The following is a 288,358-nucleotide window of genomic DNA, read 5'->3' as shown; positions in this document are numbered from 1 at the left end:
TGGGGGGGCCACCCCTCTGGAACCACCTCTCCCCAGAGATTCACACTGCCCCCATCCTCCTTGCCTTTCGTAAGAGTTTGAAAACACACTTATGTCAGCAGGCTTGGGATCACTAGACCCCACCCTCTGCCCAGTAAATGTATTGGATATGACAGTATGTATGTGATTGTTCGTTTTTAAATGACTAGTTTTAAGACAATTTTTAAAGTAATTATTCTATTAATTGGCTTAGAAATATTTTATATTGTATCTTTTTAATGGAAAATGTTGTGAGCCGCCCCGAGTGCAGGGAGAGAGGCGGCATATAAGTCCAATTAATAATAATAATAATAATAATAATAATAATAATAACAACAACAACAACAACCACCACCACCACCACCACCACCACCACCACCACTGGGGAAGGATATTATAAAATCTCCATTCCCACCCTACTCTGGGACCAGCCAGAGGTGGTATTCACCAGTTCTCCAAACTCTTCAAAATTTCATTTCATTTCATTTTATTGGATTTGTATGCCGCTCCTCTCCGTAGACTCGGGGCGGCTAACAACAGTGGTAAAAACAACATGCGACAATCCAATACTAAAGGAGTTAAAAACCCTTATTTTAAAACCAATCATACATACAAATGTACCATACATAAATTGTAGAAGCCTAGGGGGAAAGAATATCTTAATTCCCCCATGCCTGACGACAGAGGTGGGTTTTAAGAAGCTTGCAAAAGGCAAGAAGGGTGGGGACTATTCTAATCTCTGGGGGGAGTTGGTTCCAGAGGGCTGGGGCCGCCATAGAGAAGGCTCTTCCCCTGGGTCCCGCCAAACGACATTGTTTAGTTGATGGGACCCGGAGAAGGCCCACTCTGTGGGACCTCATTGGTCGCTGGGATTCGTGCGGCAGAAGGCGGTCCCGGAGATAACCTGGCCCGGTGCCATGAAGGGCTTTATAGGTCATAACCAACACTTTGAATTGTGACCCGAAACTGATCGGCAACCAATGCAGACTGCAGAGTGTTGGTGTGACATGGGTATATTTAGGGAAGCCCATAATTGCTCTCGCAGCTGCATTCTGCACGATCTGAAGTTTCCGAACACTTTTCAGAGGTAACCCCATGTAGAGAGCATTACAGTAGTCGAGTCTCGAGGTGATGAGGGCATGAGTGACTGTGAGCAGTGACTCCCGGTCCAAATAGGGCCGCAACTGGTGCACCAGGCGAACCTGGGCAAACGCCCCCCTCGCCACAGCTGAAAGGTGTTTCTCTAATGTGAGCTGTGGATCGAGGAGGACGCCCAAATTTCCACTACCGGTTCTCCATAAGCTGTCAGAACCTGCTGGATTTCACCCAGCGGTGGGCTACAAGCCGGAACACTAAATTGCGCTTGATGCCACGGCTCGTAAGTTCTGGCGGGACCAGTGCGATTTTGCTGCTGCAGCTGTGGAGGTAGCAAAATTGCGCCTGTGTTTTGGTGAGGTTTTACCTGTGGCTCCGTTCGCGATTTTGCTACCTCCACAGCTGCAGCAGCAAAATCGCACTGGTCCCGCCAGAACTTATGAGCCACAGCAGCGAGCGCAATTTAGCGTTCCGACTCGTAGCCCACGGCTGATTTCATCCCTGCTTATATTCCCCACTTTCTCAAAAGAATCACAACTGCAGAACTGAAGATGAAAAAGCAAAACAGTGAATGCAAACACTCCCCATTGTTTCCATGTTCAGCTTCCTCCTCGCAGAGAGAAAACAGTAATTATTACCCCGGCTGAAACACCCTCTCTCTTGTCAGAATTTAATTTGAAATGCGGCTCACTAGGAACATGGTCCCCATCCTGTTATCCCAGGAATTGCATACTGTGCCTTTTTCATTATCCTGTTGTGTTACGCAGCGCAAAAGATCAGATCTCAGCCCCACAGAAAACACAGTCTCAAGAAAAAAAATTATTTCTAAAGGAAGATAATAATGCATTGACATACCTTTCTAAAGGATCCTTAAACAAGATTGATGATTAGTCTGTCCAGAAAACCTTGGTATACTAATAACAAAAGATTTAAGTGCCAAAGCCCACTGCAACAACATAGCCAAGAAGGCTTCAAGAGTTGTAAACCTAATCCTACGTAGCTTCTGCTCTGGCAATCTCACACTATTTACCAGAGCTTACAAAACTTTTGCCAGACCCATCCTCAAATACAGCTCATCTGTTTGGAACCCATATCGCATCTCAGACATTAACACCCTTGAAAATGTCCAAAGATACTTCACCAGAAGAGACCTTCACTCCTCCACTTGAAATAGAATACCCTATGAGACTAGACTTTCAATCCTGGGCCTAGAAAGTTTAGAGCTAAGACGCCTTAAACAAGATCTAAATATTGCCCACAAGATCATATACTGAAACGTCCTGCCTGTCAGCGACTACTTCAGCTTCAACCACAACAACACAAGAGCACACAACAGATTTAAACTTAATATTAACCGCTCCAAACTTGACTGTAAAAAAGATGACTTCAGTAACCGAGTTGTCGAAGCGTGGAACTCATTACCGGACTCCATAGTGTCATCCCCAAACCCCCAACACTTTACCCTTAGATTATCTACGGTTGACCTATCCAGATTCCTAAGAGGTCAGTAAGGGGCGAGTACAAGTGCACTAGAGTGCCTTCCGTCCCCTGTCCTATTGCTCTCCTATATCTCCTATACCTTTCTTCTATTCCTATATCTCTTCTTATATTCTTTCATTAATATGTTTTACTATGAGTATCTCCTCTATAACCTTCATCATGTATTTTACTATGTGTATATAGATATATATATGTCACATGTTTTTTTGCTGAATTTGAAAATTAAGGGAGACTAGGATAGATCTATTTTGGCCTTATTTTGGCCTCATCAGCTAGCCATACCCACTGGAACTTGAACCTGCAACCTTTGCCTTGTAAGGCAGAGATTTATCCTGTAGGCTACAGTATCCAATCCCTTCAGCTCTGCACCAGGGAAGGGTTACATATTTTTGTGTCAAATCAGATATATCATATATATATATATACCCGTGTATTGGACAAAATAAATAAATAATAAATAAATAAATAAATAAATAAAATATTTCAAAATGTAGGGTTACCAGATCTGGGTTGCAGAAATCTAAATGATCATTAAATGATAACAAAAAGACAATTTTCTGAATTTCTTTGCTGTCATTTACTGGCTGTCATCTACTGGCTCGGGCCCAATGGGCCAATAGTTCAGCTTTCAAATAAATAAAATTAAAAATTCCATAGGACAGTAAAGACAACAGCTCTTTGATTTTACTGAAATATTTTGTGCTCTGATCACTGTTTTATTTCTGTTTCTAGACAGAAAAAAATAGGCCTGATTTACATAACCTAGTAATATTATTATTATTATTATTATTATTATTATTATTATTATTATTATTATTATTATTATTATTATTATGTCAGTACAACACAGCAAACGACATCACTATGCTGGATTTCGTATTTCATCACCAGTCGGGCGCTTCCCAAGCACCTAGGACTGCGTGATGTAGCGGTGAATTATGTTTGCCGATCCCAGTAAAGCGGCCTTTTGCAATTGACAGATGGAGATTTTGTCAATTCCGATGGTTTTCAAATGTCCGCTGAGATCCTTTGGCACTGCGCCCAGCGTGCCAAGTACCACTGGGATCACTTTCACTGGCTTATGCCAGTGTCATTGCAGCTCGATTTTTAGATCTTCGTATTTCACTAATTTCTCTAGCTGCCTTCTCCTCAATTCTGCTGTCTCCTGGGATTGCGATGTCGATGATCCATACTTTCTTTTTCTCCACGATCACAATGTCTGGTGTGTTATGCTTCAGAATTATTATTATTATTATTATTGTTGTTGTTGTTGCCGATCAGTTTCCAGTCACAATTCAAAGTGTTGGTTATGACCTATAAAGCCCTTCATGGCACTGGACCAGAATATCTCCGGGACCGCCTTCTGCCGCACGAATCCCAGTGACCAGTTAGGTCCCACAGAGTTGGCCTTCTCCGGGTCCCGTCAACTAAACAATGTCGGTTGGCGGGGCCCAGGGGAAGAGCCTTCTCTGTGGCGGCCCCAACCCTTTGGAACCAACTCCCCCCAGATATCAGAGTTGCCCCCACCCTCCTAGCCTTTCGTAAGCTCCTTAAAACCCACCTCTGTTGTCAGGCATGGGGGGATTGACATGTTCCTTCTCCCTAGGCTTATAAAATTTATGTATGGTACGCTAGTGTGTATGATTGGTTTTAACTTGTGAGGTTTTTTAAATTAATTTAAATATTGGATTTGTTTTACATTGTATTGCTATTGCTGTGAGCCGCCCCGAGTCTGCGGAGAGGGGCGGCATACAAATCTGATTAAACTTATTATTATTATTATTATTATTATTATTATTATTATTATTATTTAGATTTGTATGCTGCCCCTCTCCGAAGACTTGTATTACGATTGCTACAAACATAGCTTAATATGCTAAGTGAATCCAGACAATGGTAGTTTATTCAACAGCCTATAGCTAACCACACAATAGTGTAGACTACAATGTGTGAACTCGACCATAGTATTGCAGTGAGGAAAAAAGCATATTTCTTTAAAGTGATATATAAGTAAGAAATATATATTATTACTAGAAATGAAAAAATATTTCCACCACCAAGTTTTATCTGTAAAATAGAAAGGACAGCTTGCATTTACTAAGAGTGCAGGACAGGAGTATCTCTAGCTTCCTATGAAGGAGGATACTTAAATTCATTTTAATTTGGTTAAGTCAGTCCCTTCCCACTATTACAGAAATGGATGGGCTGAAGTGAACATGACTCGCCTTGCAAATTGGTTAAAGGAAGCAGGAAGAGTAGTACATATTGTTATTAAAGCCACCATTGATAGCGTCCCATTACCACTCAAATACAACTATCCTTGTCTTTATTCTTTCTTTCTTTCTTATTGATTGATTGATTGATCGATTGTTAGAGTTGAAAGGGACCATGAAGGCCATCAAATTCAACCCCCTGCCCAAGCAAGAACCCTATAGCACACCACTCAAGTGACAGTTCAATCTTCTCTTAAAAATGTCCAGAGTGTTGGAGTTCACAACGTTCGCTGGTAGGTTGTTGCATTGGTTGATCGCTCTGACCATCAGGAAGTTCCTCCTTATCTCCATGTTGAATCTCTCCTTGATCAGCTTCCAGCCGTTGTTCCTCGTCTGGCGCTCTGGTGCTATGGAGAATAAAGTGATCTCCTCCTCTCTGTGACATCCCTCGTATACTTGTAGACTGCTATCCCGTCCACTCTGGCCCTCCTTTTCTCTAGGCTATCCATGCCCAGTTCCCTCAGTCTCTCTTTATAAGTCTTGGTTTCCAGTCCCTTAATCATCTTGGTTGCTCTTTTTTGCACCTTCTCCAGAGCTTCAATGTCTCTTTTGAAGTGTGGCGACCAGAACTGAATACAGTACTCCAGGTGTGGTCGGACCAGGGTGTAGTAGAGTGGTATTAACACTTCCCTGGTCTTGGAGTGTATTCCCCTGTTGATGCAGCTTAGGATTGTGTTGGCTTTTTTAGCTGCTGCTGCACATTGTTGGCTCATGTTTAGTTGATTATCCACCAAGACTCCAAGGTCTCTTTCGCAGTTGCTACTGCTAAGAGTAGTTTCTCCCAGCTTGTAATTGTGTCCAGGGTTTTTTCTGCCTAGGTGAAGGACTTTGCTCTTGTCGATGTTTGTCACCTGGTTTTTCTATTCAGTGTTGTTGGTAGGTCTTTTTTCCATTAAGAAGATATTAGAATGTCTCAATAGCATGGGGAAAAATTCTGAGTTCAACCACAAGAGGATCCCCCCCCCACATCTGCTATGGGTTACGTAACTCCCAATTGCAAAACAATCGGCTGCAAACCAGTCGTGGCGAATTGCAGGCATCAAAATATTTTAGACATTCTGCCTTTTTTCCTTTTATCTGAACCTCTATTTTCAGTAGAAAATTTGCCTGTGCTTTCATTCTTCATTAGACATACTATCTGTTGCACTCCCTCCTTCTTTACTCACATTATATGTTCACCAAATCAATTTAGATACGCATTTGGGAAGAACCAAAGAAAAAGTGGGCTTGGCTTACTAGGTGCACAGGCCTCACTATAGTGCGAAAAACAGCACAACAGGCAAACCAGAAGTCCATTTTTCTGAACCTCTGGTTTGCCCGTTTGGCTGTTTGACACCATCCCAGTTTTCAGTGTACAAATGTGCAGGACAGGGGGAGTTGTGCATGCACGGGGCAGCGCATGCCTGCTGCCCACGCCTGTGCACAGGGTATAATTCACATTACTAGAAGGAAAGGTACTGAGCTAATTTTACATATGAATTACTTAGTGTTGTGGTTGGCTCTGGCCCAGCTCCTGCCCCAGGGAATGGGGAGGTGGATGCAGGGGAAAATTCAACATGTCACAGGCCTGTGTTATTGCCGCCAGAATCAGTTCAGAGTTTAGTTTCCTCGGACGAAGAAGAAGCTGGAGTGACTCGGCAGAGGAGGGCTTGGCACACAGCCCAGGCAGTCAATCTCCCTTATCTTCTGTTGATTCAGATGATGACGTTTTGGACCCACGCAAGCGCAGAATTATGCATAGAAGAGACCAAGTAAGAACATATTACAGGAAATAAGGGAGGCCACCTGTGTTTGGGTGGGGCTCCAGTAATTAGGGCTGCTGCAATAAATAGCAGCATGTGGGTTTGGCCATTGTGGAAGAATACTTGATCGGCGTTCGTCAGGAATCTTGTGTTGCTGGACTTTGTTGCCTTTTCATGCCTGTGAAACTAAAGCAGAGCAACATGTGTGTGTTTCACTTCGTTGGAAGAACAAGGGGTGTGAAGTTTCTTCACAGCTGCTAGCTAAGTACTTAATGACTGCTTAAGGGAAACTGTACAGACTATCTGGTTGTTTTGGGAAGAGTGCTCTTTGCAATACAAAAAGAGTGCTTTGTTTATTTTGAATTTTGTGATAAAGAACACTGTTTTGAATTTTCAAACGTGTGTGTGTCTGAAATTTGTACCCTTGAATTTTCTGGAAGCTCCTATCAGAGAGCCCGGCAGAACACTTAGTATATATTGTGGCTATCTTATATGCTAATAATACCTTTTGATAAACACAGGAAATTGAAGGAATGACGGAGGAAGATTGTATATCCTTTTCTTTGTGCATATATCTTCTCTTTGACGTGAACAGATGTGAACATAGTTATTGAATCCAAAGAAAATAATATATCCAGAAGTCTCAACAGAGTTAAAAGAATACCTTACTCTAACCAGAAAAGTCAGGTAGGGGGGGGGGGAGAGAGAGAGAGAGATGTAAGCCAACTAAACAGCAAAGATTTGATACTGGATAATATCCAGTTTGGAGAGTTGTTGAATCAGCAATTCAATAATAAATTATACTGTCCTCAAAACAAACATTCTGAAAAAGAACAGAGATATTAAAGGATATTAAAGGTTTCTATAGAAATTTGGGACATCATTTTTCTTGAAGTATCTCCCTTCCACAGTTGACACCATGCCCACAATGCTACAGCGGACAAGATGGAAATAATGAAAAACAGCAACCTTCTCCCAAAAAAATTGGCAATATTGTCTCGTTTATGATTGCATAGCATCTATTCATAACTCCAACTCTAATTTGGCATTGTATGACTTCAATCTGGTTTTTGATTAAAAACAGTTAAGAAGTTAAATACATAAGATGAGGAAAGACCCATGCCTTTCTTTATAAATATCACTTCAGTCAGAATTTGGCTAGAAACCAATACTGTGGCACATTAAATTACTGTAATTTTAGCTAGTGAAGAACTCAGGCAATCTTATATCAGCATTAAGACGGTTAAGCTGGAATACTTTGGCTAATAATTTTCTGAAATTATTTAATTTCCTTTTCTGGGGAAGAAGAAAGAGAGCTTACCTTGAAAAAAGTGGTCCAGTTTTAGACTATTCTGTTCACTAAACCTCTAGGAATTTTTTTTTGTGATTGTGGATACCCTGATTTTATTAAAAAGGAAATATATATTGTTCTGCCGGGCTCTCTGGTAGAATCCTCCCAAAAATTCACAGGTACAAATTTCAGACACACACACGTTTGAAAATTCAAAACAATGTTCTTTATAATGAAAATTCACTTAAACTAAGCCCTCTTTTGGTATAGCAAAGAGCACTTGTCTCCAAACAAACTGGTAATTTGTACAAGTCCCTTATCAGTTCTGTGATACTTAGCTTGCAGCTGTAAGGCAATTCACAGTCCTTCTTCTTTCACAAAGTGAAACACACTTTGCTCTGGTTTAGTTTCAAAGCGGGGAAAAATCAGCACACAAAAGGTCAAAGTCAGTAAAGCAGGCACAAAACACAACGATCAGATAATCCTCCACAATGGCCAAACCCACAGGCTGCTATTTATAGCAGCCTCACTAATGACCACAGCCCCACCCAACCACAGGTGGCCTCATTTTCTTTGATAATAATCTCTCAGTTGTTGCTGCCTATGCATCGCTCTCCACATGCGTGGCTGTATCATTAACTCCTGTTCCGAATCCAAGGAGGAGCTGATAATTGATCTCCTTCTGAGCTGTCTGCCACACTCTCCTCCTCCCTGTCACTCATGTCTTCTTGGTCAGAGGAGCCTTCATCAGCAGATTCCAAAACAGGCCTGCAGCATGTGGATGTCTCCCCCACATCCACAGTCCTTGGGGCAGGAGCTGGGCCAGAGCTAACCACAACATACTGTATTCTCCCACCTCTTATTCTCTTCTTGCCACCTGCTTACTTTGTCTTATTCTCTGCTGTCTTCCTTCCCAAAATTCTTTGCTCTGGGAATGGGTTCTCCTTCCTAGTTGTCTGAGTGAGCTGCATTTGGACTCCTCAGGTCTTTCTAGTGGTGAGTACTACCTCCTTCGTGCTGCGGCTCGAAGTATCTGTTTGGCCTATTCGCATCGGAACAAAGGTGTTCTGCCGGATCTGTGGAAGGAGCCTCCCGAAAATTCAAAGGTACAAATTTCAGACACACACACGTTTGAAAATTCAAAACAATGTTCTTTATCACAAACTTCAAAATAAACTAAGCACTCTTTTTGTATTACAAAGAGCACTCATCCCAAAACAACCTGGTAGTTTGTACAAGTCCCTTATCAGTTCGAAAGGACTTAGCTTGCAGCTGTGAAGAAAGTCACAGCCCTTCTTCTTCCACGAAGTGAAACACACTTTGCTCTGCTTTGGTTTCAAAGTCGTGTAAAGTCAACAAACAAAGGCCGGAGTCAGCAAGACATTCATGAAACACAGCGATCAGATAATTTTCCACAACGGCCAACCCCACATGCTGCTATTTATAGCAGCAGCACTAATTACAGCAGCCCCACCCAACCACAGGTGGCCTCATTTTCTCTTGTAATAATCCTTTAGTTGTTGCTTCCTATGCATCACTCTACGCATGCGTGGATGTCTCATTAATTCTTGTTCAGAATCCAGAGATGATACAGATGATTGATCTCCTCCTGGGCTGTCTGCCAAACTCTCCTCCTCCCTGTCACTCAGGCCTCCTTGGTCAGGAGGAGACTTTGTCGGCAGATTCCACTGGGAGCAAAACAGGAACAAAAGGAGACATTTCATTGTTGACATATCAAGATTGTCTTGTATTTGAATCTACTGACAATGGCAGGGCAAGATTAAAGAGCAATAGATTTCTTTATCTGCATTAGTCATTAGTGTCACTGTACTGTAGACTTCTTGGGCAGCAAGTAAGATGGAAAACAGACAAATGCTCTAATTTGACTTTTCACATCTGGTAGAAGTTTTAGACTACAAGTTGTGTAGCTTCAGCAAATTCTGGGGGGGAAAGTCTAATTCATCATCATGCTAAACTATAAGTTAATGATGGTTCTTTGAATAAATCATATAAACCTGAAACTACTAATTACCTGTGTGAAGTTTGTCTGTCTGTCTGTCTGTCTGTCTGTTTATCTATCTATCTATCTATCTATCTATCTATCTATCTATCTATCTATCTATCTATCTATCCATCCATCCATTCCTCCATCCATCCATCTATCTATCAACTATCTATTCCTTCCTTCCTTCCTTCCTTCTATTTTTTATGCCGCCCTTCTCCTTAGACTCAGGGCGGCTTACAACATGTTAGCAATAGCACTTTTTAACAGAGCCAGGATATTGCCCCCCCCCCAATACAGGTCCTCATTTTACGCACCTCGGAAGGATGGAAGGCTGAGTCAACCTTGAGGTGATGAGATTTGAACCGCTGACCTACAGATCTACAGTCAGCTTTAGTGGCCTGCAGTACTGCACTCTACCTGCTGCGCCACCTCGGCTCTAAAGTTGATTCTGTAGTTGAAATTTATATTTATATATGCTGTCTGGTTCCCTCTAAGAACAGATGCTTTCTCATGCAGACTTATGCTTACAGTGTTTTAATTTCAAAACAGAACAGATGTAGAGTTCTGAAAAACTCAAACCGGGTGCAATTATTTTAGAAATTCTGGGTGTAATTATTTTAGAAATTTCACTGGCTTAATATAAGTATTGTTTCTGTAATTTGCATTTTTTTCCTTTTTGTGACTAAGATAATTTAGGATTTGTAAAATAATGGAATTCAACTGTTCAAGTTCAGGATTCTGCCAAGAAGAATTTTGTATCACCTTTGCTGAGATTCTATTATTATTTGGGATTCCATTTCCATATAAATAGCTCAATTATTTATGTAATCCTATCTACTTTGGTTTGGATTAAATTATAATGCTAGGTTACAAAATCAAATTATTCACAGATTCTTTGGCTGATGAAACCTGAAATAAAACTAAAACCGTCTTCTTATTTACAGGACAGACATACTTTTGACTTTTAACAGCTGAAATTCATCTTTTCGAAACATGAGTGATTAGCCATAACTTGCTTGTTCCTTTTGGGAATGCATAAATTGAAGAACCTTAGAAGGAACGTAAATTCATAAGCATTGTATATATAGAGAGAATCAAGTTCCAAAAATTATCCCACAACGCTTTCTGTCCCCTGGACGCAGCCACCATTCCAGTGATATATTTTATCATTTTTATACTTATTTTCTCTAGTCTGATATATGCTCCCCAATACTGGAGAAAATTACATAATGAAACTGAATTGGGACAACTGATGGGACGGTGGGACAAAGTAAGACGATATATGATGAGCAGAATCCGAGACCAAGCTACAAGAAATAAATTGGAATCACTCTGTAATATGTAAATAGATATACAGTGGTCCCTCGATTTTCGCGGGTTCAAACTTTGCTGTTTTTTTCCCTATACCACGGTTTTTCCCACCCAATAGTTGAACTCTTGCGAGCACAGGTGAAATTTCAGCTATTTTCACCAGGACTTTTGCTTCCGTGCAAGTGCAGAAGCAAAAAACCCCACAATTTTCACCAGGAATCTGTCTGTCGTGCCATTCCTGGGCCATTTCTACTGGCTGGATGGTGCCACCCCCACATGGGGGGGAGGAGTCCATGAGTGGGTGCAACACTTGAACACCATTGGCACTGGTAGAATCATGACCAGTCATTTGCAAAAGGCAACTTTATTTAGAACGGTTTACTTCACGGGTGTCAAACTCAATCATGTCATGTGACATATTGTGACATTTTTTGCCTTTGTGGAGCCAGGATGGGCGTGGCTTGCCTGTGAGGCATCGGGCCCATGTGCCACCATTTTGGCACCTCTGGTTTACACCCAGCAGGAATACCTTTAACACCATCAAAAAAACATCTGGCTATCCCAGGTTCTTGGAAACAATTCAATAAACAATCCAAGTGATTCTGGGTGGTTTCAGTAAGTTATCAGTTCCTACTTTTAGATTGATCTTTCTCACACACATACACCAATCTACAGAGTCCTGTTTGCTTCCTAATATTCCTGTAGCTAACTTACTCTGTGTTGTGGTTAGCTCTGGCCCAGCTCCTGCCCCAAGGAATGTGCAGGTGGATGTGGGGGAGACATCCACATGCTGCAGGCCTGTTTTGCTCCCAGTAGAATCTGCCGACAAAGTCTCCTCTGACCAAGGAAGCATGAGTGACAGGGAAGAGGGGAGTTTGGCAGACGGCCCAGGAGGAGATCAGTCATCTGTATCATCCCTGGATTCTGAGCAAGAATTAATGACACATCCACACATGCATAGAGTGATGCATAGGAGACAACAACTGAAGGATTATTACAAGAGAAAATGAGGCCACCTGTGGTTGGGTGGGGCTGCTGTAATTAGTGCTACATATAAAAGTGCAGCTTGGTGTTTTAGCCTCATGGCAGTTTATCTGATTCGTTGTTTCATCAAGATCGTGGTTTTTGCTCTTCAGGATTGTGGACTTTAGAATTGGACTCAATTTCCCAGTTCTTGGGTGAGCAATTGGACTGCATTTAACCTGTGCCTTCTGTGTACCAGAAAATCCCTTTGACATTTAAAAAGGGAGCTGTTTCTGTTTTTCTGTTGATAAAAACTTTTGGGTTTTCCTTTTATCGTGTGGTGTGTGTCTTCCTGGACTAATTACCCGGGAGAACTCTTTGGTGGATTATGTTTGTGTACTCAGGTAGGAGGAGGCGGGGTTGACCAACCCCGTGTAGCAACATCCAAACTTTTATTTCCAAAAACAGCAGCATAGGAAGTGGAGCTACACTCATATTCCTGGGCGTGTTGTGTATGTCACAGGCAACCTTGGTGCCAAAAACAGATATTTGGCCATGAGTAGTTTTTCTGTTCAAATTCAATAACAATTTTACGCAACTTTTGAACACCTCTTTCCACACTCCTGCCACAGCCCCTTTATATTGACTGGTCTTCAAAACCCTGCGAAGAGGAAGGAGAGGAGAAAGCATAGCCTTGTCCTTGTTCTTAAACGTTGCTAAGCAACAATTTGACAGATCACAGCATTGTGAACAGCATAAAAGACTAAAGGGCAGGGCAAGTTAAAGGGCTAGTCATATTTTGCTGTTAGCTTAAGAGTAAGTACCGCAGGGCTTCAAGATTTAATCAGTGTACTCTAGAAAAGTTCAATTTTACTCTAACTTTTCATGTCGGTACACATGGCATTGTAGTTCATTTGGAGTTGGTCGCTATTCCATTTCCTTTTATTTTTTACCTAGTTCATACATTACATCAAATTAGACTTGAATTGTGTTTTTTTTTAAATAAACCACAAGTAGATGAATCCATACAATGCATGAAGATTTATAAATGTGCAATTCCTTGATCCATACATCATATACCAGTGACGACGAACCTATCGCATGGGTGCCACAGGTGGCATACGAGCTGTTGGCTTAGCTCAGCTCCAACATGCATGTGTGTGCTGGCAGCTGATTTTTGGCTTGCACAGAGGCTCTGAGAGGGGTGGTTTTGGCTTCCAGAGAGCATCTGGGGGATGGGGTGTTCTGTTGGGCTCTCTGGTAGACTCCTCCCAAAAATTCACAGGTACAAATTTCAGACACACACACATTTGAAAATTCAAAGCAATGTTCTTTATAATGAAAATTCACTTAAACTAAGCCCTCTTTTGGTATAGCAAAGAGCACTCGTCTCCAAACAAACTGGTAATTTATACAAGTCCCTTATCAGTCCTGTGATACTTAGCTTGCAGCTGTGAGGCAATTCACAGTCCTTCTTCTTTTCACAAAGTGAAACACACTTTGCTCTGGTTTAGGTTCAAAGCAGGGAAAATCAGCACACAAAAAGTCAAAGTCAGGAAAGCAGTCATGAAACATAACGATCAGATAATCCTCCACAATGGCCAAACCCACAGGCTGCTCTTTATAGCAGCCTCACTAATTACCACAGCCCCACCCAACCACAGGTGGCCTCATTTTCTTTGATAATAATCTCTCAGTTGTTGCTGCCTATGCATCGTTCTCCGCATGCGTGGCTGTATCATTAACTCTTGTTCTGAATCCAAGGAGGAGTTAGATAATTGATCTCCTTCTGAGTTGTCTGCCACACTCTCCTCCTCCTTGTCACTCATGTCTTCTTGGTCAGAGGAGCCTTCATCAGCAGATTCCACGGGGGGCAAAAACAGGCCTGCAGCATGTGGATGTCTCCCCCACATCCACAGTTCTTGGGGCAGGAGCTGGGCCAGAGCTAACCAAACATGGGGGAGGGTGTTTTTACCCTCCCCTGGCTCCAGGGAAGCTTTTGGAGCCTGGGGAGGGCAAAACACGAGCCTACTGGGCACAGCAGAAGTTAGGAAACAGCCCATTTCTGACCTCCAGAGAGCCTCCAGGGATGGGGGAAGTTGTTTTTGCCCTCCCCAGGCATGGGTGTGGGCAATAGCACGCACACACGCACACTCTTTTGGCACCCCAGGAAAAAAAGGTTCACCATCACTGTCCATATACAGTACAGTCAAAACCCAATAAACAACATTATGAACAACATTATCTTAGAACATAGAAACATAGAAGACTGACGGCAGAAAAAGACGTCATGGTCCATCTAGTCTGCCCTTATACTATTTCCTGAATTTCATCTTACAATGGATATATGTTTATCCCAGGCATATTTAAATTCAGTTACTGTGGATTTACCAACCATGTCTGCTGGAAGTTTGTTCCAAAGGATCTACTACTCTTTCAGTGAAATAATATTTCTCACGTTGCTTTTGATCTTTCCCCCAACTAACTTCAGATTGTGTCCCCTTGTTCTTGTGTTCACTTTCCTACTAAAAAACACTTCCCTCCTGAAACTTATTTAACCCTTACTTACTACAAAAATAGGCGAAAATGGCCACACACTTTGACAGGAAGGGCAGAAAAACATCGACACTTCTCTGCCATAATTGTGGCTGTTATGTGCTTGTTAAGAGGACCCATCCTTTTCTCATTCCTGGAGAGTTCTCTGACTTGTTCAGAAGTTTTTCAAACATAAATCACTCATATGTACTTAAGCTTGGCACCTTCTAGGCAGAACTGGTGACTGGAATGACATCCTGCAAAAATCACTTGACCCGCTGGATGACAAGGAAGTCAGAGAACTTCTACGAAGTGAGTTAAAGATTTCTGCTTCTCCTGGCCCTATTCAGGTTGTATGGGAGGAGCCAATCTTCTTAAAGCAAGCAATAGTATGACCCTTCCCAAACCATCCGTCCAACCCGCACCGAGTCTACGGAGAGGGGCGGCATACAAATGTAATAAATAAATAAATAAATCCCTGGATCTGGCAATTCTGATCAACTCCCCCACCCCCCGAGGTGTTGTGGTTGGCTCTGGCCCAGCTCTGCCCCAGGGAATGGGGAGATGGATGCAGGGGAAACTTCAACATGTCACAGGCCTGTGTTATTGCCGACAGAATCAGTTAAGAGTTTAGTTTCCTCGGACGAAGAAGAAGGTGGGAGTGACTCGGCAGAGGAGGGTTTGGCACACAGCCAAGGCAGCCAATCTCCCTTATCTTCCATTGATTCAGATGATGACGTTTTGGACCCCACGCAAGCGCAGAATTATGAGTAGAAGAGACCAAATAAGAACAGATTGCAGGAGATAAGGGAGGCCACCTGTGTTTGGGTGGGGGCTCCAGGAATTAGGGGCTGCTGCTATAAATAGCAGCATGTGGGTTTGGCCATTGTGGAAGAATATCTGATCGCAGTTCATCAGGAATCTTGTGTTGCTGGACTTGTTGCTTTTTCATGCCTTTGAAACCAAAGCAGAGCATTCGTTGGAAAGAAGAAGGGGTGTGGAAGTTTCTTCACAGCTGCTAGCTAAGTACTTAATGACCGCTTAAGGGAACTTGTACAGGACTATCCCGGTTGTTTTGGGACGAGTGCTCTTTGCAATACAAAAAGAGTGCTTCTAGTTTATTTTGAATTTTGTGATAAAGAATATTGTTTTGAACGTGTGTGTGTGTGAAATTTGTACCCTTGAATTTTCGGGAGGCTCCTATCAGAGAGACCGGCAGAACACCAAGGTTTATTAGGTTTTATTTTAAAACATATATCAACTTCAATATATGAACACTGTGACCTCTGGGTATACTATTTGTGGCTCACATACAGCAGTCATTTAGCGATGGTTCAAAGTTACAACGGCACTGAAAAAAGATGACTTATGACTAATTTTCACACTTGTTCCAAGGAAAGTAGCAAAATTCACTTAATGACTATTTTGCTTAGCAACAAAAAAAATTGGGCTCAATTCTGGTCATAAATTGAGGACTTACCCTGCTATTCTTTTTAGTTTCATTCCCCCTCTCTTGCATTTAGGGCTGTTTTTAAGCAGGGTATATTATTTGACTGATACCCTGAATTCTAATCCCATCTTAAGCACAAAGCCAGCTGGGTAAATTTGTGCCAGTATCTTTTTCTCAGCCTAGCAATGAAGCAGTGACAACCCACTTCTGAAATCTTGGCAAAGAACCTGCAGACTTTTCATCAGGCAGTCAATAGGAGGTCAACAATGACGTGGAGGCACCAAAAGGAGGTCATCTGATTATAACTTTTAAAATGTCTTTGATTCTATTACTTCTATGTCAAAGAGAATTGATGAGCAATAAAATTGCCCTAGCATTATTTTAAAAGTATCAATGAAACATCCCAAAGCAACATTGGTATCACTTTTTAATACACGGGAATATGTATTCTGTTTAATTTTATTTAGCTCAGTGTTATTAAATGTATAAAACATGATGCAAAGCAGGAGAAATATCAATTTATGACATAACATATAAAAAGAACAGCTGAGTAGGTGGCAGCAAGTACAGTGAAAGGAAGCAAATGCAAGAAGCTATATATATATTAAAGGCCGCTCAACTTGTATTGCAGGAAGGAATTCATTACAAAGGAGCAGTGTAGATTAGATATACAGGCAGAAACTTCCTAATAAGAGCAACGGTTACCAATACTGGTGCCAAAGTGTTGTAGTTTTCTCAAGCTTGCTAATGTGAACAGAAAAATCAAGACTGTAGAGTCTATTAAATACCATTTCAGAATTAGCAAATATCAGTGTTGTGAGATTTTAAGCCTGGTATCCTCCTGTGGATTGCTTTCCCTATATGGTATTTGTATCATTAAGTTTGGTTTTAAATTAGCTTCAATTACTGTTTTGAAACTTATCCGCTAGTATTTTAAGTATAAGCCCCATTAGGATTATTAAGAATAAGGACCAGCCACCCACATAAATCTATATAATCTGATTGAATTAAGGTTTCTGTCCTTAAACCAGTCTAAACAATACTGTGTTCAGTTCTGGAGACCTCACCTACAAAAAGATATTGACAAAATTGAACGGGTCCAAAGACGGGCTACAAGAATGGTGGAAGGTCTTAAGCATAAAACGTATCAGGAAAGACTTAATGAACTCAATCTGTATAGTCTGGAGGACAGAAGGAAAAGGGGGGGACATGATTGAAACATTTAAATATATTAAAGAGGTTAAATAAGGTCCAGGAGGAAGTGTTTTTAATAGGAAAGTGAACACAAGAACAAGGGGACACAATCTGAAGTTAGTTGGGGGAAAGATCAAAAGCAATGTGAGAAAATATTATTCACTGAAAGAGTAGTAGATCCTTGGAACAAACTTCCAGCAGACGTGGGTTGGTAAATCCACAGTAACTGAATTAAACATGCCTGGGATAAACATATATCCATTGTAAGATGAAATACAGGAAATAGTATAAGGGCAGACTAGATGGACCATGAGGTCTTTTTCTGCCGTCAGTCTTCTATGTTTCTATATTTCTATGTATTTGTATCATTAAGTTTGGTTTTAAATTAGCTTCAATTACTGTTTTGAAACTTATCCCCTAGTATTTCAAGCAAAGCTCCATTAGGATTATTAAGAATAAGGACCAGCACACATATATCTTATATATTCTGATTGTATTGTTTTCTGTTCTTAAACCAGTGTGTTCAGTTCTGGAAACCCTCACCTACAAAAAGATATTGACAAAATTGAACGGGTCCAAAGAACGGCTACAAAAATTGTGGAAGATCTTAAGCATAAAACATATCAGGAAAGGACTCATGAACTCAATCTGTATAGTCTGGAGGACAGAAGGGAAAGGGGGGACATGAAGGAGAGTGGCTGTGAGGTCTCACAGCTGCTTGTTAATTGCTTTGTGTTTGTTTATTGTTTTTCACAGCATTCAAGTCTGTTGCTTTGAAGGTGAGCCCTGTCACGACCAAAAGGGTGTTTTGCTTCTATTTTACTTTAGATAAAAACAGTGTTCTTGACTTTTCAAGGGGTGTGTGTCTGAATTCCTACCTTTGCACTTAATTGGGAGCTCGTGCCATGAAGCCTGGCAGAACAGATTGTTCTTACCCAGAAATCCCCACACAATTCAGGACTTGTGTACCTATCTGTTGTGGTTCCGTCTGAGGCCCCTCAGGGAACGGCTGATCTTCTGTCGGTTTCCAGCTCAGAGGGAAAGGATGAGGAACAGGAGGTGCAGGCAGACGAGGAGGAGGAATCCCAGGCTGAAGAAGAGGGAGGACAGCCAGAGTCCCCCCAGAGGGAGCTCTCCCCAGCAAGCAGCCTGGATTCCTTAGAGGAAAATGCACAAGCCATAATTGATCTGCGACAGAGAAGAGCTACACAGCGAAGGGACCAATTGGCTAGGTATTTTCAGCATTAAAGAGGCAACAGCTGGGTTTGGGGTGTGGTGCTCTTTGGAAAGGCTAAAAGGCAGACCCACCCTTCCATGCTTGTGGAGTTTTATCTTTGAGAGTCTTGGGACCTGGCTTGTGAACTTTGGCGTCTTGGAATCCTGGTTTGTGCCTTTGACTACTGAAACCTTGGGGTGGGTGTGCAGCAGAAGCTTGCTGTATTGTCTGGACATCAGGACTCTGCTGTAAAGTATTATAGCCTGTCTGTTGGGAAGAACAGGTTTTCCTCTGTGTTTATTTTTTCCAGCTATAAAGTACTTTTGCTTTTACCAGAGTGTCTGGCTGTTTTTTCCAGTTGGTGTTGAGGTCTGGGGAAACCCAGACAGAACACCTATCCTACATGGCAAACAAGGAGCTCTACTCATCAGCGAAGGTCTATGGATGATGGTCAAGAAAGAGACACTGCAAAAATCAGATGGGTCCAGGATTTAATCTGTGGCAACTGCAATGCTATCAAATTCTCCCTCTGATTAATGGCCAATGTCTTTCTGCACACTCCCCATGGCAATTTGAAAGCCATGTTTTTATAAGCTGGCATTTTCTTTCCGAGGGACACTTTATATCAGGAAACAATACTCATTTTAATATTGTAGGTATAAGTTTTTATTGTTAATTATTGTTGCGAATCAAGGCAGGCATTGCTGGAAATGTACAGGTACAAATTTGACAATAAAGATGTCCATGGCTCCGACGTCTTTTTAAAAGTGTAATATACATTTATATCATGTGTTTCCTATCATCAGGTCATATGCAAAAAAGAATCAGGATTTCTTTTTAAAAGCCCTGATCAGTAGGTCTGCAGCTAGCCCAGGAGAGAGGATCCCATTAACGACCTTGTCTTCCAGGGGAGGAATTTGATCCTTCACTTCGGAGTGCTGCCGGAAATGGTCCAACATGCTTTCTTGGATTATATTCCACATCCAAACTTTTTGCTGCCTCCTGCGTTTGGCAAGCAACTCGCCACTTGTAAGCATGAGCCCTTGGAATTCTGTCATCTTATCCCATACATCCGAAATGCCTTCTCCGGTTTTGGCAGAGATGCGCATTACCTATTAGATTGAGAAGATAACTCTACTTATCAAGCAACGTCAATCACATTTGGAGAGGTGGTGGAGAAATTATCCTGATCCAAATTAATGCTATTTAACAAGGGACAATTAAAAAATTATCCCAAGCCACAGATTAAATACTCACAATAATTAACCAATACTAAATATCAGGCCTGTGCAAAACATTTAGAATTGAATTATGGAATTGAAAACTTTGTTCTGAGTCTGGCATTCAAACCAGTTACAGTGATACCTCGTCTTACAAACGCCTCATCATACAAACTTTTCGAGATACAAACCCGGGGTTTAAGATTTTTTTGCCTCTTCTTACAAACTATTTTCACCTTACAAACCCACCGCCGCCACTGGGATGCCCCGCCTCCAGACTTCCGTTGCCAGAGAAGCACCTGTTTTTGCACTGCTGGAATTCCCCTGAGACTCCCCTCCATGGGAAAACCCACATCCGGACTTCCGTGTTTTTGTGATGCTGCAGGGGAATCCCAGCAGCGCAAAAACAGGCACTTCACTGGCAACGGAAGTCTGGAGGTGGGGTTTCCCAGCAAGGGGAGCCTCAGTGAAATCGCAGCATTGCAAAAACACAGAGGTCCAGAGGTGGGGTTTTAAGGACTTCAGTGTTTTTGTGATGCTGCGATTTCACTGAGGCTCCCCTTGCTGGGAAACCCCACCTCCAGACTTCCGTTGCCAGCGAAGCGCTCATTTTTGCGATGCTGGGATTCCCCTGCAGCATCGCAAAAACACAGAAGTCCAGAGGTGTGGTTTCCCATGAAGGGGAGCGTCGGGAGAATCCCAGCAGCGCAAAAATGAGCGCTTCGGCTGGCAAAAGGGGTGAATTTTGGTCTTGCACGCATTAATCACTTTTCCATTGATTCCTATGGGAAACATTGTTTCATCTTACAAACTTTTCACCTTAAGAACCTCGTCCCGGAACCAATTAAGTTTGTAAGACAAGGTATCACTGTATTTTAAATTTATAATCGTCTGTTTTGGGAAGTTCGGAACTGTTTAAAGAAGCCATTTCAAATGGAAACTGCATAAGAGCCAGGGTGGCGCAGCAGGTAGAGTGCTGTACTGCAGGCCACTGAAGCTGTCTGTAGATCTGTAGCTCAGCGGTTCAAATCTCATCACCGGCTCAAGGTTGACTCAGCCTTCCATCCTTCCGAGGTGGGTAAAATGAGGACCCGGATTGTGGGGGCAATAGGCTGGCTTTGTTAAAAAGTGCTATTGCTAACGTGTTGTAAGCCACCCTGAGTCTAAGGAGAAGGGCGGCATAAAAATTGAATAAATAAATAAATAACTGCATAGCTAGAGGTATAACAAGCAGGAAGAGGGAGATTGTGATCCCGCTGTATAGAGCACTGGTGAGACCACATTTGGAATACTGTGTTCAGTTCTGGAGACCTCACCTACAAAAATATATTGATAAAATTGAACGGGTCCAAAGACGGGCTACAAGAATGGTGGAAGGTCTTAAGCCTAAAACTTTTCAGGATAGACTTAATGAACTCAATCTGTGTAGACTGGAGGACAGAAGGGAAAGGGGGGACATGATCAAAACATTTAAATATGTTAAAGGGTTAAATAAGGTTCAGGAGGGAAGTGTTTTTAATAGGAAAGTGAACACAAGAACAAGGGGGCACAATCTGAGGTTAGTTGGGGGAAAGATTAGAAGAAACATGAGAAAATATTATTTTTCTATGTTTCTATGACAAATAGCATTTGGGTAATTTTAGTTTTATTACAAACTACTTTGGGGGAGGTATATCACTAATCATCACACTTGATAAATATATCAAAGGGCAAATATAAATGCTTGTGAAAATTATTTACATATGCTTTATATATTCTCTAAACTATTTTAATATACTAACTTTTGGTCTCCAAGCTTTTGAGCGCTTCTGAAGCAATTTTAAAGCACTAACATATTCTGCTTGAATCCTTCGTGCTGGTACAGTGAGGTCTCCGTCCGCTTTCGTTATAAGAACAAGATCTACCATCTCGATGATACCTCGTTTGATACCCTGAAAAATAAAAATGAACTTAATAACCAAATGAGACTAAAGAACTTTTAAAAGGAACTCTTCATTTTTACAGCATGCAGAGTTTTAAAAAAGCCTAATTTTTAACAATTGCCTCCTGGAGGGAAAATGCAAAATATAAAATGGTTTATCAAATATATAGAAAACATATTGCATATTTGATTTAAAGGATTTCAAAATAAAAAATGTACCAGAACGGAATACAGTGTTTCCTTGATTTTCGCGGGTTCGAACTTCACGAAAAGTCTATACCACGATTTTTCAAAAATATTAATTAGAAAATACTTTGCATTTTTTTCCCCTATACCACAGTTTTCCCCACCCAATGACGTCATATGTCATCGCCAAACTTTCATCCGCCTTTAATAAACATTTTTTAAAATAAACTTTAATAAATAAACATGGTGAGTAATAATCTAAATGGTTGTTAAGGGAATGGGAAATGGTAATTTAGGGGTTTAAAGTGTTAAGGGAAGGCTTGTGATACTGTTCATAGCCAAAAATAGTGTATTTACTTCCGCATCTCTACTTCGCGGAAATTCGACTTTCGCGGGTGGTCTTGGAACGCATCCCCTGCGAAAATCGAAGGAACACTGTATAGATAAAACTTTTGTCCTGTGCTTAAATAACTCAGATGCATTTCTAAAAATCAGAATTAGTGATGCTAATCGTCACAGGGTATATTTATTTCAAATATTTTAATTATCTGTTTAATCAGATGTCGGGAAATATATTAATAAAAATATAAAGCACAGAAAACTGTCCAGAATTACCTAATATGCTAAATATTTTAATATGTTTAACACTTGGTTTTACATAATTTAATTTTAATTACTCAATTTAAGAACAAACTACTACTGTACACCTTTTTATTTTTTGTTTTTATTCTTCTTGTTTTTTACTTTCTGATTACCTATATTGTATTATATTACTGTTACACTGTGAGCCACATAGAGTCGCCTGGAGTAAGACAACATTTAAATTGAGTTTTTAAAATTAAATTATGCAAAACTAAAAGTTAAACATATAAAAGCACCATTATTAGATGAATTGTTTTCAGGGCATATAGGTATTAAAAAAGCAAACAATTATTTATTATAAATAATGAACAATTGTCCACTTAAAGTTGTATTCCTGGGGAATGTACAATAATGAACAAGACAAAATCCTCAATTAAAACTACACTAGCAAAGAATGGTAGAAATGACCGCTAATATTTTTCTTGTCATTTTTGGTAGACCAGCTTGATATGAGCTAGTACCAAATAGCTCTTACAGAAGGCTCCCCAAATGTGACAATTTTAAGACTTGTGTACTTCAACTCCCAGAATTCTCTAGCCAGCACAGCTAGTTGGAGAATTCTGGGAATTGAAATCCACAAGTCTTAAAGTTGTCAAGTTTGAAGACCTCTGTCTTATCGGTTAGAGCAGGATTTCGCATCCTTGGTAACTTTAAGATATGTGGTCTTTAACTCCCAGAATTCCCCAGCCTAACTGGGAAATTCTGAGACTTGAAGTCCACATAACTTTAAAGTTGTTAAGGTTGACAAAACCTGGGATAAGATTTTGTTTAACTCAAATTTTCATGGAATGCAACATCAGTACCTGTAACTCATCACCTCCTGCTGGTGGCAACAGCAATACAAACATATCCACCATATCGGCAACTGCAAACTCTGACTGACCCACTCCTGAGAATGAAGAACAGAAGTAGATTAAGAGTTAAACTGTAAATGTAAATCTCTCCCTGAAGAGATCTGCATGAAGATTGAATAATATATTCTTGGGGCTAATAGAAACATAGAAACATAGAAGTCTGACGGCAGAAAAAGACCTCATGGTCCATCTAGTCTGCCCTTATACTATTTTCTGTATTTTATCTTAGGATGGATATATGTTTATCCCAGGCATGTTTAAATTCAGTTACTGTGGATTTATCTACCATGTCTGCTGGAAGTTTGTTCCAAGGATCTACTACTCTTTCACTAAAATAATATTTTCTCATGTTGCTTTTGATCTTTCCCCCAACTAACTTCAGATTGTGTCCCCTTGTTCTTGTGTTCACTTTCCTATTAAAAACACTTCCCTCCTGGACCTTATTTAACCCTTTAACATATTTAAATGTTTCAATCATGTCCCCCCTTTTCCTTCTGTCCTCCAGACTATACAGATTGAGTTCATGAAGTCTTTCCTGATACGTTTTATGCTTAAGACCTTCCACCATTCTTGTAGCCCGTCTTTGGACCCGTTCAATTTTGTCAATATCTTTTTGTAGGTGAGGTCTCCAGAACTGAACACAGTACAGTGATCTCTCGATTAGCGCGGGGGTTACGTTCCAAGACCTCCCGCGCTAACCGATTTCCGCGTTATACTGGATGCGGAAGTAAAAACCACCATCTGCGCATGTGCGCCATTTTTTCATGGCCGCACATGCGCAGATGGTGGAGTTTGCGTGTGGGCGGCGGGGAAGACCAAGGGGAGGTTCCTTCAGCCGCCCAACAGCTGATCTGCTCCGCAGCGCGGAAGCAGCAAGGAGCCGAAGATGGGGTTTCCCCGTTGCCGCGCTGCGGAGCGGATCAGGTGTTGGGCGGCTGAAGGAACCTTCCCTTGGTCTTCCCGCCGCCCAGGCAAAGGGGAAACCCCAAGATCACTTGCCGCTTGCCGTATTGCAGCTTGGAGCCTTGCTTCGCCTCCTTCGCTGCAATACGGCAAGCGGCAAGCTGCCTGGGCGGCGCTGGGGCCATGCGGAGCCGCTCATCTAGGGGGGCGTGGACCGGCAAGGTGCCCTCCGCTCTCTCTCTTTCTCTCCCTGTTACCGGTGTGGTATAAGAGAGAGAAAGAAAGAGAAAGGAGGGCGACTTGCCAGTCCACGCCCCCCTGGATGAGCGGCCCCGCATGGCCCCAGCGCCGGACTCCGTTGCCGAACGCCGAAACCGGAAGGGGCGAGGTGGGGGGGGGAGAACGGGAGGCTCAGCATTCCGTCAGTCGCAGCGCTGGCTGTCAACTTTTCTTTTTAGCACTGGGGAGGCAAGTCAGCTCCTGCCCAGTTTTAAAAAGAAAAGTTGACAGCCAGCGCTGCGGCTGACGAAATGCTGAGCTTCCCGTTCTCTCTCCGCCCCCTCGCCCCTTCGCCCCCCTTTGTTCCTAGGAGAAGTGCTGGTGAGGAGCAGAAGGTCTGTCTTGCCTCAATCCCCAGCACTTCTCCTAGGAACACAGGGAGGCGAAGGGGCGAGGGGGGGGGGAGAGAAAACGGGAGGCTCAGCATTCCGTCAGTCGCAGCGCTGGCTGTCAACTTTTCTTTTTAGCACTGGGGAGGCAAGTCAGCTCCTGCCCAGTTTTAAAAAGAAAAGTTGACAGCCAGCGATTGTTCCGCTGCCGCCAGCATGGCCTGGCTGGCAGCGGAAGATGTAACGGAGCCCACGGGGGATTCGCCTTCCTCCCACCCGCAGCCGAGACTGATCGTGGGCTCCTTCGCAACCTCGGAGAGCTTCCAGGGCATGAAAGCTCACGAAAACCAGGAAGCTCTCCGAGGTTGCGAAGGAGCCCACGATCAGTCTCGGCTGCGGGCGGGAGGAAGGCGAATGCCACGGGGCTGGGCTCGGCTCCCCCCTCGGCTCCCCCCCTTACCAGCCCCGCCGCGGAAGGCTCCATTCTGTTCCCTGCCGGCCCGATTGAGCGGCCGGCGGTCTCCATTCAGGGAACCGGCACCCAGCGTCCCCACGCCGCCTCCACCTCCCGATAATGCGCCCGACCTCTGCCTCTCTCTTTCTCTCTCATATACCACGCCGGCAACAGGGAGAGAAAGAGAGAGAGAACTAGTGTGGACTTATTTTTTATTTTTTAATATTTTATTTTAATATTTTATTTTTTTAATTAATATTTTTTGAAAAACCGCGTTGCAGCGTTTCGCGCTAATCGAGACCGTGCTAATCGAGGGATCACTGTATTCCAAATGTGGTCTCACCAGCGCTCTATATAGCGGGATCATAATCTCCCTCTTCCTGCTTGATGAAAGACTATGGGTACCCATAGTACTTATGCCTGTTTCCAATAGCATATTACTATAGAGTTGCTGATTTGAATTCCACAAGACGCTTCAGTTATTTGTTCAGTTCCTTCAGCACAGTGTTTTTGGCCACACTTTGATTTTTTTGCAGCTTCTGATGGTTGCAGGGTTATTGTAGTTATTGCATTTAAAACCCAAAGAAACTATCCTTGCTAATAATTATCCCATGTAATTTAGTCTTCCTCCTGCTCCCTAAGGCAGCCAATATTGATTGATTGATTGATTGATTGATTGATTGATTGGATTGGATTTATATGTTGCCCCTCTCCGATCACAATATTTTGTGATGGGTAAGGTACTGGACAAAAAGTGGGGAGACCCAGATTCAAATCCTTCTTCAAACACAGAGGTCAGTTGGTGACCCTGGACCAATCATGACTTGTAAGCTCAAGTCAGCACTAGGTTCTATTACAAGCCAGTTGAAACACATCCACATAAACATGTCACACAATGTTGTGATAGCTTTGCTCTGTGAACTATGGAGGGACATTTATTTGTTATTAAATTAGATTTGGGCACATATGGTGGGGAAAAGGTAGAACCTTAACAAGAACAACATTTTAGATGGCTTTTTCATAAAAGAATGTAACATTCGCTGGCTGTGGAATTCTGGGAGTTGAAGTCCAAATATCTTCAAGTTGCCAAGGTTGGGAAATACTGATTTATAGGACTATACTGGCCACAGAAATGGTTGAAGGAATACTTACTACCTATGGGTTACCCACCTTGAGCTACAGAGCATGTTAGCTAAAACAGACAAGGAATTTCACTCACCTACTGTTTCAACAAGAACAATATTATAGCCGCCTCCTTCACACAGCAAAATGGCTTCATTTGTAGTCCGTGTTACCCCGCCCAATGTTCCTCGGGTTGGAGACGGTCTGATGTAAGCATTCAGATCTCTAGACAATTCAGTCATTCGTGTTTTATCACCCAAGAGTGAGCCTTAAGCATTACAGAAAAAGAAAGACCAGCCATTCAAATAAAATAGTTCTTTGCTCAAAGCAACAGAGACTTATTATTCCAAAACAACTAAGCTATAATATCGTTATCTGTGAAGGGAGAAAATAATAAAACATACTCTATGCTGCAATTGCCACCTTTTTTTTAACTTCCATCACGATCAATGTACTTCCAACATGAGTACAAAAGGGTAGAGATTGTCTTGTGATGGCACAGTACACATTTTATATATATTTTTGCAGCTTATTGTGGAAATTCAATTCAATTCAATTCAATTTATTAGATTTGTATGCCGCCCCTCTCCGAAGACTCGGGGTGGCTCACAACAATAATAAAAACAATATTCCAGCGAAAACAAATCTAATATTAAAAAGCACATAAAACCCTATCATATTTTAAAAAGCAAACAACATATACATACCCAAACATAAATATAAAAAAGCCTGTGGGAAAGGTGTCTCAACTCCCCCATGCCTGGCGGTATAGATGGGTTTTGAGTAATTTACGAAAGACAAGGAGTGTGGGGGCAATTCTAATCTCCGGGGGGAGTTGATTCCACAGGGCCGGGGCTGCCACAGAGAAGGCTCTTCCCCTGGGGCCCGCCAAACGACATTGTTTGGTCGACAGGACCCGGAGAAGGTCAACTCTGTGGGACCTTATCCGTCGCTGGGATTCTTGCGGTAGCAGGCGGTTCTGGATGTACTCTGGTCCAATGCCATGCAGGGCTTTAAAGGTCATAACCAACACTTTGAATTGTGACCGGAAACTGATCGGCAGCCAATCCCTTGCAGATGAAAGTTCTTGGACAAGAAGCATTTAAGATGTTTTCACTAATAGAGAAAACATATCTACTAAATTTTCCCACCATCTTATGCTAATTAATACAGTTGGAACTAACTTTATCAGGCAATCATGTAATTTCAGAAGAGAACTTAATGCAATTCATTTTATCACATTTCTTTATTAATAATAGTAGCCAGTATAATACTGTTGAAGAATCTTGTATCTATGTTCAGCGAAGCCACTTCAGCTGAGCTTTTAAAATATAATTATATTTTCAACAAAAGGGGATGGAACTATTTGATTTGGTTAAAAATTGCTCCATTAAATAAAAACTGCCTATATAATAAATTCTGTATTCATTATAAAAAGAATGAAAAACAAAGAATGCTTTTGCAAACATACTCACCACCAGTAGTACTAGAGGAAGGATCGACTGCCAAGACAGATACTTTGTGTTTCCTTTCGGTCAGCAATTTCCCAAAACATTCAATGAATGTTGATTTTCCAGCACCCGGGGGACCAGATAATCCTAAGTGGCAGCAATATCATCAATATCTATCTGATTTTATAAAAATAGTGAACAAACTGATACATTTCAGGTATGTACCGGTAAGCAACGTATTTTCTACCAACATTCCATGATCTGTTTTAAGCAAAACACATCTATCTATCTATCTATCTATCTATCTATCTATCTATCTATCTATCTATCTATCATCTCTCTCTCTCTCTCTCTCTCTCTCTCTATCTATCATCTCTATCTATCTATCTAATCTATCTAATCTATCTATCTATCTATCTATCTATCATCTCTCTCTCTCTCTCTCTCTATCTATCATCTCTATCTATCTATCTATCTATCTATCTATCTATCATCTCTCTCTCTCTCTCTCTCTCTATCTATCTATCATCTCTATCTATCTATCTATCTATCTAATCTATCTAATCTATCTATCTATCTATCTATCTATCATCTCTCTCTCTCTCTCTCTCTCTCTCTCTATCTATCATCTCTATCTATCTATCTATCTATCTATCTATCTATCTATCATCTCTATCTATCTATCTATCTATCTATCATCTATCTATCTATCTATCTATCTATCTATCTATCTATCTATCTATCTATCTATCTATCTATCTATCTATTTATTTATTTATTGGATTTGTATGCCGCCCCTCTCCGCAGACTCGGGGCGGCTAACAACAGTAACAAAACAGTATAATCCAATACTAAAAATCAGTTAAAACCCATTATATAAAAAACCAATCATACATACAGACATACCATGCATAAAATTTTAAAGGCCTAGGGGGAAAGTGTATCTCAATTCCCCCATGCCTGGCGGCAGAGGTGGGTTTTAAGCAGCTTACGAAAGGCAAGGAGGGTGGGGGCAATTCTAATCTCTGGGGAGAGTTGGTTCCAGAGGGCCGGGGCCGCTACAGAGAAGGCTCTTCCCCTGGGTCCCGCCAAGCTGCATTGTTTGGTTGACGGGACCCGGAGAAGACCCACTCTGTGGGACCTAACTGGTCGCTGGGATTCGTGCAGCAGAAGGCGGTCCCTGAGATAGTCTGGTCCGGTGCCATGAAGGGCTTTATAGGTCATAACCCACACTTTGAATTGTGACTGGAAACTGATCGGCAACCAATGCAGACTGTGGAGTGTTGGTGTGACATGGGCATATTTGGGAAAGCCCATGATTGCTCTCGCAGCTGCATTCTGCACGATCTGAAGTTTCCGAACACTTTTATCCAAAGTTACACATGTATTTATAGCTTGTCAATTTATGTACATCTGGCATCCTTTGTGCAGCCCGACTCTAACCTTCTATTACTACAGGATAATAAAAAGGAAGTTATTGTTATTATTATCAACAAGGGCTGAGAAACAATGAAGTCACCAGAGGGGAAGGGATTGGCCTTTCATTCTTCCTTTCAGCTTCTTAGATTTTTTATTACTGGATACTCAACTCACTTAGATTTCTTCATATCTTAAAAATAAAGAGTAACATTGCTCCATTGTGGTTTGTTAATTTGCTGGAAGGGCACCAGAGTTGGCAAAGCAGGAGCTAATCCATCCAACAACTAAAAATTGAATTCACCGATTGAGTTCAAGAAATTCACATTTTCAAAAATAAACCTGACATGATTTCTTTTTCTCTACCTAGAAACAAATTATATAGAAGCATGTTTTATAGTAATGTTAACTACGTTTTCTGGAGTTAAAGGAAACCAAGCAGTGGTAAACTAAGCAGCCTAACACGGAACAGAGTAGAGTAGAGTAGAGTAGAATTCCTTTAAGAGAAAAAAGACTTTAGAGGGAGCAATTTTAGAAGCATTTGAAAGTACAGTGATACCTTGTCTTACAAACTTAATTGGTTCCGGGACGAGGTTCTTAAGGTGAAAAGTTTGTAAGACGAAACAGTGTTTCCCATAGGAATCAATGGAAAAGCGATTAATGCGTGCAAGCCCAAAATTCACCCCTTTTGCCAGCCGAAGCGCCCATTTTTGCGCTGCTGGGATTCCTCTGAGGTTCCCCTCCATGGGAAACCCCACCTCTGGACTTCTGTGTTTTTGCGATGCTGCAGGGGAATCCCAGCATCGCAAAACGAGCGCTTTGCTGGCAATGGAAGTCTGGAGGTGGGTTTCCCAGTGAAGGGAACCTCAGTGAAATCGCAGCATCGCAAAAACACCGAAGTCCTCGAAACCCCACCTCCAGACCTCTGTGCTTTTGCAATGCTGCGATTTCACTGAGGCTCCCCTTGCTGGGAAACCCCACCTCCAGACAAAAACAGGTGCTTCGCTGGCAATGGAAGTCCAGAGGCGGGGCATCCCAGTGGCGGCGGCGGGGTTTGTAAGGTGAAAATAATTTGTAAGAAGAGGCAAAAAAATCTTAAACCCCGGGTTTGTATCTCGGAAAGTTTGTATGACGAGGCGTTTGTAAGACGAGGTATCACTGTATAATGCCTTGAGATGACATTCTACCTACCTACCAGAGGCAAATTTCACAAGGCAGACATTCAGCAATAGTATCAAACTTACATCGTATAATAATCAACATTGTAAACTTTGGAGTTAAATAAACTGTTAACACAGCACTAGGCAAATAAGAATGCTTTGAATCAGAACAGCAATAACTGCACAAACAAGAAAGAACTGACCCACTCTAAAGGCTAGTGGCTTTCCTTTATTTAACTGTTCTTGTTCTCGGTGGTGGGATAATACCTTCTGGAGAAGAACTTGAGCTACTTGTTTTTTCCTCTTATGGGTTGATTCTATCAGTGTAATGGCTTCCGCCAGACAGGCCCTGTGACCTTGGATCAGTCCAGTGTATAGCATGCTCAGAAGTCTTTGCTCCTTGTCAGAGAGCTCAGGTGTTTGCTGTTGGGCTGCTGCTGGACACCGCAGCCCAGATCTCAACCCAGTTGAAAACACCCTCCTCCATTTACAAAAGGATTGCGGTGAATTAACTTGCTGACCGTATGGAAAAGCAAACCCACTGCTAGATTTCCGGTAGAGGTTTTCCAAAGGAGGCTTCCAAACGTTCTTAAGAAGCTGGTAGAGAGGAAACTGCAGCAGCCTTGATGTTTTATTCATTTTGTTTTGAGCCAGAAACGGCCTGTTTTTAAAGAGCCTAATAACGAAATAAAAACAATTTTTCCACATTATTTTTCCTTAATTTTACCACCGTAAGAACTTTGTGAATAGTGAGAGATTAATTTGAAGTTTAATGATTTAACTGTAGACTTTAGCCTCAGCCTCTTCAGTTCTGTTTCAACGTTCTACCTGTCAATGACTACTTCAGCTTCAATCGCAACAACACAAGAGCACGCAACAGATTCAAACTTAATGTTAACCGCTCCAAACTTGACAAATATGACTTCAGCAACCTGTATTTTATCTTAGGATGGATATATGTTTATCCCAGGCATGTTTAAATTCAGTTACTATGGATCTACCAACCACGTCTGCTGGAGGTTTGCTCCAAGCATCTACTACTCTTTCAGTAAAATAATATTTTATCACGTTGCTTCTGATCTTTCCCCCAACTAACCTCAGATTGTGCCCCCTTGTTCTTGTGTTCACTTTCCTATTAAAAAACATTTCCCCCCTGAACTTTATTTAACCCTGAATGAATAAATCCCAAAATATTTTGAACTGATATTGATATTTTAATTTATATATATGCTACGGTCTATCGTCATTCATTATAGCTTCATTCTACTTTGGAGAGAAATGTAGATTTCACCAGAAGAGCCCTTCACTCCTCCACTCGAAACAGAATACTCTACGAGACTAGACTTTCAATCCTGGGCCTAGAAAGCTTAGTACTAAGACGCCTTAAACAAGATCTAAGTATTGCCCACAAGATCATATGCTGCAATGTCCTGCCTGTCGTTGACTACTTCAGCTTTAACCACAACAACACGAGCACACAACAGATTTAAACTTAATATTAACCGCTCCAAACTTGACTGTAAAAAATATGACTTCAGTAACTGAGTTGCTGAAGCGTGGAACTCATTACCGGACTCCATAGTGTCATCCCCAAACCCCAAACACTTTACCCTTAGATTATCTACAGTTGACCTATCCAGATTCCTAAGAGGTCAGTAAGGGGCGAGTACAAGTGCACTAGACTAGAGTGCCTTCCATCCCCTGTCCTATTGCTCTCCTCTATCTCCTATACCTTTCTTCTATTCCTATATCTCTTCTTCTATTCTTTCATTGATATGTTCTATTACTATATCTTCTTTTCTATTCATTCTTAGATATATTTTACTATGAGTATCTCCTCTATAACCTTCATCATGTATTTTACTATGTGTATATAGATATATACCCACTAAAACCCTCATTGTGTATTGGACAAAATAAATAAATAAAAATAAATAAATAAATAAATAAAAATCTACATGCTGACCGCGAACCCACAAAAATGAGTTTATGTATCAAGGTAGCCCATGTTTATCTTAACAATGGCTATAAAAACCCATTCCAAAATCAATCTTGCAAGTACTGTAATGCTGTATTAAAATTCAGATGACGTTCCATGCCAAAATTTATTTTCTTTTCAAACGTAAGAAAACAAGTAAACACACTTCTCCATTACTGACACGGAACGAAGATCGCCACCGCCCGACAACCCGATCAAAGCACTTGAATCTTAGGCAGACATTCCCTTTACGGACACGTGCACCCACCAAATAGAAACAACCTCGTCTCCAGTGTCACATCCACGCAGAATTCACCCCACTCTTCCACCTTGCTAACAATCTACTAGACTGCGCCTGCGTGACAGCCCGGGAGAGGGCTGCGGCGCGCCATTTACGCAAGCGCAAGCGAACTCTTCACTCTCATTGGCGTTTGCAGCAGGCTATGAGGAAGTCATAGGGAATAGTTATTTTGGCTACACCTCACACTTCCCGGGCTGAGAATGGATGTTTGAATGTCTGTTATTACAGTAGTATTTTACTCTTTAACCACTCATTCTTAGAGAATGAGTGTGATTCACTGTCATTGAGACTTCCGGTTCCCAGTCATTGAGTGTGTATCGGTGGGTAAAGAGATGGAGGGGGGGGGGAAGAACCTCACTGGCAGATATTGGGGGGAAGAGGGGGGTTGTAAAAGGTTTTTTTTAATTTTTCTACACTTTTAAACAGTGCAATATCATATACCTGCCATCTTCAATATAATACAATGAATTTGCATTTATATTCTGTATTTATCATCCAACAATATGCCGCCTCCTTTATTTTTATCACCTGGAAAACTTTCATATCAATTTTTTCAATATCATTATGCAAACTTACAATACTATTTGCAATTAACATCTCATCTATTTGCTTTCACTTATCAATTAAATTTTATTTCATTTAGGCCAAAGTGATCATTTTCATTTTATTTTATTTTATTAATTAGATTTGCATGCCACCCTTCTCAGAGGACTCGGGGCAGCTCCCAGCATAACAATACAGTACCAGGGCAAACCTAATTAAATTTAAAATTACAGTCTAAAAATCCTAAAAAATTGTCATACATACTTATTTACCTCTTAAAAATTTATTTGCCCTTATCATATACCAATTGCCCTTCAAAAAGAAAGTTATTCAATCTTAAATATTAATTATCCATACTTTACATAATTCATCCAAATCTTACATAATATTTTTACAAAAAAATTAATTTAATCGTTTTTATTATTGGATTATTGGATTATTATTGTACGCTGTCTTATTATTGCTGTTAGCCGCCCCGAGTCTCCGGAGAGAGGCGGCATACAAATCAAACAAACAAACAAACTAATTAATTAATTAATTAGAATTTATCAGAGAAATCAGAGAACACCAGACCGGAAAGTCATTTTAAAACCGCCAACGTATTAAACAGAGGCTAGTGAGAAGTAGGAGCCAGGAAGATGGCCTTATTAGAACAGAGCAGGGGTCTCCAACCTTGGCAACTTGAAGACTTGTGGACTTCAACTCCCAGAATTCTTCAGCAAAGGTGGCTGAGGAATTCTGGGAGTTGAAGCCCACGATTCTTCTTGAAGACTTTTGAACTTCAATTTGAAGACTCCCAGAATTCTTCAGCCACTTTTGCTAAGGAATTCTGGGAGTTGAAGCCCACAACTGTTCTTGAAGACTTGTGTACTGTACTTCAACTTTAAGACTTGTGGACTTCAACTTCCAGAATTCCTCAGTCACCTTTGCTGAGGAATTCTGGGAGTTGAAGTCCATAAGTCTTCAAGTTACCAAGGTTGGAGACCCCTGGAATAGAGCAAACCCTTTTTTGCATTACTTCCCAAAATTGTATGGATGTGCCCCTAAAATCATCAGACACTGCGATTGATTCCAAGTAGGGTACATAAAATGTAGGGCACTGTCCCTTCATATTCTCTTACCTTTTATTTATTACAGACCTTCAGTTTCCAACTCCATGTAAGATAAAATACAGGAAATAGTATGAGGGCAGACCAGATGGACCATGAGGTCTTTTTCTGCCATCAGTCTTCAATGTTTCTATGTTTCTAAAGAAGACGTACCTTCATATGATTGATTGTAATTGTCCCAACTTAATTCTTCTACAGTTTGTTGAAGACAGGGCAGAAACCTATATCCCACTTTTATAGGATCTTTTTCTTTTGTTCTCACATCTTAATACTTGCTCATGCTAGTTTATGAAAGATAATGTGCTATAAAGCATGGCCTGGGAGCTAGACTGTCTATAAGCCAAAATCATATTATATACTTAATTTTGGGAGAACATAGCCACTGAGGTTTGTTAAATGGTAGACTAATGGATTAATGTGTTGACACAGCCAACATGCTAAGCTAAAAGCTTTGTCCATTGTTTTTCAAAGTATATGATTGCAGTTTTACATTTCTTCTGCATTCATACTTATATTAACCTACCTGAAGCAATTCACTATATTATAATCAACATTTTCCACTTAATATTCTGCCAGTCTCCTATAATCACCAATTTGCCTCCTATAACCACCTTAACCCTAACCATTCAGTTATATTCTGCAAGCTGAAACAACTTAAGAGTGCAATCCATCATAGAACTAGTAATTTTTAGAAAAACAGTACCAGAGGATTTTGTACTTTTAGATAAATATCCTGAATTATTTGTGGAGAAAGCGAGGAATCAAAGAATTAAAGGGAAAGAAAGCAAACTGGGAGTATACATACATATAATTGCTCTGTTTTGGTCTAAAAGTAGTATTCATTCTGGCCACTTGATGGTGCTTAAAAGCAATTGACATTTTTCACCTATAGGTTTAAGGCGTAACTTACCTTTGATTGTACTATTGTAAGTACAGTAATGTTAAATGAAAATTGTCAATAGCAGAACTGCTTCTTTTATCCCAAAGGAACAGTGATTACCATGTTGTTTTCATATGAATTGGCTGGCTTTCTTATGTTTACTGTATTTAATTATGCTTTCACTATTTAACTTCTTTATGTCATTATAACTGAGTTCTTTCATGATGTTGCACTTTTTACACGCATAACAACTGCATTTAAGATTGTTCAGAGTTGTAGATTTTATATTTTCAAAAATCAACAATCAACCATTTCTGGTTTTATTATTCCAACGGCTTTTATAATTTTCATTGTAAACTACACTCCTCTCTTAATAGAACCAGATCTGAATGCAAGCAATTACAGGTACATTTCTCATTCTATTTAAAGATTTAGATTAGATGCACGTATTATACAAAACCATTGCTTGGGTGGCATGGTTTGCTACCCAAACAATGGTTTTGTATAATACGTGCATCTAAGGCTTTATAAATTTAACAGAATCCTAAAAACACATTTGTCACTACTGTGTAACTTCTATCGTCCCCATCCTTTTGGAATATAATTGTATTATTTAATTATTGGAAAAACAAAATGTCAAAGCAGAAAGTAAAACAAAGTGAATGTTGGAGATGTTATGAGCATGTTGTGGACATGTACAGCTGGTATGATGGACATGATTAGTTACAAAGTACCTGTTTACTCTTTATTTAATTAAATAAATATATAAGGCCACCAGATTCTATTGTAACTTCAGGAAGCATGAAAAGCCTTTAAAAACACATAGAAACAACATGTCTGGAAATGAATAATTAATAATAATAATAATTAATAATTTATTGGATTTGTATGCCGCCCCTCTCCGTAGACTTGGGGCGGATAACAACAATGATAAAAACAGCATGTGACAATCCAATAATAAAACAGCTAAAAGCCCTTATTTATAAAAACCATACACACAAACATACCATGCATAACTTGTAATGGCCTAGGGGGAAGGAATATCTCAACTCCCCCATGCCTGGCGGTATAAATGAGTCTTGAGTAGTTTACGAAAGACAGGGAGGGTGGGGGCAATTCTAATCTCCGGGGGGAGTTGGTTCCAGAGGGCCGGGGCCGCCACAGAGAAGGCTCTTCCCCTGGGGCCCGCCAAACAATTGTTTAGTCGACGGGACCCGGAGAAGGCCAACTCTGTGGGACGTTATCGGTCGCTGGGATTCGTGCGGTAGCAGGCGGTTCCGGAGGTAATTTGGTCCAATGCCATGTAGGGCTTTAAAGGTCATGACCAACACTTTGAATTGTGACCGGAAACTGATCGGCAGCCAATGCAAGCCACGGAGTGTTGAAGAAACATGAGTGAATCTTGGAAGCCCCACGATGGCTCTCGCGGCTGCGTTCTGCACGATCTGAAGTTTCCGAACACTTTTCAAAGGTAGCTCCATGTAGAGAGCGTTGCAGAAGGCAGTCTTTAAAGCAGAGCCATGTAATACCAAAGAGGCTCATCACCCATTCTGTCTCTGAAAGGGTGGGGCTTTGAAGAGTTCCTCTTGGCTGTACAGCTTTTTGGTAAATGCCTTTTAAAATATAAGATCACAGTAATACCATCAGACATCAAGATTATATTAGCACTGATGATGATAGCTAGTTTGAGTAATGACATATCTGCAAGAAAAAAGCAAGCTCAGAGAGCAATAAGGACTCCTCAGTAAACTCTATGTGGCAGCGGACCAGATTACTTGTGGGACCACCTCCTGCTGCATGAGTCCCAGCGACCGCTTAGGTCCTACAGAGTCGGCTTTCTCCAGGTCCTGTCAACTAGACCAGTGTTTTTCAACCAGTGTGCCGCATGGTCAGGTGTGCCGCGAAGAAGGAAGCCCAGGTTCTTCGCGCCCTCAGCAAAAAGCTGCGAGACCGGAAGCTGAGCTTCCTTCTTCGTGCCTTCCATGTTTTCTGGCAGCTGCAGCGCCCCGCCCAGCTGGAGCTTCCCTGGCGGCGGTGGCGGCAGGTGAGCTTTAGGGCCCGGTGGGAGGGCGCCGGCAGTGGGAGCATGCTTGCAGCAGCGGCACCAGGCAGTCGCTGCAGGGCGGCGACTGCAAGCGGTCGGCAACAGCGTACACCACACCAGCAACAGTGGCATCGGGCAGTAGCCACGGGGCGGCGGCAGGGCAATTGGCTGTGAGCGGGAGCTCCAGGGCGGAGGTACCGGCGGTGGCTAGACGTGTTGCTGAATGCCATACATGCTGGCGCTGTGGGGCTGGCACTGGCCCGCTGGCTGTGCCAGGACGGAGGTGCCAGCCCCGCCCCCATGCCCAGCACAGCACCAGCGTGTACAGCGTCAGCAACACGTCCAACTGCCGCCGTCGGAGAGTGCCTTAGAGTGCCATTTTGGTTGATGGTGTGCCCCAGGATTTTGTAAATGTAAAAAATGTGCCGTGGCTCAAAAAAGGTTGAAAATGACTGAACTAGACAATGTCGCCTGGCAGGACCTAAGGGAAGAGCCTTCTCCATGAGGGCTCCGGCCCTCTGGAATCAGCTCCCGCCAGAGATTCGCACTTCCCCCACCCTCCTCACCTTCTGCAAGAGTTTGAAGACTCCTCTATGCTGCCAGGCTTGGGGCCATTAGACTGTAGCTGCCTGACCGACAAATGCAATCCCATTATTGTTTAAATGGGAATGATTGATTTTTAAGTAACTGGAGTTTTTAGATTAGCTAGTTTAAATTAATTGGATTTAGGATATTGGTATTGTTTCTTTTATATGTTGTAAGCCACCCCAAGTCCTCAGAGAGGGGCGGCATATAAATCCAAACAAACAAACAAACAAACCAGCCAACCAACCAACCGAGCTACAAGTATGTTCTATTAGCATCAAGATTATTCTTGAGGCTATTTTATTTTGCAGCGTGCAGATGTCCCATTTGAGTCTTAAAAATGTAAAACTAAAAACATTAAATTGGGCATAAAACCTCTTGGATTCTCAAATTTACAAAAAAGAAAATGGGGAAAAATACCTTATTTCCCAAAGCATTTTGATTCAATGTACTTTCTACAGTATCAATAACACAGTAGTCCAAGTCTATGCCCCAACCGCTGGTGCTGAAGGGGATGAAATTGACCGGTTCCATGAAGCCCTACAACACCTTATAGAATTGATACAAAAAAATGATGTCCTTATCAACATGGGGGATTGGAGTGCTAAAGTAGGTAGCCCAAAAAATAACCAGAATATCAGGCAAGTTTGGCAGCCTAGATAATATTATGATAAATTTATTCCTTGTCATTAGCCATGTCATTCATAGTAATCATTTTTCAGCTAATGTTGAAGAGAATAAAGTCTTCGACTTACAACCAAAATTGAGCACTAAATTTATGTTGCTAAGTGAGAAATTTGTGAAGTGAGCTTTGCCCTATTTATGACTGTCAGAATCAGGTCTCTTCCATCTACTCCTCTTAACAATAAATGACAGTACCCTATGCCAATGTCGGTCTGCGTTAGAAATTGCTTAGACCAGTGATGGCGAAGCTTTTTTCTGCTCAGGTGCCAAAAGAGCATAAGTGTAATTCAATGCCTGGGGAGGGCGAAAACAGCTTCCCTTGCCCCCCCCCCCCCTCCCGGATGCCCACTGGAGATCAGAAGCGGCCTGTTTCCTAACTTCTGGTGGGCCCAGCAGGCTTGTGTTTCGCACTCCAAGGCCCCTGGAGGCACTCTGTAAGCCAAAAATGCCCTTCCGGAGCCTCTGTGCAAGCCAAAACCCGGCTGGCTGGAACACACATGCACGTTGGAACTGAGCTAGGGCAACAGCTCACGGGCCAACATATTGATTAAAATGAGCCAAGTGGACAAAAGGAAGTAATTCTTCACAGAATGGATCAACTGCTCATATAATAGAGTATTACAATCTCTTGGAAGCCTAAGAACCATCTCATAAGCATTAACATTTAATCTTAAACTGACAATCACAAATATGTTTGGAGCCAATGGGTAGGCAGAATGTTAACAAAGGGATTAAAAATAGGAAAAGACTTGAAGGCAGCAATTACAGACACTTCAAGCTTACCTTATGAAGAATAGGCAATGACAATTCACAAACACAAGGACTGATAAGCTGATTGTGTTAATGTGTTAAGCAAATTAACAGGTGTAATGGGACAGGAAGGCTTTCAAAGAGAGCAAACACTAATAGTGTTTTAATTAAACTATTCCTGGCTAACATTTATTTTAAAATTCTTGTATAACAAATGGAAACGTTTAACAATACTTAGTGTGAGTAAAATATGCTTTTTAGTCTAGGGGCACCAGGTCCTGGAATCTTCAAGTGAAATGTTGAAACTCATCAGACCAGCATCTAGAAAAATGCTTTTGACGTACAATTGTGTCTATTACTCTAAAAAGGTTGCAATATCCTTGAAAATAGAACTTTAAAATGTTTCTTCAACACAGCTGATGGATGATCTTGTCCAGAATTGTGTTCTAAGGCCTCATAAGCATTTGGATAGGAGTATCTGAAGGAATACCATATTGTAAATGATTTTTTAAAATTCTACTAAAGCAATAGCAAGAGACTTCAAGAGAATTCTGGAAGTTACCACAATTTGAGTTTGACTCAAAGGAGATTTGAACTTGTTAAAGCTTCCTTTACAGTTTTGAATCTAGCTCTAGTTGCTTTGAGTGATTTGCACATTGTAATTTTACCAGCCTTTTACTAAATAAAGCAAAAGTGAGTTTGCACAACATATCATATCCACCTCCAACCAAGTTTATAAATCAAATTACTAGATGTAGGTAAATATTTAGTCAGAACCGTACTTAACATGTTGTATAAACCAGGCATTCCTTAATTTTTTTAGAACAGTGACCATTAGACCATAATACCTAAACTCATATTAGACCATAATACCTAAACTCATATGTGGTTATTTGTGGTTCTCTCATAACTATAACGAATATAACACAACAATATGAAAGAGGACAAATTATTCAAGTCTTAAGTAGTCATAAAGGGAACGTTAAGTGTCCATTCTTGCATGGTGATGATTTTGAACTCCTGAATAAACACTGAAAACTTTTCAAGAATCCACATTCATTTATCTGAAAACTAATAAGCTTATTCATTTTGATTATAAACAAAGTTGCAGAAGAGATTGTTTTAATCAAAGTAAGCAATATGTTTATTTGAACTTCAATAAGGATGAAACCCCCCCCCCTCCCACATTTTGGAATTAAAAAAACAATACTGAAATAGTACTATAGCTTGAATGAATATAAAAACATCAGCAGAAAGAAAACAATTAAAATAGTAAAAAAAAATAACTTTTCAGTTTGAAACACTTGAATAGGTTGATTAAGTCCTCCCAACATAAGCTAATATCTGCTAAGTTGGCAAAACAAAAAAGTTTTACAAAATCAAAAAGTTGCTTCTGTTATGTGAACTGCATAAAACTGCCCAATTTTTTAAAAGACTGTACAGTTTTGTCTTGAAATCTACAGACCGTGCAGTACATGACAAAAGCGTTTACCCACCCTTTCTCTATGAAGCTGGAGATGGCAGAAATATTGGTTAATATTAAGATGAAGCCACTATTAAAAGTGAAACGCACACAGAAAGACTTGGTCTTGTTTTAACAAGCTATGTTTAACAGTATAATTCTACCTGTCCTTTGTCAGCTTCACTTCCCACCCACTTCCCACATCTATCTAATTTCTTGTCCATCTCTAAATTCCAATTACACTGTACATACATTTAGGAAACAGCATACCTAAAAATTCTTGCAGCATTATGGTCAATACACAGTTTTCAGAAGATACACAGAAGCCTTTTCCCCCCGAAGTTAGCTACTATTACCCAGACTTTCAAATACCAAAGCAAACTTTCCTTTGAGTGTATAACTGTCAATACTGGGTATTCATTTCAGGACAAATTACAATGAGTCACATATGGTGATGTTAGTATGCTAAAGAACACTGCTTGAGAAAAGTGTTCAATTGCCATGAAATTGGCTACCCCTAGCTTTTACAATCTCCTACCTAAAGATTGGAAAGAGATTATCATTCATGAAAATTGGATTTTTAAAAATAACTTAGGAGCTTTCTTCCTGATCTAACAATTGGTCACAGATACCAAGTATAAAGGCTGCTGCCAGTTTTGTACATGTGTCTGACCCAAACATCCTTCAAGTACATGCAAGGCTCACAAGATTCTGAAATTCAGAATTCTTTTAAGACACAGAAGAGATTGGGTTATGAGGAGAGCCCATCTGTGTAAGAACTTTATCCAGCCATTGAAGGGGACCATGCAAATGAATTTCAATCCAACATGGTGTGCTTGTGACATCTTGTCGGTGATATTCAGCTCCCCAACCCTAAGAAATAGAAAAGTCTTAAAGTTAGCAAATGTGTCCTAATACACATACTAGTATCTTGATCATAATAGCATCTTGATAATAGAAAGGTATTTATTTATTTAGCGTATGGTATCTACAGTGGTCATGCAATCATTGATACACAACACTAATAAAACATATTCAAACACAAATATAAGATTAAATAAATCCATCAGTATGTATATTAAGGTAAAACCATGAAAAAAATCACAAAAATATGGCCACACAAATGGCCATTGCAAATAGGATAGTTGCTATTATATAAAAGTATTAGGAAATACAGTGATACCTTGTCTTACAAACTTAATTGGTTCCGGGACGAGGTTCTTAAGGTGAAAAGTTTGTAAGCCGAAACAATGCTTTCCATAGGCATCAATGGAAAAGTGATTAATGCGTGCAAGCCCAAAATTCACCCCTTTTGCCAGCCAAAGCGCCCATTTTTGCTCTGCTGGCATTCCCCTGAGGCTCCTCTCCATGGGAAACCCCACCTCTGGACTTCTGTGTTTTTCCAATGCTGCAGGGAAATCCCAGCATCGCAAAAATGAGCGCTTTGCTGGCAACGGAAGTCCGGAGGTGAGGTTTCCCAGCGAAGGGAGCATCAGTGAAATCGCAGCATCGCAAAAACACCAAAGTCCTCAAAACCCCACCTCTGGACCTCTCTGTTTTTGCGATGCTGCGATTTCACTGAGGCTCCCCTCGCTGGGAAACCCCACCTCCAGACGTCTGTTGCCAGCGAAGTGCCCGTTTTTGCGCTGCTGGGATTCCCCTGCAGCATCACAACAACATGGAAGTCTGGAGGTGGGGTTTCCCATGGAGGGGAGCTTCAGGGAAATCCCAGCAGTGCAAAAACGGGTGCTTCGCTGGCAACGGAAGTCCGGAGGCGGGGCATCCCAGAGGCGGTGGTGGGTTTGTAAGGTGAAAATAGTTTGTAAGAAGAGGCAAAAAAATCTTAAACCCCGGGTTTGTATCTCGAAAAGTTTGTATGAGGAGGCGTTTGTAAGACGAGGTATCACTGTACTAATAATTAGGCATGATATTTCTTTTTTAATAAATTAAGGTGTATTGCCATATTAGGCTCTTTGTGTGTTTATCAGCAATGGACTTAAAGCATGGCTTGACAGAAAGAAACCAATTTTCCAATTAACTCAGTATGGGATTTGTAGTAAATATTCTACTTCCACTTCCCTGGAAAAAATATGCATGGACAAACAAGCAGTCCTTGACTTACAACCACAATGGTTGTTAAGTGTGAAAAATGGTCGTAAGTTACTTTTTCCACCGTAACTTTGAATGGTCACTAAATGAACTGTTACATAAGTCAAGGACTACCTGTATAAGTAGTCCATGTTTTAATTTCAATTATTTGTATGGAGTCATACACTTTACTATCAAGGAAACCAGTTAGGTACAATCAAGGTGTGGGAGCTGGATTCTATCCCCCCCAGTCACAGAGGCTTACGGAGTGACCATGGGCGCATGAAACCCATCTTTCCCAGCAAGTGATTCCTTTCTGAAGAAAAAGGAGGAAGGAATGCTATGTACACTGGCTTGAACTCCTAAAGGAAAAGCAGGATATAAACCTGACAAATAAACAAGTACCTATTTAATATCCATCTAATTGCTAGGAATTATGCATTAATTGTTAAATTATTCCTGATAGGATATTACTGCGATGGCGAACCTGTGGCACACAGAGCTATATCTGCTGGCACGCGAGATGTTGCCCTAGTTCAGCTCCAACTGATTTTTGGCTTGTGCTGAAGCTCTGGGAGGAGATTTTGGGCCTCCAGAGGACCTCTAGGGGGGCAGAGGGAGGCCGTTTTCATCTTCCCTAGTCTCCAAGGAAGCCTCTGGCAAATAGGGAGGGTGAAAAACAGGCCTTCTAAGCCCACTGGAAGTTGGGAAACAGGGGAGCAGGGGGCGTTCTGCACATGGTCGGGGCAGTGGGGGGGGGTTGTTATGAAGGCATGCGTGGGGGCATTGAATTATGGGTGTGGGCAGGCAGACACGTGCGACAGCGCATGGGCGCACACTTTCGGCACCCGAGGAAAAAAAGGTTCGCCATCGCTTGGATATTATCTTCCAAAATTAAGCTGCTAAAATATGTATCTCCGAGACCGCCTTCTGCCGCACGAATCCCAGCGACCGATTAGGTCCCACAGAGTGGGTCTTCTCCGGGTCCTGTCAACTAAACAATGTCGGTTGGCGGGCCCCAGGGGAAGAGCCTTCTCTGTGGCGGCCCCGACTCTCTGGAACCAGCTCCCCCCAGAGATTAGAACTGCCCCTACCCTCCTTGACTTTCGTAAACTCCTCAAAACCCACCTTTGTCGTCAGGCATGGGGGAACTGAGATATCTCCCCCGGGCCTATACAATTTATGTATGGTATGTTTGTATGTATGTCTGCTTAATAATGGGGTTTTTAAAAATATTTTTAAATTGTAAATTATTATATTTGTCATGAACTGTTTTTATTGTGTTGTGAGCCGCCCCGAGTCTACAGAGAGGGGCGGCATACAAATCTAATTAATAATAATAATAATAATAATAATAATAATAATAATAATAATAATATTCTACAAGAGGAGCATTATTCTCCACTCCATTCCACTTCACTGACTTTCCACTGAATGGCAAAGATCCCAACACGCAATTGGTCTGAATTTCTGATCAAGCTTCTATCTCAAAATATGGTTTAATAACTATGTAAAGCATTCCAAAGATGTACTGGAATAAAAAAAGCATCTTTCTTCAATCAAAGCATTAAAGCAGCTGCGAGAGCTATCATGGGCTTTCCCAAAAATGCCCATGTAACACCAACACTCCGCAGTCTGCATTGGTTGCCGATCAGTTTCCGGTCACAATTCAAAGTGTTGGTTATCACCTATAAAGCCCTTCATGCCACCTGACCAGTGTATCTACGAGACCGCCTTCTACCGCACGAATCCCAGCGACCGGTTAGGTCCCACAGAGTGGCCTTCTCCGAGTCCTGTCAACAAAACAATGCCGTTTGGCGGGACCCAGGGGAAGAGCCTTCTCTGTGGCAGCCCCGGCCCTCTGGAACCAACTCCCCCCGGAGATTAGAATTGCCCCCACCCTCCTTGCCTTTCGTAAACTCCTTAAAACCCACCTCTGTCGTCAAGCGTGGGGGAACTGAGACATCTCCCCCTGCCTATGTAGTCCTAGTGCATGATATGACTGTATGTATGTTTTTTATATTGGGGTTCTTTGCTTTTAGATTTTTAAATGTATAATTGTTATCTTAGATTTTAATTATTAGATTTGTCAGTATATATTGTTTTTGTCGCTGTTGTGAGCCGCCCCGAGTCTGCGGAGAGGGGCGGCATACAAATCTAATAAATAATAATAATAATAATAATAATAATAATAATAATAATAATAATAAAGCCACTGTATCTTTTAGCTTTATCTCCTACGTCTGCTTGGAGGACTGTTTTTGACTGCTGTCAGGACACTTCAGCTGCCACAACTAGCAATGCTTCCTTTCTCAAACACGTTTAGGGCAGATCCAAATCACAGTTCAGTCTTCAGAAACTCTCTGTATACATGCACACGTATGAGAGAAATTCATCTGAGCTCTTAAGATTTTAGGCAAATTCATGCCTTTTGAAATTTAGTGTTTGGGGATCAGGAAGTAAAGTGCTAGCAACTTGAATTCTTTATGTTTCTCTGGCTCAAAAAGTCACTCATTCACGCAGACAGATGGGAAACCTTGCTTACCTTTACAAAACTCATGCGAATAGTGCACATCTTAGTGAGTTCATATACTGTTTCGAAGCCATGGTTCACTGACTGAGCTAAAAGTTGAGCAAATTCTTGATTGTTGAAAATTTTTAAGCTGCAGCCACTCGGAATCTTGCAGACGGTAGTTGGATGAAAGCCGTGGTGGTAATTGCAATTTCGGCTTTGCACAAATATACTACTGTCACTGAGGCATTCTGCGTAGACCTCTCCGCCAACGTAATACAGATGAACTCCTATAAAAGAGACAAAAGATAGTTAGAATTTCTCTGAAATTTTGAAACTTCTACTTCTGACACAAAATATAAATGAGGAATTGCATTTACTTCAATCAACTTAGCAGCTGTATAGAGAAAGTAATCATCTGCATATACTCTTAAACCTAAATATTTCCCCAATTATGAACTATAGGAATACTTCTAGTTACTAGTTTTGGCAGCCTAAAACTTTCAAAAGACAAGAATTCATGAATTCATATTAATTAATATATCTCATCTGCTTGCTATTAATCAAAACTACAACTTCTTTATGATGCCTAAATGGGATAATTGTCTTAGACACATGTGGAAAAAAGCCTTTCTCTTGTACCAATGGGTGGTAGCGAACAAAGGTATCTTACTTGTATATACTCCTGACTTTTTAGAAGTATTTTGAGCACAACTGTGTGCTAATATTTCCCTTTTCAACAAATGCCTTTGCCATTCATCAAAATTAGAAAATTATTTATCCATAGGCTTCATCCCAAGTCTTCATCATTAAAAGATTCTAATCCAAACTGCTACTATCCATTTTAGTTCTTAAAAGAAAGGATGCAGCATGCTACTAAAGTTATATAATTTTGCCAATTCAAATATAACTTGTTTGCCTTTTTTAAAATAAAAAATAAAAAATTCTAATTTGCAATTGTGGATTGGAAAGATGTACGTCCAACCACTTCTCCCTTATTCTTCAACTATTTTTCACAAAAATACACCAATATGTCTGTATTCAGGAGGCTTAATAGATATTTCAGCCTCCAATAATAGGGACCTACTATTAAATCCAGTACTTCAGCCACTGGTCAGATTCTTTTCAAATGGATTATTTCTAGAAAATGTTGTAGCAACTTTCCTTAATCTGCATTAAACTATATTTCTCACTATCTCTGTGCACCATGATCAGTTTTCTCCTGGAGATACATCCATCACATTGGGAGAAAGGTATACAGTGTTCCCTCGATTTTCGCGGGTTCGAACTTCGCGAATAGCCTATACCACGGTTTTTCAAAAAATATTAATTAAAAAATACTTCGCGGGTTTTTTCCCTATACCACGGTTTTTCCCACTCGATGAGGTCATATGTCATTGCCAAACTAATAATTTTTTGCAAATAAATAACAAAAAAAGTAATTATTGTTAATAAATAATTATGTTTATAAATATCAGGGTCACTAAGTGCCTTATTCAATGGTGAGTACCAGTAATAATGGTGAGTAAATGGTTGTTAAGGGAATGGGAAATGGTAATTTAGGGGTTTAAAGTGTTAAGGGAAGGCTTGTGATACTGTCCATAGCCAAAAATGGTGTATTTCCTTCCGCATCTCTACTTCACGGAAATTCGACTTTCGCGGGCGGTCTTGGAACGCATCCCCCGCGGAAATCGAGGGAACAGTGTAATACAATTCTTACAGGTTTCCAGCATTTTGCAATGATAAGCATATGAATAAAGTTGAATACATTATTTTGCAATGAAGCCTTAAAGCTGTTACATGTAGCTTGCATCCCCAATGTACTGACATGATCAGAACCAACAATACCTTTCCCAATATGCCGCCTAGTATTTTCAATAGTAGAATTCCGGTTAACATTTGACAAGAGCCCCAGGCAAAATCTGTTCTTATTATTGGAGGGATCAGTGAAGCCATCCACCAACAAACTTGTGGAAGAGGCATGAAATGCTTCTCCAACACGATTATTGAGTTCATAATAGACAATAGAGCACCAGTGTTTTGGCTCTTCATAAGCAACTGCCTGAACATCTGCAACAGAAGGAAAACAGAAATCAGCAATGCTAGAATTAATGAGTTCCTGAGCTTTAAAGTTTAATTTATTTATATTCTTTGTGTAGACTTTGGCTTAAGATCATGGGGGGAAAATCTGGTGGTGTAGCGCCTAATTAGACATTCTCCCACAGTGTCCTATTATATGATATATTTAAACCATATTAGTAATTCAATCAAAGCATTCTAAGCTTTGAGAAATGGAAAGGAGGTGGAGCGGATATTTGAGCAAGCTGTATGAAGTTTTCTTTGAAAAAAGAACAGTTCTAAGCAGCTTTGCATGTTGGCTTACAAAAATAAAGGATGCATAGTTCTTAAAGATAACAAACACATTATGATGTAAATTCTTATGACAGTAAGTTCTCTTCCTATGAATTTATTTACCAAATTTAATCTACTATAAAAAAGTGAACACATAATTATGTCTCAATTATTACAGTGCCTGAGGTTTGCTTTAACCATGGTTTATTGAATAACCTTTATTTATTTATTTTTATTTATTTTATTACTTAGATTTGTATGCCGCCCCTCTCCGAAGACTTTAATGACTGTTCATAACAATACAGTTAGGTATAAACTTTGTTTTATTTATTTATTTATTTATTAGATTTGTATGCCGCCCCTCTCCGTAGACTCAGGGCGGCTCACAACATACAATAAAACAATTCACAACAAATCTAATAAATTTTAATTTTTTTTAAAAAAAAACCTTATTAAACCAGACATACTACCATACATAAATTGTATAGGCCCGGGGGAGGGGGGAATGCCTCAATTTCCCTATGCCTGACGGCAGAGGTGAGTTTTAAGGAGTTTATGGAAGGCAAGGAGGGTGGGGGCAGTTCTAATCTCCAGGGGGAGCTGGTTCCAGAGAATCGGGGCCGCCACAGAGAAGGCGCTTCCCCTGGGACCTGCCAGACGACATTGTTTAGTCGATAGGACCTGGAGAAGGCCAACTCTGTGGGACCTAATCGGTCGCTGGGATCCGTAAACCCCAAGAGCTGAATGTCTACAGAACCCAAACCTGTGGAGTCTTTGGTGCTCTTGAATTTGTTTGTTTGCTTGTAGATGTTTCATTATCGAACTAAGGCAAGCTGCTATATATAAACCAGGCATACTCCTCACTCATTTACATTGATGTAACATGGTCATATAATGAAATGTCTGAAGCAAACAACCAAGCTTAGGGAGCATCAAGGATTCCTTAGTTCATCCCTGAGCTACTGTACATATATTCTTTTTTTTTTTTTGAGACTCCCAAATCCAAACCATGTTATGGTCTATTGAAATATATAAACCTTGTAAATTATTTTAAACAAAATATAATGGAGTTGTATTTTCGGAATGTTTAAGAAATGCATTTATTAATCTTTTCTTGTTTTTCAGATTTCAACTAAGGAAGATTTCCAGTCCACAATAACCGTTCCTTCCTCTCAGTAACCAGAACTGCCTCCAGCCAGAAGAGAAAAAAAACCCTGCTTCCTTGTTCAAGAAAGGAATAAATTGACATAACTATATTAATGCAACTACAGGATCTCCTGCTACAAATACTCAAACATCTTAACAAAAAAGTAATGAGACTGAAAGATATACAAGGTCAATTTGGAGGGGGCCACTCATATGAGACGAGTGAATCTACTCATTCTGCATTACAATGTTCAGGTTGTGTTCATGCAGCCAATTTGTTTTTGATGAGTTTTTAATTTACAATCTCATTAAAGTGTTAAGAGGGAAAGTACTGCTTTGTTATGAATAGCAACAATAACCTCTTCCTGACCCACTGAGCTACAAATTTAAGAAAGATGTTTTTGCTTTTTCTGGCTAAAGAAACTGATTGCTTCCAGGAACTCTTGCCTTCCTTTTTGATAGTTATCTTGACCCAGAGTAATTCAAATGTATATGACTGATACTGTTTGTTTACACAATGTTATTTTTATCCAAGCAGCTTGAGGCAAGATACATGGGCTTCCTTGCATTTTATTCTCACACCCATCCTATCAGGTAGACTCAGAATAAAAACATGGGAGTTGTTCACCATTACTCAACGACATTCATGAGCAATCTAGGGTTTGCACCTTCTCCCCCGTATTTATTTGACACATCACAACTGCTTCCACAATATGTAAACGCAGACATTTTTTTGTATAGATAAGAATTTAACCAATATGTGATTCAACATATAGAACCGCCTGCTACCTCACGAATCCCAGCGACCGATAAGGTCCCACAGAGTTGGCCTTCTCCGGGTCCCGTCGACTAAACAACGGCGTTTGGCGGGCCCCAGGGGAAGAGCCTTCTCTGTGGCGGCCCCGGCCGTCTGGAACCAACTCCCCCTGGAGATTAGAACTGCCTCCACCTTCCCTGTCTTTCGTAAACTACTCAAGACTCATTTATACCGCCAGGCATGGGGGAGTTGAGATAGCTCTTCCCCCTAGGCCATTACAAGTTATGCATGGTATGTTTGTGTGTATGTTTGTTTTTATAATAGGGGTTTTTAGTTGTTTTTATTATTGGATTGTACATGTTGTGTTTATTATTGTTGTTAGCCGCCCCGGCCCCCGAGTCTGCGGAGAGGGGCGGCATACAAATCCAATAAATTATTATTAATTATTATTATTATTATTATTAATTCCCAATATGGTTCTCACAAATGAAATTGATCAGCTGGGTCCAAACACTATAAGGTTCATTTAAAAATGGTTTATTGAAATAACAGATGGCTGGGGTGGCACAACAAGTTAAGGATAGGCCAAGTGCTGATGCAAACAATTCACGGCATTTTTAATCCTTTCAAGTCACTGTTAGGCAATCTTTAATTATTAGTAACTCAGTGCACTTTTCACAGCGAGATGCCAGTAACTATTATGGCTGCACAGCTTTGCCCTAGTTCTCAAACTCAGGAAGAAATCCTGCCAGCTGGCCATTCCTGATGAGTGAAATCATCTCTCTCTCTCTCTCTACCTCTCTCTCTCTCACACACACACAGAGGCAAATTTCATAGGAACTTCCTCACATTTGCCTTAAGTCATGCAGAGCAGGTGCGTTTTGCCTCTCCATTCCCAGCATGAGCCAACAATAGGAATTACCCAACTTCATTGACAGGATGCAGCTTGTTAAGTGAAATCTCTTAAGACTAACAAATCTTCACAAGGAACAGGCCTCCAAATGTCTGTAGCCAGAGAGCACCGGGGTTTGCGTTTATTGCTTGTGCCCTTCATAAACATGAACTGCAGCAGACCTTTCGGAAAGGCTATTAAACAAAGGATGTAGCCATGCACATCAGGTAGAGGTATGGGGCAGAGATAAAGAGCTCGCTGAATTAGCGGAAACAGGTGTGGAATAAATAGTACGAACGGAAAGAAGAGTCTGTTTCCCCTTCCATAAAATGAAGAGAAGGTATTGTATTTTAATTGCTAGTACTACTAGTAGGAATCAGGTTGACAACTTTACTCTTTCTGCCTTCTTAAGTGCAGTCTGCTTCGTCTCATTTGCTCCCCGCCAAACAATATAATCCAAGTTCCAAAAAGTGCTTTTTCAAGAAGCGACTGGACTTTCAGGGTTTTAAAAAAAAGAGCTTCAGCTCCGACTGGACGGTGGGGAATATAATCCAAGATTAACACATACAAAGACACCGAAGCTTATTCTGATGCCAATTCTAGCAAATTGTCTCAGGGCCAGACTGTTTACGGGGCTGCCTCCTGCTGCACACCTCCCAGACACCAGTAAGAGCACACAGAGTTGGCCTCCTCCAGGTCCTGTCGACTAAGCAATGCAGGTTGGCGGGCGGCAGGGGAGGGCCTTCTCTGTTGCCATCCTTGCTCTATGGCAGGGGTCCCCAAACCTTTTACACAGGGGGCCAGTTCACTGTCCCTCAGACTTTTGGAGGGCCGGACTATAAAAAAATATATGAACAAATCCCTATGCACACTGCACATACTTTATTTTAAAGTAAAAAACAAAATGGGAATGTACTATTTAGAGGGGGGGAAGAAGTCTGAATTCTTATATGTTTATGTTTTGTTTTTAATTTTCTTTTGTTAACATCTGATTGGCTATACAAGGTTTTCTTGGTTTATAGAAAAATGTATAAAAATGTTTATAGAAAAATATATAAAGAAAGAAGGAAGCACTTTGGCATAATGGTTAATAAGTTAGAAATATAATTGGTGTACTTTTTGAAGGAACATTAAGGAGGGAATTTAATTAAAAGAAAAGTATGTACCTGGATGACAACATTAGAAAAAAAACTTTTGCAACTTTTTTGATGATTGATATTAGTTACTGACAATATACCGCATTTTATTCAGGGAAAATTAGATGGTGCATTGTATTGTTTGAATGTATGTTGAGAGGAAAATTTAAGCAGTAGAGTGGACGGGAGATTCGGGAGCTTATTATATAGATTGGTAAAATCTTGTACGTTGCCGCGGGCCGGATAAATAGCCTCAGCGGGCCGCATCCATCCCACGGGCCGTAGTTTGGGGACCGCTGCTCTATGGAATCAACTACACTCCCCCTCCGACATCTGTACTGCCCCCACCCTACTGGTCTTCCACAAGGCCGCGAAGACCTGGCTTTGCCAGAAGGCCTGGGGAGTCATGAATTGACATCTATTATGGCCAATCGTGTGAATGGTATGCATGTATGTTGATTGGTTTGTTAAACTGTGGGTTTTAATTGAGGTGTAGAGTTTTTAATAGTTTTATAGTTAAGTTTTAGATTTTTATATTTGACTTCTTCCATTGTATTGTGTTTGTATTTTTATGTCATTGTAAGCCACCCTAAGTCCTTTGGGATTGGGCAGCATAGAAGTCAAATTAAATGAATGAATGAATGTATAACATTCACCTGAAATGGGTGTAATTGGGATCTAGCTGGCATCCAACTCAATACAACATAGTCCTGGTGGCAGATGTACTGCTAGTCCCTAGATTAATGCTTGGCTTAATCTTTAAGGACTACTAGGGGTTGTCCTTAAGGATACGAATAAGCTGTCCATTATTGAAAAAAAGTGGGTGGCATTCTCTTCCTCAAGCTGCACAATATTTCCAGATCTGCTGAAGCCAAATGTTTTTAAGCTATAGCCCGTTTTCAGCCATTTTCATTGGTTCCTAAAAACTGCACTGCTTCAGTGCTTTCATCTGCTGGAAGAAGGACAATGCTATCTACCATTTTTATCTTTGTATACATTTCATTTTAAAAACAAATTTGTGTACATTCTGACTTAAATACAAATTAGGGAGTGGAACTACGTATTAACCCATGGACTAACTGTAATTTGTTCATATTCTTAAGTTCAAAGTTGATTCAATTAAATGCCAAAGGGTATGTACACTTGTCTCTTTCCCTTACATAACTAATTTTTGCAACTCATAACCCTTAAAAATTCAATGATCAAATCTCTCAGCTTACATGGATAGAAGGAATGAAAATATTTTAGGGTTGAGATATAGTACATTTATAAAAATTTTTTAAAAATATGCAGAAAAACATAATTAAAGCAAAACACTGGTAAATTTGCCTTTCTCAGGTACAAGGTCTACCTAAAATAAACAAATTAATAAAATTACCAAGTGTTTGCATTGGTGTATTGAAAACCTGCTTTAAAGCAAAGTAACATGAAGAAATTGTTGCTCGCTCTTATCTTTCAAATGCTTTTCAGTTTCTTACTAGGCTTAGTAGCAGCCAAGTTATCCAGGTGGTCACATATCTGGTCACAACATCTAGATAGGTCATTGATTGAAGTTTCTCCAAGTAAAGCAAAATGTATGAACCTATACTGAATGCTAGTGCTCAGTTAAATGCAATTCTGTCTGCTATACCATTTTGCACAAGTTTTAAGATACGAATCTGAGCACATCTACTGTTGTTTTTAAGTGCAACACCTATAGTTGATATATGTTATTGTTATCATGTCTCTTTAGTAGGAAGATAAGACAATTAATGCAATGAAAATATAAAACAGGAAATGAAAGTGCCATACAGAGACATTTTTCATAACTGAAATATGAAGTATCACCTCCTCTGTTTACTTCTAAAGGAATTGAAGGTGCCATCATATTGGTGTCCATTGGTTGTGAACCATCCTGGGTCATCTGATCTTCTGGAGGTAGGTAAGCAGGAGGGGGAGTATCAGCTGAGGTCAAACAAAATACCATTATTTCATCTTTGTACTTATCTATTTTACGGATACTGTTAAACTGAGCCAAACTACAATGTACTTATAATAATAAGAGAAAACCATCCATTTTTTCTCATCTCTATTAACAAGGCTAACATAGAAGTTATTATGCTTTGATTAATTATACCTAAGTTTACTTTTCATTGAGGGAATTAGGCTTTGGAAAGTTCTGAAGCAAATAGTTCAAATTCCTATACAGTAGAACCCCGACTTACGAGACTAATTGGTTCCGGAAGGAGGCTCGTAAGTCGGAACGCTCGTATGACGAAACATTGTTTCCCATAGGAAACAATGTAAAGTTAATTAATCCGTGCAACAACAAAAAAAACCGCTGCCGCCGAACGCGGAAGTTAGCGTTCGGCTTCAGGAGACAGCTGCGAAGCGGCGCGGGTGTTTTAAAACGTCGCAGCCAGCCTGGGGGGGCTCGGGGGCTTGCCCCCGAGCCCCCCAGGCCGGCTGCGACGTTTTAAAACACGCCCGCCGCTTCGCAGCTGTCTCCTGAAGCCGAACGCGGAAGTTAGCATTCGGCTTCAGGAGACAGCTCCTTGGCGCTCGTATCCCGAATGTGAGCTTGGGAGGCGAACAAAAATGTCGCTCCCCTCCCAGCTCTTATCTCGAGTAGCTCGTAAGTAGAGCTGCTCGTATGTCGAGGTTCCACTGTATATGAAAAAGAAGTGCTGATCTGCATACAAGTAATCTTTTCCAATATATTTATCAGCAGTCAAGTACATCCTAATGCACAACCAATTTAAAGCACAACTTACTGGTGGCATAAAAATATAATAATCAATGGCAAAGAACATCAATGTAAGGATTACTTCTAATATATTAGTAGTTGCAGCCACAGGTTATTATGTCTACATTATTTTTATGCTAACATTGCCCTGATGTTTATTTCTAAATTTCTTGTAAATCAAACCTATGCTATTGTCAACTAAATTTAGCTTCAGGTTTCAACACCCAAAATGTGTGTGTGTGTGTGGGGGGGGGGGTATAGGAACCAAGCATTTACATAAAATTCTATTCTATTCTATTCTATTTAGTGGAAGAATTTGGAGGTTGCCATTCTCCCATCTTAAGAAATGGACAGATATCTATTCCCAGGAGATTCTTGTTTACCTAATTTTTCTATAAAGGACACCCTTTGCTATTAAGGGGGCTAAATAAAATTACATCTCTTTTTCTGAAATATAATGCTATAGTGCATATATCATAGCATAATTTAGTGATTATTGCCTTCTTCTAGCTGCTTAAATCCAGTTTCTGGAAATCCCATGGCTAAATCCCAGTATAGTACGTGCAGTTAAGTGGATTTTTTCATAAATTTAACTCGAAATGCAATTCTATTTAAAAAATTCTAACTTGAGTAGGTATTTAAAGCTTACTGCAAAGGGGTATGTTATATATATATATATTATTCCCCCAAAATAAGCTTTATTAATTTTATTGAAGATTTACCTTCTAACAGCTGGTGGGCCTAGAATACATTAATGTCTCGTGATCTTGGGGCACTTATTCTCAATTTTAATTAATTACAAATAGCTTAGTGGTATATAGTAACTGCCAACATAACACTTCATTCTATAACCTGATTTACATAAGATATGTGTGTGTGTGTAACATATTTTTGCTGACAACTATACACACACAAACACAAACACACTTGTATATACTCGAGTATATACAACCCAATTATAAGCCAGGGCACCTATTTTTGCCATAAAAACTGGGAAAACTTATTGACTCGAGTATAAGTCTAGGATGGAAAATGCAGTGGCTACTGGTAACTTGTAAAAATGGAAACTAATAAAATTACATTGAGGCATCAGTAGATTAGATAGATAGATAGATAGATAGATAGATAGATAGATAGATAGATAGATAGATAGATAGAATTGTTATATAACATCAAACACTGAACCCAAAAAAATCATCTCTAGGAAGAGGCATCTAAGAGAGGCAGAAAGGCTCCTCGTGCCAAGTGAGGCAGGCGAGCGGCGGCTCCCCAAGAGCGCACAAACTTTCAGCGGAGCTTCTTCTTTCCTCACAGCGAAGCAACCGGACGCTGTAGTGCAGAAGCTGTCTGGGCGAAGCAGCCACTTCAGGGAAGCGGCGGGTAAGGCGGGCGGCAGCTTCTGATTTGAGTGCCTGCCTCTTTTATGCTCGAATCCCAGAATGGCTCGGTGGAGGTGTGTGCATGGGGAGGGGGGGTAGAGCTCGGTGGGGGGGAATGCCAAGCAGCAGAATCGGCAACAGCAGCCGGGCTTCTCCATCTCTCTCCCCCTTTGCCCGGTCCGCAGGCAGGGATTTCGGAGGCTTGCTTTTTGGCTGGACACGATGGGAAAAAGGGGGTCTGTCTGTCTATCATCTACAGCGAAGGGGACTCCCTCTCCCGTTTCACTCCCTCTTCCTGCACTTCCTCTGGCGCGGGGAGGAAAAAAAGGTCCCTTCAGTGAGAAATAATTTGCGCGCTCGCAAAATGCCAGAGGGGAGTGTCTGAAGAGTCCCTGCTGGCGCTCAGACCATCGCAGTGCCCAAGCGCCATCAGTGACTTGAGTATAAGTCGACGTTGCATTTTTCAGCACATTTTTGGTGCTGAAAAATTCAACTTATACTCAAGTATATACGGTATATGTTTTCGTATATTTTTCACGGGTATATGTATATATATACATATATATGTATGTTCTGAACTCAGAACAATCTACATACACACACACACACACACACACATATACAGACATACGTACATACATACATACATACATACATACATACATACATAGTTATTTTGTAGACTCAACGAAGTCTAGATAGTATTAAGGAAACCTGAGTTAAGAAAGAAAAAAATAAACAAGCCTGTCTTGACCTGAGCAAAGCAAGGCCAAAACTATCCTACTAGTAGGAACATCCAAACCTTTTCTACTTACATTTCTAGAATGTGAGAGATATATTCACTTCAGAATATATTGCAAAAAACCCAATGCAGGTATTAAAAAACACATTTTATCAAAAGTTCCTGGAATATTTTATTGGTTTAACAAATGCACTAAAACTACTGAAACATAATCCTTTGTATTTCCACTCTATGCCTCCGTCTGTTTGATGTGCCAAGACCATTGTCAATGCTAAGAAGCCGCTGCTGAGACGTCTCAGAGGAAGCTTACCTGGCATCTGAAAAGGGCTTCCTGGGTCAGAGCTGGCAGGTGAATGAGGGTAGGTACCACTGCTGCTTCCAGGCGAATTTGGATAGCTACTGTTTGGTGAATGGGGAAACGGGTGACTGTTCGGCTGCTGGAAGGAGTCTGGAAAAGTAGCATTATGCGGCATATGGGGCTCGTTTTGTCCCAAGTTGCGAAATTGTGCCAGGAGACTGTGCTGAGGGTTGTATTCACTGTGTCTAGGAACAAGCACAGGAGGAAGAACTGAAAAGGAAAGAGAAAGGGGAGGGTTGAAAACAAGTACACTCTATAGCTGTACAATCATAATTTCACTTGCAGTTAATGGAGAAGCCTTATTTTAGGAACAAGCAGGACTAAGCAAAAATATTTCCTTGTGTTTAGTTACCACATAACTTAAATTTTTGCTGGATGCAGCAACTGCCAGGGTCCCAAAGCTAGAAGTTTATTTTTCACGGCAACTGGGAGAAAGATGGTTAGGTTTGCACAGAGAGTACTGAGGCTGCGCTGATTCACAACTGAGAAGAATAGCAAAGATAACTTACCCTCCCTGCCCTCATTTTTACCTCCCAAATCTAAAGAAACATATCAAAAGGCCAGTCTTTAATACATGCAAAGTATTGGGTATGGGCATCCATGAATTTAATTTTAGCTACTAAAAGTGCTAATTGAACCTTCTGGATTAAATCTAGCACAGTTCAGGTTTAGGCTTATTCCATTATACATGACTTATATCCTATTTTCCTTCTTTTTGAGTCAATATACATAGTGCTTTCTTCTCCAATTTTTTATCTGCAAAAACCCACCTGGGTAGATTGGGCTGAGACAAAAGAATTTATTCCAAGTCACCAAGGAAGACTGATGACAGCATGTGTATTTCCTGAGACCTAGCAATACTGCATCATAGTGAACAGTCAAATATTCCCAGTTATCTAACATTTAAGCCAGGGGTCCCCAAACCTGCAACTTTAAGACTTGTGGACTTCAACTCCCAGAATTCTCTAGCCAGCATCTTAAAGTTGACAAGTGTGAAGATCTCTGATTTAAGCAAAGGCATGCAAGACATTTCGAGTCATGTCATTTTTATCAAGTTTCTATAAAAGCTGGATGAGTATCAGCCACGTGCTTCATGCTACAAAAACTAGATGAAAATCTGCAGCCACTTTTGGTTTTCTAATGAGGTTTTCCAGGAGCAAAAGACACTGGATTCTCCATATAAACTACAAAGGGCAGAAAGAAGGGAAAGCATCACTCCTAGCATACATTTCCCATAATATCTCATGCACTTAATGGCGTCAATTTAGGCCTGATTATTATGCTGGGAAGCATCATGTTTTCCCCTTCATAAAAAAAAACTAAATTGCAAAGATCTGGGTAAGACTACTTAAAACCTTAAAACAAGGTATGCAGTCAGAAGAATTACCGTATTTTTCAGAATGTAGCTTTTTAAAAGCTTTTTTCCTCAGCCCTAACAAGGTGCTAACAATCTTCCTGGCTTGCAGGATTTTTTCATTGCTACTCATTCTGAAGATTTTTTTCAGCCCTAACCAGGGGATAAAATAATGTGCTGAAGCTGACCACATTAAGGACGCTAGCCAGATGAATACCTGATAGGTAGATTTCCCCCGCCCCCTATTTTCCTCCCCCTAAACTAAGGTGCGTCTTATAGTTTGGTACATCTTAAAAATATAGTAATAAATGGGAAGAGTGGTTCAGGCCCTGAAATGGGCATAGTGTTTAATATGGCCAGGCCTAAGAGATTGATATGGGTGCCATTATGGCATCTTCGAAAAAAAGTTTCTATATATGCATGCTCTAATGCAGTGATTTTCAACGTTTTTTGAGCTGTGGCACATTTTTTACATTTACAAAACCCTGGGGCTCATTGAGCGGGGCGGGGGGGGGCTAAAAAAAGTTTGGACAAAAAAATTATCTCTCTCTCTTCCTCCCTTTCGCTCTATTTCTCCCTCCCTCTTTCTCTCCCTTCCTTCCTCTTTATTTTTCTCTCTCCATCCCTCTTTTTTCTCTTCCTTCCTTCCTCTCTTTTTGCTCTCTTTCTCTCTCCCTCCTTACCTCCCTCTGTCTTTCTCTCTCTCTCTTGATTTCTTTCTCTCTTGCTCTCTCTCTCTTGCTTTCTCTCTCTCTTGCTTTCTTTCTCTTGTTCTCTTTCTTTCTCTCTTGCTTTCTTTCTCTCTCTCTTGTTCTCTCGCTTGCTCGCTCACTCTTTCTCTCTTTTGCTTTCTCTCTCTCTCTCTTGCTTTCTTTCTCTTTCTTTCTCTCTCTCTTGCTTTCTTTCTCTCTCTGAGCTTTGCGGCACACCTGACCATGTCTCACGGCACACTGGTTGAAAAACACTGCTCTAATGAACCATTTCATAAGCTAGGCTAATATATTTTCTCTGAATTTCGCTGAACATTACGAGTGACCCCAACCACGTGTGAATCTAACCATTTGTTAAACCATTGCTTATGGTTTAATCAGAATCTTCACTCTAAAAAATGAAGGGCTAAAAATGCACATAGCAGGGGAGAATGCTGATTTTCAGAAATTGCTGCCAGCCCAGGGGAAGAGATATAATTGAAGAGACAGCATGAGACTTCTGCTGTATTCAGCCAAGCACACCTGTTGCCACAAAGCAAACAAGAGGCCCACATCTGCTCTTTGGAGAGGCTGTGAGCCCCTGGAGGGTAAAGCTGTAGAGGTGTTAACTCTTGCCTAGTCTAAAGAAAATGCTCTAGTGCACTCTATAGAGCACTTTGTATTCTGGACTTAAGCAATCTTCTGGAGCTCTGTATTTTCCAAATATGAACTTCCAAAATCCTCAACTGGTGGGTATGCAAGCTAGGAATTTAGAAAACTGCTTCCAATGGAACTGAAGGACACTAGATTAGGGATCTAGAAACACTGTGACAACAGACACATATTAATGTCCCTGATCCTCAAATCACATTTCAACAATCTGAGACAAAAACCAGATCTAATATATGGGCCACCTATGCTGTTTTACCTAGTATGATATGCAAAAACCACACATTATTATTTAGTGTTATGTGTGAACCAGATTATATTTTGTTTAAGAAATCATAGATTTTAAAAAAACTTTATGATTTTGTTTCATGTATAATACAGGCTTTCAAATAATATCAGTTAATATTACTGGATGCATACAAAGATCTCTCTGACATTACAAAATTACAAACACAAGATGAGCATTGTACAAAAATCTTGCACAATGCCCATCTTGCCAACTTCAATTAAAATGACAAATACACTTATGACACAAATGTATAAATACATAAATACAGTATACAGTGTTCCCTCGATTTCCGCGGGGGATGCGTTTCGAGACCACCCGCGAAAATTGAATTTCCGCGAAGTAGAGATGCGGAAGTAAATACACCATTTTTGGCTATGGACAGTATCACCAGCCTTCCCTTAACACTTTAAACCCCTAAATTACCATCTCCCATTCCCTTAACAACCATTATTACTGGTACTCACCATTGAATAAGGCACTTAGTGATCCTGATATTTATAAACATAATTATTTATTAACAATAATTTTTTTTGTTATTTATTTTTCAAAAATTATTAGTTTGGTGATGAAGTATGACATCATCGGATGGGAAAAACCGTGGTATAGGAAAAAAACCCACAAAGTATTTTTTAATTAATATTTTTAAAAAAACTGTGGTATAGGCTATTCGCAAAGTTTGAACCCGTGAAAATCGAGGGAACACTGTATACGCATGAGTGCATCAGGGTGAAATTCAACCACCTTGGCCCAGCTCAGGCAAGGCGGTAGGGATGATTTGAATGGGTTCACCAAACTGAACCGATTCAAATCTCCTTCCCTGCAACCAGCAAGCCTTTGCATGTTGCCGGCTGGGTTTCCCCAGCTTGAGGGGCTTTGGCAGCAAAGCCAGCGACCGGCCAGGCTTGCCCTCTCGATACTGTCAGCCATACTAATGCAGCCAGCTGAGGAGGGTCCGAGAAAGGCAGACCCAGAGAAGAAGCCAAAGCCACTGGAGCAACTGCGCCACAGCAAAAGCCACTCGATCTGCTTGAAGAGAGAAAACAGGCTGAAGAGGTAAGGCCACCGAGCGAACCTTCTCTCTGCAGGTTGCCTTCCACTGGCAGGAAAGAAAACAGGTGAGGTCCCCCAAGGATCAGAAACAGTTTCGGGAAGCTCTCGCCTCCAAGGCAAGAATGGAGGAAGAAGTTCGGCAAAAGTTCGGGTTCGGGAGGCCGGTGAGAAGCCCCGCCGCCCGGCTGTCACCTTTTAAAACAGCCGGGGGGGCTTCTCGGCGGCCTCCCGAACGCCAAACCCGGAAGTTCGGGTTTGGCGTTCGGGTTCAGGAGGACGCTGAGAAGCCCCCCGCTGTTTCAAAAAGCGACAGCCGGGCTATGAGGTTTCTCGGTGGCGGCGGGTTCGTAAGAAGAGGTTCGTAAGAAGAAAAAAGTTCGTAACAAGAGGCAAAAAATTTCTGAACCCCGGGTTCGTATCTTGGGTTGTTCGGAAGATGAGGGGTTCGTATCATGAGATACCACTGTACTTCTCTTTCACAAGGAATTTGAGTTTTTTGAGGCGGGATTTGTGCCTTCTTTTTCTCCCTCAGCCAAGCTCCCTCAGAATTTGGGACAAACGTCATGCTTGGCTTCCTGGAGGTTTGCGGAAGGGAGAAGTCCCTCCCTCCGCGTCCCACAAAGTTCAAAGAAACTTCTACCCCAGGAACCTATTTTCATGAAATAAATTTTAATCTCATCGGCTGTGTTTATGTTAAACTTCAACATGACCACGCAAATACGTCCTCCACCCCATTTTAATTTTGCTTAAAATGGTGATTAGGCAACCAATATAAATACACAGAAAGTCCACTTGTAGTCTTTAGGTAGGTTACACATTCACACATATAATCTAACATATGTCCTACAAAAATGTGCCCAAGAAGTTTCATAATATGCTAAAAGGGCTAGTTATAACTCACCCTGTTAAATTCAGTGTAAACTGAGGCTAAAATAATCACTCCCTCTCTGAAAAGCCAAGCTGTTTCACTAAATTACAAACCACATCCAAGTAAGAGAGCATAATTCATCAACATAAAATAATTAACAGATTTACAGATATCTGTAAATGGTACCAAATGACAAAGACAAAGAATTACTAAGTATTTCTTAGTCCATCTTTCCTCTTCATATTCTTTTTGTAATGGGAAGGTTTTGTATGGCAGAAAGTTTCCTCTTGGTTTTTAAGAAGATTGGAGGTCTTTTTAAATATATGCCATAGTTTGTTGAATAAGCCCCAACTGACTGACTTCATATCATATGTGAAATCATGTCAAAATCTGTACATATTATTTAGTATGATGAGCAGATTCACCCTTGGATTTATTGAAGATTAATACTGATATTATAACTGAGAAACTGGTTTTAAACATTTTAGAAAGATTAATTCAGGAATTTTAATTTTGTAATCCATCAGAAAATTAAATTAATTTACTTCAAGGGCAGAAAATTCATTCCTCTAAGGGCCAACTAGGTAAATGCAAAGAACAACAAGCAAAAGTCAACATATAGGTATTCTGGTATAATTTTCTTAATTTTGTTTCTAAATGAATTGGGATGAAAACTTATTGATAATATCAAATATGTTAGTGTTGTTTCATTCTAATTGGGCAAAGGCATAAGTTTGTAAAATGCTATCAGTTATTAATATACACAAGAAAAACAGATAACTGCTGTATTCAAATTACATATGTTGGTTACTGTGAGTAATAATAAAAGAGTGATAAATATTTTGCACTGAACTACTGAATGAAAAGTGAGATATAAGTATTAAATAAATAAAAGTGCAAGATTTGCAAAATTCCAAGTTAACAAGCACGGAGATTTTAGAATCAATCTGTTCTCAGACCTCTTTTTAAAAATGCACTATTGTCTTAAATCTGAGAAGTTGTCCTCTGATGTGGAAGGAAAGTTAATATGGCACAAATGTATTTTCAAGTAGATTTTCTGTTCTTCTATATATTCCTGGACACTTGGTTTCTTCAATATTTGATTGCACAACACGCAAACATTCAAACAATTTATGAAGAGCTTAAATTGTTGGGTTTTTCAATACCATCAAACTGCTAAAGTAATTCAGAAATAATGTCTGGATCCAATTAATATGAAACATTGCATAAAGTTTCACATATTAGTTCAATAAATAGAGTAACTTGCTCATTACTTCCATGTGCAATATAACTGTAGCACCAAAAGGATCTGTTTCAAATCATCTATGTCAGAGGTATTCAAACTTGGCAACTTTAAGACTTGTGGACTTCAACTCCCAGAATTCTCCAACCAGCTGGCTGGAGAATTCTGGGAGTTGAAGTCCACAAGTCTTAAAGTTGCCAAGTTTGGGGATCCCTGATCTATGTATTAAGATTTTTAAAGTGAAAATTTTATGAAACTTTTTCTGCTCATAACCCCCTAAGTTTGGTTTATGGAAGGAATTCTATTTCTTTTAGATAGAAATTAAATGAAACAATGTTACATAAAGAAGCAATAGTGAAGTACTATTAAAAATAGTACTTTTTAAAAGCAATCTAATGATACTGATTTAAAAATGGGTTTTGGATGCATGTAAAGATACCATGAGGTTATTTCATGCAACATAATATTAAACTTAAAAAGAAGAACCATGGGAAAAAGTAGGCTATTTTGGATGAGATAAAAAGAAAAGAAAAATTAAAGTAATCATCAGAGGATAAGTATTTATTCTTAAATTATTTTTAAGAGTAACAGCTGTCAATGTTAACAGTAAGAAAAATGGGGGGGGGACCAAACAAAGCAAAAAAATTGAATTTGCAAACCCAGGGAAATGGCTAATATATACCTATTTTTCAGAGTATAAGATGCACCTTAGTTTCTGCCTCTGCCTATCAGCATCCCATCGGTATTCATCTGGCTAGTATCCTGTCAGTGTATGAGAGAGTTGAGGGCTGTTTGTAAACTGAAACAATATTTGCTGTGTGAGCAACAAGGATGGAGTCAGCCTTCTGCCGCACGAATCCCAGTGGCCAGTTAGGTCCTACAGAGTGGGTCTTCTCCGGGTCCCGCCAACTAAACAATGCCGCTTGGCGGGACCCAGGGGAAGAGCCTTCTCTGTGGTGGCCCCGGCCCTCTGGAACCAACTCCCCCCAGAGATTAGAATTGCCCCCACCCTCCTTGCCTTTCGTAAGCTACTTAAAACCCACCTCTGCCGCCAGGCATGGGGGAATTAAGACTTTTTTTTCTCCCCCTAGGCCGTTACAACTGTATACATGGTATGTTTGTATGTATGTTTGGTTTTTATATATTAAGGGGTTTTAATTTGCTTTTAGTATTGGATTTTATTGTATATTTTCATGATTGTTGTTAGCCGCCCCGAGTTTTCGGAGAGGGGCAGCATATAAATCCAATAAAACAAAACAAACAAAAACAAACAAGGAGCCTGGGAATGGTTTGGCTATGCAGTTCTGAGTCTGTGCTGAGCTGTAAACTAGTCTGCTGCTCAAAACTGAAACTGAAACTCCTCTGCTTGTGTTTTGCCCACTGGAAAACCTGTTTTTGGTACTGTATATTTACTTCATGTGTTATATTATATAAAAAGAGAAGTTATTCAATCCTGCTGAATCAGTTAATTGTGTGTGTTTTCTGGATGTGATTGCTGCTGCAAAGGCTGAGTCTTTGCAGCAAACAGTCAGATCAGCTTAAGCACATTATTGCAGCCTGATCCAGAAGGAACAGCTGATTGGCAGGTGGATCAGCCTCCCAGAACACCCCCAATCAGCTGTCCCAGGCTGCAGGGATTGCCACAGACCATTGCTTCCTCTGTGCCTTGTGTTTTTGGATATGTTCAGTTTATAAGACGGACCCAAATTTTCACCCTCTTTTGGGAGGGGGAGGGGGAGGAGTGCATCTTATATTCCAAAAAATATGGTAAATTAAGGAAAGGGAAAGAAAATAATATTGAAACTTTCAAGAGAAAGGCATTCATTAATGGATAATGTGGCTATAAAAACACTGTATCCGTAATATTGCAACTTGTGTAAAGGACATACAGTGGTACCTCGGTTTTCGAACGCTTCCTTTCTCGTACATTTCGGATACCGAACAAAATTTTCTGCAAAAATTTGCTTCAGTATCCGAACAAAAATTCGGATACTGAACAGAAAATTTTGTTTTCTATCCGAAATGTAAGATCTGAGGGACGAGGTGAGAGGGAATGGGAGTCGGAACGCCCCTCCTGGCCGCCCTCTTAATAGCCTTCCAGTCTCTACCTTGTAACTTCTCTACGCAGCAGGAAGGGTAGGGCTGGCTACAATACCGGCAGCTTCGTGGGGGCTACTTTCCTCAGCGTTCAGTCGGTTACCTAAAAGCAGCTGCACCAATTTTTTTTCCCCTGGCGGTGGCGGCTCTGTCGGCTTCCCTTCGAGGAGCAACAGCAGCGTCAGGAATGTCACGTGAAGGGAAGCCGCCGGAGCCGCCACGGGGAAAGAAAAAGTTGGTGCAACTGCCTGGAGGTAACCAACTGAACCGCGCGACATTCCCGACGCTGCTGTATAGCACTAATGGCTAAAAGGGATAAGATTTAACTTTACAAGAAAATACAAACCATTATTATTATTGAATTATTTTAACTTATTCACAATGATTCTCGCTGAACAGACTGAAAATAATCTTGCAAGAATTTATTCATGAAGATTAATGAATTATTATTATTTTTTACCTAAAAGATAGTTAAAGACTATATCTGAATTGTGTGGGACTTTCTAGAGTATTTGGAATAGCACAAATGAAAAACAAGTGCATAAATTCTTTTTAGATGCCATAACGGTGGAAAGACTTGGCATTACCCACAATGCAGAAATTGACGGCGAAGAAGATAAGATTTGCTGGAATAATCAAATTTATTTATTTATTCGACTTCTATGCTGCCCAATCCCGAAAGAAATTAACATCTTTCACCATAGAAAAGGCATTAACTAAGTTTGTTGCTAATGGAAAACTCTGTATAGATTCTATGTGTGAAGTAGAAAAAAAAGCACCCCAATTTATAATGTATACTTTTAATAGATAGATGAAATAGATTAAAAATGAAAGTTGTGCTATGAACATAAAGTACGAAGTTAATTTACAGTTATGATTCATATAAAAGAAAGTCATAGTTCATTTTTTATATCTTCTTTCCTTTTTCTGTACTTTTGCCTTTGTTTTTTATTTTACTACTTTCTTTTCTTTATTCTAAATATTAATTTCTCTTGACTTTTCTCTTTATTTTTAAAATTGTAATAGAAATATTTAAAGAAAAGCAATGCAGGTAGGGCAACACCTAAATTTATTCATTGTACCAATAGCCTAAAAATGTTAAAAACAGAGTATTATTTGGGATTTATACATGATACTACCCATCTACTTAAAATATAGTGTATGATATATGACATGGGAAGAACATAAGTGCCTGAATAATTGAAAAATGTATTCTGCTTTGTAAACCATATAAAGTATTTTGGATAGAAAGGCCTGCTAAAAACTTTACAAAACAAAGACATTAAAATTAGAATCAACTATAATAGTGCGGAATGAACGATGATGTTCTCATTGCATCCTTTAAACTTACGTTTTTCCTATTTCTTTTATTGGAGCTTATGCTTACTTCAGATACAAAAGCCCATTTAATGTGCCGGATAGATTTGGCATAATCTTTAAGCTTCCATACTTTTGTATACATAGCACAAAAATAGTTTCATGCAGTCAATGACAGCTGGCTGTTACAGAAATGCCGGTGCAAGGCCTTTCTTTCCGACAATTGTGTGGGAGTGTTTGCCAACTGATGGCAAGCTTCCTCCATCATTTCTTCTTCCTCCTATTACCACATATGTGCAGCACTCTATCAGGAAGTAGTCTGACAAAGGATGGCCTCTCCAAGCTTTGAATTGCCCATTAAGTTTCACCGGATTCTATCTGTTTCAATTTCCAGCTGACTTACCAGACTACTGACTGCTTTCAAAGACTAACAGTCTCTCCTCTCAGTTTCAGAAATATAGTAACAACAATGCTTCAACAATTCAAGCGACTTCCTTACTGTTGTGACCTATAATACAGTTCTTTAAATCTGACGATAGAGAAAGCAGTTCCTTTGTATTATTTGCCAACTTGCCTCAAATCTTCAGACATCATGTGACTAAGTTTCGCTCATTAATTTGGTGGATATAATTTCTTATAAACCAAAAATACATCACGAACAAGAACTCGCTAAATATGTCTTATATAGCCTTTTTCTGTAAACTCAGAAAAGACTTTCTCCCAAATGAAGTGCAACAGATGTTTAAAGAACGGATGCACCCAAATCTAATTTGCTCAAGGCGCTATCTCACCTAAGCAATTTCACTTCAAACTCAGCAAAAGGTACGATGAAAATCATATATTGGTGCTTTCATGTTTCCATTTCCTTTCTCACAAGATAATTGTCATAACTATCTTACGGAAACTTTAAAAGGAAGTCAAAGGGGGTGAGGGGGGTGAGGGAGAGAGAGGGAGAGAGGGAGGGAAGGAAGGTGGGAGAAAATTGAAATGAACTGCCACTCCAAGTAACCCTGACAGGTCAAGCCACTAGAACAGTGATGGCTTGCCCTGTTGGCACCCGAAGCCATATCTGCTGGCACGCAAGCCGTTACCCTAGCTCAGCTCCAATGTGCATGTGTGTGCTGGCCAGCTGATTTTCGGCTCACCCGTAAGCTCCAGGAAGGCATTTTTGGCTTCTGGAGCGTCTCTGGGGAGGTGGGGGACGGTATTATTGCCCTCCCCCAGGCTCCAGAGAAGACTCTGGGGCCTGGGGAGGGTGATAAATGGGCCTACCATGCTCACCAGAGGTTGGGAAATGGGCTGTTTTAGGACTCCAGAGGGCCTCTGGGGGAGCAGAGGAGGTCATTTTTGCCATCTCCAGGCATTGAATTATGGGTGTGGGCACTCGCGCATGCGCGAGAACACACGTACATGTGCTTTCGGAACCCGATGAAAAAAAGGTTCACCATCACTACACTAGAATATTAAAGGAGGGTAAAACCCCACTCCCTATTAACACTGATGATGTTACCTAGTTTGGGTAATAAAATATCTGCAAGGAAAAAAAAAACAAGCTCAGATAGTCAAACTGTTTTGTGTTATTGCTATCATGCTACCAATTCCAGCCACTGCCTGAGTACTTTTAAGAAATATAAATATAATACATTGTTAACATTATTGCTTTAGTGGTGGTAGAATAGGAAAAGTAAAATCTCCCTCCTCCCCCGTTGAATTAATCCCACTTGGTACAATGGACTTCTTAAAAGTAATTGTAAGTAGGGAAAGAAGAGGAAATGAATGTATAATGAAATTTCCTACCTGGGCTTTCCACTCGTTTGTAATGATAGGGATTAATGCAGACTTCCTTCTGCTTTGAACCAAAGGGAAACTCACAGCATTCCAGTGGTTTAAGTTCATGGTGGCTCTGAAGATCGGGCCAGCGCCACACACGGCAATAAATTACATGGGGAAGCCCCTTGCGATGAGAAACCTGAAGCCTGCCATCTAAGGAACGAGGAATGGTAACACAGTTGCTTGGCTGACCGGGGCAACTTAATGCTTTTTCTAACTCTTCCATTGCTCCTTTTTTCTTCTTCAGTTTTTTAACTAAGGCATCAACAGCTTTCTCTGCCCATTTTTCCTCTTCATCCCCTTGCTTCCACCCCAGCAGTCTTTTTACAGCTGGGCTTGTGAAGGAGAACAAACTTGTTACATTCATAGTGATTAGTTAGAAGGAAATATTGGAACACAATTTCTATGTTTTTAAAAAAATCCTACAGCTCCTTCCAACAACTATCCAGAATAAATTCAGATGATCTTTCCCAATTCCGAATGCTTGCAATATGAACCCAATATTCCAGTCTGATAGATGTCTTCAGGGGTTCCAGGTCTTAGCCAGGTACCTACAGAACATAAAATTGGGGTGGGGAGGAGGAAAGAGAAATGAAACAAGTTCTGTTAAAACAATATAACTTTGCCAATATCGACAGCAAATATTTTCTACTTCATTAGCAAAATTCTGACTCAGGACATTTTTTTATTATTACTGAACAAAGTGAAGATTGATAATATAATATTAGTTCTATTGTACTGTGAAAAAAGCCAATTTTTCTAAGAGCCAATGCCTCTTTCAAAACAGTTTTTATTAGTTTAGATAGCTGAAAGAGTTAAAAGTAAATAATGTGATTTCTATCAATCTTTGAAGTTGATCAGCAGTTAATTAGTCTGAATAATTTGTTAGCAATTCAGCACATTGATGGGTGATATTCCACACCCAAATTTGTTCATAGAATTGATAGTCAACAGTAATAAACTGTAACAGCCTGAACAAATATTAACTTTTTAGTTTAGCTATATACAGTTATAAAACTGCCACTCGTAATTATGAAAAATAAATTTTATTATATTGTTACTTGTTATGAACCAGCCACTAAGTTTTAAAGATCCAGCTAGCCAAGAATTATATTCAGTCAAGTCAGTCAGTCAGTCAGTGACTCTTACTCCAAAAAGAAAAAAATGGCTTAACAAGGATTTATACTGCTTTTTTCAGAAACTCAATCTTTGTATATGCTGGGATACTAGACAACCTGTGACCCATTTAGGTATTGTTTCAGAAATATTTTCTTACTGAAATAGAGAAACAGAATGACTATAAGAAGCCAAAAACATCAGTGGGAAGTGGAGAAATTTCTGATTTCCTGGCTTCTCCACTGAATTTTGGAAATATCCCTTCATTTCTTCCTTCCTTCTCTCCCTCCTTCTTCTTTTTCTCCCTCCCTGCTTCCTTCCTTCCTCCCTTCCCTCTTCCTATATCTCCACTCCTTCTCCCTCCCTTCCTACATTTACCGATCTTGACCAATTGAAAATTACAAACAAGCAACAAGAAGACTTTTAATAAGGTAGTTTAAGGATAGGAGATATATAAACAGTTGAATGACTTTGATGTTTAATTTTAATGAGTTCTAACACAACCTCGTTGCTCAGAAAACTTTCCCAATACATTTAAGGCATACTAAATTACATATTAAATGCCATACTACACGGTCAGACACTGTGAGTTCTAGTCCTTCCTTAGCCATCTGGGTAACATTGGGCCAGTCACTCTTTTTCAACCCAACCCACCTCACAGGGCAGCTGTTATGGAGAAAACAGGAGGAGGAGGAAGGAGTGTTGGATACACAGAAATTGAATAGATAGATAGATAGATAGATAGATAGATAGATAGATAGATAGATAGATAGATAATAGATAGATAGATAGATAGATAGATAGATAGATAGATAGATAGATAAATAGATAAAAATCACTTTGAGTTATTTGTAAAAACATTAAAGGTGCGATAAAAAAAATCAGAAGGCCCCACCCCCAAAATAGTATAACTAGTCTAAGACAATGATAATTTTTTAAAGGAAAAAAGCAATCGAGTAGACTGTTGAAATTAAGTCTACTTTAGTGAGAAAAATCTATGTTCATTAGAGAAGACCAGTATAACTTAGAGGCAACATAATAAGAAAGTATTTATTCTCAAGAAGTCTAAATCTCTGGAGCCAGATGCATCCTAGAGTATTGAAGGCACTAACAAATGGTTTGGCTGAACACATATTCAAAAAAGCCTAGTGAACCAGTGACGTGCCAGATGACTGATGTTCCAGTCTTTAAAGAACAGGGAAAAAGCAGGAAAGTACAGGCCCCTGATATTCTGACATTGATACTTGGAGACGTTCTTGGGGTAATCTAAATCATTTATGTTAGGGTAGTGTCAAAAGGTACAACCATCCAAGTGAATCCTATTGAGATCAAAACATGTCTATAATGGACGTGTGGAAAGCAAAACATTTTGAAGAGTTTTCAGCATTTGTTATTTACTGCAGTTAAGTTGGAAAAGCTGACTTGCAGGAAAGAAAAGGAGAAATGTCAATTTTAAAGTATACTATATGTAAATGAAGAAAACCCAGTCTAACTTGTTAGGAAGGAGGAGGCAACCCCCAGTTTATGAGCATAGCATTCATGAAGGAATTCCTTCAATTAAATTAGGCCACAGGATTAAGAAGTCTAGCGGCATATACCAACAAACAAATTGGGTTACTCAAGTTTGCTACAAAACTGCATAAAGAAATCCTTATCCATTGGCCATGACAGGGAAGGATAATGGGATATCTGAAAAGAGCTGCCAAGGGTTACCCTAGACCAGTGATGGCAAACCTTTTCTCCCTCTGGTGCCAAAAGAGTGTGTGCACGAGTGCCTACATCCATAATTTAATGCCTGGGGAAGGCGAAAACAGCTTCCAAGTCTTTGGAGAAGGGCGGCATACAAATCTAATAAATTCAATTCAATTCCCCAATTCCCCGGAGGCCCTCTGGAGTCCGGAAACAGCCTGTTTCCCAACTTCTGCTGGGCCCAGTAAGCTCATGTTTTGCCCACCCCAGGCTCCAAAGGCTTCCCTGGAGCCAAAGGAGAGCAAAAACGTCCTCCCCATCCCCTTGGAGGCTCTCTGGAAATCAGAAATGCCCTCCCAGAGCCTCTATGCGAGCCAAAAATCAGCTGGCTGGAACATACATACACATTGGAGCTGAACTAGGGCAACGGCTCGCATGCCAGCAGATATGGCTCCACGTGCCACCTGTGGCACCCATGCCATAGTTCACCATCACTCTCCTAGACCTAAAGCAGTGATATCAAACCTATGGCACATAGGTGGCACATGGAGCTATATCTGCTGGCACACAAGTCGTTGTCCTAGTTCAGTTCCAATATGCATGTATGTGCCAGCCAGCTGATTTTTGGCTTCCACAGAGGCTCTGGAGGGTCGTTTTTGGCTTCCAGAGAGCCTCAGTAGGAATGGGAGAGGGCGTTTCGAGACTGGGGAGAGTGGAACATGAGCCTACAAGGCCCACTAGAAGTTGGGAAACAGGCCGTTTCCTGCCTCCAGGGGGCTGGGGGAAGCTGTTTGCACCCTCTCCAGGCATTGAATTATAGGTGTGGGCACTCATGCATGCACAATAACATGCGCCTATGCTCTTTCAGCACCTAAGGAAAAAACCCGTTTGCCATCACTGACCTAGAGCTTTAGCAGAGGCAATCAACCATGCTACAGACAAATGCACTGGTATCTTAAGTGCTAAGAATTGGATTGTAAGAATTTCTATGTTACAATTACTAGAATTTTTTTTTTAAAAGAGTAATACCTGGTCTAGAACTGCAGAAACAATGGTGCAAATGCACCTAGAGATAATGGCTTTGGCAGTTGCAGTTATAAAGACCAGTTTCTCACACAAGCATCTGAGCAGATGGTACTAAGGCAAATTTTCCTAACCAGTTGTCCCTTATATAATGGGCTCAGGCTATACTTTCCAGAATTCCTGTCTTGCATGGAGTTGTAATTCCTATAGATTTCAATTTGGAATTACTGCCTTAGCATAAGTAGTTCAGTCACAATTTATATTCTTAGTAATTAATTCCTTCAGTATATAAATATGATACAACAGCAAATATTTTCAGAATGTTTATAATTTACAACAAAATTTACTATTTTATAAATTTAAAATACAGTACAATAGCAAATATTTTCAGAAAGGAGTGCCAGAATAGGTTGAGCTTTTGCTTTTTCAGAAATCCATTCCCATTTTGGACAGCAACAATTACAAACATCTGTTTTTTTAAAATAGCAGTTTTCTCATAATCTGTGTAGGTGTATTAAGAAACACACAGGCTAAAGAACAGACATTTCCATCTATATTTAGATCTGCCCGGTCAGCTGTAATTGCATAATTTCATCAGAATCTTCTGCAACGGAAATACATCCATATTCATCCAGCATTCAAAGGAAACATCTTTACAAGCCATATCCTTTTACAGACCAACACATGGTCTCGCGCTACTCTGTCCAATTGTTAAATATCTTACTTAGGAAGGGCAGGGAGTTTTATTTCTTTATCCATTCCAAAATCATTTCCTTTTATGATTTGAAGAGTAAGGAAGGTAGACCATTGCAAACAGGTGAAAACGGGTGGGGAACAAAGAAAAAAAGGGGCAGACATTTGTCATTAGTGAACTGCTGCAATGGCATTTGCGAATGACCTTGGGAGACAGGCGAAGAGATGCTTCCTAGGGTATGGTCAGATAAAAGACAGAATAGCTCTCGGCTGGATAGTGAACAGAGCAAGAGGCTTAAAAAGAAACCCTCCCTAGTTTCTCAGACTGTAAAGGAGATGACTGTAAAGAAGCCGCCCCGAGTTCTCGGAGAGCGGCGGCATACAAATCTAATAATAAATAAGATGGGAGAAGAAATGTACTTTCGGATTCCAGGATTATCAGGCAGACCAGATAGGAAATACGACCAGATAAACTACTACTATTCTGTGGTAAAGTTCCATTAACAAAATCTTGCCATTTATAAACTCTAGTTTACAGTTCACCATAGCTGCTTTCAAGCCACTGGATAAGGTAAAAAACCATATCCCATTGATTCAGAGTCTATTATACAGTATATAAATACAAGCACTTAATAGTATCTGAACATAAACTGTACGCTTAGACTCTGACTGCATCTAATTTTAATATACTATTAACCATTAATTTTATGGTTGCACTTCTGTTTTATAACTTGAAAGACTCTAGGCAATATTCTGATTAAGCAATCTCCAAATCAGAACCTTTTTATGATTCCCAAATTTTCAGAATTGTCATTATAGTCATTATTATCATCATCTTTATTATCATCATTATCATCTTCAAGCTTCCTACTCCAAGCTCATTCACTTGAGCCTAAATCCAAGATCTAGCATACTAAAATATGATGGAAAAAATCCCATAGTTTTCTCTTTCACTTTGAAAGCCTTTTTTTTAGTGAGAAATAAAACAAGCTATAACTTGTGCATTCGTCTCTAATCAAATTTGCATTACATATCTTCAAACTGTTTGGAATACTGACAGAACTAGACATGCTCACGGTTTCCTTATGAAATGCCAGTATGAGCAAGTGTTAAATAGTAAGCCATACACTGCTGATAGTTTCCCCCTATTTGTTCTCATGCATATAAAACTGTTGCATCTCTGAACAGATAATACATACATACAGTACATATATGCGGAGAGGGGCGGCATACAAATCCAATAAATAATAAATAATAATGATATAAATACATACATCTTTAACTACAATGAAAATTAACCATATTATTAACCATATTTTGAACATATCCAACACCAAAAAAATGGTTCTATCAACCAGAAGAACCATATTTTAAAATGTATATCTTACAAAATAGGATTGTCTCCTGAATTTATATAGCTATATAAGTACATTATATAAGTACAACTAAATGCATATACTGTAATTTGATACTATATTACCCAGTTTAGATTCTCTCAAGTTTTCTTAGATATTATACCATGCTTCAAAAATAATTCCTTATAAAAGGAAAGTAATTTGATAGTACAAGCTAGAGAGCTTTAAAAAATGGCTTCATAGATTTAACATTTTGTGAATTTTAAAATAGAAGTACCGTAGTATTTATACTTAAGTTTCTCAATGTAAATGGGAAGATTTCTTAATACAGTATAGTGTAAAAGTATATTACAAGTAGTCCTCAACCTACAACCTCCTTTGGGACCAGAACTTATTGCATGATCACACTGTTTAGCAATGGCAGTTCTAGTAATGCCAGATGCAGTCATTACAGAAGCACCTTACGCTTTCCTGCTCTGCTACACTGGTCTTTGCTTCAACCCTCAAGCCTTGCCTATCTTCTTCCCCATGTCTGCCATTTTGGTTGCCCTGCACTTTGTCACACACTCTGATGCCCCCTGCTGGTGGCGTAGGATCTAAGTTTAAAGAGGGGTACCACCCTAGGATGTGTTGCAGTGAGAGGATTGCGAGAGGATGATCCATGAGATAATTTCGGTGGTCCTCAGAGATATCTTTCCTATGACACTCATGCTTCAACTCCCAGCGATATGTTGGGATCCTTCAGGCAGTTAGCTTGGCCGCCTGTTAGCGGAGAGAAGCGCCCAAGGTCAACCCTAGTTTTTCTGTCCATTGCAGCTAGAAATCTCAAATGTGGCTGAGAACTACAGGTCCGTGAGTTACCACAATATAACCTGCTCATCATGGTCATAACTCCCGACAAATCATAAAGCATGTGACTAACCTGCTTTTGCAAACTTTTTTGCAGTGGTTGCTAAGTGAATGTTGCAGTCGTTAAGCAAACCAATGGCTCAACATACGGAGCTTTGCCAAAAATCGCAAGTAAATGCTGGTTTTCAGCAGAACTATCATAAAATGTGGTCCAGTCCCATGGAGCACTTCAAGCAGCTATAAATGCAACTCAGTTGCTGAGCTCCCTAAATAAAGTCATATGATTGGGAAGGGATTTCAAACTGGGTCATAAATTGAGGACTATATTCGGTACTAACCAGTCAAAAAGAAATCTTGAAAAAATTCTACTGCGGATCCAAATATCTTAAAAATCATCTGGTAATTATCAAAAGTCAGCATAAATTTAGCGAGAACAGTCCTTGCCAGACTAATAGTATCTTATTTATGACTGAATAAATTCCTTACTGAATTTCAGACATTTTAGATGTAACAAATCTTGAATTCAATAAATTATTCAAGAAAGTACTTTGTATTCTGGTAATAAAGGGTGGACTGATATATCTGCCAGTATACAGAATTAAATCATTTTTTTATCCTCCGTTTACCTGTCTGCATTAGTGCCTTTTGAATCTCTCAAATTACACATTTTATTGAAAAGTTTTGATGAAAGATTTCTAAATATGTTTTTAAGACATCTTAAATGTTTTTGAATATACTTGCAAAACCTTGATAAATCAATATCCTGTTTTTTGAAACTTATTAACAGTGATTTATTCATACCTTTGTGTGTAAACACAACGGAGTCTAATACTTCAAAAATAATTGTTGATACATATGTTTGTTTGTTTGTTTGTTTATTTATTTATTTATTTATTTGGATTTGTATGCTGCCCCTCTCCGAGGACTCAGGCGGCTCGCAACATATCAAAACAACATAACAAATACATCTAAAAATCCAATTAATATGGCTAAAAAGACTTTAAAAACTCTGATAAAATTTAAAAAACGACCATTCACTCAACAAAACATACTAAATAATAATTTAGGATCTAAGAAGATTTTGATATTAAAGGTAAAACATTCTCCAACTGCTTATGGAAAATGGGGCTCTTCAATGCTTTATTCTATCCAGTATTTAAAGTCTTCATATTAGGTTATTTATAATAAAGATTTATTAAGAATTATTTGTAATAAGTGCATTTTTTGGAGTCTGATGAGTACAGGCTTTTTGATCTCACAGAAATATTTTTTCTCATATAACAACTGAAAATATTATTAAATATGACAAATGATATTTATCCTAAAAGAGATTTTTTTTAAAAAACTAAGTTATTATCTACCAGTTGATGCAACATAAATATCCCAGCATTCTTCCATAAACCATTTTTAATTTAATTTAACAAGGGAAAAGGGATCAAAATGCATTTTTTTCCAGAAAAAAAGGTGCCAGGTTTTAAACTGAAAGAACAGAAATAGGAGTTAAAGCAAATCTATTCTATTTTGAATCCCATTATGTAAAGGCAAATATTTCAGCAGCAATAAGAAATTGCAATAAGTGAAGGTGTCAAAAAGTTTGGTACTACTCAATGGAGAATACTTAACATTGGCTATCCTTTTTATGCTAGCCATTAATTATTTGAAGGGACTTTGACACATATAATTTGGGTTGGCATGACTTTCATTTAGTCTGATATTGTTCATATGATTTAATTTGATTAGTCTAATGTTCAATTCTGTACCTAAAATTAGCATTTATTTTAAATATCAGATTTAGAGACCTTGGTTTGCAGTCAGTTATTGTTTTGCATTGTTGAAAAAATCCTTCTTAAAATCTTAGAATACATGTTCATTTCAGTTCTTAAACTGGCTTTTTATTGATGAAATGGGGGGGGGCTTATCAATATGATTCTCTATGAGCAAGTTTTTAATTTGTTGCTTAAAAATAGAGTTGCGGTTATTTACCTATTCTGTTTTTTTTAAAGATATGTCCATATGTGAATTTGTTTTCTCCTCATAGTTCTTTGGAGGGGGGTATTTTTTAAAATATGTTCTTTTTGTATTTACATTTTTGTCATTTGATTATTACTGCAATGAAACAAAAGTGCTAATCAAACCAAACTGAGGTATCCAATAAGGTATGATAAAGTAAAAATCTGAAAAAGAATTGAAAGGATTGCTCACAGTAAAAGTTTTCCATTTCTCCAAAGGGCAGAACTTGTACTTTATAGTACACAAAAATAGATGCTGACTTTTCAATCTTAGTTCTGCTTCAGTAGAAATGCTAGACCGAAATACAGAAAAACAATACCATTATATAACATTACATATATTACACATACAGCCGTAGGAATTATTCTGGCACAATACCGGAAACAAGGAGGGGTACTGACCGAAAATGCTATAATTAAAAAGATTTTGGATTGCACAGAACTAGATAAATTGACTATAAAAATGAAAGAAAAAGAAAATTCAGAATACTGTATTATAAAACATGGAATTTGTTGTATGAGAGGCTTGACAGAAAAAAATAAATATAACATATTAAGCATTAGAATATTAGTATTAAGATTGTAAAGACAAATGAACATAATACTGTATTATCCCAGCGACCGATTAGGTCCCACAGAGTGGGCCTTCTCCGGGTCCCGTCAACTAAACAATGTCGGTTGGCGGGCCCCAGGGGAAGAGCCTTCTCTGTGGCGGCACCGGCTCTCTGGAACCAACTCCCCCCGGAGATTAGAACTGCCCCTACTCTTCCTGCCTTCCATAAACTCCTTAAAACCCACCTTTGCCGTCAGGCATGGGGGAATTGAAACATCTCCCCCTGGGCATGTTTAATTTATACATGGTACGCTTGTGTGTGTGTCTGTTAGTATATGGGTTTTTTTAAATCTTTAAATATTTTAATTAATTGGATTATTTATGATTTGTTGCACTTGTTGTGAGCCGCCCCGAGTCTTCGGAGAGGGGCGGCATACAAATCCAAATAACAAATAAATAAATAAATAAATAAATAATTATCAATAGTTAGATATACAGTATATATATATATATATATATAAAGTAAAGATGTCATAATTAAGATCCTTAGATGTAAATTATGACAATTGAAAATTGATAAAAATAGTAAATAAGTTTAAAATAATAGTTGATATATGTACCACAGAATAATCTTAAAATTATAAATGTATATATAAATGTTTTTGTTTTGGTTCATTTTGTATAATGTATTATTTGTTTGCATTTTCTTTTATGTATTTTTTGAAGTTTATAAACAAAAATTATTTTTTTTAAAAAAGGATATAGAAATGCTTATTCAATTTGCAAAAGATGCAATATCGCTGTGAAATTTTGTTCTGTTAAACAAGAAGAAAAAATAAACATAATTGTATAAAGGTCTATAAGTAACAGAATGAAATGTAACCAAACAAAGCGAGGTTCTTGGTTAAGAAATAAAAATCAAATGCACTGTAATAGTGGTTTGTCAAAAAAAATTGTTTTGAAAGTAGCTCATTACAAATCCATGACTCAGCAGTCTGATTTAGCTACAAAAAAGACATGTGAACCTTTAGTCTGCATTAGCAGAAGTGAAACTCCCAACAAAAAAGGTTTTTAATACCATTCCCTTTGATGGTGATCAAAATGTAGCTTAATATTTTGAGTACAACATTTTAACAAAAGCAAAACAAGGAATTGAAATAGGTTTAATAAAGGGCAAGTATACCATCAGGGAAGAAAAAACTCCTATGAAAAGAAAGTTAAGGGCATGGGCCTGACTAGCCTTGAGAAACCCCCCCCCCCCCCCCCCCCTGAAAGGATGGCTCACAGAAAGACAGGTCCCATTTTCCATTTCTCCAAAGGGCAGGACTTGAACTTTGTTACAGGAAGATAGATTCTGACTAAACATCAGAAAAAAACACCTAAAGGTGTGGTCTGTGCTTTACTGAATGTGTTCAAGAACAGGTAATGTCTATCCTTCAAGAATGCCTTACTTTGGAGTCATTTACCGTACTCAGCATTTTTAACTGTCTAAACTCTCAGATAAATCCTCTACTCATTTTATTTATGTAGTTTAAAAAAATGGATTATGTGATATCCTGGAGTCCAATTTGATGAGGTACTTTGGTGAAGTACTTGTATTAAAATAATCATATTTTCTAAATACATTTAAAAATAGAATATGATTCAGAATTATATATATAAATATGTATATGTATTAGGATTTTATTACATTACAGATGTGGTTGATAAAGAGTCAAACACAATTCAAGCTGCAGATTCTTAAACATTATAAATATTGTAGGATAGGAAAAAGGGCTTTCAGCAAACCATCTGAAAGGAAGACAAGTTACTATGATTGCCACCAAATCAATCTGCTGAAAGTTTTAAGTGTAACTTCTGAACAGAGTCTAATCTCTGTTCATAGACAATGTCAATGGTGTCATGTGTCGTATTTTGGTTGTTTGGCAACCAGATTGATTTATGGCTATTTGTAATATCCTGTGAGCACATGAATGCAATTTAAATAGGGTTTGTTGTCTTTTTTTGCTGCAAACCAGTATTTTGTTTCCAGTTTCTCCGCCCCCCCCCCAAAAGGTCCAGTGTACAATGGGTTCACATTGTGACTGTGGTGTTTGCTTAATGACAGACTCAAAAAATGGCATAACAGTGGTTTGGTTAAATGGATGCCTCAACCTATGACTGTCATGACAAATGGTGTAAATTCTGAGCTCTATTGTAGTTATAAGTCAAAGACTACCTGCAAATCATATAGTAGTCCCAACTGGAGCAGCTCCAAAGATATTAGAGGCTTCTTGTAATTCTATCTGTTCAGTAGAGATCTAGAAAGGCCTACTGAGGATAATGCCCCCCCCCCCAAAAAAATGGGTCATAGACTAGGAAGCAGGCCTTCTCTATGTTAGCCCCAGAGGTGGGTTCCTGCCACTTTGCACCCATTCTATAAAACTGCTGGTGGTGTCACAGAGCCGATTCTGTCAGTGTCAGTCCGTGGATGCCGCTATCTTTTTGGGGTGATTTTTTTAAAAAAAATTCTTCTGTGCATGTGCGGAAGCCGAGTTCTCAGCACTGTGCATGTGCCGCTATCTTGTTTTTGACTTTTATGAATTTTTGTCACTGCGCATGCGCAAGCATGAAGCATGCGCCCGCGTGGCACCCCAATGCGCACAGAGTTAGAACCCACCCCTGGTTAGCCTCCATATACTTTGAAATACATTTCATCATCTTATAAAGCACTGAATTCAAGAATGTTTGGTTATACACCACCCATCTGAGTGCACACATAGGATGCTGACTGTATAGCACAGCTTGGATTCCATAGCCAAATAAGTAAACATGTCTTTTATTTTGTACTCACATATCCATATTTTGTCTTTCTTCCTAGGAGTATAAAGATACAATGGTTTTGTGACTGATGTTGATTTAGACAGAGAGGAAGACTGACCTAAAGTCACTAGTGAACTTCCATGATTGTGGATGGACTTAAACTTGCATCTGCTTTGCCCTAAAACTTTAACTGCTGTACATGTGCTAAAGCAGCTGACAGAACAGCTTTTCATTCTTTTGATCTTATACCAATCTGGATGTGGATTAGTCCCGTGCTTACCAGAAAGAAATCTGTTGGAGAAAGATTTCCGTCTTTCATTCAGTAGGATCATTTCCTGACCCAGTCTGAAAAACAAACTCCCCTAATTCAAGGGAAAGTACATTCCGGGGACTTCTGGTAATTCAATTTTCTCTTTTCCAAACTCATTAATAAATTTGTAGTGGCCCACATAATTACTGTTGATGCAAATCTTTCTTGGTTAGCAGAAACCTTGATGGATCTGTTGTACGTACAAGAATCTACCAGTGCCCACAAACTGAACCGCATCCACAAAAGCGTTAACACAGAGTTTAGTTTTGCATGTGTGTTATTTGATACTACAATTTCATAATTGCCAGGAAGTTTGTTGCAGTCAGAATCTGAATTAAGTACAAAATATCTACCTAAGGACAAAGCTGCTTTCATTAGCAGATTTGCTGCACTTTAATCCCCTTGCAGCAACTCTTCAAATACTGTATACAGTTCAGTCAAACTCAGTCGATAGAGACAAAAGCTAAACTTAAATCCTATAGATCAGTGTTTTTCAACCAGTGTGCCATGGCACACTAGTGTGCTGCGAGACATGGTCAGGTGTGCCGCGAAGCTCAGAGAGAGAAAGAAAGCAAGAGAGAGAGAAGAAAAGAGAAAGAAAGAAAGCAAGAGAGAGAGAGAAAGAAAGAAAGCAAGAGAAAGAGCGAAAGAGAACAAGAGAAAGAAAGCAAGAGAGAGAGCAAGAGAGAGAAAGAAAGAGAGGGAGGGAAGGAGAGAGAGAAAGACATAGAGGGAGGTAAGGAGGGAGAGAAAGAGAGCAAAAAAGAGAGGGAGGAAGGAAGAGAAAGAAAGAGGGATGGAGAGAGAGAAAGAAAGAGGAAGGAAGGGAGAGAGATTTTTTTTGTCCAAACTTTTTTTAGCCCCCCCTCCCCCGCTCAATGTGCCCCAGGGTTTCGTAAATGTAAAAAATGTGCCGCGGCTCAAAAAAGGTTGAAAATCACTGCTATAGATGACCAAGGACTTAAAGCTAAGTTCCCCGATGTTCTATTTTTAGCATTACAAAGCTATTGAACATGTGGTAATCCATTGGAAAATTAAGATACAGGAACTTTTCAGAAATGCATGTAGTCACTCAATGGTTTTCTCTTGTTTATTGCTTAATAACTTACTACCTATTCTGTTTTGGGCAATGAAAGAGAAAAGTATTGCAGAAAAAATTATTTTCTCTTTGTATTTTAAAAAATCTTCACCCCTATATTGCCTACAAATAAATGGCAATGAGACAATTTTAATATTTGATCTCTTAATATATTTAATTATAACAGAACTAACACTCACAAGTTGACCCCCTCACGTCATCCTGATGTATCACTTTGCATTTTACTGCTGTAAGTCAATTTGAGATCTACAGCAGGTTGGAAAGGCTAGTAATGATGCTCTCTGCAGTCTCTAGAGAGTCCACATTATACACAGCATACATTATTTATAAAGTTGGATGATGCCTCCATTAGCCCTGCAAGATTACACACCAAGAGAAACCACTTATACTTGACAAGACAGGCTACACTGCATTACCAGCACAACTTAATTCAAGTTTACCTACTCCCTAGACCGATCTTGCCTTCTGTTTACACACATTAAGCAGGAATGCAATGAGAAATTTGGTTCGAAAATAATCACTGTCAGTTTAAAAGTTCGTGCCTTTCTTTTGAGAATTAGAATTTTACCTGCCACTTCTTCTGCTGCAAAGGTGAAAAACACTGAGCTTTTTATAAAGCTAATAGCAAAGTCATTTAAAATGGATAGTAATTACTGCCTATGTTGCTGTACCGCCATCAATAATTCAATTTTCCTACATGTCTTCGTTACATGTGAATATCTCCACCAGAATTATTTTCTACAGTTTATATACATTAAGGATCAGTTTAAGGACTAGGAAATCTCTTTCCAGCAAATCTAGGAAATCTCTTTCCATACACACACACATATGGGAAGGACAAACAGGGAAGCACCTTCTCAGTTTCACCAAAGCTAAAAAAATTAAAATCTTGGCCATTTTTTCCATCTCTCTCTTATTACTACACTAGGGAATTAGAGACATTGCAGTGTGTTCTCCCACAATCAATTTTACTGAAAAGAAAAGTACAAATAAATGATGGGTGAGATAATTTATAGCTGTGGAAATACATATTCATTGAGGAGTATGAAGGCAGCATCCAGAAAAAGCATCCCTTGCGAGTGGCAAATATGCATTAACAAAGAATGAGGGGTGATGTAGGGGAAAGCAGAAAAATACAAATGTTTTCATCCATAAATATACAGTATATTCTACTTTCCTTCAGTGGAATTGTAACCTTAGAGGTTCTCAACATCAGCATACTTATCTCAAATCGGTATTGTCTTAGTCTCTGTAAACAGTGGAGTCATTTGATCAAGGATATGCACAACCCCCACCCCAAAGTAAAGAGAAGGACACTGCAGAAGAGAACTGTATTTGATTATGTGGAGGGGGTTGAAAGGGTCAGAATTAAAACAAGGACAAATCAGTACCCTTGTAACAGGGTCTGGCCTTGAACCAAAGTGATCTTATCAGGCACAGTGGCTAGGAAGTTTTTAAGCTCTTTTTTACAAACATGCCCAGAAATCTTAGTTATGTCTTGAGAAAAGAAGGACCAAGTATTCCTATTATGGAGATGAGTTAGGCATTTCCAAAAGCTTTTCAAATAGAAGCCACAATAGTTATGCTAAATGGCCTATTCAACCCACAGCAGGCTATCCTGAACCCTTTCTAGATGCAAAGCACACTTATAAAAATAAGAATTCCATAGGTTTTAAAGTGGCAAATGCCTAGAGGAATGCTGTCTTATTGTTGCTGCAACTAAACAACTGGTTCTTGGAAGTCTATGGAGATTCTCAAGTCATCCAGATCACATTGTCCTAAAGTTTTTTTTCTTCTTCCAAAAATGCATCTTTGGGATCATGCTTGAAAGTGAACCTCCGCAGTTTAAATTCTCATTTTAAATTCTTAAATAAAGACACACAATTGAAAGGGCAGCAGGTTAGACAGAAGAAAGCCTCTGCCAGTTGTTGTTAAAGAGAATCGAGCTTCTTTTATGGCTACAATTCAAGCACCAACTCTTTTTGTTACTATGCTGGAATGGATTTGTCCTAGACCCAGCTGGACTCTGGCCATTTTCACCACGGAATTCTTCCACGAGTTTATATCTACTTTTCCTTCCTAAGGCAAACAACGGTTGCTCTCCGGCATAATGAAAATAAATGTGGATTAAACCTGCTATCCATATATATTCAAGCCACAGTACAGATCTGTTGTCTTATCCTGAAAGCATATAAAGCCACTCCTCAAATTAAAGCAGCTTTTCATATTCATAACCCTGTATTAAGAAATTCTAAGTCAGCCCACACACGCAGCCTCATCCACTATTAACAAAGGGCAGAAAAGAAACTGCTATGGTCGGTTCATCATAGCTTTTCCGCTACAAATTCCCATAAACCTCACCAAATAAACCCAGTGGATGGAATGGTAAGGTTTCTATTATGAGCAAACAACCCCCCCCCCCCTGGGTCATTATTTATTTTATTTATTTTGTCTGTCCAATACACAACACACATTGAAGAGAATAGACAAGTAGTTATATATATAAAGAAAAGGATAGTAGAAGAAAATAAATAAAAATAGGGGAGAAGATATATGAAAGGAAGATATATGGACATATAGAAGATATAAAGGAAGATATATGGACATAATAACGTTAAAAAGGCGGAAGTTTGCCTTGCCACTCAAAAAGGAAAGAAACCAGGCTGGGAAGCGTCCCCCTTCACAACACACACTCTCATACAAAGCATCAGACGAGGGAAGGAAAAAATGCTGAATTGCAAAGGAGAGGGTAGAAGCTCCATTGTGTTGGGTTAGGTTAACTACTGAAGCCAAATGGGAGATCCATTTCTTCACTTTGGCTCGGAATATTAGGGGGGGGGGGGGTGTTGTTGTTGCAGGAGGCCCGAGAGGATCTCCTGACTGGGAGAACCAGAGTCTCGATTTTTTCCAATGCTTTTTTCCCGTTTTCTTCCCCCCCCCCCCTAACTTGAGAAGCGGCAGCCGAAAGGAAGTGGAAAGCAGAGGAGGGGGGGTGGCGGGTCTATTTTACCTCACAGTCTGGAGCTACCAAAAAGGTTTCCCCTACCTCCACCTCCTTCCCTTCCACCCCCAAGATGAGGAGGAGGAAGAAGAAGAAGAGAGGAAACTTTTTTACGGCGTTAAAACCGCCGCTGCGGCCGCCTGGCTCTTTCTTTTCCAGTTCTTCCTAAACCCTTCACAGCCGCCATCATGAGACAATTTTTTTTTTGCCCTCAGCCGCTCCGCACGCGCGCGATTCAAGACCGTCGCCGCTCCAAGCCTCACCCTGCCCGCCTGCCATTCTTCCCATTCGCATTGTTTTAAATACATTTATATTTTTTAAAAGCCAGCAAGGAGAAAAGAGCAGGGATGGAGGCTTTCTTTCCACACACACCGCCCCCCCCCCCCCAAAAAAAAAGGGAGGAGAAAGGACACAAATTGGGAAGGGGGGATGACTCCCCATGGAAGGCGAGCTCGGAGTGGCACAGAGAGAGAGAGAGAGAGAGTAACCCAAGCACGGCTCTTACCAGCTGTCCGCGAGGGGCGAGGCGAGGGAAATAAGGAGGCCAAAAAAAAAAGATCGGCGGCGCGGCTGCCGGACAGGCGGGCAAAGTCCCACCCGCGGCCGCTGCCGCCGCCGCTACTGCTGCCTTTTTTCGTTCTCGCTTCCACAGCCGCCGCCGCCGCAGTTGAGCAGCTCAGCGCTCGCTCCGCCGCTGCGCCTGGATTGATCTGGTCTCGCTGGCGTCAGAGAGTCGGAGCCACCCAACCTCCACTTACCCCACTGCCAATACACAACATACATACATATACAGTATATCTATATCTATATCCACACACACACGCACAAGCACACGCTCTGCCTCTCTGCCCAAGTTAGGGATCCTCTCCAAATGCCCGCCCCCGCGTCGCTACAAAAGAAGGCATGGCTGGTTCGGCTGGAGAAACCGCTTCGCGACGTTGCCCTCCCTCTTCTTTCCACGCTCCCCGGCCCGCCCCGAGGAGGGCTCCAGCGGGCGGCCTTGCAGCGGGATTGCAACTTCGGCGGAGCCATTTGCCGAGGGGGAATCAACCGCACGGGCGGATTTTTTTTATTTATTAGGGTTTCGCTTCCAGTTCTCTGGAACTCGGACGCGGCTTCGGTTGACAATCCTAGGAGCTGTTGTATATAGATATAGATATAGACACTGCTCAAAAAAATAAAGGGAACATTTAAACAACGCAATATAACTCCAAGTAAATCAAACTTCTGTGAAATCAAATTGTACACTTAGGAAGCAACGCTGATTGACAGTGAATTTCACATGCTGTTGTGTACATTCAACTTTGTACAGAACAAAGCATTCAATGAGAATATTTCATTCATTCAGATCTGGGATGTGTTCCTTGAGTGTAGATTAGGATGGATAGATAGATAGATAGATAGATAGATAGATAGATAGATAGATAGATAGATAGATAGATAGGGTAGGTAGGTAGATTAGATAGATAGATTGATTAGATAGATTGATTAGATAGATTGATTGATTAGATAGATAGATAAGGTAGGTAGATAGATAAGGTAGGTAGGTAGATAGATAGATTGACTAGATAGATAGATAGATAGATAGATAGATAGATAGATAGATAGATAGATAGATAGATTAGATAGGTAGGTAGATTAGATAGATAGATTGATTAGATAGATTGATTAGATAGGTAGGTAGATAGATAGATAGGTAGATTAGGTAGGTAGGTAGATAGATAGATTGATTGATTAGATAGATAGATAGATAGATAGATAAGGTAGGTAGATAGATAAGGTAGGTAGATAGATTGATTGATTAGATAGATTGATTAGATAGATAGATAGATAGATAGATAGATAGATAGATAGATAGATAGATAGATAGATAGATAGATAAGGTAGGTAGATAGACAGACAGACTCAGGGCGGCTCACAACACATCAATAAAAGCAATATACAATAACATATCTGATCCAATTAATATAAATAAGTACAGTAATCTTTTAAAAAATCAACTCTAAAAAGGCTAAAACATTAAAAAATCATATAAAAATATATCCCGGCAGTATGACCTCCTCCCTCAATCTGAAAAAGCCGTGGTACCGAGCTTTGAAAATCATCTGTGTTTATGTGAAGTTCAGGAGTCTTGTCTATATTGACCCACATCCTGCTTCCAGATTCCCCACCCCCAAAAGTGCTTTTGCCAGATTTCCCATAAATACAATTTGCCCAATTTGACACCTCCCAGCTCCCACCCCATCAGAAGATAACACTGAGGAATAGCAATTTCGTTGTCTTAAATCTGTGACTTGTTTTCAACTAACTTTTGGCCTCTGGATCCAAAAATAACCAGAGTTTTTGTCTATCATATCAACTTTTTAAGCTACAGGATGCACTCAAAAGTCATACAAATTATCTATATAAAGGAAAGTTAAAGTAAAAACTTAACAAATATATCATTTACAAAGAGTAATTTTTATTCATACAAAGGCTATAATAGTATTCATACAAATTGTTGGCTTTTTTTATCAAACAGTAATTATACACATTAAGGTAAAATGTTTGCTTATAGCTTTTTCTGGAGTGTTTAAACTGTGAACATTCTCTCTTGATGCTCCAACAATAGTCAGCCATCATATGTACATCCCATCTACCTCGATACCATTCTCCATGACCTTCAAATATTGGTGGAATCGCTCGCCCTGCTCATCACTGACTGCACCAAGATTTTCTGGGAAGTTAAGCAAGATGGCTTTGTAAAAAAAGGCAATTTGATGCTCATGTTGTCTAATTATATTATATATATAAGGTGTAGAGAAAAAAACTTGACGTGGTAGAAGAAAACTAACTACAGTTTTGAAACCAGCATGCCTAATTAACTCAAAAAGCTCAAAAAAGCTCAAAAATCAAACTCAACAGAAATTGTGTCACAAATTGTTCCCCAGTGATAATTTCGCACATAGGTGTACGCACAAGTATAAGTAATATTTGCCTACCGTTCTGCTAAAAAGCTTGCTTCTCAGAAGTCAAATGAGTTGTACTGGATTAGACCAAAATTTAATCATGGCATTTTACTCATGGGACACTATATGCTTCTAGGAGGACCACAAGGAGAAAAGGAGGCATAACAGGCCAAAACAAGCCCTTCATGGCATCGGACCAGAATATCTCCGGGACCCCCTTCTGCTGCACGAATCCCAGCGATCGATTAGGTCCCACAGAGTTGGCCTTCTCCGGGTCCCGTCGACTAAACAATGCCGTTTTGTGGGACTCAGGGGAAGAGCCTTCTCTGTGGCGGCCCCGACCCTCTGGAACCAGCTCCCCCAGAGATTAGAACTGCCCCCACCCTCCTCGCCTTTCGTAAACTCCTTAAAACCCAGGTTTGCCATCAGGCATGGGGGAACTGAAACATCTCCCCCGGGCCTATACAGTTATGTACGGTATGTTTGTATGTATGTTTGCTTTTAATAATGGGGTTTTTAGTGTTGGGGTTTTTAAAAAAATTATTAGATTTGTTATATATTGTTTATTATTGCTGTAAGCCGCCCTGAGTCTACGGAGAAGGGCGGCATACAAATCTAATAAATAGATAGATAGATAGATAGATAGATAGATAGATAAATAAAATTAAATAAATAAATAAAATTAAATAAATAAATAAAATTAAATAAATAAATAAATATAATCATCATTCAGAGAAATACGGTGTTCCCTCGATTTTCGCGGGGGATGCGTTCCGAGACCGCCCGCGAAAGTCAAATTTCCGCGAAGTAGAGATGCGGAAGTAAATACACAATTTTTGACTATGTACAGTATCACAAGCCATCCCTTAACACTTTAAACCCCTAAATTACCATTTCCCATTCCCTTAACAACCATTTACTCACCATTATTACTGGTACTCACCATTGAATAAGACACTTAGTGATCCTGATATTTATAAACAGAATTATTTATTAACAATAATTTTTTTTTGTTATTTCTTTGCAAAAATTATTAATTTGGCGATGACGTTTGACATCATCGGGTGGGGAAAAACCGTGGAATAGAAAAAATGCAAAGTATTGTTTAATTAATATTTTTTGAAAAACCGTGGTATAGGCTGTACTCTCTCCTAGATGCTTTTTCTTCTATATGGTTGTCTAATATTCTTGCTGGGTGGTCTTCTGGCTCTTTATTTATTTTTTATTTATTTGTCAAACATCTATAGGATAGTAGTAGTTTGTATAAACATAAGTAAAAAGTAACAATAAAAGAGGACAATAGGACAGTAGGTCAGAGACGGTAGGCACAGTGGTGTGTTATGCATGCCCTTACAGATCTCTTAGAAACAGGGAGAGATAGATAGACAATCTAAGGTTAAAGTGTTTAGGGTTTGGGGAAGAAACCTGGGTCCAAAAGTCTCCATAAAGTTTCAAACAACTTCTCTACCCCCCTTCAGCAACTATGGCTGCTTTGCAGCTTTAAGGTACAAATCTAGACAAACCTTTAATTCACGAACTAAACATCGCATCAAATTATTTGTGCAGATCTATTATTTTTCATTTACATTTTGTAATCAGAATTCATGGTAGTGCTTCCTTTTTTCTTGATAGCTAGATTTGCTCAGGATTTTATTTACATACAGAACTTTGTGAAACACCTTTTGAAAATCTAGGTAAACAACAATGATCCCTAGCCCACATCATTGTTTACTTTAAAAGCTACTGTGCATGGGTCAATTTGCTTCTCAGAAATCAGATGAGTTAGACTGGATTAGGTCAAAGTTTCATCTAATCACAACATTTTACTCATCCTATGAGACACCTACCATGTGTTTCTAGGAGTTTTTGCCTTTGCCGAAACTGATGATTGTTCTTCTAAATATTATTTTTTACAGTGGTAATTTCTTTCATCATACATTCTACCAGTTTGCACAGTACAGATATTGCACAGACTTTTCCAAGGATTTCCACAATCCTTACATAATAATGGCAGATTAAGCCATATGTCAAGTCCTACTGAAGTGTATTCAAATTGCCAAGTTATCAGGCAAATAGCAGTGATTTCTGAATCTAAATCTTGAGCTCTTTTGAAAAAAACACTAAACTCTTGCCCCCAAATAGTTTGGTGGACATCATAGGCATGGTGGCAGTGGTGAGATGGAGATGGAAGAAAGTGTCTCCATGTCTAACACCTGGCAACTTCAAATATCAACCAACAAATGCTCTACCCTCCACATCGGCAAAAATAATCCAAACCGCACATACGAACTGAATAAACAATCTCTCACTGCCAACCCACATTCAGTAAATACTAATACTAATATGGAATACTAATATCGAATGACCTAAGTGCTAAAGCCCACTGCAACAATATCGCCAAAAAAGCTTCTAGAATTGTTAATCTGATCCTACGCAGCGTCTTGTCAGGCAATCTCACACTACTCACCAGAGCCTACAAAACCTTTGCCAGACCCATCCTAGACTACTGCTCAACTGTCTGGAACCCATACCACATCTCAGACATAAACACCCTTGAAAATATCCAAAAATATTTCACCAGAAGAGCCCTTCACTCCTCCACTCAAAATAGAATACCCTATGAGACTAGACTTTCAATCCTGGGCCTAGAAAGCCTAGAACTATGGCGCCTAAAACACGATTTAAGTATTGCCCACAAGATCATATGCTGCAATGTCCTACCGGTCAATGACTACTTCAACTTCAACTGCAACAACACAAGAGCACGCAACAGATTCAAACTTAATACGAACCGCTCCAAACTTGACTGTAAAAAATATGATTTCAACAATCGAGTTATCGAAGCGTGGAACTCATTGCCGGACTCAATTGTGTCAACCCCTAACCCCCAACATTTCTCCTTTGGACTCTCCACGATTGACCTCTCCAGGTTCCTAAGAGGCCAGTAAGGGGCGTACATAAGTGCACTAGGTGCCTTCCCTCCCCTGTCCTATTGCTCTCCTATATCTCCTATACCTTTCTTCTATTCCTATATCTCTTCTTCTATTCTTTCATTGATATGTTCTATTACTATATCTTCTTTTCTATTATTTCTTAGATATATTTTACTATGAGCATCTCCTCTATAACCTTCATCATGTATTTTACTATGTGTATATAGATATATACCCACTAAAACCCTCATTGTGTATTGGACAAAATAAATAAATAAATAAAATAAATAAAAAATTTAAAAGGATCATTGAAATGTAACAGATAAAAGGTGCTTTTTCAAGAGGCAACTGGAATGGCATATGATGGATAAAAATACTTGGGTTTGTCTCTGTGTTAAAAAAGGAGATAGATTGTCTTCTGTAATGAGGCCCAACCTACCCTGGAATGATTTTCTGAGTTAGCAATATTGGCATCGTTCCCACCACTGTTTCTGTAGTGATGATTCATACTGTTGTTTGAGCTTTTACTTTGATCATTATTTCCATATTTAAATAGTCATTGTGGCTCATACTGTAAAACTATTTTTTATTTAAAATGGGAAGCAATATAGACTTGTGTAAGTCAATAAGAACCATTACAATCATACCGGTATTTATAATTTCATTGAACTTGACACTGGGGATAGTAATAACAGATCAAAAACTTCATCAGACCATCATTTTCAAAGAATGCAGTGTTAACTGCAGATTTATCCAGTATCTCATTTTTTTTTTATTTGGTAAATCAGAACAAAAGTCAGATGCCCTCATTTAGGTCTTAACACTAAAACTATCACTGAAGAGCTTTTCATATTTTGCTAAATCTCTACTGGTTGAAGGAATTAAGCCAGAGATATTGGAACACCCCATGTCCAGTCAACGAAGCAGTGGAAGTGATGTGCCGGTGCCTGGAGGCTGTTGGGGTCTGGATGGGTGTCAACAGACTCAAACTCAACCCGGATAAGACGGAGCGGCTGTGGGTTCTGCCTCCCAGGGACAATTCCATCTGTCCGTCCATAACCCTGGGGGGGGGAATTATTGACCCCCTCAGAGAGGGTCCGCAACTTGGGCGTCCTCCTGGATCCACAGCTCACATTAGAGAAACATCTTTCAGCTGTGGCGAGGGGGGCGTTTGCCCAGGTTCGCCTGGTGCACCAGTTGCGGCCCTATCTGGACCGGGACTCACTGCTCACAGTCACTCATGCCCTCATCACCTCGAGGTTCGACCACTGTAATGCTCTCTACATGAGGCTATCTTTGAAAAGTGTTCGGAAACTTCAGATCATGCAGAATGCAGCTGCGAGAGCAATCATGGGCTTCCCAAGGTATGCCCATGTTACACCAATAGTCCGCAGTCTGCATTGGTTGTTGATCAATTTCCGGTCACAATTCAAAGTGTTGGTTATGACCTATAAAGCCCTTCATGGCATCGGACCAGAATATCTCCGGGACCGCCTTCTGCGGCACGAATCCCAGCGAATGATTAGGTTCCACAGAGTTGGCCTTCTCTGGGTCCCGTCAACTAAACAATGTCATTTGGCGGGACTCAGGAGAAGAGCCTTCTCTGTGGCGGCCCCGACCCTCTGGAACCAGCTCTCCCCGGAGATCAGAACTGCCCCCACCCTCCTTGCCTTTTGTAAAGCTCTTAAGACCCATCTTTGCCGTCAGGCATGGGGGAACTGAGACATCTCCCCCGGGCCTATATAGTTTATACATGGTATGTTTGTGTGTATGCTTGCTTTTAATAATGGGGTTTTTAGTGTTTTTTAAATTATTAGATTTGTTACATTGTCTTGGTTATTGTTGTGAGCCGCCCCGAGTCTACGGAGAGGGGCGGCATACAAATCTAATAAATAAATAAATAAACAGTAATATGCAACCTTGTGTTCCGCCTGGCTCTATGGTAAGAGTCTCCCGAAAATTCAAAGATACAAATTTCAGACACACACGCTTGAAATTTAAAAACAATGTTCTTTATCCCAAAAATTCAAAAGAAACAAAGCACCCTTTTTGTATTGCACTTGTCTCAAAACAACCTGGTAGTCTGTACAATCCCCTTAATCAGTCTTTAAGTACTTAGCTAGCAGCTGTGAAGAAACACAGCCCTTCTTCTTCCATGAAGTGAAACACACACACTTTGCTCTACTTTGGTTTCAAAGTCGTGGAAAATAAACAAAGTCCGGAAACAGCAAGGCACAGTCCTGAAGAACAACGATCAGATAATCTTCCACAACGGCCAAACCCACACGCTGCTATTTATATCAGCAGCTCTAATTACTGGAGCCCCACCCAAACGCAGGTGGCCTCTCTTATCTCCTATAATATTTCTGCAATTGGTCTCTTCTATGCATAATTCTGCACATGGGTCTAATACTTCCTCATCCAAATCAATCGAAGATAACGGAGATTGGCTTCCTGGGCTGTGTGCCAAGCCCCCCTCTTCCAAGTCACTCCCACCTTCTTCTTCGCCCGAGGAAACTGCACTACCTCCCTCTGTCGGCAATAAAACAGGCCTATCACATGCTGATGTTTCCCCTGCATCCACCTCCACATACCTTAGGGCAGGAGCTGGGCCAGAGCCAACCACAACACTATGATACCAGAATTCTCAAGGCTTTGCATCAGTGTTCCCTCTAATTTTTGGGGTGGGTGGGTGGGCAGAAAAGTATAGTGTCTGAGCGGCAGTCCCTTTGGGACTGGGCAGCACAGAAATAATAAATAAATAAATAAATAAATAAATAAACAAACAAACAAACAAACAAACAAACAAACAAACAAACAAACAAACAAACAAACAAATAAAAAACCCACCCTGTTTTGCCTCAGAGAATTTCAACATAAAATATTGTACTGTGTGTCTATAACAGTGAGCTCATAATAGGGCAACTCTATCAGTATCAAAATGCCACTTAAATAGTTGAGCTAGTTTCAAACTAGATTTTGATTTTCTTTCTCTCTTCCTTACTCCCATTCTTTTTCTTTCTCTTTTCCTTCCTCTCTTTTTTCTATCTGTTTCTCTGTCTTCTTCTCTTCCTCTCTCTCTCCTTCCCTCTCACTCTTTCCCTCTCGGCTTCTGGGCAGGTTTGGAAAACTCTGAGTTGATGATGATTTTTAAGTGAGCGATTGCTCACTGCTCAGCTTAGAGGGAACTATGCTTTGCATCATACCTAACCAGCCCTGAGCATGGATGAAAAGTGCCAGGGAATTCCTATGAAATAATGACAGCAAATTTAAGCTATGGTTCGCTGAATCCAAATTCTAGAAAATATACATTTAACATTTGGGAGCTCAAAGGCTGGCTAACATTCCCTCAGCTAATCAATGGGGATTGCAAAAATCAGCTCTTAATGAGGGCCCCACCCATTCGCCTTGTATGGTATTTCTGCAGTGAGGAAAAATTATTCTGTTCACTCAGTTTAAAAATGATGGCGAAATGATAATAAGGTATCATGCTGTGAGCAGAACAGAGTTGAGAAACAAGGAAGTATGTTCAGAGTTAATCAGTTCATCTGTGGAAAAGTGACACAACACCTAAAAAGACCTCTGAAAATATAGCACCAAAGCACCAGGCCAGGAGTTGTGCAGTAGATGGTCCTTTGCGTGCAAGTAGCATGTAACCAAAAGTGCACAGGATCATCATCTCATATAATCCATGAACATGGTATGTTTCTATAGAATTAGACCAGTGTTTCCCAACCTTGGCAACGTGAAGATACCTGGACTTCAACTCCCAGAATTCCCCAGCCAGCATTTGCTGGCTGTGGAATTCTGGGAGTTGAAGTCCAAATATCTTCAAGTTGCCAAAGTTGGGAAACACTGAATTAGACGGAGAGAACAAAAAACAAAAAAAATCCCCTGGGTATATGCAGGGTTGGACAGCAGGCAGGATGGGGTGGAATGCAGTTCCATCAGCAGAAATGAAGCTGTGTTCCCAGCTCCAGCTGACTATCTCCCCTTCCCATCCTCTTCCTCTTCCTCCTCGGAAAGCGGCAGGGAGATCAACACCGTCAGGAGTTGCAGGGGGCCCATTTCCTCCCCCCTCTTTTCTCAACAGCTGATCGGCGCTTATTCGCCTAGCTACCCAGCCTGAAGCAAGGGGCGACTGTTCTGGTTTCTGGTAGAAGTTTAGTAATTACAAATAATTCTCATTAAATGCATCATTTCATGAATAAAGCAATTCCGTTTATTTCTCTGCTCTCTTGTACTTCAACACATTCCAGACATCAATCGGTCCGCTATCTCTCTTCTAGCCGCATTCCTCACATTCCTTTTCCTGCTTCACTTAGACAAGATTTATTTCCTAACTACATAGCTATAAAAAACAGCAACACTGACTAAATACAATACAAAATACTTTGGCTTACTTTAGCGTGGCAACCCCCCCCCCCATATTTCTTTTCAGCAATGTTGAAACTCCACCCTTCTTCTCCACTAGCCCCCTGATGTGCCAATTACCTCACTACAATATTTAACCCATTCCTCTCCTTAATATCTTCTTCCAGACCTTTGCTCTCTACGTTTCAGAATACTTCTGAATTTAGGATTAACCCAGCGAGCATCTGATTCTCCCTCGCTAGATCCTGAACTCATAGCCCCATCCTGTGGCTGGCCTCCCACCTGTTCCACTACATGTAACCCCGGGCCCCTCACTACTTCATAAACACTATCTGAATCTGACTCCTCAATATCGTCATCATCCTCCAACTGATCAAGAGTATGTACAACAGCGACCCTGGAAGGAGAACGCAGGAAACGCAAAGCAAATTATCACCCCAGCGAGCGACACTGGTGAGGTTGTAAGTCGAGGATTTAACAGTTCACTTGAACGATGATGGTAGTTCAAGCCACTCCCACCTGGTCACATTGCTGGCAAGCCACTCCTACCCAGTGACACACTCACAAAATAAGCCACACCCATAGTGTGGCAGTAAAAATTTTGTCTGCCCATTATTGGGCATATGAAAATATTTTAATATATAACATTTTACTGTAGGAGTTGACCCTGTTGAGCCTGAGGGAGGGGTCAAGCATGTCATCAGTTTGGATTCTCTTTGGTCTCACAAGAGACCTAAAACTAGCTCTCCTTGAATTCTGTTGACTCTTATCCACAGGCGGATTGCCATTACCACTGCTACTGGTGTGCTGCGCGGGCAACTTCAGTTGTCTTGCATGTATGTGTGTACATCCCTAGTGTGGTTTTGCTACTGTGCAAGCGCAGGAAGCAAAAACACGCTGAAATCTCGCAAGGGGAAACATGTGTATTTGAGATTTCGGTGAATTTTGCTTCCGCACATGCGCATTGCTTCCGGGCATACAATTTCTTTTTAAAAGATGGCGGCACCCATAGGACTGCCATTGGAGCGATCATGTGCAAATTGTGCAATCTGATGGCCGCTACCAGGGCGCAGTCCATTACCGCACCAGTGGTAACCCACTATTGCCCTTACCAAATTCCAATTTATTTATTTACATTTAATTTAATTTATCTATTTTATTTTAATTTGACTTATATGCCGCCCAATCCTGAAAGACTCAGGGCGGCTTACAACAATATAAAATTACCCTATAGAATTACAAATAACAATAATAAATTTGCCTAGACTGTTTAGTAGATAGATTCTTGCAGAAATCTAGCATGGAATAAACTTGTACTCATTTGAACAACCTAACATTTATTTTTCTAAATAAAATAATCCTTGTGTAGAAAACCAGATGCCAAAACTGTTTTTTGTTTGACTTGCATACTCATTTTGTCTTTATCCACTGATGAGATTCAGATAAAAATGTATTATTTATATCTTGTAGTTGTTACCTTGATTAAATCTTTTACAATGTGATGCACAAACCTATTCAATCATTTGCCCAAAGTGATGCAGTCGTTTTCATGACTAAATGAGATTTTGATATAAAGTTTCCTATTACAATTCAATGATAGAAAATTATAATTCTTTGCTTTCATCTAGCAGTGGTCCACAATTTTGCAGCCCATATCTGGTAGACCTAAATTTGATATGATGTATAAACCAAAGCAAAGTCGTGTTTTCTTTGTAGCTCATATCTTAATTTTGAAATCAGGAGTCTGGCAGCACTTTTTCTTGCTAATAAAAGTTGTTAAAAGATATAGGCTTGGAGGAATTTGGTTTATTTCATCTGATTCAGAGTGGCAAGACTGATATAGGATTTAAACTGAAATAAAGTGAGAATCCAAATGACATTGCTCAGAATTCTGCAGAGAGCCTATAAAAATAAATTGTGTCTTTGTAAGTTTTGTATATAAAGTTATTTACATAACTGGATTAACATGATCTTCTATTCACTCGAAAGACACCCATATTATGTTCTGCCGGCGTGTCCCAACTGCCCGTAATTACAGGGTAATTAGTCCAAAAAGACACACACCACACGATAGAAGGAAAACCAAAAGTCTTTATCAACAGAAAAGCAGAAAAAACTCCCTTTTTAAATGTCAAAGGGATTTTTTGGTACACACAAGGCACAGGTTAAATGCAATCCAATTTCTCACCCAGTAGCTGGGAAATTGAGTCTAATTCCAAAGTCCAGAAAGTCCACACACAGTCTTGAACAGGGAAACAGCAAAACCACGATCTTGACGAAACCATGAATCAGATAAACTTCCACAAGGCTAAACCAGCACGCTGCTCTTTTTATCTGTAGCACTAATTACAGCAGCCCCACCCAACCACAGGTGGCCTCACTTATCTCCTGTAATAATCCTTCAGTTCTTCTCTCCTATGCATCTCTCTACGCATGCGTGGGTCTGTCATAAGTTCTTGTTCAGAATCTAGGGATGATACGGATGAATGATCTCCTCCTGGGCTGTCTGCCAAACTCCCCTCTTCCCTGTCACTCACGCTTCCTTGGTCAGAGGAGACTTCGTCGGCAGATTCTATTGGGAGCAAAACAGGCCTGTGGCATGTGGATGTTTCCCCCACATCCACATCCACATTCCTTGGGGCAGGTGCTGGGCCAGAGCCAACCACAACATATTATAAACCTAGTTTGACTCATTAATTACACTGTCTCATTTCTTATGAGCTCTGTCCTACTTACATCTAATTAAAAACTGCAAAGTCATATATTAAAATGCATTTCAACATATGGCAAACACCAAGTTTTTCTCTTTATAGTTATTGGGCATTTTCTGCTTTCCCTCTTTGGTGACAACTTTAAAGTCCAGTTTGTGTTATGTGTTTTCTCACATAACACAATCTAATACAATCCCTTCTAATTATATCTCATTAACAAACTAGGGTAGCTATAGATATATCTAGCAACAAAAAAAATTACTCCAACATGTTACTACTTAGGCAGAAATTACTGCTAAAGAATATGCTAGTAATATCCTGTCCAACTTCACCAGACACTTTTCTGTACAATCTGACATTAAGGACAACTGAAACAGATGGTATACAAAAGGAAGAACAGAAAACAAAGTAAACATAGAATTTTGTGATCAGACCCTCTTCCAAGTTACTCCCACCTTCTTCTTCGTCTGAGGAAACTGCACTACCTGACTCTGTCGGCAATAAAACAGGCCTATGATATGTTGAAGTTTCCCTTGCATCCACCTCCACATTCCCTGGGGCAGGGAATTTGAATACAGTATTTGAATTCAGTATGTGAAATTTATTCAGAAATGGCACATTTCATTTCTGAAACTAAAAAAGAAATTAAAATTTGAAACTAAAAAAAATATTAAAATTTGTAGAACAATGTAATTATTGGGTTTTCAAATTGCACTTACCCTCAAGTTATTTGTTGCGGCCCTATCTGGACCGGGACTCACTGCTCACAGTCACTCATGCCCTCATCACCTCGAGGCTCGACTACTGTAATGCTCTCTACATGGGGCTACCTTTAAAAAGTGTTCGGAAACTTCAGATCGTACAGAATGCAGCTGCGAGAGCAATCATGGGCTTCCCAAGGTATGCCCAAGTTACACCAACACTCCGCAGTCTGCATTGGTTGCCAATCAATTTCTGGTCACAATTCAAAGTGTTGGTTAGGACCTATAAAGCCCTTCATGGCATCGGACCAGAATATCTCCGGGACCGCCTTCTGCCGCACGAATCCCAGCGACCGGTTAGGTCCCACAGAGTTGGCCTTCTCCGGGTCCTGTCGACTAAACAATGTCGTTTGGCGGGACCCAGGAGAAGAGCCTTCTCTGTGGTGGCCCCCGACCCTCTGGAACCAGCTCCCCCCGGAGATTAGAACTGCCCCCACCCTCCTTGCCATTCGTAAAGTTCTTAAGACCCATCTCTGCCGTCAGGCATGGGGGAACTGAGACATCTCCCCCGGACCTATACAGTTTATACATGGTATGTTTGTGTGTATGTTTGCTTTTAATAATGGGGTTTTTAGTGTTTTTTAAATTATTAGATTTGTTCTTATATTGACTTTGTTATTGTTGTGAGCTGCCCCGAGTCTACGGAGAGGGGCGGCATACAAATCTAATAAATAATAAAATAATAATAATAATAATAATAATAATAATAATAATAATAATTAACATTAGACAACTATACCGTCAGTGGCTCCTCATTTGAAAGACATTTCCTTACCTAAACAGAGAAACAATATGCCCAGAAAAAGCAGTGGGAATGGGACCATCTTCTGACTTCCTGCTGGCCTCCTCCTTAATGAATTTCAAACAAAATCATATGTTTGTTGAGTGTTTTTTGTTAGCAAATAGAGGATTTTCTTTTCTTTTCGCATAAATAAGGTAGGAAATATGAATCGATGGGAAAGAAAACACAAGTTAGTGTGTGTTCTGTCGGGCTCTCTGGTAGAATCCTCCCAAAAATTCAAAGGTACAAATTTCAGACACACACACGTTTGAAAATTCAAAACAATGTTCTTTATAATGAAAATTCACTTAAACCAAGCCCTCTTTTTGTATAGCAAAGAGCACTCGTCTCCAAACAAACTGGTAATTTATACAAGTCCCTTATCAGTCCTGTGATACTTAGCTTGCAGCTGTGAGGCATTTCAAAGTCCTTCTTTCACAAAGTGAAACACACTTTGCTCTGGTTTAGTTTCAAAGCGGGGAAAAAGCAGCACGCAAAAGGTCAATGTCAGTAAAGCAGTCACGAAACACAAGGATCAGATAATCCTCCACAATGGCCAAACCCACAGGCTGCTATTTATAGCAGCCTCACTAATTACGAGTTTGCGGAGAGGGGCGGCATATAAATCCAATAAATCTAATCTAATCTAATCTACCACAGCCCCACCCAACCACAGGTGGCCTCATTTTCTTTGATAATAATCTCTCAGTTGTTGCTGCCTATGTGGCTGTATCATTAACTCTTGTTAGGAATCCAAGGAGGAGCTAGATAATTGATCTCCTTCTGAGCTGTCTGCCACACTCTCCTCCTCCCTGTCACTCATGTCTTCTTGGGCAGAGGAGCCTTCATCATCAGATTCCACAGTGGGAAAACCAGGCCTGCAGCATGTGGATGTGTCCCCCACATCCACAGTCCTTGGGGCAGGAGCTGGGCCAGAGCTAACCACAACAGGGTGTGTGCTAAATGCACAGCCCTGTGCAAGAGGAGCATTCTGCAAAAATATTAAGTCCAAGGTCAAACATTATAATATCTTCATCTCTGCTGTAAGGTGTGTGTGCAAAATTTCAGTCTATATACCATACAGAAAAATGTTAACAGGTTTTTATTTCACAGGAAACTAAGAGACTGCTTTATATTCCTCTGTCTCTACCGTCTATTGTATAACATTGCATATTCTATACAAATCTTTTGACTTGTCACTTATAAGAGTGGTTTCTCCCCCATCGCAAGATATAAATGTATCCAGCAACAGGCATATGGGAATCAGACCTCTGCCAATATAAACAGCTCGCCCACCCACGTTGACTCATTTTACTCTAACTAGGTGCCTACTCTTTGAGAGGGCTCCTTGGCTTTGTATCAAACTTGGAGGCAGTCAAACTTTAAGTAGAAGTTACAATGTGGGTTGTCTAGCTATCTATCCTGGGGCAGTGAGGTTTTGGCAGGTACTTGAAGACAGATGGTCTTGAGAGAAATCTTGTTTCCCCGTTGTTCTCCTGGAGAAAACTGCGTTCCTGATTTCATGCATCCTAACATGCTCACCTTTACACAACTTGTTAAAAATCTAGATATAGTGTGAACAAAGTAGGTAGGGAATGTGGATTCAGTTTCAAACAGCAAACCTCTTCTCACTATGGGCAAAATTCTTTGTCAGTTCAGTGATGAAGCATCTCATTATTTATTTATCTATTATTTATCTATTTATCTATTTATCTATTTATCTATTTATCTATTTATCTATTTATCTATTTATCTATTTATCTATTTATCTATTTATCTATTTATCTATTTATCTATTTATTTATCTATTTATCTATTTATCTATTTATCTAATCTATTTATCTATCTATCTATTTATCTATCTATTTATCTATCTATTTATCTATCTATTTATCTATCTATTTATCTATTTATCTATTTATCTATTTATCTATTTATCTATTTATCTATTTATCTATTTATTTATTTATTTATTTATTCATTCATTCATTCATTTATTTAATATCAAACGACCTAAGTGCTAAAGCCCACTGCAACAATATCGCCAAAAAGGCTTCCAGAATTGTTAACCTGATCCTACGTAGCTTCTGCTCCGGCAATCGCACACTACTGACTAGAGCCTACAAAACGTATGCCAGACCCATTCTCGAATACAGCTCATCTGTATGGAACCCATACCACATCTCGGACATCAACACTCTCGAAAACGTCCAAAGATATTTCACCAGAAGAGCCCTTCATTCCTCCACTCGAAACAGAATAACCCTACGAAAATAGACTAACTATCCTGGGTCTTGAAAGCTTAGAACTGCGGCGCCTAAAACACGATTTAAGTATTGCCCACAAGATCATATGCTGCAACGTCCTTCTGGTCAACGACTACTTCAGCTTCAACCGCAACAACACAAGAGCACGCAACAGATTCAAACTTAATATTAACCGCTCTAAACTTGACTGTAAAAAACATGACTTTAACAATCGAGTTGTCGAAGCGTGGAACTCATTACCAGACTCAATAGTGTCAATTCCCAACCCCCAACATTTCTCCCTTAGACTATCCACGATTGACCTCTCCAGGTTCCAAAGAGGCCAGTAAGGGACGTACATAAGTGCACTGGTGTGCCTTACGTCCCCTGTCCAATTGTCTTTCCTTATCTCATATATCATATATATTCTCTCCCTCTCATATACTTCTCTTCTTTTTTACTTACTATCTTTATATATATTACTTAATGTCTATTCTCTTCCATATGTATTGTATATTGGACAAAGAATAAATAAATAAAATAAATAAATAAATTTTGTCCAATACCCAATGAGGGTTTTAGTGGGTATACACATAGTAAAATACATAATGAAGGTTATAGAGGATATACTAATAGTAAAATATATCTAAGAAAGAAGAGAAGAGAAGATATAGGAATAAAATATATCAATGAAAAAATAGAAGAAGAGATATAGGAATAGAAGAAAGGTATAGGAGATATAGGAGAGCAATAGGACAGGGGACGGAAGGCACTCTAGTGCACTTGTACTCGGCCCTTACTGACCTCTTAGGAATCTGGATATCAAAGGAAATCAAAGACTTGAAAGTTTGAGCACATGTAGGCCCAGTATACACTGACTTTGTGCGTGAATGTTATTTGTAGCATTTCTAACATCTGTTGAATAAATAGGTTACTCATACCTGTAGTAAGCTACCTGGAGACAGAAAGTCACATCATAGAATTATACAGAACACGAATAGTCTCTAAATCCTCATTAAATTCAATCACAACACCTATTGATCAGAATAATCTACAGGAGGAATACAAGTCAAGTTTGTTGCTTGTATTTATATACAAGAAGTCTGTAGTTGAGTAGCAGAGCAAGTCTAGTTGGTAGCTAGATGGGAAATACTGAAAGGTAGGCATGAATAGTGCAGGAAATGAGGGTGACCGTGATTCACTTTCTGAACTCATTATGCTGGATTGACTTTAGGCATTATTTCAGTCCTGAAATTAATAGGCCTATCCAACATGCAGAATTTAGGCCAGTGTGTTACAGCTGTACAGTGATACCTTGTCTTACAAACTTAATTGGTTCCGGGACAAGGTTCTTAAGGTGAAAAGTTTGTAAGATGAAACAATGTTTCCCATAGAAATCAATGGAAAAGCGATTAATGCGTGCAAGCCCAAAATTCACCCCTTTTGCCAACCGAAGCGCCCATTTTTGCGCTGCTGGGATTGCCCTGAGGCTCCCCTCCATGGGAAACCCCACCTCCAGACCTCTGTGTTTTTGCAATGCTGCGATTTCACTGAGGCTCCCCTCGCTGGGAAACCCCACCTCTAGACTTCCGTTGCCAGCGAAGCACCCGTTTTTGCGCTGCTGGGATTCCCCTGCTGGGATTCCCCTGCAGCATCACAAAAACATGGAAGTCCAGAAGTGGGGTTTCCCATGGAGGGGAGCCTCAGGGAAATCCCAGCAGCGCAAAAATGGGTGCTTCGCTGGCAACGGAAGTCCAGAGGCGGAGCATCCCAGTGGCGGCGGTGGGTTTGTAAGGTGAAAATAGTTTGTAAGAAGAGGCAAAAAAATCTTAAACCCCGGGTTTGTATCTCGAAAAGTTTGTATGATGAGGCGTTTGTAAGACGAGGAATCACTGTATTTGATTGTGTAAATCGTATGAATCAATGAATATGAATGAATTCCTGCATGACAAATAAGAGCCCAATTTTTTTTTCAACTCATAAAAAGTGTTGGGCGAACCCATCGAAGTTCGGATTTGGCGGGTTCGGCCGAACTTGGCGGCGGAGTTTGGGTAAGTTTGCTAAACCCCAACCCCAACACCTCTGGCCCTGCCCTCCCTTCTTCCGCCAAAGCAGCCCGCGACTGCCTGTCTCCGTTTATTTCTTACGGAAAAGGTAAGTTTGGCGCCACCCATGAAGGGCTTTAAAAGGACGGAGGAAATCCAGACCATTGGACCACAAAGAGGGAGGGAAGGCGTGGATTTCCCACAGACGGGGGTGGGGGGTGGGTTTCCAGCTAGTGGCTTTCAAAGGGGTGTGGGTGTGAGTGAGAGAGTGTTGTGTAAATATGTGTGTGAAAGTGTGTGTGTGTGTGTGAGAGAGAGAGAGAGAAAGAAAGTTGTGTGAGAGAGAGGGTGCATGTGTGGTTGTGTGTAGGTGTGGGGTGTGTTTGTGGGAGAGAGACCACGCAGGGAAGGAAGGCTGGCAGACAACGGGTGTTGTCCTCCCCCCTCTTTTTTCACCTGCTGCGTGCCTTCCTCCATCGCTCCTTGCTGGAGAACGGGGGAGGAGAAAGGCAGGCAGGACCCGAAGCCAGAGCCACGCCTGAAAGTTCTGCACGGACCTGAACTATGCAAGTTCGGTTCGCCCAACACTACTCATAAACACCAACTGACTTTGAAATGAAAAGAGAAGTATTGAGAAGAAGTAGGAATTTGTACAATAAGGGCCTCCCAGTGGTCTTGAATAAGTCATGATTTTACGTTAACATAATTAGTATAATTTTTACATAATACAACACCACTGTGAAGGAACTCTGGAAATCTTATGTATCAATCTGAAAAAAAAGTATAGGAATTTGTAACAATTCATTTTGAGAATGCATACATTTGACTGCCTAAAATGAACCTTAACCAGTACTCTCCAGAATATTGGACCAACTCCTATAAATCCCACTTACTGGGACATTATGGAAACTGACATCTAACTGATTGGAGGATCTTAAATTGAAGAAGGTTTCTATATACAGAAACTATGATTTTCTTTAAAAATGACTACTTCCATCCATAGAGCTGTCATCTGAAATCAATTCTCCAAGCACCCTTATCCTTTGCTTCAGAGAGCCAAATAATTAAATAGTACTTGTAAATGATTGTGTTAAATGTTTGCCATATTTGCTATTCAATTTCATTAGTAAATTATTACTTTATTTATTTATTTTTATTTATTTATTCATTTGTCCAATACACAATACATATGGTAGAGAATAGACATGAAGTAATATATATAAAGATAATACCGGTATGTAAAAATAGAGGAGAAGATATATGAAAGGAAGAAAATATATATGATATACGAGATAAAGGAAAGACAATTGGACAGGGGACGAAAGGCACACTAGTGCACTTATGTACGCCCCTTACTGACCTCTTAGGAACCTGGAGAGGTCAATCGTGGAGAGTCTAAGGGAGAAATGTTGGGGGTTAGGGGTTGACACTATTGAGTCAGGTAATGAGTTCCACGCTTCGACAACTCGATTGTTAAAGTCATATTTTTTACAGTCAAGTTTGGAGCGGTTAATATTAAATTTGAATCTGTTGTGTGCTCTTGTGTTGTTGTGGTTGAAGCTGAAGTAGTCATTGACCGGTAGGACGTTGCAGCATATGATCTTGTGGGCAATACTTAAATCGTGTTTTAGGCGCCGTAGTTCTAAGCTTTCTAGACCCAGGATTGTTAGTCTATTTTCGTAGGGTATTCTGTTTCAAGGGGAGGAGTGAAGGGCTCTTCTGGTGAAATATCTTTGGACGTTTTCAAGGGCGTTGATGTCCGAGATGTGGTATGGGTTCCAGACAGATGAGCTGTATTCAAGGATGGGTCTGCCAAAAGTTTTGTAGGCTCTTGTGAGTAGTGTGAGATTGCCAGAGCAGAAGCTATGTAGGATCAGGTTAACAACTCTAGAAGCCTTTTTGGGGATATTGTTGCAGTGTAAATAAATAGTAAATAAATATCAGCATGGGTTACTTCGATTTTACTGAGTTGTATGGTTTTTTAATGATATGGGCTTTAGATGTTTTTTAAATGTTGGATTTGCTGTTGTGAGCCGCTCCGAGTCTTCGGAGATGGGTGGCATACAAATCTAAATTATTATTATTATTATTATTATTATTATTATTATTATTAATAATTTAGTTTTAGGTTGTTTCCCAAGTTACACAAAAGTTCTTAACTGCTTCATTAGCATACTACTAAATGCTACATCTTGCAAATAGTGGGATTTTAAAGCATCATTGCAGAGTTTACATCCTTTAGAGCAGGGAATTTAGATGCTAGGTATTTATCATAATAATCTGGGTTCTCTCATTTTGAAATTCATAGAGAGAGAAATGCACCATATACTGGAAGCTGAGCGACGAGATAAAGCAGGCAGGTTATTATTTGAATTTTTACTTTCTAATTTTTGACCTTCCTGTTGTGCTTTTCTTAGAAGAGCAAATTTAGTCATGAGCATCCAAGTTCTTATTTTTTTTCTGTTAGCAGAAGTAGTACTGAGTTGAGTGTTACAATCAAATCAAAGATAGGTCAATTGGTTTCCTAGCAGCCGTGCTACCATTTATAACAGAAATTTATCTTTTACTAACATAGCTCTTATGTCTTAATGATAGCAAAGGGCTCTTATCAAAAGAAAAACCACTGACATTTTCTCTTTGTTAAACTCCTAAGGCCAATTGCTATTCGTCCTCTCAGTTTTGCCTGTGTATTGTTATTGTATTAGGCCTGTATCAGCAAACTCAATACGGATGAATGCAACCATTCATAAGTGGAAATGCAAGAGCTGCCATGGAAAATCTTCTATAGGATCTTCTGTCCTAACCGCACATACGAACTGAATAAACAATCTCTCACTGCCAACCCACATTCTGTAAAGGACCTTGGAATACTAATATTGAATGACCTAAGTGCTAAAGCCCACTGCAACAATATCGCCAAAAAAGCCTCTAGAGTTCTCAACCTGATCCTACGCAGCTTCTGCTCAGGCAACCTCACCCTACTCACAAGAGCCTACAAAACTTTTGCCAGACCCATCCTAGACTACTGCTCATCTGTCTGAAACCCATACCACATCTCAGACGTCAACACCCTTGAAAATGTCCAAAGATATTTCACCAGAAGAGCCCTTCACTCCTCCACTCGAAACAGAATATCCTACGAAAACAGACTAACAAATCTGGGCCTAGAAAGCCTAGAACTACGACGCCTAAAACACGATCTGAGCATTGCCCACAAGATCATATGCTGCAATGTCTTACCAGTCAATGACTACTTCAGCTTCAACCGCAACAACAGAAGAGCACACAACAGATTCAAACTTAATACGAACCGCGCCAAACTTGACTGTAAAAAATATGATTTCAACAATCGAGTTATCGAAGCTTGGAACACACTACCGGACTCAATTGTGTCAACCCCTAACCCCCAACACTTCTCCCTTAGACTCTCCACGATTGACCTCTCCAGGTTCCTAAGAGGCCAGTAAGGGGTGTACATAAGTGCACTGGTGTGCCTTTCGTCCCCTGTCCAATTATCTTTCCTTTTTTTCACCTATCTTATATATTCTCTTCCTTTCATATATCCTCTCCTCTAAGTTCACTTTCACCCTCTTTTATATTATCACATGTCTATTCTCTTCCTATGTATTTATGTATTGGACAAATGAATAAATAAATGAATGAATGAATGAATGAATGAATGAATGAATGAATAAATAAATAAATAAATAAATAAGGAGTTGTTATGATTTTTGCAATCCCAAAAGACAGAATTTGGGGGGGGGGGATAATCTAGCATTTGTTCACCTTACATTTTTGTTTTCAGGTAAAGGAGTCTTCTCCAACATAGTATCTCTGAGTTTCTGAATTGCAATTTCCAAATTTCTAGCCAAGGAAATGTAAGATTGGGAAAAGCCTGTGCAAATAGACTATGAACCAAATGTCTACTAACACATATGCAAGAGTTTAAAATTATTTATTTATTTACTTTATTATTTTATTTATTATTAGAGTTGAAAGGGACCTTACAGGTCATCAAGTTCAACCCCCTGCCTGAGCAGGAAATCCTACAGCACCCCAGCCAAATGACAGTTCAATCTCCTCTTGAAAATGTCCAAAGTTGGGGAGTTCACAACCTCCGCTGGCAGGCTGTTCCACTGGTTGATCGTTCTCACTGTCAGGAAATTCTTTCTTATCTCTAGGTTGAATCTTTCCTTGGTCAGTTTCCAACTGTTGTTCCTCGTCCGGCCGTCTGGTGCCCTGGAAAACAGTGTGTCCCCCTCCTCTCCATGGCAATCCCTCAAGTACCTGTATGCAGCTATCATGTCCCCCCTAGCCCTTCTTTTTACTAGACTATCCATGCCCAGTTCCAGCAACCTTTTCTCGTATGACCTGGTCTTATCATTTTAGTTGCTCTTTTCTGCACCCTCTCTAGAGTCTCTATATCTTTTTTGAAGTGTGGTGACCAGAACTGGATGCAGTACTCCAGGTGCGGTCTGACCAGGGCCATAGAGAGTGGTATTATTACCACTCTGGTCTTGGAGTGTATCCCCCTGTTCATGCAGCTTAGGATTGTGTTGGCTTTTTAAGCTGCTGCTGCACATTGCTGGTACATGTTTAGCTGGTTATCCACTAAGACTCCAAGATCCCTTTCACAGTCACTCATGGTGAGTGTGGTTTCGCCTAATTTGTATGCATGTTTTGGGTTTTTTTTGCCTAGGTGCAGGATTTTACTACATTCTACATTGAATTAAATTTCTAATAGAACTGTATCTATCCTACAAAATCTTGAACAAATCAATGATAGCTCCTTCAGTTTAAACAACTTGATTATTTATTTATTGATTTATAGATTGATTGATTGATTGATTGATTGATTGATTGATTGTTTGTTTTTAAAATTATGACAGAGAAACAAAGTGAAAAATAAAACCCCCAAATAAAAATACATACATTGTTAAAGAAATGGGAAAATGCGCGTGGAGAGAGGGGGGGGCGAGGGATCTGTCCTTTATTATTCCATTCATTTCCCAACATCTCTATAGCATACTGATATATTGATAACTATCTAGAGAATCTAATAGTAGGTTTTTAATTTCAAATTATTTAACAACTTGATCTATGATTCTAGTGGCTGAGGAGCTGAAAGTGTTGCTTGTCTAAACCAGGGGTCCTCAAACTTGGCAACTTTAAGACTTGTGGACTTCAACTCCCAGAATTCTCCAGCCAGCTATGCTATGTCTCTTAACATAGAACATTTAAAAAACACATCTTCATTAACTGTCAATCGATCCAAGGTCACTATTCTGACTTCCATCCAACTTTTAACATAGGAAAAAAGAGTCAATCTTTTTAGACATTCCATTCTATAATTTTCTAACTGATGTAATTGTTTCCAGAGATATTAAGTTTTGGTCCATCTAAATCTTAATACTATCCATCCAACCAAATGTGCCATATGTGTATATTCCAAAACCAGAAAATTAACATCAATTTCTGGCTTAATAGTTGACAAGGGATGAACATGATAACATAGCTCCAAATTTGGAAAACCTAATCCTCCCTAACTGAATTTTTAATATTCTCAGGATCAAAGAACTCCATATTTTTTTCCTAAATAAAGAATTTATTTTTTGAAAATATTTTCCAGTTAAATAAATGTATATGTTTGGTTTAATGACTCTCATCTATTGATATCTAAAGAAACATCTCTCTATATATTTTTAATTTGTATTACCTGCTAGTGACCAAGTTATATGGTCATTCAAACCCCCAAATGGGTCCCGACCCACAGATTGAGAACCATTGGTCTAAGTGTTATTGCTACCATGTTTTCCCTGAAATCAGACCCTGTCTTATATTTTTTTTGAACCCTGAAATAAGTGCTTGGCTATGCACTCAAAAGCCCAATTGGGCTTATTATCAGGGGATGTCTTATTTTGGAGGAAACAGGGTATTTTTATAGTATGAGCTTTTATGGAAATTCTTGTACTGTACTTGCCACATGAAATTTTGCAGGTATGGTATGGAATTGTTGTTGAACAGAAAATCAATCTGTAGCTTTTTTATTATTCATTATTTATTTATTATTTAGATTTGTATGCCGCCCCTCTCCGCAGACTCGACTGGCAGACTTTTTAACTTCATAGAACAAGTTCATGGTTCTTTGGCCTGTGATCTAGATAGAAATGCTTTTTCCTGATCTCCCTGCAATCCTAGGAGAAATTAAAATCTGCAGTTGGCCCCTTTCTAATAGCAACCAGCTGCTTGAAACTGAAGCACTAGGAACAAACCAAGTGAATTAAGAGAAATTGATCCTGCTGTTTTGTAACTACTCTGAAATTGAAGGTAAAGATTGTATATAAAAGAAGGTGACTCAGACTCCTGAAAAATTACTGACTTTTTCTCTCTTATAGGTATTTATTTATTTTTATTTATTTATTTATTTATTTAGTCCAATACACAATACATATAGAAGAGAATAGACATGAAGTAATATATATAAAGAAAATGTATATAAAAATAGAGGAGAAGATATATGAAAGGAAGGAAATATATATGATATATGAGATAAAGGAAAGACAATTGGACAGGGGACGAAAGGCACACTAGTGCACTTATGCACGGCCCTTACTGACCTCTTAGGAACCATAGTTCTCTATTTTAATGAGAAAATAAATAAGTGATTACTGAGGTGTAACCTTAATATAGATTTTTGGAAGGCGGGAACTATAACTGAAAGGAATCCCACCTTCATTTTTTTTATTTGCGCACTATGATGCTCATGCTTTCAAATCAAGATTTTGGCATGAGAAACAGAGAATCACATAAAACATTAAGAATGTGGTTCTATTATAATCATGTTAAACATGCTGCTCTTTTCCCTTCAAACATTCACCACACATATATTTCATCAGAAGAGCCCTTCACTCCTCCACTCGAAACAGAATAACCTACAAAAATAGACTAACAATCCTGGGTCCAGAAAGCTTAGAACTACGCCGCCTAAAACACGATTTAAGTATTGCCCACAAGATCATATGCTGCAACTTCCTGCCTGTCAATGACTACTTCAGCTTCAACCGCAACAACACAAGAGCACGCAACAGATTCAAACTTAATATTAACCACTCCAAACTTGACTGTAAAATATATGACTTTAGCAATCGAGTTGTCGAAGTGTGGAACTCATTACCGGACTCAGTAGTGTCAACTCCTAACCCCCAACATTTCTCCCTTAGACTATCCACGATTGACCTCTCCAGGATCCTAAGAGGTCAGTAAGGGACATACATAAGTGCACTAGTGTGCCATTCGTCCCCTGTCCAATTGTCTCTCCTTTATCTCATATATCTTTTCTTCCCTTCATATATCTTCTCCTCTATTTTTATATCTTTTCTTCTATCCTTTTCTTTATATATATATTACTACATGTCTATTCTCTTCAATATGTATTGTGTATTGGACAAAATAAATAAATAAATGTAAAAAGAACTAGAACAATAAAATAGAACCAAGAAGAATGGGGCAGAAGAGAAGCATGAGATTTCTCTAAAACTAAAAGAGCAGGCCATAGAAGAGACAAATAATAAAATCAATAATTGAAATCTTCCGGTGCTGGAAATATCACCCTCTTCTTATTAATACTGTTGTAATATGTTTATAATGAATTCTTAATCTTTATTGTTATTACAGCTCAGTATTGTTAATACATCATTTGTATTTGGTTTATCTATTAGGAAATTATCCTGCACAAACCCTGCTGCTATGAATAGAAGCCATGCAAAAGTAGTAACATGCAAATGTTTAAATTAAGCTTCCTGTTGGAGTGTGTCTCTTTTATTGTATTTTTTAACCAAAGGGAGGAAGCATCAGTTTATGCTGACTGTAGTCATTTAAGCCTCTGCAGCTGTGAAGTTCCTAGGGAGTTCTCCAACTCCCTGTGTTTTTCCACATCTGCATGCAAAATCAGAGATAAAAGGATAAATTGGAGTGCCTTGAGGCATTTGGTAGGTTTGAGATACTCCTCCAAATACTGGAAGATCTATTAAACAAATGCAAATATGTGCCATTATCACAGCCTTATCCAGCAAAGACTTTTGTGTTCTTCTCCATGTGTACATGATGGAGAATTTGCTGAGATATTCTATTATGGAAAAGCAGGGTTACAATAATGCAGTGTTTCCCAACCTTGGCAACTTGAAGGTATCTGGACTTCAACTCCCAGAATTCCCCAGTCATCATTCGCTGGCTGGGGAATTCTGGGACCAACGCTCTTCATTCTCTACATCAATGACCTTTGCGATTACATCACAAGCAACTGTGTCCTCTTTGCCGATGATGTAAAACTCTTCAATGCCACCGATAACACAACTACTCTCCAAAAGGACCTTGACGCTGTTTCTGAGTGGTCTAACACATGGCAACTCCAAATCTCAACTAGCAAATGCTCTGTCCTACACATTGGGAAGAAGAATCTGAACTCCAAATACGAACTGAATAATCAAATTATCACAGATAATCCCCACTCGGTTAAAGACCTCGGTATACTAATAACAAAAGATTTAAGTGCCAAAGCCCACTGCAACAATATAGCCAAGAAGGCTTCAAGAGTTGTAAACCTAATCCTACATAGCTTCTGCTCTGGCAATCTCACACTATTTACCAGAGCTTACAAAACTTTTGCCAGACCCATCCTCGAATACAGCTCATCTGTTTGGAACCCATATCACATCTCAGACATTAACACCCTTGAAAATGTCCAAAGATACTTCACCAGAAGAGCCCTTCACTCCTCCACTCGAAATAGAATACCCTATGAGACTAGACTTTCAATCCTGGGTCTAGAAAGCTTAGAACTACGATGCCTTAAACATGATCTAAGTATTGCCCACAAGATCATATGCTGCAACATCCTGCCTGTCAACAACTACTTCAGCTTCAACCGCAATAACACAAGAGCACGCAACAGGTTCAAACTTAATATCAACCGCTCCAAAATTGACTGTAAAAAATATGACTTTAGCAATCGAGTTGTCGAAGCGTGGAACTCATTCCCAGACTCCGTGGTGTCAACCCCCAACCCCCAACATTTTTCCCTTAGACTTTCCACGGTTGACCTCTCCAGATTCCTTAGAGGTCAGTAAGGGGCGAGCATAAGTGCACTAGTGTGCCTTCCATCCCCTGTCCAATTGTCTCTCCTATATTTTATATATATTTTCTCCCATCCATATATCCTTCCTCTACTCTTCATTGATGTATTCTATTCTCATATCTCTTCTTCTATCCCTTCCCTGATATTTACTACTACACGTTTTTATTCTCCTTAACTTTCAATTTGTATTGGACAAAATAAATAAATAAAAGCTTTTTCAGCTCTGACTGGATCATGGTGAATGGAAGGGTTTATATTACTTGCAGACAGCTGGTCATTTGCATTCAGTCCAGTTGCCTCTTGAAACAGCACTTTTCGGACATTTGGAATACTGTATTTGTTTATATATCATGTCAAAGTCAAGGGCTAGTAGAATGGATTCCAAGATGCTATTCAAATTTCATATTTTGTGAGAACGTTTACGGTTTATCTTTGTTTTTTTAAGTAAGTTTAGCAACAACTAAAGGTAATCAATAATAATAACATAAAATAATGTAAAACATAAAAGGGTTTACTTCTGATTAATATTGATAAGATTACATTTCTAGATTACAAATATCAGGCCATTCCCCATTCATTCATATTTTGTACCATGAACTAAATATTCCTATATTGTAATGTAGTTCTATTGGAGGACTAGACTAATGTGCTAGACTACAACCTTTATAAATTCTATTATTCTTAAAATAATACAAAATAATTAATATGTTTGTGAGTGACATAGGGGAAGGTTTGGTAGGGAAGGTTTGCCTATTTGCCGATGACTCTAAAGTGTGCAATAGGGTTGATATTCCTGGAGGCGTCTGTAATATGGTAAATGATTTAGCTTTACTAGATAAATGGTCAAAGCAATGGAAACTGCAGTTTAATGTTTCCAAATGTAAAATAATGCACTTGGGGAAAAAGGAATCCTCAGTCAGAGTATTGTATTGGCAGTTCTGTGTTAGCAAAAAATTCAGAAGAGAAGGATTTAGGGGTAGTGATTTTTAACAGTCTCAAAATGGGTGAGCAGTGTGGTTGGGCGGTAGGAAAAGCAAGTAGGATGCTTAGCTGCATAGCTAGAGGTATAACAAGCAGGAAGAGGGAGATTGTGATCCCGCTATATAGAGCGCTGGTGAGACTACATTTGGCATACTGTGTTCAGTTCTGGAGACCTCACCTACATAAAGATATTGACAAAATTGAACAGGTCCAAAGATGGGCTACAAGAATGGTGGAAGGTCTTAAGCATAAAACGTATCAGGAAAGACTTAATGAACTCAATCTGTATAGTCTGTAGGACAGAAGGAAAAGGGGGAACATGATCGAAACATTTAAATATGTCAAAGAGTTCAATAAGGTTCAGGAGGGAAGTGTTTTTAATAGGAAAGTGAACATAAGAACAAGGGAGACACAATCTGAAGTTAGTTGGGGGAAAGATCAAAAGCAACATGAGAAAATATTATTTTACTGAAAGAGTAGTAGATCCTTGGAACAAACTTCCAGCAAACGTGGTTGGTAAATCCACAGTAACTGAATTTAAACATGCCTGGGATAAACATATATCCATCCTAAGATAAAATACAAAAAATAGTATAAGGGCAGACTCGATGGATCATGAGGTTATTTTCTGCCGTCAGTCTTCTATGTTTCTAATCTTTCAATATTATAAATTTTCTCCAAATCATTGATCTTGATTGTATTATTTCTCTAGCAGTCCAGTCCAGCCTTTTCCACATTTAGTCTGAACTACCAGTAAATGTGTTTTTGGTGAAATATTCAGTGTTAAGTAATTGCCAATAATGCAGTAGTGAGGATTATTCTGTTCTGTGAAGCAGGAATGAATATCCTTGTTTGGGATATCACAAAATGACATGTGGGTGTGACTGGTAGCAAAATGGTGCTCCTTAATTTATGACCATAATTGGGATCAGAACTCCAATCATAAATTATTGTGGTCATAAGTTGAGGCACCGCAAGATCAGACTCAACTTTTTTTTTTACTATTTTTATGGCAGTCCTTAAGTGAATCCCAATGTCATAAGTCTCAGTCCACCATCGCAAATGGGCTTTTTTTTGCCATTAAGCAACCAATTGTAAGTTGAGGACTACCTGTATTCACACCAGCAGTGACAAAATCTCAATTTGCTGTCTGGAAATTCTGAGCATTATAATCCAAAACATCTGGAGGGCATCAGCTTGGGAAAGACTGGATTAAACTAACAAGGAAGTGTAATTCCCCTGAATTAGGTGATTTAATTAGGGTGAAGCTTTAATTCAGAGGACAACTTGGAGGAAAATAAAGAGGTTAGCTGGGGAACCAAATACACTTCTTTTAAAGGATTTTTTTTTAAAAAAATATTAATTTTAGGCTACCTTCCCCCTCCCAAACAAAAAATTCACGCAACCAAATTAAAACCTTTTGGGTTGGGTTTACACTTAAAACTAGGATACTGGCTAAGTCACAACTGGCTAGTTAAACTTCAAATAAAGTTTACAAACAACAGTGCCTGGATTAATAAAACATTGTAAACTGAAAACAAAGAAGTCACTCTATGGATTAGTATGATATGTGTATCTGCAGAGTGAAAGGAAGGCACATTTGAGGAACTTGGGAAGTGGGACAATAAAGAAGACAACAAGCTATAGAACGGGATTTTAATCTTGGTTTACATGAAAGCTGAAGACATTGATCTGTTCTTGATTCAAATGCTGTAAGTCTTTTATGTCCATTCCTAATAGACATGTACTATAGTTTACAGATAAGATTTACCTTGGCTGATATAATATTCCTTTTTCCATCTATAGCTCTTCTAGGTCACATTTTAAAATCCAGTTTAAGTAGCTGCTTTCTTCAATTTTTAGCTTTCAGTGTTAATATTCTATTTTTAAAAAAATCTGTTCCATAAATCTGTTCTTTAGACAGAATTTCCAAAATCAATACATGATCACTCCATTTGTTCTGGCACATTGACGCTAAATTATATTGAATGGGAACCTGGCTGGAATATTTGGAACTCTTAATATCCTATATTGTCAAGGCAAGATCAGTTCAGGTTCTGGACTGTTTGGAATTAAATTACAAAGCATTTAGAAGCCAGAATATACAGCAAGCCTTCCATGATTTTTTGTACAAGTATCAAGAATTGTGTTAATTGCTGACTTTATTGCTTCTTGTTAATTGCTTATTTTCCCTGTGCAAGGGGCCTTCATAAGTGTTTCTCATTCTAATATCAAATGCATATTTTATAATACAATCATTAAATATGAAAATACTAATATTAATATTAATAATAATAATAATAATAATAATAATAATAATTTATTAGATTTGTATGCCGCCCCTCTCCGCAGACTCAGGGCAGCTCACAACAATAATAATAACAATGTGACAATGTAATAAATCTAATATTTAAAAGAAAGCATCTAAAAACCTATCATTTAAAAACCATACAATACAAACATACCATACATAAAACTATATAAGCCTGGGGGAGATGTCTCAATTCCCTCATGCCTGGCAATATAGGTGGGTCTTAAGCAATTTACAAAAGACAAGGAGGGTGGGGGCAGTTCTAATCTCTGGGGGGAGTTGATTCCAGAGGGCCGGGGCCGCCACAGAGAAGGCTCTTCCCTTGGGGTCTGCCAGATGACATTGTTTAGTCAACAGGACTAAACATTTTATTGTTTATTTTATTATTTATATTTATATCCCACCTATTCCAATAGGACTCAGGGTGGCTAAGAATAATCACAAATACTAAAAGCAATAAGAAGTTCAACAGTAATAAAACAACAATACTCTAAAATACTTAAACTACTAAAAAGCCATACATACACACAATCATTCCTAATTCCAGGCCTGCCGGAAAAGCCAGGTCTTAACGGCTTTTCGTTGATTTGCTTATTTATAATCAATGATGTAATCATGCTTGATTGCGAATATTCTATCAGAATCCCGTTTGAAGTGTGAGCCAGGCTATTATAGTCTATCTAGCAAGGCATTGTGTTGTTGTTGGTTTTTATCTTGATGCTGATAATCTCTACAGGGTTTTTTTTTGGGGGGGGGGTTAAATTTTTAACTAGTAACAGCCACCCAGAGTTTTACATTTCAGGTGGGCACCAAATATATATAAAAATAAATATACTGCTCAAAAAAAATAAAGGGAACACTCAAAGAACACATCCTAGATCTGAATGAATGAAATATTCTCGTTGAATACTTTATTCTGTACAAAGTTGAATGTGCACAACAGCGTGTGAAATTGATTGTCGATCAGTGTTGCTTCCTAAGTGGACAGTTTGATTTCACAGAAGTTTGATTTACATTAGAAAGGACTTTTCAGTGTGCTAATATTATTTGTTAAAAGTTTGAATAAAAGTATTATAATATATTTTAATTATTAGCACTGGTAATTTCAGCATGCATCCTTTAACGTGGATGTTTTATTTATGGCTACTTTATTACGGATGCTTTATTGTTTTTATTTTAACTTATACTACAGATATTTATGATTCACTGTGAATGTTTTAATTATTATGCTATAAGCTGCCAGGAGTCGGCTCAGATTTGGCAGGATAAAATCCAATAGATAAACAAACAAGCATCTTCCCCAGAATTATTCTTACTGATGAAATATATGTCTGGTAGAAGCATGATGACACAGTGTGTGTCATGGTATCATCAGGGCAATTATACAAATTATGTAATTTGTAACCACTGTGTCATAAGCAAGTTATATACAGTCTACAGTATATTCTGCATCTTTTCAGCAATGATTTCCTGCAAGGTGTGTTGTCACACATATCCCTAAATTAGTGGGGCACTAATTTATGCATCAAGAATTTTCCCCATGCAGAATAGATATAACAGGTCCCAAAGCTATTTCCTTCTTTCTGTTTGTGTTTTAATGTTTAGATATAGTGATGTGATCTATGACTTATTCCTATGCTGTGATTAAGAAGGAAAGGTTGCCTACAGAACGTCTTTCTATTAGCTCTATTGCTGTTAGTACTCCCCAGGGGTGAGTTCTAACTTACCATGCCACCGGTTCACTTCCTCCCACACTGCAGCATGTAGATCAGGGGTCCCCAAACTTTTTACACAAGGGGCCAGTTCACTGTCCCTCAGACTGTTGGAGGGCCGGACTATAAAAAAAACCCCTATGAACAAATCCCTATGCACACTGCACATCTTATTTAAAGTAAAAAACAAAATGGGAACAAATACAATATTTAAAATAAAGAAATAATTAAATAATTAAGTAATAAAGTAATTTAAACTTAAATCAACAAACTCCCTCCATTTCTCCTTCCTTCCCTCCCTCCATCCTTCCTCTCCATTTCTCTCTTCCCTCTTTATTTTCTTCCTTCTCTCTCATTTGTTTCATTTTCTTCTCCCTCGTTTTCTCTCCATCATTTTCTCATTTTTCTCTTTTTTCTCTCTCTCTTTCTTTCCATCTATCCCCATCTTTCTCTCTTCCTCTCTATCTCTCCCTCTTTTTCTTTCTCTGTCCCCCTCTCTCTTTCTCTCACTCATTCTCTTTCTCTCTCCCTCTTTGTATCTCTCACTCTTTCTCTCTCCCCCACCCCTCTCTCTCCCTCCTATCATCCCTGCCCCTTGCCTCTGTACTGCCTCCTCGCTCAGCAGCAGACCACGGTGAATTGACAGGAGATTCAGGAGCTTATTATATCTATTGATAAAATCTCATGGGCTGCCGCGGGCCTGATAAATTGCCTCAGCGGGCCGCATCCGGCCCCCGGGCCGTAGTTTGGGGACCACTGATGTAGATGCTACACCTAGAGCCTGGGTCAATTCAACCTCTTTTTACCTGCACAATGGGAAAGATTATACTGCAGAAGAATCGCATCATAACTGTGAGTTATTGTGAGAATGCCTGTAATAAAATGATCTGTGATACCTCATTGTGCTGACTGGGAAAAGGTGAGCTTATACCAGAACAGATACATTATATATGGGAGGTTGTGTAGAGGGTGGTCACACAAGGAGAGTCATTTGAATATACAGGCTGCGCAACCTGCAAAACAAATTTTGGGATAACTAACAGTTATCAACAAAGTCATCAGGGCTGAAGATCAACTCAAGGATTTTTTTATTTTTATTTTTTACTTTTACAAAGGCTATTATTGGAAGAGCCATATTGAATACCATCCATTAGAGCAGTGCTTCTCAATTATTTTCCATTACGCCCCTCTCAGGAAGAAATAAACATTTCACCACCACCCAACTCTCTGCCGGGACAATTGTTTGAAATATTTGGCACATTTTTGCTGAAAAAAACTCAAGTGGTTTATCAGCGTGATTGGGGTGCAATTTGTTTAGGTGATGCCTTAATTTATTTGGCCTCATGCTGTCCACTGCCAACATTTTTAGATACAGTAAACCTACTGGTCTTTCCTTGTCTTTCACTATAGTCACAGTGAAATTAAGCGCTACATATGCTTCGTCATATTTTCTCATCTTAGCTTTCAGGAGACTTACATTTGTCTCATTATCTCCGTCTCTCTCCTTCTTTCTTTTCACCCCTGTTAAATATTTTTCCATAGTATCTCTTAAGGGTTTGTTATCTGCACTTCATATATCCTGCTCTGTGCTGTGTGCTATTGTTCGGTGCAAAAACCCCCGCTACTTCCTGCAGCAAAAAAAGCACGTTCCCCGGGGTCATATCCCCCCACCAGCATTGCTCCGCCCCCCCCCAGCAGGGCCTGCCCCACTATTTCAGAAGCACTGCATTAGAGCAGGAATGTCAAACTCATATTAACTCGGTGGCATCACATGACATATCGGGATTTTTTTCCCTTTTGTAAACTCCTCAGCAAAATAGCAAAAAGCAGAATATCAATCCAAGTAAAACGTTATCTAGCTGTATCATTTCTACTGGGTACTGTAGAGAGCCGAGATGGCGCAGCAGGTAGAGTGCAGTACTGCAGGCCAGTAAAGCTGACTGTAGACTTGCAGATCAGCAGTTCAAATCTCATCACCGGCTCAAGTTTGACTCAACCTTCCCTCCTTCCGACGTGGGTAAAATGAGGGTCTGGATTGTGGGGGCAATATGCCGGCTCTGTTAAAAAGTGCTATTGCTAACATGTTGTAAGCTGCCCTGAGTCTAAGGAGAAGGGCGGCATAAAAAATAGAATGAATGAATAAATAAATACTGAGGAAAAAGCAAACATGAAAGATTTTTTTTAAAAAGCTTTTGATTCTTCCTTTGCTTTCTGCCACTATTAAGTCAGACACTTGGTCAGCATAGAACACAACTTTATTGGAATCCACATGAGTTCGGTTTACACAGCCCTAGGCACGACAACATGACAGGATATATATATGCCCTCTCTCCCGACAACCAACCAATTAACTTGAAGTAAACCTCCCGTCAAAACAACCTAACTTCCCTAGTAACACACACATCCAATAGAACAACAATCTCCAGTATCCGGGCAGGACGTAACAGCCACCAAGTAAATAACGGAATACACGCTTTAGAATTGTAGAGATGAAACAAATGAAAAATAATACATTCCAATCCTTTCATGAAAGCAAGAGGCAAATATATATTGTTCTGTCGGGTTCTGTGGTAGAATCCTCCCAAAAATTCACAGGTACAAATTTCAGACACACACACATTTGAAAATTCAAAACAATGTTCTTTATAATGAAAATTCACTTAAACCAAGCCCTCTTTTGGTATAGCAAAGAGCACTCGTCTCCAAACAAACTGGTAATTTGTACAAGTCCCTTATCAGTTCTGTGATACTTAGCTTGCAGCTGTGAGGCAATTCACAGTCCTTCTTTCACAAAGTGAAACACACTTTGCTCTGGTTTAGTTTCAAAGCGGGGAAAAATCAGCACACAAAAAGTCAAAGTCAGTAAAGCAGGCACGAAACACAACAAACGATCAGATAATCCTCCACAATGGCCAAACCCACAGGCTGCTATTTATAGCAGCCTCACTAATGACCACAGCCCCACCCAACCACAGGTGGCCTCATTTTCTTTGATAATAATCTCTCAGTTGTTGTTGCCTATGCATCGCTCTCCATATGTGTGGCTGTATCATTAACTCTTGTTCCGAATCCAAGGAGGAGCTAGATAATTGATCTCCTTCTGAGCTGTCTGCCACACTCTCCTCCTCCCTGTCACTCATGTCTTCTTGGTCAGAGGAGCCTTCATCATCAGATTCCACCGGGGGCAAAACAGGCCTGCAGCATGTGGATGTCTCCCCCACATCCACAGTCCTTGGGGCAGGAGCTGGGCCAGAGCTAACCACAACATATATGGATAGGGGTCTTGATCAGGATCCAAAACAGCACTTATGATTAAGGAACTCAAAGAAAGGTATGACTTCCTCAGTATATTATACTCTAACTGCAGCCATTTGTCAGAGACAATGGCTGACTTCATAACAATGCTAAGCCAGGATTTTTAAAAAAAGCATAGCTTTTGGACCAGGTTAGTAGGAACCACCTGGGAATCAGAGAACTATCCGTAGATTAGTAATCTGAAAAACATCCCAAAGGCGGCAAAGGAAATTACTTCCATAATACTGCCAAGAAAACTGCACAGATGCAATCATGATTTGAGGCGACTTTTTACCTTGGGGAACAGGCAAAAGTTGCCAAATTCACACATAATGATAAGCTATAATGGATGGATACAGAAACAACATAATGAATAATCTAGCACAATGGATAAACCAGACAAAACAGAATTTGTTGCAGGGTTACAAACGGAGGCTTGGGACTAAATTGGCTAACTGTATGAATGGTTATTGGTCCACACCCACCTATTAAGTCAAGAGTTCTAAATCTCTAAGCAATTTCCTGAACAAGAGGGCCATAATTATTCAGATTAATTGCTCTGGTGTTCAAATGGGTACATATGTGTAAATTTGATTTGCTACACAACAGGGATGTACAACTTTATATGGGCCAATAGCCAACTTTATATGAGCATTGAAAGACATTGAATGGCATTTGTCTAGAGTCTTTACACAATGAATCCAAAACAGAATAATTTGAATCCGGTCATTTGTAGCTTAAGTGAGAATTCTATATTGATTGAGGATATACCGGTATGTGTTTATTTTCTTGGTTAGTAGTGGTATTCAAAAGCATCAACACTCTCAACTTGCTTCTTCAAAGTCCAACTTTCACTAACCATTAGGTTCACTGATATTTAAGGTAAAAATTAATCATATGCGGCTGCGAACCAGATGGTGACTATCCTCTATATTTTTATATTGCTATATGTGGTTAATTGTGATTGATTTAAAGTATGTGGAAGTGTAGTTTCCTGAATAGTTTTTATCCCAGAGCTATACTCGCACTTAACAACGAACTAAAGGGTCACCATCAGTGAACTGTTGGACAATATTACTTGGTCTGTCATGTAGATGGTTGAGTGGTTCAGGGTGGGGAATTTGAAGTGGGTGGGACATTTCATTCTATTTTTTATTTTATTTTTTATTCTATTTTTAAATTTATCTATTCTGATTTTATGTATGGTGGGACTGGTCTTTGGGTGTCACACGACTTTCGTTGCCAATGACAATTCGTTGTTTTGACAATGACAATAAATTATTATTATTATTATTATTATTATTATTATTATTATTATTATTTTTATATAAACTGAAATAATAAAGAATTACAGGGGAACCCATCAATCCCCTGACTCAACATGAAGAAGACATCTCACTTTTTAAGCTCATGTTAAGAAACAAAACAAAATATGTCCAATTTTTGGTTTAGTACATAGAATATACTGTACAGTGTTCCCTCGATTTTTGCGGGTCCGAACTTCGCGAAAAGTCAAAAATATTAATTAAAAAAAATACTTTGCTGATTTTCCCCCTATACCATGGTTTTTCCCGCCCGATGACGTCATATGTCATCGCCAAACTTTTATCCGCCTTTAATAAATATTTTATTTAATAAACTTTAATAAAGAAACTTTAATAAAGAAACATGGTGAGTGATAATCTAAATGGTTGCTAAGGGAATGGGAAATTGTAATTTAAGGGTTTAAAGTGTTAAGGGAAGGCTTGTGATACTGTTCATAGCCACAAATAGTGTATTTACTTCCGCATCTCTACTTCGCGGAAATTCGACTTTCGCGGGTGGTCTTGGAAGGCATCCCCCGCGAAAGTCGAGGGAACACTGTATACCAAAATTTTTAAAAACCTGCTTATTTCTTCCCTGGGTAGCTACTTAATGTGGCACAGCTTTACAAAATGTGACACAACTTTAAGGAAGCTAAACTGTGATCTGAGCTATTCAGTGACTAATAATGAGGAGAGGCATAATAGCTTTTTCCCACACAAGAATCACATCATTAAGACTGAATTCATCCTTGTGGCCTATGTTCCTGGAATGTGCGAAGAATTAATTAGCACATAAAAACAGGTAAGAGAAACAATTCTGGCAGCTTTCAAAGAAAGAGGTGCCAGGCATGATAAGAAGAAAAGCTTGAAAGAAAAGGAACAAAGTGCTGTACAGAGAAACTTTTAATTCGCTTGGATAGCTGCCAGTCAGTTGCCCCCTTAAGCAAACCACAAATTTGTTAAGTCTCAGGAATTATTTTTTAAGTGGATTCAAGTAAGACTCGTTGGAAAGTGGATGAAGCAGGGAGGAACAGTTCCAGTTTGTGCATTGAGTGAGAACATCAGCTGAAAAGCTGACATTGTTAGAAAGAGGTTTGGGGTGGGGGATAAATAAGCTGATCAGGGGGCTATTTTAACAACAGCATTGTGTATTGTGGGACAATCCAAATTTTATTTATGAAATGTATTTGCCACTCATTCCAACAACTCTTGGGCGGTTTACAACATAAAACATATATTGCAACGATCAGAACTAGTTTTACTAATATTTTATTTTTCGAACAGTTTTGAATATTGCATGCAGACCTACTGGAAGCAGGGAACAAGGAACTTAGAATGGGTCAGAAGCTCTTTGGTAGCTTAGCAACTGGAACAAAGTGTTTCTACTTGGGAAACTACATGTTAAATGACTACACGTTTGGGAAGGGGACAAACCAAACTAAAAAGTAGGATAAAACGAAAGGAAGAAAAGAAAGAAAGAAAAAAGTGGTCGAGTTAAAAAAAACACATTGCATTTCCATATCAATAGTTCTACCTTTAAAACTTTTTATTTACTTTATTTTATTTATTTGTTTTGTCAAGTATGTATTGGTAGTATACAAAGATATAACAATGTTTATAAACGGGGTGGACAAAAAATGGAAACACTTGACTTTTTGGCATCATAATGTTTGAACATGTTCAAATCAATCAAAACTTGACATATTTTAATGTTTTTTTTTAAAAAAAATCTGTTATTTGATATGTTTTTTAAAACTATCTTTTGTTTTTTTACAGAAATTTAAGGAAATTGGTTATAACTTTCTAGAAATGGCAGACGTCTCAGACTTTCAAAGAGGCCAAATTGTTGGTGCTCGATTGGCATGCGCTAGTGTAACAGAAAGTGCCCGAATGTTTGGCGTTTCAAGAGGTCATGTCTCAAAAGTAATGACTGCTTTTGAAAGAGAAGAGAAAACATCCTCAGCCAAGCACAGATCTGGTCAAAAGTCGAAGTAGTCTGAGAAAGACCGTCGGACTCTAAAGTGAATTGTTAGAGCCGATCGCCAGACCACAGCTCGTAAAATCACTGCAGAGCTCAATAGACACGTACAGAACCCAGTTCCACAAAAACTGTTCGAAGGGAGCTTCACAAATCTGGATTCCATGGAAGAGCTGCAAGGTGTTTCCATTTTTGTGTCCACCCCCTGTACATAATAATAATAATAATAATAATAATAATAATAATAATAATAATAATAATTTATTAGATTTGTATGCCGCCCCTTTCCGAAGACTCGGGGCGGCTCACAACAAATGATACTAATAAGAGAAAAACGTTAGGACAGGGGATGGAAGGCATACTGGTGCATTTATGCACGTCCATTACTGACCTCTTAGGAATCGGGAGAGGTCAAGAGTAGATAGTCTAAGGGTAAAGTTTTGGGGTTTAGGTGATGATACTAAAGAGTCCGGTAGTGAGTTCCATGCACTAAGTATTTGGTTACTAAAGTTGTATTTCCTGCAGTCGAGTTTAGAGAGATTTACTTTACGTTTGTATCTGTTGTGTGCTCATGTGTTGTTGTGGTTGAAGCTGAAGTAGTCGTTGACAGGAAGGATGTTGTAGCAGATGATTTTATGGGCTATGCTTAGGTCGCATTTAAGGCAACATAGTTCTCAGCTTTCTAAACCTAGGATATACTACTTACATTTATATAAGTTTTAATATTTATATATTTAATAATATAAATAATATTGAAATAAATATTTATATAAGTTTTAATATAATATTTTTATATAGTATCAACTACTAATACTTGAGTAATAATCTTGGAGGCATTTGTTTTTCAGTTACATGTCATTTATTAATATTGCTTCTTCATTGCTTATTTGACCCCTATGACAATCATTAAGTGTTGTACCACATGATTCTTGACAAATGTATATTTTATTTTATGTACGCTGAGAGCATATGCACCAAGACAAATTCCTTGTGTGTCCAATCACACTTGGCCAATAAAAATTCAATTCTATTCTATTCTATATCAGTTTTATTTGGGATTAGGTTTAAATATGAAAATGTTTATGTAGGGTGACTTGTAGAATGCAGAAGGAGTAGGCATACATACTAATGATAGTCCCAGACTTGTATTCCCAAAAGATTGAGAGATAAAAAATGTACCCTACAGTGTGACTTTCTTACAAGATTACTGGCAAATGAAAACATGTGATTGCTTTCGTCATATTCCCTATCAACATATCAAAATATGTACTGTTATCTTACTGATACGTACTGTGCATGGTAATTTGGCTATTGAAAAGCTCTGTTAGCTACACAAACTGGGATTGCACACTATTAAATCCTTCAAGCTTTCATCGGTGTCTTGTGGCTTCCAGATGCAATTCTAGTAATGGAAAATGAGATCATCCATGGTGTGATGGTTATTCATCAGGGAGAAAATGGTGCAACTGATATCATCATTACATCATCTTTCTCTCTGCCTCTCATTGCAGCAGATAGTGAAAACACCTATTGAAAGTCAGCCCCAAATTATTTTATCTTCTCCTTCTGCAGGCTCTGCTTATATATAAAGGTCTGGAATGCCATTTCTGCTCCATTAAAATTTAAAATCCAAAACTGGAATAACGAATCCAAAGATAATTTTTGTGCATATTATCTCTTTCTAATTCTATAAAAATTCTATATTCTATAATTCTATATTCTATAAAAATTCTATATTCTATAAAAATTCTATATTCTATAAAAATTCTATTAAAAACCCCAATATTAAAAATCAAAACTATAATTTGATTTGAAAACTATATTTGATATAATAATGTATTAAACTAATAATTCCACAGTTAAAAAAGATTTATTGAAGGTTCTAAGTACCAAAAGCAGCTCAACATGCGAGAACCATTTCCCTGAACTAATATGTCATGCTAAGCAATTGTTTTCCCATTTTTATAAAGCAATATTGCAGAGCAGTAAAATACACGTGGCTAGTATGAGTAATTTTTGCTCTTTTTTTAGGTTCTCTAGATTTCAACCTTTTAGAAACTTCATCAGGACACAGAAACAGATCAGGAATAATTCAAGAAATTACTAACAACCTTTGTACAGATCATGCTAAAGTATAGTTGTAATCAGATTGCATAAATTTTTTTGAATTTGGGCCTAACAGAAAACTATTTTTTTGGTATTATTGTCATTAAATTTTTATTTATTTTCTTTCTTTCTTTCTTTCTTTCTTTCTTTCTTTCTTTCTTTCTTTCTTTCTTTCTTTCTTTCTTTCTTTCTTTCTTTCTTTCTTTCTTTCTTTAGTTAGTTAGTTAGTTAGTTAGTCCAATACATAATACACATTGAAGAGAAAGATATGTAATAATGTAAGTAAAGAAAAGAATAGAAGAAAAGATATAAAAGTATAGGTGAACATATTTGAAAGGAAGAAAAGATAAATGAGATAAGGAGAGACAATTGGACAGGGGACGGAAGGCACACTGGTGCACTTATGCACGCCCCTTACTGACCTCTAAGGAACCTGGAGAGGTCAATCGTGGATAGTCTAAGGGAAAAATGTTGGGGGTTAGGGGTTGACACTAGTGAGTCAGATAATGAGTTCCACGCTTCCACAACTCGGTTGCTGAAGTCATATTTTTTACAGTCAAGTTTGGAGCGGTTAATATTAAGTTTGAATCTGTTCCATGCTCTTGTGTTGTTGCGATTGAAGCTGAAATAGTCGTTGACAGGTAGAACGTTGCAGCATATGATCTTGTGGGCAATACTTAGATCGTGTTTTAGACGTCGTAGTTCTAAGCTTTCTAGACCTAGGATTGATAGTCTGCTTTCGTAGGGTATTCTGTTTCGAGTAGAGGAGTGAAGGGCTCTTCCGGTGAAGTATCTTTGGACATTTTCAACGGTGTTGATGTCCGAGATGTGGTATGGGCTCCAGACAGATGAACTGTATTCAAGGATGGGTCTCAGTAGTATCCAATTGTGTATTTAATAGGATTTCCTTTGGTCAAATAATATATTTCAATTTTGTAACAGATTTTTTAAGTCTGTGGAAATGATTGCCAAGATTTCTCAAAATAAAACAAGGTTTAGGGCCATAATTTACTGGAAAACCTTGGCAGATTAAGTCATCTCCACAGAAAACAAACCAAGCCCGCTTTGTTGCATTTCTAGTTCACATTTGTTTAAAAAACCCCACCAAACTATTTTTCATTATGCTAAATAAACAACTAGGCAAAGCCCTGATTGATTTGGCATGCTATTTGTACATCCAGGGAGTTTAGTCAATGCAGTGATGAAAATAACTAGGTTGCTTGCATCTTTTCCTTTCAAAAATATTTAAAAATATAAATTCTTTCACTTTCTTAAATACGGGTAGTTATAAGTAAGAGGCATACTAGTTGCCTTTTTATATAGAGCTCCAGCTCTTATTGAATCATGTTTAAGTACAATGTGTTCTTACTTATTTTACTGTAGATATTTTGATTTCTATATCATGGAATTTTAATCATTATTTGAACTCCTTGGCAGATTCAGTCATATATCAACTCAATAGATGAAAAAGAGTAGAAAAAAGATCTGCTAGTCCTCATTTTCTTACTGCCCACTTCTTTAATAATTGTCTCTTCTACAATTGTGGTCTTGGTAGGGAGTGTTGATATTAGACCTCTTGTAGCAGTGCAAGGGATGCCAAACTGATTATGCATTTAATCCTGCCTCTAGCTCATTCTGCTCATTTTCTACACAAGGTCCACAATCAAAATACAGTGGTACCTCTACCCAAGGGTGGGCTACTGGCCGGACGGGAGGGGGGGAACACAGTGGGGTAGCAAAAATGGAGTTCCACCCCAGAGCACCCAATTTGCACTGAAAGATGTTGAAAGAAAATGCATAAGCCACGCCCACAGTGTGGTAGTAAAAAATTTGGTAGCCCTTCACTGCCTCTACCTACAAACACCTCTACTTATGAACTTTTCTAGATAAGAACCGGGTGTTCAAGATTTTTTTGCCTTTTCTTAAGAACCATTTTCCACTTACGAACCTGAGCCTCCGAAACTGTACTGGTGGGTATCCATTCTGCCTGAATTGTTCATGTAGAACCTACTCTCCAGTTATTTTGCTTGCTGGGTACGACAGTGGGTTCTCACACTGGTAGTGTTCTGATACAACTCTTTTTTTTATTTTCTCCTTTCTGCTTTGCTTCTCCCAAAACGTTTTATGACATTTTGTGTGATTAAGAAATTCAGAGTTTTTGAAAGGTTACACTTTTTGTGACTTGGGAAGTCACCCCAGCAAAGAGCACAGAAAGTATTTGTCCCTTATTAAGCATTTGAGTACTAGGCATACTTTTCCTGACCTGCTCTACTAAGGTCCCATTGTGTTAAATCTTTTACACTGAAGAATAACTGGTTTTGAAAAAGAACTGAGAAATTCCTTTCTTCTAACTAAAAAAGAACAGGTTATAAATATTTCTCTATAAATATGGTTCTTTTATAGGCTACTGATAACAAATGTTAGTTTCTCAGTTGCCTTTCTAACCTTCTGTATGAAATGGTTTTAAGATACTAATTTAGAAAGATTATTACTATGGTCCTTTAGGTCACAAAGTCAGGCCTACAAATGTGAGCTAGTATCATGAGTTGTTAGAACAGAAATAGAAATTATAGCAAAGTCGGAACCAGAGATAGCTATTGTTCTGCCGGGCTCTCTGATAGGAGCCTCCCAAAAATTCAAGGGTACGAATTTCAGACACACACTCACATGTTTGAAAATTCAAAACAATGTTCTTTATCACAAAAGTCAAAATAAACTAAGCACTCTTTTTGTATTGCAAAGAGCACTCTTCCCAAAACAACTGGGTGGTCTGTACAATTTCCCTTAAGCAGTCATTAAGTACTTAGCCAGCAGCTGTGGAGAAACTTCACACCCTTCTTCTTTCCAGGAAGTGAGACACACACACACACACACACACACATGTTGCTCTGATTTGGTTTCAAAGGCGTGAAAAAGCAACAAAGTCCAGCACACAAGATTCCTGACGAACTGTGAACAGATATTCTTCCACAATGGCCAAACCCACATGTTGCTATTTATAGCAGCAGCCCTAATTACTGGAGCCCCACCCAAACACAGGTGGCCTCCCTTATTTCCTGTAATATGTTCTTACTTGGTCTCTTCTATGCATAATTCTGCGCTTGCGTGGGTCCAAAATGTCATCATCTGAAGCAATAGAAGATAAAGAAGATTGACTGCCTTGGCTGTATGCCAAGCCCTCCTCTGCCGAGTCACTCCCACTTTCTTCTTCGTCCGAAGAAACTAAACTCTGAACTGATTCTGTCGGCAATAACACAGGCCTGTGACATGTTGAAGTTTCCCCTGCATCCACCTCCCCATTCCCTGGGGCAGGAGCTGGGCCAGAGCCAACCACAACTATGAACACATCTGGTTATAAAATCTTATTTCTGTATAATTACTAGAAAGTAGTATTTTCAGGTTTTAACTCTTATACATTTCCTTAAAAAAAATATCCTATTCTGAAGTGCAAACCATGGCTTCAAAGGTGGCCTGCCCTATTGCTCTATATCGGTATTTTTCAACCTGGACAAACTACAAGATGTGTGGATTTCAACTCCCAGAATTCCCAGCCACACATCTTAATTTGTCAAGGTGCATAAATTGATTACATACAGAATTTATGTATGATTACTGGTTCTTCTATTTTGGTACTGTCTACATTTATGACATGATAGCATGTTTTATTTTGGTTTGAGCATTTTAAAGTATGTACATATAAAAATTAAACAAGAATTAAAAGAAATGTTAATTAAATAACTATATTTGAGGTTTTATTAAATAATAGGACCAAAACATGGTATTATTTGTCTTAAGGATCTCTTAAATTTAAAGAGTGTAAACTATATTGATTTTTGGTTTTCACAGAAAGAGAAACAAAGATAGTTATTTCAATTGCAACGTCCTGCCTGTCAATGACTACTTCAGCTTCAACCGCAACAACACAAGAGCACGCAACAAATTCAAACTTAATATTAATCGCTCCAAGCTTGACTGTAAAAAATATGACTTTAGCAATCGAGTTGTCGAAGCGTGGAACTCATTACCGGACTCAGTAGTGTCAACCCCTAGCCACCAACATTTCTCCCTTAGACTATCCACGATTGACCTCTCCAGGTTCCTAAGAGGTCAGTAAGGGGCGTACATAAGTGCACTAGCCTGCCTTTTGTCCCCTGTCCAATTGTCTCTCCTTATCTCATATCTCATATATCTTTTCTTCCTTTCATATATCTTCTCCTCTACTTTTATATCTTTTCTTTATATATAATACTTCCTGTCTATCCTCTTCAATATGTATTGTGTATTGGACAAAATAAATAAATAAGTAAGTAAATAAGTAAATAAATAAATAAAAATAAAATAAAATATTTCTTCTCTTTTGCTCTAGTCTGTAGGACTTGGGTGCCATCTAGAGTCTATAAAGTATTATAGAAACTATAGTACAGTACTGTATCATGAAAAGCAGTTAGCCATATGAAAAATTCTGATGTCTAGATATTTGGACTTCAAGTCCCAGAATTCCCCAGCCAGCTGGCTGGGAACTTCTGGGAGTTGAAGTCCAGATATCTTCAAGTTGTGAAGGTTGGGAAACACTGGTCTATACCACAGGTTTTTTTTTAAAAAAAATTAATTAAAAAATACTTCATTTTTCTATACGTTTTTCCCCGCCCAATGACATCATACGTCATCACCAAACTAATAATTTTTGCAAATAAATAACAAAAAAATAATTATTGTTAATAAATAATTATGTTTATAAATATCAGGATCACTAAGTGTCTTATTCAATGGTGAGTACCAGTAATAATGGTGAGTAGTTGTTAAGGGAATGGGAAATGGTAATTTAGGGGCTTAAAGTGTTAAGGGAAGGCTTGTGATACTGTCCATAGCCAAAAATGGTGTATTTACTTCCGCATCTCTACCTTGTGGAAATTCGACTTTCGCGGGTGGTCTTGGAACGCATCCCGCGCGAAAATCGAGGGAACATTGCAACACCTTTTCCAACATAGGCCTAAGTGTTCATGAGCTGTATTGTACATCTGATGAACTGAAACTGCCTTTCACAAAGTTTATGTCTTTTAATAAATTTGTTTCTAGGATATCTGATGCTTTTTAAAGAATTAGACACCACTGAATGGAAGGGGGAAAATGTGCAAACAGCTCTGTGTGATCTTTTTATTCAATGCATAGTGTGTGTCTGGATCATGGTCGATCCACCTTGGTCGCTTGAAGGTGCCTGGAGTGGAAATCCACGTATCTTCCAAACATACATTGGCTGCTGATCAGTTTCCAGTCACAATTCAAAGTGTTGGTCATGACCTTTAAAGCCCTACATGGCATTGGACCAGAGTACCTCTGGAACCGCCTGCTACCGTACGAATCCCAGCGGCCGATAAGGTCCTACAGAGTTGGCCTTCTCTGGGTCCCGTCGACTAAATAATGTCATCTGGTGGGCCCCAGGGGAAGAGCCTTCTCTGTGGCGGCCCTGGCCCTCTGGAATCAACTCCCCCCGGCGATTAGAACTGCTCCCACCCTCGTCTTCCGTAAACTACTTAAGACCCACCTATACCGCCAGGCATGGGGGATTTGAGACATCTTTCCCCCAGGCTTATTATAATTTATGTTTGGTATGTATGTGCTGTTTGGTTTTTAATTATGATAGGGTTTTTAGTTTTTTAATATTAGATTTGTGCCATTATAATATTGTTTTTATCGTTGTTGTGAGCCGCCCCGACTCTTCGGAGAGGGGCGGCATACAAATCTAATAAATTATTATTAATTATTATTATCCAAGGTCGAGAAACGCTGAATTGTGTGGTTCATTCTCTTTCTCTCTTCCTTCCTCCCTCTTTCTTTTTTTCTTCCTTTCTCCCTCTCTCTTCCTTCCTATCTTTTTTCTCTCTTCCTCCCTCCCTCTTTCTCTTTCTTTCTTTTGAGCTGAAACAGTTCAGTTGGGCATGTTATGGAAAGGCAACCGCAGGATATGTAAAGCTCCGCGGTGCGTACACAAATCAAACAGCTCCCTTTAGATCCCTCTTCCGACCAATCGGACGGAAGGTAATCACAGCAAGCGCCAAGGTCACCAAAACCACTCAGCAATTCCCGCCCGCCCAGCCCGCTTCCCGCCCGCCCAGCCCGCTTCCCTCACGGTTAAGGAAGCCCGCCAGACAGGGCGGGAAGAAGTGGGCGGGACTGTTCTCCCCCTCCCTTCACGCCGTTGCCCACTTCCGGCCGGGCTCGAACTACAACTCCCAGAAAACCTTGCGAGTTGCCGGTCTGGCTCTGAAAGTGAAAACAAACTTTTTCAGGGTTTTCAGTGGGGAAACGCCGCAGGTTTCGTTTCCGAGTGTGGGAAGCTCGGAGACGCGCCAAAGCTGCCGCCGCCGCCGGGAGCTCGTTTGAAGAGGGAGGGCGCGCTGGGGTTAGTGGAGGTTACAGGCCTGGCAGAGGAGGAGGCCGAAGAAGGGAAAAAAGCAGCTCCCCCGACGTCTCCGGTTCTAGCGGCGCCTCTTTGCAGGTCCCACATGTGAGCTCGGCGCCTCCCGCTGCACCAGCCGCCGTCTTGGCAAACGCCTCTCGCCTTAGGACCGCTTTTTTCGGCGGGTTGCTTTCCATGCCGGGCGCCCGGTGTTAAATAGCCGCCTAGTTTCTTTTTTTTTTTCCAACCATGTGGGGCTAATTTAAAGGTGGGCGGGTGGAAGAAAAGGGCTGCTTCTCTGGAGCAAGGAACCAACATGGAGGAGGCGACGGCGACCGGCGGCGAGGAGGAGCAGAGCCGCCTGGGCAACGGCGTGGGGAGCCCCGCCGAGGCTGCCATGGACAGCTACTTGCGATCTCAGGGACTGTACCGCAAGCGGGTGGCCAAGGACGGCTCGTGCCTCTTCCGAGCCGTGGCCGAGCAGGTAAACATCTACCTACCTACCTAATCTCTCTCTCTGTATCTAATCTGTCTGCCTGCCTGCCTCTCTAATTTTTCTCTCTCTCTCTAATCTATCTCTCTATCTAATCTATCTACCTACCTACCTACCTGCCTTATCTATCTCTATCTCTCTATCTTATATCTCTATCTAATCTACCTACCTACCTACCTTCTCTATCTCTATCTCTCTATCTTATCTCTATCTAATCTACCTACCTACCTATCTATCTATCTATCTATCTATCTATCTATCTATCTATCTATCTATCTATCTATCTATCTATCTATCTATCTAATCTCTCTCTCTCTAATCAATCTTAACTCTATCTAATTTACCTACCTATCTATCTAATCTCTCTCTTTATGTAATCTCTCTCTCTATTTTATCTATCTAATCTATCTGTCTGCCTGCATGCCTGCCTGTCTAATTTCTCTCTCTCTCTCATCTATCTCTATCTTATCTCTATCTAATATACCTACCTACCTACCTACCTTATCTATCTGTCTGTCTGTCTAATCTTTCTCTCTCTCCAATCTATCTATCTATCTATCAATCAATCAATATCTACCTAATCTCTCTCTCTCTCTCTAATCAATCAATCAATCACTATGCTGGATTTCGTATTTCTTCACCAGTCGGGCGCTTCCCAAGCACCTAGGACTGCGTGATGTAGTGGCGAATTATGTGTGCCGATCCCAGTAAAGCGGCCTTTTGCAATTGACAGATGGAGATTTTGTCAATTCCGATGGTTTTCAAATGTCCGCTGAGATCCTTTGGCACTGCGCCCAGGGTGCCAAGGACCACTGGGACCACTTTCACTGGCTTATGCCAGAGTTGTTGCAGCTCGATTTTTAGATCTTTGTATTTCACTAATTTCTCTAGCTGCTTCTCCTCAATTTTGCTGTCCCCTGGGATTGCAATGTCTATTATTATTATTATTATTATTATTATTATTATTATTATTATTATCATCATCATCATCATCATCATCATCCAAAAAGTGAACTCTATACATACAGAGAAAGGCCTTTTATACAATTAGCCTGGTATAAACAAGGCTCCAATTGCCCCCATTAAAAATCAAATTGCCCTCCCTCCCTCCCCCCTCCCGTGGGGCGTGGGTCCCATGTTGGGAACCAGGAAGTTAAGGTATAAGCCACTTTATAGGGGCAGAAAAATCCACCTGGGAAAGAAAACTCATTCTCACTCTCATCCTAGTTTCTAGGATAGACTGAAATCTTGCTTCTGCATCCAGAAAGTTATTTTGTCCTTAAGTTTCTGTTTCCTGGGGTTGTTTTTATTTTTTTTAAGTGATTCATTTTGTTGGCCTAGGAAAAAAAAAGTGGGGGAGGAGAAGAGATTATGTTTGTATTTTTTGCACTCTGGCCCATTAAAGTCTAATAATTTTATCAGGCGTACATATAAGTGTGAATGCACAGTGCAAAAAAAAAAAAAGGGGGGGACCCCAATGCTTTTAATTTTTGCTATTAAAGTACAAAACTCATTGAAGCTGATTGACTTTGTTTTTCCTATGGCTCAGCAGACTTGCAGCTTATTTGTGGGTCCCCACTGGCATTTAAAATGCAGCCTGCAGGATGTCTGGCCTTTTGAATAAATGAATGCCCCAAGGCAGGGGTCCCCAAACTTGGAAACTTTAAGACTTATGGACTTCAACTCCCATAATTCTCCAGCCAGCATACCTGGCTAGAGAATTCTGGGAGTTGAAGTTTACAAGTCTTAAAATTGCCAGGTTTGAAGACCTCTGCCCCAAGGGCTGCTTTAATTTAGGCTACCTTCCTGTAGCCCTAATGACTAGGCACTTTTTTTAAAAAAAAATAAAGGGCAGGAATGGAAAGCTTTCCAGAATATTGATATGCTTTCACTTTCAGCCACATAACATTAGATTCTGATATGAAAGTGGTACTCGATGACCAGAGAGAGGGATTATCAGGTCTGAGATACTTTAGGATGGTTCCCGAGAAGAGTTAATATTCATCAAGAAGTCCTTGGTTTGACTTGCATGTCCTTTGTGGAATTTATGAGATAAGCAGCTGGACCCAAATCAGCATGGCTTTACTGAAGGCAAATCATGTCAGACTAATCTCATTGATTTATTTGACTATGTCACAAAGGTGTTGGATGAAGGTGGTGCCGTGGATATTGCCTATCTAGACTTCAGCAAAGCCTTTGATATGGTTCCACATAAAGAGATGATAGATAAATTAGTGAAGATTTGACTTAATCCCTGGATAGTTCAGTGGATTTCAAGCTGGCTGAAGCGTAGACATCAGAGAGTTATTCTTAATGGCGAGTATTCTGAGCAGAGACAGGTTACAAGCGGTGTGCCACAAGGTCTGTTCTGGGTTCTATTCTTTTTAATAAGTTTGTGAGTAACATAGGGGAAGGTTTGGTAGGGAAGGTTTGCCTATTTGCCGATGACTCTAAAGTGTGCAATAGGGTTGATATTCCTGGAGGGGTCTGTAATATGGTAAATGATTTAGCTTTACTAGATAAAAGGTCAAAGCAATGGAAACTGCAGTTTAATGTTTTCAAATGTAAAATAATGCACTTAGGGAAAAGGAATCCTCAATCTGAGTATTGCATTGGCAGTTCTGTGTTAGCAAAAACTTCAGAAGAGAAGGATTTAGGGGAAGTGATTTCTGACAGTCTCAAAATGGGTGAGCAGTGTAGTCGGGCAGTAGGAAAAGCAAGTAGGATGCTTGGCTGCATAGCTAGAGGTATAACAAGCAGGAAGAGGGATATTGTGATCCTCTTATATAGAGCGCTGGTGAGATCATATTTGGAATACTGTGTTCAGTTCTGGAGACCTCACCTACAAAAAGATATTGACAAAATTGAACGGGTCCAAAGACGGGCTACCAAAAACGGTGGAAGGTCTTAAGCATAAAACGTATCAGGAAAGACTTAATGAACTCAATCTGTATAGTCTGGAGGACAGAAGGAAAAGGGGGGACATGGTCGAAACATTTAAATACGTCAAAGGGTTAAATAAGGTCCAGGAGGGAAGTGTTTTTAATAGGAAAGTGAACACAAGAACAAGGGGACACAATCTGAAGTTAGTTGCGGGAAAGATCAAAAGCAACGTGAGAAAATATTATTTTACTGAAAGAGTAGTAGATCCTTGGAACAAACTTCCAGCAGACGTGGTTGGTAAATCCACAGTAACTGAATTTAAACATGCCTGGGTAAACATAGATCCATCCTAAGATAAAATACAGAAAATAGTATAAGGGCAGACTAGATGGATCATGAGGTCTTTTTCTGCCGTCAGTCTCCTATGTTTCTATGTTTATATGAGATACTGTAGGATGGTTCTCGAGAAGAGTTAATATTCATCAAGAAGTCCTTGGTTTGACTTGCATGTCCTTTGTGGAATTTATGAGATAAGCAACTGTGTTTCCGCCAGTTTCTTTGAATTCCATCTCTGTAACTCACAGAGCACAGGGTCAGGGAAGGGAAATTATTCGAACTGTAGTCCCAAATAGGTGAATGCCATTATATTGCCTGTCATTATATTGCCTGTAATAGATTGTAGTTAATTAGAATCATAGAAGATTGATGGCAGAAAAAGACCTCACGGTCCATCTAGGTTTCATTAGGACTTTGCATGATAAAACAATGTCCTGCTGCTTTGAAAACATACACAAAGCCAGTTAAATACCAGTCTGTCTTAATACTGACTCATAGATTCATTATATAATCAAACATGTATTAACATGCTCTTTATTCTGTAATGAATAAGTAGCTTTTAAGTGTCTTCACCTTCATCTGATCCTTGAACTTTAAAATTTCAGAAATTAGTTTCTTGAGATTCTGCATTGTTCTATGCTTTTTATTTTAATAATCCTGTAATATATCCACCTGAAAAGTGCTAAAATTGATTTAATATATACTGCATCTATTTATGACGTTGTATGGAATGATAACAGATTTAAGATGTGTTCTGTCGAGGTCTCTGGTAAAATCCTCCCGAAAATTCACAGATACAAATTTCAGACACACGTTTGAAAATTCAAAACAATGTTCTTTATACCAAAAATCCAAATAAACTAAGCACTCTTTTTGTATAGCAAAGAGCACTCGTCTCCAAACAAACTGGTAATTTGTACAAGTCCCTTATCAGTTCTGAGATACTTAGCTTGCAGCTGTGAGGCAATTCACAGTCCTTCTTCTTTCACAAAGTGAAACACACTTTGCTCTGATTTAGTTTCAAAGTGGGGAAAAATAAGTACACAAAGGTTGAAGTCAGCAAGGCAGGCATGAAACACAATGATCAGATAATCCTCCACAATGGCCAAACCAACAGGCTGCTATTTATAGCAGCCTCACTAATTACCACAGCCCCACCCAACCACAGGTGGCCTCATTTTCTTTGATAATAATCTCTCAGTTGTTGCTGCCTATGCATCGCTCTCCGCATGCGTGGCTGTATTATTAACTCTTGTTCCGAATCCAAGGAGGAGCTAGATAATTGATCTCCTTTTGAGCTGTCTGCCACACTCTCCTCCTCCCTGTCACTCATGTCTTCTTGGTCAGAGGAGCCTTCATTAGCAGATTCTACCAGGAGCAAAACAGGCCTGCGGCATGTGGATGTCTCCCCCACATCCACAGTCCTTGGGGCAGGAGCTGGGCCAGAGCTAACCACAACAACATGGGTCCATAATTTCTTTGAATTAACTTCACTAGAAACGTAACTATTGCTAAGCTATATGGTGGTTGAAAAAACAGCCTCAGTTCTGAAGGATAAGAGATCATTTTATTTTTTAATTTCATAGATAAATAAAACAATTAAATATTGTTTGAAATTTAAAAAATAGTGTATTCAAAATATAGATTGGATATGTTATTTTAAATAATCATTTTTGAAAGCTTATTTTGAAATTGCCAGGATCAATTTAATTTATAAATTAAAGCTGAATTTTAGCTCTAATTTAACAACATTTAACTTTAATAACTTTTAGATTTTAAATTGTAAGTAAATATACATTAACTTGGAATTCTTTTTTTTAAATAACTTTTTTCCAGGTTTTCCACTCGCAGTCTCAGCATCTTGATGTTAGGATGGCCTGTATAAACTATCTGCGGAAAAACAGAGAGAAATTTGAAGCGGTAAAAACATTATTGTATTATATCTTGAACACCCGGTTCTTATCTAGAAAATTTGGATTGACCTCCAAGGGCCGGTCACAGACAGCGGGTGGGCCGCATCCGGCCCTCGGGCTAAATCTTGCCCAGGTCTGTTCTAGATGCTAGTCAGAAGTATATAATTTCTGGAGTTTTACTTACAAGTAAATCACTGCAGTTTAATGTTTCCAAATGTAAAATAATGCACTTGGGGAAAAGGAATCCTCAATCTGAGTATTGTATTGGCAGTTCTGTGTTAGCAAAAACTTCAGAAGAAAAGGATTTAGGGGTAGTGATTTCTGACAGTCTCAAAATGGGTGAACAGTGCAGTCAGGCGGTAGGGAAAGCAAGTAGGATGCTTGGCTGCATAGCTAGAGGTATAACAAGCAGGAAGAGGAAGATTATGATCCCGCTATATAGAGTGCTGGTGAGACCACATTTGGAATATTGTGTTCAGTTCTGGAGACCTCACCTACAAAAAGATATTGACAAAATTGAACGGGTCCAAAGACGGGCTACAAAAACGGTGGAAGGTCTTAAGCATAAAACATATCAGGAAAGACTTAATGAACTCAATCTGTATAGTCTGGAGGACAGAAGGAAAAGGGGGGACATGATCGAAACATTTAAATACGTCAAAGGGTTAAATAAGGTTCAGGAGGGAAGTGTTTTTAATAGGAAAGTGAACACAAGGACAAGGGGACACAATCTGAAGTTAGTTGGGGGAAAGATCAAAAGCAACATGAGAAAATATTATTTTACTGAAAGAGTAGTAGATCCTTGGAACAAACTTCCAGCAGACGTGGTTGGTAAATCCACAGTAACTGAATTTAAACATGCCTGGGATAAACATATATCCATCCTAAGATAAAATACAGAAAATAGTATAAGAGCAGACTAGATGGACCATGAGGTCTTTTTCTGCCGTCAGACTTCTATGTTTCTATAAGTCTTCACAATATGAAGATTAGAAGTAAGAATCCTTGATCAAATGTTTTTACAGAAGTGAGTGTTGTTATCTTTACTTAGGAGAAGAAATTGGATGTTTCATCACACTGCTAATAATACTTCTTCATGTTCATGCTTTACAGTTTATAGAAGGATCATTTGAGGAATATCTGAAGCGTCTGGAAAATCCACAGGTACATACTATCAAATTAACCACATGTATAACATTCGGCTCATCTCATTCCCTTAAGGACTGAATCTCACAAATTAACTTTTTTGGATATTACATATAACGGTGTTTTTCAGGACCTTAAAAACCACTGGGACCACTTTCACTGGCTTATGCCATAGTTGTTGCAGCTCGATTTTTAGAACTTCAACGACAATTATTGTTGTTGTTGTTGTTATTGGTATTGGTATTATTATTTATTAGATTTGTATGCCGCCCCTCTCCGTAGACTCGGGCCGGCTTACAACAACTCGGGGCGGCTTACAGCATATACAATACTAGTATATAACTCTTATTACATCCACTGCAACCACTAAGTACAGACCACTCAGCACAAAACCACCCTATAACAAACCACTGTAACAAACCACACCCTTGCAAGGGTGTTACTCCTGTTATATAGGTTACAGCCAATCAGGTTGCAGCACATTTAGCAAACCCATGATTACATGCTGATTATGGCTTACATTAGCCTTTCCCAGGGTTACAAACCATTTACTTGCATTGTAATATTACCTCCAGAAATAAACTTATTTCTGACACTGAGTTCTTTCTACTTATTGGGCAAGGATAAGAAGGCAGGGGATCCTTCCGATATTTAAACTGCAGCTTCATTGGAGATGGAGACAAGGCCACTGTCTTTAATATTTTGCATTATGCATCAAGCCTTATTGTAGAGTTTTACTGTTGTTACACATAAAAAAGTAGCATTTGGAATCTGAAGTCAGGGATTATTTTCTCTGATTAAATTGCTTAAAGACAGTCTGTTTTTTTCCTCGGGTTGTATTGTTGATTGGGAGAGCAAAAATAGGGACAGTTAGGATATATTTCTGCCTGTAAGCAAAGCATGCAGAAATTGGACAATTTAATAAGGCTATAAGGTTGTGGATCAAGACTTTTGGGACAGGATATTTTGTATAGCAAGCAAGAAGAATAAGGATCAAATGCTAAAAATTGAAAGAATTGATTTTTGAATGAATTAAAAATTCATGAAAACCTCTATGGAATTACAAAAACTTTAACATTGGTGAGTTGTAAGAGATGCACATTCATTGAGGCTTTATTAAGTAATTTCCCCCCAATCTGGAGCCATTGAGATATGTTATATTACAATTTGGGTCATATCACCTATAATTTGCAATTGGGAAAGGATAAACCGAAGTATTAACTATTGCTGCTTGCTAACAATTTAAGGGTTCATAAAAATCCTTTGGGAATTTCACTGGTTATTTACATGTTACTTACAATATTTTTTTTTCTCTTTCGACTACAGGAATGGGTTGGACAAGTTGAAATAAGTGCCCTTTCTCTTATGTTCAAGTAAGAAACAATTCTTTCAGGTTAAAAAGAATAATGCTCAAATCTTGTGGAGGCGGCTAGCATAAGAGAATTTCAAGGACGCCAGGGTGTGATCTCGCCATATAAGGGGTGGGGGAATAATGATTTATTGATTTGATTTGATTTGATTTGTATGCCGCCCCTCTCTGTAGACTCGGGGCAGCTCACAACATACAATAGAACGATTCACAACAAATCTAATAAATTTTAAAAACATTTTAAAAACCCATTATTAAACCAGACATATACACACAGACATACCATACATAAATTGTATAGGCCTGGGGGGGGGAATGCCTCAATTCCCCCATGCCTGATGGCAGAAGTGAGTTTTAAGGAGTTTACGGAAGGCTAGGAGGGTGGGGGCAGTTCTAATCTCCGGGGGGAGCTGGTTCCAGAGAGTCGGGGCCACCACAGAGAAGGCTCTCCCCCCTGGACCCGCCAGACAACATTGTTTAGTCGACGGGACCCGGAGAAGGCCAACTCTGTGGCACCTAATCGGTCGCTGGGATTCCCATTAGCTAGATTGATAGATTCCCCAATTAGCTCACATTGCCAGTGATCCGACAAAAAGATCATATCTGGTGTGTGACCCTCTTGTCAGATTCAAGGCGATCTGGGAAAGGGCCCCTGGTGGCTGTGAATTCAGGCTGCTTTCAAGGCCAAACCCAGGAATAGAAATAAAGTTTCAAGGATCATAAGCTCATAGAACTCCACTGCCAACTCTGGGATGGCCTTCAACTACCTTCAACCTCAGGGAAGCTACTGTACAGCAGGGAAGATACCTGGGGAACAAGGTCAGAAGAGTAGAAATAAAGGAAGAATCATATCAACTTTTTTCCAGTATAAATGCTGCTCTCTACATGGGGCTACCTTTGAAAAGTGTTCGGAAACTTCAGATCGTGCAGAATGCAGCTGCGAGAGCAGTCATGGGCTTACCTAGGTATGCCCATGTTTCACCATCACTCCGCAGTCTGCATTGGCTGCCGATCAATTTCTGGTCACAATTCAAAGTGTTGGTTATGACCTTTAAAGCCCTTCATGGCATTGGACCAGAATATCTCCGAGACCGCCTCCTGCCGCACGAATCCCAGCGACCGATTAGGTCCCACAGAGTGGACCTTCTCCGGGTCCCGTCAACTAAACAATGTCGGTTGGCAGGCCCCAGGGGAAGAGCCTTCTCTGTGGCGGCACAGGCTCTCTGGAACCAACTCCCCCCGGAGATTAGAACTGCCCCTACTCTTCCTGCCTTCCGTAAACTCCTTAAAACCCACCTTTGCCGTCAGGCATGGGGGAATTGAAACATCTCCCCCTGGGCATGTTTAATTTATACATGGTATGCTTGTGTGTGTGTCTGTTAGTATATGGTTTTTTTAAAATCTTTAAATATTTTAAACTTACTCGGATTATTTATGATTTGTTTTACTCTGTTGTGAGCCGCCCCGAGTCTTCGGAGAGGGGCGGCATACAAATCTAAATAATAAATAAATAATAAATAATAATAATAAATAAATAGAGTTGATTAGTCTTTTTATTAGACTGCTCAAATATATAAGCTACTAACATGGCTAGGAAGTACAGATGCATGTATAAAACCAAAGTGGCATATAATGTATAATGCATTATAGTTAGTCCCCGACTTACAACCGTTCATTTAGTGACCATTCAGAAGTACAACATCATTGGGGGAAAAGTGACTTATGACCATTTTTCACACTTATGACCATTGCGACATCCCCATGGTCAAAATTTAGATGCTTGGCCGCTGAGTCATATTTATGAAGGTTGTAATGTCCAGGGGTCCTGTGATTCCCTTTTGCAACTGTCTGACAAGCAGAGACAATGGGGAGACCAAAACCACTTAACAACTGGTCAGAAAAGTCGTAAAATGGGGCAGAACTTGACAAATGTTTCACTTAGCAACAGAAATTTTGGGCTCAGTTGTGGTTGTAAGTTGAGGACTACCTATATATTGTAACCTTATGTATAAGGAAGAAACTGGGAATTTAAGGTATAGCCAGCATAGTGTAAACGGAAAAAATAGGGTGTTGTGTGTGATTAGTGTTGCTACGCTTGATAATGGCTTCTTGAGGATTGATCATCACATTTAGTAGATCTTCGGAGAGGGGCGGCATACAAATCTAATAATAATTAGATATTATTATTATTATTATTATTATTATCATCATCATCATCATCATCATCATCATCTTTTGGTGAAATTTGCAGAATAAACTTAGCAGCGGTATTACAGTGCTGAAGATTAAAGGAACCTTATTTATCTTGACAATTTTAAGACAGACATGGAAGTATTAGAAGCAGATATGTGGGAAACTTTGGTATTGAGTGAGGAGTGGAAAGAATATCAGGTTCTGTTAAGCAGTCCTGTTCCAGCTGTGGCGAGGGGGGCGTTTGCCCAGGCTCGCCTGGTGCACCAGTTGCGACCCTATTTGGACCGGGAGTCACTGCTCACAGTCACTCATGCCCTCATCACCTCGAGGCTCGACTACTGTAACGCTCTCTACATGGGGCTACCTTTGAAAAGTGTTCAGAAACTTCAGATCGTGTAGAATGCAGCTGCGAGAGCAATCATGGGCTTTTCCAAATATGCCCATGTTACAGCAACACTCCGCAGTCTGCATTGGTTGCCGATCAGTTTCCGGTCAAAATTCAAAGTGTTGGTTATGACCTATAAAGCCCTTCATGGCACTGAACCAGATTATCTCAGGGACCGCCTACTGCTGCACGAATCCCAGCGACCAGTTAGGTCCCACAGAGTGGGTCTTCTCCGGGTCCCGTCAACAAAAGAATGCCGCTTGGCGGGACTCAGGGGAAGAGCCTTCTCTGTGGCGGCCCTGGCCCTCTGGAACCAACTCCCCCCAGAGATTAGAATTGCCCCCACCCTCCTTGCCTTTCGTAAGCTACTTAAAACCCACCTCTGCTGCCAGGCATGGGGGAATTGAGATACTCTTTCCCCTAGGCCTTTACAATTTTATGCATGGTATGTCTGTATGTATGTTTGGTTTTTTATTATAATGGGTTTTAATTGTTTTTAGTATTGGATTATTGTTATATGCTGTCTTATTATTTCTGTTAGCCGCCCCGAGTCTCCGGAGAGGGGGGGCATATAAATCAAATTAATAATAATAATAATAATAATAATAATAATAATAATAATAATAATCTAATAGCCATTGCCAATTTCATTGCTATTGAATTCACAAGAATTCAATACAGTGGTACCTCGAGATACGAGTTTAATTCGTTCCGGACCTGGGCTCTTAAGTCGAGCAGCTCTTATCTCGAACGACTTTTCCCCATAGGAATTAATGTAAATAATTTTAATTGGTTCCAGCCCTCAAAAAACTCACAAAGTTAGTCTAAATTATGCAGAAAGACATGTTTTTAATGAAGAAATGTACATGTACATATAAATGAATAATGAAGTTTCTTTCACTTAACTTGTAAACTTTCTTAAACTTTTAAATTTACATATGTTCAACTTCTCTGCCACCCAATCCTGTAGGACAGAGGTCCCCAACCCTTTTTGCACCAGGGACCGGCTTTAAGCGATCAAGAGAGGAATGGGTGAATGAATGGACGGAGGGTGGGAAGGAAGGAAGGAAAGAGGGAAGGGACAGGAACAGAGGAAGGAAGCAAGGAAACTTATGAAAGGGGAGAGTAAGAGAGGAATGAGTGAAGGGAGGGAGGGAGGGAAGAAGGTGGGAAGGAGAAAGAAAAGAAGAAATAGAGGAAGGGAAGGTAAAAGAGAGAAAGAAAAAGAGAAAGAAAGAAAGAAAGAAAGGGGGAAGGGACAGGAACAGAGGAAGGAAGCAAGGAAACTTATGAAAGGGGAGAGTAAGAGAGGAATGAGTGAAGGGAGGGAGGGAGGGAAGAAGGTGGGAAGGAGAAAGAAAAGAAGAAATAGAGGAAGGGAAGGTAAAAGAGAGAAAGAAAAAGAGCAAGAAAGAAAGCTGCAAGGACTCCCCCGAGCCCCCCAGGCCAGCTGCAACCTTTTAAAACACGCGCGCCGCTTCGCAGCTGTCTCCTGAAGCCGAACGCGGAAGTTAGCGTTTGGCTTCAGGAGACAGCTCCTTGGCGCTTGTATCTCGAATTTGGGCTTGTAAGTAGAACAAAAATATCTCTCCCCTCCCAGCTCTTATCTCGAGTTGCTCTTAAGTAGAGCAGCTCTTATGTCGGGGTTCCACTGTATATTGTTGTAAGATATTTTGCCTGAATCACATAAATTCAGAGACATGCACATTTTCTGTCAAGATCAGCCTGTTCTATTTTTATTTACCATTCATTTCATAACAACATTTGTGATTTATAGATGGTTTTTCCCTTTATACCTTTTCTAGAAAAGATTTTATAATATTTCGGGAACCAAACTGCACTCCTTCTTATATAACTGAGAATGGCTTTCCCGACAAGGTAAGATGAATCCAACTGTCATAGATCTAGCTACTTGTATAATTTGAAGAATTGTGAAGTTTTGGCAGAAGTGATGTAGAAACATAGAAGTCTGATGGCAGAAAAAGATCTCATGGTCCATCTAGTCTGCCCTTATACTATTTTCTGTATTTTATCTTAGGATGGATATATGTTTATCCCAGGCATGTTTAAATTCAGTTACTGTGGATTTATCTACCATGTCTGCTGGACGTTTGTTCCAAGGATCTACTACTCTTTCAGTAAAATAATATTTTCTCACGTTGCTTTTGATCTTTCCCCCAACTAACTTCAGATTGTGTCCCCTTGTTCTTGTGTTCACTTTCCTATTAAAAACACTTCCCTCCTGGACCTTATTTAACCCTTTAACATATTTAAATGTTTTGATCATGTTCCCCCTTCTCCTTCTGTCCTCCAGACTATACAGATTGAGCTCATTAAGTCTTTCCTGATACGTTTTATGCTTAAGACCTTCCACCATTCTCGTAGCGTCTTTAGACCCGTTCAATTTTGCCAATATCTTTTTGTAGGTGAGGTCTCCAGAACTGAACACAGTATTCCAAATGTGGTCTCACCAGCACTCTATATAGCGGGATCATAATCTCCCTCTTTCTGCTTGTTATACCTCTAGCCATGCAGCCAAGCATCCTACTTGCTTTCCCTACCGCCTGACTGCACTGTTCACCCATTTTGAGACTGTCAGAAGGAATGTAGGAAGTATTGTGCTAGTCTTTAATTTGTCAGTGTGTAAATTTGTTAGCTATTATATCTTAAGTATTCTTCTGCTCCTTTTTAGATCTTGCTGTGTTTTTCAAATGGCAATCACTATGACATTGTCTATCCTGTAGACTACACCATCAACTCTGCTCTTTGTCAGTGTAAGTATTAATGTGACACGTCACACTAAAACATTTAACATGGAAATGCGATCATAGTGTGCGATCAGAGAGAATCTCTCGCATAGTTGCATGTTTCTATATGTGGTGTGGTTGTTTTAACAGGCAAAAATGTAACCAAAATGTAAATGCTGGCAGAGAGGGCCTACTGCAGATTCCGTCGGTCAAAAAACTACTCTTGGGGTTCAGAAGGCCTCCAACTTTCCACTGTTCCATTATTCTGCTACTGTTATGTTTACATTTCTTTTCATTTCCCCATTTTTATTGTTGTAAGATACCTAGTACAGCCCCCACAGCAAGATAGGTGGCAAATAAAGTTAACAAAAAATAAAAATAAATCTGTAAATTAACATAAACAAATGATGGGAAAAAAAGTGAATTGGACGCATTAGTGCCCTGTTTTTCCCAAAACAAGACATCCCCTTATAATAAGCCCAATTGGGCTTTTGGATGCATGGCAATAAGGCCAAGCGCTTATTTCAGGGTTCAAAAAAATATAAGACAGAATCTTATTTTTGGGGAAACATGGTAGCCCTGGTGGTAGGTATCCTTAAATTGTATTAATATGAATTCCTGCATTTGAGTTGCCCACCCTAAATTATATTATAACTGGAATTGTAGTTTTTAATTTTTAAACATAGCTATTAATAAAATATGTACAGTGGTACCTCGTGATACGAACCCCTCGCCAAACGAACAATCCAAGATACGAACCTGAGGTTCGGAAATTTTTTGCCTCTTCTTCTGAACTTTTTCCGTCTTACGAACCGGCCACCTGAACGCCGAACCCGGAAGGTCAGCAAAAGTTCGGGTTTGGGTGGCCGCCGAGAAGCCCCGCCGCCCTGCTGTCGCCTTTTAAACAGCCGGGGGGCTTCTTGGCGTTCTCACAAACCCGAACGCCAAGCCCAAACTTTTGCTGAACTTCCGGGTTTGGCCGAGAAGCCCCGCCGCCCGGCTGTCACCTTTTGAAACAGCCGGGGGGCTTCTCGGCGTGCTCCCGGACGCCGAACCCGGAAGTTTGGCAAAAGTTCGGGGTTGGCGTTCGGGTTCAGGAGGACGCTGAGAAGCCCCGCCGCTTGGCTGTCAACTTTTCAAAAGAGCCGCGGAGCTGTCGAGCCGGTCGGGAGGCTCAAACGGAGGTGGGGAATCCCAATAGGGAATTCCATGGGCGGAGCTTTGACATCACGAAGACGTCCTTCCTGGAGTCCATGAAATAATAATTTTAAATATTTTTATTTTGTTTTTAATTATTTATATTTTATTTTAAATTATTAACACCCTTTTGCGTATCTTATGGACAGAAAGGTAGCACTTTTTGATCTAAAACTGTAATTTAGATTTCTAAATATTAGATTTGTTACTATGTACTGTTTTTTACCATTGTTGTGAGCTGCCCCGAGTCTGCGGAGAGGGGCGGCATATAAATCTAATTAATCTAATCTAATGTACTGTACATCAAAATAATTTTTTCTATTAAACCTAAATGCTATACAAATGTAGTTCTGGATTCCTTAATAGAATATATGTCTGGCCACTTCCCCAAATCACGGCTGCAATACTTTTTGAAGGGCACCGACTGCTCAACTTCTGGAAAATTATACTCGCTACCTAACTTTAAAATGTCCTCAGTTTTGTCATCAGTCCCTTTTAGAGCTTTTTTTAAATTTTAACATAACTAAACTATGTTTGTGATAAATGCTTATTGGTATTTGTTTTGTGTCTTAACTAGCTATTCTGTATGAATTGCTATATGAAAAAGTATTTGACTTTGATGTGAATAAAGTCTTAGAAGAACTGAGCCATGCTGATTTGATTAAGAATGGCAGAAGAAACAGCGAAGAATCTGATTCGGAGAATGAAGATCTACAGTAAGTCTCTGTGTTTAAAGGTTAGATCAGGTGTCCCCAAACTTGGCAACTTGTGGTCTTCCAGAATTCTCCAGCCATCTATGCTGGAGAAGTCTTAAAAGTTCCAAGTTCAAAGACCTCTCTGGGTTAAAATGGTAGGACAGATACAATTTATTCTACAGTTATAGAGAGAATAAAGTACAGAAAAGCGAAACAGTATGAGGAAATGGTAATGTTTTCCTCAAAACGACACACATTCTCATGTTTACTAAGTATTAAAAGGAATTTCACTTGAAAGAGATTGAGGAAGATCATTGTATGTAGGATGAGGCATAGGGGATTAATTCTCCCTTCTTATCATCCTGGACACAAACTGTTTCAACTCCTACCCTCAAAATGTCGCTACAGAGCACTGCACACCAAGACAACTAGACACAAGAACAGTTTTTTTCCAAATGCCATCACTCTACTAAACAAATAATTCCCTCAACACTGTCAGACTTTCTACTAAATCTGCACTTCTATTCTACTAGTTTTTCTCATCATTCCTTTCACCCATTTCCTCCCATGTTGACTGTAGGACTGTAACTTGTTGCTTATAGCCTAAGATTTTTATTAATATTGCTTCTTCATTGCTTATTTTACCCCTATGACAATCATTAAGTGTTGTACCACATAATTCTTGACAAATGTATATTTTATTTTATGTACGCTGAGAGCATATGCACCAAGACAAATTCCTTGTGTGTCCAATCACACTTGGCCAATAAAAATTCTCTTCTGTTCTATTCTAATACTTCTGCTTTGTATGATTCTTTAGGGCCTTATTTCACTCTACTAATCAACAAAGGAAGCAATCTCTCTTAGCTAGCCTGTGTGTCTCCATAAACCCTAGTTAACACATGCATGGGATTATTTATTTGTTTGTTTGTTTGTTTGTTTATTTATTAGATTTGTATGCCGCCCCTCTCTGTAGACTGCTTCATAGAATATCATTCTATTGAAAGTGCTTAGAGTGAAATGCCCCTCAGAGTTTTACTTCTTTCATAAGAGTAAACACCAGTTTAAATGAAAACTGAGTTTTTACTTGATTTTGAAATGTTTCTCTTGTATATCTTTTCCTTTGTCCAGAAGTGGAGAGGCTGTAACAAGTGATACAAACAACAAAAAGGTATTTTATTTCACTCTCTTTACTTATTTATTCAATGTCTATGGCTGATCCTCTTATACAGTGTGACTCTGGGTGATTTTATTAACTTCTTGAATCCACTGTAACTTGCAATCACAGATGCTACTACCTGTCTTCTAGAACAGTGATGGCTAGCCTTTTTGCCATTGCGTGCCAAATGTGGGGGTATTGTATTGTATTTGTATTGTATTTATTAGATTTGTATGCCGCCCCTCTCCGAAGACTGGGGTGGTACAGGGGGTGTCGCGCACCCATTTGCCCACACCCATAACTCAGTGCGCTCCGTGCATGCGAGCGCAAAGCCCCCTTACTCTCCCCATGCTTATGGCATGGTGGGCCTGGTTTTTTTTTTTAACCTTCCCCAGGCTCCAGAGGCTTTCTAACAGCCTGGGGAAGGAGAAAACGGCCTTCCCCTCCCAAAGACCCTCCAAATGCCCACTGGAGGCTGAAAACTACCTGTTTCCTGACTTCCAGTGGAACCGGAAGGCCTGTTTTTCACTCTCCCTAGACTGGACAGGCTTTCTAGGAGCTTGGGGAGGGTGAAAATGGCCTCTACCCCAGGGGGAGAGGGCAGAAATGGTTCATTTGCCCAAAATGGCCTCCCCCCCAGAGGCCCTCCGGAGGCCGGAAATGGTCCATTTGCCCACAATGGCCTCCCCCACAGAGGCCCACCAGAGGCAGGAAATGGCTCGTTTGCCCAAAATGGCCTCCCCCCCCGAGGCCCTTTGGAGGCCGGAAATGGTCTGTTTGCTCAAAATGGCCTCCCCCCTCCCCCCGGAGGCCATGAACACCCTCCCAGAGCCTCCTTGCGAGCCTTTTACTAACCTAAAAAGGGACGCTAGAGACTTCTGGGAGGGGAGGAGGGTGTGGCCAGCCAAAAATCAGCGGGCACGCTGGAACTGATATATGGCAATGGCTCCCATGCTGGCAGATATGGCTCTGCGTGCCACCTGTGACATGCGTGTTACAGGTTTGCCATCATGGTTCTAGAAGAATTTACTTGGTATATTGTTAATAATAATAATAATAATAATAATAATAATAATAATAATAATAATAATAATAATATAATTGATGCTGTGGCACAGATGATCCACTGAAACTTGTGCCGGAACTACCATTTACCAGTGGCAAAGAACTGGTGGGATCATAAGCCCGAAAAAGTGGTCGAAAATGAGCAAGCAAAACTACTGTGGGACTTCCAACTTCAGACTGACCGAATTCTGAAGCATAACACACCAGACATCCTGATTGTGGAGAAAAAGAAAGTATGGATCATTGACATCGCAATCCTAGGAGACAACAGAATTGAGGAGAAGCAGCTAGAGAAATTAGTGAAATACGAAGATCTAAAAATCGAGCTGCAACGACTCTGGCATAAGCCAGTGAAAGTGGTCCCAGTGGTACTTGGCACGCTGGGCGCAGTACCAAAGGATCTCAGCGGACATTTGAAAACCATCCGAATTGACAAAATCTCCACCTGTCAATTGCAAAAGGCCGCTTTATATAACATAACAAAGAGTTAAACTTTAAAAGGTTGTACTAATTTAAAAAATGGTAGAAACAGCAGATTAAAGGGAAGGTGAGAGAAGTTTAATACCTTTGAAATTAATGAGAATGAAGCCATAATTATGTTTTAAGGCTGGATTTCTCAACAAACTCCTATTACAGACATTCAATATGATGGAACTTCAGAATTAACACATAAAGGATTATGCCACAAATTGCTTTGAACATTTGTGGCATTCAATTTTTTCTTTATATGCCTTTAAGGGGAAAAATTAGCTTACCCAGATATAATCAGTAAAGAAAATACTGAAGTTGTTAATCAGTGATGTCTTGTGAGTTATGCAATTGATAAGCTTTGCATTACATACATATCAGGTCATAAATACTGAGCTATTGCATTTTTAACAATTATCATAAATAATACAGTGTTCCCTCGATTTTTGCGGGTTCAAACTTCGCGAAAAGTCTATACCACGGGTTTTAAAAAATATTAATTAAAAAATACTTCGGGTTTTTTCCCCTATGCCATGGTTTTTCCCGCCCGATGATGTCATATGTCATCGCTAAACTTTTGTCTGCCTTTAATAAATATTTTTTAATAAACTTTAATAAATAAACATGGTGAGTAATAATCTAAATGGTTGCTAAGGGAATGGGAAATTGCAATGTAGGGATTTGAAGTGTTAAGGGATGGCTTGTGATACTGTTCATAGCCAAAAATAGTGTATTTACTTCCGCATCTCTACTTCGCGGAAATTCGACTTTCGCGGGCACTCTCGGAACGCATCCCCCGGGAAAATCGAGGGAACACTGTACTTAGAATTTTTTACATGAAGATGTTCTTATTTTGCATGTATGCTTGTAAGGTTTTAATTTAATAATCTATGTACTATTGCTTGAATTTGCTTCAAATTATTTTCATATCCTGTATTGGATTGTTCACTTGTTTGTCTATGTATTCTTCACCCTTTTGCACAATAGCTTCCTAAACATGGGAAATCTCGCAAAGTTACGAACTTGCCTGGAAAAGTTCTTCGCTCCCTTAATCCGTTAGTTTTCCAAAATGTTGAATACGAAGTCTGGCGGCAGTCAAAAATAGGTAAGGGGCTAATGCTGAAATCACTTCCTCTTTTTGTGCTCACCTAAGAGTATAGTATAATCCATTTTCTTTCTGTGCTTGCAGATCAGCAAAAACAAGATTTCTCTATTGCTGCTGGCATGCAGTATTCAGTTGGAGATAAATGTAAAGTAGGTGGCATTACATCTGAGTAACTCTGCTTAACAGCTCTTTCATTTTTCAGCATCGTGTATAGGGTTTCATTTAAGATGACCACTTTTCCCCCATCAGGGTTATATGCTTTTAAGAGCAGCTTTGCAAGGCATAAATGTGTCTGGAGCAAGACTGGGCATGATGGTACAGAGATGGGAGAATTTGCTGTTGCATTAAATTTGCACTGCCTCTCTAGGATGAAATGTTGATAGGCCCACTGTTTTATTTCATTGTGCTACTTTGGCTTATTATCTTATGCTCTGTTTCTGATTCAGCCATTTGTTTATTATCTTCATTGTCTCATTTTGCCTGGTTGATAACTCTCAGCTCTCCCAGATGTAATTTATTTATTTATTTATTGGATTTGTATGCTGCCCCTCTTCGGAGACTCGGGGCGGCTAACAGCAACAATAAAGCAGTGTACAATAGTAGTCTGATGTTAGAAATAATTAAAAGCCCATTAATATAAAAAAACCAAACATACATACATACCATGCATAGAATTGTAAAGGCCTAGGGGGAAGAGGGTCTCAATTGCCCCATGTCTGACGGCAGAGGTGGGTTTTAAGCAGCTTACGAAAGGCAAGGAGGGTGGGGGCAATTCTAATCTTTGGGGGGAGTTGGTTCCAGAGGGCCGGGGCCGCCACAGAGAAGGCTCTTCCCCTGGGTCCCGCCAAGCGACATTCTTTAGTTGATGGGACCCGGAGAAGATCCACTCTGTGGGTCCTAACTGGTCGCTGGAATTCGTGCAGCAGAAGGCGGTCCCTGAGATAATCTGGTCCGGTGCCATGAATGGCATTGGAGCATCCCTAACATTGTATAGTTTCTACATTCCGTAGCTTGGAGCCACTCAGAGGGTCCCCTTGTCATGGGCCTACTAGCAAAGCTTCTAGCTCTGGTGATGTTACCTAATTTAGGGTAACAAAACATCTTCAGGAAAACAAGCAAACTCAGACAGCACCAAGGACCCCTCATTTTAACTCTGAGCAACAAATACTAATGATACCTTGTCTTACAAACTTAATTGGCTCCGGGAAGAGGTTCTTAAGGTGAAATGTTTGTAAGACGAAACAATGTTTCCCATAGGAATCAATGGAAAAGCGATTAATGCGTGCAAGGCCAAAACTCACCCTTTTTGCCACTCAAAGCGCCCGTTTTTGCACTGCTGGGATTCCCCTGAGGCTCCCCTCCATGGGAAACCCCACCTCCGGACTTCCGTGTTTTTGTGATGCTGCAAGGGAATCCCAATAGTGCAAAAACGGGTGCTTCACTGGCAACGGAAGTCCAGAGGTGGGGTTTCCCAGCGAGGGGAGCCTCAGTGAAATTGCAGCATCGCAAAAACATGGAAGTCCTTGAAACCCCACCTCTGGACTTCCATGTTTTTGTGATGCTGCAGTTTTGCTGAGGCTCCCCTTGCTGGGAAACCCCACCTCCGGACTTCCGTTGCCAGCAAAGCGCCCGTTTTTGCGCTGCTGGGATTCCCCTGCAATATCACAAAAACACGGAAGTCCGGAGGTGATGTTTCTCATGGAGGGGAGCCTGAGGGGAATCCCAGCAGCACAAAAACGGGCACTTCGCTGGCAGAAGTCTGGAGGCGGGGCATCCCAGTGGCAGTGGCTTGGGTTTGTAAGGTGAAAATAGTTTGGAAGAAGAGGCAAAAAAATCTTATACCCTGGGTTTGTATCTCGAAAAGTTTGTATGACGAGGCGTTTGTAAGACGAGGTATCACTGTAGTCTCCTTTATAAGAGTGTTTTTAGAAGGACTTCTCAGATAATTACATCTTCAGTTACTTAGGACTTTTGAGGTCAATAGCAGCATCTTAAATTGTATTTGATAAGGAACTGGGATTGCCTTAAAATTAGAAAAATCTATTGGGTCAAAGGATTCTCTCCCCCCCCCCCCCCCCCCAAAAAAAAAGCCTTATGGATTACAGAATAAAGAATGACGAATGCCATGTGTTTGGTTCAGTTTCTTTCACCTTACTGCACAACAAATTTGAGATTAAAAAGGATGCCAATATTTTTGGCAGTTTCTGAAAGATATTCTGTATTTGGTACAAGAGTTAATTTACAATTATCACGACATGCGTTGGTTGTTAGCTTTGTTTTCTTTTTAAAAAAAATATGAAAGTGATGTTCATTGGCACAACTTGTAGCAATCAATTCCAGAGTTTAAAGTGCTATATCACTAAAGAAATATTTAATCTCTCCTGAATTTCTCACCGTTCTGCATCATTGAATTATCTGCACGTCACTAAAATGAGAGTGGATTTATAAAAAAAACTTTCCCCAATTTATAAACCTCTTTCCTGTATTTCCTTTTGCATACAATTTATTTTCTCCGTAGGTATATTTAGAGCCCAGTGGAAGGTATTACAATGCTCACATTCAAGAAGTCCAGTCTGGAGATGGACCAATTACTGTTTTTGTGGAAGAACTTGGTGTTAAGTAAGTATTCTTGGGATGTATGGTGGAAATACTGTGAGATAGCCCAATTTGTGAAGTAATAGACTTGCCTTACTTCACATATTTAGAAGCATTTATGGAGGTCAGACATAAATATTTGATGACTATGCAAGAACCCCTCCAAATCTGTAATATAACAATGAAATGTTCTAAAGGGAACACATTTTGCTATTCAAAATGGAATATTGTTGATTTCTGTTTGGTCATTTTGTCTGGCTTGCGAAAGATGAGTGAAAGAGTGATAATGGCACTTGTAAGTTGTACATTAAAAAGGCAGAATGAAGATTAGTATATAAATAATAAGTATTCAGTGCTAGAATATTTTGAATTAGATCTTGAAAGGGCTATGTATTTTTGGGTCGTGTCATTTCCATTAAAACTAAGTAATACACACAATTGCTAAATTTATATTCTCTTAGAAGTAAATAGTGTGTTTTGATAATAGTATGTGATAGTACTTATTATGTAACTATAAATGTGAGATACTAAAATGAATATTTTGATTATGATCAGAGAAATACTTTTGATGCACAATTATTGGGAACTTCTAGTGTATTATTTAGTAGCTCTTTTATATTGCTAACAAAATTGTTCTGCAATTTACATCCTTACTTATTCACTGGAGTAGATATAAAACTAGTCTTGCAGGAAATGATGGAAATATATTAAAAACTAGTGGTTAATAATAATAATAATAATAATAATAATAATAATAATTATTATTATTATTTATTAGATTTGTATGCCGCCCCTCTCCGAAGACTCAGGGCGGCTCAGGTTAAGGCATCAGGAACCAGAAAACGTGTTTCATGCCTTAGGCGTGAGAGCCAGTTGAATTATTTTGGATTAGTTACTTTCTCTCAATTCACCTCACCTCACAGGGCTGTTGTGGGAAAATAGAAGGATGAAAGAATATTAAGTATGTTGAGTTATTTATAAAAACAATAAAGGCAAGTTACAAATGAAATAAATAGTGAAAGGAATTAAATGTGAAAAACTATTAAATATAGATCTGTTAAACCAATTAAAATACAGTAGTACCTCTAGATACAAGCTGCTCCACATGCGAGTATTCCAAGTTACGAGCTGAGACGCGAGCAAAATTTCTGTTCAACACCCGAGCTCAAATTCGGGATACGAGCCGCGCGTCCACTAGGTGGCGCAAGAATTCCAATTTTTTTTCCAGTTATCTCAGCGCGAAAAGCCAAATATAAATGCATTCGTTCGAGATACGAATTGATCGACATACGAGCTCGGCTCTGGCACGAATTAAACTCGTATGTCGAGGTACCACTGTATGTGTTTTTAAAGCCAAGAAAAGTTGGAGCCATTAGATTCAGGAGAGAGGGCATGGCATTGCAGAAAATGGCAGTGATTGCTTCTCTTACTGGAATGTATTTCAGTTGCCCAAGTTAAGTAAAATCCTCACTGGATTTAACTCTTGTGATTCTTTCTGTTAGTAATAGCAATGTAAACATTGTTTGGAAAGAAGTGACATGTAAATTAAGCACACACACACACACACACACACGAATGAGACGGACAGAAATTGAAAATTATGTTCCATAACATGTATAGGGTCTGTTGACAACTTGTTTGGTTTTACTAATGTCTTCAGTGCAAAAGTTCTGCTGCACGAATCCCAGCGACCAGTTAGGTCCCACAGAGTGGGTCTTCTCCGGGTCCCGTCAACTAAACAATGCCGCTTGGCAGGACCCAGGGGAAGAGCCTTCTCTGTGGCGGCCCCGGCCCTCTGGAACCAACTCCCCCCAGAGATTAGAATTGCCCCCACCCTCCTTGCCTTTCGTAAGCTACTTAAAACCCACCTCTGCCGCCAGGCATGGGGGAATTGAGATACCCTTTCCCCCTAGGCCTTTACAATTTTATGCATGGTATGTCTGTATGTCTGTTTGGTTTTTATTATAATGGGTTTTTAATTGTTTTTAGTATTGGATTATTATTATATGCTGTCTTATTATTGCTGTTAGCCGCCCCGAGTCTCCGGAGAGGGGCGGCATACAAATCCAATAAATAAAATAAAATAAATAAAAGTGAAACTACTACAGAGGCTTTGTTTTTTCTTTCTTCCATCAGGCATTCGGTACTGCTAAGAAACATTAAACCTCTTCCACAGGCAACTCCTTTGGAAACCTGGAGCACGGTACCGGGGAAGAAAATTAAAAAAACCACTTCGGCGCATGGGCAAAATGTTCAGACTGGTATGTTTTTCAAACTTGAATTCTACTGACTTGATTGCTGATCTGTTTTTTGTTAACTGATGAAAAATATTTCTTCCAGATACAGATTGCAGAGGCTCCAAAACTCCAAACAGGCTAATAAAAACCACATCAGCTTTGCCTCCTCGAATGCAAATCACAAAACAGCATCACTTGCCCAGTTTGTCCTCTCAACAGTCTTCTGCTCATCACAAAACTAAAGGCAGAAGCCCTCTGCAAGCTGTAAGGTGACCAATATCTCACACTTTTTTGGCTATAACTCGACATTTTAAAAGAGGAGAAAACTAACTCTCCTTTCTATGTTTTATTTTATTTCATTTTATTTTCTTTAAGCTTGGATTTCTTTTTCAAAATGCTATACACTTAAGAGTGAAGATAGAAAAGAAAAAGGAATTATTTAAAAAATGTAGTAACTACATAGGAACTTACAAAATACTAAGACAAGGAAAAATATTTCTCTATTACTTTACTAATAAATTAAAACTGATGTAATAATATCACAATTTGACTCAAATTAAAAGCTATTATTAGAGTCATAGGTTAACAGTCAAAAACAGCCAAATTGATAGACTTATTAGAATAATGAGAAGAAACAAGAATTTCTAGCTAAACCTGAAGAAAAAATGAAGTATCCAAAGCTACTTATCTAAAGTAAGCATATAACATGTAGAAGATGAGTAGGCTAAGATGAAAGGTGGGGTTAAACATGTCATTAGTTTGGGATAATTGTGTAGCCACAAGAGACCTTAAGAGCAGCCCCCACCATGAATTTCATGGATCCTTATCTAGCACCACTTTAGCTTGGACTGTTAATTGACCAGATTCTTGTTCATAGGGAGCAATAAACTCCTCAACACTTTAAATTCAGTGAGTGTCCTTGGTCCTTTGCACCCGATAGACATCAGACAGAATCGAAAGATTGAATCGAATCGAAATGTTTTGTTAAGAGAATCCTAAACTTGGATTATGCAAAATTGTATGGGTGGTCCTTAATAATTGGAACTGGATTTCTGTTGATAAGTGATGCAGTTATAAAGTGACCCCATAGCTTAGTGATGTCATTTCCTGTTGCCTTCGTTAAAGTGTGGATTGTGAGTAGTGAACCCTGGATAACTTGTGTTGTGGTTAGCTCTGGCCCAGCTCCTGCCCCAAGGAATGTGCAGGTGGATGTGGGGGAGACATCCACATGCCGCAGGCCTGTTTTGCTCCTGATGGAATCTGCCGATGAAGCCTCCTCTGACCAAGGAAGCATGAGTGTCAGGGAAGAGGGGAGTTTGGCAGACAGCCCAGGAGGAGATCAATCATCTGTATCATCCCTGGATTCTGAACAAGAATTAATGACACCTCCACGCATGCGTAGAGTGATGCATAGGAGACAACAACTGAAGGATTATTACAAGAGAAAATGAGGCCCCCTGTGGTTGGGTGGGGCTCCAGTAATTAGGGCTGCTGCTATAAATAGCAGCGTGTGGGTTTGGCCGTTGTGAAAGAGTATCAGATCGCAGTTCTTCAGGAACTGTGTGTTGCTGTTTTCTGGACTTTGTTGATTTTTCACGCCTTTGAAACCGCAGCAGAGCAACTAGTGTGTGTGCCTCACTTCGTTGGAAGAAGAAGGGGTGTGAAGTTTCTTCACAGCTGCTAGCTAAGTACTCAATGACTGCTTAAGGGAAATTGTACAGACTACCCGGTTGTTTTGGGACAAGTGCTCTTTGCAATACAAAAAGAGTGCTTAGTTTATTTTGAATTTTGTGATAAAGAACATTGTTTTTAATTTTCAAACGTGTGTGTTTCTGCAATTTGTACCCTTGGATTTTTGGGAGGCTCCTACCAGAGAGCCCGGCAGAACAACTTGTAAACAGACTCACAGGCATCTAAATGAAGGCTGCCCAGAGGGGGAGAATGTTTGGTCACTTGTGAAATGCAGTAGGGTTGACGGTGGCTGCTGCCATGGGTTGGAGGGGGGGGGGGCAAGGAGAAACACAAATGATTTACAGAGTGATTTTGTGACCTTTGCTGCTGGCTTCCCTGTTGACTTTGCTTATGGGAAGTATACAGGGGAGGTTGGAAATGGTGACCATGGGACTGTTGGATGTTGCAATTTTGGTTATAAGTGCTTCCTAAATGCCCAGATCATGGTCATGTGAGTGAATGGATACCTGGACACTTGGAACTTTGAGAATTGGTCATAAGTGTCATTTTGTTCAACCTCATTGTAACTTTGAATAGCCATTGAACAAGTAATTGTTAACTGAGAACTATCTGTACATGCAAAATTATAGTCAATTAACTTGTCCAAATTATATTAAATTTAATGTCAGATAGGATATTTTTTACATGTTATTTTTTTTGACACTGAAGCATTCTCACAAACCTTTTGCCAGTCCTCTAATGGAGTAATTAAATGTAATTTTTTTTGTGTTAGGCATTTTAACTTTCCATGAGTTACCATACATAACTTCACCCAAGTATATTTTTGTAAGAATATATGGCCAGGTGATGCTTAACCAAAAAAGCTGGAATGCAAAGTCAGCATTTAAAATTTGTGTATTTCTGTAGTCATTCATCTTCCCGAACTGCTGAGCTTTGTGTCATTGCCACCATGTATGAATGAACATATATTGCAATATTGATACACATGTTCTTTTTGATAGGGCTATTCTCCTTGGATTTTCTGTTGAGAAACTAAATGCTTTCAAAGAGAGGCATAATTCAGAATTTGAATTAGCAGAAATTTAAACACAGGTTTTAAACGGTAATATTTTTGCTTTAAGTGAAGATAAATTTCCAGCGATAAAAAGTTTACACTAGTTTGAAATGTAGGATTAGCTTTTTAATCCCAACAATTTGGAAGGTTAAAGCAATCAACATCAGATGAAACCCCATTTGGCCACTACACATTGTACATGCAATGCCCAGGAAACAGTTTCTAAAAACAAGACCAAATGAATATTTGAAATGCCATAAAAGGATAATAGAGGGGCATAATGGCTCAGTGATTAAAGATGCTGAACTTGTCAACTGGAAATTTGACAGCTAGGGTTTGAGATCCGAACTCTTCACGACAGAGTGAGCTCCTATCACTTGTCCCAGCTCCTGCCTAACTAGCATTTAAAAGCAAGCAAATGCGAGTAGATTTATTTATTTTATTTATTTATTTATTGGATTTGTATGCCGCCCCTCTCCGTAGACTCAGGGCGGCTAACAACAATGATAAAAACAGCATGTGACAATCCAATCCAATACTAAAATAACTAAAAAAAAACCTTATTATAAAAACCAAACATACATACAGACATACCATGCATAAATTGTAAAGGCCTAGGGGGAAAGAATATCTCAGTTCCCCTATGCCTGACGGCAGAGGTGGGGTTTAAGAAGTTTATGATAGGCGAGGAGGGTGGGGGCAATTCTAATCTCTGGGGGGAGTTGGTTCCAAAGGGCCGGGGCCACCACAGAGAAGGCTCTTCCCCTGGGTCCCGCCAAACGATATTGTTTAGTTGATGGGACCCGGAGAAGGCCCACTCTGTGGGACCTAGGTACCACTTTGGTGGGAAGGTAACAGTGTTCTGTATGCCTTGCTAAATGGTCAGGCTGCCCAGGTGGCCATGGAAATGTCTTCAGACATCGCTCGATCCCTCAGCTAAGAAGTGGAGATGAACACCGCCCCCTAGAGTCAAACACAACTAGATGAAGGAAATCTTTACTGTTGTTTTTTTTAAAAATAACTTTTATTAAAAAGTTTTAATAGATGTAATTTCCTCCCCCCAGAAAAACAGATGGTGAGACAGTGCAAGAATTGGACCACCAAAACAAGAATTGTAATGTTGGTCTTTCTCCAGAGGAACATAAAGATAAACAAGCTATGGATGAAGTTAATTCACTTTATGAAAGCCAATTCCAGGATGAAGAAGCTTTCCCTGCACTTTTGGTAAGGGTACTGGGTTTACCATCGGGCTATATGTATTCTGGGCTACAGCACATTATTATTCTGTTCCAGTGAATAATGAAAGATAGTCTGTCTTTCTCAGAACTGAAATATTACCTGATATGTTCTGCTTTGCTAGTTGAATCTGTTGCATACTATGGTAATTGAATAATACAGATATTTTACACCAGTCCCAAGATGTCTAATAAGATAAACCAAATTCTAAAGTTTTTTCCCCCCCAAGCCGCCGCCAGTGGGATGTCCCGCTTCCGGACTTCTGTTGCCAGTGAAGCGCCCATTTTTGTGCTGCTGGGATTCCCCTGAGGCTCCCCTCCATGTGAAACACCACCTCCGGACTTCCATGTTTTTGCGATGCTGCAGGGGAATCCCAGCAGCGTAAAAATGGGCGCTTTGCTGGCAACGGAAGTCCGGAAGCGGGACATCCCACTGGCGGCGGCTTGGGGGGGGGAAAAACTTTAGAATTTGGTTTATCTTATTAGACATCTTGGGACTGGTGTAAAATATCTGTATTATTCAATTACCATAGTATGCAACAGATTCAACTAGCAAAGCAGAACATATCAGGTAATATTTCAGTTCTGAGAAAGACGGACTATCTTTCATTATTCACTGGAACAGAATAATAATGGGCGCTTTGCTGGCAACGGAAGTCCGGAGGTGGGGTTTCCCAGCGAGGGGAGCCTCAGCGAAATCGCAGCATCACAAAAACATGGAAGTCCGGAGGTGGGGTTTCGAGGACTTTCATGTTTTTGCAATGGTGCAATTTCGCTGAGGCTCCCTCGCTGGGAAACTACACCTCCGGACTTCCGTTGCCAGCGAAGCACCCGTTTTTGCACTGTTGGGATTCCCCTGCAGCATCACAAAAACACGGAAGTCCGGAAGTGGGGTTTCCCATGGAGGGGAGCCTCAGGGAAATCCCAGCAGCACAAAAATGGGCGCTTTGGCTGGCAAAAGAGGTGAGTTTTGGGCTTGCACGCATCAATTGCTTTTCCATTGATTCCTATGGGAAACATTGTTTCATCTTACAAACTTTTCACTTTACAAACCTCGTCCCGGAACCAATTAAGTTCGTAAGATGAGGTATCACTGTATATAAATTTAAAGCAAGAAGATAATTTTTAGGCCTGCGATTCTTAGCACTATTATTAGGACACAACATCTGAGGAATCCTGTTATTTTTCTTTTAAAAACCCCCAGTAAACATTCAGAATTAATTTTGCTAAGGTTACCTCTTTGGTTACCTCTAAGGTTACCAAACCGTGATGTTTAATAAACTTATTATGGAAACATGTTAATTTAAATTTTGATTAAAAGCGCTTTGGCTCTTGTGACCAGGACTTTGATATAAAGTTAGTGGCTTTCTCAGACTCATATTCAATTATTTCAGAATACACCCATGTTTCAAGTAGCTACACAGACTAATGAGACCTCTGCATGGCAGACTTCCCAAGTTCACAATGGAAAAAGAATTGGCAACCTAAAGGAAGAACAAGTGACAAAAAATAAAGATGCAAAGGATGAGAAAGGTATGAACAAAAGCAGATATTGGGCTTTCTTTGGATTGGCAACAAATATATTTACTTATTTATTTATTGGATTTGTATGCCATCCCTCTCCGCAGACTCGGGGCGGCTAACAACAATGATAAAAACAGCATGTAGAAATCCAATTAATAAAACAACTAAAAACCCTTATAATAAAACCAAACATAATACCATGCATAAGTTGTAATGGCCTAGGGGGAAGGAATATCTTAACTCCCCCATGCCTGGCGGCATAAATGAGTCTTGAGTAGTTTACGAAAGACAGGGAGGGTGGGGGCAGTTCTAATCTCCGGGGGGAGTTGGTTCCAGAAGGCCGGGGCCACCACAGAGAAGGCTCTTCCCCTGGGGCCCGCCAAACAACATTGTTTAGTCGACGGGACCCGGAGAAGGCCAACTCTGTGGGACCTTATTGGTCGCTGGGATTCGTGCAGTAGCAGGCGGTTCCGGAGGTAATCTGGTCCCGTGCCATGTAGGGCTTTAAAGGTCATGACCAACACTTTGAATTGTGACCGGAAACTGATCGGCAGCCAATGCAAGTCACGGAGCATTGAAGAAACGTGGGCGAATCTTGGAAGCCCCACGACGGCTCTCGTTGCTGCGTTCTGCATGATCTGAAGTTTCCGAACACTTTTCAAAGGTAGCCCCATGTTAAAAATATTAATTTATTATTCAATAAAGGAAATAACACACTAAAAGAATAGCATAAACTGGAGGGTTTGAAGATCCTAAAATGTTGGTGTGTTTTCAGAACATGGATGAATAAGCCTATGCCATCTAGGTTATTAGATTTCAGGTTCACATGTTGTTGGCTGTATTGGCTAAAGATGATATAGAAGTTCATAACATCCTCAAGTTGAAATATCTGCTTTCTGTTTATTCTGTGATTTCATTAATTTTGCTGCCTTCTTACACATTATTGCAGCGTCTAACGTTGAACAGATTCTTGCAGAGCAGAAGCTGCATCCCAGAATGTCTAAGGTAAGCCTGGTGCACTGTGATGCCTCCTGATTATTTCTTGTTTTGCAAAATGGATACCATCAAGAGTCCTTTTTAATTTACAGGACACCAAGGAGGATGTAGCTGTTGCAGATATATCATCTCCCTCAAGCAATGGAAATATTCATTCGCCACCAGTTGAGCAGGTAAGAGATGTATGTTTAAATTTGCGTGGCAGTTTCAGGGGAAAGGTTAACTTAATTGAAGTTTGTTTCAAAACTTGAATCTTAAGCAAATTACTAAAATTCATATTCTTTTTGTTGGAATCTTGAATAATAATCCATTAAAATATATGAGAGTCGCCCAGAAAGTAATGCATTGCGTTTTTCTTTCTTCAATACAGTGATCCCTCGAGTTTCACGATCTCGAGTATTGCGAAACGCTATATCGCGAGTTTTCAACCCGGAAGTAAACAACACCATCTGCGCATGCGTGCCTTTTTTTCTATGGCCATGCATGCGTAGATGGTGGAGTTTCCCGCCGGGCAGATAAGCTGCTGGGCGGCTTCCCTGGGTCTTGCCCCGGTAAGACCCCAGCGGCGGCACGAGCAACGGCGTGGGCGGGCGGGCGGCATGCGCGGGGACACCCCAGCTCCGCTTCCCAGCTGGGAAGCGGCCCCAGCAACGGCGTGGGCGGGCGGTGCGCGCGCGCTTGGGGAAACCCCAGCTCCGCTTCCCAGCTGGGAAGCCGCCCCAGCAACGCGCGCGCGCTTGGGGACATCCCAGCTCCGCTTCCCAGCTGGGAAGCCGCCCCAGCAACACGCGCGCGCTTGGGGACATCCCAGCTCCGCTTCCCAGCTGGGAAGCGGCCCCAGCAATGGCATGGGCGGGCGGGCGGTGCGCGCGCGCTTGGGGAAACCCCAGCTCCGCTTCCCAGCTAGGAAGCCGCCCCAGCAACGCGCGCGCGCTTGGGGACATCCCAGCTCCGCTTCCCAGCTGGGAAGCGGCCCCAGCAATGGCGTGGGCGGGCGGGCGGTGCGCGCGCGCTTGGGGAAACCCCAGCTCCGCTTCCCAGCTGGGAAGCCGCCCCAGCAACGCGCGCGCGCTTGGGGACATCCCAGCTCCGCTTCCCAGCTGGGAAGCGGCCCCAGCAACGGCGTGGGTGGTGCGCGCGCGCTTGGGGAAACCCCAGCTCCGCTTCCCAGCTGGGAAGCCGCCCCAGCAACACGCGCGCGCTTGGCAACGGCGTGGGCGGGCGGGCGGCACGCGCGCGGGGAAACCCCAGGCGGGAGCAACTGGGTGGGCGGGCGAAGGGCGGGCGGCGGTGGAAGTAAAAACACCATCTGCGCAGATGGTGTTTTTACTTCCGCACCGCTACTTCGCGAAAAATCGATCATCGCGAGGGGTCCTGGAACGGAACCCTCGCGATGATCGAGGGACCACTGTAATTATTTATTGAACACAATGAAACTTACACACAAGAAAGAATTATGTTTTTTCCACACTCCCTATTTTTCCACATAATCTCTGTCCCGTTCTATGGCCTTCCTCCATTGAGACACAAGGGCGGGTATGTCCTGTCGGCAGGGATGGGCAGCAGCCGGAACGGTCGGGAACGCCATTCTGGCAGTGGAAACGGAGCGCGTAGGGCTGCTCCGTTGCTGCTGGGTGTGCACGTGCAGCCGGCGCGATTCCGGTAAAAATTACCGGGGTTTTGCTTCTGCGCATGCGCAGAAATAAACAAATGGCAATTTTTACCCAAATCTTGCCACTGCAAGGACAGCAACGCGAAATTTCATCTGCTGCACATGCGCAGTACCCAAATCTCGCTGCGGCACCTAGAGCGGCAGCTGGGGCCAATAAGCAACAGCTGCCCACCCGAGCTCCAGCTGGGTGGCCTGCTCTCTGCTAACCCGCACCGCAGGCATCTCTCGGCGCACGTGGAAGAGTAGAGAGCTCGGGGCCGCCCTGCCTGCTCCATCGAGCAGGAGGTCGAAGGTAAGAGCAGTGGCGTGGTGGAGCGAGCAGGCTGCTTGTGACTGCGGCTGGGGGCGGGGCAGCGGCAGGCAGCGCAGCGGGCAGCTGGGGGCCAGGGGGCGATGTAGTGGGCTGGGGGGGGGTTGCGGCAGGCCGCCTCTTATCTTATTTTGCAGGTCGTGAGCGACTGGCAGCTCTTCTCCCCAATTTCTGGGTCTATTTACTTCTGCGCATGCGCGGAAGCAAAAAAATCCTTAGAGAATGGGCACACTCCGGGTGCGCGCACAACTGGCGTATTCCCGGTGCATTCTGGTGGGGCTAAAATTGGTAGCCCGCCCCTGCCTGTTGGTACCACTCCTTGTTTTGGTCACGAAGCCATTTCTGCACTGTAATGGCCTCACCTTCTGTGCCCAGTGACTAACTGTACCTCTGTGGACTGCAGATTCTCCTGTACACAAATGTTTGTGAATGTTCCCAAGTTTCTTTCTCCACAGTAAGAATACAGTGATCCCTCGATTTTCGCGATCTCGATCTTCGCGAAACGCTACACCATGATTTTTCAGAAAATATTAATTAAAAAATACTCCACGGTTTTTTTGCTATACCACGGTTTTTCCCACCCGATGACGTCATACGTCATCACCAAGAGTCACTTCTCTGTCTCTTTCTCTTTCTTTCCTGTCATTCTCTGCTTCAACCATTTTCTCATTTCTCTTTTTTCTCCCCTTTTTTCTATCATTTCTCTCTCTCTTTCTTACTCTCTCACACTCTCTTCCTCCCTCTCTCATCTCTTTCTTTCCTTCTCTCTCTTTCCTTCTCTCTCCCCCCCTCCACTTGCCCACGAGAAGAAAAAAAGCAACCTCTGCTGGGCAGCTCCCCTTGTGCCCCCGCTTTGTGCCTGCCTCTTTTGGGGATTTTTTTTTCTTTTCTTTTTTCGCCTTTGGTCTCCCATTAAGCCTGCTGCTTGGCCGCCGCCAAGGAGAAGCGTGGGGAGGGCGAGAGAGAGAGATCGTGGCATGCGAGGTCCCTGCAGAGCAGAGGGGGTGGCTGAGGCGGCAGAGGCGTAGCGGTGGCGGCGGCAGGCGAGCTTGGAGCCTTGCTTCGCCTCCTTCGCTGCAATACAAACGAAGGGGTCAGACGCAGCCTCGGCGAGCCGAAGGTTTCCGCGGCTCTGACACAGAGCAGGAAGGGCTGGTGGGGGCGACGAATCCACCTCCTCAGCCACCGGCTCCACCATCTGCGCATGCGCGGCCATTGAAAAAAGGGCGCACATGCGCAGATGGTGTTTTTACTTCCGCACCACTATATCGCGAAAAATCGATTATCGCGAGAGGTCTTGGAACGTAACCCTCGCAATACTCGAGGGATCACTGTATTCAGTAACGACACGCCGCTTGTATCATATATAACTTACAAACACCGTTTTGAAACACTGCTGCAGCTACGCTATCTGTGTGAAGAAACACAAAATTTACACACGCACTTCTGACAATTCAAATAATGTATATTGAAAGTTTCACATTCGTACCATTGTTGTAGGCTGAGAAAAAAAATGTGGTGCACTACTTTCTGGGCGACCCTCGTATATTGCACCAAATACTAGAATCTATAGAATGTTAATTCTTCACTAAAAATATCACTCTTAATTAAGGATATTCTGTATGTCTAATAAAGGGTAACAATATTCACAACATCAGGCGTTTGTCAACCTTGCAGCTTTATTAGATTTCTGACATTTGACAAGTTCAGCACTGTTTAGTGTGAAATCCTTTGGAGTAAGTTCAGTCTGAAAGCCAATTTATTACAGCTTTATATAATCACTTTGTTCAAGAATAATAATAGTGAAGGTTTATTTCTTTTCTGCTACATGTACAGGATATTTCCAAAAAATTGGCTGGATACTGTTTTGTCGAGCTGTCTGGTAGAATCCTCCCGAAAATGCACAGATACACACACTTTTGAAAATTCAAAACAATGTTCTTTAAACCGAAAATGCAAATAAACTAAGTCCTCTTTTTGTATAGCAAAGAGCACTTGTCTCCAAACAAACTGGTAATTTGTACAAGTCCCTTATCAGTTCTGAGATACTTAGCTTGCAGCTGTGAGGCAATTCACAGTCCTTCTTCTTTCACAAAATGAAACACACTTTGCTCTGGTTTAGTTTCAAAGCCGGGAAAAATCAGCACACAAAGGTCAAAGTCAGTAAAGCAGTCACGAAACACAATGATCAGATAATCCTCCACAATGGCCAAACCCACAGGCTGCTATTTATAGCAGCCTCACTAATTACCACAGCCCCACCCAACCACAGGTGGCCTCATTTTCTTTGATAATAATCTCTCAGTTGTTGCTGCCTATGTGGCTGTATCATTAACTCTTGTTAGGAATCCAAGGAGGAGCTAGATAATTGATCTCCTTCTGAGCTGTCTGCCACACTCTCCTCCTCCCTGTCACTCATGTCTTCTTGGTCAGAGGAGCCTTCATCAGCAGATTCCACCGGTAGCAAAACAGGCCTGCAGCATGTGGATGTCTCCCCCACACCCACAGTCCTTGGGGCAGGAGCTGGGCCAGAATTAACCACAACAGATGCTGGAAAATATATCCTGATCTAATCAAATATAAATTTTAAAATATATTTTTCTTGCGGAGCAATGAAGCACGTGGGGAGAGTGAATATTAGGCTACTTGAAACTGAGTTGCCCTCACTAAAGATGGTAGGATTGTATAATGTGTACTGTTAATTTGCTTTAAATTATCTTACAGTAAGGATGTTGTATATGCCCCTGATCATAGAATGCGAATGTTGTCAGTGATATTTTGCTTAAAGTATACTTTGGCCCATGTTTCCTGCATATTTCCAAGAAGACCGGTTCAACTAAAAGGGACTGAATTGGGCTATAAAATTGCAAAATTAATTTTCAGATTTTGAAACTGAATTATTTTTTTTAATTTAAAATATATTACAATTGATTTTAAAGAGTATTAAAAGTCCATATTGCTTTTACAGGAACGTTTATCAGGTATAAATGCTTCCCCATCTACAACTGTTCCTGAAATACATTTACCTCCCACTGTGCCTTCTGCACCAGCTGTTGTGCCAGCTTGGTTAAGTGAATCAACAGACTATGGATTAACAGGTTTGCAAGGGGGGAAAATCATTTTAGTCCCAAACTGGTTTTGCAATAGAAGATCATTAGTATTTTATACTGTTAGTACTCTGTCCAAACGGTTGGGTTGGTAATATATAAACAAGCCAACAATGTATGGTTGTATGGAATGATGTAATATAGCTTTAAAATGTGTGCTATGTTCTGATTGGCTGTAGTGATGCAAGTGGCCTTAAGAGGGAGCTAGAGATCATGGCTTAATGTTTCATTATGATGGATTCTTTGACTTGATAGTGTTCTCTGTGTTATGCTCTGATATTCGGATGTGTTTGCAAGCTGTAATATTGTTGTTGAATGTATAAGACAAAGACATACTGGTAAGATTATTGTACTTCTAGAGATTGACTAATTTCAACATGTATGACCTGGACTGTTTATTTGAACTATTGTGTTTCTTAAAGTAAACACTATATGCACTTCAGCATATCTCTGTGTGTGATTGAATAACTCAAGGGTTGCTCTGCACACACTTTAACACTAACCAATATTCTGTATTCAGAGGACAAATTAGAAACATAGAAACATAGAAGTCTGATGGCAGAAAAAGACCTCATGGTCCATCTAGTCTGCCCTTATACTATTTTCTGTATTTTATCTTAGGATGGATATATGTTTATCCCAGGCATGTTTAAATTCAGTTACTGTGGATTTACCGTATATACTCGAGTATAAGCCGACCCGAGTATAAGCCGAGGCACCAATTTTTGCCACAAAAACTGGGAAAACGTATTGACCCGAGTATAAGCCGAGGTTAGAAAATGCAGTGGCTACTGGTAACTTATAAAAATGGAAAACAATAAAATTACATTAATTGAGACATGTTTTAGAATATTTATTTTAAAGAAAACCAGTAAACTAGCTCTGTAAATTTAAAAGAGGGTAAACAAATTAACAATATTAACAATAAATTAAAAAGTAAAAAAAGTAGCTCGATCAGGAACAAAGCTAAAACCTAACAGTTAAAATCCTTCAAAACTGGATTCCTTCTCATCATTAATTGGATTTACATTATTGTTCTGTTTTTATATATGCTGTGAGCCACCCTGAGTCCTTGGAGAGGGATTGCATACAAATCCAATTAAATAAATAAACAAACAAACAAACAAATAAATAAGTGTATCCAAAGAAGAGCTTCAGCATTAGCTGCTGTGAGGTTATCAGCATAGAAAACCAAATAGATAGATAGATAGATAGATAGATAGATATAGATAGAAAGATAGATAGACAGACAGACAGACAGACAGAAAAATAGATAGATAGATAGATAGATAGATAGAAATAGATACAGATAGATAGATAGATAGATAGATATAGATAGAAAGATAGATAGACAGATAGACAGACACACAGACAGATAGAAAAATAGATAGATAGAAATAGATACAGATAGATAGATAGATAGATAGATAGATAGATAGATAGATAGAAAGAAAGAAAAATAGATAGATAGAAAAATAGATAGATAGAAAGATAGAAAAATAGATAGATAGAAATAGATACAGATAGATAGATAGATGATAGATAGATAGATAGATAGACAGATAGATAGATATAGATAGAAAGATAGATAGACAGACAGACAGACAGATAGAAAAATAGATAGATAGATAGATAGAAATAGATAGATAGAAAAATAGATAGATAGAAAAATAGATAGATAGAAAGATAGACAGATAGAAAAAGAATTCCTGTCTAGCTCTGCCTCATAACACATTATTAGATCCTATCCAAGCAAGGACAGCAACTACCACAAAATACCATTTTTTAAACAGTTTAAATCCTTTCAAAGGAGGGGGAGGAGAATCTGACAGCAGGGGGCCTTTTTAATCCGACTAAGGACAATGCAGAGAGAGCAAAGAATAGTTACTCACCATTGCTTTCCCCCCCTCTCGGTTGGAGCAAATGGCTGCCTCATTTGCTTCAGGCAGGGAGAGGAACTACGGCGTGCCAGAGGGGACAAAAGCTGGTGCCTCCTCGCTCTGGCTCAAGCAATGGCCCCCTCGTGTGGTGACTTTGTCAATGACCCGAGTATAAGCCGAGGCTGTGTTTTTCAGCCCATTTTTTGGGCTGAAAAACTCGGCTTATACTCGAGTATATACGGTATCTACCACGTCTGCTGGAAGTTTGTTCCAAGGATCTACTACTCTTTCAGTAAAATAATATTTTCTCACATTGCTTTTGATCTTTCCCCCAACTAACTTCAGATTGTGTACCCTTGTTCTTGTGTTCACTTTCCTATTAAAAACACTTCCCTCCTGGACCTTACTTAACCCTTTAATATATTTAAATGTTTCGATCATGTCCCCCCTTTTCTTTCTGTCCTCCAGACTATACAGATTGAGTTCATTAAGTCTTTCCTGATACGTTTTATGCTTAAGAATTAAAGTTACATGTCCCTGTGTGTGTGTATTTGTGTAAGTTTTCTTGGTATTTGGATTTCTTATTCATTTACTTATATATATGTCTACATTTCACATGCATCCATAGCAATATAAAATAAAAGTCACTATAAGAGTAATACAGAAATTATTATCCATAAAGGACATAATATTTCACAGCAGTATTGTCCATGCCTTCATTTCACCCTCTGCCCTGCCAACATTCTTGGGGGGCTTCAATAATAGCTTTGATTGAATTTGTACTTTTCTCTGCCTGCCTTGGACAATTTGAGAACAATAGCTTCTCTTTTATTTGCTTATATTTATGTTTGTGTTTTTCTCCATGTTTTAGATATTCCATCCCAAATTCCCGTGTCATCAGTGATACCAACCCCAACCCCTGGATTAGATTCAACTCTGAGTCAGGCAACCTCCAGTTCAGTTGCTACCATTCCAGTAACACTCCAGACAGTTAATCAGCCTTTACTACCTATGCCTCAAACACTGAACCCTTATCAGGATCCCTTGTACCCTGGATTCCCCATTAATGAAAAGGGGGAACGAGTTATTACTTCTTCATATTCTTTGTGTGGTACAGGAGAAGATCTACCAAACGGTAAGAGAATTGTCCCTTCCTTATGAAATGAAGTGTGGGAGTGTGTGTAAGTGGTGACAGTAGTAGGAAATGCTGTATATTTAGTAGTACTTTCAACTATTCAGTTTTTCTGACTCTTGGCATCTTTATAGACAAGTGTTCTCCATCCTGTATATATAAAACTCCATAAACTTTATTCCAAATAGTATAGCCCTACATGGTACTGGGCCATAATACATCCGGAACCGCCTTCTACCGCACGAATCCCAGCGGCCGATAAGGTCCCACAGAGCTGGCCTTCTCCGGGTCCCGTCGACCAAACAATGTCGTTTGGCGAGCCCCAGGGGAAGAGCCTTCTCTGTGGCGGCCCCGACCCTCTGGAATCAACTCCCCCCAGAGATTAGAACGGCCCTCACCCTCCTTGTCTTTCGCAAATTACTCAAGACCCACCTTTATCGCCAAGCATGGGGGAGTTAAGATATTCTTTCCCCCTAGGCCATTACAAGTTATGCATGGTATGTTTGTGTGTATGTTTGGTTTTACTATAAGGGTTTTTAGTTGTTTTATTAATTGGATTGTTACATGCTGTTTCTTATCATTGTTGTTAGCCGCCCCGAGTCTGCGGAGAGGGGCGGCATACAAATCCAATTAATAATAATAATAATAGTTTATAAGTGGATAGATAAAAATAAAAATTGAACAATATGAGAAATGTATGAATATACCAAAATGATTTTATACTTTCTCTTTTTTTATTAACTTAATTTCTATATTATTAGAATGTTTGAACAATATTCTTCTTTTCATTTAGATTAATATGTTGACTTAATGAATTAACAACATATTTTTTCTGTATTAAAATGAATCTTCTAAGATGAGAGGGGTAACTGTAACTCCTACTATGTGTTAAATGTTTGTAAGTCTGTGTGTGAATTTTAAGAAAATTAATAAAGTTTTATTTAAAAAAAAAAACCTCCATAAAAGTGGAACAAGCAGGAAGAGATGGCTAGTCTATGAAGGAGGTTGTCTCATCCAGTTATCTACTTTTACAGTTTAATGTAAGAATAAACGTTAGTTGAGAAAAGCTAAATTTTCATTTGATAGTTGAAACAAGTTTATTCATTCATTAATTCATTCATTAATTCATTCGATTTTTATGCCGCCCTTCTCCTTAGACTCAAGGCGGCTTACAACATGTTAGCAATAGCACTTTTTAACAGAGCCAGCACATTGCCCCCACAATCCGGGTCCTCATTTTACCCACCTCGGAAGGATGGAAGGCTGGGTCAACCTTGAGCCAGTGATGAGATTTGAACCGCTGACCTTCAGATCTACAGTCAGCTTCAGTGGCCTGCAGTACTGCACTCTACCTGCTGCGCCACCTCGGACATTAGAATTGGACATTAGAATTCTGATCATAATTTACTTCCTAACTATTTATAAATAAGGGCTGGAAAGCTGCTAAATATTTAATTGATGTGTATTTTGTTGGATAGATTAGATCACCAAACATCTACGGAGAGGGCCGGCATATAAATCTAATAAATCAATAAATAAAATAAATAAATTAAGTAATAACTGTGAGAAAAAATTAAAAAAATTAGTTAAATTCCAAGCTACTAATGTTTTCTTCCCTTACTCCAACTGTTACAGTAATGAGCATACAGTGGAGATCAATCCCTTTAAATAAGCTTAGCGTATATTCCACTTCTAGCAATATATGATCAGCTTGATCTAGAAAAAATATACTTTACAAATGAATCAATGACGGACAAAATGTGATCTGGAATCATTAAGTGTTGTACCACGATTCTTGACAAATGTATATTTTATTTTATGTACGCTGAGAGCATATGCACTAAGACAAATTCTTTGTGTGTCCAATCACACTTGGCCAATAAAATTCAATTCAATTCTATGTATAATATTAAGAAAAGATATGTTCTGAAGTTTGTGAAAAGAATCAAAACTTTCCATCAGTGATGTGTATAAGACTGTTGCTATTTGTGAGTGCTCATCTGTCCTACGCCTTTATTAAAAAAATCCATAGAAATAAATTATACTGGGATTATTTTACATCAACGATTATTTTATTTTGAAGAGTTGTGTTCTTTCATTTTTTCTATAATGTATTGGTAATAACACATTACAATATAACTAATGTTTTAGAAATATAAACACATTTTGATTGCTGAATTTCTGTTTTAATTTATATACATAAACTGAACAATCTTTTCTTTTTTCTTTTCATGAAGATAAAAATATCCTCAGATTTTTCTTCAATCTTGGTGTAAAGGTAACTATCAACATTCTTTGTTCTGTAAAATTGTCTGAAAAGCTGAATGATTTTTAATGTATTGTTTAAAAACTGTAATATTAGAATAATTAGCTGAGGGTGTGTCAAACTAATTGTTATAATCTCACTATATAAACCCAAAGTTGTGAACATATTCCTGCCTCCTGCTTTGTCCACACCAACTCAGTGAGATGAATTGGGCTAAGAAAGACCGATTATGACAGGGACCAGTCAGCTTTCATGCCTAAAGTTGTAGAACAATCTCTTGGTTTCTAGGCCAACATCTTAACCACTATACCAAACCTGCTCTACAAAACATCTTGCCAGCACTCCACAAAAATGTCCCAAGATTTTGTTTATTAAAGACTTCCAATATATATTGCAATTAAGTGAGTGGTTTATTTTAAATATACACTTTTACAAATAAAAAAGTTACAACAGAGTTAGCAAGTAAAATCTTGTGGGGAAAATTGGTTTATACAGCTAAGTCATTATAATCCAAGTTTATTTCACATTAGCTCCGGGAAGTGGAGTTAACTTGGGCTGTTTAGTTTTTGTTTAACCCGGCGGGAGATGTCTATTACTTTCTGGATATTTGGGACTAGTTCCATCCATCATGGGCATTTAACGATGATTATGGAAATTGTAGTTAAGCATATTTGGAAGGCACATGGTTACCTACCCTTAGCTTACACATATTTATAATTTTTTTAAAAATCACCATGGAAGAATAATAAACTAAGCAATGCTTAGAATGTGTTAATAAAGATAATGTTGGAAACTGGATAATATTATGTGGGCTTACCATGGAAGGCCTCCAGAAAATATCAAGGTTGTAGGCTAGACTGGAGAGCAGAAGGCAATAGTCTTCTTCATTTTTATTTATTTATTTATTGGATTTGTATGCCGCCCCTCTCTGGAGACTCGGGGCGGCTCACAGCAACAATAAGACAGCGTACATCAATAATCCAATACTAAAAACGATTAAAAATCCATTAACATAAAAACCAAACAGACATACAGACATACCATGCATAAAATTGTAAAGGCACAGGGGGAAAGAGTATCTCAATTCCCCCATGCCTGGCGACAGAGGTGGGTTTTAAGTAGCTTACGAAAGGCAAGGAGGGTGGGGGCAGTTCTAATTTCTGGGGGGAGTTGGTTCCAGAGGTCCGGGACCGCCACAGAGAAGACTCTTCCCCTGGGTCCCGCCAAGCTGCATTGTTTGGTTGATGGGACCCGGAGAAGACCCACTCTGTGGGACCTAACTGGTCGCTGGGATTTGTGCAGCAGAAGGCGGTCCCTGAGATAATCTGGTCCAGTGCCATGAAGGGCTTTATAGGTCATAACCAACACTTTGAATTGTGACCGGAAACTGATCGGCAACCAATGCAGACTGCGGAGTGTTGGTGAAACATGGGCATACCTAGGTAAGCCCATGATTGCTCTCGCAGCTGCATTCTGCACGATCTGAAGTTTCCGAACACTTTTCAAAGGTAGCACCATGTAGAGAGTGTTACAGTAGTCGAGCCTCGGGGTGATGAGGGCATGAGTTGTCAAGAAGACTTTAAAGGGGTATTAAGGAAACCAATAGGAGTCAATCTTTAGTTTTACATTATCTTGAATATAGCATGGTCTACTGCTGTGAATTGTATGGAAACCTCATTATTTGGACCACTTCTGCATAGCCCTCATGTCTTTTCTGCATGTGCTGTTCAATTTTTGATGCTTTTAATAATAGTTGGTATATTTGTAACAAATATAGAGTATTAGTAATTATTTATAAGACCGCATTTTCAGCCCAGAACAATTATTTTATGCAACAGGACAGTGATGGCAATGGCACCAGTGCCACAGGTGGCATGCAGAGCCGTTGCCCTAGCTCAGCTCCAATGTGCATGTGTGTGCTAGCGAGCTGATATTTGGCTTCCAGAGAGCCTCCGGGGGGACGGGGGAGGGCGTTTTTTGCCCTCCCCTGGCTCCAGGGAAGCCTTTGGAGCCCTGGGACGGCAAAACACAAGTCTACAGGGCCCACCAGAAGTTGCGAAGCAGGCTATTTTCATCCTCCAAATGGCCTCTAGGGAGTGTTTTTGCCCTCCCAGGCATTGAGTTATGGGTGTGGGCACTTGCGCATGTGTGATAGCATGCATGCATGCTCTTTCGGCCCCCCGAGGGAAAAAAGGTTCACCATCACTGCAGTAGAACAATGCATTAAAATGTAATAGTTTATAAAATAACAATCACTCCGCAGTCTGCATTGGTTGCCGATCAGTTTCCGGTCACAATTCAAAGTGTTGGTTATGACCTATAAAGCCCTTCATGGCATCGGGCCAGAATATCTCCGGGACCGCCTTCTGCTGCATGAATCCCAGCGATCGGTTAGGTCCCACAGAGTGGGCCTTCTCCGGGTCCCGTCGACTAAACAATGTCGTCTGGCAGGACCCAGTGGAAGAGCCTTCTCTGTGGTGGCTCCGACCCTCTGGAACCAGCTCCCCCCAGAGATTAGGATTGCCCCCACCCTCCTTGCCTTTCGGAAACTCCTTAAAACCCACCTCTGTCGTCAGGCATGGGGGAATTGAAACATCTCCCCCTTGCCCATGTAGTTTTTGTGTATGATTCGATTGTGTGCTTGTTTTTTATATATTGGGGTTCTTTTGGATTTTTTTTTAAAACTTAAAACTGTAATTTAGATTGCGAAATATTAGATTTGTTACTATGTTTTGTTTACCATTGTTGTGAGCCGCCCCGAGTCTACGGAGAGGGGCGGCATATAAATCCAATAAATCTAATCTAAATCTGACCTAATCTACTTTTAAAATGTAATGAACGTTGTCTTTGTTGCATTTCTTCAGGCCTACAGTTGTCCCATGTGGGCGCCACACTCCTATCTGTACCCTCTACATCAAGCTTACCTGAATGCCTGTAGAATGTACCCAAAGGTGCCAGTTGCAATGTATTGTCATCATCCTTGGATGCAGGAGGTGCCTTTGACTCAGAATGAAAATGAGCAAACGGACGGACCATTCCATGCGCCAAATGACGTCAGAATGGATGGACAAGGCCTGCAGACCGATCCTAGGTCTCCACCCGTGCCCCTGTTTATACATGCTACCCAAGTGCCTGAAAATCAAGGACTTGTCTGCTTAGAGTCCGAGAATCCAGCACAAGCATTACACGCTGGCTACGAGTCCCCGGGAGGCAAAAATGTATTTCCACAACCTCCATTTGGGCAGAATCCATATTTAGGTTCTGTACCACTTACATCAGTTTTCCCTCAATTTTGGTACGGCTATCCTGTTCCAGGTTATATTGAAAATTCTGGATCGAGGCAAGTTGTGCCCCAGGAGGCCAAGACAGGGGATACGGTTTTGCCTGTGGAGGAAACGTCTTCCGTTCCAGTTGCCGAATGGGCAAAGAAGCCACTTCAGAAACCCAAGGGTGAAAGAAATCCCCAAGACATACCTCTCCCTAAAACTGCCATTAAGAATGAATGTAATGTCTTAGATCAAACCTCAGCCGGAGTGCCTAAGGGTCAGCAGAGCAGTCCTGCTATCCCAACTGCAAGTCAAACAAAACCTTCACACCAAAATCTCCCTCCCAAAGAAATGCAGGACATTAAGAGACAAACACCAGCTTCAAAAGTTGAATTTAAAAATGTTGTTGGCCATCAAGAAAAGAGTAACAATTCTAATGCATTTATATCAGCAAGTGGGGAGGAGAGAAGAGTTCCAAGGGCAAGGGACGAGAGCTCTGAAGATGAGCACGAAGTATCGGATATGCTTAGAAGTGGCCGATCAAAACAATTTTATAATCGAACTTATGGTAGTGGCAGAAGACCTAGAAACGAAAGGAGCTATTTACCTGGGAGAGGAGGCTATCGGCATCCAAAAAACGAGGAGCCATGGAGGGGGTCATCTACTGGAAATAGAGGGGAAGGCTCACATTATCACCGCAATTTCAGAGGGCGGCCATACCGGAACGAGAGGAGGTGGTCAAACAATGGAGAGAGTCACAGAGGGCTACATTTGTCTTAGCTATCAAAGTCTAGACATTCAGCATTCGTATAAATGCTGAGATCCATGCCTCGAGGCTTATATTTCTTTCTGCTTTTGTTAAAGATCAGAATATTCTTTCTGTTTTGTCAAAAGACAGATGTGAGTGGTTAGGTATTATTACTTGGTAATTGATAAAAACTAATTTTCCTTTATTTAATCCCTTAAGACTAAATGCGATTGTGTTCTAAACAAAAAAAGTGTGCTTTTGTTTTGAGTTTATTTCCCCCCAAAAAGATTTAACTTTGTGATAAAGAAGCTGTAGTGAAACGTTACTGTGATTATTTCATACCTGATGATAACAAACGTACCAAATACACTGTATAACACAGCATATGATATGTTGAATTTAAGGACGCTCAAATCATTACTTATTTTTGATATGCTTCCAATCCAAAGCTTTTCATCTCAAAAGAACTTGTGAAACTTGAATGTGTGAGATTTTGTTTTGCTTTACTTAAAATACCTTATTTTCCCCCCGCAATCACTGTTTTTGTGTCTTAAGATGGTTTATTGTGCTTTAGCCATAATGGCTGTGTGTGGTGTATGAGTGTGTGTGTATTTCTTGAATTATTTAAAAACAATCAAGAATCTCCATATATCACGTGAGTAGTATGCTCAGTTTGCCGATCACTTCTTCCAAGGTGTTCTAATGCAGGAATGACTATAATAGTGCCTATGCGGAAATATGTTGTATATAAGACAAAAGTAGATGCCGCGCATTTCTACAATAATTTTACACATGTTACAAATAAACTTTTAAGATAGTTTTGCACTGAAAATTCCCTAAACGAACTGTGGGAGAGATGCATGAAATAGGTTAAACTGCATTTGTCTTGTATTGTGGATTGAGGCTTTTTTCTTTTGTTGTTAAAAGTTTGTTTTATAAAAATGTGATTTTTTTAAAAAAAAAAGGTTATTATAATGTGATTTCTAAGTTCACAGTCAATCTATGTACTTTCCTTTGATATTGCAAACCTATACTTCATTTTTTTCAGGTCTGAAACCAATTTGTATACAGTTGTCTCTGTGTGTGCGTGTATCTGCCTGGGTGAATGTGTAAGATGTGATCGTTACTTTTACCTTAATTTTTTTTGATCAGGTGAATTAAGTGATACCTGGCAAATTCCCTTATTACACACACACATCATATAATTAAACATTTTCCCTTTCTGATACAGATTTGAAATGTTGGCTATGCCCCAGATTTTGGACTGAAACTAACTGAAAGTTAAACTTGCAGCTCACTAGTCCCTGAAACATAAGGAAATCTTAATTATTTTTTTGTTTTAAAAATTGCCATTTAAAAAACAAAAAACAGTGAATACTCTTAAGATTTTGTTTGTCATCAGCTGAAATAATTTGTGCATTGAAAATTCAAACAACTTAGCTCTTCTGTTCCAAAACAATCCTATTTTCCATTCTTGGTACTCCTGTCAGCAGAAAGTCCTATATATTCTGGTCCATTTCTCAGAAGATCAAATAAGATGGATCAGTGAGTTCCCAATTTTGAAAGAATCCACATGTATACGTAGGATTACAAATAGACTCTTAGATATCACAATTGCCTTTATGCTAATTTAGTTTATACACTTTCTTGAATTTTTTCTGATATTAATGATAGCCTTCCTTTACTTTCATCGCAGCACCTTTCCCAAATATACAATTTATCGAGGAAGCCAGTGGTGTGGCAACTACAAAAAAAGGGATAGTGCCATTGTATATCAGAATTTAACATCAAATTTTGATGCTATCAACTTGTATTCTGATAGAAAAAAATGTATACAGGTTTATTTTTACAGTAGATAAAATATACAAATGAAAGGTTGCCATTTAAAAGGGACAATCCCTGGGATTATCAATGAATAAACATACTAGTTCAAAGCTTTCAGGAACTTGTGTCAGAGAGTATTGATCTTAAATGTAGACATGTGCAGCAGCAGCAGAAATGAACTAGGCTAAAAACAGAAATCTGGCCACTTCAAAATATAGTAAATGTTTGGGATAATTTATCATCGGCATCAACCAAAGGATATTAAGGCTAAACTAAAAACTTAGGTGTGTATCAATTCTCAGATATTTGCGGCCTAATTTTTCATATGGCTAAAAATATTTTCGCCTTGCATAGGCATGCTGTGTTCATTTAATATTGGCAAAATAAATATGGGTATATTGGAGCCTGATGCAGTTAGGTCTTCATTTTTCACAAAACAAATTGCCAAATATCTTTCCTACAACATTGAGGACTGGGCAATTAAAAAGAACTTGCTACTCAAAGAACAAACTGGATTTAGATTTGGTCATTCTACCATTCATAATTGTTGTGTTTTGTGTCATCTAATGGAAAAAATAGCAAAAGGGAGCGAACTCTTTGCAACTTATAGATGTTAGTGCAGCATTTAATTCAATAAACAGGTGGACCTTTGAAAGAAATTTAAGAATCTGAACGTGGAGCCCAGACTCCTCTTTAACTAAGGCATTACAGTGGTACCTCGACATACTAGTTTAATTCGTTCCAGACCCGAGCTTGTAAGTCGATCAACTCGCATCTTCAACGAATGCCATTAGACTTTTTCGCGCCGAGATAACCAGAAGCAAGGAGATTCTTGCGCCACCTAGTGGAAGCTCGGCTCGTATCCCGAATTTGAGCTCGGGTGTTGAACAGAAATTTCGTTCGCATTGCGGCTCTTAACTTGGAATACTCGCATGTGGAGCAGCTCGTATCTAGAGGTACTACTGTATACTCAACAATACCTAATACACATAAGAACACAAACCTTAACAGAAAATTAGTCTCAATAAAAGAGTCGGACAATGATGTACACTGGCTCCCATTTTGTTTAATCTGTATATTAACAATATCCAAAACTCAGTTCAACTGGTATGACATGCCTAAAATTAACACGTAAACATTCTGCTTTACGCAGATGCCATAATATTGATGCCATATATATTCAGGATAAGGTTGAGAAGCCTTCTAGGCAGATTTTGTTTATACTGTACACTCAAACTACCTGAATATCAAATCTAAAATTAAGGTACATGTCATTCTCAGTGTAGAACCATTTGTTTAGTGATCAAAGTTACAACGGCACTGGAAAAAATGACTTATGACTTTTTCACATTTGTGACTTGTAGCATCAAGGTCATGTGATCAAAATTTGGATGCTTGGCAACTGGCTTGTACTTATTACTAAGTTAACTGATGATTTACTTAACTGGCAAGAAAGGTGATAAAATGGAGCAAAATTCGCTAAAATGTCCCGTTCAACAGAAATTTTGGGCTCAATTGTTGTAAGTTGTAGACTATCTGTAGCTGTTTTGTGGAAAAAAGTGAATCGAATTGAAATTTGGATTGAGAATATAGAGATTAAGTTGGATCTATACTTACAGGTTTTTTCTGCAGAAACAAGTTTCTGGCTCCAACATTTTAACAGCTACAGCTTTAAAAATGCCAGCTCACCAACCATACATACCTGACACCTCTATTTCCATTATTAAAGGTATGTAACAGCAAAATAATTTCATATTGCATAAAATGGCACATGGCGCAGAACCATGGGAATATATAAATGCCTCCTTATTGGAATAGATAGTATATTATCTGAAATGTATCTTGGGGTAAATAGGTATATACCAACTCCAGACAATGGACATACATTATCCTTTTTGAATGCAAATTGTACTCTGCAGAAAGGGCTACTTACATAGATTATTTAAAAGCTAAAAAATACTGGAATGAACCTGCACATCCCTAATAAAACTACATTCCTTATATCAAAGGCTATTTTGAAGTGGATGGAATATTTAGATCAGACTGTAGGTGTGACAACTTAATATGAACATATCCTATTTTCTTTGCACTTATTGTACATTTATATTTGCTTTATTGATATGATTCAAGTTCTATACACAAACAATCTGAAATGGGCCAAAATGAAATGGATATGAAATTTACAATTGGATTGTAGAAAAGGAGTCTTGCATAATCCTTTATTTATAAAGAAGTCTTTGAGCAAACAAATCACGACTTTTCCGCCAATGAAAAATGGTATCTACAAGTAAATTATCTGACTAACTGATGCTCCTATTACTGACTGATGGCAAATTAAAAACTCAACAGAAAGAGAGCGAAACGGCCTCTAAATCCAGTATTTGAACTATTACTTAAAAGTTGAGAAATAAACTTGACCTAGCAGATTCCTCAAGAATGGAACCCATGGAAGTAAAACTATTTCTACATTAAGCAAGTACAGTTAATTCTTGCTTATTGTTAGTAACTGGAATTTGTCAGTAACCCATACTAAAATACCATGTCCCATGACTCTACTGCATAGGGACAATTCCTGGCTGTCATTAAGCTAAATCCTGTGATGTTTAGGTAGCATATGGTTGTCATTTATGGCCTGCTGGCTTCTCAACTGATTTTGCTTGTCAGAAGCTGACGGGTGAAGGTCGCAAATGGTGGTGACCATAGGATGCTGTGATGTAATTTCAAGTTGGTCACCAAGTTTCCAGATCACAATCACCTGATCACAGGAACCCTGCAATGGTTACCACCTCTTCAATGCCATTATAAGTCTGATGAATAAGTGATTGTTAAGTGAGGATTGCTACCTGTATACACAATTCTGTTTTACAAGTAAAGCTTTTAAGATTTTATAAGAATATCCAACTCCAAACCTAATCTAGTGAATGTACACATTAAAGGATTTGTAAAATACTCTAGTATAAGATATTGAATGTGTTTTGTAAATCACTGGGCCTTACAATCTTGTGTTTCTAAAAGATTTCCAAGCCATTACATGCATTACATTTTCAGTCTAATTATGAATCAAATATACAGTGGTACCTCTACTTACGAACGCCTCTACATACGAACTTTTCGAGATAGGAACGGGGCATTCAGGATTTTTTTGCCTCTTCTCACGAACCATTTTCGTCTTACAAACCCTCGTTTCTCTCCCAGCTGCTGCTGCAAGCAGCGGCAAAAACAAGCGATTTTAAGTTTGCAGGCTATGATGATCGAAAGGGCACTGGAGCCAGGCTTTCCCGTGCAGGGTCTCCCCCCTCCCCCCATCCCATTTGCTAGAAAACGGTGTGTCCAAGGAGCTCTCCGCAGCTGCCCAGGGTTGGCAGGTGGATAAAGCAAGGCTAGTGGAGTGCTTCTAGAGGCAGGGAAAGGGAGAAAGAAATGACAGCGGGATGCCTGGAAAAGTAACGAAAGGTTGCAGTAAGAAATGCGAGTTGGCTGTCCTGGAAATGTAATGAAAGGTTGAGGGGGGGAGATAAGTGCGAGTTGGCTGTCCTGGAAACGTAACAAAAGATTGGGTGGGGTGGGGTGAGAAGTGTGAGTTGCAACTCGCACTTCTTATTCCCCCAACCTTTTGTTACGTTTCCAGGACAGCCAACTCTCCCTTATACCCCCCCCCAACCTTTCGTTACGATGGCAGGGGGATGATGGATAGATGATTGATAGATGTAGATAGATGATTGATTAATATATAACAATCATCTGTCTGTCTGTCTGTCTGTCTGTCTATCTATCTCTCTCCCTACCTACCCACCTGTCATCCATCCATCCAGAGGCTTGTCTGAGAACGGAACGGAAAAAGTTTAAATTTTGGCGACAGACGATGCTTCGTCTCCATCCCAGGTGAAAGTTTTCCCAGGGCAGGGGAGTGGAGGGATGGGACAGTGGGGTGAGGAGGACCGGGGGGGGGGGCACAGCAGACAGAATGGGAGACGCACATCTCCACTCACCTGCAGGCGGGGGGGGGGGGGGGGAGTTTGTGAGGTGAAGTTATGGGAGAGCCAGCAGGCTCAACTCAAGGCGGCCGGGAACAGAACTTCGGTGGCGGCGACACGGCTTCGGGGTTTCTGACGCAAGGCTCAGAGAAGCAGGGAGCCGCCAACTTGGCTTGGGGGTGCCGAGGGGGGGGACACTCCAGATCCCGAGCTGGACATTGCCCCAAGCACTTTGAGGGGCGGGGGCGAAGCAGGTGTGGTCAGGCTGATTTCGCAGGGTCGTGGTGGGCAGCAGTTGCAATTCTGCAATTTTGTCTGAAACCAAAGCGCCGGGATTCTCCTTTGCCGCCGAAAACTTTCAAGGAGGGTGGAAGCCCCGCTGGTTGACAAGCCGCCAGGCAGCTTCCTGCGCATGTCAATCCACCCATGAGGCTCCCTCCGGGCAGCCTACGCTGTCTCCCCCCCCCCCCCACCTGCCCCCAAACAAGGATCCGAATGCCGGCAGTAATAAGGCAAAAGGGGTGAGTTTTGGGATTGCACGCATTATTCGCTTTTACATTGATTCCTATGGGAAAAATTGTTTCTTCTTACGAACTTTTCTACTTACGAACCTGGTCACAGAACGAATTAAGTTCGTAAGAAGAGGTACCACTGTACTAGAATTCTAAAATATGGAACACACAAATCATTAATAGCAGAAGCCGTATCTGCCAATATGTGCAAATGTGAAATGAATGGCTAATGAAATTCCATTAGATATGTTGTTTTATAGCAGTTTTTACTCACCCCAGTATCCCACTACAAGGAATCGGATGGCAGGAATAGAGTAGGAACTAACCAGAGTCTTGCTCCTCAAAACTTCATACGCATTTCAACCATAACTAAGTCATTAATATTAAAAACAACTGCTGTAGATTTAGATGGGCATTTATTTAGGAACCTCTCATTTTCCAGAGGGTTTTTTGATAGTAAGTTGTATGATGACCTTTTTTGTAAACCACCCTGTACAGAAAACAGCTAAAAAACGTAAAATTGGAAACATGCCAGCATTTGGTATGTTAATAAGTTATATTTGAACCAAACTCCACAGTGGAAAAACACACAGTCTCTTTCTATGACATCAGCTGTATTTGCTTTGAAATATTACATCCAAAAGATGGCCATATCAGGCACAAAAATTGGTACTCTTAACACTGCTTTTAAGCAGTAAATGTTACATTAAGAGTATAATTTTTACTCTTTTCAACCACTGGAATGAGCATTATATTTTAAAACCTGATTGTATTTTATGTAACAAAAAGTTTTCACTGTTCTAAATCAATGGACTATTTTTCAATTAATCATCCAAGAAAAAGTAATTTCCACTTTTCTTCTGTTCCACATCCTGGGGAGAGAAAAACCACTATTAATGAACTTACTTAACACTCATAACTACAAAAACACCTCCACTACCACCACCCAACATGTTACAGATGTGGTAAATGTATGTATGAGAAGAAAAAAATAAAATTTTCATGGCTATTCCTACCTTGATTGAATTGACTTTGTTTATTCTTGGTCTATAGTTGTTTGGATCTCTTCTGAAAGTAATTTCTAGCTGAGACAAAAACTTATTCATACCAGCAAGAAGCGTTTGAGGGCTGTAAAGAAGATTGACAACAATTATTACATTTTAGACAATAAAAAACTTTTCTAATTACTGTACTTTGTTTTTTGGACTATAAGATGCACTTTAGTTTTTGGGGAGTAAAATAAGAAAAAAGTTGATTGGTGGGTGAATGGCCACCTGGAATACCCTCAAACAGCTGTTCCCAGAGGTGAACTTTAGCAACAGGTTTGTTGGTTGTGAGCTCTACACCTTGCTTTTCTAGCTTCTGAAAACTCCCTTTCAGAGGATTTTTTTTCAGCCCCTGAAAACCTCCATTTGAGAGGCTACACAGTGTATAAGATGCACCCATATTTTTACCCTCTTAAGGGGGAAAGGTGCATCTTATACCTGAAAAAATATGGTAAATGAAAGCCATCTAGTTTGCCACTTATATTAAATAGCATTTATGTACAACAAAGCACACATAATTGGATTCATGAGATATTTTTATAGACTAGTAGAAATCTATTATGCTAGCAACCAATGTTCCCTCTAATTTTTTCCCGGTGTGGGCAGAAAAGTATAGTGTCTGAGCGACAGTCCCTTTGGGACTGGGCGGCATAGAAAAATAAATAAATAAACAAATAAGAAAAAAATTCCCTTTTTTTTAATTAAAAGAAATTAATAATAAAACAAAACCAAAATCTATTACTATTATTATCTTCTCTTTTTCCATCCCTGTCTCCTCCCCCCTTCTGTGTGTGTCTGTGTGAACTCTTGAACCATTTCCAATTAGAGGTGAGCTATTGGAAATGGTTCAAGAGTTCACACACACACACAAACGGCTGGGGTTTTTTCTCTCTGTTATTATTTGGGTGCTTTTTACCATATGCTTTAAATCAAGAGTCATTTCTCTCTCTTTCTCTCTCCCCCTCTTGCTCTCTCTCTCTGTCTTTCTCTCTCTCTATTGCTTTCCTTCTTTCTCACTCTTTCTTTCTTTCTCTTCTCTCTTGCTATTTCTCTCCTCCCCTTTCATCTCTCTCTTTCTCTCGTTTTCTTTCTCTCTCTATTGCTTTCTTTCTCTTCTCTCTCTTGCTATCTCTCTCCTCCCCTTTCATCTCTCTCTTTCTCTCGTTTTCTTTCTCTATTGCTTTCTTTCTCTTCTCTCTCTTGCTATCTCTCTCTCCCCCCCTTTCTCTCTTTCTCTCAGCAGCGGCATGGGGCGGCGGCAGGGTAATCAGCTGTGAGGCGGAGCTCCGGAACTGAGGCACAGACGGCGAGGGGGCTGCGAGAGTGCTTTCTCCGAGCGCTTCGGGAACGCCTGCCCCATCTCTACTGCAGCCCCCTTGCTGGAAGTCTGGGACGAAAGCGCTCCCAGCAAAGGGGCTGCGAGAGGGGCAGGGCGGGCATTCCCGAAGCCCGCGGAGAAAGCCCTCTCTCGCAGCCCCCTGGCTGGCAGCGCTTTCGTCCCACAGCCGCCACCGCCGCGGCAGAAGTCGCGCCCCAAGGCAGGAGGTGGCGAAGGAGGAGAGCAGGCGGATTGGGCGGGCAGGGCCGAGAAGACAGGGGCGCGTTTGGCCAGAGGCACCGTGGGGAGGCAGGGGCGGCCATGGCTCTCTTTCCTCCTACTGTTGCACCTCCCCCCCCGCGGGCTGGCAGGGGGATGGGGAGCGTGCGCCCATGGAAAAGGCTGCGCGGGGGGTATTTTGGGGGGTGCATGCGCGCAGCTTACGGGGAAGAGTGCTAGCAACTATTTATACTTGAGATATGAACTAAAAGGAAAAAGGAGGCAAGAAAAGGATACTTGCACACATAACACCCAGCCAGCCAATTTTGCTTAGGCTTGTAAAGTTCTGTTTTGAAGTGATTTTAACCAGCTTCCAAATGTACCTGCAGTGCTTTCCCAGCCTAAAAGGGACTGGAGATCTTTCCTGTCTCTAGACATAATAGAAAGCAACCTTCCATTTCCTTAATTGTTACTACTGGAGACAAACATTTAAAAAGATAGTCCAAGTGCAAAGATATGAAATCAATTGCAGTGCTGGCTGAGAGACAGTGAAATGTAATAGAATTCAGATATTTCTTACACAAAGATTAGAAAATAACTACCTTCTAAATCTTGAAAGAAAGGAGTGGGAAAGAATTTCCTTAGTTCTGATTAGTGTAAGCATTGACATGAAAGCCCTTTCAACATCCAGCCAGCCTCTTCCACTTTGTGGAAATACCAAATCAGCCTCCTTCCAATTTGTGCCCAAACATGCCCAAACAGTGTAACAGTTTAATTTGCAAACTACAAAGGCTACATCTGTTTCCCAGCAACAAATTACTTAAGTGTACTAAACCTCCTTGGTGGTGCTCAGCTCTGTTCTTATAAAGATACATCTACGTTAGAATCCATTTAGACTAAATTACTAAGAAATATGCTCTGTGGTCTTCCATCAAAGGCAACTGTATTTCTTTTCCAGCAATTAGGAAACGAGAATCTGCTAACTGAACGTAAATTCAAACAGCTCTGAGACAACTTTAGTTCAGTTTATCAGTCAAATTGGCCTTCTCCGGGTCCCGTCGACTAAACAATGTCGTCTGGAGGGACCCAGGGAAAGAGCCTTCTCTGTGGGGGCCCCGACCCTCTGGAACCAGCTCCCCCCTGAGATTAGGATTGCCCCCACCCTCCTTGCCTTTCGTAAACTCCTTAAGACCCACCTTTGCCGTCAGGCATGGGGGAACTAAAACACCTCCCCCTTGCCCATGTTGTTTTGTTGATTGATTGACTGTGTGCCTGTTTTTTATATATACTGTTTTTATGAGATTATTAATTTAAATTGCAACTAGATGGGTGGGCATTGGATTTGGTATTATGTACTGTACTGTTTTTTTATTATTGTTGTGAGCCGCCCCGAGTTTGCGGAGAGGGGTGGCATATAAATCCAATAAACCTAAACCTAAACCTAATTCTCCTTGTTTGGAAGGGGCAAATAGCTGCTGATCTGGCTTACTGTCAATCCTCCTCCTACACTGTTTATGATGGACCCATAGAAGACCATGGTTGAGATCAAGCTGCAAGCACTTCTACACAATGGCAAACAAATACCCATCTAATACAATCGCTCTAAGACCTGTAATATAATTCCTAAAATTCTTTGACAACACCTTTGCCTGATACAGAAGAGTGTTCACCTTATCTGATTTGACTATTAATTTCAAAGATCATGGACAAAAGATTTAACATTCCTTTTCAAGAATGTCTATGGAGATCCAGGTCATGATTGTCCCAAAAGTGCTTGTTCAAGAGGCAATTGGACTTTCTTTGTTCTTCTTTGAAGACCTTTTGCTTCTCATCCAAGTGGTCTTCAAGGAAAAACAAAGTCCAGTTGCCTCCTGAAAAAGCACTTTGGGGACTTTTCAATGCCTTTCTTCAGATGCAGAGTCAAATCCAGATACATCCTCTCAAGTATCCCCCATATTAGACCTGACAGTTAATCTTTCTTCCCAGCAGCAGATCCCTAGATTGATCTCAATCTAAAATCATGTCATTTCAACATAGAGTTCAGCCAGTGTAACACTACTGACATTGTCAAATTCTACCTACTGCAACTACAATTCGAAGATGGACATGGTTCTGACTTCAACACTATTGAATGTCCTCAATTCAGGCCTATAATGGAACCTGCCCATTTTGGTCGGAGGTTGTGAGAACTGTTTACTGAATGGCCCACATGATCGCTTCATGACGATCCTGGTCTCTTGGATACAATTGTTAAATGAACATGTGAGTCATTATGCAGAGCGTGGGATGCCTCAGAGAGTCACAAAGTAGGTCCTGGGAGGCCGAATGTTGGTGCTATTCCAAGCTTCTCACATTAAGGACAACATGCAATTTGATCCCATCTCATATTGGCACACACATATTATACACAAACTGTTTATCCCTTTATAACTCATTATAAATAGCTTTTATGAAAATTATAAGAGTTAATCCATATATTCCTTACAAATATCCAATCCATGCGTAAAATCACTGAAATCAGAATGTGTTAATTTCATCGCCATATAGAAAAATATAGTTCTTTACTTTCATTTGTCCCCATTAATGTCAGCTTTTTGTTGACTTTACAATGAATATAGTTAATTATATATATATATATACAGTGGTACCTCTACTTATGAACTTAATTTGTTCCGCGACCAGGTTCGTAAGTAGAAAACTTTGTAAGTAGAAGCAATTTGGGGCGGCATAGGAAGCGTCTGGAGGGGTGATTTTGGCAGTGATCTGGGGTGGCATAGGAAGCATCTGGAGGGGTGATTTTGGCAGCGATCTGGGGCGGCATAGGAAGCGTCTGGAGGGGTGATTTTGGCAGCGATTTGGGGCAGCATAGGAAGCGTCTGGAGGGGTGATTTTGGCAGTGATCTGGGGTGGCATAGGAAGCATCTGGAGGGGTGATTTTGGCAGCGATCTGGGGCGGCATAGGAAGCGTCTGGAGGGGTGATTTTGGCAGTGATCTGGGGTGGCATAGGAAGCATCTGGAGGGGTGATTTTGGCAGTGATCTGAGGCGGCATAGGAAGCGTCTGGAGGGGTGATTTTGGCAGTGATCAGGGGTGGCATAGGAAGCATCTGGCGGGGTGATTTTGGCAGTGATTTGGGGCGGCATAGGAAGCGTCTGGAGGGGTGATTTTGGCAGTGATCTGGGGTGGCATAGGAAGCATCTGGAGGGGTGATTTTGGCAGCGATCTGGGGCGGCATAGGAAGCGTCTGGAGGGGTGATTTTGGCAGCGATTTGGGGCAGCATAGGAAGCGTCTGGAGGGGTGATTTTGGCAGTGATCTGGGGTGGCATAGGAAGCGTCTGGAGGGGTGATTTTGGCAGCGATTTGGGGCAGCATAGGAAGCGTCTGGAGGGGTGATTTTGGCAGTGATCTGGGGTGGCATAGGAAGCGTCTGGAGGGGTGATTTTGGCAGTGATCTGGGGTGGCATAGGAAGCGTCTGGAGGGGTGATTTTGGCAGTGGGATAGGACGGCTGCGGGGAGCGGAGGAAGCAGAGGGCTAGAGGGCAAAATGGCAGGAAAATGGGGAGGCTTCAGAAAGCTCAGCCGAGAGAGAAGCGAGGGTTCGTAAGTAGAGGCAAAAAAATCTTGAATACACGGTTTGCATCTCGAAAAGTTCGTAGGTAGAGGCGTTCGTAAGTAGAGGTACCACTGTATCCCATTTTAGCATTACATATCTATACACTTTCAATACCCCTTCTTCTATTCCCTTTATTGTCCTTTAAATCCGAAGATACTATTATACATTATATGCATTGTATGTGTATGCACACACACACACAGTAGAGTCCTGGGGACTGCATGTACAACTCCCTGCAGTTTTCTTGGCATGATTTCAAAAGTGATTTTCCACTGCCTGCTCCCTGGGGCTAAGAGAGTGACTACCGAAAAGTAAGGGGTCTTTGTGTCTAAAGTGGGACTAGAACTCCATTACCTAGCTTCTCACCTGATCCCTTATCAAACGGGTTCAATTCTCTATTACCTTAATCTTCAACATTCTGAACTAGTGCTGAATTGCATCTCTGACATAATATACAAAAACTATATCACAAGTGTTTATTATTTTGGGAGCTGTGAATATTAATTTTATTTACTTCTACATTCATTCATTCATAGAGCTGCCCATACTCTAAAGAGCTTTTTGGGGAGGGTGTAAAATACAAAATGGCTTGGTTGAAAAATGTGAGTAAGACAAGAATGTAAAAACAATTCATTTTAGCATAGGCAGTTCACCTTTTTTTTCTATCCATCCTGCTTACCTGTTTGCCACTGTGCACTTGGATGGTATTCCATCAAAGACAATGACACGATCTGCTAGGTAGGTGGCCATTATAAAATCATGTTCTACCACAAAAGCAGTTTTTTTAGCATGAAGAATGAAACTGAAATAGAAGAGAGTTTATTAAAAAAAATTGCCATCAGATTTTTTTAATAAATTGCAATTGCCTTCAGATACCAGATATTTCTCTCTGCCTACGATAGCGCCAAGCTTACCGTTTGATAACTCTAGCAGCCATCAGACGCTGCTCTGAGTCCAGGTAGGCAGAAGGTTCATCAATTAGGTAGACATCGGCAGGCTTTCCAAGACAAAGAGCAAGAGCAACTCTCTGCAACTCACCACCAGATAAAGTTTGCACCTAAGGCAGAATCACATTTTTAAAAGTTTAGCTGGTAAATTAGGGAAGTTTCACAGAAACTAACCACACTAACACAAAAATAATACCTCTTGATCAATGATATTTTCAATCTGCAAAGGCTTCATTACATCAGTCACAAACTGTGGATGTGTGTACGCATCTCTGATCTTCTCGTGAAGTAGCTGACGAACACTTCCCTATTCAAATGAAGTCATATTTATAATTAGGCACACTGAATTGAGTTTGCTATATTATTCCTACTACCTTTGTAAGGGGGTGCACAGTCCATAACTATTAAACACCTAATTAGTGACTAGCAGATAGAATAGGAGCAGGAAGCCTATTACACTATCTCTATTCTTCAAACACCATAAAATAGCCAACTCATCTCAAAAATGTGGAATATTATCCATTTCGGCTATCGAAAATTCTGAAATCAATGGCTGGTTTATCTTTCAGAGGATTTCTGCCCCTATTACCTTCAAAGTTCTAAAAAAAAAAAATTAAAAACCCAAACATATATTAAGTCATTTCCTTCCATCTACGTTTGGCAGGTTAGATGGTAGAACCCAAGCTATGTAAGCGAAAATATTTCTAAATTCCATGTTACCTTCAGACTATGCTGACCAGTTCATTTCTCTAGTGGTGCAAACATTTTATAAAAGTCAATGTTTCAGAACATTAAAAGATTCATGATCCTTGGAATGTGATCTAGCTTTCCTGAAATGTTCCATCCATTGACATAAACTTGTACATATAGCTATACCCAGTGTTCCCTCTAATTTTTTTTTGGGGGGGGGGGGCGGCGGAAAAGTATAGTGTCTGAGCGGCAGTCCCTTTGGGACTGGGCGGCACAGAAATACTAAATAAATAATAAACAAACAAACAAACAAACAAATAAAAAACCCACCCTGTTTTGCCTCAGAGAATTTCAAAATAAAATACTGTACTGTGTGTCTATAACAGTGAGCTCATAAAAGGGCAACTCTATCAATATCAAAATGCCACTTAAATAGTTGAGCTAGTTTCAAACTAGATTTTGATTTTCTTTCTCTCTTCCTTACTCCCATTCTTTTTCTTTCTCTTTTCCTTCCTCTCTTTTTTCTATCTGTTTCTCTCTCTTCCTCTCTTCCTCTCTCTCTCCTTCCCTCTCACTCTTTCCCTCTCGGCTTCTGGGCAGGTTTGGAAAACTCCGAGTTGATGATGATTTTTAAGTGAGCGATTGCTCACTGCTCAGCTTAGAGGGAACTATGGCTATACCCACATCAAATGTCTACTGCAGTGTTGCCATGAAAGTAAGACCCAACCAGAAAATAAGTCCTAGCATGATGCTCATAATATAAGCCCTATCCCCAAAATAAGCCCCAATTAAGTTGGGTATGACCAGCATGACAAAGCTTGCATTGGGGACGCCTGGGCAGGACAGAATCCTGGCTGCCTCTTGGGGATGGGGATTCTCCGCCCTTCCCATTTGCCGAGGCTGTTATGGGCGGGGCAATGGGTGGGATCCTTCTCCCATAGCTGTAGCGGAGCTGGAGGTCAAGATTGGATAGCGGGGGCCTCACCTCATGGTAGTGGCACCAGCAGCAAGTGGAGGCAAAGATGGGGGAAGCATGTGATTTGATTGGATTGGATTTGCATGCCGCCCCTCTCCGTAGACTCGGGGCGGCTAACAACAGTAGTAAAAGAGCATATGACAATCCAATATTAAAAGTCAAAAACCCTTATTGTAAAACCAAACATACAGACATACCATGCATAAAATTGTAAAGGCCTAGGCGGAAAGGGTATCTCAATTCCCCCATGCCTGGTGGCAGAGGTGGGTTTTAAGAAGCTTACGAAAGGCAAGGAGGGTGGGAGCAATTCTAATCTCTGGGGGGAGTTGGTTCCAGAGGGCCGGGGCCGCCACAGGGAAGGCTCTTCCCCTAGGTCCCGCCAAGCGACATTGTTTAGTTGACATGACCCGGAGAAGCCCCACTCTGTGGGACCTAACTGGTCGCTGGGATTCGTGCAGCAGAAGGCAGTCCCTGAGTATGTGACCCAGTCCGCTGCATATGCCGCGTGGCTGCCTACCCCATCACAGCCATAGGCAAGCAAAGACCGAGGGCAGGATGAAATAGGCGGCTGGCCACACACTGCGTCTGGTGGACCGGATTAGGTGTCCCCCCACGCATCTGCATGCTGCTTGGAGGGCTGGCCCCTTGGCCGGCGTGCTCTGGTGTTGCACAACTCTCACAGCACAGGCGATTCAGAGTACTGTGACTGCTGAGCCGGTCCTCCAAACAGGAGAAGGTGCGGAGGTATTGATGGTGGAGGCATCATCCAATCCCCCATTCTGTCCCACTGTCTGCATTTGCCCATGGCCACGATGGGGCAGGCAGCCAATGTGGCATGTCGGGAAAGCATGGCTCCTCGCTGCTGGTGCCGCTGCCATGAGATGTGGCAGGTGGCAGGGCATGGGTGGTGCCACGCTGCGACCCGTGCGCTCAGCCCCCACTGTCCAACCTCGTCCTCCAACTCTGTCGCACGTGCAGGACATAACCTGAAAAGAAGCCCTAATGCATCTTTTGGACCAAAAATTAATATAAGACCCGGTCTTATTTTCGTGGAAACACGGTATCTCTCATTAATGATTAGCACAATTAAAAAAATAAATAAAAGAAGTAACACTTACTGTAGATTTTGGACTGATCTTCTGCGGCTTATAGCTAACATTTAAAACAGGTACTTCGCCTGAAAGAGATATACTATATGTAATTTAAGTTATAGAGAGGGGCGGCATACAAATCTAATACATTATTATTAATTATTATTATTTTTAAATGTTTGCTGAATCAATAAATAAACATTACTTTTATCATCTGGAGTAAGTCGCCCTGCAAGCATCCGAATGAATGTTGTTTTTCCAGTTCCTAAAAAATAGAAAAAAATATTATTTCAAAAGCAGTAGTGTTAATCTTAAAAACAAAGCACATATAGTCTGTTATAATCTGCTGCTCCCTCTCCAGAACTGCACTCTTTAGACAGTAGATGCACAGTCCTAAACTGATAGAACCCTACCCACTTATTCATACATATGCTAAAACATGAGGGACGAAAGCATCACAGCTTGAAGCATCTTATATATCAGATGCTTCAAATTCAATTTCTGCCTCATTGTCCACACTGACTAGACTGACCATGGAGAAACAATTACCATGACACACAGGCCCACCACTCCTAATCCCTAAAAGAATCCTGAAGGAAACCCTGGACAATGGTAATGAAAACCACCGAATAATCAAGAACCACCAGCTCTATTGCACTACCTTAGAAACATAGAAGTCTGACGGCAGAAAAAGACCTCATGATCCATCTAGTCTGCCCTTATACTATTTCCTGTATTTTATCTTACAATGGATATATGTTTATCCCAGGCATGTTTAAATTCAGTTACTGTGGATTTACCAACCACGTCTGCTGGAAGTTTGTTCCAAGGATCTACTACTTTTTCAGTGAAATAATATTTTCTCACGTTGCTTTTGATCTTTCCCCCAACTAACTTCAGATTGTGTCCCCTTGTTCTTGTGTTCACTTTCCTATTAAAAACACTTCCCTCCTGAACCTTATTTAACCCTTTAACATATTTAAATGTTTCGATCATGTCCCCCCTTTTCCTTCTGTCCTCCAGACTATACAGATTGAGTTCATGAAGTCTTTCCTGATACGTTTTATGCTTAAGACCTTCCACCACTCTTGTAGCCCGTCTTTGGACCTGTTCAATTTTGTCAATATCTTTTTGTAGGTGAGGTCTCCAGAACTGAACACAGTATTCCAAATGTGGTCGCACCAGCGCTCTATATAAGGGGATCACAATCTCCCTCTTCCTGCTTGTTATACCTCTAGCTATGCAGCCAAGCATCCTACTTGCTTTTCGTACTGCCCGACCACACTGCTCACCCATTTTGAGACTGTCAGAAATCACTACCCCTAAATCCTTCTCTTCTGAAGTTTTTGCTAACACAGAACTGCCAATGCAATACTCAGATTGAGGATTCCTTTTCCCCAAGTACATTATTTTACATTTGGAAACATTAAACTGCAGTTTTCATTGCTTTGACCATTTATCTAGTAAAGCTAAATCATTTACCATATTACAGACCCCTCCAGGAATATCAACCCTATTGCACACTTTAGAGTCATCGGCAAATAGGCAAACCTTCCCTACCAAACCTTCCCCTATATCTTAATCCCAGCTCCTCCAGAAATCATCAACAAATAGAACCAACAGTTCTGTCTCAGTACAAAACTAGGAAGCTAGAAACTGGACATCAATTGGACTGTGGGATCCAGTGACAGCTTCCTGAGGAAAGGGTATATCATTGCCTCTTTCAAGGTAGGTGGAACCTTCAGCTCCCCCAATAAAATAGACACTACTGTACGGATTCCAACACATTACTTCAGAGGCAGCCTTCAATAGCCAAAGGGGCATGAATGTAATAAAAAGATATCTGGGTAAGGACTGTGTCAAATTCTTCAGGAGCTGCACGGTCAAAGTCACCTCAGGTAACCGTTTAAGATTTTGCTTCAATCACTTTGACAGGATTTGTCCAGCCAGAATCCAATTGAAGCAATATAGATTTATTTATTTATTTATTTATTAGATTTGTATGCCGCCCCTCTCCAAAGACTCGGGGCGGCTAACAACAATAAAGAAAACAATGTAACAAATCCAATATTAAAAAGCAATCTAAAAAACCCCAATTTAAGAGACCAATCATACAAACAAGCATACCATATATAAATTCTATAAGCCTAGGGAGAAGGGAAAATTTCAATTCCCCCATGCCTGACGACAGAGGTGGGTTTTAAGGAGCTTGCAAAAAGGCAAGGATGGTGGGGGCAACTCTGATATCTGAGGGGAGCTGGTTCCAGAGGGTCGGGGCCGCCACAGAGAAGGCTCTTCTCCTGGGTCCCGCCAAATGACATTGTTTAGTCGACGGGACCTGGAGAAGGCCAACTCTGTGGGACCTAACCGGTCGCTGGGATTCGTGCGGCATGTCTATCTGCACTTCTATTCTACTAGTTTTTCTCATCATTCCTATCACCCATTTCCTCCCATGTTGACTGTATGACTGTAACTTGTTGCTTATATCCTAAGATTTGTATTAATATTGCTTCTTCATTGCTTATTTGACCCCTATGACAATCATTAAGTGTCGTACCACATGATTCTTGACAAATGTATATTTTATTTTATGTACGCTGACAGCATATGCACCAAGACAAATTCCTCGTGTGTCCAATCACACTTGGCCAATAAAATTCTATTCTAGATGTCTATTACAAATGGTTCTATTACATTTCTCTCAACGGTAATCACTTTGAAGGGCTACTGGAAGTATTACAAAAAAATTAAATACCATTTGATTAGACGCACTCAGACATTTATTTTCTTTTAACCGAAACTCACCGTTTTCTCCCAACATCACCATTATCTCAGAGTCGGTGAATTCTCCAGCTACAATAGCCAGCTCAAACTCTCCCATCTTTTTTTTCATTCCAGGGTATTTATACATACACATCTTTTTAACTTCTTCTTCATTAGCTGTCTCTGCCACTTTAAAAACTAACGATGCATCTCGAAACCTTAAGTTTTCTGTTGGGACATAGCCATCTAAGAAAATATTTATGCCTGTAAGAAAAGAAGCTTTTGTTAATATTGCAAAATTGCCACAATATGATTTTAAATATGCCCCCTCAAATTCTCAGTGTCTTAAATCAGGGGTCTCCAACCTTGGGAACTTTAAGCCTGCTGGACTTCAACTCCCAGAATTCTCCAGACAGCTAAGCTGGCTGGAGAATTCTGGGAGTTGAAGTCCGCCAGGCTTAAAGTTCCAAGGTTGGAGACCCCTGTCTTAAATGAACCTGACTTCCCCAATGACTTTTCTTGTCAGATGACATGACCCTGAGGCACTGCAACCAACATAAATATGAAATAATTTCTAAGAATCTGAATTCTGATCACATGGCCATGGAGATACTGTGAGAGGGGTGGAGCTTCACAGCGTTACCAATCATACAGAACGGAGCTCTCTGTTCCTGTGCTGGCTTCTCCCTGTTTGTGGGCTCTGAAAGGAGCCAAAGCCGCCTTGTAGGGGCGGCGAAGCTAAGGTGGGGCACCCTGTGAGGTCGCAAGAAAAAAAAAACCCAGGGCTTTCCCCCCTCTATGCCACAACTTGGAGAAGAAGCAATCTACGATGGCTGCCAAGAATGACCATCTCAATCTGTATAGTCTGGAGGACAGAAGGAAAAGGGGGGACATGATCGAAACATTTAAATATGTCAAAGGGTTAAATAAGGTCCAGGAGGGAAGTGTTTTTAAAAGGAAAGTGAACACAAGAACAAGGGGACACAATCTGAAGTTAGTTGGGGGAAAGATCAAAAGCAACATTAGAAAATATTATTTTACTGAAAGAGTAGTAGATCCTTGGAACAAACTTCCAGCAGACGTGGTAGATAAATCCACAGTAACAGAATTTAAACATGCCTGGGATAAACATATATCCATCCTAAGATAAAATACAGAAAATAGTATAAGGGCAGACTAGATGGACCAGGAGGTCTTTTTCTGCTGTCAGACTTCTATGTTTCTATCTAAGCACAATGCAGGTGCGACTTTGGTGAACAGCGTGTGAACCGAGTGAGAAAAATTATTTTTATTCAAATTGTAACCCCAAAAGAATCTCCAGAAAAAGACAGGTTCACAATTATTTTTTAAAGTAACAGCAATATAACATTCTGGAAAAAAATTTAAAATTGAAGGAAAGAATGAAAGAGGAAAAGGCAGAAAAATCGCTAAAATACAGAAAACTGGACTTTTAAATTGGATTGGCATGGTTTTGGATAGGCATTTTGAAATGCTGAAATTATCTACTTAGAAATCAATGTTATTGGAGAGACCGGAAACGTCTGAGTGAGACTGTCTGGGAAATAGTGAAGCTCCAATGAGCTTCACGAAAACCCAGTCTGACAAACCGCTGTTGGGGGAGTCTTCGGATCAGAACCGTCCTATAGGGATGATGAAGAAGAAGAGGCGTCTTGGGCAACCCAGAGGAGCAGGCAAAGACAGCTCTTCGGACAGGGGGCGGTGGTCATTTTTGAATGACTGCTACAAAGTTGGGACAACTGGACCATGTTTATGTGCAGGAGCAGTGTTTGGACAAAGTGACCAACTCACAGGTAAAAAGCAATTCTTAATTTGGAATTTAAAAGAATTCCCCAAGCTGAAACAGCGGCTATTTGGCACTCGGGAACTGTACAGAGGAAAGGGGGGGGGGGAAACAGGCTGAAGTATTAAAGCCCAATAAGATTATTCGTACTTTGGATACAAATTTTAATTGAAAAAATTAATTTATTTTTTTTAAAAAAATGATAGGGTTTTATATGTTTTTTAATATTAGATTTGTTCCACTACTATATTGTTTTTATTACTGTTGTGAGCCGCCCCGAGTCTTCGGAGAGGGGCGGCATACAAATCTAATAAATAATAATAATAATAATAATAATAATAATAATAAACAACAGAAGGAAGAAATTTGTGAGGAAACCTTTTTTTTGTGTGGATTTAAAATTCATTTTGACAGCTTTGATAATAATCAGCTGGTGTGTGCTTATTGTGAAGTGGAGAGTGCCATCTACTAGAAAGAAGAAAATATTGTAACAAACATGATCGAAACATTGTTAACTTCTGGGTTCGGCGTTCGAGAGGCCGCTGGGAAGCCCCGCCGCCCGGCTGCCACCTTTTAAAACAGCCGGGGGGCTTCTCGGAGACCTCCCGAATGCCGAACCCAGAAGTTCGGGTTTGACGTTTGGGTTTGGGAGGACGCTGGGAAGCCCCACGACTGTTTCAAAAGGTGACAGCCGGGCGGCAGTGCTTTTTTGTGGGTTTTCCCCCCCCGTTGCACGGATTAATTGATTTTACCTATGGGAAACAATGTTTCGTCTTACGAACCTCCCCCTGGAACCAATTAGGTTCGTAAGACGAGGTATTACTGTATTTGATTGTTTGGGATTTAAATGTGATAATACAGAAGATATTATCATTAAATTGGCCCCTGAAGATTACAATACAAGACTGAATTCATAAGTGAGACCCAAAGAGGTTCTGGAAAATTCTGGAATACTGTAACAGTCCTAAATGTGAAAAATAGTCATAAGTCACTTTTTTCAATGCCATTTTAACTTTGAATGGTCACTAAATGAATTGTTGTAATTTGAAGATTATCTGTATATATAAAAGTTCTGCTATTTTGGGAATGAGATGATCTTGTAATGCAAGGCTTTTATAGGTAAACAACAAACATTTGGATACATAAACGTAGGGCAAAATCTATCATAATAGCATTTTATCCCCCTTTTGGAATATTTTCAACATGGTAAAGCAAGCTCTTCATTTTGAAGTACTCGTATCTTATAACTTTTTACTGAAACAATGAAGAAAGGAAAAATTGAACAAATTTTGGTACAATTAGAGTACCATCTCGTATGCATGGTAAGGACAAGAGATATCATTGATTTCACAATTGATCTAATTACTATATCAGTTTTCTCCAAAGCTGTGTTCTCAATTCAGCCAGAAGTAATCCAAAGCAGCAGGCTGATAGTATGTGTGAGAAGTATTTTCTCTTTTATTTATAGCAACACACTTCCCAGGATATAGGCATATACTGCTTACATATTTTACATATAGTTGTCAATGTATTTATTGCATCAGGGTTTCTGTAAAAATATCCAGGACAGATGAAAGAAATACTTTGAATAACAATTACCTTCTCTTACACTGAAAGGCATTGTGACGACACCGTAAGCACTTGGCACACCGTACAAGCAGCAGATAAAATCGGAGAGATAATCTAAGACACTCAGGTCATGTTCTACAACAATAATGTATCTAGAACATAAAAAGGTAAAGAACCAAAAGTTCAGAGATTTCAATTAAGCTTTTCTTCACGTTTCAGTAAACATAACAGCAACGTGCAATATTTTACGTGTGAATATTGTTTTCTATTCTACGGGGTTTTAGCAACCTCATTTTACAAACATTAGTTTGAGAATTCTTTTACTTCTTTTAGTTTATGAAAAGAAAGAAATAATATTCATCAAGGTAAGAGTTAAAGGTACAGATAATTTCAAAGAGACAAAAACAAAAAAGGAACAAAAATAATTCTGGGAATTTTTTTCTGAAAATGATTTTTTTTTAAAAAAAGCATGCAACTCACATCATTTTTGGAGTCCATTTATAAATGTCTTACCTGTCTGGATTTATTAGAGATCGAATAGTAACAGCAGCCTTCAGACGCTGCTTAACATCCAGGTAACTGGAAGGTTCATCAAACATGAAGCTACCCCACCAAAAAAAAGAGAAGACAGGCTTTTCGTGAGTGTTAAAAAACATTTCCCCCTAAAAAAGTACACCATTAATCCCAGAAAGCAATAAAAGAATGCCAACCAAGAGAGATCTGAGCATGTTTACGTAAAATTAAACAGCAGACAGGACAAAAATACTCCACACAATTCAGTCAAAGGTGTTCTGAGTATGTGCATAGGCTTACTCATGCTTGACAAGTTACAAATGTTAAAGCATAACAACTTCGAAGGATTAGACCAATCTTAATTTAATATTTTGATTCTTAAAACTGCTGGTTCCTTTGAGAATCAGGAGACAGTTGTATATCCCTCTCTCACTATTGTTCTCTTGGAACTGGGTTTTTTTTTAAAAAAATAATACAGTGGTACCTCGACATACGAGTTTAATTCGTGCCAGACCGGAGCTCGTATGTCGATCAATTCGCATCTCGAACAAATGCCTTTAGACTTTGCTTTTCGCGCCGAGATAACTGGAAACATGGAATTCTTGTGCCACCTAGTGGACGCTCGGCTTGTATCCTGAATTTGAGCTCGGGTGTCGAACAGAAATTTTGCTCGTAACTTGGAATACTTGCATGTGGAGCAGCTCGTATCTAGAGGTACTACTGTATTTACTATTTTTTCACCTACAATTAAAAAAACCTACAGAAACATAAAAAGGAAAAGGAAAAAAAGAAACACGAAAGAGTGACAGACTGCAAAAGGAGAGAGAAAGATATCTAAAGAAGTGAGTTCCAATATTCTTTGTTGTAGTTAAAAACATAGTGATTAATATTTCCACACTCCCAAATTACATATTGGGTTCCCTTTCTTTTTATAAACAAACCAGTAGTGGGTTCCTACCGATATGGCTAACTGGGCGCAGCTCCGTGGCTCTGGCATGTGAGCGTGCATTCAAGCGAAATTTTGCTTTCTGCACCTGTGCAGGTAGCAGAATCTCGCATGTGTGTGTTTTGATTAGGGTTTTTTTTGCTTCTGCATGTATTTTGTACTCCATAGTGGAGCTCCTCAGGATAAAAAGAGGCAAGGGCAACCTGCCTGCCAGCTTCCCAATTGACTTTATTTGTGAAAAGCTGGCAGAAAAAGCTGCAAATGATAATCACATGACCTTAAGGCACTGGCAAACGTAGTTCAGTCTGAATCAATTGCCAAGTACAGTGGTACCTCTACTTAAGAACTTAATTCGTTCCGTGACCAGGTCCTTAAGTGGAAAAGTTTGTAAGTAGAAGCAATTTTTCCCATAGGAATCAATGTAAAAGCAAATAATGCGTGCAAACCCATTAGGAAAGAAATAGAAGCTCGGAATTTGGGTGGGAGGAGGAGGAGGAAGAAGAGGTGGAGGACAGTCGCTGCCCAGAGCAAAGGGAGTGTTTCTTTTCACTGGGCGTGGCTTCCTTCTCCAAGTGCCCAGAGAAAGGAAAATGCTTTGTTCGCTCTGGACTGTCAAAGCCTCCTTAAGCGCCACTGAAAGGCTCCTCTGGCAGCCCAGAAAAGCCCGAGATGGCCGGGAATAAAGGGAGAATGGTAGGAAACTGGCTGGGCCTTCGTGCCGCTCCCAAATTTCCTGGGAAATTTTTCCGGGCTCGGGTTCTTAAGTAGAAAATGGTTCTTAAGAAGAGGCAAAAAAACACTTGAACACCCGGTTCTTATCTAGAAAAGTTCTTAAGTAGAGGCATTCTTAAGTAGAGGTATCACTGTACTTAGATTATAATAACATTATTGCTATTTATTGTTAGTGCTATTGCTAACATGTTGTAAGCTGCCCTGAGTCTAAGGAGAAGGGCAGCATTAAAAATATATATGAATAAATAAATAAATAATGACTGCAAAGATGCTGGAATTGCCAGAACCTCAAAGACCAGTTGCAAGTACCACTCATTCAGTGCAGTTTTGTTTATTTCTCTTCTGTCATAATTTTCCTCATATGCTAAATAAATAATAAAGTACAGTTGTAACTTCCAATGGTTCCTGATTGAGTGGTCTTTAACTGAGCACCTGTATACCAGCAATATTGAAGAAGCTGCCATAACTTATTCAATTAATATCATAATCATAGGACATAGTTATTCTTTTTAATAATAAAGAAAATATTCTGACAAGAGTAATAGTACCAAAATATTTGATTGAATGTACATACATATCAGCTTTCTGAATACAAACAACAGCACAAGCAAATCTCTGAAGTTCTCCTCCAGATAGATCTTCAACATTTCGTTCTCTTAGATGAGATAAATCTATAAAAATAGGTGTTTTTTAAAATAGCAGAATATATTTACCATGTGCTAAATAGGATTACAATTTAAAAATATTAATTTAAATGAAATTCCCTAAAATAACTATTGTTCATACCTACAAAATTTCCCATTTATGTAAGTGCTTCACCATTCCCTTCCAGGAAGGTTCACTAATACCTATGATCCTTGGTTAGGTCCAGTGCATTTTTTAACATATAGAAAAAACTGAATCGTAAATAGCAATTCTTGCTGGTAAAAGAAATACTATTTTTCTTGATTTATTTTTACTTTCTCTTCAAGATCCCACAATTCCAGAAAGTCTCCTTCAAACCTCAATTTTGTGGAATATAAGATATTTTAATGTAATTTACAGTTTAGAGATATAGAAGATTTGATATGAAGTACAGTAGTACCTCTAGATACGAGTTTAATTCGTTCCAGAAGGGAGCTTGTATGTCGAACAACTCGTATCTGGAACAAATGGCTTTAGACTTTGTTTTTCCCCTCTGAGATAACCAGAAGCAAGGATTCTTGCGCCACCTAGTGGACGCTCGGCTCGTATCCCGAATTTGAGCTTGGGTCTGGAACAGAAATTTCTCTCCCCTCGTGGCTCGTAACTTGGAATACTCGCATGTGGAGCAGCTTGTATCTAGAGGTACTACTGTAGTTCCTGGAAATTCAAGAACGGCTGGACATGAGTTAGTAAACAAAAGATAGGCAAAACAGAGTTAATTCCTCTGGGTAGAGCTATAAGGAGAAGTTATAGTTCAGTCTGGACTAAAGATTGGTTCTAAATAAACAAATGGCAACATCGACTAACAGTTTTTGTGCAACTTCTGTAGGCATTGACATATTTACACACAAGCAATTCAGACTCAAATTGATCTGCAGGTGATCCTCATTTAGTGATTGCCTCTTTTAGCACCTTCTCTGCAGCTATGGCAGTATTGAAAAAGTAATTTTACAACTAATGCTCGTACGTACAACTTTTGCAGGTTTGTAAAGCAAAGGCGAGCTAAAATAAAATCATAAGCACTTGCAGTTTCACTTAGCAACTAAACTCAAACTCAACCCAGACAAGATGGAGTGGCTGTGGGTCTTGTATCCCAAGGACAATTCCATCTGTCCGTCCATTACCCTGGGGGGAGAATCATTGACCCCCTCAGAGATGGTTCGCAACTTGGGTGTCCTCCTCAATCCACAGCTCACATTAGAGAAACACCTTTCAGCTGTGACGAGGGGGGGGGTTTGCCCAGGTTCGCCTGGTGCACCAGTTGCGACCCTATTTGGAACGGGAGTCACTGCTCACAGTCACTCATGCCCTCATCACTTCGAGGCTCGACTACTGTAATACTCTCTACATGGGGCTACCTTTGAAAAGTGTTCGGAAACTTCAGATCGTGCAGAATGTAGCTGCAAGAGCAATCATGGGCCTTCCTAAATATGCCCATGTTACACCAACACTCCGCAGTCTGCATTGGTTGCCGATCAGTTTCCGGTCACAATTCAAAGTGTTGGTTATGACCTATAAAGCCCTTCATGGCACCGGACCAGATTATCTACGGGACCGCCTTCTGCTGCACGAATCCCAGTGACCAGTTAGGTCCCACAGAGTGGGTCTTCTCCGGGTCCCATCAACTAAACAATCTCACTTGGCGGGACCCAGGGGAACAGCCTTCTCTGTGGCGGCCCCGGCCCTCTGGAACCAACTCCTCCCAGAGATTAGAATTGCCCCCACCCTTGTTGCCTTTCGTAAGCTGCTTAAAACCCACCTCTGCTGCCAAGCATGGGGGAATTGAGATACTCTTTCCCCCTAGGCCTTTACAATTTTATGCATGGTATGTTTGTATGTATGTTTGGTTTTTATAATAATGGGTTTTTAACTCTTTTTAGTATTGGATTATTATTATTACATGCTGTTTTATTATTGCTGTTAGCCGCCCCAAGTCTCCGGAGAGGGGTGGCATACAAATCAAATCAAATAAATAAATAAATAATAAACTGCCAGACCAATTATGATCACTAAATGAGGACTGCCTTTATGCCACTGAAATGTGTTGAAAATCATGCTGAAAAATTTCAGTTGGTAAAGAGTAAAATGCTAGTTTGTGAAAGGAAACCAAGACTTCTGGGACAACTAATGCCGATTTTGTAATACTCTTATTGTGTACAATTCAAAACTATGGCATTAATACTTTAAAGCAATAATAACTGGAAATAGGATACCTATATGACTCTTTCCTACAAGTCAAAAAGCACAGATACTGTCTTTACATTGTAAACTAAAACTTTGAAGAGGCATATAAGTAGGTTAAGTATAGTAGTATGTTGGAAAGATATTGGGAGATGGGGTGAAGAAATGTTGCCAAGGGAAGAGTCAGATAAGATAGCACAGCCTGGAATTGCATAGTTGGGAGATCCAGAGGCTCAGATAGGACCCTCTGTAAATGCTCAGGCTGTAAAGGTGATGACAGGAAAACTGCACTTTCGCACTTGAAAGATTTTGTTAATGTAGCTTTACAAAAAAGCAGAATTAGCTTTCCTGGTCAGGTTTCCTGTGTGGTCTATCAGCTAAGGCTAATAATGTAGGTGGTACAAGATTATTGGAGAAGTTAGTTTTGTAATATGTCTCTACTTAGAATTCCTGCTTTCAGTTTTGGACTCCATTAAAAATACTTTATAAAATTTATTTTGTTATAGTTCACCATTTTAAATAATTTCAGTTCAATTGGATTTAGACATGTTTTGGTCCCACTGAAATCAACCCGATTAGGAAACGTTTAAGTCTTCCTGTTTTCAGCCTATTTCATGTTTAATTTTGTTTAGCTCTCTCATTTCTGGACAGGATTTCACTAAATAAATGAGAATAAATATAAATTTTAACATACTCTACAATATGTCTTCGGAGAGGGGCGGCATACAAATCTAATAAATTATTACTATTACTATTACTATTATTATTTCATTAGCAGCAAATGTACTTTATTTTTAACATAAATATGATGTTTTAAAAATATTAAATGATTATGTAAACATTCCCAAAATAATTTGTGACAAAACTATCACCTACCAAGCTGTTGACATACAATGGTCTGAGTACCGGTTTCATCTTTTCTGTCCAATATTGAGCCCACTGTTCCCTGTAACAAGACAATCACCAATTTTTTTAAAAAAACCACAATAGAAACTATACAAAACTGAAGCCTGCTACAAACATAAGTGAGGTTAAATCTCTCATGAAGCTTTGAAAAATTATTTCATTCCCATAAATTGATCAGTTAGCCCTTTCTTCCCCAAGCTGAACATTTGCATATTAGATATGTAATACTATTTTTACTCACTTTGGCAGCTTTTGGGATCTGGTCCACATACTGAGGTTTAATGATGGCCTTGAGATCATCTTCCAGAATTTTTGTGAAGTAGTTTTGCAACTCAGATCCTCGAAAATATGTCAGGATTTCTTGCCAATCAGGTGGGTCCTAAACAAAATATTTAAACAAATATTAAGAGTACAAGTCTGAACATCCACATTATCTTCAGGAATGCAACACAGCTATGACATCAATGCAAGCAAAGTACATGTAATTTAATTCAATTCAATTCAATTCATTAGATTTGTATGCCGCCCCTCTCTGAAGACTCGGGGCGGCTCACAACAACAATAAAAACAGTATAACAATGGAACAAATCTAATAATAAAATTACATTAAAACCCCCAACAATTTAAAAACCATACAACACATACATATGTAATCCTTGACTTACAATCATTCATTTAGTGACTGGTGTTTGTGACTGGTCCTCAAAGTTTCAGCCATCACAGCAATCCCATGGTCATGTAATAGTGAGCTGGGCACTTGGTGACCGGCTTGCTCTTATGACCAGTTGCAATGCACCAGTCATGCGATTGCCATTTCTGACCTTCCCTACTGGCTTCCCCAAAAAGTCATTGGGAAAGCACACAAGGTTGCCAGTTACTAGACCAGGTCTCTCCCATCTGTGCACCATCTTTCAGACTCTGCAATTGTGCTGTGTTGGTCATTTGCATGCCCCAGTGCATCCGTTTCTGCCATTTCTGCACCCTTGCACACTCTATCTGAGCCTCCTGCGCCTCCTTACACAACGCCAAGTCTTGTCATGCCTCCTTCATTCCCTCACGCACCTTCTGGGGCAGGAAGTTACAAGCCACTCGGGACTTGCAACTTCTTGCCAGCTTCCCCACTAACATGGGGATACAGGGATGTGCCATTTCTAAGCGAAGGGATCATGCTTTACAACGGCATCACGTAGCAATGGAAATTTTGGTCCGATTGCTGTTGTAAATAAAGGACTGTGTGTACAAGTCGAGCTGTTATATACAGGCAGTCTTTACTAAATGAGCCTAACTCGGAATGGAAAACTGGTCGCTAAGTGATGCAGTTATGGGATGAAACATTTCTTCACTGCATTTCTTTGCAATGGCAGTTCCAGAAATCCCAGTTAAGGTAGTTGGATGAGGTCTTCACACTTTTTTCTGCTCTGCCATGCTTATCTCCAATTCAATTTCTTTTATCTCCCCCTCTCCCATGTCTGACCTTTCGCTTGCCCTGCTCTGCCTCCTGCATCTTCTTCCTCCTTCAGCTGATGAGGCAGACCTGCCCAAGTCAGCTACTAGCACCTGGGGAGAGTCAGTTTAGGATGGTGGGTATTAACATGGATAGGCAGTAGAGTGCAACATGGCCAAAAAGACAGACATGGAGTGGAGAAAATAGGCAGATGGGGGAGCTGAAGCCCCTACTGGGATTGTAAAGGTGACAGTGGACTGTCAATGTCCAAATTTTGATTGTACGACTGTGGGATGCTGTGACAGCCATAACCTCGAGGAACCAACTAACATTTGTTCAGCACCACTGTAACTCTGAAGAGTTACTGAATGAAAAGTTGTTACGCAAGGATTACTTTAAAACTGTATAGGCAGGGTAACACGAATCCCAGCGACCAGTTAGGTCCCACAGAGTGGATCTTCTCCGGGTCCCGTCAACTAAAGAATGTCGCTTGGCGGGACCCAGGGGAAGAGCCTTCTCTGTGGCGGCCCTGGCCCTTTGGAACCAACTCCCCCCAGAGATTAGAATTGCCCCCACCCTCCTTTCCTTTCGTAAGCTGCTTAAAACCCACCTCTGCCGTCAGGCATGGGGGAACTGAGATATTCTTTCCCCCTAGGCCTTACAATTTACTCATGGTATGTTTGTATGTATGTTTGGTTTTATAATAAGGGGTTTTTTAGTTGTTTAGTATTGGATTGTTACATGCTGGTTTTTGTCACTGTTGTTAGCCGCCCCAAGTCTGCGGAGAGGGGCGGCATACAAATCCAATAAATAAATAAATAAATAAATAAAAACAAATGGAAGGTATAAAATAGTAGCAAAGAATTGCAAAACCGATATGGAACTTTCCAATTTTGTATTTGTTAGATTTCAATACATTCAATGTTTTACACAGCATATGGGGATGAAAATATGATATAACCATTTAAAGTCATAATAAAACCAACATGATAAAAGCACAAAATCACACAGTGAATATTTTTTTTAAAACCAAATAGAGTCAATTTGGTAAAATAACATACAAAATTGAAAAGCCAAGCCTAACTGCATTAATAAAGATCAAAGACTTGGGAGAACAAATATAATTAAAGGAATCTTAATTAAAGGGAAAGCTAACCAGCAAACTGTCAAGCTCTACTAGTTTCTATCCACTCATCTATTCAAAAGAGCATCAGAGTAACCCCTATAAGGTAGACAGACTAAGAAACCAATGGCATATAGAAAAATACTTTTTATTGTAAAGATGTAACAACAGAATTGTGCAAGTCTGCATTTGCTTCTATCCCCCCCCTCCTTTATTTTAATGTTAACTAGGATTGGGCATCGCTGAAATATTTCTTCAAATTAGATTCTTAAATGGGCAAACTCTGCTTATCTGGCTGTTGCTTTGGTAGTGGTTTTCCTGCTATTCCCAATACTTTTTACAATTCTTTAAAGCAATTATTAGATCGTTATAAAGTTACTATACATACATCATATTTCCCAAGATTTGGTTTCTGCTTTCCTGCTAAGATTTTCAAGGCAGTTGACTTTCCAATCCCATTTGTTCCAACCAAACCCAGCACTTCTCCAGGGCGAGGAATAGGCAACCTTCATAAAGTAATTACAATGCAGATAATAATTAAAAAAAACACCAAGATATTATACATTCTTTTATTTACTATTTCCATTACCTTTAGAAGTAAATGTGCGCTTATAATGAAAGTTATAGCATTTAGGTTAAGCTGAAATAACGATTCATGCTAGTCTAGAAGAAACTTTGTTTGCTGTTCAAACAAATGTTCTTGAAAATGTTGTTTAATAAGCATTGCAATCTAAATATGCTTGAATATACTGGTTGTGACAAAGTGCAGTCTGACCTTATTTGTCGATAATAAGGATTCATTAATCCTACAAGGGAAAGCAAACAACTTCCTTTGTAATAGGCTGAACTGCTTGCCAGTGATAGTATTTGAAAAGCCACAAAGTAGTTAAAATTCTACTGATCATAATATGAAAACTGGTAACTTATAGAATAATTAGGTTTAATTCTTCTCACAATATTTATTTGAGAGGGAATAACTATTTCCTATAAACAATGTGCGCATATTGGTACCAAAAATTACCACCATTCTTAGCAATGTAACAATACTAAATGGAATCATCAAAATCCAATTAATTAACTAAATTCAAGTAGGTATCTAATAAGTGTATTGACAAATTATCCTAAAGTTGTACTTATGCAATAAAGCAATTTTCCATATTTTACAAAATGACACAAATAAAATATGCATCCATATTACTTCATATTCACAATTATTTTTAAAAGAAATATAGTAGGCAGATACCTGTGAAGTTTGAAGGCATTGGCACAATATCTGTGAGTTGTTTCTTTTGCCAGGTTACTAGGCAAGTTAACAATTGACAAGGCTGCAAAAGGACATTTCTGTAAAATAAAATGAGTTTATAATTTAAAAGATTACAATAGAATAAAAGCACTTTATAATAGACCGATAGGTGGCTATAGGAATTGAATAAATAAATTTTATTTAAGTCTATAATAGGCCACAAGGAGAAATTAAATGACATTTATCTTGAAGTGGCTCGTAGAATGGAAAGCTTATTTTTTTCATTTTCAAAGCAGAATATCAAAAATATACAGAATTTAATATATAAAATAATTGTCATGATTTGGACATTACAGCAACAATAGGGGAGGGCAAAGAAGCTAGAATTAAAAGCTCAAATTCTACAACAAAACAAAAATTAGAATGCATCTTCTTCAAAAAGCAGGAGTCTATATTAAATAGCAATTCTACTTTTCAGTCCAAACTGATCCATACATAGTGCTAAGCTTTACTGAACTTTGGTTTAACATATTGTTTCTCACTGAAGCAGTTATCATTTTGTAAATCACGTTTAATTTAGTAAATAATTGTTTGACAAGTCGTATGAACACATGCTACATTTATATGATACATGGCTTCCTGCTAACATTAAAAATGCTTACAGATTATTCTTAATTAATAATCAATTGCTTAGCAGCCACTCAAAGTTACATAGTCTCCTCAAAAGCTACTTTTGATTCCATTTTTAAATTATGACACCTGCACTACTAGTTACGATTGTATTTTGAGATTTGGCAACTGGTTCACCTTCGCCATTATTTGCAGTATTGTAAGCATGTTTTTTGGCATATGACTTCAGGTATTTATTTCTGGTTTCCAGCAAAAACAAAAAAACTACATGGATATTGGGTAAAATCAGTTCACTTAACTACTATAAAATTTGCTTAACCACTACAAAAAGGTTATAAAATCAGGTCCAGTCATGTGGTGTTCTGCTTAACAATTGCAATAACTTGCAACTGTAATTTTGTGCTCAATTATGGTTGTAAGTTGAGGATTACTTACATTTAATAAATAGAGTATGACATAGTAAACCACAGCCAATGCTGTTTGCCAGCCCACTTCCCTTTGAATTATCTCCCAATTAACAGTCAAAGTGGCTGGCTTGCTGATATTTTCTGATTATTTAATGTTGTATAATAATAATAATAATAATAATAATAATAATAATAATAATAATAATTATTATTATTTATTAGATTTGTATGCCGCCCCTCTCCGAGGACTCGGGGCGGCTCACAACAATAATAAAAACAATATTATAGTAGAACAAATCTAATATTAAAAAACATAAAACCCTATCATTATTTATAGCATTATAGCATTCAACAAAGAAGATTAAAGTAGACCATTAAGCATAGGGTGAGAAAAAGACAGCTACTTTGCATTCAGATCTTCTGTGTCTCCATAAAATGTAAAAAGCCCAAAAGTGCAGCAGTAGAGCTGTTCTTCATTTCCCTGGAAAGCTAATAACTTCTTATTAAAAGTACCCAACTATTAATCCTAAACCACAGCTACTTAAACAAGGACACAAAAATCAATTTTCCTAATTGTTAAATTACCTGTTACCTATCTACAAAGGTAAAAGAGCACTGCGGAACAACAAACGGTGGTTTACATTTATGCAGAACGCAAGCCTTCTGAACATCTGGAAGGAGCAAAGTAGCACAAAAAATAACACATCTTATTCAACAATTGGGAGGGGGCGGATTAAAGAAAAGTATCCATACTTGGAACTGTCCTATTTGAAAGATAGAGATATTTTTCAATTATTAATGATCCATACCTTAATACAAATACCGCAACCAATACATAATGTTTCAGAGATCCATGCTATTTTGCATTGTGATGTTACTTCTATGCACAATTTTCCTGAATGAAAAAATTAAAAAGAACAAGAATTATTCAGAGCAATATTATCTCTGACCCCCAATAAAATTTTGAAAATGGTCTCAAATAATCCTCAATTTAAGTATCTTTGCAAACATATTAGAATACACAGATATTTACAAATGTGACTTTATAGCTGAACAATATGATTTTAAATGTGTTTTTTTCCTGTTCTGATTTTACATTTAAAAAAAAAGTTATATATAAGTGACCTTGCATTTCTTACCCATTCGAACCACAGGGCAACTCTTCTTGCATTCTTGACGACATTTCTTTGGCTTACATTTATCATGGTTCACAATAGCAATTCTTGTTAGTTTATCAGCCATCGTAAGGATTTACAGATTATGAATATACAAAAACCAAGGATTCCAAAATGATGATTCTAGAATAAAAGAACAGAAATAATAAATATCCAGGAAACCCTGAAGAACAGCAGATTTTATTTATTTATTTATTTATTAGATTTGCATGCTGCCCCTCTCCGTAGACTCGGGGCGGCTCACAACAATAACAAGAACAATGTAAGAACAAATCTAATAATTTAAAAACACTAAAAACCCCATTATTAAAAGCAAACAAATACACAAACATTCCATGTATAAACTGTATAGGCCCGGGGGAGATGTGACAGTTCCCCCATGCCTGACGGCAGAGATGGGTTTTAAGCAGCTTACGAAAGGCAAGGAGGGTGGGGGCAGTTCTAATCTCCGGGGGGAGCTGGTTCCAGAGGGTCGGGACCGCCACAGAGAAGGCTCTTCCCGTGGGTCCCGCCAAACGACATTGTTTAGTCGACGGGACCCGGAGAAGGCCAACTCTGTGGGATCTAACCGGTCGCTGGGATTCGTGCGGCAGAAGGCGGTCCCGGAGATATTCTGGTCCGACACCATGAAGGGCTTTATAGATCATAACCAACACTTTGAATTGTGCCCGGAAATTGATCGGCAACCAATGCAGACTGCGGAGTGTTGGTGTAACGGGCATATCTTGGGAAGCCCATGATTGCTCTCGTAGCTGCATTCTGCACGATCTGAAGTTTCCGAACACTTTTCAAAGGTAGCCCCATGTAGAGAGCATTACAGTAGTCGAACCTCGAGGTGACGAGGGCATCAGTGACTGTGAGCAGTGAGTCCCGGTCCAGATAGGGCTGCAACTGGTGCACCAGGCGAACCTGGGCAAACGCCCCCCTCGCCACAGCTGAAAGATGCTTCTCTAATGTGAGCTGTGGATCGAGGAGGACGCCCAAGTTGCGGACCCTCTCTGAGGGGGTCAATAATTCCCCCCCCCCCAGGGTTATGGACGGACAGATGGAATTGTCCCTGGGAGGCAGGACCCACAGCCACTCCGTCTTATCCGGGTTGAGTTTGAGTCTGTTGACACCCATCCAGACCCCAACAGCCTCCAGGCACCGGCACATCACTTCCACTGCTTCGTTGACTGGACATGGGGTGGAGATGTACAACTGGGTATCATCCGCATACTGATGATACCTCACCCCATGCCCTTGGATGTTCAATGATACAGTAAAGTCAAAGAACAGGTAAGCTTGGTGGAGGTCTTTCATCTCACTCCTGCATTGATTTTTGTGGGAAAAGATAAAAATCAGTCTTTGTCCTTCCATGCCATTGCGTCTTGTGGTAAACTATTTAAGACCAGACTACCTTTGGGACCATCTTCTGCCTCATGCAGTCCAGCGGTTGGTTAGGTCCCACAGTCGGCCTTCTCCAGGTCCCATCAGCTGGCGGGGCCAAGGGGAAGAGCCTTCTCTGTGGTAGCCCCAGCCCTCTGGAACAAATTCCCTCCAGAGATAGGTACCACCACCTCCCTCCTGGTCTTTCGTGAAGTTCTGAAGACCCACATCTGCCGGCAGGCATGGGGGCCAGGAGTGATGAGATTGTCTCCGGGTGATATAATGAATGACTGAATTGGATGAATGTGCATGACTGTACATAGGGGTTTTCTAGAACTTTTAGTAATTTTGTATAATTCTTTTAAAAGTAATTTAGATTTCTTTACAATTGTTTGCATTTATAATGTTGTATGCTGCCCTGAGTCGCCTCGAGAAAGGTGGCATAGAAATCTAATAAATAAACAAACAATAAAATAAACAAACAATAAAATAAATAAACTACAGAATATAAATCGAATTCCTTATCACAACACATGCAATATATGGGGTATGATTTAAAAGGGCTATTTTTAAAAAATTCAGTTATTAAGCTGTGATTTTCAATAGCTTATGTCTTGACTGCTTAAAGAACGGTGCGGTGGCCTAGAGGTGGAGCTCTCTCCTTACAATCAGGAGGCTGTGAGTTCGATCCTAGGTAGAGACAGATATTTCTCTCTCTGGGCACAATAAGTCTCTGCTGAACAAAAAGCTCCGCATTGGTGCCAGGAAGGGCATCTGGTTGGAAAACACTCAGCTCCATTGAGATGCTCAGATTCCACCCTGCAAGGGATTATGGGGAAGAAGATATCCTGACTGATTGAAGATGAAAAGTACCTCTTTATCCACATTCATATGGCATGTGACAGATTCGGAATAAGATCTGTAGTTGTATTAGCTTTTGTAGAAAAAGTGAACACAATATACACAATAAAAAGGAAAAAAAAGACAATCATAATTTCATGGCCATATTCCAAGCACAGGACTTAATTAAATAATTAAAATAATGTTCTTTGATGTTCTCTGAATTTGCTTGTAGATAACATCATCAGTGTACTGTAGGTTATTCTGACAACCTAGTTGTATTAATGTTATCTTGATGGGTAATGAAATGTGTTCAAAGAAACTGAGCTCAGAGAGCAATGAGGACTGCACAGCTCAAATAATACTTATATTATTTTCTACTGGAATTACATAACATTCAAAACTTGTTTGCTGAATTTACAAGCTACTTTTCTGCAAAAATACATTGGTCAAACAGCACATAAATTTATCCAATGTCAAAGTCTAAATCCAAAACAAATTAGTACTATTTGATCAAGTATACTAAACTGCAGAGTGTATATGGTTCTAATAGTCTAGTTGAACTAGTTGAAAAGTCACAGAACACACATAGAACTTTAATATAATACAATAACTTTCCTGATATTTTTAAGTAAGTTTTTTAACTGACTTTTTGTGGATAATCAATGGACTGCAACACTAAGTAACACTGACATTAGGCAAAGTACTGAGCAGTGCTTTGTGTTTGAAAGGAAAACAATTTCAGAGCATTTACAGAGAATCTGCATAAAGGAACATAAACTTTTCTTGGGTTCATTTGCAGCTGTGGCACAATCTCAAAAAACAACTAAACAACTCCCTCAATGTGTTTAAGTACCTCTTGCCAGGTGCTATCTTGCATTGCATGCACCCAAATTCCAAAGCAGTTTTTCCTCTAAAAATTCAGAATGTTGCAGAATCGCAATTGACATTATCTCCAGACATCCAAAATTTTATCTGTTCATTCTTTCCATCCATAATTATTAAACTATTGAAAATGTGGGCAGCATTCCCATACAACAATTTACATTCACTGGTTGTATATGATTAACATAATACAAGACTCATAAAGCAGCTTTGTAATGTTGACTCAATAAACATTTCTGATCCAAGAAAAATTATTTAAATATCCAGGGATTATTACTACCATCCATTATCTCCGCTACCTAATAACACTGACAACTATGCTGTCTCTTTTATCATATCTCTAACACGAACACTACAAATTATCTGGTGAACCAACTTGAGTTGGTTTGCCATGATCATCTTTTTTCAACACTTTGCCCATGAATTGATAACCATCATGCCCAAATTGTATAAATGTTGTGTATGCATGTTGATTGTTTAGTTAGTGTTGGCTTTAATCTGGATTTTATAGTTAGAATTGTATATTTGACTTCTTTTTAATTGTTCTCGTATTTTTATATTGTTGTAATCCTTTGGGATTCAGTGGCATAGAAGTCGAATTAGTTAATTAATTAACTGACTCATCTTTTTAATAGCATTCAATTATACTTATTGCTTATTCCACTGATAAATAAGATGGGTCCCTGCACAGGAGACATCCAAAAGCTTAAACAAATATCTAAAAGCTGAGGTTACAAACAGCCATCTTGACGGTCAAATCAAAAGAGTTTTTCATAGGGATCAGAAGAGTCAAGAGACAAGTGGGAAAGAAACATTTTCTAACCAGGGTGCTACCGCTGGAGGGGAAAGCCTTCTGATTAAAAGAATCTTGAATAAAACCGGTTCTTGGAAGAGCTCTTTGTCGAAAATAAATGCTCTCTATGCTATATACAGTAATTAGAAAACCTAAATTTACCAAGAGAGAAGAATTAAGGGGCTCACTGGGGATGCACCACTGCAATGTCAAGTATTAAAAAGTGCCAGATTTGGAATTGGGATGAATCACTTTTAACTAGTCCAACTCAATTGTTAAGTTTACTGGGGAGACTTTGGGGTAATTCCCCCCCCCCCTTCTCCAACTGACACAATTGAAAGAGTCCAGAAATACTTCACAAGAAGAGTCCTTCACTCCCCCCTCTGGTAACAAGTTACCTTACTCCTCCAGACTTTAAATACTACCACTAGACAATTTACAACTACTTCGCCTCCGAACTAAATTTAACTGATGTTCATTAAGATCATACACCATAATGTCCTTCCTGTTAGTGACCACTTCACCTTCAACAACAACACAAGAGCATCAAATAGATACAAACTAAATGTGAATGGATTTCTTGGCTGCAGAAAATATGACTTCAGCAACAGAGTGATCAATGCCTGGAACTCACTATCTGACTGTTGTTTCTTCACCTAACCCAGGGGTAGGCAAAGTTGGTTCTTCTGTGACATGTGGACTTCAATTCCCAGAATTCCTGAGCTAGCATGATTGGCTCAGGAATTCTGGGAGTTGAAGTCCACAAGTCATAGAAGAGCCAACTTTGCCTACTCATGAATGACCTAACCCCAAAATCTTTTAACCTCAGATTGTCTACTGTTGACCTCTCCCCTTTTCTAAGAGGTCTTTGAGGGGCGTGCATAAGCGCACTATTGTGCCTACCGTCCCTGTCCTTCTTTCCAATTATCTTTTTAATCACTTTTTATGCTGCTATGTTAATACAAACTATAATTCTATACCTCTTTGACAAATACAATAAATAAAATAATAAATAAAAAACCAGAAAGCGAAATATAAACGATAAGGTCTAAGAAATAACCCTCCCCAAGAGGCGAAGAAGGGGTGTCAGAAGTGGAACCACGGCGGTCCAAACTGGGGATCCTTCGGCCTTCTTTCTTTCACCGCGACGGGAAAGCAGCTTTGAGGCAGCTGGACAGCCGCGGCCCACTCAGCCCTTATCTACAGCCACCAAACCAATTCCACATGGTCGGAGAAGCAGACAAGGGCCCCCAACTCCCGCTCTCCGCTAGCGCCACTTACCAGGAAAAAAAATTAAGAGGCTGGAAGAACGAGAACGCGGGGGGTCCACGACTTAAAAAAAGAAAAAAAACCTCCCCGGGGCTTCCGTGGCTCAACGGCGGACGCGGAGACAATGTGCTCCGACTGCCACCCGGCCAAAATGGCCGCCACCCTGAGAGGAGGAGCCGGTGCCTCACACTGGGTAGAGATTGAAATCTGTGATGAGATACGCGCAGCGCCATAGAGGAGGCGAAACGCCGGAAGTGCAAGGGAGAGGTGGCTCTGTCTGTGGCCTGACATCATCACTTAGCGACGGACCCGTCTGGGAATTCAATGGTGGAGGGGGAGGAGTCGGAGTCGGGTGGTCAATTAACGGAGAGTGGAAGGGCGTGGCCAAAAAGGCATCGCTGTTACCGCGGCGGGACGAGTAAGTAGGTCTTTTTAATATATTTTTTTTACCGCGTGCTGCTATTGGACGTTAGGGAGCGTTTAGTAAACACCTTCCCTTTGGCTTGCTGTGAACAGGCGTTCGTTTGCTTCAAACCTTATATAATTATTGATTAAGAATCAAGGGGTCTCTTAAAACTGAAAAATTGAAATGGCCCTCAGTATTATTATTTTTTAAAAGATAGTATTAAAAAGCTTAGACTGGAGAGAAAAGCGTAAATTTCCATGTTGGAGAAAGCTGCTTATTTGTTTGTTTTGTCAGGTACGTATTGGTAGTATACAAAGATAAAAATAATATTTATATACATGATACTAGTAAAAGAGAAACATTAGGACAGGGGACGGAAAGCACTCAGGTGCAGTGTCTCCCAACCTTGGCAACTTGAAGAGATCTGGATTTCAACGCCCAGAATTCTGGGAGTTGAAGTCCAGATCTCTTCAAGTTGCCAAGGTTGGAAAACACTGCTCTGGTGCACTTATGCACACCCCTTAGTGACCTCTTAGGAATCGGGAGGGGTCAACAGTGGATAGTCTAAGGGTAAAGTTTTGGGGGTTAGGTGATGATACTACAGAGTCAGGTAGTAAGTACCATGCATAAACTACTTGGTTACTAAACTCGTATTTCCTGCAGACAAGTTTAGAGCGGTTTACTTTAAGTTTGTTCTGTTGTGTGCGCATGTGTTGTTTATTTATTTAGTTAGTTAGTTCAATACATAATACACATTGAAGGGAATAGATATGTAGTAATATAACTAAAGAAACGAATAGAAGAAAAGATATAAAAGTCTAGGTGAACAAATTTGAAAGGAAGAAAAGATAAATGAGATAAGGAGACACAATTGGACAGGGGACGGAAGGCACACTGGTGCACTTATGCACGCCCCTTACTGACCTCTAAGGAACCTGGAGAGGTCAATCGTGGATAGTCTAAGGGAAAAATGTTGGGGGTTAAGGGTTGACACTACTGAGTCAGGTAATGAGTTCCACGCTTCGACAACTCGGTTGCTGAAGTCATATTTTTTACAGTCAAGTTTGGAGCGGTTAATATTAAGTTTGAATCTGTTGCGTGCTCTTCTGTTGTTGCGTTTGAAGCTGAAGTAGTCATTGACAGGTAGAACGTTGCAGCATATGATCTTGTGGGCAATACTTAGATCATGTTTTAGGCGTCGTACTTCTAAGCTTTCAAGACCAAGGATTGATAGTCTGCTTTCGTAGGGTATTCTGTTTCGAGTGGAGGAGTGAATGGCTCTTCTGGTGAAGTGTGGTTGTAGTTGATGTAGTCGTTGACAGGAAGGACGTTGTAGCAGATGATTTTATGGGCTATGCTTAGGTCGTGTTTAAGACAACGTAGTTCTAAGCTTTCTAAACCTAGGATTGTAAGTCTAGTAGCATAGAGTATTCTGTTACGAGTGGAGCTCGTAACAGAATACTGTATTCTGTTACGATCTATTGTAGAACATATGCTATTCCCCATCTAAACGGACCCACCTTGATGCTTTGACTGAAGTGACAAGCAATACTAGGAGAAGGAATGTAGAAGACTCAGTTGTAGCTTTGCTATATGTGTGCTTTTCTCTCCCTACCTGGTATGTACTACTGTAGTATTCATAGGGATGTCTATGGAGATTCTTAATCATCCAGTCCAGCTGTCTGCAAGGAGTATAAATCCTTCCATTCCCCACCATCCAGTCAGAGCTAAAGACTCTTCTTGGATGAGAAGCAAAATGTCTTCCAAGAAAAAACAGAAAGTCCAGTTGCCTTTTGAACAAGTTGCTTTTTGAACAAGTACACAAATCATATGGATTTGTGTACACGGGTGAAGAGGGAGCAATATTAATAAGGTGTATTATATATATTGCTCAAAAAATAAAGGGAACACTCAGATAACACATCCTAGATCAGAATGAATAAAATATTCTCATTGAATACTTTGTTCTGGACAAAGTTGAATGTGCACAACAGCATGTGCAATTGATTGTCAATCAGTGTTGCTTCCTAAGTGGACACTTGTTTAAGTGTTCCCTTTATTTTTTTGAGCAGTGTATAATGTATCTGTAGAGATAGATTGAAGACAGTTTCTGGGGGACGGAGCAGAAGAAACCTACTAGAATAAGCCAACAGTCATGAAGGCCCTGGTCTCTGCAAGCAGTGTCGTACACTAAGAACATGGCAAGACATGAAAGACACCCTTGTCAACCACTAGGAGAAGGAAGACTCTGAACTGCAAACCTCCATTGCCTTGTGGCTATATCCATCATTGGAAAAGGCCCTTGAGACAAAATCCGGACCCGGAGTCCCGGAAGCAGTTCCTAACTGTGTACAGCCATGTTCTGATAACTCCTGCGATGTAGCTGGAACCAATCGTATTGGCCTTTGCCATTCCATTGGATTATTTCAGAGACGTTGAGAGGGTGGATTTGCTGCTTGAGTAACAGTCTATCCTCCATACTACATTAGATTAGATTAGATTTATTGGATTTATAAGGCGCCCCTCCCCGTAGACTCGGGGCAGCTCACAACAATGGTAAACAAAACATAGTAACAAATCTAATATTTCGCAATCTAAATTACAGTTTTAAGTTTAAAAAATCCAAAAGAACCCCAATATATAAAAAACAAGCACACAATCGAATCATACACAAAAACTACATGGGCAAGGGGGAGATGTTTCAATTCCCCCATGCCTGACGGCAGAGGTGGGTTTTAAGGAGTTTCCGAAAGGCAAGGAGGGTGGGGGCAATCCTAATCTCTGGGGGGAGCTGGTTCCAGAGGGTCGGAGCCACCACAGAGAAGGCTCTTCTCCTGGGTCCCGCCAGATGACATTGTTTAGTCGACGGGACCCAGAGAAGGCCAACTCTGTGGGACCTAACCGGTCGCTGGGATTTGTGCAGCAGAAGGCGGTCCCGGAGATATTCTGGTCCGATGCCATGAAGGGCTTTATAGGTCATAACCAACACTTTGAATTGTGACCAGAAACTGATAGGCAACTAATGCAGACTGCGGAGTGTTGGAGTAACATGGGCATATTTAGAGAAGCCCATGATTGCTCTCGCAGCTGCATTCTGCACGATCTGAAGTTTCCGAACATTCCGAACTAACCTACCCAGGCTCCGTGCTCTGGGAAGTCCAGAGCATGATACCATGGTCTTTCAAGACTGAAGGATGCCAATGCAATCTGTGGAGATTCTCAGTCATCTAGGTAGAGTTGTCATGGCAAATGGACTTTTATTTTTTGGGGGGTCTTGAAACATTTTGCTGCTTATTCAAGTAGCTTCTTTAGTGTGTGTCTGAACTTATTTGAAAACAGGCATTTTCCCAATTGTTTCTGTCCCATGATCTGCAATAGCTCCTGTCATAAACAAGTCATATTTTAATTTCAGATATAAATGTAATCTATTTAGGCCATGGGGCCAGATTATGATCAAACTCTTAGCATTTTAGCAGAACATTCTTTGAACAATGGTTATGCTTCAATATAGTGGTTTTATGGAGGTTATTATGCCTCTTGTCATATACTACACCACAAATGTGTTTGAAATTGGGAAGTCAAATTTTGCTATAAACTCAAATCTCACTTGAGTAGGATAAATAATTTAGATATTAAATATACCAAAATATTCTCAACCAAACTGTGGAAATATCCATTATAGAATTTCAAACAACTGTAATGAGATTATTAATTTGACTGGTAATTAAAGTACTGATAGCTAAAGTTATTATTATCATTATTATTATTATTATTATTATTATTATTATTATTATTATTAATTGGATTTGTATGCCGCCCCTCTCCGCAGACTCGGGGCGGCTTACAAGAATAATAAACACAACATGTACAATCCAATAATTAAAAAAAACAACTAAAAACTCCTATTATAAAACCAAACATACACACAAACATACCATGCATAACTTGTAATGGCCTAGGGGGAAGAGCTATCTCAACTCCCCCATGCCTGGCGGTATAAATGAGTCTTGAGTAGTTTACGAAAGACAGGGAGGGTGGGGGCAGTTCTAATCTCCAGGGGGAGTTGGTTCCAGAGGGCCGGGTCCGCCACAGAGAAGGCTCTTCCCCTGGGGCCCGCCAAACAACATTGTTTGGTCGATGGGATCCGGAGAAGGCCAACTCTGTGGGACCTTATCGGTCGCTGGGATTTGTGCGGTAGCAGGCGGTTCCGGAGGTAATCTGGTCCATTGCCATGTAGGGCTTTAAAGGTCATGACCAACACTTTGAATTGTGACCGGAAACTGATCGGCAGCCAATGCAAGTAATTATTTACAAGTAATTGTAAACTTTACTTTGGCCTTATTCTTTGGCAGTAAAATAGCCACCCCCACACCCCATTTCATTTACACACGGCTACTCAGCTGATCAGCATTGGCCTGATCAGCTTGAGCACAGCTTGACTTACCACAAGCAGCTGATTGGTGGTTGGATCTGCCTTCCAGAATACTGTTCCAGGTGGCGGAGATTGCTGCCGCTGTCTATCTCTGCCTCCTGGAATGGGCCAAAAATGGAGCGTATAGAGGCTGAAAGGGGGGTGCATGGAGGCCGAAAATGAGACATGCAGAAGCCAAAGTAGGGCACACAGAGGTGGCAGTGACGGCGATGGCAACGATGGGCGGTGGTGATACTGGAACAGCTGATCGGCAGTATTCCGGAAAGCAGATCCAACTGCTAATCAGGTGCTCGTGATAAATCAGGCTGTGCTAAAGCTGACCAGTCTGTTTGCTGCAAGGAGGCAAATTGTTGAGAGGCAGAGAATCAAGGGTGGGAGCTGGCGGGTGGGAGGGGCTTTGGCAACATTCGCTCTATAAGACATAGACATGTTCGCCCACTTTGGTGTGTGTGTGTGTGTGCATCTTATATACCAAAAAACATGGTATTTGTTTTCTAATCCTGTGTCTAGGGAAACTATTTCTTTAATGTCATGGAAGATTCTTAATAATAAAGGACCATATTATTAAAATGGAAAATGGTTTTCCAAAAGAAAATTAACAGGTGGCCACAAACCACAGATTCTTGACATTTTAAATAATATAAAAACAGTTTGGAAACAAGATTGGAAACTGTTCCTGCTATTAATACATTTGAAATCACTCCAGTAGCTGTAATTAATACACTTTAAAGGTCTTTCTGAATTTTCCCATTGTGTAATTATAAATCATTCCTGTTAATTTTTATTACTAATGCAGCTAACTCTCTGAAGAATTATTTTATTTTTAAGTTAAAGATGAATATCAGCAAAAAAATTGATATGATTTCTGCAAAAATTGTCTTGCGATGTTTCATGTATGGATGGCTCCTCTATTCTGTAACACTTAGTTATACTCAAATACATCATTGATTATTTTCAGGTATAAAATAAATTGGTTGAATCATAAATCATATAAAAAAATAGGCATTTCTGAAATTTTGGTTTTTTCAAGGACTTCTGGATGGAAGGAATTATGCTGATTATTCATTTTAGCCTTTTAGCCATGTAATGGCTGTGGTCTAAGACAGTGTTTCCCAACCTTGGCAACTTGAAGATACCTGGACTTCAACTCCCAGAATTCCCCAGCCAGCATTCGCTGACTAGGGAATTCTGGGAGTTGAAGTCTAAATATCTTCAAGTTGCCAAGGTTGGCAAACACCGGTCTAAGAGACAGTCCCATTATTGACTTTTACTTAGGGCAGTGATGGCAAACTTATGGCATGGATGTCACAGGTGGCACGCGGAGCCATATTTGTTGACACGTGAGCCTTAGGTCAGCTCCAAGGTGCATGTGTGTGCTGGTCAGCATATTTTTGGCTCACACAGACACTCTGGGAGGGCATTTTTGACTTCCAGAAAACCTCTGGAGAGATGGGGGAGAGCGTTATTACCCTCCCTCAGCTCCAGGAAAGGCTTTGGAGCATGGGGAGGGTGTAACATGACCCTAATGGGCCCACCAGAAGTTGGAAAAGAGGCCGTTTCCAGCCTCCAAAGGGCCTCCAAGGAATTGAATTATGGATGTCGGCACTCGCGCTTGCACGATAGCTCACGCCCTCGCCCATGTTTCCTCAACACTCCCTGGCTTGCATTGGTTGCCGATCAGTTTCCGGTCACAATTCAAAGTGTTGGTCATGACCTTTAAAGCCCTACATGGCTTTGGACCAGACTACCTCCGGAACCGCCTGCTACCGCATGAATCCCAGCGACCGATAAGGTCCCACAGAGTTGGCCTTCTCGGAGTCCCGTCGACTAAACAATGTCGTTTGGCGGGCCCCAGGGGAAGAGCCTTCTCTGTGGTGGCCCCGGCCCTCTGGAACCAACTACCCCCCGGAGATTAGAATTGCCCCCACCCTCCCTGTCTTTCGTAAACTACTCAAGACTCATTTATACCGCCAGGCATGGGGGAGTTGAGATATTCCTTCCCCCTAGGCCATTACAAGTTATGCATGGTATGTCTGTGTGTATGTTTGGTTTTATAATAAGGGTTTTTAGTTGTTTTATTATTGGATTGTCACATGCTGTTTTCATCATTGTTGTTAGCCGCCCCGAGTCTACGGAGAGGGGCGGTATACAAATCCAATAAATTATTATTATTATTATTATTATTATTATTATTATTATTATTAATTTCGGCACCCGAGGGAAAAAAAGTTTGCCCTCACTGACTTAGGGGAAAATAAAAAGTCACATCTTCTGTTTTAGATCCTACTTTATGTTCCTTTACGTCAGTTTTTCTCAGCTAATGAGAAAGGTTAATTTTAGGAGTTTGGATAAAGGATACAATTTGGGTGATTATTTCCCTCATTTTTTATTCTGTGAGATATTTAATCTCCAGTAAAATCCACATGGTAATTATCCTATCCTCAAATCGTCGCTACAGAGTACTGCACACCAAGACAACTAGACACAAGAACAGTTTTTCCCCCGAACGCCATCACTCTACCGTGTTTCCCCGATAGTAAGACACCCCCGATTGTAAGACGTATCGGGGGTTTCAGGGGGGTCGGCTAATATAAGCCGTACCCCGAAAGTAACACATATGTCTTACTTTCGGGGAAACACGGGGGTATTGCCGCCTCCTGGCCACTTCCGCGCCGCCCCCCCTCCATACGTCACTGCCGCCTCCGTCTGATCCAAATGTTGCTGTTCCTGCTGCTCCCACTGCTCCCGCCAGAGACCGGTAAGCTTCGGAGACGCCGGGTGGGCGGACACGTGTCAAGGCCGTTGTGTGCACCGGACGCGGTCTCTGGCGGGAGAAGCCTTCGCCGGGCTGCTTCGCTGCTTGTTGCCCGACGACGGACAACGTCCGGCCGGCTTAGCCGGGACGGGCAACACGGCATCCGCTTGAGACGCCGGCGGGAGCAGTGGGAGCAGCAGGAACAGCAACATTTGGATCAGACGGAGGCGGCGGTGACGTATGGAGGGGGGGGGCGGCGGGAACAAGCAGCGAAGCAGCCCAGTGAAGGCTTCTCCTGCCGAAAGGCGCCCGCCAGAGACCGGTAAGCTTCGGAGACGCCGGGTGGGCGGACACGTGTCAAGGCCGACGTGTGCACTGGACGCGGCTGCCACGTCATGGCGGGGCCCGGACGGGGCGGGCAGGCGGGGATGCGGATGTGTCTCCGTGTGTTTGTGTGTGGGGGGGAGGGTGCTTCGGGCTTTTTGTCCCCCCGGTGGGTAAAAATGAAGACCCAGATTTTTCAAGAAGATTTTTTAAAATACTACTTTTTACCGGACACGGGTGTTGCGGGTTCGGGTAGGTGGGTTGGCCGGGTGGGTCTTATTTTTTCCAATATAAGACATACCCCGAAAGTAAGACATAGTGGGGCTTTTGGGGATAAAAAGAAAGTAAGACACTGTCTTACTTTCGGGGAAACACGGTACTAAACAAATAATTCCCTCAACACTGTCAGATTTTTTACTAAATCTGCACTTCTATTTCTACTAGTTTTTTCTTCTTCTTCTCATCATTCCTATCATCCTTTTCCTCCCATGTGGGACTATACGACTGAAACTTGTTGCTTGTATCCTAAGATTTTTATTAACATTGATTGTTTCTTCATTGCTAATTTGATCCCCTATGACAATCCTTAAGTGTTGTACTACATGATTCTAGACAAATGTATCTTTTTCTTTTATGTACGCTGAGAGCATCTGCACCAAGACAAATTCCTTGTGTGTCCAATCACACTTGGCCAATAAAATTCTATTCTATTCTATTCTATTCTATTCTATGTGGGGTTATAGAGGACTACAGAGAAGCCAATAAATAGCACAGCCACATCCAGCTTTTTTTTAATGAATTGGTAGACCTTTTCTTGGTTAGCTTATGTAAAAATATATTATACGCATGATTAACCTCAATCCTTTTTTCCACTCTTATATTTTGTTTTAAATTTAAATTTCCTAAACACACGCCCGTTCTTGTTTTTATTAACCAAAAAATATGGTTCTATTCTTAGTTTAAAGCAATTATAAGCCATGAGGTCCACAAAATGAGAAACACTGGAAAAAATGAGGGGGGGAGGAAGGTCACCTAAAATATTTCAACCACGGATTGCTACACTTGTGGCTTTTGCTACATTTTCCTTTCTGTTCCTATTGTCATGAATGTGGAATATTTTAAATATACTTTTATTTATTTTTTCCTAGTGAAAAAATGACCACTGCTAACAAGACTCCTCCTGGTGCAGATCCAAAACAGCTGGAAAGGACAGGAACGGTTCGAGAAATAGGTTCACAGGCTGTTTGGTCTCTTTCATCTTGTAAACCGGGTAAACTGCAGAAGCATCTTGTTTTTAAACAGGCCAGAAATTCCCTTTAAAAGTAAAAAAAAGTAACTTTTGGATTTAATTTAAATTTGATACGATAATCAAACTTAAGTATTTTACGCATTCTCCATCATGTTTGAAGCCAGCATTCAGGATGTGTTGTCCTTGTCCACTCAGAATGAGGACTGAGTCTGTTATTTTTTGCTGGATCCGCCTTCCTAGGTCCGCGGACTGGACAGATGTGGCTACCATTTCTCCCTTCCTGAAATTTGGCTATTTCTGTTTTGGTTGAACATTGGACTTGGTGACTGTGTTTCACAGTCCGAGACCACCCGCGAAAGTCAAATTTCCGCGAAGTAGAGATGCAGAAGTAAATACACCATTTTTGGCTATGGACAGTATCACAAGCCATCCCTTAAGACTTTAAACCCCTGAATTACCATTTCCCATTCCCTTAACAACCATTTACTCACCATTATTACTGGTACTCACCATTGAATAAGACACTTAGTGATCCTGATATTTATAAACATAATTATTTATTAACAATAATTATTTTTTTTGTTATTTATTTGCAAAAATTAATTAGTTTGGTGATGACATATGACATCATCGGGTGGGAAAAACTGTGGTATAGAAAAAAAAACCCGTGAAGTACTTTTTAATTAATATTTTTTGAAAAACCATGGTATAGACTATTCGCGAAGTTCGAACCCGCGAAAATCGAGGGAACACTGTATTTTTCCCAGTTAAAGATCACAGACATACGGGTTTAATAGCATAGCGCTTTTGGGAACATAAAAAATATTAAAACTCTGAGAGCATCTATCTTCGTGATGGCGAACCTATGACACATGTGCCACAGGTGGCACGGAGAGCCCTCTCTGCGAGCACACAAGCCATTGCCCCAGTTCAGCTCCTTTGAGCATGCGCGTGGGGGACAAGGGTTCACATACACATGCACGGGAGTTATGAGTGCATGCATGGGGGCCTAGCGGGCCACGGGGGAGTTGGGCATGCATGCATGTGGGGCAGTGCACGTGGGGGGTCGTGCGTGAATGCACATGGGGTGGGCACAAGGGGGTCGTGCTTGCATTGCATTATAGGAGTGTGCGTGCCCACATTTGCTTTCAGCACTCGATCAGTCATCACTGATCTGTCTACATACATGCTACTGTTGTTAAAGACTGTCTGCTTTTGTATATTCAAAATAGGGTTTGGGGTGGATCAGTTACGAGATGATAACCTAGAAACATACTGGCAATCTGACGGATCACAGCCTCATTTGGTCAATATCCAATTCAGGTAGTAAATATTTATGCACCAGTAGTTTTCATTATTATGCATTTTACCTTTTTTTTAAAAAAAAATATCTTATATAATTTACCTACTGTTCTGCCTGCGTGTCCCAACCGCCCGTAATTACAGGGTAATTAGTCCAGAAAGACACACACCACACAATAGAAGAAAAACCAAAAGTCTTTATCAACAGAAAAACAGAAACAGCTCCCTTTTTAAATGTCAAAGGGATTTTCTGGTACACACAAGGCACAGGTTAAATGCAATCCAATTGCTCACCCAGTAACTGGGAAATTGAGTCCAATTCTAAAGTCCAGAAAGTCCACACACAGTCTTGAACAGCAAAAACCACGATCTTGACGAAACTCTGAATCAGATAAACTGCCATGAGGCTAAACCAGCACGCTGCTCTTTTTATCTGTAGCACTAATTACTGCAGCCCCACCCAATCACAGGTGGCCTCACTTATCTCCTGTAATAATCTTTCAGTTGTTCTCCTATACATCACTCTACACATGCGTGGATGTGTCATAAGTTCTTGTTCAGAATCCAGGGATGGTAAGGATGATTGATCTCCTCCTGGGCTGTCTGCCAAACTCCCCTCTTCCAAGTCACCCCCACCTTCTTCTTCCTTGGAAACTTCACTACCTGACTCTGTCGGCAATAAAACAGGCCTTTGACATGTCGATGTTTCCCCTGCATCCACCTCCACATTCCTTGGGGCAGGAACTGGGCCAGAGCCAACCACAACACCTACATTTATTTTATTTATTCGATTTATTTATTCTCCATACACACGATAACCCATAGCCCATTCAGTCATCATTTCAGAGTTAGTTTCTACCAGATTCCTGAATCTTTTCAATGACAGAACTTCTGATGTTCATGCATTCACTGGAAATGTTGGGATGCATTCAGAGAAGTATTCCCCCTATCACTATAGGTCGTCCTGGAGGTACAACCACAATCGAGCTCAATGTGTCTCTTGCTTAGCAAGGTAGATGTTAAGTGAGTTGTGCCCCACTTAAAATCTTTTTTTTGCCATAATTTTTACACGACTCACTTAAGTTGTTAAGTGAATTGTGTGGTTCGCGAATTGTCTGGCTTCCCCCATTGACTTTGCTTATCACAGTGTTTCCCAACCTTGGCAACTTGAAGATATTTGGACTTCAACTCCCAGAATTCCCCAGCCAGCAAATGCTGGCTGTGGAATTCTGGGAGTTGAAGTCCAGATATCTTCAAGTTGCCAAGGTTGGGAAACACTGTCTTATCAGACTCTGGCTGGTGATCACATGACCCCAGGACAATTCAACCATCATAAATTCATGCCACTTGCCAAGTGCCTTTATTTTGATCACATGACCATGGGGTTGCAAAGATGAGAACTGATCATAAGTCATTTTTTTGAGTGCAGTTGTAACTTTGAAAAGTGACTAAACAATTGGTTGCTAAGTTGAGGACTTCCTGTATCATAGAATTGATATTACAGTAGTACCTGTAGATACGAGCTGCTCCACATGCGAGTATTTCAAGATACGAGCCACGAGGGGAGGGAAATTTCTTTTCCAGACCCGAGCTGAAATTCGGGATACGAGCCGAGCGTCCACTAGGTGGCGCAAGAATCCTTGCTTCTGGTTATCTCGGAGGGGAAAAACAAAGTCTAAAGCCATTTGTTCCAGATAGGAGTTGCTCGACATACAAGCTCCCTTCTGGAATCAATTATACTCGTATCTAGGGGTACTACTGTATTTCCTTCCGTTACATCACTAGGATAACATTCTCTTCAGTTTATTGGACTTTTATGAATAAGGGGCACTTCTTCACCAAGTCATTTAGTTAAGGAGATTTCACAGTACTCTAGTTAAATATACAGTACTGTTTAGCCAAGTATCGTGACGTAAATGTAACTTTAAAAAAAATCTGTGAAAATGCAGAAGGAAGCTCCTGAAAACTGAATTGATTCAAAATATATTATGAGAAACAAAATTCAATTGCCCGCAAAAAAAAATTAAATATTTTAAAATTAAGATTATTCTATAACCTTACCTTTTCATGGGTAAGTGGGTCAGAGTTATATATGTGGGGAAATGCTGTACAAATTCATCCTTTCTTGATAAAAAAAAACAGAAAATGTGCCTTGTTTTGCGTAATCATTGCCTGTAAAAATATTAATTTTTGAAAATAATATACACTTTTATATCACTATAACTTTAAAAATTATAATTAATAATATACATATAATATACACTTTTATATCACTATAACTTTAAAAATTATAATTCAAATTCAAATTTTAGTAATTTGACTTTAATTCATGGCCAAAAAGTCTTGGATATTTCAATACAAATTATTCTTTCACTGTTGTATCTTAATATTGTATTTCTATTCCATCCACTTTTGATATGCAAAAAAAGCCTAGCTTATTGCTTACATATCATTTTAGAATTAAATAAAAGTTGAAAGATATGAATTGCCATCAATTATGTTTTTAAATACGTGAAATTACAAATATTTGGTAAATCTTGAATATTGGTATAAATAAATAAAATTATAATTTGACAAAACTTTGGTAAATCTTGAATATTGGTATAAATAAATAAAATTATAATTTGAATCTTAGGATAATTAATGAATCAAGGATTCTTGGATACAGTAATGTATATAAAGCTACACTTCAGATAGGAAAAAATTGAATTCTTTCGTATTCATTTGTTTTGAATTTAAGCTACTGTTTTGAATTTAAGTTGCAATGTTTCCAAAGAATGGTACTGTTTTACTAAACTTTACTTAATACACGATACGTTCTTATCATCTAATCTTGATTTTGCAATTGTTTAATTCCAGAAGGAAGACTACTGTGAAGACATTATGCATTTATGCAGATTATAAATCTGATGAAAGTTACACTCCAAGCAAAATCTCTGTGAGAGTAGGGAACAATTTTCACAATCTTCAAGAAACTCGGGTTCGTATGCTTTACTCCTTAAAAATACATTTTACAGATAAATCCTTCCAAAATACAGCATAGAGCAGTGATGGCGAACCTATGGCACGGGTGCCACAGGTGGCACGCAGAGCCATATCTGCTAGCACCCGAGCCGTTGCCCTAGCTCAGCTCCAACATGCATGTGTGTGCCGCCCAGATGTTTGAGGCTCTGGGGGGGCATTTTTGGCTTCCAGAGAGCCTCTGGGGAATGGGAGAGGGCGTTTTTATCCTCCTGAGCTCCAGGGAAGCCTTTGGAGTCTGGGGAGGGTGAAACACGAGTCTACTGGGCGCACCAGAAGTTGGGAAACAGGTCATTTCTGGTCTCCATTGGGCCTCTGGTGGGTGGGGGAAGCTGTTTTCGCCCTCCCCGGGTATTGAATTATGGGTGTGGGCACTACTCGCGCATGCACAATAGCACACGCACGCGGTCTTTTGGCCTGAAGGAAAAAAGGTTTGCCATCATTGGCATAGTGTATCTGTCCTTAAACAATCACAATCCAGAATTTGAAAAGTAAAAAATATACGGTCGATCGGTCGGTCGGTCAATCAGTCAGTCCAGGTAAGAAAACTCCTTGACTGGCTGATTTTTGGAAAACAGGAAATCTGTCCTTCAGATCCTTCAAATCCTGCTTCAGAGAGCGGCTTGATTCTCATAGCTATTGTTTGCAGCAAAAAAAGAGAAAGGGATACTCTTGTTGCAACCGGACCCCAGGGTATCTACGAGACCGCCTTCTGCCGCACGAATCCCAGCGACCGGTTAGGTCCCACAGAGTGGGCCTTCTCCGGGTCCTGTCAACAAAACAATGTTGTTTGGCGGGGCCCAGGGGAAGAGCCTTCTCTGTGGCGGCCCCGGCCCTCTGGAACCAACTCCCCCTGGAGATTAGAACTGCCCCCACCCTCCTTGCCTTTCGTAAACTTCTTAAAACCCGCCTCTGTCGTCAAGCGTGGGGGAACTGAGACATCTCCCCCTGCCTATGTAGTTCTAGTGCGTGATATGACTATGTATGTTTTTTTATATTGGGGTTCCTTGCTTTTAGATTTTTAAATGTATAATTGCTATCTTAGATTTTAATTATTAGATTTGTCAGTATATATTGTTTTTTGTCACTGTTGTGAGCCGCCCCGAGTCTGCGGAGAGGGGCGGCATACAAATCTAATTATTATTAATAATAATAATAATAATAATAATAATAATAATAATCATCCTTATTTTTTTTTGTATTGTTTTAGAAAGCAAACGACTGAGAAGCTAATTACCCCTACCCCCAAATAAGACATCCTCTGATAATAAGCCCAATTGGGTTTTTGAGTGCATGGCAATAAGGCCAAACGCTTATTTCAAGGTTCAAAAAAATATAAGACAGGATCTTATTTTTGGGAAAACATGGTAGATAGATAGGCTGACAGATAAAAGGATTTTATGTTTAAACCAAGCACATACTCTGTTTATTTTTAAGCAACTGATAGCCGTATTATGTCACAAATTGTTTTGTAGAATCTCCCATTATCAGAACAGGCTGCAATTTCAAATGGCTCAGAATGCCATTTATAGATGCCTAATATTTTCATTTGTGCACTTAAGGACTGAACTTGGATGATGTCTTTATAATGGAAGTAAACTAGCAGTATACCAATACTGTAACTATCTTAAATCTATGAAAAGGTTTTGACTGCTGTTAAAGTGAGATTTTGATTGCTTAACCCAATTGAACTTCTATGTCATCGGTTGGTTATGTAATTTCTGATTGGCTAGATTGGCTCCAGTAACTAAACTAGACAAAATTAGAAAGAAAATTAAAATATAAAGAAAATAAGAATAGCAGTATATTAGACCCATCTCAAAAAATAGAAGGATAAAATGAACATTTTTCAATTAAAAGAGAGGGGACGGGGAGAACAATGTATGTGTTCTATCTCTAGAAGTATTGCTTTAAACCTAAAAATAAAATCAGAAAAATATTTAGTACAATTCTGTATGTTCTGTGTGTGTGTCCCCCACCCCCATCTAGTGTCTCCTTATCTAGTGTTTTCTAATGTCCACTAGATGTCACTCTTGGCTTTAAATTCTTTGGTTTCATGTCCCAGCATCTATACTTACATATCTACTTATGGAAGCTGAGCAGTTTGGTTGAGATGGGGAGAAGTCTGAAAAATTGTATTCTACAGGCTATCTTTGCTGTTCATGCATGCATGGACATCAAATGTTAATATTTTAGTGGACAATTTTAATCTTGATGTATAGAGTTTCTTAGATACGTCAAATTCTGTTTATTTTTTCAACTGCTGCCAGGTTTTTATTGTTTCACTATTTGTTTCCAATGGATTTTAGTCTTTATGCAACTAAAGAAAGATGATGGGAAAACCTTAGCATCTTATTAAATGGAGAAAACACCTTACAAGTGCTATTGTATTTGCTGCTCTCTACAACTTGCATTTTAATAACAAATTATTAGGACTAGAATCATAGAATCATAGGGCTAGATGGAACCTTGGAGGACTTCTAATCCAATTTTCTGCAGGAAATTAGACTATTACTGCATTTATTAAACAGTAATTTAGAAACTGTAACTCTTTATTAAATGTCATATGAGAAGACACTACTTGGCTGATCTTGATTGAACCCTGCACCCCAATTAATCAGTGTTGAAGCTGATAAAATTACTAGCTATCAAGAAAACTATGGATGTATCTATGTAATCACAAGAGCTGTGCTTGAGAGTTTCTGATGGTCATTTTGTTGTATAGGTATTCATTTTCTTTATCCAATATATGAAGAAAAAGCAAGGTTCCCATATTTTTCAGCCTGTAAGTTGCACCTTCTGTGGTTTCCCGAAAATAAGACCCTGTCTTATATTTTTTTGCCATGCACTCTAAAGCCTGATTGGGCTTATTATCAGAGGATGTCTTATTTTGGGGAAAACATGGTAGATTTTAGAGGAAGAAAACAAGAAAAAAATATTCTGAACCAAATGGTGTAGAGATATATTTTATAAAATGTAGCAGAATAATATTTCAACCATGTAAAATCAACAGCGGTATTAAGAACCATCATTACTATAATTATCTAATTGGGAGAGATTTTAAGGTTCAAGTAGTCTTCTAATTTTCTGGAAATCCCAAGAACTCATCATCACTAGCGCCAGAATTTAGGAAGCTCAGTTTCTCACAATCACCTACATCATTTTCTTTGCTACTGTTATGAGTGCTCCCTGTCAGCCTTTGGAAATGTCGGATTCAGAGGAGGAAGAAGAAGTAGAAGCTGTAAATTACCCTGATTTAAGAGAAGTGAACAGAACAGCTACCTTCATATATCATCTTCAGTTCCAGCTAATGTAACAATTTTGAAAGACCGTACAATGATTTCATCCTTCAATGAGTGCCATGATATTTAACCTATTTGCAAACTTGAGTGACAAAGGGCCTCCTCATTCGTCTGTAGATGTCAGATCATGATTACCAGCAACCATCCATTTGTTCCACTCTTCTCGCATATAGATGGTAAATGGTTGGTTCGTGGAAACATCAAGAGGTTGCAATTGGCTGATAAGACCCGCAGGAATTACAGTTAGATGAGTCTTCACTTCTTTAAACCTTTTCTTTGTGGTTTCGCTAATATGTGTTCTAAACTGGTCAAGCACTCATTAAGCAGGTTTTTTTCAAAAGTCCTCCTGGATGTTTGAACCACACTTTTTCAACCTATATACTTTCATTCCATTTTGGTCCATCCATCCTTTCTCATGGGCATGCACAATAACAGCTTTTGGAATCACTTCTTTTGGAAAGGTTTTCTTTTCGAATACTAAATCCGTGGCAATTTGGTGCCCTCTGCACAGCAGAACAACACAACCACCCTGTAATGTGTTTTCACATGTCTTGAGGTTTTCACGGTTATGCTTTTGGCACCAATAAGATCAACATCTTATTGGATGGCACATCAAAGGTTAGAGCAGGTGTGGGCAATTAATTTTGCCATGGGGCCACATGAGAAATTGGGATGGTTTTAGAGGGCTGGATTAATATAATTAACTCAGTTCTACCCAATACTGTATATTATTGGGTAGAACTGAGTTAATTATAATTATACATTATAATTATATATTATATTATATATATATAATTATATATTATACATATACAATTATATATTATATTATATTATATATTATAAATTATAATTATAAATTAATTATAAATTAATTGCCCACCCCTTCCTTCCTTGTTCCCTCCATTTCTCCTTCCTTCCTTCCTTCCTTCCTTCCTTCCTTCCTTCCTTCCTTCCTTCCTTCCTTCCTTCCTTCCCTCCCTCCCTCCCTCCCTCCTTCCTTCCTTCCTTCCTTCCTTCCTTCCTTCCTTCCAACCACCATGGGCCAGTCACAGACAACGGGTGGGCCGCATCCGGCCCTTGGGCCGCCCTTTGCCCATGTCTGTGTTACAGGATCTTCATATTCCCAAGCTGGCTATTTTTTTAAAAAAAAAATATTCCTAGCATCTATCATAAATGTATGAAAAGACAGAATCTTAGATTCATACACTTTTGGCATTTTTTTGTGCTATTCTAGTTTTGGTGCACATAGCAAGATCATATCATCTCATAAATCTGAAAGACCATGATGGTGATACAATAAAATCCTGAATGCCTTTCTGTATAGCAATGCGTTTGGCTTCATATATTACCATTTTTGTGGAAACTCTGAAGCCGTTATTCCAGGGAGATGTGATCCAGACTTTTATGTCCACCTCTAACAGTGGTCACTTTGCAGAAAGCCTACAATAGTTGTGCTTGCTTTTATCTTTTACTTTTTGCAGCTGATCCACCTGTTTCCTTTACTCTCTTTATCATTTTTTCAGTTCGAGGTGGTCCAGAAGGTTTCTCCGCTGTCCTGTTTCCATGTTCCTTAGCATATTTCACTAATTCTAGTTTAAAATAAATTTTATGCATAGTGGTACCTCTATCTACAAATGCCTCTACTTACAAAATTTTCTAGATAAGAATTCGGTGTTCAAGATTTTTTTTGCCTCTTTTCTAGAACCATTTACTACTTACAAACCCGAGTCTCCGAAATTGTAACTGGAAAAGGCAGGGGAGAAGCCTCCATGGGGCCTCTCTGGGAATCTCCTGGGAGGAAACAGGGCAAGAAAAGTTGGGGAGAAGCCTCCATGGGGCCTCTCTGGGAATCTCCTGGGAGGAAACAGGGCAGGAAAAGTTGGGGAGAAGCCTCCATGGGGTCTCTCTGGGAATCTCCTGGGAGGAAACAGGGCAGGGAAAGGTGGGGGAAGTCTCTGTGGGGCCTCTCTAAGAATCACCTGGGAGGAAACAAGACCGGAAAAGGCGGGGAGAAGCCTCTGTGGGGCCTCTAGGAATCTCCTGGGAAGAAACAGGGCCTCCACCCTCCTTGTAGTTTATTTATTTATTTTAATTTATTAGACTTTTATTTATTAGACTTCCCCAATCGCACGCATTATTTGCTTTTACATTGATTCCTATGGAAAAAAATGCTTCTTCTTACAAACCTTTCTATTTAATGCAGCTGCGAGAGCTATCATGGGCTTTCCTAAATTTGCCCATGTCACACCAACACTCCGCAGTCTGCATTGGTTGCCGATCAGTTTCCGGTCACAATTCAAAGTGTTGGTTATGACCTATAAAGCCCTTCATGGCACCGGACCAGAATATCTCCGGGACCGCCTTCTGCCGCACGAATCCCAGCGACCAGTTAGGTCCCACAGAGTTGGCCTTCTCCGGGTCCCGTCAACTAAACAATGTCGTTTGGCGGGACCCAGGGGAAGAGCCTTCTCTGTGGCGGCCCCGACCCTTTGGAATCAACTCCCCCCAGATATCAGAGTTGCCCCCACCCTCCTAGCCTTTCGTAAGCTCCTTAAAACCCACCTCTGTCGTCAGGCATGGGGGAATTGACATGTTCCTTCCCCCTAGGCTTATAAAATTTGTGTATGGTATGCTAGTGTGTATGATTGGTTTTTAACTTGTGGTGTTCTTAAAATTAATTTAATATTGGATTTGTCTTGTATTGCTGTTGCTGTGAGCCGCCCCGAGTCTGCGGAGAGGGGCGGCATACAAATCTGATTAAACTTAAACTTAAACTTAAACTTAAGAACCTGTTCACGGAACTAATTAAGTTCATAAGTAGAGGTACCACTGTATTTTCCTTTTCTGCTTTGACATCTTTGTACTAGTATGTAGCGTCAGGAGGTACCATAGTCTTTTTCTGAAAGAAAGAATAATAGTGTGTAACCTGTTGTGAATGGTTCATATCCGGCTAAGCTGGTCACGGATTTTGAGGACCTCATTAGAGGCCAATGTTCTTGCCGTATGAATATGAGAGTGAGGGAGAATTAGGGACCAGCAGAAGCTGTAGCACCCCTAGTTATGGTAGTCTCTGAGTCAGAGGACGATGGGGACTTTGAGAAACCTCTCTTAGATGCGAGAGTCAGAAGAATGATATGTCTCTATAGAAGGGTTTCCAGACATCTATAGGATATTTAGCCACACCTTGTCAGTATTTTTAGGTTCTCCTTCGCTTCTCCCTCTCTGCGGGTGGCCTCAGTCCGAATTCTGACTCTCAAGCATGGAGCGTTCAGAGCTGGCTGCAGAGGTTGTGGTCTCGGCTTCCGATATTGCTAAAGGAGGAACCAGAAGTCTCAGTATCCAGTATTCTAGATGATCAGTATTCTTCAACTGTATCAGAGCTTAGCATCTGAGCCAGTTGGGTTTTGACCAATGTGTGTACACGTATACACATATGCAGCGATACCTCTACTTACGAACTTAATTCGTTCCGTGACCAGGTTCTTAAGTAGAAAAGTTTATAAGAAGAAGCAATTTTTCCCATAGGAGTCAATGTAAAAGCAAATAATGCTTGTCATTAAAGAAAGCACAGGGAGGGTGGAGGCCCTGTTTCTTCCCAGGAGATTCCTAGAGAGGCCCCATGGAGGCTTGGCTTCCCTCACCGGCGCAGGCAACACGCGCTGCCATCTTCCGGGCCAGCCAGGCTCAGCGGATCAAGCCCGGCTCCTCTCGGCCCAGCATCCCGGGCCAAGCGGCTGCCTTCCGTCACTGAGCCTGGCTCGCCCGGAAGATCGTAGTGCGCGTTGGCTGCAGCGGCGAGGGAAGCCAAGCCGGCAGCAATGTCGCCGCCGCTGCAGCCAACGCGCGCTACGATCTTCCGGGCGAGCCAGGCTCAGTGACGGAAGGCAGCCGCTTGGCCCGGGATGCTGGGCCGAGAGGAGCCGGGCTTGATCCGCTGAGCCTGGCCGGCTTGGCTTCCCTCACCGGCGCAGGCAACACGCGCTGCCATCTTCCGGGCCAGCCAGGCTCAGCGGATCAAGCCCGGCTCCTCTCGGCCCAGCATCCCAGGCCAAGCGGCTGCCTTCCGTCACTGAGCTTGGCTCGCCCGGAAGATCGTAGCGCGCGTTGGCTGCAGCGGCGGCGACATTGCTGCCGGCTTGGCGTCCCTCGCCGCTGCAGCCAACGCGCGCTACGATCTTCCGGGCGAGCCAGGCTCAGTGACGGAAGGCAGCCGCTTGGCCCGGGATGCTGGGCCGAGAGGAGCCGGGCTTGATCCACTGAGCCTGGCTGGCCCGGAAGATGGCAGCGCGTGTTGCCTGCGCCAGGGCGAACTTCTGCGCTTGGCTTGAGGGCTCAGTTGGGAAGGCGCGCGGGTGTTTTAAAACGTCCCCGCCGACATGGGGGGCTCGCTAGCACCCCCCCGAACCCCCAACCCGGGTTTGGGGGGGTGCTAGCGAGCCCCCCATGTCGGCGGGGATGTTTTAAAACACCCGCGCCGCTTTCCAATGAGTCCCGAAGACAAACGCGGAAGTTTGACGTTTGTCTTCGGGACTCATTGGAAAGCGGCGCGGGTGTTTTAAAACGTCCCCGCCGACATGGGGGGCTCGCTAGCACCCCCCCGAACCCCCAACCTGGGTTTGGGGGGGTGCTAGCGAGCCCCCCATGTCGGCGGGGACGTTTTAAAACACCCGCGCCGCTTTCCAATGAGTCCCGAAGACAAACGCGGAAGTTTGACGTTTGTCTTCGGGACTCATTGGAAAGCGGCGCGGGTGTTTTAAAACGTCCCCGCCGACATGGGGGGCTCGCTAGCACCCCCCCGAACCCCCAACCCGGGTTAGGGGGGGTGCTAGTGAGCCCCCCATGTTGGCGGCGACGTTTTAAAACACCCGCGCCGCCCCCAATCTTCGGCTCCTCGCTAGCGCTGCGGAAGTAAAAACACCATCTGCACATGTGCAGATGGTGTTTTTACTTCCGCAGCACTACTTCGCGAAAACCCGCTCGTTGCGGGGGGTCCTGGAACGGAACCCTCGCAACGAGCGGGGGATCACTGTATATGCCATATGTGTACATACATATTACACACAGGCACACGAAAATATACATTGTTTATTATATAAAATGCATGTGTATTTACATACACACATGCACGCACAGCTCTTCTAAAATTATACACATTCAAACTTATTTACTGAGATAGGAAAAACATACCCAGAGCCCAGAAGGGAAAAAGAGGGGAAAAAAATCAAAATTTTTCTACCGGTTCTGTGTACATGGCCGTATCCGTAGGAGTCCATCACTATAATTTGTTGCTTCTTGTAGAAGCAAGGCACAATTTGGCTGTATTATTGTCAGTAGTAATATTGGTGTAATGTGCTAGAAGGCAAAGAGACGTACCAGTATTCATCTCTTCCTGGGAATTGTTGAGTAAATAAATTGTACAGGTTCTGATAGACATTACAGTGCAACAGGACATGTGAATATGGGAATTGTACATGGAAGAGAATTTTTTAAATATTTACTATCAATAACTGCTGAAGGAAGTGTGTTGAATTTATCCAGAGCAGATACTCTACAACTGGAGTGTCAAACTCAAGATCCCGGAGTTGGATCAATCATTTAGATTATCAATTTTTTTTCCCAAGGGAGGCGACAGGAATATCCAGATATATTTATTAGGAGTTATCTTTATTCCTGTAACATTCCAATTCATTCATTCATTCATTCATTCATTCATTCATTCATTCATTCATTCATTCATTCATTCATTCATTCGGTTTTTATGCCGCCCTTCTCCTTAGGCTCAGGGCGGCTTATAACATGTTAGCAATAGCACTTTTTAACAGAGCCAGCCTATTTCCCCCACAATCCGGGTCCTCATTTTACCCACCTCGGAAGGATGGAAGGCTGAGTCAACCTTGAGCCGGTGATGAGATTTGAACTGCTGACCTTCAGATCTACAAGTCAGCTTCAGTGGCCTGCAGTACAGCACTCTACCTGCTGCGCCACCCCGGCTCATTGTTGTGCCATGCCTCCCTCGAGCCAACAGAGACTAAGAAAAACTGGGGAAGGGCAGAGTCAGTCCAGGCAAGGCTTTTCTGAATTAGTACGGCCTGCAGATGGATGAGCAGGAGAGACAGAGGTCAGGAGAAGAGCAAGAACTAATCCCTGATCCTAGAACAAGGAGGGAAGAGAGAAGGCGAGATCAACGCTGATTGAGCCAGCTATGAGGGAACAAGAGTTGTCAGGAACAAGTGTTGAATCTGTGGAGCCTTGCTTGCTGGACTTCCGCTTCCCCTACACTCCTCTCGGCTCTACTCTGTACATTTTCCCCACAGTTGATGCAAATGCTGGCATGGAAGAAACGGCGACCTTCCATGGGACACTCCTCTTGCAATGAAAACAGCCTTCACGCCATCCCTTGCCCTCCCACTTTCCCCTCATTCAGTCGCCCAAGAACCAGGTAGAGGGCGCTGTTTCTTCCCCGCCAGCGCTTGCATCAACTGCAGGGAAAATGTACAGAGTAGAGCCGAGAGGAGCATAGGGGAAGCGCTGGCGGGGAAGAAATGGCCAGCACCTCTGGGCAGCCTCTGCTGTCTTTCACCCCCCCTGCCTTCTCCACCCGCCCATGAACAAGGATCAGAATGCTGGCGGTAATAAGGCAAAAGGGGTGAGTTTTGGGATGGGTTGCATGCATTATTCGCTTTTACATTGATTCCTATGGGGAAAATTGCTTCGTTTTACGAACTTTTCAATTTACGAACCTGGTCCCGGAACCAATTAAGTTCGTAAGACGAGGTACCACTGTACAGAAAATTATCTGCTACAACGTCGCATCTGTCAATGACTACTTTAGCTTCAACCAGAATTATACATGAGCACATACTAGATACAAACTTAATGTAAACCACTCCAAATTCGATTGCAGAAAAAACGACTTCAGCAACCGAGTGGTCAGTGCCTGAAATGTTCTACCTGACTCCGTTGTTACTTCATTAAATCTACATACCCTGTTTCCCCGATAGTAAGACACCCCCGATTGTAAGACGTATCGGGGGTTTCAGGGGGGTCGGCTAATATAAGCCGTACCCCGAAAGTAAGACATATGTCTTACTTTCAGGGAAACACGGGGGTATTGCCGCCTCCCTCTCATCTAGCTGCGCGCCGCCTCCTGCCCATGTCCGCACCGTCCCCCTCTCCATACGTCGCCGCGTCTGCCACCTCCCTCCTGCCCACTTCCGTGCCGCCCCCTCCATACGTCACTGCATCTGCCGCCTCCGTCTGATCCAAATGAGCGCCGCCTCCTGCCCACTTCCGCGCCGCCCCCCTCCATACGTCACCGCGTCTGCCGCCTCCGTCTGATCCAAATGAGCGCCGCCTCCTGCCCACTTCCGCGCCGCCCCCCCTCCATACGTCACCGCATCTAAATGTTAATTTTATGGTTAAAAGAAAAAATTTGACAATTTTTTTCCAATATAAAACATACCCCGAAAGTAAGACATAGTGGGGCTTTTGGGGATAAAAAGAAAGTAAGACACTGTCTTACTTTCGGGGAAACACGGTAGCTTCAACCTTAAACTGTCTACTGTGGACCTCACCCCATTCCTAAGAGGTCTGTAAGGGACTTGCATAAGCGCACTAACGTGCCTACTGTCCCTGTCCTACTGTCCCCATTTATTCATACCCTATATTTATTGTGTTCATATTCAAGTTTATACTTATGTTCTGGTTTCTGGTAGAACTTTAGTTATTAAAAATAATGCGTACTGAATGCAGTATTTCATAAACAAAGAAACTCCATTTTTATTCTCTTCGCTTCCGTATTAAAAAATGCAATACAGACTGGCACATTCCTTTCTCCCATTATCTCTCTTAATTACATTCCATATACATTCCTTCATGTCTCCTCCGGTCTCCTAAAATTTATGTATTTACAGCATGATTCAAAAACAGCAGGAATGACTGCAATATAACACAGAATAAACTTACTCGCTCCAGAGCCAAACTGAAACACGATTCATTTTAGAACTACAACATTGAAACTCCGCCCTTCTTCCCCACTGCCCCCCTGACGTAACAAATACATCACTCCAGTATTTAACCCATTCTTCCCCTTAATATCTTTTCCCTAACACCTGTTCCTTGCGTTTTTGGACCCTTCTGAATGGAGGATTAACCCAGCGAATGTCTGTCTCTTCCTCACTAGATTCTGGACTCATAGCAACATCCTGTGGCTGGCCTCCCACCTGTTCTAATACCTGTAACCCAGGGCCTACCACTAATTCATAAACACTATCTGTATCAGAGTCCTCAAGCTCTTCATCATCCTCCAACTGACCAGGAGTATGTACAACAACTTATACCTGTTATCTCATTATCTTGACAAACTAAATAAATAAATAAACATTTCAATACGCAAGTGGCAGATTTTGAATGGCATCATATCCCAGTAAGTCTTCAATTAAGTATGGCATTCTCTGCCAGAAAGAATATATGTATTGATGAATTGTAAGCAATGCCCATAAAGAGTGATGCAAATTCAGAATAGTGTATTGCTGGGATTTGCATTTAGAGTTATTAATTAGGTCTTAGTAGATAGCTTGTATTCTTTTTTTATAGTAGGCTCTAAATAGGTTTGACCAAGCAATCTGCTGAGCTATTGGGCAGAATGACCAATAGGTCACTAGACACATTGACCCTGTCACTATATAACAAACATACCAAACAAGTTTTCTCTGCCAACAAAATTACAAGTTAAAAAGTTCCATAAGAAACTGGAACATCCTCTTAAGAATGTGGAATGTATGAGTCAGTCACATAGAGGTTACGAGATCATGTACCAAATGTGCACATCATAAATGTTTGAATGAGCTTTTGCTCTTTTCATAAACATGAATGCTTTAATAAAGCATTTAGGGAAAACATTTACTAAGAAGTTTTCTTTTGTCTTGGAACATATTTTTAAGAATTTGACTAATATATCTTTTTTTTAATGAAATCACAAAGTTTGGCTGGTGATTCCACTCTGTTGTAATGAGGGTGGAGTATGTTTGTCATTCTGTAACCATGCCTGATTTTTGCGTTAACAAGCCAACATCTACAGCAGTACATCTGAGTATCCTAAAATTTGTTTTTGTGAAGCTGTCAGTATGTATTGGAAGAAGGCATCTATTTTGTAAAAAAATCAGCTTTTCTATATAATATTAGAAAACTTGGCATATCATTATGATTTACCTTTTAAAAAATTATAGTGGCAGTTTCATATCTTTCAGAGCTATGAAAAATAATAGCATAACACACTCGTTTTTCAAACACAGCAGAATTTGATATAGTTGCTCTCATTTATGATCTATTTAAATCTCAAGAAATATCAAACAGAAAGAAACTGGGTTGAATTGGAAAAGGATTAGTGGGAGGAACCTATTTTTCTAAATTTTTATTAATTAAATTATTTAAATAAATTAAAAATAAGTTCTGAGAACTATAAATATGACATGCTTAGATTCATTACAAGCCAGAGAAAGATGATTCTGTTCGTCTTTTGAAAAGCAATGATTTGCATTGCACCTGATATTTAAAACGATTATTTAGTTGATTGGAAAGCTAGGCGGAAAAAAAAAATTAAGTCCATTAGATTTGTAATGAGGGGGAAATGATGGTATGTTTCACCTAAAGTAAGAGAGACAATATGTAATAAGGGATTTTGTGGTTTTACAGCTCAGTGCATGTGTTTGAAAGCTGTGCTCTCAGCTTCGTGGGTGGCAGGTTATGCTACCATATAATGTATTGTAGTTGGCTCTCCACACTTGTCAGGGTTAGCATTCAACCATTCGGAAAATTTTCCCATTGTTCTAGCATGTGAACCAAGACTAGTGTTGAATTCCCAATAACTTGACAGGAGGGGGAGGGCAAATAGCTTAATCACGTTCAAACTTTCTAATTACTTTTCTTAGTAACGTAATGTAATTTTGCATAACTCAGGCCAGTGAGGTATGAGCACAATTTACAGTTATTTAAGAGCAATCTATTCTACAGGGTTAAGATAATTTTTTAAATTATACTATCCTCTGGCTTCCTTCAGCACGGGCTCTCTGTTTCCATCTTAAACGTGTTTGCTTTAGATGGGCCATAGCTTTTTGGCAGCTTTTGCATTTTTAGCAAATAATGCTGTTTCTAGCAGACTAGCGAGAAAAAAAAAACTTTGTGTGAGGTCCTTGTAAACTGAACCTCAGGAACGTTATGTTTCTGTATTTTCTCCTTTGTGCGTCTTCCTTATTCGTGTCACGGTTATAAATTATATAGTTTGAAATGAAGAATTAAGAACATTCTAGCTTGTGACTCTACGAAAAGAAAAGAAAAAATAGGTAGGGTGCAGCTTTCTCTTTTTATGTGCTTGGCTTTATTTTCTTTTTACCTGTTGTTTTCAAGGCTGGCATGCAGTGAAATAAGCAGTGATGACATTGAAGCTCTATTGTGCCAGGGCTTAATCCAATAAAAACAAAAATACCGCCTGCTGAGCAGCACGCAGCGTGCTTGTGTGAACATCAGTGTTTGCTGTTCACACACCAATTCCCCCCCCCTTAAAAGTTCTCTTTGGAATATTGGGGGGAAAAAATACTTGAGTCTCTTTGGCTTTTACATTTTAAAGTTTGTAGTGAATATTATTAAATTTGCCGGTCATTAGCACATGAAAAAAATGGAGTCCCCCACCCCCCAAGATAAATATATTTTTTTGCTTTCTCAGAAAAAACAATAATAACCTGTTTTCTTCTTTTTATTTTGAAAAAGAGGGGGCGTTCAAGAAATGTTTGTGTTTATATGAGCGTGGTAATTGGGGAAGATAATTTAATACTGGCATGTAACTATTGAAGATATTTAACTTGATTTTCATTTTATATGAACTATCCCTTACCTTCTTTTTTTTTTAATAGATTGAATCAAGCACTTTAGACATTCAAGAAATGTTTGTGTTTATATGACCGTGGTAATTGGGGAAGATAATTTAATACTGGCGTGTAACTATTGAAGATATTAAACTTGATTTTCATTTTATATGAACTATCCCTTACTTCCCTTTTTTTAAATAGATTGAATCAAGCACTTTAGACACTAGCCCTAAAAAGAGCTGTCTGACAATATGATCTAAATATAATTGGCTAGATCAGTTACATTTGCATTTAGTTAAAAGCATTCTTCCATTCCCATAGGAAAATAAATTTAAAAAGCTATTGTGGATGCCTTTTTTTATTTACAAAATCTGTCATTTCCCTTAGCTTAGTTAAACAGTGTTTTTCAATCTTCGGCATCTCCAGATTCTTAGGTGACCTTCCTAAAGCAAAAAATATGTTGCTGGTTATAATTTACCGGTCAGTGTAATCATAATGGAATAACTTGTAGGTGGTCAAGAATAGAAAACATGCAAGAAATTACAATTTATTGTTATACTTGGAATGTAGGATATCCTCTACAGTTTTTAAAAACATGGCTTTCTCTGATATAGTTGCTGTATTTATTGCTGAGATAACGATCAAACATTGAAATAACACTTCTGCCTTAGATCGCTCAAAATCCCAGTTCTAAAACAAAACCAAAAAGGAATTGGTAGAGATAATCTTTTCATGTAAATCCACAGTGTTCTATATAGAATGCTTGGTTTACTCTACCATGTATAAAAGTTTAGCATTAAAAAAAAGTGGTAATGTTTCCTTTGACTTCTGCATTTATGAAATAAGAATTTCAAGCTAATTTGAAATGGAATGGAATGTTTTTTATTGGTCAAATGTGATTGGACATCCAAGGAATTTGTCTCTGATGCCTAAGGTCACAGTGTACATAAAAACAGCAAGTAATAATCATAGACCATAAATTATAGTTACAATCATTAATTATAAGTTACGAACAGCAATTGATAAATCAACTAGAGAGCATTTCACCAAGCATTTCATAAGTAGCGTCATCTTTAACAAAACCTTTAAAAATGTATACAGTGATCCCCCGGTTATTGCGTCCCCAACCATTGCGAACAGGGTAATTTGCGATTTTTGAACCCGGAAGTCAAAACACCATCTGCGCATGCGTGCCCTTTTTTTCTATGGGCACACATGCGTAGATGGCGCCCGGCAGATCAGCTGCTGGGCGGCTTCCCTGGGTCTTCCCCCTCTTGCTGGCGGGAGGGCGAGCAGCGGGCATCAGCAAGGAGTTTCCCCACCGCCCACGCAAACTCCTCGCTGCCGCCCGCCCTTCGCCCGCCCACGCCGTTCATTCTCGCCGCTTTCGAGCTGAGTCCTGAAGCGAATTCGCTTCAGGACTCAGCTCGAAAGCGGCGAGAGCGAGCGCGGACAAGCCGTTCGCTGGCGCTGGCTCTCGCCGCTTTTGAGCTGAGTACTGAAGCGAATTCGCTCCGGGACTCAGCTCGAAAGCGGCGAGAGCGAGCGCGGACAAGCCGTTCGCTGGCGCTGGCTCTCGCCGCTTTCGAGCTGAGTCCTGGAGCGAATTCGCTCCGGGACTCAGCTCGAAAGCGGCGAGAGCGAGCGCGGACAAGCCGTTCGCTGGCGCTGGCTCTTGCCGCTTTTGAGCTGAGTCCTGAAGCGAATTCGCTCCAGGACTCAGCTCGAAAGCGGCGAGAGCCAGCGCGGACAAGCCGTTCGCTGGCGCTGGCTCTCGCCGCTTTTGAGCTGAGTCCTGAAGCGAATTCGCTCCAGGACTCAGCTCGAAAGCGGCGAGAGCCAGCGCCAGCGAACGGCTTGTCCGCCGCCTGCCTGCCCGCTAGCGAGGAGCCGAAGATTGGGGGCGGCGCGGCTGTTTTAAAATGTCGCCGCCAGCATGGGGGGCTTGCCAGCACCCCCTGGACCCCCAACCCGGGTTTGGGGGGCTGCTAGGAAGCCCCCCATGCCGGCGGCGACGTTTTAAAACAGCCGCGCCACCCCCAATCTTCGGCTCCTCGCTAGCGCTGCGGGAGTAAAAACACCATCTGCACATGCGCAGATGGTGTTTTTACTTCCGCAGCGCTACTTCGCGAAAACCTGCTCGTTGGTACGGATAAGGACGGCGCACCATTAGCAAAAGTTGCGCTAAAGTTGAGTTGAGAAAGTTGAGAAGAGAAGCTTCGTGTGCAGTGCACTGGTAACAGCAGCAATAGGAATCTGCCCCTGCTTCTGTTCAATTGTACAGATGCAAAAATACTTTAATGCCATTACTTAGCTTTTTATAATAGAAACATAGAAACATAGAAGATTGACAGCAGAAAAAGACCTCATGGTCCATCTAGTCTGCCCTTATACTATTTCCTGTATTTTTATCTTAGGATGGATATATGTTTATCCCAGGCATGTTTAAATTCAGTTACTGTGGATTTACCAACCGCGTCTGCTGGAAGTTTGTTCCAAGGATCTACCACTCTTTCAGTAAAATAATATTTTCTCATGTTGCTTTTGATCTTTCCCCCAACTAACTTCAGATTGTGTCCCCTTGTTCTTATGTTCACTTTCCTATTAAAAACACTTCCTTACTGAACCTTATTTAACCCTTTGACATATTTAAATGTTTCGATCATGTCCCCCCTTTTCCTTCTGTCCTCCAGACTATACAGATTGAGTTCATTAAGTCTTTCCTGATACGTTTTATGCTTAAGACCTTCCACCATTCTTGTAGCCCGTCTTTGGACCCGTTCAATTTTATCAATACCTTTTTGTAGGTGAGGTCTCCAGAACTGAACACAGTATTCCAAATGTGGTCTCACCAGTGCTCTATACAGCGGGATCACAATCTCCCTCTCCCTGCTTGTTATACCTCTAGCTATGCAGCCAAGCATCCTACTTGCTTTTCCTACCGCCCGACCACACTGCTCACCCATTTTGAGACTGTCAGAAATCACTACCCCTAAATCCTTCTCTTCTGAAGTTTTTGCTAACACCGAACTGCCAATACAATACTCAGATTGAGGATTCTTTTCCCCCAAGTGTATTATTTTACAGTTTCCATTGCTTTGACCATTTATCTAGTAAAGCTAAATCATAGTTGTTCCTTTATTCATATCCAGGAGATCTCTTTAGACATAACAAACAATTCTGAAAGTAAATTATGAACTTTCATTTACACACTCATAGTATTTTTCCTTTATGAATGATAAAAAACAGGACAAACTGAATATGTTTCATATTCAAATAAACCACTGGCTATGGCATCTTTTAATCTGGCATCTCTCTTTAAAGAAGGGGTGAGGGACGAATTGTATGAAAAAATTAGCTCTAAGCTCAAATTATGGTGACCCCATCTTGTCTTCCACTTTAGATCAGAGTGCAGTCCATTAGTTTCATTCCAATAATTAAAGAATAATGCTCTAGAGAAGCTGCAAGTTATCAAATATGATTGTTTAGAAAATTTGTACAGAACACTTTGTCTGCAGATCTTGGCTGAAAGAGCATAAAACCAATAGATAGTACATGTTGTCATTTTTAAAACAATCCAATATGACAATCCTTTAGAGGGATGTATCATCTGCAAAATAAATATATGAAATCATTGTATGAGGTATTGTCTAAAATTTAGCCAATCGTTATTTGTGTATATTTGCACTTTTGTGTGAATGCTAATCTTGTTCTAAATGGTTTTTTTTTCAGTAATACTTGGTTACATTTTACTTTCCAAAATCCATCTAATATGGACTATTTAACAATATATTACAATCAGAGAAACGGCTAGTAATAACTGTGAAACCCCTAAATGTATCTTGATAAGACATAAGATATGTGCTTATTTTATGTAGCATATATCTGAATTACAGTACAGAAATAGTCCCAGATTAAATTGATTTATATTGTTATATGTATCTATTTATTTCCATATATATTTGAACAAAAATGTGATTTTACAACATCTATTTCAGGAATTTCTAACTCTGTTAAATTTGCTATTTATTATGATTAATAAATTAATTATTGATTTGTTATCTTATAAAATCTATTAGTGATATCAGATATGGAAGGTAGACCAAAAGAATTGTATATATCTCAGTTTTGTTCTCAGTAATATATTTTGGCTAAAATCCAAGAGAGTACTACAGTGATCCCCCGGTTATTGCGTCCCCGACCATTGTGAACAGGGTAATTCGCGATTTTTCAACCCGGAAGTCAAAACACCATCTGTGCATGCGTGCCCTTTTTTCTATGGGCACGCATGCGTAGATGGTGCCCGGCAGATCAGCTGCTGGGCGGCTTCCCTGGGTCTTCCCCCTCTTGCTGGCGGGAGGGCGAGCAGCGGGCATCAGCAAGGAGTTTCCCCACCGCCCACGCAAACTCCTCGCTGCCGCCCGCCCTTCGCCCGCCCACACCGTTCATTCTCGCGGCCAGAGCGAGCGCGGACAAGCCGTTCGCTGGTGCTAGCTCTCGCCTGCCTGCCCGCTAGCGAGGAGCCGCCTGCCTGCCCGCTAGCGAGGAGCCGAAGATTGGGGGTGGCGCGGCTGTTTTAAAACGTCGCCACCGGCATGGGGGGCTTGCCAGCACCCCCCGGACCCTCAACCCGGGTTTGGGGGGCTGCTAGGAAGCCCCCCATGCCGGCGGGGACGTTTTAAAACACCCGCGCGACTTTCCAATGAGTCCCGAAGACAAACGCGTTGTCTTCGGGACTCATTGGAAAGTCGCGCGGGTGTTTTAAAACATCCCCGCCGACATGGGGGGCTCGCTAGCACACCCCCGAACCCCCAACCCGGGTTTGGGGGTGTGCTAGCGAGCCCCCCATGTCGGCGGGGATGTTTTAAAACACCCGCGCGACTTTCCAATGAGTCCCGAAGACAAACGCATTGTCTTCGGGACTCATTGGAAAGTCGCGCGGGTGTTTTAAAACATCCCCGCCGACATGGGGGGCTCGCTAGCACACCCCCGAACCCCCAACCCGGGTTTGGGGGTGTGCTAGCGAGCCCCCCATGTCGGAGGGATGTTTTAAAACACCCGCGCGACTTTCCAATGAGTCCCGAAGACAAACGCGTTGTCTTCGGGACTCATTGGAAAGTCGCGCGGGTGTTTTAAAACATCCCCGCCCACATGGGGGGCTCGCTAGCACACCCCCGAACCCCCAACCCGGGTTAGGGGGGTGCTAGCGAGCCCCCCATGTCGGCGGGGACGTTTTAAAACACCCGCGCCGCCCCCAATCTTCGGCTCCTCGCTAGCGCTGCGGAAGTAAAAACACCATCTGCACATGCGCAGATGGTGTTTTTACTTCCGCAGCGCTACTTCGCGAAAACCCGCTCGTTGCGGGGGGTCCTGGAACGGAACCCTCGCAACGAGCGGGGGATCACTGTACTACATATGGACCCAAAAGAAGTGAACACTCTCAGGAGTTTTGAATTCCCAAAAGTAAAACTTTATTGGTACACCATTTTGGCACTGAAGGATCAAAACCAGCTCTGGTTAACTTGCACAAAGTCTTGCTTAGTTAAACAATAGCTTCCCTTTCTAACCCCGCCCCCACTCCCCAGGGTGTTCACATTGTCCAATTACGAGATGCCCTTTTGTTATGGGAACAATTCACCTCCTTCTCAAGGCCACCTCCTTCTGCAGCGGTGGCCTTGATGGCTTTAAGGCTCCCAAACTCTGTGCACAACATTCCATTCCATACTTCCCTTCCCCAGCTAATTGGCAAGTTGAATAGCAATAAAGTTTGAAATAAGCAAAGCTGCTCAATCTTGACACAATCTTTCTATGATATCGAGTTCTCAAGTGCTTAGCTGATAGTCAATTGATTTAACTCAGACCTGGGCAAGATGCGGCCCAAGGGTCGGATGCGGCCCGCCTGCGGTGTGTGACCGGCCCGCGGAGGTCGGTCCAACTTTTCTAGATAAGAACCAGGGGTTCAAGATATATATATAAAATATAATATAATTAATATAATATAATATAATATAATATAATATATAATTATAATATAATTAACTCAGTTCTACCCAATAGTATGCAGTATTGGGTAGAACTGAGTTAATTATATTAGTCTGGCCCTCTAAAACCATCCCAACTTCTCATGTGGCCCTATGGCAAAATTAATTGCTCACCCCTGATTTAACTCCTTTGATTCAATTAACAGTGCTAGAATTAATTAATTAATTAATTAATTAATTAGATTTGTATGCCACCCCTCTCCGTAGACTCGGGCCGGCTAAAAACAGTAAAAAGACAATATGAACAAATCTAATATTAAAAGTAATGTAAAAAAAACCCAATTTAAGAAACCAATCAAACATACAGACATACCATGCATAAATTTTAAGCCTAGGGGGAAGGGAATATCTCAGTTCCCCCCTGCCTGACGACAGAGGTGGGTTTTAAGGAGCTTACGAAAGGCAATGAGGGTGAGAGCAACTCTGATATCTGGGTGGAGTTGGTTCCAGAGGGTCGATGCCGCCACAGAGAAGGCTCTTCCCCTGGGTCCCACCAGATGACATTGTTTAGTCGACGGGACCTGGAGAAGGCCAACTCTGTGGGACCTATCTGGTTGCTGGGATTCGTGCGGCAGAAGATGGTCCTGGAGATATTCTGGTCCGATGCCATGAAGGGCTTTATAGGTCATAACCTGTACCTGTATATATTATTGTGCCTGTATATATATTACTACTTTGGCAAGAGTGTGCTTTTCTTATGTTTAGAAATTATTCTGTGGAAATTGGATTTTTAATACCCTCAATACTTTTCACATTTTACTTTATATCACAGTATGATACATGATAATCTTTTCCTATGTGGGAAATATATAGCCATTGTCTGTTAAGTCTGTACATAGCAAAATACATAATCATAAGCTACACTCTATTCCGTTTATTTATTTAAAAATATATTCGGCTGCCTAACTTATAAAACAACTCTAGCCGTCTCATTTTATCCCACTTCCATGGCTGAAAGAAGCCCTATATAAAGCAGAATTTCCCATTGTCTAAAACAGTTTTTAAGCTGTCCTCCTAGTTCTATATCATGCTGGGGAATGACAGAGGTTATAGTATACCAGTTTATGGGGAACCACAAGTTCCCCCATCTCCTTTAAAACTTTATTGGAATGTGTTGACCAATGTCCTTCCATAACACTATTAATTTTAATGTTCATTCTTGTATTAAACGTTTTCTTTTAAATTGTTATTAAAGTTATAGTCACATAAAGCATTTATTTGCACTAGGTGTATTTTGTGGGCTTTTCAGGAATGTCTGTTTTAGCTTCTTGAGTGAGTAGAAGGTTTTTCTGATCTAATGCTCTGTACTAGCCATATCTAGACCATTTACAGAAGGTGACTATGGGCCACACACTCACCTACCTAGGTGGTCGTTACATGTCTAGGCCAATGAGCTTGCCTCTTTACACTGAGTCCTTTGACTGAGCTAACTTCTGTGTTTCTCATAAAGCTTCTCCTGTGGTGTTCTTCCTTTTGACTCATTTGGAATTTCTGAAGTTTCTCTTGGATATGCTTCACTTTCTTGCTGGAACTGGTACATCATTTGCTATTAACTTGTTCTCTTCCTTCCTAAGCAAAGAAATGGCTGTCACTCAAAAATTGCATCTTTATGTGTTGACAGTTCCAGTTTTGAAATTATACAGCAGCATATTTAAACTGGGTTTTTGTAGTTAATATTATGATATGTGGGAGACTTTATTCAGAAGTTGCAGAATTCAGGATAAGAATCCATTTCCTACAAACTATACATACAGTATGTAACAACAGGAATACAGCCAATACATGAGAAAAAGTTTGATTTTTGCCATTATAGGTGATATGAGTCACGCAACGATAATATTACAGTGTTCCCTCGATTTTCGCGGGGGATGCATTCCGAGACCACCCGCGAAAGTCAAATTTCCGCGAAGTAGAGATGCGGAAGTAAATACACTATTTTGGGCTATGAACAGTATCACAAGCCATCCCTTAACACTTTAAACCCCTAAATTGCAATTTTCCATTCTCTTAGCAACCATTTAGATTATTACTCACCATGTTTATTTATTAAAGTTTATTAAAAAAAATATTTATTAAAGGCAGATTAAAGTTTGGCAATGACATATGACGTCATCGGGCGGGGAAAACCATGGTATAGGGAAAAAACCCGCAAAGTATTTTTTAATTAATATTTTTGAAAAACCATGGTATAGACATTTCGCGAAGTTCAAACTCGCGAAAATCGAGGGAACACTGTACTATTAGAAAAGACTCTTCACTATGTAGAGTAACATACCCATTAAAGTCATAATTTTAAGAAATCTGATAAGAATCTGAATAGCATTCTAAAGCATTAATTCTGCTATAAAGAACAGTGTTGCAAAGAAGAGGTGAAAGAGGAGTTGTTTATTTAACAACACAACAAACAACACAACACAAGAACTATGATAATATAGAACAACATAACATAACATAACATAACTCTGTCAAGGACCTTGGAGTGCTCATATCTAAAGATCTAAGTGTCAAAGCCCACTGCAATAATGTTGTCAAAAAGGCATTAAGAGTTGTAAACCTAATCTTGTATAGCTTCTTTTCCAGTTATACTACACTACTAACCAGAGCATACAAAACATTTGTTAGACCAATTCTCAAATACAGCTCATCTGTCTGGAAACCCGCACAGCATATCAGACATTAATACAATTGAACGTGTCCAAGAGATATTTCACAAAAGAGTCCTACACTCCTCTGCTTGCAACAAAATACTTTAGACTACCAGAATTGAAATTCTAGCCCTTTAGAACTATGTCGCCTTCGGTATGACCTAAGCGTAGTTCATAAACGTATCCGCTACTTTTGTCCTGCCTGTCAATGACCACTTCAGTTTCAACCACAATACACGAGCAGACAATAGATACAAACTAAAAAGTGAACCGCTCCAAACTCAACTGGAGAAAACACAACTTCAGCAAGAGTGGTCAATGCCTGGAATGCACTACCCAATACTGAGGTTTCAACCCAAAACCTCTAAAATTTTAACCTTAGATTGTCTACTGTTGAACTTACCCTATTCCTAAGAGATCTGTAAAGGGCATACATAACTTTACATACCCTGCCTACCATCCCTGTCCTAATGTTCCCTTTTACTTTTATTCATTTCATGTATTCAAATGTACATAATTTACATATAATGTATATATTATCTAATATGCAATTGACAAAATAACTAAATAAATAACATAGCCAAATAACATATATAACTTAATCTAACGTAACATTTAAATAGCCAGCTATCTTTTAACTAACACTCTGGTAACTTGCAGTATTCTCATGTTTTACTACTCAATTTTAGCATATTATACTGCATTTTAACTTATTATTTATTCAAATTCCCTCTATTTTAGCCAATTTTATTGTATTTTAACAGTTTTATGACAACCGATGTGGTCCTTTTCCTCGCTTTGATATGGTCGATTGAGTAATCAAATAAAGTTGATATTGATATTGATTGGTAACTTCCAATCACGATCGAAGAGGTTGTAGCAACAGCTAAGAAAAGGAGACAAGGAAGCAGGGAACACTTTAATGTTTAGTGAACTAAAGACAAAATGTGATTTAGGCAGCAATGACTGAAAAATACTTTATTTTTATTATTGAGAAATTGAGTCTGAAATCTGTTAATAAATTGCCAGAAATGTTTTAAATGGATTTTGAAATTTTGAAATACAAAAGCTAGCCTAAATGTAATTTTTTTAATATCAAGGAACAATTGTTCAAATAGAGAGGTGAGCAGCATTTTCTGGTTGGGTGCCACTGATTGTAATGAGAGTAACAGTGTTTGTAATGATCCATCAAAAATATCTCTGTGTGGTCAGGGGACCCTGCTGAGGGAGATATAATAGTACAGGGTGGGGACTGCTGGATGAGAAGTTCCTTACTCAAAATTGGCTGGACTTCTGTTCAATCCATTCCACTAAAAAATCTTCCATTAACCAATTACAGATATCATTGAAGAAGTGCAGGTAGCTGTGGAGATTGCGAGGCAATGGGAAACTTACATTGCATCCATTTAATTATAAATTTAAACAAGGTGCATACAATTTTGTAATTATTCTCTTGATTTTAATAAAATATCATCATGGTATGATATCTAATTTTAAAAAGTAAACTTAAATTAAGAAAAGTGCTTCATAGAGCCGGGGTGGCGCAGCAAGTAGAGTGCGGTACTTGCAGACCACTGAAGCTGACTGTAGATCTGTAGGTCAGCGGTTCAAATCTCATCACCGGCTCAAGGTCGACTCAACCTTCCATCCTTCCGAGGTGGGTAAAATGAGGACCCGGATTGTGGGAGCAATATGCTGGCTCTGTTAAAAGGTGCTATTGCTAACATGTTATAAGCCGCCCTGAGTCTAAGGAGAAGGGCGGCATAAAAATTGAATGAATGAATGAATGAATGAATGAATGAATGAATGAATGAATGAATATATTCAGTAAGCAGCTTTTAGCTACCCATTATAGTGAATTATATTATACCCCCTTTTAAGTAAATTTGAATGTAATTACCTTTAATATTTTGGTGTTTTTTTTAAAAGAATCTTTTATCACTGATTTTAATTAATATCTTATATTTAGATTCAAAAATTCACTTTTCTGTGTCCAGCTAACACCTGAGTTTCAACACATTGCTAGAGCATGATTATCACATGTGTATATGCTTTACGTTCTGATTGCTATCTCCTATACAAAGTTTATGAATTTTAATGGTTGCAAGACTATATTTACAATCCAGATATGATTTATGGAACATATTGAGTTTATGGAGAAGGGTGGCCTAGAAATCCAAATAATAAATATCACTGGACATATTTGCATGTAACAATAAGCTACAATTTTCAATATTTTAATTAAATATGAAAAAAAACCAGCATGCTGGCACTACTAACAAACCATTATAATGTCTATGATTTATTTGTCTCAGTGTGTAAATCAGAGGAAGTAATAGTCAGAAGGCATAATTCTTGATTTCTGATGCTTAGAAAAATTAGTCAGAGATCCTACATGCAATTCTAAATTATGGATGGAGTTATATGAGTTTCTTGGAAAAACTATTTACAAGTCATCAAACAGTGTGTAGTCTACTAGGAACATTTTCATGGGAAGAATTTTGGCTCACCACTATTTGTGTCACAAAAATAACATGCCATTAAAATGCAGCAGCTTGAGTTATGCATGAAGGATTTGAGAGGTTCACCTTTGTCTGCGGAGAGGGTCGGCATACAAATCCAATAAATTATTATTATTATTATTATTATTATTATTATTATTATTATTATTAATTAGCCATGTGGAAGAGAGCACAGGAGTATATTTATCAAAGGTGGTGAGTGTAGCATACTAAAAAATAACTTATCTATAACTGCCAAATTTCTGAAGGATTAGATATTAATTTTATTGCTCATGGTAATAAATAATTTTAACCTAGCTCTTTCTCTCTCTGTTTCCCCAACGCACTTTTCTTTTCCCTTCTAGCAACTTGAATTAGTGGAGCCAAGTGGTTGGATTCACGTTCCCTTAACTGACACTCATAAGAAACCTATTCGCACATTTATGATTCAGATTGCAGTTTTAGCCAATCATCAAAATGGAAGAGATACACATATGCGACAAATTAAGGTTTATACACCAGTTGAAGAAAGTTCTATTGGTAAATTTCCTAGATGTACAACAATTGATTTCATGATGTATCGCTCCATCAGGTAAAGATTTTTGTACTGTGATCACCCCTGTTTTTAATTTAATTTCTAAATAAAGATTTAAAATCCACTTGTTTATATTGTCTTGTTGTGTTGTGTTACAGACTTCTGAGTTCTGGTCCTGCTGTCCAGATATTTCCTTACCTAAAGACAGAAACAGAATGACCATAGGTGGACAAAAAACAGTGGGAGAGGAAGCAACTTCTCACTTCCTGCTGGCTTCTCCATTGAGTTTTCTTGTGGGAAATTGGCAGGAAGCATTGGAAGCCTACCAATCTTCTTCCCTTCCTCCCTCCCTCCCTTTCTCTCTCTCCTGCTCCTCCATCATGTTCCCTGCTATTATCCTTTCCAAGATATTTCCTTACTAGTTCGTCAATGCCTTCAGTAATGACAGAACTTCTAAAGGTATTGGCTTCGCTGGAAAAGTAGGGATATACAGTGATACCTCGTCTTACGAACCCCTCTTCATACGAACTTTTCGTAATATGAACCCGGTGCTTAAGATTTTTTTGCCTCTTCTTCCGAACTATTTTCACCTTATGAACCCGAGCTGCCGCCGCTGGGATGCCCCGCCTCCAGATTTCCGTTGCCAGCGAGGGGAGCCTCAGGAGAATCCCAGCGCTTCGGTTGGCAACGGAAGTCTGGAGGCGGGGTTTCCCAGCGAGGGGAGCCTCAGGGGAATCCCAGCGCTTTGGCTGGCAACGGAGGTCCGGAGGTGGGGTTTCCCAGCGAGGGGAGCCTCGGGAATCCCAGCGCTTTGGCTGGCAACGGAAGTCCGGAGGCGGGGTTTCCCAGCGAGGGGAGCCTCAGGGGAATCCCAGCGCTTCGGCTGGCAACGGAAGTCTGGAGGTGCGGTTTCCCAGCGGCGCAAGACAAAAGGGGTGACTTTTGGGATGGGGTTGCACACATTATTTGCTTTTACATTGATTCCTATGGGGAAAATTGCTTTGTCTTACGAACTTTTCATCTTACGAACCTGGTCATGGAACGAATTACGTTCGTAAGACGAGATGTCACTGTATTCAGATATGTATCTGCTTTGAAAATAGCCAGTGTTAAAGTAGGTATATAGCACATTCAAACATCAACAGAGGTAATGTTTTACCACATTTTGTATTATATCATAAACTGTTCTGTGATCATTTTTATGTCATGTTTTATAAAATGTGCCAAATTTTAATTCCAGGAGAATCATGGATCCCAGATTTTGGATGCATTCTATAACTCAGGGGTCCCCAAACTTGGCAACTTTAAGACTTGTGGACTTCAATTCCCAGAGCTGGCTGGGGAATTCTGGGAGCTGAAGTCCACAAGTCTTAAAATTGCCAAGATTGAAGACCTCTGCTACGTTAAGTTAAGTTATTGAGGTACCTTGCTTCAAAACATTTTGCTCTATGGTTTACTGTTGAAGTTTAAAGTATCAGTTTTAGTGGTATATAGACAGTTAAACATGCCTCAAACCAGAAGTGATATAGAAAGTTTTTTGGTGCAGAAATCATTGGAGGGAAATATCAAGATTGCTATGTATATCTGCTCCTCCTATTTGTCATGTCATCATCTAAAGCCTTTGAAACTGTTTAGCACAGAATATTTTCAATTGAAGTGACCTAGATGCTTTATAAAAGTTCATTTGACACAGACATTTCTGTCTTTCAGTGCTGAGGTTAAATCATTTTAATGGTCTTTGACTTTAGCAAGTAATAACATGGTTTTGTTATTGTTATATTGTTTGCCTTCTTTGCAGGTGGTGGTTCTCCTATATTGATGTGTATGCTTATTTGATTTTAATTTATGTAGATTTCTGCTTGGTTATTATATTTGGATTGCAATTTATTTCAAGTCTTTCTAGTGGAAAGCTTACAGAAAGAAATACTTATACTAGTATATTATCTAGAATACCATAGATTCTTTGAATGGTATTGGTCTCTGTTCCTATGCCTAATTACACATTGTAATTGGAGAGAACTTTGTGGAAAATCCATGTATTTTCATATGTTATAAACGAAGTAAAGAGAACTATACAATAAAAAACATCAGAATAGAGTGGCATTCTACTGAACCAAATCTCATCAGTTTCAATGGAATTAATTCTCCCAAGAACTTGGAATTTAAGATTTGTTTTGTGTTTTTTAAAGATGATCTAATTATGTCCACAAGACATAAACCTTGTCAACTGACCTAGTAGAAACCCCTTTGTCCTTATTTTCACTTCTCTGGTCACAGCAGAATAAACAACTTGGAATTTTTTTCACCCCCTGCTTGGTGGAGTATGAGCAAAGCAGAGAGCAGGTTCTCTGCAACAGATATTTCTTTTGGCTTGTCTTCTCACTTTGGGGGATTGATGGAGCAAAGCAACTGATGTTGCCAGGATTTTGTAAACACAATTAAGCAAATTTGTTTTATTTATTTTTTTCTTTTGGTGAAGTCTCAGAACTAAGTTCTATATTTTTAATGTATCTCCTCTCTCCCTCCACCCAATTCCCTGCATTGCCAAAACAGTCTTTTTACTGTAGCCGTACATGAAAGCAAATATATTTCTATATTATGACAAATTTATGTCCACTATAAGCTTTCATTGGTTGATATAGTTGGCATATGCCTACTGACTGTTGTGATTCAGCCTGAGGCTCCTCAGGGACCGGCTGCGTCTCTGCTGGATCCAGGCCCAGAGGAGGAGGACAGTGAACAGGAGGGGGAGGACCAGGCAGACGGGGGAGAGGAAAGTCAGGAAGAGGATGAGGGGAGCAGCCTGAGAGCCCCGGGGGGGCCTCTCCCCAGCCAGTAGCCTGGCCTCATTGGATGAGGAAGCACAGGCTATAATTGACATGAGACAGCGACGTGCAGCTCAGAGATGGGACCAATTAGAAAGGTATTGGCATCACTGAATTGGCAACAGCTGGGTTTGGGTGTGGCTCTCCTCAGCAGGGTTTAAAAGGCAGGCAAGCCCTTTCAGCCATGTGGAGCGTTATCAACTGGAAGTTCTGTGACCCTGCTTTGCTTCTCGGCGTCTCTGATCTTGGCTTGTGGCCTAGAAGACTGGAAGACTTGGGGGAGGCATATGTTTGTTATCTCCAGCGTTGTTTTTGACAGAAAGAATCCTGTTTTACTTCATGGCCTTCGTGAAACTTTGAAGTTTCAGCGTGTTCCTGTTTGTAAGGACATTTTCTGTTACCTGTGTTTGCTTTGAATTCTATAAACTGCCTTTGCTTTTTACCAGTGTGTCTGGATTCTCTTTTTGGGTTGGTGTTTGTTTCTGGAGGGACCCAGACAGAACACTGACAATATGCCAAAAGATTTGCACTTTAAGGGAAATTTACACATGTCTCATAATTGGCATTAAGAACTGTCTGTATATCCCTGGACATCGGTACTGCCATTTGTTAAGAGCACTGGATATAACACAAATTGGTACAAGTACCAACATGACTATGTATCCCCTTATGATTATGTGAATTCAGATGTAAGAAGAAAGATGTGACTAAAGAGTGGCCCTAAAGGAAGCACTAAGATATGAAATAAATTTCTGATAGCTGGGAAGCTATGGATCCAGATTGATGAAATAATCAAAATTATGTTACCTCTTAATAATAGGATATTTATGTAAGTAGCTGATTGCTGGACATCTGTTATTTCTAGTGCTTTTATCAAATGGGGCTCTTCTGTTTGAATTAGAGAATGATATTAAACAAAAGTTATGCAAGGATTTCATAACCATCTTCCTGAAACAGTTGTGATGCTGTAAAGAAGTATAATACTTTTGTTGTACTAAATGGAAAATTACATGTGTAATGTTATTTTCTTTTATTCACCACCTGGTATTCAAAGAATACTAATAACAATAATGAAAATCCACAATTTGGAAAAGATAAGTTAGATTTTTTGTAAAAAAAAAGATGCATCCAAATATTGATAGACACTTACATGATCATTAAAATGTTTATTTGTTTCTGATAGCAGGAATTTACAATTAATCCTTGAATTGGCATTGAGTGATACCCATGTGACATGACATGAGTCTTTATTGATTAGCCCTTGGGCCATATCAAAGTGCAAAGTTCCAGAAATAATGGAAATGATAAAAGCAATTTAAAATAGAATTTGATAAAATACAATTTAAAATGAATTGGAATGGAATATGATTTAAAATGAAGTTAGAATAAAATACAGTCTAAAATAAAATTGAATAAAATACAATAATTTAAGATATAAAATACTGTATAATAAAATTATATTTTGGTGTCACCCCTGCAATCCACCCCAATCAATCCCATGTATGCAGATCTCAACTAAACCATTTTGTTTAAATACTGTGCTGTGTTAAATGTTATTTTCAGGTTCTGGCTGCACATAAGGCGACTTGTTTTGATATGGGGATCCCAATGAGTCATTTCTTTGGTATACAGACCAAAGTACCTGTCTCTTACCCCCTTATACAAGCAACTATTAAAAAGGATGTGAGCCAGGATGTGGCATTGAGTGATACCCATGTGATAAACACTACTACCTATTTTAAAATAAAATATTTGCAAGTTAAACTGGACATAGTTTATACAAAGTTAAGTATTCTTAAAATCTTTCGATGTTACCAGGAAAGTTTTAAAAACATGAATAAGTCCTTTAAATAAGTGGGGGTTAAATATGTCAATCTTTAATTAAATCGACTTAGTTCATGCTCCATGGAAAGTGCAGCAAAGTCAATTTCTTTGCATTACTTTTGGATGCTCAGGTAAAGGCTCTTAGTGCTTTTGCATTTCATCCTGAATTCCTCTTCCAGCCTGGATAAGCAGGCAAATAGAGCATCATTGGTTAAATTACAGACCATGCAGAAGAAAAAGGTGGGAAAAGGGGAAACTCCTCCTCCACACCCATAGCAACCAATCACAGCATAGTGTTATGGCTATTCTGCATTATTATCATTTTTGAAGGCGAAAGAGGCACCATTACTTATATTTTTGGTTGCCTCAGGTGAGAGATAAGAGTTGATCTTAATTTCTTTTTCTGCTTTGTAAGATTTATCGGTCTTAATGTTGTTGCTGGGCCTGCTCAGGGTTCTTTTTTTTCCCCATTGAGTGGCATTTTGAGGATATTATGTTAAACCAGAAATGGTAAGGACTGTCATAAGCCAAGAGCTTGTTTCAGAAGTTGTTGAAATGTTGCCTTGACTCCTTCCTCTGGGGTAAGCTTGGATTTAATTAAAAAAAACACCAAAAAAACCCCAGCAACCACTTAGTGTCAATTTAGACAAGAATGTACATTAATCTTCTAATCTATTAATTCATTACTTACATGGCCCTCATTTCATATGTGATATATCCAGAGTTTTATGTCAGTGAAGTTATTATATTATAATTTTTGAAGTTTTCAAGAAGGTTCAAAACCATCTCTAAAATGAAAAAAAACTTCACTTTAAAAATGTAGTTGATGGCATATTCCTGTCATTAAAATGTAATGGTAAGAAAGGGAGATAGATAATGCATCAAATATTGAATTAAAGACCAGTCTTTCCTATTGGCATTTATATGAAGAACCAAAATCTGGACCCTCTTATCATCTTTCCATTATGTACTACATTAGGATTTGGCAAATAACTTGCATGAAAGATCTTCCTGACTTGCAGTTTCTACTTGGCTTCATTACTTACCGTATTTTACATTTATTTTGTTTTGCTAATGTTCTATGACAAAAAACTTCCAAAGCAAAATTATGTTGGCCAAAGTTTAATGTAAAAGCATGTTGCTTTACTGATTCTAATAAATACAATTAACCAAATATATTTCAAGTATAACCTGGGTCTGAACAGAGATTTGGGGATTGGAGAATTTTGCTAGACACTGAAAGCAAGATATGAAACACAATCAGGAAATCCAAAGGATGTATTCCAGTCAAGATGCATAAACTGGAGAACCATATAGGAACCCCACTTAACCTTTAAAATATATTTTTATTAAAATTTTTAAGTACAATAATAAAATCTAATACAAATTAAACTTAAAGAAAAGACAATGGGGAAATATAGTGGGGGGAAAGAAAAAGGAAGGAAAAGAGAAGGAAAATATAACAAAAAGAAGCAATTATATAAAGGGGTTACTTCCATTTTCATCACAACAGATGTAAAAAATTATGCTGGTTAACATTTTACACTTTTTCCTGTTCTGTGGATTACAGGGCCAAAAAGGCAGCTGAATGCAAGATTCAGACTGCTGAAATTTTCTTTGGAACAAAAATAGAACTGGAGTTTACCAATATGTACAGCATTTTATATTTGCAGCATTTTTATTATATATTATATAATATACATTTTTTCATGAACCAATGTTTCCACAGCTATTTGTGACCAACTGGGAGTTGAAGGTTCCATCATAAATGTAGACATCCTGCTTTTCACTATTATAACAGCATCGTGAAAGTCTGAATTTGCTTCTCCCCCCTCCCCCCCCTTTATCTTTATGTGAACTAGGGAAGGGTTAGTCTGAAACATTTACTGACATATTTACATTTTGTAAAAAAAATATAAAATCCAAGAACTGGGTAAGTGGATGAGGAATTGTGTAGACATTTCAAGAAGGTTGCCCAAAATGTGTCTGGGAAAAGATAAAAATACTATGAGGAACACTTGGTAGCTCATTTGATAGAATCAAAATTGCTATCAGAAAAGGTGAAAGTAATTGGGGGAAACTTTTGCCAATTAAATAATGTATATGTTTTTGGGAACTTGAGTTAGTTTGTAATTAAAAGTTGGGAATGCAAAGAAGTAAATCATAGAATTGAGGAAGAGATAAAGTGCACTAGAGGAATAGAGAATAATTAACAACATCTGGGGGAAAAAACAAAACAAAAGTGAAACTAGTAAGAGAAAACAAAATGTAGATTGCAACCAATTACCAAAGATCAAAAGTATCCTTGAAAAAAAATTGTGGTTGCAAGAGCATTCTATATAAAACAAATATAATAATTATTATTTCTTTGAAAAGCCATATTGTAAATTTACTGCAGCCTGAAATCTCGGCAGCTTTTGCCCCAGCTTGGTATCGAGGCTCCAACAGATCTAGCTAAGCAGGCAGTATATGTTTTTGGAATAGTAGTCTATATTCCTCTGACCTCGAAGGTCATATTAAGATCCATAGGTTCCCCCAAGCTCATCTAAACAATAAAATAGGCTCATGGGTTTACAATAATCTAAGTAGAGAGCATACTACTACCTTCTGTGATGTGCCCTAATGGGATATATATGTTCAGGGCTGGGCTGCTCATAAATCATGTTATCAACACCTTTTCCAGTCACATGGAGCCAATCATAACTGCCACTATCCATTTCATGGAAAGGCAATGTACATAATACAAAGCAATCCTTGAATCCCCAAGATTAAAAGCAGAATCAGACTTTGCTGTTTCAACAAATAGCCCCCTCTGTATTCTAAAGATATCTAGCCTGGGTAAAGATCCAATGGTTTTTCAAAAGACCTTCACGTTTAAAATACAATAAATAACAAGGGATATAATGCAATACAATGTAATACTATGCAATGCAAATTCAGCAAACCTTAGATATCTACTGTAATAGGTCGTAATTTCTCAGTAAATTTCTGAGTGCCTTTTTAAATTCCCCTCTTTCCCATTTATTTTCCATTGGTATTGTAGACCTAATATATAACAGTTTAAATTGATTTTATCTATTAATGTAACAACTGATTTGCTGATTCATTAGAGTTACATACCTTGCCTCAGCTTGGTATCGAGGCTCCAACAGATCTAGCTAAGCAGGCAGTATATGTTTTTGGAATAGTAGTCTATATTCCTCTGACCTCAAAGGTCATATTAAGATCCATAGGCAGAATTAAGGATGCTTCTGAACATTATTGTTTATTGTTTATATTGCATTGTTTATTAATAATTGTTTTGTAACATAGTTGTTAAGTGGATCTGTTTTTTTTCATTGACTTTGTTTGTCAGAAAATTGCAAAGGATGATCCTATGACACCAGGACACCACAACCATCATAAATATGCAAATGTCTGAATTTTGATCACATGACCCTGGGAATACTGAGTTGAGAGTTGTAGTTCAGTAACATTTGGAGGCCTACATGTTCTTCCCTCCTCTCTTTATAATGTACAAGAGGCAAACAGCTTTTGGGGGAGGGGGGGCTCTCTACTAATTGTACAGGTATATGATGTGATTTTGCCTAACTTCACCTGCTGCTTCCTGTCAGGAAGCTTGTGATCCACTTACAAGTGTGTTCAGGTACTGCTAGCTGATTTAGTTTAGTTAGAAGAATGTTCGGTACGATGGTATTAAATGCTGAACTAAAGTCTACAAAGAGGATCCTTGTGTAGGTCTTCGGAGATTCAGAATGTTGTAGGATGTAGTGCAGAGCCATATTAACAGCATCATTATCATTAACAGATAATGTATATTACAAATGAAAATTTTATAGTTATTTTTGTTAATCAAAATAATATAAATATGTGTTTGCTTTATTTCACACTGGTCGATATTACTTTATAGGTATACAAAAAGGTGTAACATATAAAGATATACACCCAAAAACAGAAAGGGAATTCAAATACTGTATACTACAAATTTAAATATTTTGAGCTAGAACATATGTTTCTTCAAAACTCTTAGGATTTAAAAGGCTGCGATTATAAAAGTGATTCCTGGTTGTTCTGTCCCAGAACAAAATGTGTATGTATATGTGCATGCTTCTTACATTAACTTGAAACATTGGGTGATTCCTACATGAAATCCTTTGAATTGTCTAATTTTCTGATAATTATTATTTATTATTATTATTATTATTATTATTATTATTATTTATTTATTAGATTTGTATGCTGCCCCTCTCCGCAGACTCGGGGCTTTAAAACCTAAATTACATTTTTTGGCTACTGTTAGTTATCAAGTAGCTCTTTAATATAGAGGAAAGGAAGTGATATTCAATGATAGAATAGTGAAATGTTGGCAAGTCACGCTAATGACTAGTGTTTTAGAATTATCTTTTTTTTCATCAAAAAAACCAGATTGAGTCCCCCATATATTAAGGCTGGTGAACTGCTTTAATATATGTGGAGTGAGATTTCAGCACAGTAATGGGCTGCTGCCCCCAGGGGGGAGACACAATGCGCTATTTATTGAATACTTAATAGTTTTTAAAATTGTCCTTCCTTCTCTAGTACCTTAGTATGATCCTTAATTTCTTTTAAAATAGGAAATAATTAAATAGTATGTTTTAACCCATAAATGATTTAATATTTTAATCATTATCTAGAACTGAACTTTTATAGCAATTAAAGAAAATTGAGCTACTTGCCTAATCTGTTATCATTTTGAACCTTCTGGGTTCAGTACAAAACCTTAAAATGTTACTGTGCTCAACAAATAATGCTGTCCTTTGTGTGGCTATTTAAATAATGTGACTTAATCAACTGAAAAAGAATCCAAGCACCTATTTGAAAACTTATCTTGGTTGGTAAGCCACTCCCACCCAGTCACATGACCTTTAAGCCACCACCCCCATCACATGATTGTCAAGCCATTCCCACCATGGTCGGCAAATCACTCCTACTCGGTCACATGCCACATGATTATCAAGCCACACCCACAAAATAAGCCACACCCACAGTGTGGCAGTAAAAATTTTGGCAGCCCATCACTGCTTCAGCATCAACCCCCAATCCACATTTAAATTTTGTTAGTCCAAGCCAGGCCAATTCCTGATATTGAAAGTTTAAAAACAAAAATAGAAAATATGAGTTAAAATAATAGCTTAATTGTTTTCAGCAGTGTCTATGGATTCATTTCTAATGTGCAGCAACAAGTTACACAGAGTATATTTGTCTTACGTGTTACACCATGAACTACAAATAATGGCTTTGAACTAGAGAATATTTAGCAGTCAAATGAAAAGATTCAACAAATGGAAAAAACACAGATCAGTGAAATATGCTATCAATCTACTTGGGAAGCTGAACTTGTCTGCAGATACAGATGTTGATGAGAGATCTCAGGGTTATATTACCTTAAAGGAATGTCTTAGGTGAATGGGTGGTCTTCAGAAAAATTAATATTTGAGATAAAAATCAATGCGAAGGGCTAGAGAGAAGAAAATATGGTTAACCTCTTTATTTAGACGGATTCAGTTTCAGTAGAGACCTTTTATTTTTTCAAAAACATGACAGCATTTGACTTTCTAAACAGAAATACTTTGTGGGCACTGATATGACAACCTTTCACAAAAAGTATTTGGTTCACCTGCGGTTTTGCCTTTGATGTCATGTGACATTATAAAGGCATACTGCATTAAGAAATAATCTCTTATAAAAATGAAGAATAGAAAAAAATATTAAAGATTATTCAGTATAATTCACCAGAAGATCCTGAGTTTGATTTATGTGGATGATTACTTTTTGTTTGATTTTAGAATTTCAGGATATACCTCTTTTTTTAATTCTTCATTTGAGGAAATGTGATGCTCAGAAAGCTGGTACTGTAATCATATTATGTCACATTGCTATTCCTTAGGCTATTTTAGTTCAGGGGAAGGTATGAAAATGAAGCAATAAATGGATATAAGATACTCTCCATAGGCCAGCATTCGCTGGCTGGGGAATTCTGGGAGTTGAAGTCCAAATATCTTCAAGTTGCCAAGGTTGGGAAACACTGCCGTAGGCATCCCTTTTGAGAGGGTTCATTTCTTTTTCACTACTAGCATTATTTCTTTTGCTCGAGCCTGCCTGCCTTTTCCAAGGGAGAGGCAAACCAATTTAGAATAGAATAGAATAGAATTTTTATTGGCCAGGTGTGATTGCACACACAAGGAATTTGTCTTGGTGCATATGCTCTCAACGTACATAAAATAAAATATACATTTGTCAAGAATCATGTGGTACAACACTTAATGATTGTCATAGGGGTCAAATAAGCAATGAAGAAGCAATATTAATAAAAATCTTAGGATATACGCAACAAGTTACAGTCATACAGTCAACATGGGAGGAAATGGGTGATAGGAATGATGAGAAAAACTAGTAGAATAGAAGTGCAGATTTAGTAGAAAGTCTGATAGTGTTGAGGGAATTATTTGTTTAGTAGAGTGATGGCGTTCGGGAAAAAACTGTTCTTGTGTCTAGTTGTCTTGGTGTGCAGTGCTCTGTAGCGACGTTTTGAGGGTAGGAGTTGAAACAATTTGTGTCCAGGATGTGAGGGGTCAGTAAATATTTTACCCGCCCTCTTTTTGACTCGTGCAGTATACAGGAGAAGAAATGGTAACCCATTTAACTTTCAAAACAAAGCATCCTGTCTCACTAATGCTTAATTCTGGGGTAGGCGACCTTCTGAGTCTGGTAGTCACATTTGGACATTTGAGATTTTGTGGGTGCCGCGTTGGCTTTTGGGGGCAGGACACTAGAGATAAAGGAGGATTGGCACTACCTGAGTGAGAAATATACTATTATGCTGCCACTTTAATTTGGTTAAAAGATTGGATGGAAGCAAGAAATAAAAGAATTTGAGTCAGAAAGGGCTCCCGAGAGGCCTTGCGGTTAACTACTCTCCCCTGCCATGTGTACATAAAACATCACTAAAGATCAAGCAGTTTCTTCATACTGACTGAGGGACTTTCATCTCACACAACAAATGTCTTTAGACTGCCTAGAGTTTAGGTATTCTTGAGGTTATAAGTTTATAAGACTTATAAGGGAGTGCATGTTATACCAGTTTGCATGATTGAATGAATGATGTATGTATGATATATGCATATATGTATGAAACATAGAAGTCTGACGGCAGAAAAAGATCTCATGGTCCATCTAGTCTGCCCTTATACTATTTTCTGTATTTTATCTTAGGATGGATATGTTTATCCCAGGCATGTTTAAATTCAGTTACTGTGGATTTTTCTACCACATCTGCTGGAAGTTTGTTCCAAGGATCTACTACTCTTTCAGTAAAATATTTTCTCATGTTGCTTTTGATCTTTCCCCCAACTAACTTCAGATTGTGTCCCCTTGTTCTTGTGTTCACTTTCCTATTAAAAACACTTCCCTCCTGGACCTTATTTAACCCTTTAACATATTTAAATGTTTCGATCATGTCCCCCCTTTTCCTTCTGTCCTCCAGACTATACAGATTGAGTTCATGAAGTCTTTCCTGATACATTTTATGCTTAAGACCTTCTACCATTCTTGTGGCCCGTCTTTGGACCTGTTCAATTTTGTCAATATCTTTTTGTAGGTGAGGTCTCCAGAACTGAACACAGTATTCCAAATGTGGTCTCACCAGCGCTCTATATAGCGGGATCATAATCTCCCTCTTCCTGCTTGTTATACCTCTAGCTATGCAGCCAAGCATTCTACTGTATGTATTAATTATTTCATTTGTGAACAGTTCTCAAGAGATTGCCAGGACAGGCCACTGCAGCTTTCTTGGCAAGAGTCCCCTTCCCCCCAGATGTGGTTTCTCATTACCTCCTTCCTAGGAGTGAGAGAAAGTTACTACTCTAAGGATGCCCAGATGACTTTGTGCTGAAAGCTAAACTAGAACTCACAATCCTATATATAGTGCATCATAGTCTGATGCATTAATTACTACACCAAGCTGATTCTCATATTTGGAGCTGGGTAAAATCTGTGCTCAAGGAGAAGATTTTATGAATGAAGGTGAATAAATGTGCCCCAGGATTTTGTTGCAGGATCCAATCTGGGTCAGTCATCAGAACCAGAGTTTTATTTATTTATTTATTTATTAGATTTGTATGCCGCCCCTCTCCGAAGACTCGGGGCGGCTAACAACAATAAAGAAAACAATGTAACAAATCTAATATTAAAAAATAATCTAAAAAACCCCAATTTAAGAGACCAATCATACAAACAAGTATACCATGTATAAATTCTATAAGCCTAGGGGGAAGGGAAAAAATTTCAATTCCCCCATGCCTGACGACAGAGGTGGGTTTTAAGGAGCTTGCGAAAGGCAAGGAGGGTGGGCGCAACTCTGATATCTGGGTGAAGCTGGTTCCAGAGGGTCGGGGCTCTTCTCCTGGGTCCCGCCAAATGAGCTTTTATCTAATGAGCTTTCAGACTTGTGCTGGAACCCATCTTCAGGGAACTTCTCTGCAGCAGAGTGTGTGCTGTTCTACCTGTGGTATTGAAGGTGTTAGAAGTTTCCTGAAGAAGAGCTCCAGCATGAGTCTTAAAAGACAAAACCTCTGGTCTCGGTGACCAACCCAGATTGGATCCTGCAGAAAACTTTCAAATTGTTTCAGGGTAGATTTTAGGCAACTAATCATCCCACTGGTAAATTGGAATGGCATGACCTCACAGTAATAACTAAGATCTCTGTAACTTCTTAAGGGCTAATGCTTGAAATATTTATTAGGTGTATTATCCCACCTTCCGAACAGGTAGTTAAGATCAGCATATAAGGTGATCTTTTCAGTGAATTTTTTCAGGGACTAGAATAGGTTTACCAAGTACATAATGCAATCTTCCGGACAGAGGACCTAAATTGTTTATTTAATTTTTTTTTAATGTATCATGCATCAATGGTAGTCTCCTTTGTTATGGATGAGGACCTGAGATGGTAAAATTTGCTAACCCAATTCAAACCGGGTATGAGGTACAGTTGTCTGTCAACTAGAGTGAGTGGTTTAATGGGAATGAAAGGGAATGAACTGAAAGACATGTAAGACCATTAATTCTCCTTCAAACAAATATTTCTACAGTGATGTTAATTTTCCACCCAGACAGCACCGAATGAGGTAAGAGAAGGGAACCTTCCATATAGCTTCACCAATGGATACTGTGTTAACTTTCTGCTTGGAAAGCTCTCATAACTACCTCACACCTCTGCTATTTCAAAGATTAATGAACAGCATCTTGTCAAGTTAAATAGATTAATATGCTTTAATTTACCTTGATGATGTAATAAAAAATTATCTGAGTGGTGGGCTATACCTTAAGAATTTGCATGAAACTTCTAAGAAAGAAACAACTGAGAAATAATCATTAAAGGGAATGTGCCAGTCTGGAGGAATGTAGTTGCTACTTTTACTTAAAAATAACAACTAGATGTTCTTTTCCTTCTCCTTGGATTACATATAGACTAAGCAGAGGTGAAATCATTAACCAAATATACCACAAATAAGATGATTTTAAAATATGACCCAGTAGTAGACACAATTTATGCCAAATGACACCACCTAAGCAGAATTGTTAATTAACCTAAGACAACATGCTTCAGCATCTAGAATTTCGAAAATAACAACAATCCCTATTGTTTACTTTGCAAACTTATTCTAGAATAGAAAAGAACAGAATAGAATAGGATTCTTTATTGGCCAAGTGTGATTGGACACATGAGGAATTTGTCTTGGTGCATATGCTCTCAGTGTACATAAAAGAAACTATAGATTTGTCAGAAATCATGAGGTACAACACTTAATGATTGTCATAGAGGTCAAATAAGCAATGAAGAAAGTCAATATTAATAAAAATCTTAGGATACAAGCAACAAGTTACAGTCATACAGTCCTAAGTGGGAGGAAAAGGATGATAGGAATGATGAGAAAAAAGTGGTAGAAATAGAAGTGCAGACTTAGTAAAAAGTTGACAGTGTTGAGAGAATTATTTGTTTAGTAGAGTGATGGCATTCGGGAAAAACCTGCTCTTGTGTCTAGATGTCTTGGTGTGCAGTGCTCTGTAGCCATGTTTTGAGGGTAGGAGTTGAAACAATTTGTGTCCAGGATGTGATGAGTCAGTAAATATTTTCAGCATGCAGTATACAGGTCCTCAATGGAAGGCAGGTTGGCAACAATTGTTTTTCTGCAGTTCTGATTATCCTCTGAAGTCTGTGTCGGCCTTTTTGGGTTGCAGAACCAAACCAGACAGTTATAGAGGTGCAGATGACAAACTCAATGATTCCTCTGTAGAACTGTGTCAGCAGCTCCTTGGGCAGTTTGAGCTTCCTGAGTGGGCACAGAAAGAACATTCTTTCTTGTGCTTTTGTGATAATGTTTTTGATGTTAGGTGACCATTTTAGGTCTTGAGATATGATAGAACCTAGAAATTTGAAAGTCTCTACTGTTTATACTGTGTTGTCTAGTATTGTGAGAGGTGGAAGGATGGGTTTCTCCTAAAGTCTACCATCATTTCTATGTTTTCGAGTGTTCAGTTCTAGATTGTTCCGGTCACACCACAAGGTTAGTTGTTCAACCTCCCGTCTATACGTGGATTCATCATTGTCACACGTCTAGCACTGATATTAAGAAGTACAATAGGTTGTCTGTCTTAATAAAAAGTAGAGTATAGTTTGAAAATAGGACATGTGAAAATATCAGTAGTTTTAGTCCCCTAGCAGTGGCTCCCAACCTTTTCGGTAGAGGGTTTCAGTTGTCCGTCCCCCCCCCCGAGACCTGTGAGGGGGAAGGTATGGTGTCATGTGTTGTCTGCATCTGCATCTGCAGATAGGGCTTGGCATGGACTTTTTTATGGCATGTTGCAGCCTGGTGCCAGTCCATGAACCCGGGGTTGGGATTCCTGTCCTAAAAGCTTGCTCAACTCTTAATTTATGTTTGACAAACTTTTAAAAATGTATTTACCTTTGAAAAGGTGAAAGCATTTATTTACCATGGCTTATCTGTAGGGTATCAGGTAGTGTACATGTTAACAGATTCTAAAGTAAATAATTGTGTAGATTTGTTACATTCCACATTATTGCTAGAATTTGGTGCCAATTGAATTGCATTTTAGATCTTTCTCAATATCTAAAGATTATAATGTGAAACTTGAAAACTTGTAAGATTCTGTCCCCTGTCCAATTGTCTCTCCTTATCTCATTTATCTTTTCTTCCTTTGAAATATGTTCACCTACACTTTTATATCTTTTTTTCTATTCTTTTATTTATATTATTACATATCTATTCTCTTCAATGTGTATTATGTATTGGACAAAATAAATAAATAAAATAAATCTAAGGAGAAAATTCCTGTCGGCTAGAACAATTGATCAATGGAATATCTTGCTTCCAGAAGTTGTGAATGCTTGAACACTGGAAGTTTTTAAAAAGATGTTGGATAACCATTTGTCTGAAGTAGTGTAGGGTTTCCTGCACAAGCAGGAGATTGGACTAGATCACTAGACCTCCAAGATCCCTCCCAGCTCTGTTGTTATTATTACTACTGTTTAGGGCAGTGTTTCCCAACCTTGGCCACTTGAAGATATCTGGACTTCAACTCCCAGAATTCCCCAGCCAGTATTTGCTGGCTGGTGAATTATGGGAGCTGAAGTCCAGATATCTTCAAGTGGCCAAGGTTGGGAAACACTGGTTTAGGGAGTTGCAAAGTGATGAAAAAATGTAGAAACGGCTGAAACGCTGACGATTACATACTGGTAAGTATTTATATCATAAGAAGAAGAAAACAGCATTTTTGAAAACCCCCCATTGTGTTATTTTTTTAGTTTTGCCTGCGGAGCAGAGCGGGACGGAGCAAACAAACCAAAACAATTTTCTCATTACGTAGATACCCCAGTAATGCCTGGTTCCGGATTCAGATGTGCTTTTGTCTGACGCGAGTTAACAGGCTCGCACGGACAGGTGCGTCACCACTCGGCGCGCCTAAAAACACAGCGCGCTTCTCTTCCATAGTCTGGGACAAAGTCTCCTTCGCCTCAAAAAACTGAGGGGAGGAAAAAGGCTGACTTCCTATTGGCTCTTCTATCGGAGCGGAGAATGGATTGGCCGGTGGGTGTTCAATCTTTCTTTTCTCCCGCCCTCCGCCACGTGCAAAAGGCCGCGACGATTGGCTGATCCTTTACGCCAATCCGTACCGTTTTTTCATCCCATCCTACTGGGAGCGCGGGAGATTTGATCCCCCTTCCTGGGATTGGCTGAATCGAAAGACAGGCAGCGGAGACAAGAGAGGCGCGTTCAGGAATGGGCGGAGCCGCTGAGTGGCAGTATATAACACGTTTTGAGTCAGGCCGAAGGCAATGGTAGGAGTGAGGCGGTCGTTGGTTCGCTCGCTACCTTTCGTGGTCTCCGACGCCCGGGTCGTGCCTTGTGAAACTGCACCCAGGTTTCCTGCCTGTGATTATTATTAGGACGCACAAATCGGTTCTCTTGAAATCGGTCTTTTACAGGCAGTATGAAATCTCCCTGCTTGCCTACCGCTGTATTTTTTATTTTTTAAATTTGTATTTATTTATTTGTCATACAAATATAGTATTGTAGTATGTTTAACATAAGTACTGTATAAAGTAGAGATAGAAAAGATAAAGAGACATTAGGACAGGGACGGTAGGCACGAAGTTATGCATTTCCCTCACAGACCTCTTAGAAAAGGGGAGAGGTCTATTGTAGATAATGTAATGTAATGTTTGTGTTGCTTCCTTGGCAATGAGAATGACCTGGTTTGCTGTGGTCTTCTTCCCAGGGTTATCTAGGCTTGGGACTTCCTGGTGGTTTCACCTGACCAGCCACCATGATGAACGTCTTCTGAAACCGGCAGCATTGACCCATAAACTACAATAATGTAAATAGATATTGGCATTAATAATCTTAAGATATTCCTTAAAGCAGTGTTTCCCAACCTTGGCAACGTGAAGATATCTGGACTTCAACTCCCAGAATCCCCCAGCCAGCATTTGCTGGCTGGGGGATTCTGGGAGTTGAAGTCCAGATATCTTCAAGTTGTCAAGGTTGGGAAACACTGCCTTAAAGGGTTGGATGGCAAGTTTTCTTGAGGCTGGCATTATTTTCTCTTTCCAGTGATATTACTAATACCGCATTTCAATGGAAAAATCCATATCAAGATGCACAAGATGGTGAAAAATGTAAGGTTCTACATTTTTAATAGGAAAGTGAACACAAGAACAAAGGGACACAATCTGAAGTTAATTGGGGGAAAGATCAAAAGAACATGAGAAAATATTATTTTACTGAAAGAGTAGTAGATCCTTGGAACAAACTTCCAGCAGACGTGGTTGGTAAATCCACAGTAACTGAATTTAAACATGCCTGAGATAAACATATATCCATCCTAAGATAAAATACAGGAAATAGTATAAGGGCAGACTAGATGGACTATGAGGTCTTTTTCTGCTGTCAGTTTTCTATGTTTCTATGTTAACACAGGTACAGCATATGTGGTACATTGCTCAACAGTAGAAACTGAGAAAGACCTTGGAGTCCTGGTGGACAACCATTTAAATGTGAGCCAGCAGTGTGCAGCAGCTGCCAAAGAAGCCAACACAGTTCTAGGCTGCATTAACAGAGGGATAGAATCAAGATCACATGAAGTGTTAATATTACTTTATAACGCCTTGGTAAAGCCACACTTGGAATACTGCATTCAGTTTTGGTCACCACGATGCAAAAAAAAAATAATGTTGAGACTCTAGAAAGAGTTCAGAGAAGAGCAACAAAGATGATTAGAGAACTGGAGGCTAAAACATACGAAGAACGGTTGCAGGAACTGGGCATGACTTGTTGAATGAAAAGAAGGACCAGGGGAGACCTGATAGTAGTGTTCCAATATCTCAGGGGTTGCCACAAAGAAGAGGGACTCAAACTATTCTCCAAAGCACCTGAGGGTAGAACAAGAAGCAATGGGTGGAGAGAAGTTAGAACCAAGGAAAAATGTCCTGACAGTTAGAATAATTAATCAGTGGAACAGCTTGCCTCCAGAAATTGTGAATGCTCCAATGTTGGAAGTTTTAAAGAATTTAAAACGATTTGAGTATTGCCCACAAGATCATATGCTGCAACGTCCGACCGGTCAATGACTACTTCAGCTTCAACCGCAATAACACAAGAGCACGCAACAGATTCAAACTTAATACGAACTGCTCCAAACTTGACTGTAAAAAATATGATTTCAACAATCGAGTTATCGAAGCGTGGAACTCATTACCGGACTCAATTGTGTCAACCCCTAACCCCCAACATTTCTCCCTTAGACTTCACGATTGACCTCTCCAGGTTCCTAATAGGCCAGTAAGGGGCGTACATAAGTGCACTGATGTGCCTTTCGTCCCCTGTCCAATTGTCTTTCCTCTCTTTCACCTATCTTATATATTCTCTTCCTTTCATATATCCTCTCCTCTAAGTTCACTTTTACCCTTATATATATTACCACATGTCTATTTTCTTCCTATGTATTTGTGTATTGGACAAATGAATAAATAAAATAAAAATAAGATGTTGGATGATCATTTGTCTGAAGTAGTGTAGGGTTTCCTGCCTAAGCAGGGGGTTGGACTAGAAGATCTCCAAAGTCTCTTCCAACTCTGTTATTTTATTAACTTCAAGTTGAACAAAATGAAAAGGTAGTGTGTGTCGTCCCCCCCCGTCTCCCCCCAAAAGATTTACAGTGTTTATCATTATCCTCATTCTTACCAGGCATAATCATAAACATACTATGATAATATGGTAGTAACAGTTAGTTATAACAATCATAAATAAAGATTTTTAAAAGTTGCAGGTAGTTTACATTTACTTATTGTGGGATTGAAAAAGTGCTTCAAAATTTGGCTTAGTGTTGAACTGTCAGAATCAAAATGTGATATATAGAGACCTCTAGGGACTGTAAATGAAAACTGCAGCTCACATTAAATTAGTTAAGTATACTGTAATAATAAAATCACAATGGGAGCTCTTGGATGCAAACTAACAGTCAGTCTCCATTCCTTAAGCTTAAAACTCCAGCCACTCATACTTCCCAAGATTTATTTATTTATTTATTTCATCATATAATATTAATATACGAGGTAACTGGTTGAGCAACTGGGTAAGAAACTCTTGGCTGTTGCAATGTGCTTGGGAAAAATATTTCAGTACATGTATTATCATTTACTGAATTGTATGGTTGAATTCTTTGTATAGTGAGACGAATAAGATAATCAGAAAGAATCCCCACCCCAATTAATCTTTTCTGGAAAGGTGGACAGTCCTATAGTCTCTCCTCATATATAAGATCTCATATATCTTCTCCACTATATCTCTATAAGCTTCATTGTATATTATTGTGTATTGGACAAAATAAGTAATAAATAAATAAATAAATAGAGAATATAGTTCTTTAAGGTTAGTTTTGTCTACAATGAAATCAGATGGGTTTAAATCATAGCATCTCTTAGTCTATTGCGCAATATGAAGACACGATAGTCTTGCTTAGAATTTTCAGCATTTGTCAACGTTTTATTCCCAGAAATACTTTTGTTGACCAGAAGTTTCATATCAATCAGCGTAATCTATGGATTAGTAGCAATTGCTTGTGTACTGCTTACCAAGCCCAGTTTAAGGCAATCCAAGTGGCCTCTGATCACCATTTTTACAGGAAGAGATGGCTCCACCCCATTTATGAATGACTTTTGTCCATGCTAAGAATAATCTAGGAGTGGTGTCCACCTTTCTTCTTTGAGGTGTATACTAAAGCAGAATTTCTTCTGCTTGGCAACTTTTAAGATGGATGGACTTCAACATCCAGAATTCCCCAGCCAGCATTTTTTTTTTAATTTATTTTGTCCAATACACAATGAGGGTTTTATAGTAAAATACATGATGAAGGTTATAGAGGAAATACTCATAGTAAAATATATCTATGAAAGAATAGAAAAGAAGATATAGGAATAGAACATATCAATGAAAGAATAGAAGAAGAGCTATAGGAATGGAAGAAAGGTATAGGAGATATAGGAGAGCAATAGAACAGGGGACGGAAGGCACTCTAGTGCACTTGTACTCGCCCCTTACTGACCTCTTAGGAATCTGGATAGGTCAACCGTAGATAATCTAAGGGTAAAGTGTTGGGGGTTTGGGGATGACACTATGGAGTCCGGTAATGAGTTCCACGCTTCGACAACTCGGTTACTGAAGTCATATTTTTTACAGTCAAGTTTGGAGCGGTTAATATTAAGTTTAAATCTGTTGTGTGCTCTTGTGGTTGAAGCTGAAGTAGTCGCCGACAGGCAGGACGTTGCAGCATATGATCTTGTGGGCAATACTTAGATCTTGTTTAAGGCGTCTTAGTTCTAAACTTTCTAGGCCCAGGATTGAAAGTCTAGTCTCGTAGGGTATTCTATTTCGAGTGGAGGAGTGAAGGTCTCTTAACACCTTGTAACTTACACCCAGATTAGTGTAGTGGTTAAGGTTCTGACCTAAAAACCAGGAGACAGTGTGTTCTAGCCCTGTCTTTCATGAAAGCCTATTGTTTTGCAGGTCATCTTTTATTAATCTGCATGACCAAATTATCTCATTGTAATTTTTTTTCATACAAGTCACTCATTTTTATATTGTGTAATGTTTGTTTGTTTGGTTATTTAATTTAGAAACTGCCCATTTCTTTCACAGAGGGACTCTGGGTGGCGTACAAGTAAAATATTAAACATAAAAACTATGTATACAGTGTTCCCTCGATTTTCACGGGTTCGAACTTCGCAAAAAGTCTATACCACGGTTTTTCAAAAATATTAATTAAAAAATACTTTGCGGGTTTTTTCCCTATACACCATGGTTTTTCCCGCCCGATGACGTCATATGTCATTGCCAAACTTTCATCCGACTTTAATAAATATTTTTTAAAATAAACTTTAATAAATAAACATGGTGAGTAATGATCTAAAGGGTTGCTAAGGGAATGGGAAATTGCACTTTAGGGGTTTAAAGTGTTAAGGGAAGGCTTGGGATACTGTTCATAGCCAAAAATAGTGTATTTACTTCCGCATCTCTACTTCGCGGGAATTCGACTTTCGCGGGCGGTCTCGGAACGCATCCCCCGCGAAAATTGAGGGAACACTGTACATTGTATTTAATGGGCAAAGATAGTTTAAAAAATCAACAAGTTAAGTAAAAGATGGCGGAAAGCCTTCAGAGCACTAAGAAGCCCCGCCAAAATGGCAGAGCCAGGTTTTTAGACATTTCCAAAAGGCCGGGAGAGGATGCAAAATGTATTAATTTCAATGGAACTTGCTCTCAAATAAATGTGTACAAATTATCGGCCTTCACGTAACCTTGCCTAAGCAGAATACAATTCAAGCTAAAATAACTATATTGGGTGAAATTCTGGGTTTTGTAGTGCAACAAATTTTATCAGGCTAGCTGAGGCTGTCTACTACTATTACCACCCTATTAATCATAGTTTACTACAGAATGCATAACATACCATCAACAGGATGGTCTAATAAATTGAAGGACTACCAAAATTTTAAAGGCTATCACAGCTGTTTAAGACAAGAGTGTTTGGCTTATCACATTGCATTAAACCATAAAGTTTGCTATTAGATTGGCATATAGTTTGAAACTAGACATTGCGCTTGTAAAACATTATTTAGTATTTATTTTACGCTATGATTTGTGATTTACTATAATGTATAAACTATGATAGTGTCTGAAATAAGGGATACTGAATGGCAATGAAGCACTGAACAATATCTATTTTGTTTTCTCAGTTATCCAGGACATAGTAGAAACATATTTTTTGCTTTCATGACAATCATTCAAAAAAAATAATAATTCCAAATATATTTTTGATTGGGAATGATGAGCTATATAGAAACGTTCTCAAAAAGATTAAAAAGTAGTATCTTTTATTGTGAAGCAAGAAAGCAATGCATGACAAGTTGGAGAAGAAATACAAATATGCTAAGGAACATTAATTAACAATGTGGAATTCTTAAAAGAGAATATCAAAGGAGAATCCATATATTACACTTCTTTCTTCCTTAAAAAAAATCTGCATTATTTTTTGGGTTGTAATTTGATAATGTACATATATAACAGCTGTTAAATAATAAAGTATGTAGAGAATAAAAATTTCTACAAATGTGTGGTCAGAAATAACTGCAAGATCTGGTTTCGATGGTAGTTTTCTAAATAATAAAAGGCCCTTAAAATCTCTTTTTGCCTTTAGATAGCTTTCAAGATTGCCAGGTTTTCTTCGGTAAAGATTAATGCTTGGTACCTGGATGATTTTTCAGCATCACTATTTGTTATTCCACTCAATAGCAATGAGTATCTGGTTACTTCTTTCATTAGTCACATTAAATTAGTGTTCATATACATCATACCACTTTGTGTGGAGTCTACACCTCCTCCTGTTCGTAATGAGCTTTTAAAATGTAAACAAAGCAAGGAATATTATGATGTCTAAAGTCTCAGGTATCATGGGATTTCTTCTTAATTCTTGATTATAGAAAGTTGATCAGGAGTGTCTTAAAAGGTTAACATAATACCATTTTGACATAAATTATTATGTACCTCCATTTAATTTCTATCAAAAAATTAAAAAAAATCCTTTTAATATGACCATTGAGAGAAATTTAATTCGGTTAATTATTTTTGCTGCACATTTTCTTCTTTATCATAAGTAGTAATAAACGTTTTCAAGTAACAATGAAATTAAAATTACTGATATTTTCCTGCTCTGTCGGGCTCTGGTAGAATCCTCCCGAAAATTCACAGGTACAAATTTCAGACACACACACGTTTGAAAATTCAAAACAATGTTCGTTATACCGAAAATCCAAATAAACTACGCACTCTTTTTGTATAGCAAAGAGCACTCATCTCCAAACAAACTGGTAATTTGTACAAGTCCCTTATCAGTTCTTAGATACTTAGCTTGCAGCTGTGAGGCAATTCACAGTCCTTCTTTCACACTTTGAAACACGCTTTGCTCTGGTTTAGTTTCAAAGCGGGGAAAAAGCAACACACCAAGGTCGAAGTCAGCAAGACAGGCACGAAACACAACAATCAGATAATCCTCCACAATGGCCAAACCCACGCGCTGCTATTTATAGCAGCCTCACTAATTACCACAGCCCCACCCAACCACAGGTGGCCTCATTTTCTTTGATAATAATCTCTCAGTTGTTGCTGCCTATGCATCGCTCTCCACATGCGTGGCTGTATCATTAACTCTTGTTCCGAATCCAAGGAGGATCTAGAGATAATTGATCTCCTTCTGAGCTGCCTGCCACACTCTCCTCCTCCCTGTCACTCATGTCTTCTTGATCAGAGGAGCCTTCATCAGCAGATTCCACCGGGAGCAAAACAGGGCTGCGGCATGTGAATGTCTCCCCCACATCCACAGTCTTTGGGGCAGGAGCTGGGCCAGAGCTAACCACAACATTTTCTAATTTAGGGTGAGCTGCAGGACAATTGTTTTTTGGGTACCACCAGCAGAAGTGGAATTTGTTGTTGAGGGCTACTCATATGGATGGATCTCCTGCTGGGATAATATGTTGAAAGGGACTTGCCTATGGCAACGGGCTAGGCCAGAAACGAGAGAATGAGCCATTCTGTCTCATTTGTCTGTCTTCTCTTTCCATTCTGCCTAGTAAATTGCCAGACAAGTGGTAAATTACTTTCACAAATCATCTCAATTTTTAACTTGATGGAAGGCTGTAGCCAAATCTACATTTGCTTAATAAATATAGGGCAGGCGGTTAAGTTTAGATAGCTGTGTCCCAGCTATTATATTTGGCTGCCAATTTTTTTTATTTGCCAATTTATTATGTCATAGGTTGTATCATTAAATATCCATAAACTTAAAAATCAATCCCAAATTCCACTACCATTGTAAGATTGACCTTTTCAATGTGCTCAGTACAATCATTGTGCAAAAAATAATAATAAAATAAATTCAGGCAACCCATCCCGTAAACCAGGGGTCCACAAATTTGGCAACTGTAAGATTTTAAGCTATGCTGGCTGGAGAATTCTGTGAGTTGAAGTCTACAACTTGCCAAGTTTCAAGATCTCTGCTGTAAACAATTGCTCCACCCTGTTTTACTGAGTAAAGGAAACAAGAAAAGATACCAAATGAAGAGATGGTGATTAGGAAAATGTTAGACGGTGCTAAATTAAGTACACTAACTTATGAATTACAGAATAAACAAAATAAGGACTACTATAGAGCGTGGGGAAAACTGTATAATTGAATATAATTAATGATAGGAAAAAAAAATTGGGTCTGTATTTTACTGATTTTGAAAGGATGAAAGTGATCAGAGTCTTGCCAGGGATCAGAGTCAGCCTGAAATGTATTTATTATTTATTTATTCAATTTTTTTAATGCCACCCTTTTCCTTAGACTCAGGGCGGCTTACAACATGTTAGCAATAGCACTTTTTAATCCGGGTGCTCATTTTACCCACCTCGGAAAGATGGAAGGCTGAGTCAAATACCGCATTCTAACCACTGTGCCACCACAGCTCTATAATTCTTCACCATAATAATTATGCATATTTTTAAATACAGTTCCTTATTCACTAAGGACTTAATTAAGCACTTAACCAATTTCCCTTTGTCGGGAAGTTACTTGAAACCCAAGATGAAGCCTAAAATTCGTTTTCTTTTGCTCTTGCTGAAGCAGAAATATTTGATCGAGAACAGTCTACCTTATGCACTCTGTGTGCAAACTTATTATTAAAATATAATAAATATTTTTATTTCAACCTGTGGGCTTGTCTGCTTGTCTCCTTGTCTACTGAAGACACATTCCAGCAATGTTAACTGTATAGTCTGGAGGACAGAAGGAAAAGGGGGGACATGATCAAAACATTTAAATATATTAAAGGGTTAAATAAGGTCCAGGAGGGAAGTGTTTTTAATAGGAAAGTGAACACAAGGACAAGGGGACACAATCTGAAGTTAGTTGGGGGAAAGATCAAAAGCAACATGAGAAAATATTATTTTACTGAAAGAGTAGTAGATCCTTGGAACAAACTTCCAGCAGACGTGGTAGATAAATCCACAGTAACTGAATTTAAACATGCCTGGGATAAACATATATCCATCCTAAGATAAAATACAGAAAATAGTATAAGGGCAGACTAGATCAGGGGTCTCCAAACTTGGCAATTTTAAGACTCATGGACTTCAACTCCCAGAATCCTCCAGCTAGTTATGCTGACTGGAGAATTCTGGGAGTTGAAGTCCACAAGTCTTAAAGGTGCTAAGTTTGAAGACCTCTGGACTAGATGAACCATGAGGTCTTTTTCTGCCGTCAGACTTCTATGTTTCTATGTTAACATCTTTGCATAGTAATGGAATAAGAACAGGTATTTTATGAATTGTGGTAGGAAGAACCCACTAACTGATTCCTTTTCTCGGTGTGAGAAAACTGCTGTAAAAACAATAGCACAAAGAGAAATTCATATCTGCTGTAAGAATGAACTACCCTGACCTGCCCCAAGTCCCACAGAAATAACACTTAAAATTCTGAGAAAATATCAATCAAAACATTAACAATTATGAATACAGCATGTACACCAAGTTTATTGATACATTTACAAAAATGAAACAATATTCTGTTTATTCCTCAAGAAGCATTTACATTTTAAACCATATTTGGCAATAATATTTTTTTGATGTTTTTATACATGTTCTTTTACACAAACAATTTTTTAATTAAAGTGACCAGTCATTGGCAAGGTTTTATTTAGTGTGAATTTTGTAATAACATATGCAGAGGGTCAGTCCTGATAGAGTGGCAAGTATTTTATCAGTATTTAAAATGACCAATTAGTTGGTACTACTACTCTGTGGATTATAAACAAAGAATGACATCATAGTATAGGTCTATATTAGCCCACAATACACTAAAGAGTCTGCTTACTCTTGTACTCTCCAATTAAGGGGAAGGAATATTATAATTTTAGTATTTTACAATGCTGTTCATCTAGGTGATATCTATATTATAAAAAATAAAATAAAATCATATAAATATGTAAAACAAACCCAGTGCCCATTATTAAATAAGATATTCAATAAAAAGCAGACCTTTTAGAATTATTGTTTTTAAAATATATGGATATAATTTAATTGTTTAAAAAAATTAAAACAGTGTGGAAATCAAGCTGTGACAGCCAGACTTGCATCTATGTTAGGTAAAGCAGTTAAGTGCATAACATTCTGTTACAATGATAGAGGTGAAGATTACAAACTTATAATGAACTGCATATATAAGAATGCATGAAGGAGCTGTGAGATAGAGCTAGTGGGAAAAGCATATGGCCTTGTTTTTCACAAAATAACAGTGATTTGTCTAGTCATTTGAACAATTGCAACACAGTCCTTGTTTAACAACTACCTTGTTTAGCTACCTCTTGCAGTTACAATGGTGGGGGGGAAACGTAATTTACAACCAATCCTCATATTTATGACCTTCGCAGGTCAGTAAATCAAAGAAAAACTTTGAAGCACAGTCATGGTTTTGCTTAGTGACTGCTTTGCTTAACAACTAAGTTGCTGGCCCCAGTTGTGATTGTTAAGCAAGGACTACTTGTAGGTCTTGCTATATTAACTTTCTTAACCATTAAAAAAAGCTTTTAATGGGAGAAAAAAAAATAGCCATGTGTAATATCGGATGAAAAGTGGTCATCTGAATCCCTTTGTCATTTTTTGTACTTTTTCTTTTTTTCCTAATCAATGTCCAAAATTTGAGAACTCCTTTCCAATTGCAATAATAAAATAATTATAGACATTGGTAGAACATCAAAGAATTCATAGTGACATCGGTGATATTTTCCGTAGTTTCCAGTGGAATTTCCATGTCAATTATTCCACCTGAAAAATGTAATGTTAATGTTCCACTACTTATGCAATCAGATACTTGTAAGTGAATGGATACGTTTCTGAAAATAAAGACAGATTTACAAATCCAAAGGAATCATAGGAGTTTCAAAGCAGGAAAACAGTCTTTACAAATAAAAGGAAAGAGAAGATTCAAAAATAAATGCCCGTTGAAAACGTAGTGTCTCTAAATAGTCCCAGAAACTATACAATGTAGCTGGTTAGATCCAGCAAATAAGATGTCATGTCTATGATCTGATCAAAAATACCTGCCCTTGTCACTCTTCGGCTGTTTCTGTCCATTTGTTCACATTGAGAACCAAGGTATCCTTTTTTACACAAGCATTTATTTGGTCGTATGCAGACACCACCATGTCGACAGACTGGATCACACTTTGCTGTAAAATTAAAATAAAATTAAGTGTTGAAATCCTCTGTTAGTACAGTGATACCTCGTCTTACAAACGCCTCGTCATACAAACTTTTTGAGATACAAACCTGGGGTTTAAGATTTTTTTGCCTCTTCTTACAAACTATTTCCACCTTACAAACCCACCGCCATCACTGGGATGCCCCACTTCCGGACTTCCGTTGCCAGCGAAGCACCCGTTTTTGCGCTGCTGGGGTGCCCCTGAGGCTCCCCTCCATGGGAAACCCCACCTTCGGACTTCCGTTGCCAGCGAAGCACTCGTTTTTCGATGCTGGGATTCCGCCTGCTGGGATTCCCATGCAGCATCGCAAAAACACAGAAGTCCAGAGGTGGGGTTTCCCATGGAGGGAAGCCTCAGGGGAATCCCAGCAGCACAAAAATGGGCGCTTCGGCTGGCAAAAGGGTTGAATTTTGGGCTTGCACGCATTAATCGCTTTTCCATTGATTCCTAGGGAAAACATTGTTTCGTCTTACAAACTTTTCACCTTAAGAACCTCGTCCCGGAACCAATTAAGTTTGTAAGACAAGGTATCACTGTATTTGAAGCAAAACATGCAAAGTATCATATCATAGGGGTCAGTAACAGCAATGTCAGTATCATAGGGGCGGTATGAAGTTACAGTGGTACCTCTACCTAAGAACGCCTCTACTTATTAACCTTTCTAGAATAAAAAGTAGGTGTTCAATATTTTTTTGTCTCTTTTGAAGAACCATTTTCCACTTACAAACCCGAGCCTCCGAAACTGTAACCGGAAAAGGCAGGGAGAAGCCTCCGTAGGGCCCCTCTAGGAATCTCCTGGGAGGAAACAGGGCTGGAAAAGACAGAGAGACGTCTCCATGGAGCCTCTCTATGAATCTCCTGGAGGAAACAAGGCCTCCACCCTCCCTGTGGTTTCCCCAATTGCACGTATTATTTGCTTTTACATTGATTCCTATGGGAAAATGGCTTCTTACAAACATTTCTACTTAAGAACCTGGTCACGGAATAAATTAAGTTCGTAAGTGGAGGTACCATTGTATTTCAGACAATATTTTGAACAACACACAAATTTGATTACAATGAAAATATATCTTAATGTTTAAAACCAATTCTACATATTCTGCTTATCTAATGCATACAACATATACAATTCAATTTCCCTTTTCTGTGCAGAAAATGTCTTGATCTGTAAGAAATTCCAATCACGATGATTTATTCATTCTAAAACTAAATTTTTTAAATGGCAATTAAATATTTAAACAAGATGTTTAGGTTTGTTTCAATAGGGGCTTTAAGTTCTTTACAGACGATTAGAACTCACGGAAATTCTTGTGAGTGGTATTATACGTAATCTACATGTATAATGAACACATTATTCAGAGATTGATGAATATATTCCCATACTTTAAAATGTACAATCTGGCACCTTCAAGATGAGACAAGGCTGCAGCTCTCAGGATTTCAGCTAGTGTGGAAAGTTCAAGACACAAAATTTGGGAATTTAAGCTACAGACTTATTATATATATATATTCATGGGGAGTCAGTCCTCTTGAGTCCAATCAAGCATTTCTGAGTAGTCATTTTGGATTTAAAACTGGGTTGAATTATCTAAGAATATCACTTTTGAACATCTTGTGAAGGTGAAATCTTGAGCGCAATATTTGCCTTGTGGTTGCATTGCATCTATGAATGTTACTAAACAAACTCTGAATTCATAAATTAGCTTTTCTAGTCTCTCCCTCAAGACTTTTTCTTACTATTCATTATAAATATTTTTTTAAAGAATGTCAGAAATTGTTATTGGCTTGCTATGTTCAGCAATTACAATGAATTACTTACCAGTTCGGCAGAATTCACCTTCCCAGCCTTGATTACAACAACATTTCCCAGTGGGAGTACAATGCCCGTTTTGGCAATGCCTTGAGCATTCGGATGTCAATATCTGGGCAGGAAAAGCTATTCTTTTACATTCTTCTGGAACTAAAGGCCTATGGGAAAAAAATACAGGCAATGCACCTATTTAAATGACAGGATCAAAGATTAACAATATATACAAACATATGTATGTGTTTTTTCGTAGATTTTTACAGGTGTAGGTATGTAGGTCTTGACATAGTTTTCTTCCTGTGTAAGGTTCAGAAAATCCTGGTGACATCATTTCGACGAGGTCCCACTCATCATCTTCAGTCTGGTGCTTTCGGCTTTGTGCTTGGGTGAACAAAGTGAAGATGATGAGTGGGACCTCATTGAAACATCACCAGGATTCTCTGAAACTTACAAGGGAAGAAACCTGAAAATGCCAAAACACACGTCCACACACACACGCACACATATATATTTGTTTGTTTTCGTAGATTTTCATGGGTACAGGTATGATGGTCTTGGTATATTTGGGTTTCTTCCCATATAGGATTTAGAAATTTCTGGAGACGTTTCAACGAGGTCCCACTTGTCATCTTCAGGCTGGTGCTTCTGTCCTTGTTCTAGGGCGAACACAGCGAGACCTGAGCTGCCTTCCTTCTATAAATACTGGTGGCTGGGTGTGGTTTGATGGCTCAGCAATTGCCTGCTGTGTAGAAACTTCCTGGTGAGTCAGCGGGGTAACACCTGGGGTCCTTGATTTAACTGAGGTATGCTGATTAGTTAATGATTGTGGATTGGGGGTGATATCCTGAGTAGTTGGAGCTTGCAGGCTACTTGGTTGTTTTGCAATGTGTGTTCTGAGTCTGGTTTCAGTTTCTATGGCTGGGATATGTTTGTTAATGAGGGCTGGTTTCCAGATGTCTGGTAGGCGGGAGGTATCATCCCGCTTGTTCATATTTTGGGGATGTTTTTCTATCTCGATAGCTTCCATGATTATTCTTTTGCTGTAGTGTTCTGTTTTGGAAATTAATTTAGTACTGTCAAAACTACAGGACATGAAATTGATTTTGACAGTACAGTACTATAAATTAATTTCCAAAACAGAACACTACAAAAAAAATAAAGGGAACACTCAAATAACACATCCTAGATCTGAATGAATGAAATATTCTCATTGAATACTTTGTTCTGTACAAAGTTGAATGTGCACAACAGCATGTGAAATTGATTGTCAATCAGTGTTGATTCCCAAGTGGACAGTTTGATTTCACAGAAGTTTGATTTGCTTGGAGTTATATTCTGTTGTTTAAGTGTTCCCTTTATTTTTTTGAGCAGTATACTTTGCTACTATAGCCAGGAAAAATATTTTGAAAAAACATGTTTTGTCAACAAGGACTGTTCAAAATTAGGAGTCCCCAAAATATTAGTTAAGCCAACATAGCGCCTTTTAAATTGTATGTAAAATCAGCAATAATTATTATAAAAATTATAGACATATGAAGATGTATTCCAAATTCATATTGACAATCACATGCAGGAAGGCCACATAAGAACACTTACATGATTGTATTCACAGGGCACACTTTATTCATGCATGCTTTTAATTGTGCTTTAATTCATTCTGTCCTCAATGTTCACTTGATACACAACCATATACTAACAAAAGGGATTAGCTCATGAGTGAGCATCTGTTTTCATGAATGCCTTTCAAATGTATTTTGGTATTGTCTAGATTTGGAATGCTAGATAACTCTATGGAATGTAGCCAGTGTTAAACAGAAACTTTTATAGTTGAATATTATAGATACAAAATAGCAATAGCACTGACTTAGACTTATAAGTTTGGAAACTTGCAG

The 288,358-nt window shown here is 39.8% G+C and overlaps 6 protein-coding genes across 11 annotated transcripts in view; 2 read left to right on the top strand and 4 right to left on the bottom strand.

Annotated features, from left to right (window-relative positions):
- Positions 1-19,235: 19,235 nt before the first annotated feature.
- On the bottom strand, positions 19,236-32,872 carry MMAA (metabolism of cobalamin associated A). 3 transcript variants are annotated; one of them, XM_070757785.1, is made up of 7 exons: positions 32,777-32,872; positions 30,734-31,206; positions 27,979-28,101; positions 26,601-26,771; positions 23,366-23,451; positions 21,595-21,744; positions 19,236-19,705 (listed from the first exon to the last, which is right to left on the bottom strand). In XM_070757785.1, exons 2-7 carry the CDS (start codon positions 31,167-31,169, stop codon positions 19,418-19,420), a joined length of 1,254 nt encoding a protein of 417 aa, XP_070613886.1. In that variant the 5' UTR covers positions 31,170-31,206; positions 32,777-32,872; the 3' UTR covers positions 19,236-19,417. The 3 variants fall into 3 exon arrangements, with proteins under 3 accessions (XP_070613886.1, XP_070613887.1, XP_070613888.1); XM_070757786.1 differs by having other exon boundaries at positions 32,690-32,835; XM_070757787.1 differs by lacking the exon at positions 30,734-31,206 and having other exon boundaries at positions 32,777-32,827.
- A 7,652-nt stretch (positions 32,873-40,524) lies between these two features.
- On the bottom strand, positions 40,525-99,379 carry SMAD1 (SMAD family member 1). Of its 2 annotated transcripts, none has more exons than XM_070757769.1 (7): positions 99,361-99,379; positions 68,327-68,910; positions 56,906-57,163; positions 53,577-53,693; positions 47,315-47,536; positions 45,500-45,756; positions 40,525-41,739 (listed from the first exon to the last, which is right to left on the bottom strand). In XM_070757769.1, exons 2-7 carry the CDS (start codon positions 68,724-68,726, stop codon positions 41,596-41,598), a joined length of 1,398 nt encoding a protein of 465 aa, XP_070613870.1. In that variant the 5' UTR covers positions 68,727-68,910; positions 99,361-99,379; the 3' UTR covers positions 40,525-41,595. The 2 variants fall into 2 exon arrangements, with proteins under 2 accessions (XP_070613870.1, XP_070613869.1); XM_070757768.1 differs by lacking the exon at positions 99,361-99,379 and adding an exon at positions 85,364-85,860.
- A 33,349-nt stretch (positions 99,380-132,728) lies between these two features.
- OTUD4 (OTU deubiquitinase 4) lies at positions 132,729-178,632 on the top strand. Of its 2 annotated transcripts, none has more exons than XM_070757763.1 (21): positions 132,729-133,357; positions 138,422-138,505; positions 139,612-139,662; positions 140,971-141,017; positions 145,397-145,469; positions 146,284-146,365; positions 148,113-148,251; positions 149,362-149,401; positions 151,910-152,027; positions 152,112-152,176; positions 154,546-154,646; positions 156,759-156,883; positions 156,963-157,128; positions 160,670-160,829; positions 162,235-162,373; positions 163,314-163,369; positions 163,453-163,533; positions 168,311-168,440; positions 171,201-171,464; positions 173,699-173,739; positions 176,592-178,632. In XM_070757763.1, exons 1-21 carry the CDS (start codon positions 133,190-133,192, stop codon positions 177,771-177,773), a joined length of 3,312 nt encoding a protein of 1,103 aa, XP_070613864.1. In that variant the 5' UTR covers positions 132,729-133,189; the 3' UTR covers positions 177,774-178,632. The 2 variants fall into 2 exon arrangements, with proteins under 2 accessions (XP_070613864.1, XP_070613865.1); XM_070757764.1 differs by having other exon boundaries at positions 133,096-133,357; positions 156,969-157,128.
- Positions 178,633-184,450: 5,818 nt separating this feature from the next.
- Positions 184,451-217,536, bottom strand: ABCE1 (ATP binding cassette subfamily E member 1). Its single transcript, XM_070757765.1, has 18 exons — positions 217,238-217,536; positions 212,035-212,193; positions 211,705-211,790; positions 209,859-209,956; positions 209,004-209,121; positions 206,290-206,427; positions 206,019-206,088; positions 202,852-202,948; positions 200,600-200,689; positions 200,117-200,238; positions 196,759-196,980; positions 194,159-194,218; positions 193,981-194,039; positions 191,393-191,503; positions 191,164-191,306; positions 190,929-191,051; positions 185,068-185,179; positions 184,451-184,923 (listed from the first exon to the last, which is right to left on the bottom strand). The coding sequence occupies exons 2-18, from the start codon at positions 212,135-212,137 to the stop codon at positions 184,876-184,878; spliced, it is 1,800 nt and encodes a 599-aa protein (XP_070613866.1). The 5' UTR covers positions 212,138-212,193; positions 217,238-217,536; the 3' UTR covers positions 184,451-184,875.
- A 27-nt stretch (positions 217,537-217,563) lies between these two features.
- ANAPC10 (anaphase promoting complex subunit 10) lies at positions 217,564-256,727 on the top strand. 2 transcript variants are annotated; one of them, XM_070757766.1, is made up of 5 exons: positions 217,564-217,643; positions 226,291-226,412; positions 227,624-227,714; positions 230,553-230,673; positions 256,434-256,727. In XM_070757766.1, the coding sequence occupies exons 2-5, from the start codon at positions 226,298-226,300 to the stop codon at positions 256,662-256,664; spliced, it is 558 nt and encodes a 185-aa protein (XP_070613867.1). In that variant the 5' UTR covers positions 217,564-217,643; positions 226,291-226,297; the 3' UTR covers positions 256,665-256,727. The 2 variants fall into 2 exon arrangements, with proteins under 2 accessions (XP_070613867.1, XP_070613868.1); XM_070757767.1 differs by lacking the exon at positions 217,564-217,643 and adding an exon at positions 217,849-217,925.
- A 26,185-nt stretch (positions 256,728-282,912) lies between these two features.
- The window catches only part of HHIP (hedgehog interacting protein), a 111,462-nt gene continuing 106,016 nt past the window's right edge, over positions 282,913-288,358 (bottom strand). Inside the window, exons 12-13 of the mRNA XM_070756647.1 lie at positions 286,479-286,627; positions 282,913-284,626 (exon numbers count right to left, since the gene is read on the bottom strand). Coding sequence (XP_070612748.1) covers positions 284,433-284,626; positions 286,479-286,627 — 343 coding nt within the window. The 3' untranslated portion in view covers positions 282,913-284,432. The remainder of the gene's footprint in view (positions 284,627-286,478; positions 286,628-288,358) is intronic.

This window comes from Erythrolamprus reginae, chromosome 7 (assembly GCF_031021105.1).
Source record: "Erythrolamprus reginae isolate rEryReg1 chromosome 7, rEryReg1.hap1, whole genome shotgun sequence".
Classification (NCBI taxonomy): domain Eukaryota; kingdom Metazoa; phylum Chordata; class Lepidosauria; order Squamata; family Dipsadidae; genus Erythrolamprus; species Erythrolamprus reginae.
Note: the sequence above shows the minus strand (reverse complement) of the source record. Positions and strands in the feature narration are given on the sequence as shown.

What these genes read in the sequence shown, in the direction of transcription:
- MMAA (XM_070757785.1), bottom strand. Translation starts at nt 31,169, where the DNA reads ATGAATAAAACATCAAGGCTGCTGCAGTTTCCTCTCTACCAGCTTCTT. An exon ending in TGTTCTTGTTGAAACAGTAG is followed by an intron (nt 23,452 to 26,600) that starts GTGAGTGAAATT and finishes CTTCATTCTCAG; the next exon opens with GAGTGGGTCAGTCAGAGTTT. An exon ending in CAAAAGCTTGGAGACCAAAA is followed by an intron (nt 19,706 to 21,594) that starts GTTAGTATATTA and finishes TCAATCTAATAG; the next exon opens with GTAATGCGCATCTCTGCCAA.
- SMAD1 (XM_070757769.1), bottom strand. Translation starts at nt 68,726, where the DNA reads ATGAATGTAACAAGTTTGTTCTCCTTCACAAGCCCAGCTGTAAAAAGA. An exon ending in CAAACGAGTGGAAAGCCCAG is followed by an intron (nt 57,164 to 68,326) that starts GTAGGAAATTTC and finishes TTTCCTTTTCAG; the next exon opens with TTCTTCCTCCTGTGCTTGTT. An exon ending in TTCGCATGAGTTTTGTAAAG is followed by an intron (nt 41,740 to 45,499) that starts GTAAGCAAGGTT and finishes TCTATTTCTTAG; the next exon opens with GGTTGGGGAGCTGAATATCA.
- OTUD4 (XM_070757763.1), top strand. Translation starts at nt 133,190, where the DNA reads ATGGAGGAGGCGACGGCGACCGGCGGCGAGGAGGAGCAGAGCCGCCTG. An exon ending in TCCGAGCCGTGGCCGAGCAG is followed by an intron (nt 133,358 to 138,421) that starts GTAAACATCTAC and finishes ACTTTTTTCCAG; the next exon opens with GTTTTCCACTCGCAGTCTCA. An exon ending in AGGAGAAGATCTACCAAACG is followed by an intron (nt 171,465 to 173,698) that starts GTAAGAGAATTG and finishes CTTTTCATGAAG; the next exon opens with ATAAAAATATCCTCAGATTT.
- ABCE1 (XM_070757765.1), bottom strand. Translation starts at nt 212,137, where the DNA reads ATGGCTGATAAACTAACAAGAATTGCTATTGTGAACCATGATAAATGT. An exon ending in ACTTACTCCAGATGATAAAA is followed by an intron (nt 194,040 to 194,158) that starts GTAATGTTTATT and finishes TATCTCTTTCAG; the next exon opens with GCGAAGTACCTGTTTTAAAT. An exon ending in AAGTGCACAGTGGCAAACAG is followed by an intron (nt 185,180 to 190,928) that starts GTAAGCAGGATG and finishes TCTTCTTTACAG; the next exon opens with CCCTCAAACGCTTCTTGCTG.
- ANAPC10 (XM_070757766.1), top strand. Translation starts at nt 226,298, where the DNA reads ATGACCACTGCTAACAAGACTCCTCCTGGTGCAGATCCAAAACAGCTG. An exon ending in TTGGTCAATATCCAATTCAG is followed by an intron (nt 227,715 to 230,552) that starts GTAGTAAATATT and finishes GTTTAATTCCAG; the next exon opens with AAGGAAGACTACTGTGAAGA. An exon ending in ACAATCTTCAAGAAACTCGG is followed by an intron (nt 230,674 to 256,433) that starts GTTCGTATGCTT and finishes TTTCCCTTCTAG; the next exon opens with CAACTTGAATTAGTGGAGCC.